Consider the following 245325-nt stretch of genomic DNA (forward strand, 5'->3'; position numbering starts at 1 on the left):
TTTTGTTTTTTTTTCACACCCATTACAGTGAAATTTTCACTTTTCTCTTTCTACGACTCTGCAGAAATGCACTGCCGTGGCATTCTCAGAAATTCATACCCCGTATATGTTATTTTGTGCTATTTTGTGAATTTACAGCATCATCATTAAAAAAGTGTCACTCCTAAGAGAGGTGTTATTCAAATTATCCCTTTTCTTTTTTTACAGCAGCCACCCAAGCGGCCTACTTCTCCCAGCAGCCCCAAGACCAGGTGGTTGTATCCGGTCAGTCGGTGACTCTGCCTTGTGTCATTGTGGGTTACCGAGGAATGGTACAGTGGACCAAAGACGGCTTGGCACTCGGAGGCGAGAGAGACCTACCAGGTACTACCTCTGACCCCCCCCCTTCCTGTTTTTTCCCCCCCACTGCTCTCTCTGTGTTTATTGCTCTCTCTGTCTCTGTCTGTCTTGCTGCGATCAATGCCAGGTCTCATTAGAAATCAAGTCTCTCTCTGTCAACCGTTGGGGTTTTACACAAATGAATGGTGAGCGAACAATGTACTTCAGACAGGTCGGCTACTGCTGCACACAACAAACTTTAATTTGTTGTTTAGCATTTTAAGAGTCTTGTAGGAAGGTGGATAATCAATTGGCTTTTGTCACGCACTGGCATTTAAATGTGTGGCAGACTAGAGAGAAGGTGGAGAGGCTTCCTCTTGGCCTTAGCCACCCCATCTTTATTGTGTCTGTGTTTAAAGGACAGTCTCCTCACGCAGCAGCCTCCTCCTCATGTGTTGCATTTCTAGCCTCACGCTGCTCTACTAACACAATGCCTCCGTGTCTGGCCCTGTAAGGTGCTGCTAGCTTTCATTTGTTTCTTAAAGAGCCTCGCCATGTTTCTTTTGCCTTTGTTCCGGGCACAAGCCTGTTCATTTTATAGTCCTTTCATTATGTATTTGTTTTTTGTTGGTTTTGTTTCTCTCTCACTGTATTCTCTGTGCTGGCTTCATGCAGGCTGGACGCGCTATTCCTTAATGGGCAACCCGCTATCAGGCGAGCACAGCTTGCTGATCGATTCAGCAGAGTTGGCGGATGACGCGGTGTATGAGTGTCAGGCTACACAGGCGGGACTGCGCTCCCACCGTGCCAAGCTCACTGTACTAGGTAAGAGGCACAGCTCACGCATCATCCTCACAGCTAGCCCCGGTGCCAAGGGCTGCAGGCTTGCAGGGCTTGGGAAAAAAAAATATTCATCACTAAAAACAAAAGCACGCAGACAAACAACACATGTAAAGCAAGCAAAAATGTTCACATGGAAAACAAAAAATACATTAAAACACTCCCATGATTTGCAATTCATAGAATAATTTCTTATCGCTGCTCAACGATGACATTGTTGTAAATCTAGTTTCTTGGTGAAAAACATGACTTGAAAGCGAAATTCTAACCAAGCACGACTCAGCCGTGATATCCATCGAGAAAAAAAAAAAAAAAAAAGTAAACGCCTGTTACCCTCAGTAGCGATAATCAAGACTGTGGACGTCTAGGATAATGTGATTGCTGCAGTCACAAATGACTTGCGTAGTCACTTGAAGTCAAGGTTTGCACAGTTAGCACATTTTACAGTGAGCCACAACATTTGTCAACCGCAAGGCGTTTTTTACATTAACATGATGTGAGTGATCTACTTCTCCACGCAGACGTTCATAGGTTGGGGGTGGGTGGGTGGGTGGGGGGGTTGGTAGGGAGGAGGATGCAGAGGTCTTGTGGGAATTGGAATTGACAAGGCACTGCTGGCATCTGGTGGCTTGCACAGGAATATCACTCCATTAATTAGCCCTGTCACTTGTCCATAAATTGCCCTTCAGACAAATATTATTGAGAAAGAGGAGAAAACCCAGATGGAACAATTACACAGACCTGTAGCTGCAGCTTATACTTCGACATACTGCAAACCTTTCGCCACAGAGCCTGTCCTTGAGTCTCTCTGTTGCCTTTAAGGTGCGTATTCTGAGTTCAGCGAGGCAGAGTGACGAGTGGTACGGATATGGTTGCCATGGGAAGGCAAACGGATTGAGATCACAAACGCCACGTAGGAACATTTCAACTAAATGAATAGACTCAGAGAGCTCACCAGTGTTTATCTACCAACCTTTCCGTGTCTAGTGTCACTGTCGGATCTGCCCGGAGCAGCACGTAGCAGTGCGGCCACTGCATGCCCACGCAGAGCCATGAAAATGCATGCGGCGGGGGCAGACATGAAAGTTCCCAAAACTGCCACTTCGGCATTAAATGCACTCTGAAAGACCAAGGCTGGTGGTCCATGAACGATATGTGCATGTCATAAACATTTAAATGAAATCAGTTGCTTTGCTCAGGAGTCCGCAGTTGATGTTTTTGTGTGGACATGAGGAGGTGGTAAAGGGGGAGCGGAGTGGGGGGTTCCGTACACGTGTGTGTGTGTGCGTGCACGTGCCCGCCTGCATGCGTGCGTGTGTGTGTAAATCAATGTGGCCAGATGAGACCAAAGCAATCCTGCACAGTCAAAGGAGTCAACGGTGGGAGTGCAGTCAGGGGAATCGGCATGGAAATTAAAATCACCTAGCACTCGGATTCCATTAGTGTCCGTGCGGCGGCAGCGGAAGGACCTCTGACAATTCAGATACACAGAGTGAAATTGGTTCGGTGGAGGGTGCGAGAAAGGCCAGCACAAACCCCATGTTTACTCCTTCTCTTATTGGATGGGGAGATAGACGCCTTCATCAGGGTTGGCACGCTTGGCTTGCCAGTGGTGCGTGCGAAACCATGCAAATAAATGAACAAATAAGCAATTCAGTTGAAACATCGCTCTGCAACAGTAAGAGCAAATAGAGCAATAATGCCGGTCCCAAGAAAGAAAATAAATAAGGTTGAGTGTGTTTTCTTTTCCAAATGACGACTGTTCTTGGTATTTTCTCCTGTCTGAAACTACATCTTGTTAAACAGACACTCGGCAATAAGATATTGTTATGTACCGTATTGATGCTGAGCTAAGAGCAAGAGCAAGCTCAATATCAGTATTATTTCTTCGTGACTCTGGGCTCGCCTGGAGCTGTAATGAGTCTTCTTGTTTTGAGTGGTATTGTTTGTTCTGCTTTACAGTTCCTCCTTCTGACCCCGTGGTGGAAGGCGGCCCCGTTGTGCGTCTCAAGGCCCACACACCGCACAACCTAACCTGCAGAGCCTCGGGAGCCAAACCTGCTGCTGAGATCACCTGGTACAGAGACGGGGAGGTCATGGAGACTGCAATCTATTCCAAGGTACGGTGAAAAGTGATCTATGCCCGGCATTATCTTTCAATCACCGACACCCACATGATATTACAGAATGTGACAGCGGGCAGAAATGAATGCAGAGGTATTCAAAACAGAAATATTTTCTCTTAGGATATAACACTCCATCTCTTTTTCTGCCGTGTCTCTTTTTATTTTCCTCCTTTTTTCTCCGCGTTATCTCAGGTTGTTTTTTTTTTCTCTATTGCCGTCCTTCTCTTGTGAGATTTGTTCGCTCACACACTGCAGTCCCCCTCCCATTTCTTATCATGCCTGACCCCCCCACTCCCACCACCCCACCTTCCCCTCCCCTGCACCCCCCTCACTCTCTAGCCCCCCCCCTTCGCTCACTAATGCAGCGACACTACAGCATAACTGGAGCATGCCAAAGCTCAGACAGGCATGAGTGTTTCATACAGTAGAGTTTCTGCAGAGAAGAAATCACCCACAACAATGTAGAAACACAATGGGGATGCGCCGGAGCGTAAGCCAGCCGCGGCTGGGAAAGTGTCACATTTTTCATGCTCCCTGACCACGCTAAACGACGCTAAACGCCACATTTAAGGAGGCGAGAGCCTGCAGTGAGCGCGGAGGGAGTGGTGTCGGTGGGGAGAGGGAGGAGAGCATCTGAGATGTGGGGATTGTGGAGGGAAGGAGGAACGGAGGGGAGGGGGAATTATCATAGAGTTAACTGGGGAGATGGCTTTGTGAAAGACCCGGAGAATTTTCAGCATCAAGAACTGAGTCTGGGGGTAGACAATGCTCTGTCCGAGTGAGGGGCGGTGACAGGGAGTGATGTGATTTGATCTAGCATAAAAATGCTTCTTGTGTGTCTGGCTGAGGAAGTGAAAGACCTGCTCCATTGATTTGGCTGTCCGGGGAAAAAGCTTCTGGTCGCCCCTTGCTCTTTTCCAAAGATGTGTGACACTTCTTCCTCCTCCTCCTCCTCACTGTCACCCACCCAAAACACACACACACCTTAGCTATCACAATTTTATTTATTTTTTTCGTGGATGAGGAAGAGAGGGAGAAAGTGAGAGCGCAGTGAGCCATATCCTCGGAATCTACACCTTTCCTCACTTAGGCGTATTGATTTCTGTGAGCAGTAAATAGATTTAAAAGATGATGACAAACAAGGAGCGCTGACGGGGAACACTCTCAGAAGTGTGGGAACAGCACAATATCCCCCGCCGCATCGTAAAATATATGATTTAGCTGCCATGCCAAGGAGCGGGATGGCAATTTTAATGCTTCACGCGTGAAATAAATGAAACCTGCAGTGTCACAGAGACGTACCTAAGCGGCGTGATCGCAAATGGACGGACACTTGTTTTCTGTGACACTGAGCTGAATTTCAGTCCTGCGCTATTCTCCATCTCCGTAGACGCCAATGGAGGATGGGAAGAGGGAGACGGCTGTTAGTATGCTTCCCATCACCCCGGAGGACAGTGACTCTGGACGCACCTACACCTGCAGGGTTCTTAACCAAGCTGCCCCTGCTGGGCGACAGACATCCATCACTATCAACGTCCAGCGTGAGTCCAGCATCAATGTGCCTATAAAGACCATTAAAATATCACATTGTAGCAGAGTGCATGAACTGTCTTTTAAATTGCATAATCAATGCTGTTGCACCGTTAATGCCAGATGTCGTCATATAAATATTCATGAACCTCTTTGCTTCTCGCAGACCCTCCTTCAGTGACGCTGTCGGTCCAACCTCAGACTGTGACGGAGGGAGCCAAGGTTCTGTTCATCTGCTCTGCTTCGGCCAATCCCGAAATCACTGGATACAGGTATGCATCCTTTGGTTCAGTCTCACTGTTTAACTCGTATCCTCTGCCCTGAACACAGACAATGACATCCCCAGTATTGTCAGATAAGATAGATAAGATATGAAGCCCTGAAAAACATGGCAGGGTGGAGAAGAAATCAAGGATGCCAACCGTTCAGCAGATCCTTCGGGTTAAACGAGCTGCTTGATTGGCAGCACTTGATTGGCACAAGCCACAAATCAGCTAACAGCCACTTTGATACGCAAGGCTAAGTGCCTTCCCTGAACTAATGCGGATGTATAATGTGATTATTCATCTATCACAGGTGGTCTAAGGGAGGAGTGCCCATATCTGAAGCGAATGGGGATAGCCTTGAGGTGACAGTGGACTACTCGTACTTCACAGACCCCGTCTCCTGTGAGGTGTCCAACTCCGTGGGCAGCACCAATGTCAGCACTCTGGTCGATGTCCAATGTGAGTTTAACTGAAGGCAAACGCTGTCGGCGGCGCGGATGGTCATTCGAGATTTTTGAGGCTGCTTTAAAAGTCGGGCTCTTATTGATTCCGGTTGGTTGTTGTTTCACCCTAGTTGGCCCCAGACTGCTGTCAGAGCCGAAGCCGATGACAGTGGATATCGGGATGGATGCAGCCTTTACTTGTGCATGGACTGGAAACCCTCCTCTGACCCTGGCCTGGACCAAGCAAGGCTCCAGCGTGGTAAGGCAACAAACACTAGTCGCCACTTTATCTTGACGGTAAAGCTCCAGCACCACCTCTCAACACTCCCCCTCCAGAGAGAAACATTCACACATGGCCTTGAGGCATGAATCCCTCGCACTTTTTTTTCTCCACACATTCTTTTTCTGTCTGAATCTTCAACACCTCCTCTCACCATGCTCCCTGAGGGCTAAAGCCTCTGGCAGAAAGCTGTCTGTCCACTGACAGATTCATACAACACCATCAGGACACATGACATGCTGTCATAACTCCAACTCAATCAATCGGCCAATCAATCAGTCAGTCAACAAGTGATCCGAGCGAACAGAATTACAACATGTACTGAAACTTTTAGAGTCGGCGTCACAGACATTATAAAGGCCCCGGCTGCACTAGAGAATCCATCTCCTCAAAGTCAATTTCGTAGGTGGAACAAATGGGACATTTCCACCTTCAATTTACATCATCCTGGTAAAAGTCTTTCAGCGCTCACACCATTAGTGAGGGCATCCCACAGGAGCTTCTCTCCTGGCAACTAATATAATTTCTGAAGCTATGCTGGAGAAAGCATCCCCAGTCAAGAATGCTGCGGGATGGCATAAGCAATACTCTCATCTCTAAGAGAGAACGCTTTCAGCCACTCTGAGGGAAATGCGCAGGCATTTTTCTAATCCACCCACTGCCACTGTCCCTCACACAGCCACGAGTAATGGATTAATTGGGTTACTCCATAAGTGTGTAGAAATGAAAAAAAAAAATAAAAAAAATGTGGAGAGGGGAAGGTGAAGATGGAGGGAGGGAGGAGGACGGAGTAGGGGTAAATGGATTAATCACAGCTTGATGGAATGACAGGATCAATGAGCTAAGGAGTGAGTGAGTGAAGCAGCTCGAAAGGCTAGCGCCCACTCACACATAGTGTGCTCCATTCTGTCCCCACTGTTTAATTACAACAATCTCCCCAGCAGCACGGTCACTCAGCGGTGGCTGGAGTGCTTAATGCTGTGATTAAAGCTCTTCACAATGAAATTAAACTCAAACCACCAGCATTTGTTACAATGGTCAGCCCACCTCTGTGCTGCCTCCACAACGAGTGGGCCACTGATAAAGGTCCCAGTTTCATTTGTCTGCCTCTTCCCTCCACACTGCCTTCTTCTTTCTCGCCCTTTCTCTTTCTAACACACTTCTCACTTGTCTCTCTGGATCTTTCGCTAGGTGCTCAGTAATGGTAACACCTTGCAGCTGAAGGCTGTTACCCAGGAGGATGCTGGAACATACACCTGCAAGGCCATTGTACCCCGGATTGGAGTTGCAGAAAGAGATGTCACTCTAACTGTAAATGGTGCGTGACTTCCTCAGTGGTGGAAAGTAATAAAGTACAGCCAGGATCCATTTTCATATGTTTGTCTTCACCATCGATGAAAATTTGCCATTTAAATTATTAAACATCCCGCACAAAAAAAGACTTGAGAAAGGTCAAAATAAACCCACATTTATTTAATGAAACTATTATTTATTCTTTGCATCACCACTTATCATTTTACTGTAGAATCTGTACCTGTACCTTTGATACTTTAGATACAATTTTAGGTTCAGATAGAGTATTTCTACAGGCTTGTGCTTGTATTTTATTAAAGTGTTGTTTGAACTGCTCTGCTAAATAAGTCACAGAGAATTGATAGCGAACACATTTGTAATCGTAAACTTTTCAAAAGATCTCACTTTTCGTTATCTCAATTTTCTTCCCAACGCTGCCCCTCTTTCTTCTGCGCACCAGGTCCACCTATCATCACAGCAGAAGCCACGCAGCATGCCGTCAAGCACGCCAAAGGAAAGCTGGAGTGCCGAGTGGGAAGCAGCCCCCCGCCTGATAAGATTGTAAGTGAGCCTCTTATTTGTGCTGTGGGTCAGGGTTCATTTATGTTTGGGAGCTTACGCGGGCCTTCCTCCTGGCGACACCTACGCGGGGGCGAGCACTCGGAGGACTTTTACCTCTGACCTCACCTGTGTGTTAGCACATCTCTGCCTCACTTCGAAAAATACATCCGCGCACATTTATTCGCAACTGTAATTGCACGGACATTGACTGGAACAAGTGTAGAGTTAGGGGAGCTGTGGAAGACTGGCTTCCTGCAGAGACGTCTGGCTTCAGCCAAATCACATTCAATTAGCGGCCCAAGAGGCATCACTCGGATGACCCTGTTGAACTGCTGAACGTACGCTGGGCTGAGAGAGGATAATTAGGGTGTGAGGAGGAGTGAGAGACAGGTGCCCTGCTGGCCCTGTGCTACCAACAGCAGAGAGGAGCCTTATTTCATAGTGCAGCTACCTAACCCTCCTTAGGCCTCACCTGCGAGGCAGACGTGGGAGGCAGCTTAAACATGAGCCTATGAGCTGTGTCAGCCTCAGAGCACCTTAGAGGTCGGTAGAGAGACAGCAGAACAGAGAGAGAAACTGGTGTTCAGTCAGCGGCCGGCAAGGATCTAAGGATAAATAGCCAGGAAGGCCTCAGCTTTGCTCGCTCGTGAGGAATTCTTCATAGAACAATGACTTACTCCCTGCTGTCTATTCACTTGCTCCTCTCCGCAGGTGTGGACCTTTGGGGACATGACTCTGTCCTCCGGTACCTCTGGTCGTTACTCGGTGCAGACTGTAACCGGCGAACACGAAGTCCTATCGTCTCTGGTGCTGTCTGAGACTCTGGCTCAGGATTTCCAGCTGCGCTACAACTGCACCGCTTGGAACCGCTTCGGCACCGGCACCGCCCTGGTCACCCTGAAGGAACAAGGTACACACCGACAGGAGCAGATATACCCCAACAGAGCCCTATGCAGAAGTTAAAGCGATACACTCAATACTTGCTGTGAAGCAGGCTAGATTAGGTAAAAGCAGTGCCCCTGTCTTGTGCTTATCTTAATTATGCACTTCTAATCGATATGATTTAATCAGCAGATGGCTTCTTTAATGAATATGTTTGCCCCATAATATAGATATTGATTGGGGACAAAAGTCAATTAGAGGAATCCACATGTGTTTGCAGTTGGGATCATATTCTCTATCACTGCCTCCGAGCCAAGCTCAGCGTCTCAGGCTGCTTCCCCCTTAAGTGGTCTTAAAAAATCAGACAGTAGTACTAGTAGTACTACCGCACTGATGCTAGTGGAGACCTTGGTTGCAACAGACACCAAAAGTAAGGTCCTCGCCTGTAATTTACATCAACGTAGCAGAGCGGGGTCTCCAGAGGAATGGGCAGCGGTATCTCCTGGAATCTCTAATTAGATTACTGTCTATTGCTTCATTGCATGTCAGGCCTTGTTACCCTTCTTTCAGAGAGATTAGAGACAATAGCCGGGCTGTGAGATGCCGATTGCCCACATGAGCATATGCTACAGTAGCTGCGTGAAGAGTGGAGCTTACTGCAGATGAATTCATATTCGCTGGCGTGTTTCTGGGATTAGTGAGACAAATGAATGGATTTATTTCTTTTCTTACGTTTGCTCTGATCTGCACTGTCTCGACACTGACACTTACGCTCCGCTATCTCCCCATTTCATCCCTTTCCTTCTCATAACAACCGTCTCCCCCTCCTCCCGCCCTCTTCGCCTGGCTTTACTCTCGACAGAAGCCCTGCCTATGTTGATAATTGTTGGCGGAGCGGTAGGTGGAGGCTGTGTCCTGCTCATCTGTGTCATCACGCTGGTCTCCCTCTGCTGCAGGCACACAGGCAAAGGTGAGCTCAACGGTTAGTATGGGCAAGAGGGTCAACAGCCACTTCTTTAAATCAAACATCAACAGTATTTGTGAGCTGAAACTGAACAGCTTATGTTCAGTTTTGTTTTCTTGCATGTAAATCATTTTTGATGGAAAATTGGATGCACTAATCTGCCTGGTAATCAAGTTCTGTCAAATCCCCACAGGTAAACGGTGCACTCGTCTTTCCAAGAGTGACATCCGAGTTCAGATTGTTCACAGCGATCACAATGCCACACGCGGCAATGACGATGAGGAGGACGTGAAAGAACCTATGGTAGGTTTTATTTATGGGTGGAAATCGCGTTAACACTGAAGCATAATGTTCTGTATTTCTTTTGAACTTGTACAAGCAAGGTCTTGTTCATCCTAGTAACTCTTCAGAAACGCTTGGTCCTCCCTCAGGCTCCGAACAGCAGTGAGTCTCCCGGGACATCTCGCACAGAACACAGCGACCTCCTGGAAGAGGAGGAGGACGAAAGATCGGACATCAAGGTAAAACCGAAAACACTTACTGGAAGAAACACTCTCAAAATAGAAAGGATGTGTTTTTAACCCTTTTGCACAGAATACTGAACTGCTGTTAAGCTGATGATTTATTTTTCTCGGTTTCTCACGTAGGATCCTACCAATGGATACTACAATGTTCGCGGCCATGACGACCGCCATATCCGCAGCAGTGGTTTCTCTGAATATGTGCCCAACACTCGGCCAGTCTACACTCCATCGCAGCTGCCCTCTCCCAGCCCCGTATACGGTCAGCATGGCACCCAGCCTCGTGTCTATGACTTCTCCCACCGATACGCCACCACCACAGCGGGCAGAACCTCATACGAACAGCAGCAAGCTGCCCAGCAGCAACCTGGCCAGCCAGCCAGCATTTACCCCACTGATCCCCTCTACAGTGGCTCTGCTTACCTACCTGCTACCTATGGCCGTGCCTTCACCAGCTACGTTAAGCCCGCTTCCTATGAGAAGGTGGATGCGTATGACCAATCAGATCAGGCCAGCAAGGTGTCCAGCTCGTCTCGCTTTTCTTATGCCTCCTCACAAGTGTCCTCCCAGCAGTCTGACTACGGCCGGCCCTCACAACGTATGCAGACTCATGTCTGAACGGACAGAAAATTGGATAAAAAGGAGAGTACAGGAGCAGTGAGTAGACAACCATTGTCACGTCCACATAAACGTGTGACTGGACTAACGAACAGAGACTTTCTTTACAAAGACGATCCTTCAAGGATTTGTCTGGACAGTGTTTGGAGGGAATCGTGATTAAGGTTATGGGAAAAACCAGCCTGTGATGTATGGATCTACAATAATGCGAACTGTAAACCTCCTGAGTTGGAAAATTCAGAGGATTGTGATGTTCAAGTCAAACATATGATGGACATAACAGTGTAATACCTCGCTAGGTTATCTCTACATGATGACCACCCAAACCCTGTGGAGATGTTCTGTGAGCGCGAGGGCCGACTAGAATATAAATCAAATGCATCTCCTGAATTTGGGTGGCCAAAACCGACTGGGGTAGTTGTTTACCTGCATTCCAGAGTTTACTTTCTGTCAACGCTAAATGTCAAACCTGACCTCTAAAATACCTGGAAAGAAGATATTACAAACATCTAATAAGACATATTTGCTGAAAAAAAAAACCCTGATATGAACAACCTTTTGTTGTCTGTCATTTGATGTTTTGTTGGCATGCGAAAGGAATCCTAAGCACATTTGTGTCTCTATCATCAACAAAAAGACTGAGCTATCCACAGAGACAGACATAAAGTTCTCTGCACAACAGGCTTGCTGTACTGACCAACAAGTGCTACAGGCACTGTACTGTATGAAGTCTATAATCAAAAGGTGGAGTACCTCTGTCCTGAGCTGTATTCCAGGAGCTTCTTCTGATAATAACTGTAACATGTTGGACATGGTAAGGCCGTGAAAACCCAAAGATGGTAACTATTGTATAGGTTGAAAATGGAGGCTGAAACTGCTGTCCTATCCTGGTGTTGTTTTCTGCTGTGCTGTCCGATTGTAAAATGAAGAGTAGGATATTACTAGAACAATCAAAAGTGGTGGTTTTGGGAAAAAAAATGGTGGCAATCTTGAACTTAACTTGAACGCAGCGTCAACTTCAGCAGGCTCAGATGGGGTAAGACGTGTAAGGCGGTCCTAATGTGGACCACACACTCCGAAGTTTTACAACTCAATCAAATTGTCTCAATATGTTTACAAGAAACAGTACTACCCTGAAACACTAAGTATCTGTACAAATGGCTGAGCCCATACTTTCTCTCTGTTGCATGCAAATGATGTGTCTAGTGAAAATCTTCAGCGTTTATATTCATGTCCATTTCATGTTTGAGGCTTTGGTTTCTGCACCTGACCCAGTTGCATTCCACTTCCTGGATGTTTCAGTATGGACGCCTGTACTGCCATTTGTCTACGAAGCTGTTGCCAGGCAGCCTAATGAGAGAACAAATGTCACTTAAAGTGAGGAGGCAAACATCATCGCTTGTCTTTATTTTTATATTTTATATAAGCCTTAAAGTACAGCGTGTAAGCTGCTCTAATGTAAAGTATCTTTATATACATATGTATCTATCTCGGTTTATTTGGATCCACAGATTTTCTTGTCTAAGTTGTTCATCAATCATTGAATGCAGTTACTATGCTTTTTTTTTTTTTTTGAACACAACTAATTGCCATTTGTTTGTTCATTCTTTTAATAATGTATTAAGAATTTTATTTGCTAAAAAATGAGCTATTGTTGCTTGTACCTTTGTACACATATTTATATTTAAATAAAACCATTTCCAATAAAGAAGCGGCTCGCGTGAATCTAATCCGTCCGTGGAGTAGCTTCATTGGGCGTGGAGAACGGTGACAAACAAAGGTTCCCGTGTAGCAAACGTGATGAATACATAAATTAGCAGCACTGTCTGTGTTGATTTTCCTATTCCCCCAGTGGTGTGCCGGTTTTAATGAAGACAGATGAGATAGTGGAACCCCCACTGTATGTGTATCCACCACCACCCGACGCCGACGTGCCCATCTCGTCGGGAAACAGGATAGAGATGTGACAAAGCCGGCGTATGATTTGACAATAGGAGTATGTCTCGTCACCTCTGTTCCCCAGGTAGGCACGCTGCTCGCGACGGGGAGGAGAACTACACGTTCATTACAATTCTGCTGTGAGAAGGCACAAGGTCTCCCAAGACATAAATTTATTATGCACAACATAATACAAACCAAGTTCCTGTCAAAGACAAATGATACAGGTAATGCAATTAGGTACTGTGGAATCAGATAAAAGATGTTTATTATCAGGACTCTCATATAAAAACACACACACAAACAAGGACAAGGCATAAAGTAATCCAAATCAGTATACAAAGAGGTGGCATCACCCCATTTTCTGGAGAAAAAAAATGCATTTACATACTTTAAAAGTCTCTGTAGAAGCGAGCTGAGTGATATTTTCAATTATAATTTCTCCTCTTTAATAAATAATACTTATGCAAATCTTTGGTGTGCTTCTCCTCGATTCCACTATGAGTCAGACGAAAGGGAATAAAATAAACCAGTAAAATATGTTGTTTAAGCTGCAGCTGATTAAGCTGGTAATGACCGAAAAGAGATGAGACTCTTAACAGGGACAAGAATGCATCGCGCTGGTCTGGCAACTAGTGAAAACCTCGCCGATTTATTTTTGAGTCTCAGGGGGGCGTGTGACTGAAGACACCAATCATCCTGAGCTTAACTAGAGACCTGTGCAAAGCCAGCTGGGTCTAATCCTCATCCTCCACCATCCCTTTTCAGTGTAAGACTGTGGCAAGGCCACGAGGCATCTGTGAATATAAAACAGAAATACTGATCTAGCATGCCTGCTCAGATCAACAACAACTTAGGAATCACTCCAGCCTCAGTCTTCAAGGACCATGTTGGTGGTGTTGCCGGTTTTAGCGCATCGACTACAGATCTGGTATACGTCACTGCTGGCCGTTTTCCAAAGCAAATCATGGGCTTTTACACTGATTAATGCATTTTCTACCTTCCAGGCCACGTCAGGTTTCCATTCATTTTAGTATAATATTAAAATGCCCCCACATAGATTTTATTTGTGTTAGTTTTTTCAGTTTTTTGTTTTTTTTTCCAATTCACATTTGTCAAACCTGTTATGATATAAAACCCCAAACTTATACCCATTTACCGCATGAGCCCACTGGCAATGTGCAACATTCACTGCAGCAAGAAGGAGAAGACATCTCACCCGTTTAGAAATATATAATACTTAGGCTTAAAAATATAAATTCTTTTTTAAGGGAATGATACTGTACACAGAACCACACTTTAAAAGATGCGTAAAAATGGCCATATTCTGAATCCTTAGTAAGAAGCTACACGGGACAATTTGTGGGAAAATAATTCCCAAACTATACACACTTAATCATTTGCACCTTAGTCACCAGTGAAACATGTCATGATGTGAGTAAAAGGCACTGTTAATGAAGGCCTTTAGAAGCTATACAAAATGTGAGTCAGTGTTTGTTTCTGTGCGTAAGTGTGAATGGGAGGAGCTCATCTGGGAGTTAGCAACCAAATAAAGTGCTTTAAGTCATTCATGTGAGCGACTGGGGTCCATGCAACAGGATCCCCAGCCTGCAGCTAAATGAATAAATCTCAGAGAGGCTCGTCCCGAATCAGACTAAAGTGTTCCGTCTCCATTATTTTTTTTTTTTTAAGCACTACGATGTTCCTCGCTCTGCATCCCTCCCTCTTCCTCACGTCATCATCAAATATTTGTCTTCTGCTTGATCCAGTCTCTCAGCTTGGTGACGCGCGAGTAGACGCCGGGCTTGTTCCGACGAGCGCAGCCCTCGCCCCAGCTCACGATGCCGGCCTGGAACCACTTCCCACTCTCCTCGAAACACGCCAGGGGGCCGCCGGAGTCTCCCTGGTGAGCGGGGTTGGGGGAGGATGGTTATTAGATTGGTATTGGACGTGAGAGCACGATAATTATATTGGTGTGAAAACCTATCTATATCAGCCCGTTGTCCTTTTGTTCTCTGCTGGAGAAAATGTTGCACAATCTCACCTGGCATGCGTCAACTCCTCCAGCCAAGAATCCACTGCAGAGCATCCTGGAGGTGACTTGGCCTTCTGTGACCGTGTTACACACTGTATCATTGATGATTTTCACCGAAGCCTTCTGCAGCACCTGCGCCTTTTGACCTGGCATAGCGGGACAAAGGGGTCAGCGCTCTGCCACCTGACCTGTGTGTTCGTCACTAACATCAAGGGCGTTAATGTGCTGGATTAGTGTTAGCTAATGAAGGCGTAAGAGGCTTCCCAGGAGATCTGACGTCTGTGTTGATATATGGATATGGAAGGAAGCTTAATTGAATAGAACAGATTAGAAAAAGATGAGAGAAAAAGGTAAGCAGGATGAAGCGGAAGAGAAGTATGTCATGATGGAATAGATAAAAAAAATGGGAGGGACATTAAAGGAAAGGAAGAAGATGAAATGAGGAAGAGATAAAGGAAAAAAAGAAGGACGGAGATGAATAGGAGAAAGGGGGAGGAGCAGGACGTCTTAATTTGGATGTGAGCTGGATATGCTAATAGAAAAAACACAACGGAAGAGTGGGTCACGTATAATTGGAGAACAACAGTATAAATACTAAAAGTAGTAATAAAAATGATTACTTACAGTAAAAAACAAAAAAAACAAAAAAAAACTACAGTCTACAGTTCTACACAGAATTCATGCATTATACCTCCTTCTCGGAGCGCGCCCCAGCCTGTGACCCAGCAGGACAAGCCTGCAGGGAAGACGTGGGAGGCAGTGGGTAGGCAGATGGGCTGGATGGTGTTGGTGAACTCCAGTGGCTCATCAAGCTCCAGCAGTGCAATGTCATAGTCAAAGGTCATCATGTTGTAATCGTCGTGGGTGACGATCGTCTTCACTCTGCGAAGCTGTACGCCCTCCTGCTTGTATTGGTCCTGCATACCGCTGTAGGTGTACCAGTTGGATGCAACATGGTTCCTGTGGTAGAACAGTAGCATGGCAGGGTGAAGTTTTTTTTGTTTTTTTTTTAAAAACATGCAAACTGAGCACAAAAGCCATATGTCATGTACTTCATTTAAGAATAAACTCACAGGTTACTTATGCCATGTGATATATATTAGCTAAAAAAAAAATAAAATAACAGTTTGTACAGGGAATGTCAACACCAGCTGTGAATCTGTGAGAATGAATGCATTCTGATCGATTATAACAGATTCAGTTTGAAGAGCATGGTTAGAGCACCACCTACAGGGCACTCTGAGGACTACAGCTTGCTGCCGTGCTGTGGATGAATCACACATTAACCCCCACCTCCAGCACACTTCTTTTCCCCTAATTGTATCATCAAGAGCAATTTTTCAGACAGAGTATATACTAATGATACATCTGTTAAATAGAATATCCATTCAGTCCTGATCTGTACATGTGTGCAAGTACTTTCTATTTGGGACTCACGCTGGGTCGTGGGTGCGAAAGCAGTGGGAAGCTGAAAGGAGCCACCGGTCGGAGATGATCGAAGCCCCACAAGTATGGCCGTAGGTCGAGAAGTGAAGGCTGACCTGCCAGGGCCACTCCCCTATCTCAGCGTTCTGCCCTCCAACAATGCGGTTCAGCTTGTAAGGCCTGGTCCCACAATCTGTAATTCAGCAGGATTAAAAGAAAAAAGAAAAGAAAAGGGTGTTGGAGTAGAAAACACTAGGCGAGACTGGTGTGAATGATCAGAGGGGAAAATCAGATCATTTGACCAAGCTCACTTGAAGACATCCTAACGTCGGCCTACTAAGACTATTTGGAATCCTAACAAGGCACAGCGGGATATTAGCTGATGAAAGAAGAAGAAGAAAGAAGGAGCAGAAGAAGAAGAAGCAGTGGCAGCAGAAGAAGAAGCAGCAGCAGAAGAAGAAGAAGGAGAAGAAGAAGAAACAGGAAAAGAAGAAGAAACAGAAGTAGAAGGAGAAGAAGGAGAAGAAGAAGGAGAAGAAGGAGAAGAAGGAGAAGAAGAAGGAGAAGGAGAAGGAGAAGAAGAAGAAAGACACACCCTGAGGAAAAGGAGGAAAAACAAAAACTACAGCAATGACAAGAGCTGCTTTCAAAGAAGAATGAAATAAAGAAAGCAGTCAAGGCCTGGGGCGCTTTTCTAACAGACATCCCAACGCATGGCTCTATAATCTTGTTTGAATGATACTGAAGAGATTAGGCCCACTTTCAACAATTTCTAAAAAAGGGGCGAAGGAAACAAACATTTCTTACCACAGCTGGCCTCATCGGACTTGTCAGAGCAGTCGTCGACGCGGTCACACTCGGCGTTCACCTTGTTGACACATTCTTCGTTCTTGCACTTGAAGCTTAAGTCAGTGCAGACACCAGGAGCTGCAGTGGGATGGAGACAGGTCCCAGAATGAAAACACATTTTTAACCAGTCAAATACTATGCAATCAGTGAGGCTTCAAAGTAGGGCTTGAATGCACAATGCAGAGTGATTGAGGAGCAGATTGCATTGATTGGGCGTATTGATTGGGGTTGAGGTCTAATATCCCTCTTTATTCAGAGAAGTGAAAATCAAAAGGGAATGCAAGAGAGCCCTATGTGTGTGTCTGTGAGTGAGTGAGTGAGTGAGTGAAAAGGAAACTGATAAAAGAGTGAAGCAGAGAGTAGGAGGAAATGAAACAAAGAGCAACATTAGAATGAAAAATACTTTATGAATGACGTCTTCAGTGTGGCATCTTTGTTAAACCTACTACTATGCTGAGCTAAGGATGAAGGGTAATTATTTAATGGTGTGTGTAACATGCTTAAAAATCACTCTGGAGAAGATTTTCAAGTGCACAACAGGCTGGGAAGAGAATGAGAGCTGCCACTTACAGGTTTCACAAGAGGCCTCATCGCTTCCATCTTCACAGTCCTGCTTATTGTCGCAAACAACATCCCGGGGCAGACAAACCCCATTCCCACAGCGCCATTCAGTAGCCTCGCAACCTGGAGACAATGAAATATGAAGAACTTATAGAAAACAAAAAAAAGCTTCGATAAGATAAACTAATAATCTTCAGAAAGGGCGTTCGTGGCACGTTACACATTTACGCCTATCTCCATTCTTCTTACATGTATTACATATGATTAAGCTACCGGCTGGACGCTGAGCAAATTGGGCAAGGCTTCAAATAAACTCCATTACCGATAAAATAATGACTGTACACAGCCGGGGAGTCAGTGACCACACCATTAGCAGCGATGTGCCTATAATGTTAGCACGATTAACATTGCATTAAACAGGGTTTGCATCCCCTAAAGAGCGATTTAAGAGATGGGAATACTTACTGCATTGCTTCTCGTCGCTCCCGTCTCCGCAGTCGTTGACGCGATCGCACACCCAGAGTTTCGGCTTGCACAAGCCATTTGCACAAGCAAACTGGTCCTTTTCACACCCTGAAGCAACAGAAATCCAATTAAACAAGCCAAATGGTGAGGATGTACGTACACACGATTTGAAAATCAATGGAAATAATGCAAAGTCTCTGACGGTGCAGTAATTAGACTAATAAATATTCTTATCCACTTCCTATCAGGGTATAGCTTCAAGGGTAAAGCTCACTATACATCTAGTTTACTTAATGTGTTGTAACTACAAGTTGTGACTAGTTGTCACACTACTTCATGGCTGTTACCACAGAGTGATTTGCTGGACCTATGCAAGCTCCCAGTGAAGAGCAGATATAGTCATACCCATAACCCATAGCTTGTCATTTTTACTCTGCAGAATTTGTTGTCTCTCTAGATGCAGGCTCAGTGTGTCATTTTGCTAAGATATCAGAAGATATGATAATGTATCATCTTCCCATCCAACTCTGGATAAAAAATGTTTCCCATAATGTCAGCCTATTCCTTTAAAGAGATGAGAGGGAAAAGAAGATGTGACGAGAGGGTCAAGGGGGAACTTACGGCACTGGATCTCATCGCTCATATCTCCGCAGTCGTTCCAGCCATCACACTTCAATTCATTCGAGATGCACAGGCCGGACTTGCATGCAAACTCTTTGGGGCAAGCTGCTCACATTACACAGAAGAGGGAGGGATCAGAGAAAAAAAAAAAAAAAAAAATGACAGAAAGACGGCGATGACAAATTGGGCAAGAGGGAGTGACAGTATGTCCACATCATCCGTCATGTCGCCAATGCTTCTCCCCGTTGATCAGAGCAATTATAAATCCATTTTGGTCAAACTGGGAGACGACATAAAGAGCAGAGCGTATTGAAAGTGGCACGCTCCTGACTGACAGCGGCACATAAAATGGACCCAATAAACAAGCTCTCCAGCGATTAGTCTAGCTCTTGAGTTTCACTGCTGCAGTTTCTAAGCTTCTATCACCAAACTGCTCTATTTGACTGTCAGTCAGCTCCCGTCTTAGTCTTTCAGACTACACAGTTACTCCCCCTGTCTCGCTCTATAATGGCAGCCTGCGTGTCAGTGTCACACAGCAACATTTCACATCGTGCCAAGTGTCGTGTAAATTTGTTTGAGAGACAATATTAAACTCACGGTTTGCGGGATCATAGGCGCTGTACTGTGCGCTGAAGCCTTTGTCGGTGTAGGACTCATCGGAGTGGAACTTCACTTCTAGGACATTGGTGGTACTGGTGAGGACCAAAGAGGACAATTCTCCGCAGTACCTGGGACACAAGACCTGTAGTTATAGTGTCTTTGCTGACAACATAATTGCTGACATCAGGGAACAGACAGCATCACAAACAGGTCCAATGGGGCAGGAAACGTGAGCAAGCAGACGAGCTTTAAACACACAACAACAGTTTAGATCCTCGGAGGTGGTTTATTCAGAGGTAAAGGTGAAAGAGGGAGCACCGTAAATGTCATTAATCGAATGGGAGGCGGAACCAACAACTTGGTGTGTAAACTGTGATGGATACGGTCAGCAGACGGTCCAGGGAATCATTTTACCAATACAATTTGTTACCTATCGCTGTTAAGTTTGGTCAAGGTGAAGGTTTCTTCAAAGTCAGACTTCTCCACTAAAATAAGGTTTTGGATTTTTAACTTGATGGCAATGTTTTTATTGACTAACAGTAGAAACAATGCTGTAACCAAATATACATGAAGCATGAATATTCCCTTAATAAATACAATCACGAGATATGTCATTTGAATGGGCCTTACTTGTTTTCCATAATTTCCACATAGTCTTTGTGACACACGCGGATGTCCACCCCAGGCTCTTTCATGCGGAACATGGTGAACTTCACCCGCACCTTGTTCCCAGCAGGGACCTGCAGTACAGCACAGAAGAATATGCGATTGCTTTTTAACAACCTTATTTACAATGCACGTCACACCCCGACCTGCTACCACAAGCACACGTGTCTGTCCCATGTTAATGCCTGCACACAGGCTGCAACACGCCAAAACAGGCGACGGGCTCGCATGTACGCACGTGCACGCGTGCTACATGCACACCAGCAAACAAACCCACACACCAAACACTGCAGCTCAGCTAGAGCTGCAGCAGCAACGGCGGCCCTGACAGATGAAGATAGAAGAGGTACTGAACAGCTTGGCTTCTGTAGTGCTGCCTCAGCACTCCTCTTATGGCAGGCTAAGGATGGTGGTGGAGGTGGAGGAGGAGGAGGAGGAGGAGGAGGAGGAGGAGGAGGAGGAGGAGGTGACGGGGTGGAGGGTTTTAGGCAGAGGAGGGAACCAGTGCTGAAAGTGAAGTGGTGATGCAAACCTTGATAGTCCACTTGCAGTCCACGGCAGGAGGATAGAAGATGGGATGAAGTGGGGAGGTGAAGACTCCTTTCGCTCCAGAGAGGTCACCACCACATTTTTTGACTGAAATGAACATGGAGGGATTGAAATGGATTTAAGAATAAACCAGAGTGAGGAAACCAAATGAACTTTAGTTAGAGGACAGGATGCAGCTGGTATGATGGCAACTACTGTGAATGTTTACCCTCAGTCAAAGGGATGGCTTTATACTGGGCCTCAAATCCAGGCCTCTGGACTTCACTGTCAGTAATGAAGTTAAGCAGCATGATGTTGCCGGATGACACCACCATCAGAGGGTTGGAGGGAGGCCTCTGACCACACTTCCTGTGAAAGAAGAATGAGCAGTGGTTAACAAATGAGGTTTAAAATGATGGAATCAGAAAGAAGACGTTAGTAATTGTAGGAAGCACAACTGTGAATTTTTTGCTGAATGTCTGCTGCATTCACTTGAATTTAGTGAGTTTAATTTTCGTCAGCATGCGTAGCGCTTAGAGAACTCAGCCACAGCTGCAACCATATTTATAAGGAAATAAGAAAACACAAGAAATTAATAGGAAAGAAGAGGGAAGTTGAGAAAGAGATAAATAAGGACAGATGTGCCAACACTAGATAGAAATTGCTTAGGTGGAGTTTCAAAGTCAAACATAAGGTACATTAGCAGAAAAGTTTCAGCCCTGCTGGCGGCAGAGCCATGGAGGTGTGAATGACGCTGCAAGAGCAGCAATACATCTACCTCCAGTAGAATAATGTCATTACAGAGTATTATATTATGGCTCTCATAAACTCCATGTCACCTTGGATAAAGCAGATCGCTCAATAGCATTATAAAAATTTTGCGCATCGCTTGGTAACACATATTTGTTTGCCAATGGCTTCTGAGGTTCAAATTGCCTGCAGCTACAACTGATGTTGCATTCGGGAGCCCGTAGTTTCAGAATCGGACCCATCCCCCATAGACAAAGTGCAATTACACACAGTGGTGTAGCAGGATTCAGGGTGGCACCTTTCACAGATTTGAAAGGAAAGGTCTTTTTGAGCCAACTCAATCTCGCAGAGGTCTCAAAAGTTGACAATAAACGGGGCGCATAGCACTAAAGGCTTCAGAGGGAAAAAAAAAAGTTCTAAACACAAATCTAAAGAAAGGAATGAAGTGGAACATGTTCCACCCACATCAAAACAGCTTTTCTTCCCAGAGCCCGCTGCTACATTGCAGTCAAATACAAAGTGATTCCTAGTGGTTGTCTTCTGGGAATCATGTAGAACTGTATCTCATCCCTCTCTGATCTTCAAGGCTAAATAAATGAGACAAATGGTGGTTGAGGCCGATCAAACAAACCCTGCTACTGAGGTTTAAGGCAAATTGAGAATGTGATATGTGTCACAATTTGATGTAATAAAATGAGTCAGTTTACTAGTTCTCTTAAATGAAATTCCTCTTGAATGCATTAGAGCAGTGGATCCTGCAGCTAGTAAATAATGGAATATGATCCATCAATCTGATCCATCCATTGAAGATTTAACTTCGACAGAGCATCTTCATTATTATTATTAGTTATGCTATAACAAATAAGTTTCCCAAACCACTTGGAGCATTACAGCCCAACTTACTTTGTGATGGCCTGAGAGTCGTCAGGACTCAAAGAGTCAAAGATTGAAACAAAATCATCCGAGCAGTCATCCTCGATGTGGAAAAAAGTGAAACTGAGAGATACAGCGTTATCCTCCGAGGCTCGGATTTGCCACTGACACCGGGACTTGGCAGGGTAGCCATCGGGGTATCCTGGAGATCTGAGCGTGCGCAGGTTTCCGTCGGCTTCCAGCTTGTAGAAACACTCATCTGAGAATAAGAGCAATGGTTATATCATGCACTGAAATCTGATAAACATTTGGCTCTGTGCTGCCTTCATCAAATTCTAAATGTTTCATTTTTAGTTACCCTGATTAGGCATAACATTATGACTACATTCCTAATATTGTGTAGGTCTCCCTTGTCCCTCCAAAACAGTTGTGACTCATCAGAGAATGAACATGGGCCTATTGAGGGTGTCCTGTGGTGTCTTTGGATCCCATGGGTTGAGGGGAGGGGCCTCTGTAGATCAGGCTTGTTGCAGCGCGTCCTACAGATACTTGACCAGTTTGAGATCTAAGGAATTTGGAGGCCAGGTCAACACCTTGTGCTGTTCTTCATGTTTTTTGAGTTGTTCCTAAACTATTTTTGTGTGTGTGTCTGTGTCAGGCTGCATCCTGCTGGGGGTGGCTGCTGCCATCAAGGAGTGTCATTGCTATGGGGTGGGGGTGACTGGTCTGGTCTAGGTGGGTGGTACATGTATAAGTAACATCCACATGAATGCCTGGTCCAAAAGTTTCCCAGGAGAACATTGAATTGTCACAAGATGGTCAACGTTATTCATTTCTTCTGTCAGTGGTCATAATGTTATGCCTGATCGGTGTATGCTTTACACATAATGAATATAACACTGTGTAATCAGGAATTCTTCCATTTTTTATGATATTAATGTGTGTAAATACACATTCATGTCAAGATAGCACAGATATTATGACAACAAAATATAATATAGTCCAGCCATGACAGGGTTATCAATCACCAGACAGTGTGTCAAAGAAAAGTGTTGGTCATCGTGACACAATCGCCCTGGCCTGATACCAGGTTCTCAATCTCTGACTGGAGCAGCGCATGTACAGTAGAGTACAGGCCAGTCCAGGCCATTCGTTACAGACTGGCAGGAGGGCGAGCATCTAGCCAGCTGGAAAATTACAACTGCAAGTGATTGAAATGGGACATGCTGTACTCACTGGCTGTGGGGTTCCTGGCCATGCGAGCATCCGTGACTGGAGACAAAGAGAAGGAGGGTGGGGTGACAGGGAAACAGGAGGAAAGGTAAGAATTGGTCACTAAAGTTGGGAGGCTGATAGAATTTGATGCATGAGCCTAAAATATTTGGGTTGCACATTTTCTGTTCCATTTCCCCGCGGTTAAGGGAACGGGAGATGGTGTGTAGCCGTTTCTGCTCCATCTCACCTTGCCCTACAGCGGCAACCCATACATCTCTGTCTAACTATCTGGGACAGCAACATCAAATCATACCCAGAGAAATCATTTTAAAGAGGCCTAAAACCACTGAGTCACAGGGCCAGCGCTTGGCTGGTGGCCAGGACGCGGACGAATGCAATGTGAATGCTGAGAAGACAGAAGGAAGAAAAATGGCTGTCTCAAGTCAGGGCAGGGCCCAGCTAATATCATTAGAGGACCCAAACAGCATAAAATGTGCAATCTCAGATGCAGCACAAGCTTATCTGGCTTATCTGTTATCATCTCATCAGCACAACTCAAGAGTGAGCCCCTGTAATACAAACAGAAAGCAGACAGAGTGCAAGTGCTGATAGAAGATGACAATAACCCTATACGGATACGTTTTCAATCTTTGCTGACCATTTTCAGGAAACCTTCACCTGTGCCTTTCTTTTGCACTTTACCGCGACCACATCCACCCGGCCCCGGCGGTACCTACGTGAGGCAGTGACTTCGCTGATCTGGACATCGCTGCGGCCCATCGTCCTGCGCTTTTCCCTAATGCCATTCTCCAGCGCATCCAACACCCGCTCCTCTGAGAACTCTGGCACGATTTCCAGGTCGCTGACTGGAATATCAAACTGGGACCAGTAATATGCTATCACGCCCTCACTGGTGCGAGAAGAAATGAGAAACGGATGAAGATTAGGTAGGAAATGCACTGAGAGACAATTCACTAACAAGATTTAGCATTTAAGGGAGCAGGGGTTAGTGGAACATGAGTGATCTGGATTATTCTAAATCACAAAGGCCATTTCACTATATCATAATGCTACCCACATAGTAGGATAAGGTCACAAGTCAGTGATAATGGCTTTTATGCAGTGCTAGGAAAGGCAACCGTCTTGAAACGTTCATTCCTTAAATGTCAATGCAACAAAGATTTGAAGCATAAAACATAAATAAATAAATAAAACGGTATAAAAATTACAGGAGCTCAAGATCTGTGCGGTACCTGAATGCAGTGATGACGGATGTAGTGTAGTACTGTTCGAGCAGTGGATCAGTTTTGTAGTACTCCCCCAGCTGTGTAGACAAAATGCATTTTAACCAAAACAGAGCATGTACACGGTTTCTTCTTCTTGTGTGCCTACAGCCCAACGTATAAATTAGCATGTTAACACAAAAACTGCCTTCCATGAAAGCACACAATGCACTTCCCAATTAACCATCTTGCCTTGAGCTGCAGTGAGCTGCAAAAAAAATCTGCTATCATTAAGCCGGTCTTAAAAGTGAGTCCCATTATATATTAAACTGGTACAGCGCAAGCAAAACTGTATGGGAGGGACTGGTGAGAGATAGTCAAGAGTCTTGATTGGGTCTCCCTCAGAGCAGAGAAGGAGAAAGTTTCATTTTGTTTCTGTAGCTGAAAGTGATATTAAAAGTGAGGAAAGTTAAAACTCAGAACTCAGTATAAAACACAGTAAAAGTCTCGACAGGCAGGTGGTGCCACAATGTTAAGTTGTGGAACAACTGGTGAAACAGTCTCGTCTCCCATTTCCACAAATTGTCTAGTCATCTAATATTCCCGTCCACTACTTCCCCTTTACTTCCTCACTTGTTGTAGCTTTTCACTGAGGAAGGGTTTGTTTGATAGGTCGAAGCGAGGGCTTTTCTTTTTTTTATTATCAACATGCTCCTAAGTGGTGCTACAAACATCTCCGCTGTCTGCAATAATAAGCGATGCTGGTGAGGGAATCACTGAGGGAATGCACGGCGTTTTTATACCACCCACACAAATGTGCCTTCAGCTGTTCCTTTGCACCGGGAGGGACATACTAAAAAAGCATTTCTACAACATTTAGAGCCAACCTTTAATGAAAAAAATAAAAAAAAGAGGACAGATGAAAATAGTTAACAAGAACAAAGCATACGGTAGAAAGAGAATAAAAATAAGAAAACCACTCCTTCTGACTCACAGTTGCCTCCAGATTTTGTCCCAAAGTCTTGAATTCTTGGCTGTCGGTGTCCTCCAGCTTTTGGTCGTAAGGCACATTAACCAGCTTCATATGTCCGCTAAAGACTTGTACTGATGGGCTGCGCTGCTTAACTAACGTGGCTTCGTCTTCGTCATCGTCTCCTATATCATCAGTTTTAACTTTGAGGAGAGAGGAAGAGGAAAGGGAAATATTTGATCATCAAAAAGCTATGGGTATGTAAAAATTTGAAGAGCTACCTTAGGTTGCACAGTGAAATTTAGTATTGTGAAGACAGATTGGTTTTTAAATAAATTAACAGCCAGTCGAATGTAGATGTTGTTTATATAGACTTCAGAGGCCTCTTTTATTCAAGCTCTAAATGCGTGAATGACAGGAAAGTTATGCCACAGATTCCATGACATTCCTCTCCTTTGAATTATTAAAAGAAGAACGTCAGAGTTGTCAAATAGGCTAACACTAATGGGAAATTACAAACGCTAAACAAGCTGCTCTTACATTCTTATATCAAAGAGCTGTGCTGTGCTTCACAGCAAGCATAAATGATGCACTTAAGAGTTTAGGCCACCCTTGGCAGTAAGTGACGTTGGAAATGAAAATATCTGAATTTCTCATTTCATTTTTCAAGAATCACTTAGATCTATGCAGAGAAACATTCACAAGTCCAGCCTATGGTAACCCTCTTCATGCTTAACCCAGCTAAAAGCATAAAAGCATAGCACTGTACCTACAAATACCTGTCCGCCATAGTAAACGAGCAGAAAGCTTTCATACTCACAGACAAAAAGCCAAATGAGGAACGCTGCTACAGCTGCAACGAGGAGGAATGCCACAAGAGCACCAATCAGGATGGCAGTCTTCCTCTTTGATGATGCCTTATCTTTGTTCGTTACGATGTCGATGTGCTCACGGCTGTTATTGTAGCCCTGACGCAGAAAAAGAGAAATACAGAGTAGGTAAACATACAGCTAGTACACCAAAGGAACTGTCTCGTTTTTTTAAATGGTCTGGACTCTGTGGTGGCCAATCCATGTGTGAAAATGATGTCTCATGCTCCCTGAACCACTCTTTCACAATTTGAGCCCCATGAATCCTGGCATTGTCATCTTGGAATATGCCCGTGCCATCAGGGAAGAAAAAAATCCATTGATGGAATAACCTGGTCATTCAGTATATTCAGGTAGTCAGCTGACCTCATTCTTTGGTCACATAATGTTGCTGAACCCAGACCTGAGCAACTGCAGCAACCCCAGATCATAGCACTGCCCCCACAGGCTTGTACAGTAGACACTAGGCATGATGGGTGCATCACTTCATCTGCCTCTCTTCTTACCCTGATGCCCCCATCACTCTGGAACAGGGTAAATCTGGACTCATCAGACCACATGACCTTCTTCCACTGCTCCAGAGTCCAATCTTTATGCTCCCTAGCAAACTGAAGTCTTTTTTTCCAGTTAGCCTCACTGATTAGTGGTTTTCTTAAGGCTACACAGCTGTTCAGTCCCAATCCCTTGAGTTCCCTTCACATTGTACGTGTGGAAATGCTCTTACTTTCACTATTAAACATAGCCCTGAGTTCTACTGTTGTTTTTCTTTGATTTAATTTCACCAAACGTTTATGTGATCACCGATCACAATCAATCAGGATTTTTTTCCTACCACATTTCTTCCTGGAAGACGATGGTTCCCCACTATCCTTCCAGTTTTTAATAATGCGTTGGACAGTTCTTAATCCAGTTTTAACAGTTTCTTCAATCTCCTTAGATGTTTTCTCTGCTTGATGCATGCCAATGATTTGACCCTTCTCAAACAGACTAACATCTTTCCCACAACCACAGGATGTATCTTTAGACATGGTTGTTTAAGAATCTACTCATTACATCAGTTGGGGTTAAATAACTTGTTGTCAGCTGAAAGATAATCACCAATACAGTAATTATCCAACAGGAGGCTCATACCTCTTTGGTTAGTTAAATCCAGGTGGCAACTTTTTTTTTGGCCAGGCAGTGTATATGGTTTGCTTTGAATGGTTTCGGCCACTAGACAAGTCATTGTCTTCGGGGCTCAGTTTGATATTGGTGGGAGCTGTGGAGAAGTGGTTAGAGGTGCAGCTCAGGACTGAAGGGTTCCAGGTTCTGTGGCTGTGGTGCCTTGAGCAAGCATCTAACCCCCAAACTGCTCCCCGGGCGCAGTCTGCTTAGAGGCTGCAGCCCACTGCTCCAACTGTACACACTACTGTGTGAACAAATGGATGGGTCAAACAGCAGGAACATAATTTCCCTTCGGGGATCAATACAGTATAAATTATTATTATTATTATTATTATTATTATAAGCAGCTGATATCCTAATTACATATATTATATTAATATGGATGCAGCCACTGGGTCTAAAAAGCAAAGCCAATGTGGAAGTGAATTAAAGTGCAACACCACAAATGGTTGCCAAGAGGCAGCTACAAAAAAAAACAACTTTCGATCCAATACACTCACATTCAAAACTCATCAGCTCCTCTCAGGAAAGTTGGTTTCCATGCTATTGTGACGTTAGACAAATTCAGATCTTCTGATTGGTATTCCTTTTGAGAATAATTCTAGAGTTGTGTAGATATTAGGCCTTAAAGACAATGACTGTATATAAAAAATAAACTTCCGTGACGTCACCGATAGGATTTCTCAAGAGCGACTAGTTCTGGCAGCTGTCATCTTGGCTACGCCTGACTCCATCTAACTCCCATTTGATTCGAAAGTGGGCAAAGAGGTGAGGAGTGAGCTGGGGTGTCAGGTGACACTGAGGCATAACGGTTGAGTTACATAAAAATTCAGCCAGCATATAGTTGTCACAAATGGGTAAATTATCCAAAATAGTTTCTTGCACCACGCTGTAAGCACAGTTCTGCTGTCAGGTTGGTCATTTTAACATGTAGGCCTAAGGGGATTGGCTCCCTTTTGTAGTCAGCCTCAACTGGTCATTTGAGAAACCGCTGTTTTTGGCGCTTCAGCGTTGGCTTCATTTTTCAGTCGCTAACACAAGGAGAAGTATGTTTGGCGGTGTATCTAGCTTGATTGACAGGTTAGGTCAGCCACCCCTTACTCCTCCCCAGCTCCTCCCTCTCCTCCAAACGTGGTTACTTCTGGCGCAAGATGGTTCCAAACTCAAGGCTGCTCTGGCTTTATCCATCTTTTAAATTCCGTCTGTAGTCCTAAATGTGCAGTTAAATGGAAATTTAAAATGGGGATCAAAATAATTTTCTACAAGCGACTTTATATAGAGAAGTGATGATTGTGTCACTGCCGCACAACAAAGACTTTAGTCATTGTCTGAGCTCGTAGGACAACATCCCTCTTGTTCCCATGAAGACTCTAGCAAAGACAGCGTAATCCTGGAAAACAGAACAGGTCTGTGGCAATAACACAAACCTGCTGCCCTATGACAACGTGATGTGACACAACTCCTTCCACTGCTTTCTAAGAGTGACAAGTTCAAACAGGCAGCTCCGATGAGCGCACAAAACTGGCAAAACCTGTTTGAGCAATTGTGACAGCTGTGCAAGCGTCAAGCCTCCTTGTACACGAGCCGTACATGAAGAAATTGCACAATAACTCAAGACTTCACAGAGGATGTGGCCACGGCGATAGAGGCCGCGCGTCTGCCAGTACTGCATGCATCTGTTGTTGAGCCTGCTCAAGTGGCTGGACGGAGGAAAGGGTTTCAGACCGATTAGCAATCAACATACAATGAATTCAGTGCCTGCAGCCAATGAGTGAAGAAGCCCGAGTGCCATTAGGGATGGCGAATCACTTTGGTATTAAATCAATTTGTCAGATGTGCTGCCCCTTAAGATGGGGGCTCAATTACATGAGTCCAGATGATAACTCATGGCAATTAAGGCCTATTCTTGCCCAGCTCGGGCTTCCACACATGCTTTCTAATTGGAATCTGTAACAGCAATCATGGGCCAGAATGAGGGGAATCATTAGATAGGGGGTCAGCAAGTGCTCCAGGGTATCTCTCTATCAATCACCGGGATCACAGCCTAATAAAACCATTACATACTCTTCATCAGATTCCATTCTTCAGTACTTGAAAGAAATACCATCCCATTTTTAAACAGTGCAGCGTATTTTAACATAGCAGCTCCGTGACATGAAACGGGTAGTGTGCCGCCTGTGAGTCACGGCCGACTTATTAAAGGGAAAACCACAATTTGCTGACACAAAATGACTGAAACTGTGGATGTCTGACAATAAATAAACATTCTGGGCCGCAACAATTTAAAAGGTGGGGGATATTTCTGAAGTCGCTGAGTATTTCTAGGTTGCCTGACCAGTCTGCCAAGTAGGCCGTTGGGTGTGAGGTGTGGTATGAAAAAAAAAAAAAAAAAAAGCAGCTCACACAATCTGTTCCTGTGTCTGCGCAAGTAAACAAGGTAATTAAGAACTGTTCGCGGTACCGTAGTTTAGGTTGTTAAGCTGTTTCAATGGACTGCATGCATCCTGGTGAGTTGCATAATTAGATTTATCTGATTTATACCGGTCCACACACGACGAGATACAAACAATGCAGGAGAGGAGTAGTCACAGTTTAACGTCACCTTTAAAACATTTGGAAACCACACTCAGTCACAGTTGCTCAAGATACATAACGCGGATAAGCGGAAAAATCCCACACACGGTGTACGTTTCTGTCACCGCAGTTGCAAAACTGTACGGGAGTTCTGCACGCACCTCAACTTTAAACCTGTCTTTCCTTCTCTGTCCCAATATATCTCAAACTGTCTCCGCCTTAGATGGTGCCGGAGGAATACAGACTCCCAAGTAACTCCTACGACAGAGAAAGACGTGTTGTTGTTTTTATCTTACTAGCCCACTGCTAATTCCAACTTTTCTCTTTTCCAGTATCTTTGAAGGCGATGCCCCCATACACTCACTTGCCATTTCACCGGGCAAACTAGAGAGGACAAATGCATTCTTCTAATGTAACAGTCCTGCACTAAATCATAGCTTCATGAAGGTTGTGGTACCCTGTGATTTGTAGCACCACTGAACTGTATTATTTTGATAAGCCCCTTTTAGTCAAAACCATGACCTACTTGAAGCCCAGATTTAGTGCAGAGCTCATACATTAAATTTCACCAGTGTACCTGATTAAACTGAAAGTGAGAGTACTTCATTACTCTAATGTGTAAAGTGAAGTGGTAATTTTCCGCGCATGTGGTAACTGCGTTTACAATCATCAAGACGGACTACTCTAATAGACTTTCGTTTCACAGTAGACATGTTTTGACATGTCACGGTGGAAGCACAGGTGCAAATAGCACAATTCATGTTTCAGGGTCTTGGTGTTGTGCCTGCTGACTCACCGCCACAACTTACCGAGACACTTCAATGAGTCATCACTAGTGCAATTGGTAACACCAATGCTACTTCCACCATGACAAATAGGATTTGACGCACGTTTTATCGTATCTCAGTCAAGCTCACACTCTTAGATCTTATTTAGGTGTAAACTGTTTTGTTTTTTTTCGCACAGGTGCAGTCAGATATTCTCTGCGCTACACCTGTTTTGTGTCAAATGTTCGTCACTGACGTCTCTCGAGGCTGCAGAATCAAACAACTCTCCCAAAGAGAGCAATTTCTGTTGCATGTCGTTTACCTAGTTCCAACACAAATGTGCTCAAGCAGTTTGTCGACATATTTCAAACTTTTCTGGGGGCTAAGGAGTATCCACACAATGCAGTTTCACAGTGACACACAGCGCAACACCAGATGCCAAGCAGTTCAGCTCCATTCAGCATTGCATTGTTACATTCACAATAGTTCAGGAAAACATAAAAATTGATGCAGAAAACGGAGAAACAGAGAAGAAATTTCGTTTCTTTGAGCCTTTTCCTTCCAACCCATGGAGCTACACTGACCACAGTGCGGATTCATAGTGTGTTGACAGCTAACATAGCCCTGAGCAGAGATGAGGACAGGCTGGTCACTTTTTTGGTTTTTTTTTTGTTAACTCTCTGCTAGGGCTGAACGATTAATTGCATTTGCGATAATATCGTGATATGATAAAACGCGATTTTCTAACCGCAACTTGCGCGATTACAAGGTGGTCACGTGACACGAGCAACGCGGATGATAGGCTTCTGACCTGGACGATGTCTCTGAGCGACACGCGCACCTGCGACGGTCGGCTTGTTTACCTGTAATTTGCTACTGCTAGTTTTTTGCAACATGGCTGAATATTTGTCCTACTCTGAGGTTGTAGACGAACCATAGAGGTAGCAAATTACTGGTAAACAAGCAGACCGTAGAGGGTGCGCGCGCCGCTCAGAGGTCAGAAGACATCATCCGGGGTCTGTAGATCAATCTACAGACCCCGGATGATGTTAACAGTAACTCCGGACTCAATGGGGAATAGCACTAGCGTATCATAACAAAGTATTGGCGGAATGAACGAGTTTCGCTGCAGATAATGCGTTATTTAGAGGCTGCGTTTCGATGGCCTGACCACTCCCGCTATATGGAAATGATCTAATTATCTGATCTAATTATCTCCTGAATAAGTGCAAATGAAACAAAAGTGATATTGGTGAGTAAACGATGATATTTTATGCTAGAAATAAGGTCCAGGTTGTAAAAAAAAAACAGTAGTTTCCCTTTAAATGCACAGTGGCAAAGCCACAGATGTTTCTGTAATGAGCAGTTAAATAAAAATGTCATTTATTTCAAGTCATACATCTTTTAATTTAATTCTAACAAATAGGCCCAGCCTATGGGAAAGAACATTTAACACTAAATGTATCTAATATTGTGTTGTTCATATTTAAATCATTCATTATGTTTTGTTGGGAAAAAAAAGAGGATAAAAAAAATAAATAAATAAAAAATCGCATATTAAATCGCAATCGCAATATTGGGGAAAAAATCGCAATTAGATTATTTTCCCAAATCGTTCAGCCCTACTCTCTGCTGATGCTGCCTTGAGAGACAGCATCAACTTTTTGAACAGATGCTGTAGTACTTTGTAGGACATTGAGGGATAACGTTGTTGATTGGTGGCATTGCCCTTTATATAGATCTCATGTGCAATGGAACTGCAACCAGCCAGATAACAGCTATTTAGAGCAAATCAGGGTTCATCTCTACCATATTAACATTAAATTAAGTCATACACTCAACTCTTACTGGACAGTAGCCCTGAGCAGACATGTATGCAGCAGTTACAGCTAGGCAGCCTTGTATGAGAAAGAGTGGTGCTACAGCCATGTGGAAACACTCCAATAAAGTGTTCTTTACTGCATCTTCCTCACTACACAGCTGAGGAAGACTGAAGGAACATGTTGTGCACACTATTCTGGATCCAAATATGCAGACAGAGGCTAAAGCTAAACAGGCCTCATAAAGATTGTTGAACATCCCCAGTTTTGTTAAAATGTTAATTAAGCAGCGTCAATAATAAGAGATGAGATTTTAGAACCTTATGCACTTTCGTAACTCAGTTTCAACACGGCCGCTTTTGAAATGTGAGCTGAAACACAAAGCATGAGCGTCAAGGCCTTGCCTTAAGAATTATTTACCAACGACTCTGCTGAGTCACCGCATAAACCGAGAACTGGCTGACTACATTAATCTCAGTCTTCCCATTTGATCCAGCATCAGATACCGACCTCGACGTCAGTGACTGATCAAATATTTACAAAGAAAAGAAATACTCTTTTACCAGTTTCTCTCAAGCCATTTATGCAATCTAAAACAAGTGTCTCAGCTTTAGGATGAAATAGGTCGAGGTGTGGTATGACAACTTTGATTTGTTAAGTTCAGGAAATAAACTTGAAGGTATGTTGCGACTCTCTGTAGTTCCTGCACAGACAGATCTTAAATTGATACCATCATTTCTTGATGTATTTTATAGATAAAGCGCCCCCATCCACATTTGTATTTATTTTGTTTTGTTATACTGGTTGAAACGCATTCCATTATGAAATCCAAATGGTGTGTTGCCCAATTCTTATCCTGGTCCTGGTACCTCATTGTAGCCAGGACGTATAACATTATGACCACCTTCCTAATATTGGTTAGGTCTCCCTTATGCCTCCAAAACAGTTGTGACTCATCAGAGAATAGACATGGGTCCAAAATGCATCCCGAGGGATCCAATCACAAGTATTTAGCTTTAGATACACAAGTTCAGACCTGTCACTAAAATGTATTTCCACATACGTCCTGAGCCAGCACTCGAGAACTCATGACCGTTTCTTTCACAATCTCCAAGCAGATCTAATGGATGCTTGTGTGCTTCGCAACATGGGAACATGATAAAAATTTGGGAACATAATAAAGTCTCTCTCACTCACTGAAAGTACACAAGTTGTAATTTATCTATGTACCTCCACCCTGACTTTAGTTATCTTAGGAACCCGCGCAAAGCTCAGATTATAACTCCACATTCTGATGCGTTTGTTTTGTGAGGGAATTACACATCCAACTCAGATTCAAAACTTTCATTTGTTAGCTTATTCTTATTTGGATTTATTTATTAAGTTAAAAGCTACAAGGACAAAAAATATCAAATGGCTCTTCCTACTAATGAACACTTATGGGGCTTTTTCCTTTTCTAGTGCTCATTCAAAATAGCAGTTGTGTATTGCTTTTTTTTTTTTTTTTTTTTTTTTTTCCCGGATGAGTAAGACAAAACTTCTTTTATTCAAGAGAGGATGTCTGCTGAGTGGGTGGTACGTGTACATGGCCAACACAAATTTGTGTTCACAACTAAAGGAATATGGTTTAAAGAGGACCATAATCGGCCTCTTTAAATGCAGGCATATGTCACGCTTAACATTATGACCACCTTCCTAATATTGTGTAGGTCTCCCTTGTGCCTCCACAACAGTTGTGACTCATTAGAGAATGGACACGGCCCATCTGAGGGTGTCCTGTGTTGTCTGGCAACAGAATGTTGTTAGTGGGTCCTGTGGGTTGAGGGGAGGGGCCTCTGTGGATCATCCCACAGATACTAGATCAGTTTGGGATCTAGTGAATTTGGAGGCCAGGTCAACACCTTGTGCAGTTTTTTTTCATGGTTTTTGAGTTGTTCCTAAACTGTTTTTGAGTGTGAGCCTGTGTCAGGCTGCATCCTGCTGGGGATGGCTGCTGCCATCAAGGAGTGTCATTGCTATGGGGTGGGGGTGCCTGGTTTGGTCTAGGTGGGTGGTACATGTCTAAGTAACATCCACATGAATGCCAGGTCCAGAAATTTCCCAGCAGAACATTGAATTGTCACAAGACGGTCAGTGATGTTCACTTCTCCTGTCAGTGATTTAATTGTTGTGGCTGATCGTGTATATACGCATATTGGCCAATACATTGATATAAGAAATGTTTTACTCCCCAAAAATTCTATATCAGTTGGGGTATGATTGTAACCATCACACCGTTAGGGTAATACTGAATGTATCGCCGTGGATGCACGCGGGCGTAAGTTTGATCTTGACTTGTGCAGATCAACATTTTCTTTTGAAATCTCACATAACCTAAATTAAAAAGAGAGAAAAAAAAAGCACTTCTTCAGTTTCCAGTTTCTTTTGCCATCTTTACAGAACTACAGAGACAGTAAGAACACAATTATCTCACCTTCCATTGTAAGCATTTTTGAGCTAGCAGATAAAAGTTAGGTTATTTTGACAATGTACTATGGGTTATAAGTTGTTGTTAATGTAATTCCACTGAATACTAAGAAAGAAAAGCCGTTTCTTTTCCCTGAATCTTGATTCTGTTTACTCACATTCTTAGGTTTCTACTACACAATGTTGTGTATTTCCCCAGGAGCCAACACTGTTTTTTATGAAGCTGTCAAATAAAGGTTGTTGTTGTAGGGCTTCTGAATCTGAGCAGAACAGACCGTAGCCTTGTAACCATTAATGAATCCCTTTGCAAAGAGAAGTTCACCTTTGGCTGTCCGTCACTTTTTCTTCCACCCACATCCTCTGCTCGCGTTCCAGAGAGTCTCAAACAAGACCGAGTTACAGTATGAAATAACAAGAGCTGGGCGGACATTTACATAATATATGTATGTTCCAGGAGAAATTGACCTATAGGTTAGGCAAAATACGCTTCTGGCGGTTTTCATTTCCCATTATCACTTAACATACACGCCTGCTTAAATATTATACCAGAAAAATCCTTTATTGCCTAAAACAATGGAATGCCTTCATCCTCACACTCAGTGTCACTACTTGCCAGGAGCTGGGCATCCGAGGCCACACCACACCTCTGTGCGGGGTACAATGGAAATGAGACACTGAAGATTTTCAACAGGAACCAAACAAACAGTTTCCTAGAAACACAAGAGCTTCCAAGAAAAGGTGCTGTGTGAATGTGGCTCTGCCAACTCAGCCTACACAGGTCCTAAATTTGAGAAACTTTAAATGTAACCACATTCAACTAAATGTTTATGAAAACAGATGCCTTTCAAACAAACAAGTGAGAATGTATAATTTAGTAACCGACATTTACAGCATTTCATTTACAGATTTCTATTCAAACTATTCTAATATTTAAATAATAATTTATTTTCTATAGGCAACATAGACACATTCAGCCATTGATTATAACGATGTTGGTCAGTTCCTTGTCTGAAGAAAAATCTAATCCAACGCTTTCCAGGCTCTGGCCAATGTTTAACTCTCAAGAGGTGCTGGTTTAATCATTCATCCAAAGGATGAAACTCCACGCTGTTGATTTGATGAGTAAGACTCACGAGACGTCCAGAAACATAATGGTGATCGCGTACAAAAACACGGAGAAACAGCAGAGAAACGTCTGAACTTTACTGGACATAACCCCTTCACAACAACAGACAGACAGTCAGCTGACCTATTCCCAGTGCAAACTTGTGTAGGACCAACACTGAAGATCCGTGTAGAGCAAACTATGCTCCGTCTCTGAAACCAGCGACAACGTTAAAAAATAAAATAAAATAAATTAAAACAAATAAGCTGAACTGAACAAAACTTACGTGGTAATCATATCTGGCTGAGGAATACATATTTAAGAAAGGGATCCACCCGGAATCCCTCAAGATCCAAGACCAGTCTTGACTTGTCGTTTGTTGCTTCGTTCCTCTTCACAAAAATAAAATGCAGCGAAGTGAAGAAACACTAAGTTGAATGGTTAAAAAATAATTACAATAAATAAAAATAAAAAACAAATGTATATATGCTGTGGTTTAAAGTTAAATCAGTGGAGTCTTCCTGTGCCGTCGCGGAGAATTAAACGCTGCTTCACCTGAAACCGACCTTCCCCTCACACACCTATGACTGAGGCCACGCCCCAAATACCTGCAGCACCTGCCGTCACCGGCAGCGGACATGCTCCATGTCACCTTATCAGACTCTCCTTCAATGTACTTCACCGAACTGTAAGGCAAACGATACTATTAAATGCTAATGTTTCTTGATGAAGAATCAGTGGAAGTATCTTTTTCTTCCTACCAGCAGATATCAGTTTGGGGACTTCCTGCAAGAGGAATGTTTGCCTTTCATTTCCATTACATGTGTTCCCCCTGCTGATCACTTGAGGATGTTGCTGCCAAGTACTCTGTTTGGCTTCCACACCCCTTTCTCACACAAAATCAGTTTGAAAAGAAATAAAAAAAAAATAAAAAATAATGAAATCTTCTCTATTGCTTCAATATTTACTGTGATATTTTACAGCATTTTATATATTTGAAATTTTATCAACTGATTTGTGTCTGTTAACCGCTGGCCCAGCAGTGGCCATAATAATAGTAATCATTTCAATGATTTATAAGCATCTTAGATCTGCTAATACAACATTTCAGCCACTTAACAAATAGAAAAAAACCTGACATGCAATTCTACATAACATCAGAAACACAGCATCAAAAATTAAAGGTACAGCAAGATGTCTATCAGTCCTATTTGAAAGACCATTTTGTGACCTGTGACCCTTAAAAACAAGTTGCATCTATTCCTAATTACAGGTTTTGGCCCTAACGTGGACATGCGCTGTTCTTTTGTTCATTAAATGATTATCTAATATCATCCTGGTATGTGGTATGAGCACACATTGTTTTGCATTTATTTTGAATTGAATAAAATAAAAAAAAAAAATCAGAAATAAATAATCATACTATCATTTTGAGTTTTGGTTAAATTTTTTGTTTATATTCAATGGCAAAATCCAACAAAACTGAGAGTTGTGTTCAAGGCTCACCATCTAATGCACTACAATCCTTCTCCACAAAGATGCAAATCAGACGGTGTGTGCATGTCATGGCCCAGTCACAGAGCAGCAAAACACTCCCACTCTTGAAAATTCCCACCACCGTGTTTCACTGTGTGTAATGCGCCCTCTCATTTTTCGCGGTTTCGTTCTGTTACTGCAGCAAATCCCAAACTTGGATTTATCAGTGAACATGATTTTTTCCAGCCATGCATAGTGAAATGCCACTACTTCCATCTCCGAGTATTAGGCTTTATTTCCCCTCCTGAGAAGAGACTTACTACACAGCCTGAGAGGACTTTCACTGACTGGAGTTCCTTCTTTAAGTTTTTTTTTTTTTTTTTTTTTTTTTTTAAATCTGTGATGAAAGTGCATTCCTACAGCATCATATTAATGAACAAAGTCTGATGTATTGATTTTCTGATGATCTGGTCACTTTCTCCATCCGTCTCATCGTGCTTCAGGTACAACTGATCCAATTTTCACAAAGGATTTCTTGACCTCCATGCACTGCCACCTCAGATATATTATATATATATATATATATATATGTACAGTCAGGTCCATAAATATTGGGACATTGACACAATTCTAATCTTTTTGGGTCTATGCACCACCACAATGGATTTGAAATGAAACAAACAAGATGTGCTTTAACTGCAGACTTTCAGCTTTAATTTGAGGGTATTTACATCCAAATCAGGTGAAAGGTGTAGGAATTACAACAGTTTGTATATGTGCTTCACACTTTTTAAGGGACAAATTAACAATCATAAATCAAACTTACACTTTTTAATACTTGGTTATAAATCCTTTGCAGTCAATTACAGCCAGAAGTCTGAAACGCATAGACATCACCAGACGCTGGGTTTCATCCCTGGTGATGCTCTGCCAGTCCTCTACTGCAACTGTCTTCAGTTCCTGCTTGTTCTTGGGGCATTTTCCCTTCAGTTTTGTCTTCAGCAAGTGAAATGCATGCTCAGTTGGATTCAGGTCAGGTGATTGACTTGGCCATTGTATAACATTCCACTTCTTTGCCTTAAAAAACTCTTTGGTTGCTTTCGCAGTATGCTTCGGGTCATTGTCCATCTGCACTGTGAAGTGCCGTCCAATGAGTTCTGAAGCATTTGGCTGAATATGAGCAGATAATATTGCCCGAAACACTTCAGAATTCATCCTGCTGCTTTTGTCAGCAGTCACATCATCAATAAATACAAGGGAACCAGTTCCATTGGCAGCCATACATGCCCACGCCATGACACTACCGCCACCATGCTTCACTGATGAGGTGGTATGCTTTGGATCATGAGCAGTTCCTTTCCTTCCCCATACTCTTCTCTTCCCATCACTCTGGTACAAGTTGATCTTTGTCTCATCTGTCCATAGGATGTTGTTCCAGAACTGTGAAGGCTTTTTTAGATGTTGTTTGGCAAACTCTAATCTGGCCTTCCTATTTTTGAGGCTCACCAATGGTTTACATCTTGTGGTGAACCCTCTGTATTCACTCTGGTGAATCTTTCGCTTGATTGTTGACTTTGACACACATACACCTACCTCCTGGAGAGTGTTCTTGATCTGGCCAACTGTTGTGAAGGGTGTTTTCTTCACCAGGGAAAGAATTCTTCGGTCATCCACCACAGTTGTTTTCCGTGGTCTTCCGGGTCTTTTGGTGTTGCTGAGCTCACCGGTGCATTCTTTCTTTTTAAGAATGTTCCAAACAGTTGATTTGGCCACACCTAATGTTTTTGCCATCTCTGTGATGGGTTTGCTTTGATTTTTCAGCCTAATGACGGCTTGCTTCTCTGATAGTGACAGCTCTTTGGATCTCATATTGAGAGTTGACAGCAACAGATTCCAAATGCAAATAGCACACTTGAAATGGACTCTAGACTCTTTATCTGCTCCTTGTAAATGGGATAATGAGGGAATAACACACACCTGGCCATGGAACAGCTGAGCAGCCAATTGTCCCATTACTTTTTGTCCCTTAAAAAGTGGGAGGCACATATACAAACTGTTGTAATTCCTACACCGTTCACCTGATTTGGATGTAAATACCCTCAAATTAAAGCTGAAAGTCTGCAGTTAAAGCACATCTTGTTCGTTTCATTTCAAATCCATTGTGGTGGTGTATAGAGCCAAAAAGATTAGAATTGTGTCGATGTCCCAATATTTATGGACCTGACTGTATTGGAATCTTGCAGCGCAGCCACATTTAGAACAGATGAGAGGAGGCCGCAGGTTGGCTGCTGCCATCACCCCCAACCCATCACTGTCGTTACTATGGGTTGGGGGTGCCTGGTCTGTTCTAGGTGGTACAACATCCACATGAATGTGGTTTTGACAGTGGTTTTAATGTTGTGGCTGATTGGTGTGTTTGACTGCAGCAGTCAACATATATTTGTAGGCTAAGGTTTTGAAAGTATGAGGGTGCATGCAACCTAAATCCTTTCAGATGTGTCCAAATGTAATCTGCATGAAATTTTCAAGGGTTGTGATCGGAAATCCCTTAAGTTTTATGTACTGGAGCTGCACCACGAGTTTTCACCAGCTGGCTGACTGACTAACACATAAACACGCAGTGTGGATCATTCATTCTGCTGTCTTCTTAATCTGGCACAGAAACGCACTTTCAGCCTACGACCACCAGATGTCTCTCGTGACTAAGCCACGGCGTGGATTGCGCGAGTGAAACCTGTGATAAATACCCGCAGAAACAGGGCTTGGTTCTGCCAGGCTCCATCCACATAAAAGCAGGCTGCCATTGGAGAGCCCGTTGGCTGGAGCGAGCAGGAGGAAGACGCAGGAGGAGATATCGCAGGAAGAACGCAGCGTCCATCACTTCAAACTGATGTAACCAGACAGCGCACGTCGGAGCCAGTTATTCGTTCATTAGCAGCATTTTTTTTTAAAAAAAAAAAAGAGACGAAAGAAGGAGAGAAAATGGGACATACCGCAATACCTATATTGATGGCTGTATTGTCCTACTGCGTGTGGGAAAACGCCGAGGTAAGTGCGAGGCAGTCTGAATCATTTGTGACGGCGCATTGCAGTTCTGCTGTTTGTCTTGCTGAATGTTTAGTTTTTGATGAAATCTCGTGTTTTATATTCATGCCGATATTAATCACGACGCGCAAACACAGCTGCTCCTATCTCCATATTGCTCACCCTTATCCGGGGCAGGTTTAATTTGCAAATGCACTCTGGAGCACCGACTGTGTCAACAAGAGTAATGACACACAGCGTCAACAGAAAACGGATAAATAAAAGATAAAATGCAGCTATAGTGAAATGGCTGCAGATGCAATAACTGTTATGTGATGCGAATGAGAGGTCTCGCTCGGGAGAGGCTTCATAAAGACGTGGTTTGGAGTGCATTTGGCTCTCTGCGTCAAGCCCGGGCCTGCATGTGACATGATGGATGTTACAGGCCTTTTGCTCTGTGGATGGATGGGGATCAAATCCCATCTCATCCCATCTGGCCTTGTCAGAGGAGGAAATCAGCTTGCATCCGTCCTTTTAGAGAGGAGTGGTGCACCGCTCTTGAGCAGGACGGAGTCATGCATATTCAGTTGCTGTTCTGTTTAACTGTGTGGCCTTTATGAGAAGACACAGAAGAAATTCTGAGCTCCCATACGAATCTTGGAGTGAGAATTGGGAACCGGAGACGGCTGACGTTTGAACTGGTTCTGTTCACAAAGCTCTATTTCAGAAGCCTTGCAAATACATGTGAAAAACAAGAGGGGATTCCTTTTGGTACATTAGTGGACACGCTGACTGTAATACGGGGTCATCCTATCGGCATCTGTCTTCATCAATAGGTAGAAGGGAAACGGCAAAAGTCTCTTGTTCAGAGCGGCAGATCGATGGGCCGCCAGCTGCTCCCACCTCCCTCCCGTCTCATCACGACTTATAGCAGACCCAGGGCTTAATGGACTTGACCTTTATTTCTCAATAACTCTTCAGCCACCTATCATCTCCCCTTGTGATGGAACTGAGGCGTGGATGCAGGTTGGAGGACTCGTGTGTGTGTGTTTGTGTAGGAGCAGGGCGGTGTTGGAGGTGTGTGTGAGTGAAGAAGGGAGATGAGGGTGGGGGGGGGGGAGGATGAGTCATGATGTCCCAGCTGGAGCTGCGGTTCAGGTCAAACGCGCTATTCCACCTGGAAAGAGCGGATACACCTGCTTCTGACATCCTGATCTGGAATATGGAGCGTCTCGATCAGTGTCTTCCTGGAGTCCTTAAGACGCGCTGTGAGACGTTTATTTATTAGCCATCTTCCACAGTGTGGCAGTCGTAAAGCCTCCCCTTTCATTCTGAAATAATTTCACTTCTCTAAGAGCCTTAGTGGGATTACTGCTATGTTGAGGAACAGGCTTTGGCTTCATACAAGAAGACCTGCCCATGAAGGTTTACGCTAAAGATTACACTGTGAGAGGGTTGACTGGTTGGATTACACTGTGGTATTAGCCCTAATAAAAGTGTCAGCTTCATTTAATTTACTCAACACTAATTCAGTTAAAATATGAATTGTGCAGTTTGTTCGGATCTTTCTATTATTATCCGACATTCAAATGCGAATCGGGGTGACATTTAATTCGCGCATAATCACACTTTGAAATTGAATTTTCGCATCAGTGAAAGCCTCGTGGTGCTTCTTTTTGAAATTCTTCTCAACTTCATCTTTGGCATCATCCCGTCCTGTTATTGCGACTGCGCAGACGCCGCTGATGCCCAGCTGTCACATTTGTCATGTGTCCCAGTAACGGCTTCCCGGCCATCTCACCTTTAATAGCGCTTACCTGTCGCAGCACTCGGACCATTAACTAATTGACACACGGAGCAGCTCTAATCCCGACACGAAAGGTCAAGAGAAGAGACCACCTCCACGGCAGCATGTGAACATGTATGGGAAGTAAAACCAGCTTTATTTGTTAGTCCCCTTGAGTCCGGTCATTGATTAGACGGGGGAATATGGATTCGTAGTTTATACCGTGATAGCCGTCTTTTGACATCTTTAGCTATTGTGGGTTATTGCAGGTATCGCCTTAATGGCTTTGAAATGATTTGCATACGAATGTAAAGTGCTTCCATGCTTTGTAGAAGGTATTTCAATTTCCAGATGAGCCAAAAAAAGACACCACTCATTTCATCAGTTGTTGTTTTCCAGGTATTGTATTAGATATAAGAGCTAACAGAAAGTATACATTTTTGATCAGGCGTCAAGATGTCAAAACACAGTGCAATTTCCTTTTTTTAACAAACCTTCAGACGTTTATATTTACCATAATGGTGAACATTACCAGACAAATTTTGCATTTGAGAAGTCGGACCCACGATGTGATAAATTAAATAACACTGACAACATATTTTTCCATTGACTGAATAAACATTAAGCCCGTGCGAGCTGATTTTTCCCTTGCCGTCGTCACTTTAGTGGTTGCTCTGGGGGTTTCAGGCTGTGGGCGCTGGATAAATAAAACTTAATAATGAGTCACCTCATCATGAGAGTTTATTTTCTGGAAAATCGGCGAAGAAACTGTTAATGGGTAAAATTACTAGCAATGACTACTCTTGACTACCCAGCAATACTAAATAATCTAATACATATTAAATAAAAATAATCTAATGTTGTCAGTGGTTTCTGATTTGCAGGATAGTCTGTCTGTCATTTGAGGAAGTTAGATAAAATAACGGAACAGCAACTGCTGTTGATGTGGTTTGGTTAAATCTGTGACGCCTGACAATTCGGATGAACTTGCACTGATCAGCCACAACATTAAAACCACTGACAGGATAATTAAATAACATTGATCATCTTGTGACAATACAGTGTTCTGCTGGGAAACTTATGGACCTGGCATTCATGTGGATGTTACTTAGACATGTACCACCCACCTAGACCAGACCAGGCACCCCCACCCCATAGCAATGACACTCCCCAGCAGGATGCAGCCTGAGCCACAGACACACAAACACAAATTGTTAAGGAACAACTAAAAAACAAAGAAACATGAAGAACAGCACCTGGCCTCCAAATTCACTAGATCCCAAACTGAGCAAGTATCTGTGAAATGCACTGGAACAAGCCTGATTCCCCTCCCCTCAACCCATAGGACCCAAAGGCCCCCACTAACAACATTCTGTTGCCAGACACCACAGGACACCCTCAGAAGGCCCATGTCCATTCTCTGATGAGCAACAACTGTTTTGGAGGCACAAGGGAGACCTACACAATATTTGGAAGGTGGTCATAATGTTATGTCTGTGTGTACAAACTCAGACCTAGTCACAATGATATTGTGAATACTCACTTATCAACAAAACACAAATCCTGACTGGAGCTAGTGAGCTTTGCTGCAATAAAATCCCACTACAGGAAATGTAAATTTAAAGAAAGTAATCATACCGTGATTGATTTACGGGGGAGCTGGGGAGTGCAGGTACGCTCAGGTTTGGTTCTGAATTAATCAAGATTAATAGCTTGCAGTGTAAACCTGAGCTGAGTGTTCCAGGCTGCGGAAAAACAATAGTGGCAGAAACGGAAAAAAACTGAGCATGCTACAGGTTTCAGGAAACGCAGAGCGCTGAGCATAAAGGGAGGAAAGAAGGGCAGAGAAGGGGCTTTATGTGGAGAGAGGAAATGTAGAAAGGCAGGAAGCACATTTAAGTGAGGCTGGAGATTAAATAAAAATAGGCACAAAGTCGCTGTGTAACCCGCCTCACCCCACCACAACACAACCGGCAGCAATTTTGGGCCGGGTGCTGGAACACAGCCACGCAGATTCATGCACCTCCCATCCCCATCTGCCTTTCAGTGCAGTAACACAAGAGGATTTGTTTTAAAAGAAGAAGAAGAAAAAAAGGTCTCTTACTCTCTCTCCCTCTCTCTCACACACACACACACACACACATACACACTCTGCCCTACGCTCACTTAATTAATTTTAGAGCCAAGAGATAATCGGGTTCCACTAATGGATTCCCGTGTGCTTGCTATTCTCCTCTACAGCCTTGTGCCAGTGGGCATAAAACGTAGTATTTTATTGTATCACATGTTTCCCCCCCCCCCCCCCCAGTTCTCTGTATCTAGCTTCCTTTCCAAGTTTTTGAAGTGTAGTGTGCACACACACACACACACACACACACAGGACCTGGATTAGATCTTGCAGAGTCATTGTGAAATAAGAACTCAACTGTACCGCAGGAAAGGAGTGCCGCAAACGTGCCATAGCAATTGAGTTGTTACCAGAGGTGACAAACTAATGAATGGCACTAATGCAGCCTTTGAACTGTTGTCGCAGTCGACAACATGGTAACGGGGGCCCTGCGTTGCGCGGTTCGGAGCGCCGTTTTGAGAGTTTCATTTTTATTCTCGCTGCCAGTTGTTTGGAGAGCCCGGAGAGGAAATTAAGAAAGTGTACATTTGGGTTCGTGTCCTCAGGCGTAGAGTTCATCCAGCTTTTCGGCACTAAAATAAAATTGACATTAATTGCGCATTGGCTCAGAAAGCCTCCCCATAGATTCAGGGAGCTTCTGCCAAATCTCTGTTAAGAGGATTCATTTTTGTCTTCTGGCCCTTCTGCAACACTTCAAATTATGAGTCTCAAGTCGAAAAGGGAGCAATTCCCAATTTAGGATTCAATAATATTTGCTCAAGAGACTCGTCACTTTATGTCATTTCAATAGACTGTCATGCGTAAACTCATCCACTCCATTTGACGTGTCAATTTTTTTGGTTTTCCAGACTTCCTGGCTCTTTCTAGGTTACACGTAATCAATGGACAACATTTAGAAAGGATTTGAAGTGGAGCCGCTTCCAGTTTTTCCAAAGATTACTTTACCTTTCATCATCCACTCACTGCATGTTAGATAAAACATATATTTCAAGCTCGGGGCGCTTCACTTTTGATTGCTTGCACCTGTGTCTGTAACCGCCGAATCCCAGATGGGACCGTGCGTTTTGGACGTGCGCGTCGGAAAAGCTGTGTGTTTGCACATCGGGAGCTTGTCCAATGTCACCTAGGTGGATTGACAGGCCCGATGACATCCGGCTCTGGCTCCTCTCTGGAGTCTTGCAGGGCAGGAGATATCGCCGCAGCCCAAGGTCTTCACACCCGGAATAACCGCCTCGGTAAGCCTAATGGGTTGTATTTCTGCGCAAAAGTTTAATTCCAGGACGGCGCGAGCTGTTTAGTCCTGCCGCAGCCAGTGGGAGGTTTCATCTGAGCCCCCCTCAAAAACATCTGCAGTGTGGTGATAACACTTGTCCTCCATGTTCAGGAGGAAAAATGAGAGCGCAGTGAAAGAGATTGAGGGCTGGTAGAGAGAGGGAGGGATAGAGAGCGAGAGAGTGGAGGGATTGCCCTGGCACAGCTGACGATATGAGAAACAGAGAGGGAGAGAGAGTGCAAGTGATGTAGAGCATGCAGAATGTTATGTGGGTTGGAGGGTGGAGTGCAAGCTTGTGGAGAGATCCAGCTGTATTCCTTCTTATTGGCAAGAACAAAAACAACCCTTTGGCCGGTATACATAAGATGTATGAAAGCAGAACTGCAAAATCTAATTTCCTAACGGCCCTGGCTGCTGGGTTTAAGTGTGTGTGTGTGTGCATGGAGTGGGGGGGTTGTTTGGTCCACTGAGATTGACCAGGCCAGTTTTAATATTCCACAGAAGAACATTGGAAGCTGCTATTGGAGGAAAACCGATGCTCTTTTTGGCAAGTCATTCCGGCCCTGCCGCACAGCTCCATCAGAGGGACAAAAAGCTCATTTCTAGCACATTCAATGCGACGGAGATGGGTAGGAATCGCTCACACGCAATTAGGTTACGCTGACAGTGGCAGCAGCAGCAACAGACATATCCACCGCGCACTTGCCGCTTTATAAAGATGGCACGCTGCAGAAGACGCATCAATTATTGAAGGCCATGGAAAGGTCTGGGCTCTCGCTTGTCGACAGAGCTTTGGCACTTGTCACGCGGCTTCTCAGCGCTCAGAGGCCAGTCGTGTCTCTTCGCGCTACCACCCCCCACCCCACCCTTCTCAGCCAGCCAGAACCACTCTCCACCCCCTCACACTACATAACACAAAAGAAAAGCCCCACGCCCGTCTCCTCCTTTGCCCGACCCCCCTCATCCATCCTTCCCGTCTCTGTCCCAGCCTCCTCTGTTCTCTGCCGCTACATCCCAAAGGCACTCCTCGCCCCACCCCTACTCGCACACTGCTTCTCCATCTGCCTCAGCAGCCCTCAGTGGATAGTGACATCTTTTCACTTTCCTTGTTTATACTTTGATTGTTCTTGAATAATTCATGCTCCAACCCTTGTTTTATTATATATTTCTGCCCTAGCCACAGTTGCCTTTTTTCTTTATTTTGACTTTCTGTCCTTATCTTGTTCTCATTTCTCTATACAGTGTAATACAATCAGTGGCCAAAGATGTTCAACTTAAGGCAAAACATGATTCAAAATTGCTTTATTTTTTAAAACTATATTGCACATGTACTTTTCATTCTTAACAAATGACAAGAACAATAACAGAATGGCAGCACTTACAAGCATGTCAGTGTGCATTACAAGGATGTCAGTGCATTATTTGTTTTAAAATAGAAAAACAAAGACCCATCATAGGCATGGAAAACCATTATTTTTCCCCATACGAAATGCTAGTGCTTAGCTAAATGCCTCCTCTCAGTGCCCTGTCTTGCCGTACGGAGTGAAACTAGTTTTGGAGCTCAGTTAGGAGTAGGGATGCAACAACAAACAGTCAATTAATTTAGTAGTCGATGGTTCATTAGTGACGCATTAGTGACATCTAAACAGTGTTTCACCAGAGCCACTTGAACTAACTCAGAGTGAAGACATCTCACTTTTCCCAACTCGTTGATGCACCAACAGCACATGCGCACTGGTGACTGGGAACAGCAGAAGAAGCAGGAAGCGGCTGAAGCGGCGCTAACGCAAAACAAAAGTTCCAACGTTTGGGAACATTTCAAACTCGAAACAACCAAGAAAACTGTTACGTGGAAGATTTGTAAGCTGCACCCCGTGGAGCCACCTTAGCTATGTGTGAACATTTGAAGAGGAAACACAGTTTGGAAGATTCAGACGCATCTCGGTAAAATAGTTAGCTCCCATGCTAGTAGCTTGTCAGTTACCGCGTGTGCAGAGTTATCTTGGCGTTAAGCTAAGGCAACAATCGTCTGTATTATTTGTGTGAAGGATCATGAGAGTTTAAAGAATAATGCTATTATTTTGTCTGATAATTCCTTTTGTTAAAGGAAAGAAAGTTTGTTTTATTGCTGCTGCCACTTAAATGAATATATTAAATAAGAGACATTGTTTTTTTTTGTGCAATACATAATCTGACTAGTCGTTACAGTAGTCTATAACTAGTCGGCTATCAAAATAGTCATTAGTTGCAGCCCTGGTTTGGCGCAAGCATCAGAATTTCGCATAGATGCCTATCCCACTGCACACCTGTTGTTTTGCTACCTCTAGTTTTAATATACTTTTTACTACAGTTCATCACTACATAGAACTGGCCAGTGTTTGGATGACAGCAGAGACATTTTTGTTTTTCAGGCATTTTTTTTATATCATTGAGAAACATGACCTGGAATCAATTACATTTATTGCTCAGCTGTATTACTAATCTTACATTTAATAGGGCCAAAAAAATTTCCTGGTCTGAAATCATTGTCGGGAACTGTTTGTTTATCAGTGTTGATGTTTTTTAGGACTGAATTTGTTGTTGAGGAAGATAACCTCCAACGAACTCAAACATTCCTCCCTTCCCTCGAGACAAAATGTTCCCACAGCATTTTGACTCTTGACTATTTTATGCAGTGTACACAGATGGAGTGCCAGCTTTACAGAGCTGGGCTGGTGGCGCACACTTCTACAGAAGATAAAGAGAATCAGGTGCTGCTGTTAACAATCAACAACAGGATTCAGGGGGGATGATGGTGGGGTGGGAGTAGTGTTTCCTCCTTTTCTGAGCTCAGAGGCATTTGTTCACCGTATCCAAGCCGTGCCAACAGCCAATGCTTACACAAACAAGGCTGACAGATTAGATACTTCACAGGAGTCCAACTCCGGCTCTGAAAAATAGCATAATGAATGTGCAAAGCATAAATGGATGTTCCACGCCCTGGTTTTACAGATCGTCTCAATGATTAAACCATTTTCCCTTCAGTTGGACAGTCTGTGGAGACTTTATATCCAGAGGAAATGAGATAACACTAATATTTAATCTACTGCAGACTGCACAGCCAGCACACATTATCTCACCAGAGTGGCCCCGGTCTAAAATAACACAGAGAGAGTCAAAGCAAGACAGGACATGTCAGCCTGACCTGATCACGGTTATTATTATTTTGTCAGTGGATGTACTATGATTTACAGTCCCACTGGCCGGTGTCTAGAGCTAGACAATGACTGGGTGCTATGGCAGTAGCGCCACCTCGCTATTCAGGCTTTCACCCGATAATGAGATGATTCAAATTTGCACTTGTCCTGTCTTTTGTTGTAGTATGTGTGAGCGCAGTAGATGGAGGTTTTAAGGAAACTCAGGGGGACATGTTGAGCATTGTGAAGTCATCTATTGATTCATCACATTGAGATTTGCCAAGCACGCAGCTAGCGAGCTAATCTGGGATTATTAAAAATAATATAATAGAAATCATTTTAGCAGTTCTTAATAAATGGCATTTTGATGATTCATTTCTTGACATAGTCGCACATATTCCGATGAAGGTCTGACCTATCATTTAAGTTTTTGCCCCCATCAGAAGTAATACAGTTCAGTATTGGAGAGAGATGGCGTGTAAACAACCAACGAGACAGCGGTAAGGAAAGCTAACCAAAGATTAAGCCGGAGATCAGCGACCTGCCGAGGAAAGAAACCAAACATATGCTGACGCTGTCGTGTGAGAGAGAGGTAGACCTTTAATGAGAAGGAGAGAGAGAGAAAGAGAAAGAAAGCAAGAGAGTGACATGCTTGAAATTCTGTAGGGAACCAGTTGCTACGGTAACAGGGAAGGTAGCCGGCTCCTGTGGGTGGTGTTACCAAGGCAACCACCCTCTGTGGCCAAGTGATGCTGAGAGGGAGAACATACAGACTAAAAAAAAAAAAAAAAGAAAAGAGAAAAAGCGTGTTTACGCGTTTTGATGGGAACAAGTGAGACAGACGATGAGGACGGCGAGTGAGCGGAAGATGATGTAAAACGTGGGAGAGTGACACCAGCTGTGCCCACGCGCTGTTTCGTCAAACTTTCTCTTTTTGTTTCGCCGAGCCCTTGTGCTTGTTTGTTCGCGTGAGCTGAAGCGGTGGCAAGCCGGTCCCAGCTGACGCAGCATCAGTCGTCTGCCCTGCTGTTCGCTAACAGAGCACCTCATTACCATGAGCAGTAGGGCCAAAGGCGCCGTGCGGGGCGTCGTACTCTCCGAGAGACCTAGGAAGAGGAGGTTATCCCCTCAATATGTTTCTGCGGCGCTCACACCAGCACCTCTCGCTGACCTCTCGCTGGGAGTTAAAGACCGGCTTGTTCTCACTGTGGTGATACCACATGCCTCCAAATGAAATCAACCAACAGAAAGTGGAAGAGGCTGTTCTATACATACCATTATGCCTGATGTGGTGTATAATGTATAAGGTATGGAGATGGGGTCTCCTATGGGGTCTGCGCCACTAATTAATGCATTAATTGTTGCTTTTAGCTTTCTGGGCACGCTCCCACTTAAACAAATACACATAGCATCGACGTATGCACACAATACACCACTCTGCGTCTCTTCTTGGGGCTCACACAACGTATAGTACATAACCTCAAAGCCTCATTTCCATCAGATGCATCTGCTTGATAGTCTCTCGGGGGAGCTGGCACAGTGTGATCAGAATTGTGTATGTGCATAAATAAGAGACAGAAGGAAAGAGATGTATGAATGTTTTAACCTCTATTCCCTCTCTACCCCCACCCCGCGTCTTGCTCCTGCTTTTCTGTCGCCACCTCCCTCCCCTGTGCAGGATATTACTACCTCTTCTGATGAAAGCCTCTGCTGGTTTTATTGCTTTGCCGCTACATATGAACATTCAGCTCGGCACAGCTTTATTTATTGGGCGTGCTTCGATTTATCACTTCCTGACGAGGATTAGGACCTGATGAATAATTTAAAAAAATTTACTTAGAGATTTAACTTCCAAAACAATTTCATTCGCCCAATTAAAGAAGCTGCTTTTTAGCGTCCGGATCGTCAGAAGCGTCAGAATACTTTGCTTGTTCTACATACCAACTGCACAACAGTGCTTGAGGTGACAGGAAAAGTAGAACGAGAGAAGAGAGATGATATGAGGATCCAAGGGAGAATACCCAAGAAGAAAGACTCCAGATCTGCTGCAAAGGCAAACGTAGTCAAAGAAAGAGTCAAGGGGCCTGGGAGACAGAAAAGGCGAGTACGAGATGAGAAGAAAGGCAAGAAGAGGAAGCATCAGATCCTATTGTTGCCGGCTGCTTGCCGTTTGTCGGTTAACAGCACGACGACAGACTGTCTTTAAGTGGATCAATTATTACAGTCTTTTAACCTAAACATGCCCTCACTGAGGATTTGAGATTGCTTTAATCTAGTTAAAATGTGCTCTAGGGCACGATGCTGCTTTAAGACCACCTGCTGTAAAATAAAGTTATCATCTGAAAGTTGAAATTGAAAATCATGCTAAATTCATGATTTGGTTCGAGGTTGGATGATCGGCTTCAGAGGTCCAGTTGAAAGTGACGCATAAAACTCATTTACAACATTTCCCATGAGGATTTTAAATGCGGCTCTTATCATTATGTGGTCCCAGCACGATGTGAATTAAATTAAAATATGTTGTTTTACTCATCAGGGAAGTTTTAAATTGTGTGGGAGGAAGAAGCAACAATAGCCTGCAGCCTGTGGAAAATGAATGCCTCAGTGACTTCAGTGTGTAATACCGCTCTGACAATAAACAACAGAAAACACATAAAACGCTAACAGAAAGATGAACTATTGAGTCTCAGATATGGCTCAGGCCTTTTGAATGTATTTACAGCACAAATACTGATTTGGAGAGCTTGTTTGCTTTGTGTCAGTCTCAATCTGCCTACAGAAAATCCACAATTCAGTGTCAATTGTGTTGACATTAGGACGATTCAGATAGACCTGCAGTGCTCAAATCTCCTCTAAGCCGTTGATTCCTTCAATCCCCTGAGGTAGCTCTTCAGCTTGAAATTGCATCTGCAGGCTCACAGTGTTTGGCATTAACATGCTGGCATTCCCATGTTGTGTTGCTTAACAGTGAGGGAGCTTCAGTGGTGTTACATAACACCAGAAATTCATCAACAATGCTAACAGAAGATGAAATAATTTCAGCTGGGCTGGGCTGTGCTGGCGAAACCGAATGTTGCAGGCACTTAATGTTTCCGGACTCCCTGCCTTTCTGGCCAGATTTATGAAACATTATTACGCAGTTGTCTCCCACATATCTGAAGGAGGTGGTTACGCAAAAAAGAAATGACCAGCTATTTTTTTTTTTTGTCTTGTTCTGGAGCGAAAACATGGCTCAGTGTGGCGTCATTATGGTGTGTGACTCAGAAGAAGCATTTGTTAAAATGTGGGTGGAACTGAGAGGCAGACATGTACAGCTACTAGTCACAAGTATCACAATCACTCTTCTCATTCTGAATATTGCTCAATAGCTGCTGTTCCAGAGAACTGGGAACACGCGTAGTGTTCCCAGTTCTCTGGAACAATAAACTGATCAACAAGCTGGGAACGCCACGCGAGTTCCCACTTCTCCGAAACAGCAGCTATTGAGCAATATTATCTGTGGTGGGAGTTTACTTTTTTGTTCCACTTATTGTAATGGACGTTTTTGACAAGTTTTACGGAAGCTGATGAAAGGCAGGATGTGAAAAAAAAAGAAAAAAAAAAAAGCTCACAGGAAACATAGCCCTAACAATACTGCCTGCACGCTGAAAACCAAATTCAGGTGCATGCATTTTGAAGCAGGATATGTGTGCACATGCTTGTCATGAGTAATGTGACTCCCAGCCGGGAAAGGTGAAGTCTCTGTTCCTGTGGGTGTGGCGCTTCGGCAGAGTCCCATGGTGCTGTTGTACACGTGGGAAGTCTGTATCCGACTGAGGTCGTGTGATTCCGGGAGGAGACACCGACCTTTACAGAAGAGAGGAATCACTTTCCTTCTCACAGCCGAGCTGCAGCAGCCTGTAATTAGGACGATATAGGCTAAAATCTTGAGGAAGAATTTGCCACTCGGGTGTGAACAGACCCCACTGGGCACAACCGTACTCCTAAATAACCCCAGTGTTAGAACAGTTTGCACTGCCGACCTCCAGGCCCACGGAGGCTCTTGGTGAAGCCATCTGACATGTCCTGTATTTTAAGCTATGCTTGAAATTAAATCAAATATTTGGAGCTGCTTTTGGCTGCTGTTCCAGACCTAGATGAACCCTAGTGATTATGGGGCCATCTGCTCCCAGTGTGCCCAGCTGGAGGCTGGACCGCTGTAATCTGAACTGATGAAGCCCGACTTAGCCGGTTATGTTTGCACATCCCTGCGACCAAAAGCCTCTGTCATAATGGTTGGCTATGAAGCAGTGAAATGAGGCATTCAGTTTAGCATTCAATTTGGCTGTGTGTGGTTTGCAGGCGGAAGCTCCAGAAAAAATACATAAAACACAATGCGATATTTTCCACTCTGCCCATCAGTCTCTTCTGAATAGAAAATTAATGGCTTCAATTAGCCATTAGACAGATGTATAGTAATGAGTCAGTGTGCAGCGCTAACCTGCTTTATCCTCCATTGTCCCTTCTCCACCAGGAGAGTCTGGCAGACTAATGCTGCTTCTCTCTAATAACTACATGCCGCACCAAGAAGGGGCCTGATGGAGCCCATGAATAATTAAGCAACATGATTACAATGATGAATGCTCCTAAATCTATCTGACCATTTAGCACTAGCCTAGGGAGGTAGGCCAAACAGCAGAGTGTCACGCATTGTGTGAAAGCTGTTAGGGAGGGAGAAGGAGACGAGAGGGGCATCGGGGGTAGAGTGGACAGGGTGGATCGAGCTCGGGCCGAGGGAGAGGAGAAGAGGGGGAGAGCGGAGGGAGAGCAAAGGAGGGGCTCAGGAGCAGGAAGACACCCACTATCCAGCCATCTGCGCCGCAGAGAAGCACAAAGACGTGCCAAGGAAGGCCTGCGTGTGTTTCATAAATGTTACAGTTATGAATCTGCGAGGCCTGCTTGTGGGTGGGTGTGTTCTCCACACGAGTGATGGCAACGGGCCGGTCTGCAGGGTTGTACTAATCTTGAGCAATCTTTGCTCGTAACACCAGAAATGACGAAGTTGGTATAGAGTTTACTGGACAGATAGACTTTTGTTTTGAATCGGGTGCGTGCCCTAGTGTCCTATATATGTAAATAATGTCTATTGCAGTTTCAGTGACCTTAAGTTGTATTGAGAGCACGTTTTGGTGTACGAGTGCCTGGAGCTTTGAAACTGCACCACATTGTGTACTAGTATCTCTGCCGTAATTTCGTAACTCTTAGTAGTTACGGCTTTTTCTATGACACACTGTATCTTTAGGGGGGGTTTTATGATATCAAACCACTTAAGAAACGGACATAATTAATAAAATAAAATGCTTTCCCTTTTTGATGTTTAATTATATTACAACCACAGGGTGTATTTTGGTTAAATTGGATATCTCAGATTCCTGTAGAACAGGAGAAAGTTGAGATGACCTCCTCAGGGGTCTGATGTCTCAACTTAATCATTAGGTGTCAAGTACGGTCTCTGCAATATATCTGTAACCTGAAAGTTTCTATATATGAAGCAGCTTATCAAGTTCATTTATATACACACACATTTCAAAACTTATTTTAACTAACTTATTTTCACTCAGGTCAAGTGTAGATCAGTGTTACACATGCACCTTAGATTAACACAAGTGAACCCGCAACATGTGTTTCATAAAACTGCGCACGTAAGCTAACAAAGGAACAAACGATATTTCAGACATGCTAAACTCACAGACACGACAGCGCAATCAAAAGCAGAATCAATCGTAATCATATGCAAGGGAACACAAAATGCTTCGTGATGTCAGAGGCCCTGTGTTCCTGTGGCTGTTTGCAGAACGTGACACATTGCTCCCAGCAGATCAGCGTTAAAGGACCCTCTACTGGTGCATACGTCTATTTGCTGTGGCGCTTCGTTGTACAGTCGGGCAGCAGCTTGTAAAGGGTGACAAATGATGGGTGGGCTTCTCCCCTCCGCCTCTGAAGCTCCGGCTTGCCTGCCAGGGCCGAGAGATTGCATCATTACAGAGGATGAAGTCATCCTGCAACATAAGGGTGGAACAGGTGCTGAAAATTTAATTAGAACAGGATGGAAGATGCTGGTGGAACATGTGAATGTACTGCCTTGGCCGAAACTCAGCTCTGACTGGCAGGAGTGTCTGTGCTCAGCTTATAACAGATCATTTCTGTTATTTTGTGTGATCCACACTGCAGCATAATTTCCTCCGCACAAGGGATATCTGTGAAAATGTAATTATCCGTCTGAACCAGCTGTTCCTCGATGCCCGCGCCAGTGCAGCGTGTTCTAGTCTCTGTGGGAGCATTTAGTTTCCTCGTGATGCTGTTTTGCTATGGAGACTGTGGAGGTACACACCTGATTTGCAGCATTAAGCAAGCACAGTCAGAATACAATGGATATGGCGAAGCAGAGCAGGGAAATAATAGATTGTCAAGGGAGCTAACGCAGGCAAAGAATCTGGTGAGAAGGAAGAAAGACAATCAATGTCTTTGGCTTTATATCACCAGGTTGTTATTAATGCAGCTTTCACTGCAGTGGGGAGCTGTCAGGCTTCTGGGCTGTCTGCCTGCTCAGCCTCATCAGCACTAGGGCTTGATATGTGGGGCTCGGGGTGGGTGAACAGCACTGCCTTACCAGCTTCTGAACCTAATGCCCCCTCCATGATTGCAGACTGTACTGTGCAGAGATGCCTCAGTACACTACAGCATTTTCTTGCTGAGACAGGCATAGCAGCTCTGCAGCCTGTCTTTTACAGGGGAGCCATCACTGTTGACATATTGTGAAGCCAACTGGATCAGTGTGTTCAGAGTTTTGTGAGAGACTTACACCGCCATGCACACACCACAACAGTCTCAGCGCTCCAGTCTCTAAAGTCTAATTGGATTCTAAATGGAAATTTCCAACCACTAAAACACTGAAAACCTTGTACTCTGCGTTTGCCAGGGGCTTACAGCTGTAATTTGTAAGTATAAAATGTGGACAAAAATGCACAAGACACAAGAATATGACTGTTCATTGACTGTAGAAAAAAACTATTTTTAGCTGTGCATGAAAGGCTAATCATCTATAATTGGGGTTTATTTTCTGTCCTCCCCAAAGCAGTCAGACATAAGCACTTTCTACAATTAGATTTTTTGTAAAACAGGACTTACTTGGCTACATTAAGAACAACTTGAATCTGATGAAAATGATTTTAGGTTTTTGGCATAGTTGTTCATAAACTAAATTACTGAATAACTTTTTTAATTTCGACCTGATGTAGCCACACGACTGGGGATTTCATTGTAGGGTGTGTTTCCAACCGATACAGGCAAAAAAAAATACCTCCACACGCAATCAGACAGTCCTACAAGAAATCAGAGACAGATCTTTGCTGGAGCATAATCAGTTCCCAACAGAGCGACTCCAGACCAACTGTGAACGGGGCAAGTCAAGCTGGCTTCCAGGCCAGGTGGTATACATCGCATTATACGTCTTGAATTTGTAAGCAATACCCCTTATCCTGCTGTTTTCCTTAAAAATAGACTTTGTTCCCCTATTGACCATCTCTGTCAGATAGATTTTACACCTGGTTAACCCACCCATCTGCCACATTAGCGACTTGGCAGATCCTTTCCTCTGTTTTGTTGCAGGCAACAGCACTCTGGCACACGTATATTTGTGCAGTTCCATCCTGCATTCAAGTACGTTCAAGAATGTATTCATTTCATTGCGAAAGCTGCATAGTAGTTGAATACAGTCATTAAGGTTAAGAGTGACTAAACAAGGTCAATTAAATTCAGTTAATGAAAACAGGTTATTTTATAGTCAATGATAACAGCGTTCGTAGGAATGTATTATTGCAAATACACAAATACAACGAAATAAATGTATTTAACTAATGCTTCTGGCGGCACTGATGCCTCACAGCAAGAAGGTTCTGGGTTTGTATCCATCGACCGACTAGGCCTTTCTGTGTCGATTTTGCGTGTTCTTCCTCCCACCGTCCAAAGACATGCTGGTTAGGATAAATGGTGATTCTAAATTGACCATAGGTGTGCATGTTAGTGTGAATGGTTGTCTGTCTTTTTGTGTTAGCCCTGTGATAGCCTCTCGCCCGAGGACGGCTGGGACAGGCTCCAGCCTCCCCGCGACCCTTCACAGGACAAGCGGTTACAGAATGAATGAATGAACTAATGCTTCCTTAAAGCGTGAGCCCCAATTTAATAAGAATAAAGAGAAGTTGGAGATGGTTTCTCTTATTGCTGGTTGAATATAATGACACAGAGACCTACGAAGACACAGTGTGTGGTATTTACACAGCAGATCAAAGTTGGCCTGGTGGCTTTGTGTGACCTTAACCCCCGAGTGTTGTTTATGTGATGTGTTGTCATCTGAGTATGTGACCAACACGTGCAGAAGGAGCGCTTACACTCCAAGCTGGGTCCAAATCAACTAGGATTTCTTTGTGCAGTAACAGGCCAACAAAAGTGTTTGTACATCTTTAAACAATATTTGTTTTTAGTGGTCATCATCAGGGGTAGATCTAATCTGGGTCCAGATCTGGCTGGAGATTGGGAGTGCAGGCTTGCCAGGCTGGAGGTCAGGGCCTCAGGCTCCTGATGGACTGCTATTGATTGGGGGGAACGTGGCGATACAGTTGCAGTCGCTCAGCATTGATTTTCTGCAAGTGCAGTAGTGGAGAGCAGGCAGAATGAGAGAGCCGGACCAGGGGGAGCTGCCAGGTTATCTTCTCAAATATCCGGAAGTTTTTTTTGTTTTTTTTCCCTCTTCTTCGTGGCGCTGACCTTCCCTGGCTCAAAGAGATATATCTATTTAGACATTAGCTCAGCAGCCACTCTAGACAGACTGTTTCAGCAGCTTCAGCAGTGTTTTCTCGTGCTTATCTTACAATACACTTAACCAATTAAAAGATCTTATTCAGCTCCGTCAATAACAACCTCAGCCAGTCAGCTTTCTAGGAGGATACAATGGATTCATGTTTTGAAATTAGGATTAAAAGAGTTTTAAGTTAACCATGTGGTGTCTGGGAATGTAATACTAATCACGAATCTTGCATGTACTTGAAACAGGCTTGTCTGCTTTGAAGCATTTAAAAGCTAGCTGTGTTAAAAGCAGTGCTTTTGAATCTTCACTATGTGACTCTGAACTACAAGTACAGCTTAATGATAACTTAAAGAATGTTTACAACCTTTGACCTTAAAAGTTTTAGGGTAATAAAAGAGGAATTATATTCGTTGTTATGGCTTTCCTGTCCGCGGCAACATCACAAGCATCATATAATTGATATTCAAACTGAATATCAATGAGAAGCAGTTTCCAATGAGGTCCCGTAAGCTTTGGGAAGTGGTCAGCAGTAATGAAAAGTAGATTCGTAATTTGTAAGAAATCTGCAAAGACACGCAGAAACACAAACTCCTCTTAGCATAATTATAATGCACAGACTGCTCAGGGCCTATTATATTTATTGTACGTCGACTCAGAGGCTTTTATATATTTATTTTATTCGGTATGAATTTTAATTAAGACTTCAAACACTTGAGCTCCGTTCGGCCAAAGCAGGGCTTCCCTTTGATCAGGCGTCACTCTCCCCGGATTTTTTTTCTGGTCTGTTTCTCCCCTTCGGGCAACTTCCTTCTAATTGGCGCAGCGTCGCTCGTCTCGTACGTCGTCAGAAGGTCTATCTCTCTGTCTGTCAGCGCGGATGAAAGGATATGAGCTGTGCACGGGCTCCGGGGTGCGGCATGCCTTTTTGTGAAGTTTCAGGGTTAGCCAGTAAACATAACTGTATGTGTGTTCCATGGATGTGACTGTCGGATGTACAGAGAAATCTGTAGTACTAGAGAAGACACCCGGTGGAACATAAAACACCTTTTTCACAATTGTTGAGGGTTCAATGCTTGGAAAAAAAGAAAAATGTTGCGATAGAAGAAGTCCTTGTTTGTGCTGTTTATGGAGCCTCTTCCTCCCTTCCTCCCCCTCCCTTCCTTTATTCCTCCCTCGGCTCTCTCTGTCTCTCTGCCCTGTGTGTTAATGTAGTGAAGTGGCCCATCGGTCAATGAGCTTGTATTAACACCTGACTCCCAGCCGTAGCTGCTGTTTGTTCCTCTATGTGGTGTCCCCTGGGCCCTCCCCCGAGCAGAGGCAACATATCCCACGATCAATAACAGCATCCTAGAAGGCCGGTGGAGGAGAGGGAAGGGGGTGGGGGGTGGGGGGTGGGGAGGAGTAGTCTTTTACATGCTCTTGAATATTATTTGCTATGCACCATCCCCTTCATCCTTGTTTTCTCAGATGTCAGTGCTGTCAGCAAACGGAGCGCAGGCCACTAGTCGATGGGTCTGGCTCTTTCTCGGCCCCTCTTTGTCATTCGCTTTGGGATGTGTCAACAGAGAATCTAGCGTGGATATTTTCTGAATTTTTAGTTTTGCCGTCGTCCTCTTAAGGCTAACAGTGTGCGCTGCAGTCGATTCTCCGGTGCATTAGCCTCCCCTTCCCTCCTCTACAATCTCGCTCCTCTGTTTCGATCTTTCACTCACTCTCAATCTTGCACTCAGACTTACACTCTTGGTCTAATGTTGGATAGTGCTAGAGTGCATTTAGGAATTATCTGCGGTCTGATCTGCCCTGGATCGGCCTCAGACGCAGTGTACTCGGACACTGTTTGTATTGACTCCCCCTCCTCTCCCTCCCCCTCTCCTCTCTCTTTACCCTCTAGGCTATGGCCATGGCCGAGGTAAACGGGCCAGGCCCCCAGGTGGCGGAGCCGCAGATTGCCATGTTCTGCGGCCTTCAGCTCCTGCACATGAACGTACAGACTGGCCAGTGGGAGCCGGATCCTCAGGGCCGCCAGGGCTGCTTCAAGGAGCCCAGTGAAATCCTGTCCTACTGTCAGGAGGTATGAATCTTGAGTTTTGCAGGGGAATGGTCGGTTTGGATCAATACCACTAACAGGACCCTTATTAAAATTAGAAATGAAGAAAAAAATGTAGGAAATCGAGCAAAATGTAATATTCTTGTCTTCTAATTTGACTTGTCTAACACCTGTCCTATCAAATCTATATATTTAACTATATATAGTGGATTGATGGTGGTCTGTTGGAATATTACAATATTTCATTTGAGCCACCATCTACCTGTTTTCCTCTTGTTACCTCTTAGTACTGTATGTGTACTCTTTAACGTCTGCTGTGAAGCTGTCAGTGGTACACATACCCTCCACACACTACCCCTCCAGAAGTACATGTTTGAAGTACAACAGTACATGCAGCCAAGCGCCATCTGGAGGCCAAAGTAGCCCTAGCCCGCTACAGAAAACAGCAGCCATGAGCCTCGATGGCCTTAATGCGATCAGCTTATACATTATGCATCTGTGATGGCTTTTACGCAAAGCCCTTTTTTTTTTTTTTCCTTGATATTTGTGATGAAAGCATTTTAGCGTCTATCTGGACTGTGCGTGCATTTCCATCACTATTAAATCTCATTATGAGTTTGCGAATCAAATCTTTCAATGGATGTAGACGCGCAATTAGAAATAAGAAAAGACAAGCGTGCTCACTGAGATGTTGTCAGACAACTGCTTTACTCAGCTTCAAGTGGTTAGAAAATTATGCTGCATGACTGTTTCCCTTGTTAGCCCTCTCCCTGCTGATTGTGCCCTTTCTCCTCTTCTTCCCTCCTCCTGCTGCCCCTTCAAACCAAACCGATCCGACCATTATTTCCATTATTTTCCCCTCGTCTCCGATCCCTCTGTTCTGCCCACCCACCTATCTGTTTCTCTGTGTCTCTGTCATCTCTGCATGTTCCTGTACGTCCAGATGTACCCAGCGCTTCCAATCTCCCACATAGAGGAGTCAAAAAGTCCTGTCACCATCCCTTCCTGGTGTAAGAAAGGTTGGGGCCACTGCCAGACACACTCCTTCATAGTCCTGCCCTACCGCTGCCTGGGTAAGAACAACACTGACAAGAATGCGGTGATTTAGATGTCCACGCTGTCCTTTGTATTTCATGTCTCATATTATTTTTGCACTATGAATCTTTGCTTCAGGTTGGTATGGAAAAGTTTTTTATGTTGAGTGGTGTGTGTCAAAATAGAAATGTTCATATATGTGTTGATGGATTTGCAGCTAATACATAAGCTAACAAGATGAGCCTGGTCTTAATTTTATATACTTTTACTTAAGATCCAGTGTTTATGATTTAGAGGGACCAGTTAGCAGAAATAGAATATAATTTTGGAATATAATAATTCACAATTACATTTTCAGTAGTGTATAATCACCTGTACAACTCAGTGGATCCCTGTTGTTCCTGACGGTTACCACCACACCAATGTAAAATCTCAAAAGGCCTTTAGAGCCTGGTTTGTCCATTCTGGGCTACCGTAGAAACATGGTGGCACAACAGGAGGACCAACAGTAAAGTAGCCGAGCAGGTCTATCCATATCTGTACTTAGTCAAAAGCTGACCGTCAAATAAAATAAGGATCCAGTGTTTATACAGTATATTTCAACACTCATTAATTTCTTACATTAAAATCTAGAGATATAATCAGTAATAACTGATAAACTATAAGTGCTTCCAACTTGAAAGGATACCGATTTTGAAAAATGTGCGTCTAAAAAGACAAGCCTGTAATATTATTCCCTTAGAACTAACGAAGCTACTTGGATCAGTGGCGAAACGTCAATAACAAACTCCACAAGTCCAGTTGCATTCCTTTCAAGTTTTTGATTATTTAATTATAGAAAAAGAAAATAAATGTCCGACTTCTGTTTCTCCCGTTTCACCTTTTTTGTTGACTCCGATTCAGGTTCTTAACCGTCTCAAATAACTTCACGATAAACAATGTCAACACGTGTCAGCAACTAAATAACTAAACACCTCCCTCTCTATTTTTTTCCCTCTGACGTCGCGCTGCCCCATTTTTCGCGCTCAGTGAGAGAAGCGAGCTTTGGCGTTTGCCTTTCTGTGTCTCGCCCGCTTATTTGCCCGCGGATGTAACTGGCTGTGCAGCATTACGTGAAATCAATCCTGACTGGCTAAAGTGAAGTAAAAGCTGGAAAAACTGTGTGGTTAAAATAGAAACGCTCCATCAAACTGTAGTAATTCTCAACCCTTTATGGCTCGTAGCTCTGGATAGAACAGTGAACTAAAGGCCTCTAAATCCTACACACTGGTGCTTTAAGTTCATTTACTACCACATGTGAGATTTCATTGATTTCCCTTTTGCCATTTGTCTATCAAAGATCCATCTCTCAGTACTTTTCAAATGAGTTATTATTAGAAATGTACATAGGAAGAGACTTAAAAAACGAGAAGAAAAGGATGTGCAGTTCAATCCACAGAATGCACTATGTACAGATCAGAATTGTAGATCAGTATTGTGGAGAAGCCATGCCTAATAAAAGCCACTAGGGGGGCAGATAGGTTAACAATGGATGAGTGAATGAATGAATGAGTAATGAACGGTGAGTCACACTTGCGCACAGCACTGTTTGACTTGGACCGCTGTGCCACTTGTACGGGTGAGCACTTTCCGTTATGCACGAGCCTTAAACATCAGCATGTAATATTAGTCATGTATGAAGAAGATCCATTTCAAAGTAGGCTTCTGGCGTATGTAATGAATATTTTACACTTTAAGTGAAGTCATTCTTTTTCTTTATGTCCTTGACTTTGTATTATGGCTGCAATTTAGAGCATTCAAAGTATTGCACATTACACATTTATGCTCTCTGTCAGCTCTAATTTATGCACCCTGTCCAGGTCATTATCATTATCATTCACGGATTCTAAGCCTTGCGCATTTTGTAGCTGTTCAAATGTCTTTAATTCAGTTCACTCCTTACTCGCGCCATGTTCAAATGCTTAAAGGAGGTCTAGCTAAGTTCCAAGTGTAACTCGTATAGTGCTCCTTTGGATTCTCTTACCCTGACCTTACCGTTCCTTCAATCCCGCTGCAGAAGGGGAGTATGTGAGCGAGGTCCTGCTGGTGCCCGACCGGTGCCGCTTTCTTCACCGGGAGCAGATGGATGCCTGCGAGAGCTACGTCTTCTGGCACAACATCGCTAAGGAGGTGAGAATTGGATAAATGCCCCCGTTTTTTTTTTTTTTTTTTTATTAGGCCAAGGAAAAAAAAAAAGTGAGACGGGTGATTATTTATCAAACTTTCCACTGGGGCATTTTGGTAATGTCTAAACCCCCCCGCTGTAACACCTTACAATGACAGACCAGTGTGTCATTCACATGGTTCAAGTTCTCCCACCTGAGGTGAGAGGCAAGGCAGCAACACTCCTTCAGACTCACTGCACAATGTACACTCTGTATTTTATTTTGGTGAATACACATATAGCGACACTTTATTCTCGACTTTTCCCTTTGCCCGTGTCAGGAGTGCTCTGCGGACAATCTGGAGCTCCACAGCTACGGGATGCTGCTTCCATGTGGGGACAGGTTTCGGGGCGTTGAATACGTGTGCTGCCCGGGCCGAGGGAGCTCCAGCGGTAAAGGAGAGACGGAGGAAAGAGACATCCCCGCGGGACCTCAGATACTTTCATCCCAGACGAGTGGAAAACTCAACTCTGTGTAAGATGATTCAGCTTGACCTTACAGATACGTTGTAGGAAGAATCTGTGGTTGGTGTTAACAGTCATTAGAGTAACGACCACGCACTGTTCCACAGCACCAAAGTGACAGCTCCCACTCCAAGCCCCTCTCCTGACCCAGACGTGGACGAGGCCGATATGGAAGAGGAGGATGATGAGGTGGTGGAAGAAGAGGAGGAGGAGGAAGAAGAGGAGGAAGTTGATGAGGAGGAGGCGGAAGAGGAAGAGGAAGAAGAGGCAATAGCCGTGAAAGATCCAGAGGAGTATGAGTACCCCATTGAATCAGGTCCCTACCAGACATCAGACTATCTGGACTCCTTCTACTACGACAAAAGCCATAAACCCACCACCTCGCCACCTCTGATGAAGGGAGACAGCTGTGAGTCTTCCTCACTTTTTTCTCAGACAATCTTGGCCCGTGGAAACATAACAACCCCTGTCACTCCTGTTTTCTCTGCTTGAGAATAGCTTCGTTTTTACCAACAGACATGCACCACATGGAGTATATGCACATCACAGACATGCACACAAGTGACTCTTTTCTAAATATACACGGAGGCTGTGTTTGGTTTATTTCTAGTTCGGCCTCGTATCCATCTATACTGATCACTCTGTGTGTGTCTGGTTGATCTGGTTCATAACACACTTTCGTGCATCAAGGCCTCACCGGGTCTCAAGCTGGTGTGCACAGTAAATAGAGCAGCTGACCGCTCTGCATGTGAACTCGAATAAGAACACATTCAGGAGGGTAAATCGTTATAGTACTCGGTGTCTGTAGGGGAAACCGAGAAAGCAATTATAGGAAAAGATACTTTTCAGTCAGGTGTGGTTTTGGTTCGAGCATGTGATGCTTTTGTCAGAAGTTCATTTTGTCTGAAAGCATGATTAATTCCAAATAAAAAAAAAAGACATGCAAAGGGTCTTATGCGTATACATGAAACAAACCATAAGCATTGCACCAGCTAATTGCTTTTGACTTTTAAATAAGTGAAATCGTAAAAATGAAAAATACAGTTCTGCAAACATGTACTTGGATTTACTCATCCAAACTTTCTTTTCCTCTATTAACTTTTAAAATGAACATTGTTGTGGATAGTTGGAGTTTCTCACCTAAATACTTGGTGGTGACACACACCCAGCCTGGAACTCCTGGTAGTTTTATAATTTGTGCTGTGCAGGTTTCAGAGAAAACAAATGTTACCCTCGTCTTCATTGCAGAAGTATGACAAAGTATGACAAATCAAATCATTTAGCGTTGTCTCATTCTGTCCATTTGGGGTTTATTTTCAAAACCGGCATCAAGTATTCTGCCTCCTATCTGATGGGACTGGGAATTTGACTACTTTTCAGTGACCAATATAGCAGTGTTTAATTTTGTGTGCGACATAAAATGATGAATCATTTTCAAGTTGAATTTTAATTTCATATTCAAAGTTAAATCAGATTGTGTTTATCTAATGCTGCTTGTTTAACTGTTACCACTCCTCTAAAGGTTACATAAAACTGCCATCCCCCGCTTTTAGCCGCTTCCTCGATGCAAATCTTGTAACACTTTGACCCGAACTCGCTTCCCTTTAATCACCGGGCAACTGCTCTCCGGCCCCTACAGCCAATGTGACAGTAGCAACCTGTTTCCTGTCTCACCCATTCAGTGACTCCACCTCGGCCCACAGATGGCGTCGATGTTTATTTCGAGAAGCCGGTGGATGACACTGAGCATGCCAACTTCCTGCGCGCCAAGACGGACCTGGAGGAGCGCAGGATGAAGCGCATCAATGAGGTGATTTTCACAGGGCTAGGAGCAGGCTAATAGCGTGTTAGCCGGCGGGTCACACTTTTGACGGGGGATTTAAATGAATCTGAGATGAGGTGCGGCCCGTGTGCTTCACCTGCTTTCAGAGGAAGTGATAATGAGAAAACCGCAGAAGGGTGTTTAAATTCTTCGTGGCATGGGAATCCCCTTTTAATTTCGATAGAATGCAATCAGATATTAGGATTATATCTGGTGATAAGCTAATGTTTTTCAACTGTTGGGCACATGATGCAAGACGTCGACGCATCGCTAGGGGACTTAAAATAGCTGTCAAACTGTTCAATTAATAAAAAAAAAAAAATTAATGATAAGCTGCAGTCCAACATCTGACTGTGTTTGTGCGAGTGTGGGTGTGTATCTTTGCTCGCAATCTGAAGACAGCTGCTGTACAGCTGTCTTCAGATTTCCTCTTTGATTTGAGTTTTGGTTGCGGTGTTGCGCACCAACGGATACAATGTTCGTTTGCTGTTTTATTTTGATGGCCTCCATGTCTGTACAGATGCAGAAATGTGTTTAACCTTCTACTCAGACTGGCTTTGAAATGTGAAAACAAAGAGGCAGTACACAGAGCACTTGTGTCACATGTTTTGTTGCTTAACGATGAAAAATGATGTTGCTTGCATCCGCTCTTATCCCATGTTGATAATTATACCCTTCTCTGTTTAGGGGACCAGTACAGTATTTTAGGGTCCACATAAGAAAATTGATACCACTGTGTCTTCTATGTGACTAAAAAATAACGTAGCGTGATACTAGATCAATAAACTGATTTTGTGCCTTTCCCTCGGTCAGATCATGAAGGAATGGGCAGAAGCCGACAATCAGTCAAAAAATCTTCCAAAGTCAGAGCGACAGGCCTTGAATGAGGTAAGGATCCTCATTTACTACAGTTAGTTCACTCCGTTACTAATTCATACTCATTATATTACCGTTTCTACACTACTGGAACAACATACTGTACATATAATGGTACATACACTGATCAGGCATAACATTAAGACCACTGACAGAAGAAATGAATAACATTGACCATTGTGTGACAATACAGTATTCTGCTTGGAAACTTTTGGACCTGGCATTCGCGTGGATGTTACTTAGACATGTGCCACCCACCTAGACCAGACCAAGCACCCCCACCCCATAGCATTGACACTCCCTGATGGCAGCAGCCACAGGCGCAAAAACAGTTTAGGAAAAACTCAAAAAAACATGAAAAACAGCACAAGGTGTTGACCTGGCCTCCAAATTCACTAGAAACTGATCAAGTATCTGTGGGATGAACCACGGAGGCCCCTCCCCTCAACCCCCACCTAAAGTCCCCCACTAACAACATTCTGTCGTCAGACACCACAGGACACCCTCAGAGGGCCCATGTCCATTCTCTGATGATTTACAACTGTTTGGAGCAAACAATATTAGGAAGGTGGTCATAATGTTATGCCTGATCGATGTGTGTTATCTTGTATTTTTCACTTTTCATTTGAGAAAATTGTTTAAGACAAATCAATAAGACAAATCATCTATCGATTTATCTATGTATATGAATGAAATGTTTAGGTATTAGAGATTGTATGAACTCCCTCATCTTGTCTCTTCCAGCACTTCCAGTCCGTGCTGCAGACGCTGGAGGAGCAGGTCGCTGGGGAGAGGCAGAGGCTGGTGGAGACTCATCTCGCCAGAGTTGAGGCCATACTCAACAACAACCGCCGCCTGGCCCTGGAGAACTACCTGACTGCTGTACAATCCGATCCCCCTCAGGTGAGTTTCTCTTGGAAGACGAGAATGTAACATAAAGTTAAGATTTTATGGTGGCAGGCAGTGAACGGGAGGAGCCTTTATCTCACTGTCTAGACCCTCCCCTGTCTTCCAGCCCGAACGCGTGCTGCAGGCTCTGAAGCGGTACATGTCTGCAGAGCAGAAGGACCGCAGACACACGCTGAGGCATTACCAGCACATTGTCGCCGTTGACCCCCAGAAGGCTGAGCAGATGAAATTCCAGGTGCGTCTCCCGAGAGCGTGTGAGGCATTTGCTTCAGAGGTGCTTTTTGCATCCGTGCTTTTGAGATGTTAGGCTCTTTTCTGCTGACGGTAAAACACAGGGAACATTGTGTGCTGAAGAGTTTGTACTTCCTACAGATAACTTAATAATTACTCAACTCAGTATGTGAAGCAGCTACCAGTCTTCAGTTCATTAAAATAAGATCAAAGTGAGTCATTCTTTGACTTCAAAAGCAGCTTTATACACATGACTTGATGAAAATCAATCTTAGCTTAATTTTTTCAATGTGGATTTACTTAAAGAAACAAGTGACTTTTCACAGCTAAGCTCAACACAGATTTTTTTTTTTATGTATTTTGCAGGTGTACACACATCTCCATGTGATTGAGGAGAGGATGAACCAGAGTCTTGCACTACTCTACAAGGATCCTACATTAGCCGAGGAACTACACAGCGACATTCGTAAGGACAACTATCAAAAATGTCAAACCTGGAGATTGCTCTATTTGTTCTCTGTCAGCTATCGGCATTAATGACTCATGTGTTTTTATTGTATCATTCACAGAGGAGCTGGTCAAGGAAGAACGAGGAGACATCAGCGAGCTCATGACCACCTCCTTCTCCGAGACTCGCACCACTGAGGAGCTTCTGCCAGCCGAGAGCGAGGAGGAGAAGGATGACGAAGAGGAAGAGGAGAGGGCCTTCCAGAACAGGCCTTACCCTCCACGCATTGGTACAAATCCACCTATTACGCACACGCACATCCTTGAGTCTGTCCTAACTGTGTAATGGACACGTCAAACAACGAACGACTTCTCTTGCGTCGCTCTTGTTAATGATCCATTTTTCTTTTCCTTCCTTTTCTCCGTAGAGCTGCAGTCCAATAAGAAAGGTGAGATGGAGTATGATTAAAGCACAGGGTTCCACTGTTTGCGATAACTGCAGTGTTTCATGTTCTTCACTTTCTCTCATAGCTAATGTTTGTCTCCATCCTTATGTCTGCAGAAGATGAATACGATTATACCACATCTGAGAGAGGCCCTACTTACGAATATGAGGAAAAGGTATGATGATGATGATGATATCAGTCTAATAGTGATATTTCAGATAGACTCCATCCCAGCTCAGTAATATGCTCGGTTACAGAAATATCCTCTTATCTTACACATTTCCTGCCCTCTTAGATCAACACCTCTGCAGAGCTCAAGCAGGCAGCCAAGCCCAATGAGATTGCGAGAGATGAACTGGTAAGAGCATAATTCATAAAATTATTTTTGTAGGTTTGCTTTCTCGAAGAAATACGCATAGTGTAGCATTCATTATTTTTTTTCTGTTTATCTGTCTTTCCATAGCAACCCGATGCCTTGGAGACGTTTAACCGCGGCGCCATGGTGGGGTTGCTGGTGGTAGCTGTTGCTATTGCCATGGTGATGGTAATCAGCCTGCTGCTGGTGCGCAGGAAGCCTTACGGCACCATAAGTCACGGCATCGTAGAGGTACGAACCCAGCTAGGCCGTTCATTTGAGTGCAGAGGCAAACTGTACTTTCAGTAACTCAAGCAAAGTTGGAAGCTGAGTTTAATCTCCAGCAAAGATGAGGAGACCAGTGAGCACCTTAGAGGTTCAGGCATCAGTCCATACACTTGACAGAGGTTTACTGTTGCGAAGATGTCAAATATATTAACTTTATGGCTGCTATAAACACGTTAGCAACTCACTGGTGCCTTCCTTCAGGTTCAAAGGAATGGGTTTTCTGTCTTGCAAAGAGTGAAACGAGAAGATTGATGCTGCTCTTACATCTGCACATTCAGTTACAGTTCAGCAGCTCACTGCAGCATAGTGTAAAGACAGGAAAACAGGCGGCACAGCTTTGTTTAACACCTATATACCAGCGTATACTTGAAAGCTATCGTTTAGACACTTTCACTTTAGAGCTGATTAACCGAAGGACGCAAAACATGAGGCTTTAATTTTTGACCCATGGCTGGCTCCAGCTACATATTTTTCAGATTTGAGGCTGAATCCGTCTTTTCAAGAAGTCGTTTTCAGTGCACCACCATTTCAAAGTGTTCCTTAGAGATGTAGATTGATCATGATTAGAAATTGGATCTGAAATTCTGGATCTGTACAACCCTCTTCCTGTCATATGTCTTCCTGCCATGCATGTCACCTTATTCTTATTGTTCAGGCACGTAAAACATTTGACACATTCTGAGGTGTGTCAAAGTGTTAACTCGCTTGCTGTCATATACTAGTGGACCTGTGTCCTTTGCGGTGCTCACTGCATTCTCAAAGCAGCTTCTGGGGGTCTCATTACCCCCGAAGCTGATTTCTTTGTTCGATTGTATTCTCAGTTGATGATGTAGCTCCTGCTTCGTCGTTCGTGTGTAATAATTCAAGCCCTTGTGTGTCACGCAGCAGGTCGACCCCATGCTGACGCCCGAGGAACGACAGCTGAACAAAATGCAAAACCATGGCTATGAAAACCCCACCTACAAATTCTTTGAGCAGATGAACTGAAGCACTGGGGCCTGCCAGCAAGTCATGCCTGACCACTCGTTTTCGTCCCCCTCCCCGTTTCCTCTCCCCCACTATTCCCTACAGTGATGTCCCAGCTACACCCCCCTTTGGTGGATTTATGATTTGTTGCAGATATAACTGAAAAAGTCAAGGGGAAATCCCAAACCCATTGTAAATGACCAACAACAGCCTGTCATCATTACCAGAATGTGAATAATGAGATATAATATGTCACCTATCGTAACCTAAGTTAGAGTCTGAGAATCGTCCTCTGCATTACAGCAACATTTCATGACCCTGAGATCGTTCACCTCATCCCCGTGGCATGACTTGACCTATTGCTCCTCACTAGAAACTGAATTTGAACGGTGCATAATGCTTTATAGTATTTATTTTTCAGTAGTTGTCTCTTTGTTTGAATCGTACCACAGTTAGATATAATGTATCTCTGTAGATGCGTGTGAGTGAGATAAATCAAGGCGTAATTTTAAAAGACACTTAGTGATAAAACTTAAGCTAAACTTACCTCCACGAGCTACTATTACATTGGGCGGTACCTCTAATGTAAAGATATGGACATAAAGCCAGGATGTGGACAGAGAGCGTTTTGAGATATTTAATTAAAAACACAGAAATCCCAAAAGACAACACTAATTGATTGAGAATTATGTGCTGGTGGTACAAAATGCTCCATGTTTTTGCCCTCTGATGATCTGCCCGGATTATTAGATATGATCATAAGTGATGATTTGACAAAATATACCAAATATTAAATTTAGTCAGTGATTTGGTTTGTTTTATTTGTTTTAAACTAAAGAATTGTAAGACAGACTAGTCAGGAGTCCGTTATTTTAATGAAAGCATGACAACTTGGTGTATGATGCTGCTGTATTTATTTGTGTTGTTCCCGTCATTGCTTTTGAAAAGTCGGAAATGTCACCGTTCAAAAACGACAAAAGACACTGTAAATAACGTAAGAAATACATACGACTAGATGTAGACATTTCTATGATTAATTTGCATTGATGTAACGGAATAATACGTAAAAATAGTACATTGTGCTGTTACGAGAAGGAGAAACATTTTTCCTAACATGGCTGATTGAAAACGGACTGTTGTAAAAACCAGCACAAGACAACGACACAGCAACTACTTTCTGAATGTATTTAAGGTAGGCGTTGAGATTCCATCTTCTTTTCGGTAACGCATCATTCCCCTAGTAAACCATAGTAGGAGTAGTGGAGTTAAACCCCTCCAACAGACTACATGCCTGATGCCCTTCTCATCACTTTGTGTAGCAGACTATTCAACTTCACATTTGGCGGGTGTGCGTTAAAGTGGAGGAAACTGATACTGTGCGTGGCAGCGGAGTGCAAAGAGGGCAGGGATACAGTAATGTGAAGTGCCAGAGTGTGTAGCGGCTTCTAAAGACAGACCACACCCATGGCATGACAGTAGTACTGTTTGTCTTCGGATGTGCCAGTTTGATAACCTAGAACAACACTGAACGCTAGTCCTCTTTAGATGCTACGTTTAAGTTACTCTCTTCATAAGAAGCTTTTCACTGAATGACTCATTGCAGTTTGTCATATTTATGATCAACAATGTACCCAGTATAGGTAAGCAAAAAAAAAGGGATTCCCCTTTTTTTCTGGCTGATTGTTAACAGCTTAGTGTGGCAGACTGATTTCCTTCAGCCACATTTATTCTATATCAGACCGTCTTGGTTAAGAAAGGTCACGTTGTGGGATGTTGCTTTTGGTTCGTCTGTCTTTTAACTGTTTGCTGCAGTACAGATAATCCACGGCAAAATGAGGTCATGTTTTGATTATTTATGTCTGGTGGACATTTTTTCTGTAAAGGAAAAACTGCACTTGTTCATTAGGAGGAAAAGAAAATAACTCGTGTTTTTCTTTTTTTTTCTTTTTTTCTTTTTTCAAGGTTTGCTTTGGTGTAAGCCTGAGAGCTTTTGAGTTTCTTGACAATGTGAGTTTTTATTTGGCATTAACTTTCTGTTTCTCACCTTAGGCAAGTTAATTGGAAGTTGCGGTTGCGTTATGACAGGTGAAGAGAAGTCATAGCCCTTGTATAATTTGTACAGCTACGTTAGTGAATGAAAACATTGTATGTTCACAGTTTAAGTCAGTTGATCTTGTAATGATACTACTGAAACCATAGATGAGAATAAGCTTGCCTGTGTTTCCCAAACCACTGAAGGTTTCCTACCAGCATTTAGCAGACTTAGAATGGTGTATACTGTAGTTACTAAAATCACATTTGTACTTACGTCCTCTGTCGAAATTCTAGACTTCTTTGTTGGTCTGTCCTCTTACTCCCCGATGAAATATATACAATGTTATTGAGATTTTAATTGCTGCATTATTGCCTTTTACAATGCTGTGTTTTGGATGTAATTATTCTGTATTTTTTATTTCTACGTAACAATCAGTTGGATTAAGGGTCATGCTTTTCACGTGTAATTTTAGAAGCTCGTACGAGAAAACATTGACAAGTTTATAATGTTGAGAAATGTGAATTATAGACCGATATATATATATGGCCTCTGCCTAATTGACAAGGAGTGGCACCAAGCACAAGTTGAACCAAATTCCTCCATTCGTGTACAGGTTGCTTAAACATTTACTCTGTCTGTCGGATTTCAATTACACTGCTTAATTCTAGGGACGCTGACTGGATTGTTGAGGGAGCTGTTCTTCATTTTCATTCAGACCTCTAACCAAAGACATGCTCCATGAGTGATCAGACAGATAATCTAATTTGGCAACAAAAAAATAATAATAATAATAATAACAATGATAATAATAATGTTTTCTGTGTAACTGTATTGCAAGCAGTCTGACAAATTAAAGCTGGTCAAGCTAATTAATAGTGTAATAAAAATGAATGACCCATACGACGGCGTCTGTGTTTTTTCAAGCCTCCCTGTTCACATGCAGCATTCTTTCTGTTCGCATGGGCAGCATTTTCGCATTAGAGGGAACTTCGCTCTCATCCATCTCACAGAAGCCACACACAAGAGAATACAATTTGACTGTGATGTAACTTCCTAAACCTGTGGTGTAAAAGTCACGCTCAAGAAGGGGAAACCTCTGGCTTACTCACACTGGAAAGTAACTTTTTTTTCTAGTGCATTTCCTCAGTTGAATTTCTTTGGAAAAGGAAACCTAAAATACTACTAAGTGCTACTTGACTATTTTACAGTATAACTTAGCAATGATTCTGCCAGTCATGGTGCCTGACATTCTAATCCTGGTCTTTAGGGCGTCAGACGCTGACGTAATGCGTTTGGAAGTAAAAGTTTCTATAAGATAAAAATCTTAACCAAGATAAAGATACGGTTTTCAGAATAGAGTTTCACTGACTCCTTAAGCCACAGTGTCATTTCTGTGCAGTCAGAGCTGCACTCGACTTCCTTTGAGAGGAGAGGCTAAGAGTAGTGTAATGAAATCACTTTATTCACCTCTATCAAGCTGAAGAAATATCACGTTTTAACCGAAAAACCAATTTAAATGTCCTTGTTAGGATAAAATATTTGATTTGCATTTACGAACCGAGACAGAGAAAAGCAACCAATACCAGAATACTGTACATCTAATTACAATCGCCATCTCATTATAATATTCTTAGTAGGTGACGAGTTTTTTCCTGAACTTAATGTAGTGCAATGAGTAATGTCTCACTGTAGCTGTGTACGTGAGTTTCCGTTCATATCTAAGCATTGCTACTCACAAATCATATTCCTGTCCTTGTGTGCTGTGATAAGCGTCAGTAAACATCACCGTAAAACCGACTAATAGGCAGCTGTGACACAGTTCTCAAGCACTAATTCACCTGACAGTCACTAGCGTGGGCTGGCCTCACACTTCCTTCACCCACAAATTACAAAGAAGTGTCAAGCCCCAGCCCCTAGCCCTGCACAAGTTCACTTCTTCCAAACCACAACACTGACGGGTAGTCCTGCTTACCCAGATTACTGTGAAAAGGCTCCGTGGCTGTACAGTGACAGTTTGTCATTGATGCCTCCAGAGCACGTCAGTCATCTTGGTAGTGGTTCCTCTGAAGTGAACTGCTCACATACCGCCAGTGTGGTAATGTAGAACAAGTCATATTAACCCAGACTTTAATCGCGTCGCAGTTTGAGTCGGCTTTTTGTTTAGTTCAGTAACACTTTGATTCATTCAACAAAACAACAATATGAAACCCCTTAGTTTGCAGAGATTAAAAGCCTTTGTAGGTAGATCAAAGATGCTATCACATGACATGGGTGTTTGATCAGTTGATGGATACATTTCATTATCATCATATGACATGTGGGTGATGAAGAGCACACAACGTGGAATGTGCATAGATGAGGCGTTTACCTCAAATACCCCACACAGTTAGACACCCCAGTGAGTCAGCATCGCTGCTGGGTATATGCCGGCATCTGATGGTGATTGTTTAACTGACAGTGAGGGGATAGCAGGTGCTCAGGAGTGTGGTGTGGGGGGGCTGACAGTCTTGATATTACTGGTAGGTGAAGCCCTGTGCATCAGTTCGGTCTGTCTAAGCAAGATGACATTTAAGTGTCGGTATAATGCTAATTTCTGTGAGAGGAACCGATGAGATCAGACTGTCCAGTGGTTTGAGCAGACAGCTGCGCAGACAGAGGCTTGCACAAAGGTCATCATGTGTGCTTGTACACAGGCATGCACCCACGCACTAATGCAACAACTTTTACAACTTGTGATCACCTCAGTTTTAAGGGAACTGGCTTGTGGTTAACACCAAATCTATCTTCCATTATCATGCAGCTGAGATATTTAAGTTTAAATGCTGCATACCTTGGAATTCAGCGACGTGACGGCTGCTCAGTGGAAGGAAGTGGAGAAACCCCTACACTTTTTAAGTTGTAAAACCTCTGAGAAATGTGCAGTATAATCTGATCATAAAACCAGGCTTTCTACTTTTAGGATGAATTTGACAAGTGGCCTCATCTTTAAATAACACTTGCCTTAAACCATCGGCCACAACCAAAGTATTGTGTGGATCCTTCCTGTGCTGCCAGAACAGAGTTGACCCATCAGAGCATGGACATAGGATCACAGGGGGTTGCCCGGCACGGGATGGTAGTTGATTCTTTGGGTGTTGTGGGATATAGAGTAGGGCCTTCATCGGTCTAACTTGTTCTGGCGTATCCCGCAGATGCTTGACCTTTTTATTTTATTGCTGCACAAGAAAAAGCGGACAAATTAGACTAATGGATAGGAACTTGAAAGTATTGTTGCTATCGTGTGTAATGTCTGTGCACGGTTGATGACCTCAAGCTGCGATACTGGACACTGGTGAAGGACTTCAGAAAAATAAAGGTCGGTGGAACCCATGGTGGAAAGAACCCCTCCAAATCCTCCTCACTGTCGAGTTTGCAGGTAAGGTGTTGCCACCCCCGGTAAAAGGCCAGGGTGATGAATCTGTGAAATTAGTGCCAGTGGAAATAAGATGTACATATACCTTGTTCAGTCTAGCTGCCTCCTTTCAGCAGCACAGCGGGAACATGTACAGACATTGCAGCAGCAGGGGGTTATGGATATGGTCCACAGCACCGCAAATATTCTTAAAGAGCCCTTTTCTTCCCACACGTATGAGGACATGTGCACGTCAGTGATGAATTACACATTTCTCCCAATGGTTTCTCACTCTCCCACTGATAAGCAGGTGGTGCTAACGTGCTGAGTTATGCAGCAATGCGAGAACAAAAGCCAGCAAAAAGAAGACCGCGGGGTTACAAACATGAAAGTTGGGTTTAAGATGCTTAAAATGGCTTTGCTTTAAAATATTTCACCAGTAGGGAATGTATTTAATTAAAAATGAGTGTTAGTGGCATCCAGCAATAAGACTGGAGGGCGCCAAGTAAAAATGTGAAAGGCCTGGCTCCATGAAAGAGCATACATGTGCTTTTTGGTGGGTAACACTGAATGTAACCTCCACAGGGCCCCTAGTTAGCAGAACTGACTAATTTTTGTTAAAACTATTTATGTTCAAGTCCTTTAATATTCTAAGGGATCTGTACTGATCGCTGCACACTGCAGACACCTTATCCTGTTAAAGTCATCCGTTCCACAGAACTCCCACATCATTTGCATCGCTATGCTGGCGACACTCAACTTTATGCATAATACAACTTCATACATAAGGTAAGAGCTTGATTAAGAGGCAAACGGGGGGTCTTTTCTGTTCTTGAAGAGGTTTCACCTGTCGTCCAGAAGCTTCCGTAGGTTTCACCGACTGGTGGGAAAACACATCAAGGGCCGTCTTTGAAACTCCTGAAACTGATGTGACGAAAGGCGGTTAGTCCAAATCACACCTCAGATTAGCAATCATTCCACTCAAGCATCTTGGATTACCATGACCTTTAAGACTCAGATTTGGCACAGATATGAAATTAGCGGAAATTTCATTTTTTTTTGTTCCCGGATTAATACGATAACGCTCCGTGCTAACAATGAACCGTGATTCTGTCTGTACTTAATTTTTTTTAATGTTTGCAGTTTCAGTAAGCAGTGATTCAACTCTGTATCACTTATAATATTATATTAATATATTATAAGAATTCATGCAAAAGCTGTTCGGAATTTTGATCACGACCCATAACATTTTACCATAAAACCATACTTTTACCATACCTTTATCCTGCAAATTTACATGTGCTCACACACTCTCCTTTCATAAGAAACACGCGGCCATTTGTTCTCTACTTGCAAGTTACGTGCAACCATCCCAGCAACTGACACAAAAACTGCAGAGAGCATGCTTGGCAAGCTGTGTTTGGTGTGTACTTTTTGTTTCAGTTTGTAATGAACATTGTTTTCTTTGTACACTTGCAGCAGGCTTGCTTGTGCTGGAAGCTGCTTGTCCCTCCTCTGCGTGTTTCCTTTAGTGTTTTGCATTCTCTTTGGTATGCTTCAATTTTCACAAGACTACACACTTGTCATTTTTCCATGTGGCGTCCCCATTTGGCTTCTGGTTGGAGTTGTGGTTGTGGCGACACGACGAGAGCAGGTTCAACATCTCACTACTTATTTGCTAAATGCCCCGCTATGTTCACCAACTAGTTTTTGGATTATTCAAAAATAATACCTACCAAATATGCAAGCTATATTCTGCTGCGTCACAAGATTTCCTAAAGAAGACAGTACAGCTATTTTTCTGGGCCACAGAGACAAATGTGTCCACCGGTAGACTAAACTCCCACCCTCTCAGGGTTATAGATCTTTTATCTACGGCGCCGCAGTCGACATTAGACCATGTTTGAAGGGGAAGGCCCCTGAGGAGAGTTCTTGTCCTTTCAAATGATGAAACCATGTTTCACTGGTAGAACATGTGTGTCTGCTCCAATCCGACACAGGCAACTGAGAACTAGCTTGAAGGAAATACTTCTAAAATTGACGCCACTTGATTTGCAGCAATTTAACGGCAAAATGAGGTCGTGAAGGAAAGCAACACAATATACTGAACCGTCAGGGTGTCACAAACTGACCTCACCTCTCTACAGTTGGTCTATTTTTGCAGGTTGTCATATTGACATTTGATATATCAAAAGGGCAATGCAGATATTTCTATTTCAAGCGTGCAGGTTTCAGTGAAGCCTAGCCCTACATATCAGTACCACTGGGCTTTGGTATGTATGTTTCCTGTCACAGATCAGTGTCTTTGAAGTGGTTTTTGTTTCAGCGCTGAACGGTCTATTAATGTAGTGACCAGCAAATGATGCTGGAGGGGGGGGAAATCATGTACAGGTGAACAGCATCACCCAGACACACAAATATCCATCTAACCATCTGTCCTCGTTTTTCTGCCTCTTTGTCGGTCACACTTTTTATTCTTGAGTTTTTTTAGTCTTCCGTCCGTTTGTTATATATTTTGCATGTAGCAACAATATTCTGTATGTTCAGCATAAAAAAATCTCTTCCTCAATGCTTCAAGCAAAATAAAACAAAACATAAAATATATGAGTGGTTTACTCGGGCAAAAATCTCTATCTTTTATCACAAAAAGAAAGCCATATAGCACTGTAATCAATGCACCAATGAGAGAGAGTTGACTTGAAGAGGAGGGACTGTTAAGACAAAGAGGAAACCACCGTGGCCCACAGCATAACCTGTGCCCCGACAGACATGTCACTTTACAAGTCTCTTCGCAGTCATGACGCAAGGTAGCTCATCGTTCTCCAGGGAGAATATTCACTAAATACCCGGTAAGTGTCTCATTCATGCAGCTTGCTGCTTCTTAAGCTTCCTCGACTTGAAACCACAAGCAGGTACACTCTAACTTTTCTCATCTTTGGTCTTTTTAGCTGTGTTTTCTCTGATCTGGCGTAAGCACAACCTAGCACTCTGCTAGTGATCTTCTGTAGCCCACACAGTCTTTTAAATCAAGCTTCTCTCCTGTGACTCGGGTCCTTTACATGTGAGATGTGGGGAGTATGAGTAGAAGTTCATGTCCTGTCAGAGGATGTGTAAATCTGACATATGCATGCATGGTTTTCCCCTGTGTAAGCATTGAGATTCTGCTGTGACTGAGAGGAGCTGCTAACTGTGTCACAATCTTGAAAGAGTGCAGCAGCAGGAGAGTGCAGCAGCAGGAGGAATTGATAACTGCATAAACCAGTTTATTACCAAATCAAATGTCTTTTAAAAGTATCAGTTGTTTAGGCAAGATCTGCAAGGGCCCAAAGCATAATCAAAATACAGTACAGGCCAGCAGCGTCATGACAGCATGACTGCACGCATTACTTCAAAGCAAAAATAAAAATCGGACGGCGCTGGGTGAGTTGCGTTAATTTGAACAGAAGGAAAATCTGAAAATACAGTCTAACAAATGGGTCAAACTTCAGTTCAAGAAGTGGCGCTTAGCCCGCTCTGAAGGGCAGCAACAGTTCTCAAATGTCTCTCCGAATGAAAGCAGAACATCCCAATGAGAATCAAAGCTTTGTCTATATCACATATGGCATGGCACAACTTTTAAGGCCTTAGCAAAATGTACTTTATAATTTAGGACATAAAATAAAGTAGTTAACCAAAGTAAGCTAAAAGTTATTAATCGCAAAGAAAGAGACAGCGTATGGATCCTCCCGCTTAATTACAATCCTCATAGTGTTGCTACCAAAACATTATCAATGTTGTCATCATCGCTGATTTGAATTTAAATGACTACGGGACAAAATCCCGAGAATATACACAAGTTATTGTTGAATATAAATGAATTGCTTAATAAATATTCAACACCGTTATTCGACGCTTTAAAAGCAGTTTTTAGAATACATTTTGTTCAAGCGGCGCATAGTTGACAATAGCCGTAAATGGCGGACTAACAAAGACAGGTCAGCGTACTGCTTTATATTCATATACGCAGACGATAGACCGCTCTGAACTGATGCATGCTTGATTTGCAGGATAATTTCCCTGGGCGTCTTACTTAACAATGTTCACGCTACATGACATATTTAACGGTTTTGGTAACTTTAAATTATTAAATGCACACTCAAATGAATCCATAAACCATCTGACCCCAGCATACAGTAACATCATGAGAAACATTGTACGTTTTGTCTCGGAGCTGCTTGACAGTCACTTTCGTTCCCAGTGCTATTTACTGTACCGTCTGCATTTAACAGATGAGTAAATATACCACAAGAAGTAATAGAGGTTAAGCTAAAATGTCTCCGGAAATGTTGCCGTTTTAAAATCGCAAATGCAAAAAAATAATTAAAGTAAAAAAATAAAAAATAAAAAAACGGCATTTGACTTTTTTACATTTAAAATTTATGCACATTATTATGAACGTTGCAGTAATTAGAGAACTAAACGTCATTTTGTTGCGTAGCTACTTTCCGTACGCAGCCAACCTCAGAGAACCAAGTGCAACTGTGCGAGAGAAAAAAAAAAAGACAACAAAAACCCCTCTGTAATAGCGCACAGTACTGTGACCTCCGCTTCAGAAACCGACCACACACTGTATAATCATAAAAGTTCATTATACACTGAGACTGTGTGAAGATGACAGCCTCGCAAGCATCCGGTAGTTTCAACGTACAGCCACAGCATATTCATCCGCGTATTCTCATTTTTAGATGTAAAATTCCAAATATTTCTGGAACATACTTAATTATTTACATATTCCACCCCTGCACCCTCTTGCATTTGATGTTTATAGCGCCCAAATACAGACTTATTGTTATTGACGTTCTAACTTTACTCATGTTTACTCCTGTGTACAGTCATTAGTCATGGTTTCATATACTGTTCGGGCTTTGTGGCTTTAGAGTGTGTATGTGAGCTTCGAATATCAAAGCTTTCACATAACAGAGTACATTTCCACACATCAGCGAGACTTTGAACCATGATAACAGATCCAGCTGTGATTGAGGAAAATTCTCCTGCAGATGTAAGACTCTATTATAAAGACATTTTCTGAGGCTGGAAATAGTATAAAAAGAAAGAGAAAATAAAGCAACCAGCGCTGAAAAGTAACTGAAACTCAAGTCCCCCGCTAGAGCAACTCTTCATGATATAAACAAATCATGAAATCATCTTGGGTACGTTCAGCCCCCTCGACTTTCACCAGAGATAATGGTCTATGGAAAGACTGGAAACAAAAATGCACAAACCACAGAGGAGCATACTATCTATTGATCAAAAATCAATTCTTGCTGATGATTTCCAAACTGATTTTCCTACCTTGACATTAGCATTTCTAGAAGTGTTGCATAACTAATTTTAACAGTGTGGGAATACTCTGATAGAATCTCACAGTTTGGCTTTCTCTTCACAGGCCTTTGATAAACTTACTACAAACATCAGATATGATCCGAATCATCAATACTCAATACTTCCACTTCCTGCATCAGGCAGATACCTTCCGGCGCTCAGGGTTGCTCTGTGACGCCATCATCTCAGTAAAGAATCAAACTTTCAGGGCTCATCGACTTGTATTAGCATGTGCTAGCAGAATTTTAGCACAGCAGCTAGCCCAGGGAGACATGGACAGTCCAGTCCACTGCACCCTGGAGTATTTTTCACCGCACACGTTCCAGCAAGTTCTGGACTTCACCTACACTCAAGCTCTTGAGGTGTCTGCCGATGATCTGCACCTGCTGCTGAGGGCTGCTCAGATGCTAGAGATGCGGCCACTGGAGGACCAGTGCCGGAAGCAGCTGGACACTCTCGTCTGCAGAGACAAAGAGGAGGACCAAAGTGAAGAGACATTAGACATCAAAGCAGAAAAGGAATGCACGGAGGAGAAAGATCAGAAGCAAAAAAGAAGATCGGTGCATGATGAAAAACTCCAAAAGACAGCTTCCCCGGTGGAAAAAGGAAGAGTTAGCGTTGTCTCTGAAATCCTTTCACCCTCTGATCCACCTAAGAACCACAACAGTCCACCATCCCCAAAAAGGAAGCCCAGATTGTCCCCTATGGCAGCAACTTTCTGCAACCGAGATAGCGTCATTACCAAGCCTAGCACCAGCAATTCCTCTTTTTCTTCTCCTTGGACTTTCCCTACAAACATGTGGGACTCTGTGAGCACCCTTAGGCGGATAGCAGAAAACTATTCAAATTTAATTGCGGCTCACCCCCTTCAGTCCCCAAACCAGTCTTCTGTAGCATACCCATTCTCCCTCTCCACTCCCCACATGATACCCATACTGGGTCCCCATTTTCAAACTCCAGTTCAAAACTCTGTAGTCGGCTACTCGGGCTTTCAACCCCGTTACACACAGAACATCTACAGTGGAAGTACACGGATGGGCAGCATAATTAAGCAAGGTCTGTTAAAAAGAAAGAAACCCAGCCAGAGAGCATTCACCGGGACTGTTCAAGCTGGTGAAACAAGGTATGTCAGAACTCTACATTTTGGAAACTTGTGTTTTATATTTTCAGTCATTGTCTCCATGTTTTTCTTCTCACAGTCATTTAGAATCTGCTAATGTGCTCAATTGTTCCTTTGCGACAGCTACAGTACCTGACTCACTGCTGCTTGGGTAGATGTGTGTGATCAAACCTCCTGCACTTTCCAGCTAGATGAGTTTCACCTGTTAACCCTTCCCTGCCAGTCAAAAGCCTGTCTGACTCTTTTTAAAATGCTAAAAAATCCTGTTTTTTACAGAAAAACAGAGCAGACATTTTCCTATAAATCTGGCATTATTTTAGTTTTAAAAAAAAAATATATTTAATGAAATCAGATTTTGGTTTTACTGTGAGCAAAATTACCACAGTGCTTGTTGGTACTAAATAGTGTGAAAACCTGCTTTATTTACGTGACCTGCCTACATTTTTCAATTCTCCGTACATTTCACAAAGTTCCACCGAGTAACCCAGCAGCACGTAAGTATAGGGGAGCCCCCTAAATTTCTCCCCTCCTTAGCAGAATTCAAGATTTTCCACCCACTGAAACGCGCTTTCGGTGATTAGACGGGTTTTGTCTGTACCACAAGAAAATGTTCAAAACAGTTGTGTGTTTGTGGAAAAAAATAATAGATTTTCTTCGGTATCCTGTTCCCTCTACTGTAACATATTATGAAAGTCACCCCGCGCAAGCATTATATATATCTTGCGGCTGGGATTGGACGGGAACGAAAGTGTGTTTATGGGTGAAATATACAATAACAGACAAAGTATAAAAAAGTCTAAATAAAAAAATGTGAAATATATATGCCAACGCACGTATAAAAATGTGCTTTAGAAGAAGTTTTGCTTTCTTTATATTTCTGCAGTGATTAAGCCTTTGGCACATAAATAAGACTTTTCTTTCTCATTAAAGGTACAGTTAAGGCATATTATTGCAACCGTTGCATCACAAAATATCCTTTTTTCGCAGTTACCCTGAAGTTCCCAAAGCCAGCACAATGAGAGCAAAAGACTGCCAGCACTGCAGCGCAAGTCTCCTTGATGGTCCGGTGCTGCGGGAGTCAGCCTCCACACAAATAGGTAACAGTATGAGACAGACAAAGCATGCCTTTTTTTTTTTTTTAAATAATCGAACACACTGAACATATTACTATTGCTCTACAGTGCGATGGATGTTGTAGAAGTGGATATCCTGTGTAGAAGTGATCCATTTAACAAGATAGTGCAGTTCTTGTCATGACCCCTAACCTCGACAGACTCCAGCTACGAAGCTACGCAATGGAAAGTGATAAAGAGAGTTGTGGTTTTGAAAGCATGGTGCAGCAGGAGCAGTAGTGTGGTTACTAGATACAGCTACGTTCAAGCGGTACAGTATGTGCTGCATCGCAACGGCGGTTTGTCCTGTGCCAACAAAGTAAAACCTAATGATTTAGTACAATAACTTGTCGTAGCATGGACGAAAGCCTTGCATATAAATAAGCTGGAGCAACCGTTTGCATGTGTGCATGTGCGTGTATACAAGTGGGTGCAATCAAGCTGATAAACATCTGATGATGAATATCTCTGCTTATTGGAACGTTATGTTCATACTTAAGTTGATTAGGTAAAACTATGCTTTACAGTGCAGTGACTGACACAGGAAAACTCTTCAACTACTTTTGAAAAGTAATTCCTTAACTAATGCAATTTGTTTCCTTACTTTAATGCGTTTTCTGCACTATATACACATATAGTTGAGGGGCGTTTTGGTGTAGCAGTGAATCTGATTTTCAGCTAGTTCATATTATTTATTATAAAGAAAATAACCTCCTACCAAAGATTTGTTATCTTCTGTCGGATTCACACGTACAGGCATTGTATTGTCAGGTGCAGAGCTGAAGTTATATATTGGACAGGAAACACGCTAATGACAACGGGTCTCACTAGGTTGCGTTTAGAGTGGTAAGTCTTCAATTGTTGTGGTTTATTCTCTCTATTTCCCCTACTACAGTACACCCTCCTCTTATTTCAGCATCCTGTCTATACTATGAGGCCCATATTTTCACTTGAGAGACCCTGAAAAAAAAATATAAGGCTCAAGAGCCACAGAGAGCAACAGAGTTGCTACCTTAACCTCAGAATCGCACCTTTGTAATTTTTAGAGGAGACATGCGTGTAGCGTGACAGGAAAGAAAGCTTAGCCGAATTTTTTGACTTGCAACAGGATGCTGACCAGAAATACACTTCTGATATGCATTTAAAATACTATATATCTTTTTAAAGTCTTTGCAGGTTGACTCTTATAGTGGGACTGCTACCATGAACAGGACTGTAGCGTCAGCACTGGTATCACTTAATCTGTCAAATAATATGTGTTAAATATAATGTCGTGTGAAAATTTTCAATTTCACAGAGCCTACGGAGAGGGCATCAGACGCTCAATTTACGACTGAAATGATTAATCATGAAATCATTTTCGATCGATTTCATACATTAATTCATAGATTAGTCAACGAATAATTGCAGCTCTACAATGGATTCAGTTATCTTGTTATCTTGTGCAATAAGCTGGTGGTCTGTAGATCTCCATCCTCCTTTGATGTGAATGTAGGACAGCAGCGATGGCAAATAAGTCACACCTACAACAACCGTTAGCCGTAGGACTGAACCGCAGTCATTTTAAATTGTACTACGTTTTTTTTTTGTTTTTTTGTTTTTTTTTTGTGAACATCCATGCAACTTTGACCACCGCAAAATTCGCACCTTTGCTTGTTTTGCTGTTTTCGCAGGCAAAACCTGTGCAGGGTGTCGGTTCTGTGGAAGAGGAGATGAGGTGCAGCATGAAACTGACATGCGAGGAGACCACAGAGGAGAAAAACCCTATCAGTGCCAACATTGTCCCAAGAAGTTTAGTCTGAAACATCAGTTGGACACACACCACAGAGTTCACACCGGTAAACCCGCAGTTTGATGTGCAACACGAAACAATAGCACATTCACTCAGATGATCCGCAGTTTGTGTCACCTGTAAGCAGAAATACCCATATAGTATTTTCTCTGAGAAGAAATAAAAACTTTTACTAATAAATAAAATAAAGCTAAAAATATAAGACATTTTTTAAAAGCCAGGGCTGAAGCACGACTTAAGGCTGTTTCAATCAGCAAACAAACGGATCGTAGATACATTTTTAGCACGGCATGGAAAGTTACAGGTGAAAGCGGATTTATTGTTTGTTAATCAGAGTGTTTTTGTGGGGGGTTTTTTGCATTACTTTTTTGAAGTACTACCAGTATTTTCCAGGGCAGATTTTTTTACCACCTTCCAAGCATCTGACAGTTTTTCCACTCATTTTAAAACCACGAAGTTTGCATTTCAGAAACTTGCAGACTTAAAACTCAGAAATCAATCGATCAAAAGCGAACCGCGCGCTGTTTTAATGGCTATCAGAGTGACTTTATTTTTATCGCAGCATTGCAGTTTAAACTAGTTTTTCTTTACAACCTTTTTGTCGTGCAATTACTTGCCTATAGGGATGTGTTCCTAGTGTCATTCCTTATCTCTGCATATTCAGAGCTTGAGTGTAAGTAGTTGAAACCAGTCGCCGTAGCACTGCTGTGTGGGTTTGGAAATTAACAATTTGCAACAATGAGAACAACACCAGACACTTTTTTTAAGAACTAGTTGAAGCATGCTAAACCACGGAAATGGTGTGAAACATGCCTCTTCAAAACAGGTCACAGAAGATCGATTCTTACCACAAAAGAAATTTTAGCTAGGATGTTTTCTGTATCTAAGACTTGAATATGAATCCGTCCCAAAATGGCAAGATGCATAGAGTGGCTCTGTATAACATATATTTCCCCGCACACAATTCGTGGCAAGCACACTTTATTAATATGTACTGTGAATGCAAATTTTTGTTCATAATGGTGACCTACGTCAGTAAAGATGAACAGCGTAACAGGCAGTAGATGTTGAAGTTGTGCAGATCTGGATGATTTGAATATATGTGCCCCAGTTTATGTGATTTCACTCACTTTACGATTCATCTGTGAATAGGGAAACAAAATGACAGGACAAACTGCAATCAAGTCGTATAGAGTTAATAAGTTAGATTTGGATTTTCCAGTTTGAGATACATGTCCATACATTATTAATATTAATTCTAAATGTATAATAACGAAATGATCGTACACTGCTATGCTTTGAATGCCTAAAGGTATGAGACCACCTCTCAAGTGATAAAACACCTCTTCCTTCCTGTGCCCCCCCCCAATTCTCTCTACTCTCTGCTTTAAGGAGAGAAGCCCTTTGAGTGTCGTCTGTGCGGCCAGCGCTCGCGGGACTACTCTGCCATGATCAAGCACCTGCGGACTCACGGCGGGGCTTCGCCTTACCAGTGTACCGTGTGCCTAGAGTTCTGCAGCAGCCTGGTGGCCATGCAGAGGCACATCAAGACCCACGCAGTGCAGGACTTCCCCCCTGACTGGAGCATCAGCAGCACCTACTTGTACATCTCCCATATTTGAGAACGGATGCGTCAAAGGCCTCTCAAGGCCCAGGTGCCTACCATGCAAAGTTCTCCTGTTTAGTTTCTTTTTCTCATGTATTATTATCATACACAGAGCTAGCCATCTGTTTTGTTCTAATCCCTGACGATAACAACACTCACCGCTGTTTGAAGTACTAATAATACATGAGCACAAACTGGGCCTTTTGTGGGGGTAGCAATAACGTCTTACTGAAACTGTTCCACATTCACAACAAAAGAGGAGAAAAAAGCATCACTAATTCGCGATGGCATGTCAGTAAAGGTACCGAAAGTGTTTACCGTGCATTAAAACCACATCTCACATTCATGAATGACGCAGGCATCTTCCCTCTGACTTTCACAATTATTGGACTGGTTGCGTAAGACTCGCAAGTTTGACCCAGGATTATAGCACCCTCAGGAGGGCAAACACTGTAACTCTCTCTCTTTCTCTCTCTCGCGCCATCAGTGCTCAAATATGCATTACTCTGCCTAAATAGGACCAGAGGCTTAGATATTACATTTGCAGACAGACTAAAGGAAGGTTTTTATTAAGTGCTGAAACATTTAAACAGTTCACATTCACTGATCCAGATTTGTGTTCGAAAAAAATTGTTCATATAGCCATCTTTGTTATGATGTGTTATTTAATGTGATGATGTGTTTTTAATAAAGTTGTATTGTATTATTTTGTCAATTCAAATAGTGGCTTTTCATCAGGTCCTGTTATTTTCCTTTAAGCAGAAGTATTTCAGCCAAAGCTCATGAGTGGTAAAATAAAGATGGTTAAAGGGAACTCAAAAGTACTAAAGATGTCACTTGACATCTCATTAATGTGCTTCAATTAAACTGATGAATTGTGCTGAGATAACAGAGTTTTTGCAGCCATGTCTTGCTTGTAATCGCCCAGTGCTTTTTTCCATTTTTTTTTTTAAATTTTTTAATTTTTTTTTAACATTTTCATTAGTAAATTGTCTGTATTGTCAGTCAGATGCCACACGGTCTAAAAAGCCACAAACATATTAAAATGTGTCTTAAAAGTATTTCTTATTAAAGCTGATATACTTCTGTAAAATACAACATGTATGTTTGCAGAAATGCAAGTTGCTTCCTAGAGGGAGCTTTAAGGCCTGTTTCCACTGAAAGGAATGTGTTGATTTATACAGCATCATCTTCATGTGAATCAGGTAGTAATAAATAAATCAATGTTTGACTCATCTTTCTTTTACATGTTTTAATTGATCAATATTCCATGTCAGTGACTACTAAAGTATCACATAAACAATATTGCAAATCTGTCCTATTGTACTGGTCATAAAATATATGTTGATTATAAATGTTGAAACAGTGGAGGAAGAGGACGTATTTTATTATCAAGTCTTACAAAAGCAGTTTACTGGGCAGTCTGACGTATCCAAGACTATTTAAAAATACTGCAACTGCTACTCTTATATGCTGTCCAATATTCCTATCTCTAAAAACTATACCAATATTTAATATTTAATCATACTTTTAAAACAGCCAAATAAGTCAAAGATTTCATAACATTCATTGGGACAGTGTGGACAAACAAAACCGCTGATGTGTTTTGTGTTAGGGGGCTACAAGCTCATTTATCATAACTTTCTTTCTTAGTTTAAGGCCAACAGGCATCCGTCAAAAGATGTTTCCTATTCAATGGCCGAGCAGCAAATGCAATGCTGTGATAAGCACTTGTATTGGTCATGTTACGGAGAAAAATACGTTTTTCAAAACCACCCTCTGGGCAAAATGCAAATTCCCTTAATGTGAATTATTACATTTTGAGAAATCACTGATTCACTCTCTGCTTTTGTGTATTTGCACTACATGACATCTCGCAATAACTGAAAACTTTGACAAGTGATGCAGCACCATACAGCAGACACGTTGACATGCCAAGGGAAAGCATAAATGTCATTAATATCGTTAACAGTGGCTATGACAGGATCCTGAAACTGAAGCCGCCAAAATTACCACTAGCTAAATATTTCAGTTTTCCAACTGAAGCCTAGCACCCATAAAGACAGGCCTGTCAATCAGTGGTAGTACAAAATGAGTGTTTAAATGTTTAAAGACATTTAAGGGGCACATCTTTAACGAACTACATTAGTTTGTCAGGTTACGTTAATGAATAAATCATATTTGCCAAACACGTGTTGTTTTCCAGTCACATTAAAATTGAAAGCGTTATGTAGGCCAAGCAGACATGCAAGGTTTTTAATATAAGAAGTAACTGTCTCTAGACTCATAGAATACAAAAATTACACCGTTTGTTTATTTAGCTACATGTCTTTTGCATTTAATATCAGGTATCAAGTAATGAAAGTCCCTTTACAGAACTCTCATAGTAAATAAGTTAGCTAGAAACATTTCATCAACCAGCATTTTCAACCAGCTCATAGATAGCCTACAGGGGAAACAAGCCCTTCAGACGGCAGTTATGTATCTTAAATAGAAACAAACAAACAAACAAAAAAAACCTGTTTTGGTCTCTGGACCTAATCACTGTGTGGGGGTACATTTTTTATATAATTCACTTGTTTAAATTACGGTTTTAAGTTGTGTAGATTCTTTGTGGCAAGTTGGTACCCTCAGAGGTTACTTATTCCACCTTTTTGCCCGTTTTTTTTTTTTTTTTTAATTTACAGTAGGGATGGGGGCGTTAACAAGATGGCGACATGCTGAGCCACCACACAGGGCTTCAAACCCGCTCCTTTGGAAACCTAAAGGTGTCCCGAGATGAGTGGTACTTTTGCGGCCTTCTAAAACGAAAATTGTGAGCTCCTGGTTACGACACGTGTTGATTAGCATTCAAGTGGTGACATCAGCCGTAAGTCAGGAGAACACCGCGACAAGGTGAGTGCTGGCGTCTAGAAGCTACCAAGGCTAACAATTTAGCAACTGTGTAATTTAATGCAAGTTGCCTAGCTGTTGTTAGCCTGTTGTTAGCCACCCGGTTTGGACATAGAGTATACAAACGCTTTTCTATAGTCTATCTATGGGTTAGGACGTGTGTTTTTTCTTGCTTGTGAAATGTAGCCTTGTAGTGTAACACGAACGAAGACACCGAACTGTCGGCATGTATTTAATTTTTTTTTTTTTATTATTTATTTTTTTTAATTCACCATTTATATACTGTGAATAAGTAACGGCTGCTATCATGGTAGCACAATGGGTAGCACAACTGGTTTCCTGACGGCACAGCTATGATAGGTAGCCTACTGACTTCAGGGTATTTTGTTACTGTAATTAGCTTTTAATAGTCTTAAACTAACAGGTGGTGTTAAACTCCAGAGGTAGCGTCCCGTTTCTGCCAGGAGGTGGCAGTATAGTCTATTGATCCTGCTATCAACCAGAGTTGACTTTGTTTTCTCACAGTGAATAGTGAATTACCAACTAATCTCACCAATGGCAAGTTGTTAAACTAGGTGAATTGCTTGTAAATTTCTTTTGCTATTTTATTATTATTATTATTATTATTATTTTTTTTTTACGTTTTCTCCTTATACGATTGTATGCAAACTGACTATGTCATATTGTCAATATGCCCAGCACAGACTCTATGCGATAATACATCACAATTTACTTTATTTACTCGTCACTATGATCACAACTCGTTATCTTGGACCTCTGGACTGGAAAATTCCCAATTATGAGGATATGAATACCACAACAGGGCGGGGGGGGGGGGGCGTTCATCTTGAATCTTGTCTACCATGACGTTGCAGGGTGTTAGTTAACTTTCTCTCTTGTTAAGTTTTGTATTTTGGATTATGTGAAGTAGTTTCCAGTAATGTTACAAACAGAGTACCAAAACAGTAAAATAAAAATATCTTAAAGACTGAAAAGGTGACAGATATTGGCTATTATCTGATGACCTAAACTCTGGGGGTCAAAGGACAGTGATCTGGGGATTCAGTTCAGTGCACTGGTTGTTTTAATAGCAAAAAGACAAAATGCTGTTCTTATTTTAGGCTCTTGAAGTGGAAAACACCTCAGTATTACTGGATGCAGATGTGCCTCTCATCTATTTTGATTTACACCTGTGCCTCTCTGTGATATGTCAGTGTCAGTCTCCCCACCAGTACAAATTGTTAACTATAAATATTAAACAATTGTGTATCAGCTGCTGTCATGGCATGTTTATTTCTGTACTCGCTTCACTTTCATTCCCTTCAGACATCCTCTCCTCCTGGATATTATCAATAGTAAATTCTCCATAGGCCGGTTGCTTCTCCTTGTCCTCTTCAGCCATTCCCTCTGTCCAGTTTTCCCAGTCTTGGCTAGCTTTACTGTGGCTTTGGAGTTTACCGTCTGCAAGAGTCATTAACTGGTGTGCCTGGCTGGCACTGCAGTCAGGCAGAGGTACCTTGTAGGTGGTGTGGAACCTACGCAGGTCCACTCTGAATGAGCCCTTCTCCAGCGTCATGCATGGTTCAAAACGAGCGCCCCACTCAATCTCTGTTTCAATATAAGATGTTTTGGCTTGGCACATCATCCCTGTGTTGAAATAATGAGATGGAAGCAGTGGTTAGTGGTTCTGTGAAGAATAATGAACATATTTTAAAATTGTACACACCCTTTGCCGCAAAATGTCACAATATCTCCACACTTAGTTGCAACTTAATTACATAAGAAATGTAAGAGCATGCACAATACAGGACAATGACACTGAATTGGCTAAATGGAATCTGGATACCGTACACCACTGTATTTTCGAGATATTCTTAATGACATATCATGCAAGAGAAGAGTTGTTAACACATGAAAAATGCTGGGGTTGTAATGAATGTTTTCTCCTTGAAAATGCGCAGCTTCGTTATCTGTTTGCAACAACACATACAGTGCCTCTTTAACGTTTTTGAACCCTTCACAATGTCCTACACAACTGACAGAGCAATATTGTATTCATGTATTTGGTTATTTGGGAAAATGAGCCAATAGTACATATCTGTGAGGTGCAAAATGAAGTGCACCTCTACAATTACAAGTTAATTTCAAGTTCATACGTGATTTCAATCAATGTAATTGAACTCGAGTGTCGTTCAAGGCCCAGATTTGTTTAAAAAAAGGAATTTGTCACAGTCAGAGCTTCACAACACATGGAAAAGGTTGAAACGGAACAAAACCATCTCTAAAGACATGAGGAGATTTGAGACGACTGTTACCCTGCACAGTCGGTCACCCAACAAAGATCACTCCAAAAGCATGATGGATAATAGTCCTAGAGGTCACAAAGGAAACCAGGGTAACTACTATGAAACTAAAGGCCTCTCTCATGTTAATTAATCCACCATCATGTTGACAAGCTAGAAGACTACTGGGAAAAGGTTTTGTGGTTTTGTGGACGGATCAGTCTAGTCCAGTGTTTTTGTTTTGGAGACAAAACTGCACTGCATTCCAGTCGTGTCGTCCCGTCGAGGGAGTGATTATGTCCTTGTATGACCCTGATTTGCTGGTTCTTGCAGCAACTCCAAGCACACAGTTTGTTTTACAAAATAATGGTTAAAGACGAACAAAAGGAATGTTTTGGAAAGTACTGACCATGATCTAATGAAAATTGTTCTGGTAACCCACCAACTAATCAGAAATGAAGTGGTTCTGTACCGAGGAACGGTCTGAAATTCCTCCCAGCTGCTCTGATAAGCGGTTAAATGTTTAGTTGCTGTTATTGCAACACAAAGCTGTGCCACCAGATACTGAAAACAAAGTTTGCTGGGTTTTGCAACTCACAGATATGTACAAACAACAACTTTTTTTGAAATAAACAAATACAAAAGCATAAGTGCTTTTACAATAATACCCAGTGTGTATTTACTGTGTATCTTTTTAGCTCCAAATCTAGTGCCAGATGAACTTGCAGTGGGTCCAGACTCTCAGAACCATGTGAGTATTGTGGTCCATACCACAGTAAAGAGGGGTTGTCACGCAACAAATACTGGGTTTGCCCCAAGGATGGTCTTAACACTGGGCTGTTGCACATCTGGCAAGCATTTGAACTAGCTCTACTACTTTGTTGCCTCCCTGTCCCGAGCACAGTGAGAGGACATAGAATGGGATATTAAGGAGTTTGTAATCATTTAGTTCCAAACGTTTATCGCCATTTTTCTGTCCTTGCAATATTTTAAGGATAAACTGTGGATAGAAGCAGCGTTTGAAATAATTTGATCGAATTTTTCAGTACTGCAAGTAGACATGACACCATTTCCAACAGCAGAGTGCGTTGTCTGCCTCATAGATTGTTGAGTGTTTAATCATGTCTGCACTCTGGGAAGGTGTTATTTCATTTGGCATGTGGTGAACGGCAAACCTCCGGATTAAGATCTCAGTCATTTAAGGGAAATTAAGGGGACTTCACTAAGGTTTTTCATCAGTAAAACGTAGTCATCTCACATCATGAAACTTTTCTGTATAATGATGTGGTTGACAAAACCCTCCACTCACTATTTGTACAGCTTTGAGCTGTAATCGTGAGAATACCACGATACATTCTTTGGAATGGTACGAAAAGATATTATGCTTCTCTCTTCCTTCCTTCCTTCCTTTGTCCCTGAGCCTCCCTGTTCTAGAGGATATGCTGAACAGTAAATGCACTGATATGTGTGTGTGTGTGTGTCTGTGTGTATACACATATGCGTGTATTTATATCATATTTTAGACATGCAAAGCAAACATGTTGGATCTTTTTTCACAATGACCTAAAATGTGTTTAGAAGGAAAAGGGAAAAGCATTTGATGAAAAAAAAACAAAAACATGTGTCATGGCTGTGGTAAAATACAGAGCAAGATTCTGTTGCAAGCAGCTTGGAAAACACATTCACACATACTTTTTTCAGGACTGTACTGAAGGTCTGCAATATTCTGAATACAAATATCATGCAATAAAAAGAAACTTTTTACAGCAGGACAATAATCCAGATAAATTCACCATGGAGGAGCTGGAACATTGAAAATGTCTGGAGTAAGATCCTTTGCGTCACACAAGGTTAGTTGCAGTGTACATTTGCTATTTGAGGAGTGAGTCTTGAAAAGGCGGTCACAGTGTTTTCATCTAATTCTCAGCAAGAGGAATATTTGTCAGTTGAGTGAGTAACGGCTATCGTGTTTATCTTTATCCGAAGCTTTGAAACAAAATGTAATCAGCACTTTCTTCGTTCAGTACATATAAATAGAGTATACAATACAAAGATGCATGTGTTCATTCTTGTGTCTTTATATTTACTCTTGAAATGCAGCTTTGCCGAAGACACCGTCCAGAAAAAAACAGTGAGGTAAGTCTGGATGTTTTGTAATGCGGTTCTCATACCGATGAAAGTTATACTGGGCTTGTCTCTAGCAAGCATTTCCATGAAAGAGATTTATTCGCAGCCTTGTGAGATTTCATAGCTAGAGCCAATTTAAAGCCATTTTCTTTAGCAACGCAAAAAGAAAATAAACAAAACACAGTAGGATTAAGTAGAAACTTCACAGTCTGCTTCCCTTTTTGTGATATCTACTTCTGTTTCACCTTCTGTTGTTGATTACTCACCTGTGGCCTCAACAATGCCTTCCAAGATTACAATGATCTCGAACTGTTGCCGTCTAAGCTGCTCTGGGCCCAGATCCCACAGCGGACTGTTGGAGTCAATATTGTGTTGAATAACTTGAGGCTCCACAAGGAAAAGTCGGTCTGATCCAGTTTCATAACCAAGGTCTATCTCGGTCTGCTCAAGTGGCAAAAACTCGCCCTCTGCTGTTTGTCGGGACTTGATTAATTTTGCACGGACCTTTGCGTCCACCATGTGGCTTTCTCTCAGGTCTCCTAGACGGAACATCAAACACAGCTGGTCGTCCCGGTTCGAAATGACACAAGTGCGACTGAAAAGAAGTGTCTCTGCCCTCTTCTTAGGACGGGATATTTTAACAAACATGCAGCCCACCATGAGGGCATCTATCATGGACCCAACGATACACTGCATCATGACCAACAACACACCCTCGTGGCATGTGGGAGACACTGTACGAGACCCGTAACCAATTGTGCGCTGTGTCTCCACCGAGAAGAGCAGAGCTGAAATGAAGTCGTCTATGCCCAAATAGCAGGGGCTATGGTCGAGAGGTCGCTCTTGTCCTAGGTCGCCTCGGACGGAAGCACTAAAAAAGTAGAGCCCAGCAAACAAGAACCATGTGGTGATATAGCACATCATAAAAACAAATAGGAACCAGCGGTACTGGAGATCCACAAAAGAGGTAAAGATATCAGACAGGAAACGCCCCCTCTCAGAAATGTGACACAGGTTGACGCGGCATTTTCCATCTTTGGCGACATAGCGGAGTTGTTGTCTAGTTTCTGGTGGAAGCGTGGGTGTTTGGTTACTTTCACTCTCCAGGAGTTTACTGCGAGCCTTTGCAAGCCTCTCCATCTCTCTAGCAGGGCTGGATATACTGCTTCGCGCCGGTGAGAGTGGGATGTTGTGGAGAGGACTGCTGTTAATGACACAAAGCGGACTGGCGCTCCCCATGTTGGGCACACTGAGAGCGTGGCGAGGGCAGCGCGACACATTGTTGGTGTCCCTCAATGAGCATCGACGCAAGTAGGCCTGTTCTGCATCTGTTAGACCCAGGCTGGTAGGGTGGAGTAAGCCCCGAAAAGGAATGTCTGTTGTACTTCTGTGGCGGCGCTTGGCGGTTGCAAGGTCAGGAAAAGTTCCTGGCATGATGTCTGGTATTTTGTCGATTTCTGTCTGAGAAAAGGAAAACACATGAATCTTGCTATTTCATTCTCTCCTCCTACAAAAGCTTTTTCTAAAGGTTATCTGTGTACATCAGACTTGCTCAGTTTTTATTTTGCATCATCTTTTTCCATTATGGCACATTCCAGACTTACACGTACAACTTCTGCACAGTATTTATTAATGTGAAAGAGACATTTAGAACAACTGCAATTATTTTTTTTCAATCCAGAACACACACACATTCAAACTATAGCAAACTCACTATCTGGACTCACTATCCTTTGTTTAAAGTAGGCAAAAGATCACAGCTCAGTGACTTACATTTATTGTAAAGCTCTCACACTGAATTTTCTCTCCTGAAGGTGTGGAATGGACAACCATGATAGATTTTGGTTGACAGGGCATAGACGTTCGTCGTCCTCTTGTCTCGTCCTGGGTGGACCCGGGAGGCCCCATGTTCCGAGTAAATCCAGAGCACCTTGTGGTCTCAGAATTATAGTCTCTTGTACCCAGATACATTACAGAAATGCAAAGGCAGTAAACACTAGAGGCTGAGCATGGTTATGGCTTTGGGTCGAGGTTATTCCAGTTCATCCAGATGATCTGAGGACATGAGAGAAGATTGTAAGACAGGATGTTTGTCTTGGAACTGTCATGTTATTACATTCCAGGTTTTAGGTCATTGAGAAATGGTGAGTGTTTTGCTTCGCTTTTGCTGGAAATTCCACTCCCTCGCTGAGTTCCATTTTGATGTTTTTTTTTTGCGTAAATCCCTTTGAAATGACCTTGTTGCTGAAAGGTTCAATCACTGCAAAAAAAAAGCCAACTTGTATTTTTTTTGGCCTAAAACAGTAATTTAAGTTTGTAAAACTTGGGAAAGCCAACTTTCTGAGTTGGCACTTTTCACTTGAAGTCTCATTGTGGCTGTGCTGCCTCGAGCTGGAGCCACACAGATACGTTTTAACCAACCTTTAATTAAATTAAGTTAAAATGATGCAGGAATTTTATTCTGAGCGGTGTTGTGCAGTATGTTGTAGATTAATGGAGAAGGCAACCTACACATCTTCAACATTTAAACACAGACAGCTTTTCAGTCATTAGCGAAAGCTAGCTGTTAGCTTGGCTGGTGCCCTCTAGCGGCATCGTAATAAGCAGGCTAAAAGCTGTTTTAATTCCCGCTCTATAGCTGTTAATACGTCACTTTATTAAGTTTTAATATTTTTTCATGCTAGAAAGTAACGATGTAGATCCCCAATATGTGATCAGTTTATCCAAATAACGCCTGGTTGGAAGTTTGCTCCGATGTTCTCGGAGAAGTGAAGCGCCACCTGTGGAACCGGGGGCGGCGAGTCATCTCAGAAACGAACGGCCGGCCTCCTGAGCGGATCGGCCGGTCAACCTCCTTCGTCATCCCGGGGTAGAAAACGAGCCGATTAGTGTAAAAATACTACCCACATCCTCAAAGTGAATGCTGGTAATGCCATATTACTCAATGCATTCGTTAAACCTGGTCCACACGTGCATTTTGAACTGTATTATTAAAAGAATCTTATGAGGTCGGGAGAAAGCCGTGGATTGGCTGCGTTCGGTTTCTGCCGCTCAACCAAGCTACAGCAAAGCTTCATAATATTTTCAAATAAACGACTCAAATGCAGTGTTGTGTGTCATTTCTTAACTTAAAGCAACTATAATCACTGCCGTTACAAGTTCGGCTGTAGTAAATATTTCATGTGTTCAGCAGATAAACCAATCCAAACCCTGCCTACTGACGCGGGAGAACCAAACTGCAATGCTGTTTGGCATAAATCTATATTGCGCGGTTCTAAACACATCCTAAATAAACTCTCTTTACTTTTTCTTTACATATATCGACTTAAAGCAATGTCATCGCTAGTTCGGCAATACTAGATATTCGATGTAATCAGTATATATATCTTTTTACAACCCTATTTTAACATATATGTTTGAAATCAAAAAACTACAAATATCACGTGACTTGGTATCAAGCTATATGTCGCAGCTCACGGGATTTGTAGTTTCTACCACGATTAGTGATTTCCTTGAATAGGAGGTTATAAATAATAAAATGAATACATAGCCAGGGTTTTAAGGTTGTGGGAAACACATTTCTTACCAGAATTTAAGCATATAATTGTCAAGTGGGTGAAAAGATACCATTTTGGACAGCGCTCCCACTTTCTGTCTATATCCACTAGGTATAGTCACACAGGCACAAAAGGCAGAGTTCATAAGCTTTCTACAGCACTTTGTCCCATGTCTATAGCCCCTTTTGATGCAGAATTACAAGCCTTCAAAAATTCTCAGAAGTCAGGGTTCAAAGGTCAATAGTTCAAAGAAGGAGTCAGTTACAACCCCTAAACTAACATATGTTATTCCCCACGTTGAGACCTTTCCAACAATATCTTTATTATAGTCCTACAACAAAGTATGGATTTTCACATTTCATGAACACAGCTGTGCACAGGCTTAGATTCAGAGAGCCTTTTGAGGGCTCAGTCCATGATATTTTTTTTTAACAATGAGAAAAAATCATGTAAGGTAATCATATCTGACAGATTTACAACTGAATTAGTAATTTATATTGTATCTGCTCATTTGTTTTTGCCAATTAATTCCACCAGACATTTTGAACCTGTGTGTAAACTAACATCACAACAGCTATTTGTCAAGGGACTTTGAGTAAATCAGTTACACATACCGTTGTTATGATGTCCAATAGGTCATTTCTGACATCTGTGTGTTTCAATGAAAAAACAGCATCTCAACAAAACACTAATGAGGATATGCGACACGGGGCATTCCTTGACTTCAGAATATTGTAACTTCTATCCTCACCTATAGTGTAACTACTGGTTCACAGCTTATGCCTTTAACAATAAATGTTAATCAAAACTAAATCAATTCTGAGTAATTAACAAGCAATATAAGCACAAAAATTCAGCTGATGGGTAAGAATGTACTTCTTGATGACATGGGCTTGTCTTTTATGCTGGCTAAGCTACTGTAATGGGTGTGATTGGATGAAGTTGTCTGTTAACCCCTCACCCTTTTTAGTGAAAACAAACCTATTCAGGCTGCTAATTTATAAACTGTAAACAATCATGAAACTGAATTGAATGGAAATGAACACAGACAGAGACAGGTGGCAGGTATTTTATTTTAAAACATTACCAGACATTAACATTTATCATTCATGTAGCCAGGGTGGTTAGCACTGATGCCTCACAGCGAGAAGGTCACAGGTTCGAATCCATGGGCCGACTGGTTCCTTTCTGTGTGGAGTTTGCATGTTCTCCCTGTGTCTGCGTGGGTTCTCTCCGGGTACTCCCGCTTCTTCCCATCGTCCAGAGACATGCTGGTTAGGTTCATTGGTGATTCTAATTGGTCATAGGTGTGCACGTGAGTGTGAATGGTTGTCTGTCTCTCTATGTTAGCCCTGCGATAGACTGGCGACCTGTCCAGGGTGTACCCCGCCTCTTGCCCGATGACAGCTGGGATAGGCTCCAGCAGACCCTGCGACCCTTAACAGGAATAAGCGGGTATAGAAGATGAATTAATTAATTAAGTCATGTAGCCTGTCTCCTCAAAGATCAAGCAAAACAGATCATAAAGCAAATATATCAAAGAATACATAATAACTCAGTCTCCATAACTGGCATACAACACAGCAACAATAACAAAATCACTATGACACAGTAACAGTGTCAAACTATTTATTGGCTATTTCAGGATGTTACCTTTGAATGTTGTCTTTTGGCTCCCAGGAGTTTTTCCACTTTGTCCCACTGCAAGACAGACAGATAGACAGCATTAAGTATTACTGTTAAATTGCTTTAAGATTATTGGAAAATGTACAACGACACATTCCTCAGGTATGCAGATATTTTGTAATCATAATACCTGGCTATGTATGCAACAGCCTATATCTGAAGATGTCGCGATAAGTTAGTGTAGCCAAGATAAAAAGGTGCATTATGTAACACAGTACATGTAGTACACAATCTAGTATGTACATCGTGTACTACTTCACACTTTAAATGATCCAATGATCACTCTGACCTGTCAGAGGGCCTCAGGTTCTCAGGGACCATGCCTGATTTCAGACATAGGGCAGTTATATATTAATACATTACTTAACTACTTCAACAAACGCTTTCTCTTCAGAACAATATATACTGTGATTGGTAAACTAAGTATGTAAAGTATGATAATAACATTTGAAAATCGGCTTACAGACACCAATGGACACCTGTCTTATCTGTCTGTCCTTTTCCATTCCAGGTTTTCACTTTTTAAACAACTTTATTTAGCTTTAGCAACATGGTTACAAACATGATATTCACCTGTGCATGTCCTGACGTCTTCTAAAAGTCATATTTACGTAACTGTTATCATGCTAGATAGCTCGCTAGCTACCTTTAAAAAAAATAACTTTTGGCTACTTGTTTTAATTTAACGTTAGCTCTTATAACGTTAATTATCCCCCGTAGTAATTCTAGATAGTATACTAGAAGGCGAATCAACATTAAAACGAGCTGACAACATGTTATATTGTTCTCAAATGTTAATTAAACACATTTGCTGTACTTACCTTAATTCGTCCAACTATGACATACCGATGTAGTGGATTAATCCCCGCAATCCGCAATACTCTCCTGTTACCGGAAGGAGCGCTAGTGCAAGAAAGGAAAACGACCCACTGGGTCGTTTTCCAGTGCATGTACAAACGACCACTGAGGTCGTATAAGTTGGAGGACTTGTTGCATCTTTCAGAAGCATTGGCAGTGTTACAGTGGTAATAACACTCATGCTACGAGCGATCAACAGGAATTTTTCTGGATATGGAAGAGGATAGCTGCCTGCATGTTTACTCTACTTCTTATATGTCAATTACATCTTGTAATGTTTCATGCAACTCTTTGTTTCAGACATCTGACACCACTGCACATCGACAAACTGCAGCATTAAAGGGCCTTCCCTTGTATCTCCATGACAACCAGGAGAAGCTCTTCAGGACCTGTCTTGTGAGTGGTTATAAATAGAAATTGTAAATATGTTATTATACTGTATTTGTAGTGCTGTATTCAACCGTTACCTCTCTGTCCTCCTTGTTCCCTTCATCATTCCCAATGCCCCGGAGTGTCTTCAGAAGTTGTACTGTCCTGGCTATGACTTGATGTAGCCTAATTGATGTCAGTATGAATCCAGTAATTTTGAATTAATTTAGAGTAATAACCTATTCTGATTTAAAGTATTTTAATGACTAATGTCTTGCAATTAATGTGTTGGTCTTTTCCTGTCTGAGCCAAGGACACTGAGCCAAAGGGGAGCAGGCAAAGTATGTGAGTATACTCACTGTCTTGGGAGGATGATAACAGTGCAGCTCCTCAAAGTGTTGTGAGTGTTGCTGTTGTAGTGGAAGAAGAGATTGTCCTTCAAGATCTCCCTGACCTGCCAGGTTCTTTTGCTTACCTCTTTGGATCAATCTATACTTTAAACCTTTACTACCCAAAAGATCTCTGGTACACATTTGAAACTGTTCAGAAGATTTTCATGGAACTTGGCACAGACCTCTCTGAAAGGGAGTTACTCACTCTTGCACTCTTATGTACCTCGATCTCCCACTCTCTTACGTTTATTTTGCACTTCATTGGGTTTTTCCTAGATTGGGTGTTTATAAATTGAGGCTGGATGTTATGGCACTCACTAATTCTGCTTGGTCTTGTATACATGACTCATGTTTGATCTTTCATTTAGTCTCAGAGTATAAAAGTACACAATGTAGCACAATTGGGTATCATTAGTTTGCATTTACTTGGCCCTGTTGGAAGGGATTTGAGGCTGGTACAGTTTAAATAAAACAAATGTTTTGAATGAATATGTTGCACCTGTAATTATTTATACATTTGATTAGAAGTTATTGGTTGTAAATTGTAGAGTTACTTTATAAACTATAGCAGTGTGCAATTTTAAATTCCTCTTAAATTATTCTGCTATACTAACTTATACTAACTTAACCAAATTAAAATGGATTCTGTGTAAGTATTCAGTTTTTACAATGTAAAAGTTGTTCACCCAACTTTTCTTTTTTTGCAGTGTTACAGACTTGCCTTACTTACATTTTCAGTAGATTCCAGTCTAGAGAAAATATCTGAGATCAACTGACCTGTAAGTGGTACGGTCAGCCAGACTGCCAGCCAGGCAGAACTCTGTGGGTACTTCCTTATAAGGAGATGTTGCAGTTTGACTGCAGTTGCCCTGAGAGACAAATACTAATGAAAAAGATTTAGATGGATATCCTCTCCAGCTGGAGATAAGCTCTAATGCTGTCTCAGCTGTCCTTCCAATGCGTCCGGAGACTAAGGGTTGACAATGCGTCAAGTTATCTAAACCTATTAACTTGTACACAGAGGAATTAATACCCTTGTCACAACCCTGTAGATATACTGTGACTATATGGGAGTATATTTATTAGAAAGCACCAGTGAAAGAAATAAGTTTGGTCAGACCTTGTGCTCCACTGATTGTATTAACATCTATTCACGCATTCATTCAAAACACTCGATGGAAGTGGTACAAAAGCTACAAATGACCTCAGGGTGGTCTTGAGTATAAGAAAGTCCGCGGTACAAACAGTAGTATGAGTTCAAACTGATTACAAACGAAGTGTGCAGTTATTCTCTCAGGCACGGGTTAAATAAAAGACCTTGCTGTGTTGCATTGTGGGAAATGTAGGAGCCACTGTTATTTGGAACCCAATGAAGGTTCAGGAAACTCAGTTGTTTGTCAGAAAATACAGGTGTGCGTTATATTATTATTATTATTATTATTATTATTATTCTCTATACACTTCCATTTCGTTTCTATGCAGGACTTCGTAATTGCTGAGTGGATCACCAACACAGTACATCCTCATTACATCCTGATTTTTGCTGATCATCGCTGCAGTGGTCGGCTTTTTTTTTTTTACCCTGAGCTGTCTGAAATTGCTCCGGTAGACGTGATTCATCAAATTTTCTTTGACCTCAGTGATGTAGATTTTTTTTTTTTCTTCTTTCTTTTTGCTTGCATCATCCTCTCGCTGGGGTTTGTGCAATTTTGTGAACTCCAGCGACGTGTATGCTGTAGAAGCAAAAAAAATAATAATAAAAGATTAACGAAAAAGAAGAACATTTAGACCGATTTCTTTGTCAAGACCCTTTGTTGCCTTACGCACCTCAGTGGTTGACTTGTAGCTATTTTATTTGCGCATATTTTTCAATTCAACAACCGCAACCTCTTTAACATTACGGACATTACTGTACTCCTGCTTATCTTATGTGGTTCCTTTTAATTATGTTTTTATGACTAATGGTCCAATGTGTTTTTCTGTATTATTTGTTTTAATCCTTGTTATCCCCTGTACAGCACTTTGGTCAGTCTATGCTGTGTTTAAATGTGCTTTATAAATAAAATTTACTTACTTACTTACTTTAAATTCCGCGACGTGCGCAATAATTTTCGCATCCATGAGATGTTGGAGTCACAGTGATGAGCAAGAAATTTAGGCAAGATCCGGCAAAAAAAAAAATGCTGTCTCAAAGTCGACAGTGATGTGTGTCAGACTGCGCGTAGCCTGCATGTAAAGGGGGTGGCGCAACCAGGGTTTAGGTAGCGGATTTCAACATTATTAGCGCAGTTTTGGGAGGATGGGCCACTCTGACAGATGCCCTGATCCAGTAACATACTGGGCTTGGAAAGAATGTGTTTTATGTCCATTAAAGCCGGGTAGGTCAACTATTATATTCTATTTTATTGTATTTTATTATATTTTATTATATTATATTGTTGTAACCATACAGGGCATTATGTTACGACTAACTGTGGGCGTGATGACGATGGAGGGCACCACGAGTCTCCTTTCAAAAGATGCCAGGAGGGCACTTTCAACGATGGCAGCAGCCCGCGCTGTCACCCCTGCTCGTCCTGTCCTCCTGGGCTTGTTATTGTCAAAGAATGCACCACAACCACTGACACAATTTGCAAAGAGTCGAGGTAAGAAAGCTCCATCCTTATCACGGAAAAGTAAATAGCTACTGCACAGCGAAGTTCAGGTTTTCTTTTGACAGACCAGACACCGCCGGGACCGATGAGGCATATAGCTTTTGTATTGCAAATTTGCATTTGCCAAGAAATCGCTTTAAAAATGGCAGGCGTGCTTTTAAATTTCTACAGCACTTTATTATTATTATTATTATTATTATTATTATTATTATTTTAAAGTAAGACCCTGATGTGGTTTTTTTTGTTTGTTTTTTTCTCCCTTCCGACGTTTCCATAGAAACGAGCCTACCACTGTTCCCGTGTCGGTGAGTAGGCGAGTTGGTTGATGCACTGACTGCATGACTGTATATAGGCAGGGTGTCGTCCGAAGGCGTTGATGATTTTATCTCTTCTGGCGCAGGAACCGGCGACTTCTCCGAAAGCGTCACCCTTTTTTAGCAGCGTCTCAACGGTAGTAATCTTTAAAAAACAGCCGTCATTATGTGACCCGGCCTGGTGTGACGAGCAGCTCTGAACGGTTTTGTCTCCCCCTTCCTTCCTCGCAGGAAACAACGACCTCGACCAAAGGCTCACCTGCTCTCAGCAGCGTATCGCCGGTAATCCGCAGCAGACTTTATTGTGATCTGGTTTGTGTGGGAAGGAGTTCTGAACAATTTTGTTCTCTCCTTCTTCGCAGGAAACAACCACCTCAAGCAGAGGCTCGCCTGTTTCCAGCGGCGTATCGCCGGTAATCTACAGCTGTCTGGGTTGTTTGGTGGTGAAAGGAACTGACTGATCTAATTTTAGAAAATAGAACGAAACCCACTTGAAGCCCCCTCAGTGCATACCTGTCAAGTATCCCGTTTTGGCCGGGAAAGTCCCGTATTTTACCCTTCTTTCCCGCCGTCCTCCCGTATTAGTATTTTCCCGTAAATCTCCCGTATTTTAACATGCGTTATTAAAAAATAATAATACCCCGGGCCCGGGCGGAGTAAAAAAAATAAAATAAAAATATTCCCAATCTGAGCTCTGTCACTAGCCTCGCGATAACTGCCACCTGCAGTAGCATACTACAGGTACTGTAGATCGCGATGGTAGTGCGGGTAGATCGCGTGCCATTGAATTATTATTATTATTATTATTTTTTTTGATGTTAGTCTAAAACATGCATCCATTGCAACTCCAAAACAAACAGCAAGACAAAGCTTCATCTTTATTTTTACTTTATAGTTGCAACATGCCCTCAGTTCAGAGGCACACATCCACAGCCACGCAACAACTCCAGACTACCGTCTTTCTTAAAGAGACAGCGCTATTTTTGTAAAGGTGCAGTGCACCAATTTTTCTTGATAAAAATAAAAACAAAGATGGATAGAGCTTTTAACACTGTAACAACTATTAATATGACAATTAAAAAAAAATGTGTATATGTATATATATATATATATACGGGTAGATCACTTTGACTTGGTCATTGTAAAAGTAGCTCGCAAGCCAGAAAAATGTGGGCACCCCTGATATAAGGGATACTGGAGCTTGGTTGGGGTGGTGGGACTGCTTGCGGCGGGCGCCGGAAAATTTCCCTTATTTTTAAATCCAAAACTTGACAGGTATGCCTCAGTGTCAGGGTTTGAGTCAGGGAATAAATGGCATCGGATTATCAGACAGAGCGCAGATGATCGTTTTGGACACTTTCCAAACTGTTTTAATTCATCACTAATGTAGGTCAGTCTAAACCTCATTATCACAGTCTGTGAAAACAGAAGAAGAGTCCTGTCTCCCTTGTTAAACTGAATTAGAATATGATTTCACTTTTAGGTTTTGGCAATGGTTGGATGGATTTAGTTTTTACAGAACTGACGGATTAAGAAAATGAGCTCATCCAGTTTTTCATTTCAGGCCCTGACGTCCACAGCATCATCACGACTCCCTGCAGTTCCAGAGGCATCATCACGACTCCCTGCAGTTTCAGAGGCACCCAGTGTAGCCCTATGTGAGTCAAACACGCACGTGATCACGCAACGTCAATTGCACATTTCTTCTTGACTATAATTGGGCTTTTTTTTTTTTTTTTTTTGTATCTCCACAGGGGCGGTACCCTTAGGCATCGCGCTTTGCTTCTTGCTCGTCAGCTTTCTTGCCTACATAGTTAAACGGAAAAGAGGCACGTGAACACAAGGGAATGCACAGTGCACGAGCGCACGTGAATTCCTCCCTGTCTGCCTTGGGTGCAGACGCTCTGTAATTCTTTGGAGGGGAAACGCATAATTATTCTGCTTAGATTATTCTGGTTTAGAAAAATACCACGCCAAGTGTAAACATGTGTGTCTGCCTTTAACACAGGCCAATACAACTCGGCTTATGCCAATCCAAGCTTCTCTTCCCTCTCCGCTTCATCTGGTAACAGTGATCTGGAGGACGTTGTTGGTGAGTGACTGTTTTTTTAAATGGGTGGAATCAGTTGTAGACTGGCGACCTGTCCAGGGTGCACCCCCGCCTCTCGCCCCATGACAGCTGGGATAGGCTCCAGCAGGACCCCGTGACCCTTAACAGGAATAAGCGGGTACAGAAGATGAACGAATCAGTTGTCTGCTCTTTTTCTCATCTCTGTTTTGTTTTCTTCTTGTTTTTTTTCCCACGTAGGCGCTAACGTCCTACGGGCGCCTTTGCACACTGTGCTGGACAATCTGGATGTTTTGGAAGAGCTCGTGATTTTGTTGGATCCGGACAGCATTGGAACGAAGAACACCAAACACCTGGCTTCACGCTGCTCCTTCCCCTCCAGCTGGATCACTTACACCTACTCCATGAAGGAGAGTAAGAGTCCCCTGAAAGCCGTGCTGGAGGGGGTCACCAGCAGGCACCCTGACTGGACCGTGGGGCACCTGGCAAAGCACCTGCAGCAGATAGAGCGCAATGACGCCGTTGCTGTTCTTGCAAAACTCCACCCGAATGTGATGGATGTGTAGTTTTTTTTATACTTTTGCACTGCTGATTTATGAGTCCCTAAGTATATTTTTCTGAACATGCACAGTATTCAATCACGTGTGAGGATTCTCAGTGATAAACGTGTTATGTCCCAAGAAACAAAGCAACTGAACCGTGTCTCACCTCTCACCCCAGTGGCATTTTCAGTGCTAAACTCGACCACACACGCAGTTGTTCCGAGTAAGACCACAGCTTCCCACCAGTCATTTAGGCCTGAGACCTTCGTTTCACCTTTGTTTGTTTTTTTTTTTCGGATATATATTGAGAACGTTCACACATCAGTGCTGTGCATGTCTCTGTGCTTCAACTGCTTATAAACTTCCCTTTTTAATGAACCGACTGAATGGCTTCCAGGTTTCCTCGTGTTCTGCCAGTTTTTTTTTATTCTCTCCGTACATCATTGATCTCTTTCCAGTAAAGACCAATTCTTGTCTCCATATCTGTTCCGAATATATCAAGAATGGAAATATAACTTTTTTATGCTGCTAAACAATTCCAATAAAGATTTTTTACACAAGGTTGTTTCATGTTTCATTTCCATTTCCTGAATTTCCTGAAGAAGCATGAAGCGATTTTTGTTTTGGAATACATGCATAATGTATTTTTTTCTATCACACCTATAGCTAAGGACATCCATATTTCTATGGATCTGTATACTGAGATCTTTTTGATTTCCTAACTGGTTGATGCTAAACCGATCAGCCACAACATTATCACCACCTGTGTTATATCGTGTAGGTCCCCCTGATTCACCGAGGTGTGGACTCCACTGGACCTCTGAAGGTGTGCTGTGGTATCTGGCACCAAGGCGTCAGCAGCAGATCCTTCAAGTTGTGAAGCGGGGGGGGGCGTCCGTGGACCTGGCTTGTTTGTGCAGCACATCCTGCAGATGCTCGATTTCGATGTGGGGGATTTGGAGGCCCGAGCTTTCAACTTTTGCCAGGTACCCCCCACTGTAGACCACACGCACGTCACAAGAGCTGCAGTTTTGGCTGAGGTGATTTGATACAGTCATTTCACCACCACAGTCTGGGCACTGTGAAAGTCAATTCCTTCCATTTTTCCTGCTTCGAACATAAATTTGAGGTGGTGACTAATATACTCCACCCGTAAGGTCAGATGAGAACAGTTTAGTTCTTGTCTTCTATTCTCAGTTGCCAACGTTGGTGATGAAGTGTTTATTTTATAGCCGCACCCACTAAATCTAACAGCGCTGGTATGAAACTGTGTCATTGTTTTAAGAATAAAATTAGACCAGCAAACAAAGCTTTTCTGGTATATGTTGGCTGTCTGTCACTGTCTCGGTTGCACCCGACACCTCCCTACCCCGTTAATTTAAAAATAGGAAAAGAGTTGAAGTGTTACATGGGTGACACCAAGGCAGACAATCCGTGACAACCAGTGATCTGTGACGGGTTACGCCTACAGTAGCCAGGCCCTTCAGCCTTGATTAAATTTAAACCCAAGAGAGTTTTATATAAAACGTTCCGCCCTGTGTATTTGTCATGAATGAGGTAATGGGCAACAGAGACAAGACAAATGTTGGCTTCAGCGGTGAAGTTTTAGACACAGAGGTCACTGGCTCTCTCTGGAGCCTCAAGTGGTCAACGGAGGAACTGCAACTTTCAGCTCTTCGCATCAGCTTCATTTTCAGCCTCGGACATTTCTGCTTTGTCCTCTTCCACATTGACCCGCAGCGCTTCTACAGTAGGCCAGAAAGGACATGTCAGATGTCTGCAACCTCATGCCACTATATCCTAAGTACTGGTCCTCAGCATAGTGATCATCACAGTGACATAAATGTGAGTCAGTTATTCAAACTTGGCTCCTGTGTCATTCCAGTTGACACTTATTCGTCGCCATAACCTTCGACACTCATTTATTACAATAAAATAAATGAAGTTTGTTCAAACATCTTAACATCTTTATTAAGCAAATAACATTATAAATAAAAAAAGTGCATAGAAAAATTAACAGGTTTAGAAATATGTATACAAATATTTACAAACTTAGGGTTTATTTGTACATGGTAACAAAGACGTAAATTTAAACACATAAATTTTCATTTTTATGTCTTTTACACTTTAAAATAACCCTATATATATTTATATATATATATGTGTGTATATATAACATACAGCTTTCTTAACAGATTCTGGGAGAGATGGTCACGATAACTTCAGGTTTCGACTAGTGCTTTGCATCCTTCATTACACGCGCGCGCACACACACACACACAATGACAAACACGCTCACATACAGTACACACACACACACACACACGTACTCACACACCAGGATATTAAAACCAAGCTATTCTTAAATCATCATCCTCTCTTTTTGCATCAGTATTCCCAAACATCTGTCTAAACAGCTGAGGTAGAATCCTTGCAAGGAGTTGGGAGTGACTCTGCTCTTGTTGTCAGCTAGGTGATTGACACAAGCTAATCTGGGCTCCATCCCAGTGATTGGACATGCATGGGGGGGGGGGGGGGGAGAAAAAAAAAAACGGGATTAAGATAACGACAAAATACGATGTAAATATGCTCTACTAAGCTTAAAAGGAAAACGGGCGAAAGGAAAGATGATCACGGGCTTGAGTAGACGAACAGTGCTCACTTTACTCCTGTGGCCGATTCTAGGAAATCTACCGTAACGAAAAGCTAAATAAAAACGTCTCTTTAAAAATACCTGCTTTAGAACTATTTCTGTCACGAAAGGCTTAAATGCAAGACACAACCGCCTCAAACGAAAAAGAATTCAAGTAAATTAGTGAAACAAAAGGACATGATTTGTAAACAAAATAAAATTAAGAAAAAAAAAATAATAATTACAAACGGGGGGGGAAAAAAATCTCCTCATACACTAGACCGCCACCAATTATACACAGCACAACCTTTTTACTATTAAAAATAGAAATCAAAACATGAATAAATATAACTACCGATTGGAACAGTGTGTGGATTCAGTTAGCTTCATCAATGACGGCACTGAACATCAACTTACAACAACATTAAACATTATTTTAAAGGTGCTGAATGCTTTCCGTCAGCTCCACGTCCGGACAACCTTTTTTTTTTTTTTCTTGTCTCTCCGCGACACCCAGAAAGTCCGTGCACCGTGTCCTCCACAGGCCTGGCGCAGCCCGGAGCTGAATGTACACACTCAGTAGCAATGCTTTTATACCAGTGCTCTCCCTGATTACGAGAAACTGTAGCAGGTTTCACAAAGATAATTTGTATGTTTTTGTTTTTTGTTTTTTTTTTATGGTTATTTATGTGCAACTGTAGGGCAGCGAAGTCTTATTGCAATAGGTAATGAAAATCTGCCATGAGAGTAATAAAATATACATTTTAAAAAACTGATATTCACCACAAATCTTCACTTTTGGCTTGGGTAGTGTTTGCTACATACACTATACATCAAGAACAAGAACATGCCTCCAAGACACGTTTCAATCTTTACAACTATGACACTATGTGACTGACTGAAACCATCGATCTATTTTAAACCCGACAGGAAGAGAGTAGGTGATCCACAGCAGACCTGTGAAGTTAAGTATGAAACATAGAAGCCACTTAATGTTCCAATGTTGTCGAGAGAACCGCTTTTGAGTGCATAAATTTAAGGTACATGATCTCAGCAGGGTGAATAAACAGCTAAACAATTCCTGATTCGCAAAAGACATTTTAGTCCAAACAAAGCTTTCAAAGCTTAGCACCATGGCTGTTCTGTTATCCACAACAAGGAAGTCCAAAAAAAAAAAGAAAAAAAAAAGAGTTGAACGCAAGATAAAACACACAAATAAATGTTAAGGGGTGAATGTATGGCTCAAGGACTGACTTCACCACGGCACAGATGGGGTTACAATGTTCCCGTCACTAGAGGATGGAGCGATCATGATTACGAGTGTACTACAGACAGACATACCCCCCCGCCCCCCCCCCCAGAAACGAATGATAAAACATATAAGGAATCTCTCAAAGCTTAGCTATAGGTTTTCAGCAATGACTCAAACAGATAAGGCTTGGTGTGTGTGTGTTTCAGAAATTCCGTTCATCCAAACAGATCCAGGAACTCCCCTCATTTTAAACATTCGCTATAAATGTCCGGTTCTTGTGAGCATCATAACCACTTCCTCTACGACAATAACCGCTGTGATGACACTGCTGTGCCTTGCATACTTCTGAACTCTTCTATGAAAGCAGAAGTAAATGGAGGGCATATGTGAGGCGAGGAACTTTTCAATGATTTTTCTGTGCTGGTTCTCCTCCATGCCCAAATATCACTTCCTCCAGTCACTCATTCGTGGCCAGTCTCATAGTGGCTAATTCCCCTGCAGACTCCCCAAGCCCAATCCAGTGCCACCTTACGTTAAGGCTTACTAGTAAACACGATCCTCCGCTTATCATACGTGGGATCTCTCAGTTGAGGAAACGACGGCATCGCCGGGCCCCACAGTTACAGTTGAGTTTGTTGCTGGCGTCTTCAATAGGAAACTTGTAGTCATACGTCAGTTCCTCCCCCCTATAGATCTTTCTGAGGGCAAAGATGACGATGTGCTTCCGACCTTCCACGTTGATCACCCGGGAGTAGCAGTTGGGTTCACAGGAGTGGTTGATGAACCTCGCCGCGTTGCCGTGCATAGTTGCATCCACCACGTCAAAGTCATCGATTCGGAACATGTAGCAGCCAATACCCTGGGAAGCCAAAAACAAAATCTGTTTGTACGTTCTATTCTATAACCTTTCACTTAAACTTTAACTGGGTATCGTTTGAAAGGTCAACAAACCTTGCCGTCGTAGTACTTCTCCCTTTTGTCAGTGAGCACTGAGCGAATGACGATGCCTGCGTATTCGATAACCATCTCCCCCGCTTCGATGTTCCTCTTGCAGAAAAGTCCACGCCCGTGGATTGCAGACCTACAACACACATACACATGTGTACTGGTGAACCCACAACTACCTAGAAACCAAAATACTGATGAAAAACAACTGCTGTGGCGACTAGATTGGTGTGTGTGACCTTTGGATGTTGACGCATGTTCTTCTTAAAAACAAACCACTTGTATGTACGTTGTTTCAATTTCGTAGGGAACAAAACATCATGTGAAAAAAACATTTATTGGTTTTATCTTCAAAAATGTGAATTTTGCCTCTTATTTGTTTTAATAATGTTAAAGTTTGCACTTCTGATTGGACAACACGCATTGTGAAGGTGTCCCTCTGGGTGATTATGGTGGCATCTCTGGATATTTTCCAATTTTTTTTTTTTTTTACAAACCAAAGAATCAAACGGTTAAATAATCAGCAGATTAAGACACGCTTAAAACATTCTTAGTTGCAGGAAGTATTTCAAAATGGGCACCAGTTTCAACCAACCAGGGGTGAGTATCGCTGCTGGTATCCTGAATCGATTCAGTTCCGATTCACAGGGTCCTGATTTGGTCTGATATCAATTCTCTTACGCGATTTCCTTTTCAAAATTATTTTACTTAAAGCTAAAATGTACGTTGTTTCAGTCGTTTCAGTGACTTGTGGCATTTTACCTCTACTTTTACATCTTGCCTATGGCTCTGATTTTTGTGCAGCTCTTCTTTGTCGTCATATTTTCTTCAGTCAACCTTCAACCTGACGGTGCTGTCGAGCGCTACAAACCTGACAGCACAATCATACTTTGGATCTCCCTCGCACGTGGATTAATCTTGTTGTGCGCTCTTGCAATATCTTTGAGAAAAAAAAAAAAAAAAAGTCTTGCAAGACTTTCTCAACACCCATAGCCCAACTGTATGAGGTCCTCTACCTCCCCTTTAACCCATTGAGACCGGATCACGCATCTGTGCGTGTTTACCTTTAAGACCGGATCACGCATCTATGCGTAGTTACCACTAAGGCCGGCAAACGCGTCTGTGTCATTTTGAGCGTTGTCGTCTTTTTCGAGGCACATGGCCAATTATATGCACTGTGATTGGCTGAAATATTCTTGGGGTGAGTGACAGAGATGCTTAGGGATTTTTTTTAAACTCATGTGACTAATAAAACGCTTTGTGATTGGTCGAAATAAGCCTACACGTGGAGTATGTTTTGGTCGAAAATTTTAAACACCGTGCTAGCGATCCGTCATGGCTGACTCAAGTGAAGGAAGTGATATTGACGAAGTAATTGGAAAAATAGATCTTTACTGATTTTCAAAATTTTAAAAATGTTTGGTGTTTATTGATTTTTTTTAAAAATGCATTTGAAGATTTTGCCCTAGCAAGTCAGTCAAGTTGAAAGCCAAAGAAGTAAGCTCTCAAATGCTTTTTATCTCATGTTTTTATCTGCTACAGAGCCTGAGAAACTAAGGTTTTAGTAAGCGTTGACATATTTTGAAAAACCTCAGGTTTTGAGAGGGGGTTTACAGAAGAGTATTTAGGCCTAAATGGGTTAAGGGCTGTGGCTTTGTGGGTTATGTGTGTATTTGAACTACTTTGGTCAGCAATAGTGTGGATAGATACACTACCCGTCACTTTAATTTTTTATAATGATAATAAAGACATATTCAATAGCATTTCATTTTCATCAACTTTAAGTACTTTTTTCAGAACAGTATTTACTTTAAATGGTAACAAAAAAATAAATAAAAGTTTCGGCTGCCGACATGTCTTGTCCATACAGGACTGCTAGTGTAGATGGCCTTCAGATTTTTCTGTCATATTTAAAAAAAAATAATAAATTGGTCAATGACGGAAAATATTCGGTTAACGCAACCCCTGGTGTACTCTATCTGCTTTCGCAACAGATATAAAAAAAATCCTTTTCATGCAACCTTTCTCCTTCCTCCTCCTTTCTTCACAGCTGATTGCATAAATTGTATATTCCCATGAGTACCGTAATTTCCGGACTATAAGCCGCTACTTTTGTCCCTGCGGCTTATACAACGAATTATGGATTCTTACAGCTAACGGTCACCAGGGGCGCACTACCATGTCATAGACGATGACACGAGGATTAAGAACTGACTTTTCTGGTATAGTAGGCTGGTTATTTTGATACAGTAAACGGCCGTGTTACTGCACCTTTACTGCTGTGTTGGCTGTTTTCGAAAAAGATGCTGGTTATTTTGTTGAGCAGCCGGGTTACTGCACTTTTGCTGCCGTGTTACAGGCAAGCACTTTTAAAAACGAATTAAATTTAGCCATTTAACGTTATTGCCTCGTCAAGCGTTGTAAGCTTTGTTTTTTGTTATACGGCACTACTACGGTACTATGACTGCAGGAAGTGCGCTAGGAGCGCACCGTTGTATTATTTGTGCACTGCACGAATGCTGTTTAATGTCAAAGATGTGGAAGTTTGATCGTTTGTTTGATTGATTGATTGAAAGATTTATTGTGTTTCTCAAATGTAAATAAATGGGACGCTTTGCGTTTCCAAACAGTCATTTCTGTCCCGACAATCCCCTCCGTGGTAGAAGAAACCCTTACGGTAGGCTAATTAAACATTACAACACCAGCGGCTTATAGAGTCGGGTGCGGCTTATATATGGAACAATCTGTAGTTTCCCCAAAATTTAGCTGGTGCGGCTTATAGTCCGGAAAATACGGTAATTATCACACTGAGATGTCACACATGACCAAAGGAAAAGATTTGGGTTTTTTTCAGGTCAGGATGCAGTTTGCAAACAATTCTTATTCTTTAAGGTATCAAAAAATATAGAAAAAAGTTAGACTCTCTAAGATCAAAGCTGACATACGCCCCACTTGTGTTCGATGTGGATGGGATAAAGCCACTCTCTTACACATGTTCTGGGCATGTCTGAAGCTTTGCACTTTCTGGCGGTCCATCGTCGAGACCTTTTTCGGGATTTTCGGGAAACGGTTTGCGCCATCTCCTTTCATTTCGCTTTTTGATGTAGCCCAGATGGGCTCCCATCTTGAGATGTGGGAAAGAACTGTGTTGGCTTTCTGCTCCCTGGCTCGGAGGCTGATATTATCGAAATGGAAAGACCCAACACCTGGAGATGATCAGATGCGCAATCCGGGTCTAGACTAGAAAATGTTTGGCAGCATTTCTTAATGTTTGTTGAAGATATGGAGGCGGATAATATAGTACTGTACATACACAAAATGACAAGTTTGAAACTTGGCAAAAAGTGTATACACTACTTTAGTCAATGACTCAATACATGCAAAGATAATGACACACCCATTACCCAGAGCTGCAATTTGTGTTGAGTCAGTAAATGTTGGCATGCTACGACTCCAGTCCACGAAATCCATGATGAAAACAGTCCAATGACAAATATCGGTATTTTAAAAAATGACTAAGAACAGCCACACACACGGCTGCTAGCATGAATTATTTCGACTGCTAGGTCTGGAAAAAACGTCTCAACGTGTTAGCTTTGCAGCAGCAAATCAGGCGAGACTCCCGTACCGAAACATCAACACTCCTGCACTAAATCCCCCACCATGACTTTAATAATGTTCAGTTTCAAAGGTGATAATTCAACTGTGTGATCATTCTGGAGGACGTAGTTTGCAATGCTGTTAAACTGGCCCTCTGACTAAAATGTCCAAGTAACATGACAAACATCCATCAGCACCAGTTAAGAGATGAATAAAGATCAAGCCCTTGAGCATTTCACTTGAACAAATGCACCTTTAGATGTTTTGATTCGTTACAGGCAACAGGAAGTTAAATGTCATGTTTCCATTAAACATGACTTTAGGTGATTTTTGCCACTGTACCCTGATGAAGGTCACAAGCCGAAACGCGCCAGTTGAATAAAGTTGTTCCATAATACTACAACTGCTGCTGCCCTCGTAACTTACCATAAATGCTAGCACTGAATGGAAAAAAAATCTTATTTACTTGCCTATCACACCTCAGTTCTTTAAACTGTGACGTGCAAAACGTCTGATGGGGCAACTGACGATTCTGTATACACAACTTCTAACATGTTCAACCTTGTGTAGAATTCTGATTATTTTACAAACTGACCTGTACACTCCTACAGCCTCCTTGGATGTCCTTTCCAGATGTCTGAAGCGCATGGCCATGGGCAGTTCCAAACTAGTAGCCCGCCTAAGGCAAAGAAGAGAAATGAAATCCTTGAAACGCCCACAGCGGTGTGTTGCTTTGTAGTAAAAACAAATGGCGTAAACAACGGAGGGGGTTATTGATGACAGTAGGCTGACCTTGTGGACTTCAAAAGAACCTCATCTTCCTCATCGTCATACAGCCCAATGTCAGGAAGCTGTCTGTGCTGAGAGGCCAGGAAGTTGAAGATGTCAAATGTAGACTTCCTGTTAGAACAGAGAGAATGATATCAAGTCTAGATGAGTATTGTCTTCTTCTAAATCACAATTGCCAGTAACAGTGGCTAGTAAACATCCTGTACCTAATGTAGAGCTCAGAGCGGGCACAGCCACTCGGATTGACGGGCAGATCGTCCTCCTGGCTGAACTGCTTGAAGAAACGGAAAGTGTGCCGTTGGCAGCGGTGAGCTCCTTGAAGCTGCTCCAGCAAGAACGCCACTGAGTCATGGACCAAACCCACCATACGGGCGCCAGTGACTCTCTGAAACGTCAGCGGCCTCAACCTCGCAATTGCTCTTGCTTCTTGCACCCCGTCTATGACTGCTTTCCAAGCCACTGAAGAGAGAAGTGGGAAGTCCGTGTCATTTGGACGATTATCATACGAAGAAACTTGTTGTTTTTTTTTAATATGGTTTCAGGCCTCTGAAGGAAGAATCTGGAAAGGTCACGGTGCATCTAAAACGTTAAAGAAAGGCAACTGGACTCGTAGAAAAAGTTTTACTAATTAAATATTATCCTTACCCTCAATGCTGTCTGCTTCTACACTGAAACCATCATCGCTGGTTATCTCAAATTTCAAGTGTGGCTGGTCTCTGTTAGAAGGACATCCCTCGTCTTCATCGGGTGTTGTTGGTTCATCATCTGAGGTAGAAGCAGCACCTAACAAAACATACGACCCATCTTTCACAGTGTTCCTAAAAAGTTATGGCTGTATTTATGGCAAACTCAAACAGCGCCGAAGCACAGACCCATTGATTAGGTAACGTCATATCATAAAGGCAGACATTGTCGTACTCAAATCATTTCAATTAACAGAAGTGATTAAAACAATGCTGTTTTAATTTACCAGAGTATTTCTTCCAGTCGGTCAAGGTGTTGTGTCCCACTGGTTCCCAATGCTGTTTGCCTTGTTCACCCTGAGACATTAAATTCCAAAGCTCCGATCTGGAAAAATGAAGAGTGCAATAGCTTTTTAAAAACATATTTTTGACATGAACTCATTTATTTCACATGTGGGAATGTCTGTTTCTCAACATCTGATTATTCCATATATGACATTAGATGTAAAACAGACACTGTCTGTGTCTACAACTCTGCAGAACCCACATCTGGTGAGCTGATGTTAACAGTGTAATAAATTCAAAAAGCATGCAACTCATTTGACAGTGAGGTTACTGTTGAAGTTTAACAGTAATTACTGCGAAAATGATGCAATTTGCCAATGGTATGAAAAAATAAGACTGCAAATCTTGGTGACAGATTTGCAGTTATTTGGAATATTGGTTATCGTTTCTCAAGCATAACAACATCACTACAAACAATAGGAGAAGGATTGTCTATAGGGTTTTTACATTTGCTCTGCAGAAGAAGCAATTTAAAGATGCCACTCAGGGAACAAGCAGTTGTCTCAGTTGGACATTTGATTTCTACAATAATCAGCAAGATAATAACAGTGTGTCTTTTTGTAATATCTGTAAGAACTCACCCTGAGCTATCAGAATCACTTAGGTGTTCCTCCTTTAACTCGTCCAGATTCAATACTCCTTTCACTGTCGGGGTCTTGATGCGGACTCCTGAGGCCCTGCTGGAGATGCTTGGAAAGGCTGGTTTGCGACACTCCTCCTTCTCACTGATGGGCTCTGGCTGCAGGAAGTCAACTTTGGACTTCTTTGTGACAATTCGGTCTGACAGGGAAGACACTCTTTTCATGCGGACGTGGGTGCGAGGGCGGGGCGCTGGAGCTGGCGTCAATGCTGGTGACGGAGAGGGAGGCGACACCGGAGCCTCCGGTTCGATTAAAAGGCCAGGTGGCAAAACTAGCGAGGAAGGGCTCAGTGTCCGAAGTCCACCCCACTTGGGAGTGTAGTTGCTTGCCATTGCCTGATTGATAATTGCTTGGGCACTTTCAGCAGGAGTCATGGGATGTTTCTCAGTTGACGGGGCAGGCTGACCCGAGGACTTGGATGTTTTGGATTTTTTGGATCCACCGGACTCTTTCTTCTTCTTTGGTTTCCTCATCTCTGGGGCGGCTTCCTCTTTTGACGCTTTCGTGTTCTTCCTCGATTTTTTTACATTAACCGATGCCACTGCACCGTTGCTATTGTGAGTGAGCAGCTGTGTAACTGTGGTTGCATTCTGAACTGCAGGAGTGACTGACGGAGGAACAGCTGCCGCAATGGTGCCCCCGGGTGGCGGAGCTGTCATATTACCAGCAGCTGCCAGTGTGGCCGAGAGCGCGTTGCTCTGCAAAAGGCTGGCAATCTGAGTGACACAGTTATAGGAAGGGGAGTTGGGAGTGGGAAGCTGGAAAGTGTTGCTTTCTGGGTTTTTTACAAAGATCTGTCCTAGGCGGTTCACCAGCAGGACGTGTGGTGTGGGATCTACGTTTGGACCTCCGACCTCTTTAACAGTAAGAATGGCGTGACCAGGTAACGCCTGGGGCAAAACTGGCTGAGGTTCTATAGCTGGTCTGGGTGTGGTGAAGTTGATGGAGATTGTGTGACCAGATGTCGCTTCCTTCTGCACAGATGAAGAGCTGAAACCATTTAAGATGACAGGGGCCGAGGTGGTTTGTACTGGAGCTGAAACAGCCGAACAGTGCGTTGATAGTCCGGTGAGACACGATATTGAAGCTGAAGAAGAAACAATGGTGACGGCCGTGGAACCCAATGGCTGTGTTTGTGTGGAGTACAAAGGTACAGAAACAGTACCACAAGTTGCTACCGTGCCTAACGTACCTGATAGCACAGGATCATTTTGAGGGGTTACATTGAGCAGTGGTTGCGGTAGATCTCCAACAGGACTTAGAGTTGTTAGTTTAGTGGACGAAGGCTCCACGGAGGGGAAGGCTGTTGACTCTTGTGTGGCTGTCACTGGCTGAAGTGTGATACTTGTTAGAGGAGGCTGACTGAAACCTGGTAAACAGGAATACATCTGGAGGGAGTCCAGGCCTTGAGAGGGGATTTGCACATCTGTAGACGTTAAAGGGGAGGGCTGCAGCAGACCCAGCAACGGGCCCTGACCGTTATCGGCACAATCTGCTAGTGAGGGCTGCACCGAGTTAGGTGTTACGTGGTTCATCGTCACATTAGAGGCCTCAGTTGATGATTTAACGCAGCTGCTGCCTGGCTCTGAGGTTGAGGCTCTACCGGTTTCCGGGTGCTGGGTATTAGGTGGTGCGTCTTGTAGCAGAGGAAGCAAAGGGCTTGTGTCACTTCCCTCAAGAGCAAGAGGCGTTTCAGGGGTCAGCCCTAAACTGGAACCCACCGATAACCCCTCTGAACAGGGCGTCTCAGGTACCTTTGTGAGCAAGTTAGGCAGAGTGCCGTCAACTGGAGTAGAAAGCGCCGTCTCCTGATCCACTGAAGGAGTGTCGGAACCTTTTCTGGCATCTGATATAGAGTTTGTTTGCTTATCATTGGTTGATGGTTTGGGGGCCTGTGCGGCGACTGTGGTTTCGGGGTCAGGGGCATTTTTATTATTTAGGTTTTTGGCTTGTATCCGAGTTTGATCCGTTTTCTGAGCATCATCATTGGTTGCTATACTTGCATCACTCTCTGTGCCATCATCAACTCCATCCAGCTGAGCCATAGGTCGGGAGGAAGGGGAGGAGGGAGACTTGGAATGATCTTTAGCTCCAGGGCAGCTGACTATTGTCCTTGAAAAGTCAAAATAGTGCTCCATATCATCATCAGAGGACGTGCTTCCCAAGTCATCCCTGGCTGAGGCTGCAGGCCGCGGCAGATTGGCAACAAGGGTCTTCCTCTTGTGTACCTCTTGGGCTCTTCCCCAAAATTCCTCCTGATCATCGCCCTCCACCACTATCTGACCCCCACAGTTCATTTCCTCCCCTTCATTCAGGAGAGTTTCTTCAATCTCAAGTTCTGTCCGCATTTCTTGCCCTAGACTTATGCTGGCATCCTTGTGGAAGGAATTGTAGGGAAACTCTTCTTCATCCTTCTGCTGGTCTAAATCCTCCTGGGGTGAAGTACCATTTGCTGGAGAGACATCTTCAGGCTCCGGCGAAGCTAGGAAGTTGTGCGGCACCTCGACTGAGTCTGGCTGGCTCAGGTCAAATGACAAACGAGTTCTGGGTAAATTTTGTATGGATGAAGAGAATGGCAGATTTACAGCATTATCTTGCCAGGGAGACTGAGGGAAGAACGATGAGGCACAGTGGGTTCCTGTATTCCCAGGGCATCGGACTGAGGAAGCACTTCTACCTCCAACTGGGCGGGGTGATGGAGAATTTATCAGGTCTGTTGCACCAAGTGGAAACAGCGGGGAGGTAGGAAGGGGAGATTTTCCAGCACGGAGGGTAATTGGTCCGGGCAGAGGTGCCAGCGGAGGGGGGGACATGTGACTGCGTAGTCCCGTTGTCTGCGAGTGAGGGCTGTGGCGGCGAACTCTACGAGTCTCTTCCAGATCACTTACGGTCAGTATGTGGTGAGGTTTCACCTGGATTACGCCTGAGACGAAAATATTAATCAGCAACTTGAGACTTGTGCTTTTGAATGGATTTGCATTTAGTTTGTTAGTGAAGTGAAATAATCATTTACAAAAAAATGTTACGGTTTATTTTACCTGGAGATGGCAGAGGGCGGGACATCCCTCCAGCGGGTCTTCTGGGTTGGGGATAGGGGGGAATCTTTGGCCTTGTGCTGTGATCTGACTTCGGGGGAGGAGCTGGAACGAAGGGTTCTTCAGCTGGGGGTTGGGCTTCTGGCATGTCAGCCTCCGGGGCTTCAGTTTCTGAAGATTCAACCAAATGTTTTATGAAAATATAATATCTTTATCAGTTAATGTAGAGTAAATAACATTCTGAAGTAGTTTCGTTTTCCTGTGAGTAAAAAACGCACCAGGTAACGGACAGGGGCTGTGAGCAATGGTATGGTTGTCCCCTTGGTCAGGCATCTCCTCAACAGGCTTCTCTGGGACAATGGGCCGGACCTCCCGGATTGTACATGTGTATTTGCACCGCCGCAATGGGTTAACCGTGCTCCAGTACCAGCGAGAACACCTTTCGGAAAGAAAAGCAAATTTTGTTCCCAGTGCTTTTCCATGTTGCAAATGCGACTTACCCATTCAAGAATAATAAAATGTTATTACTTACTGAAAACCCACAGGAAACAGCTTTCCTTTGCCAGCTGAAAGTTCTGTTAACACGCCCAGCTTGTCGATCTGTAAGGAACCTGTGTAGTGACGAAGTGGACACCAATTAGTTTCACATGTCAGTAAGGAGAGAAACAAGCGACCAAAAAAAGAAAAACTTATAAAACGGACGTACCAATCATCACGTTGATCAGTTCTGGTTCCAGCCCAGTCAAGAACTTTCTGCGGAGGCTGATGCCCTCAAAATCCACATATACCCTACGGTTTACTTCAAATTCTTGACCAGTTATCATCTGTTCAAAAAAAGGAGATAAAGAAGCAGTTTTGCTTAGATTTTGTTTAGTTCTAAACTTATTAACCGTTACAGCTTTCGGTACGAGACAAGTTGGAAGAGCAGAATTTACCCTGCCACTGATGAGGTGTTGGTGTTTGTAGCAATAGACTTTTTTATCGTCCTGGAACACACACTGGCGCGATCGAGCACACATGAAGTGGTAGTTGCTTTGACAAGATGTCAGGCAGCAGCCCACTGTGGCACCCGTCTGGTTGCAGCGTTCACATCGCTAATGAGAATGGGAAGAGTAAAATGTGAAGTTTGAGTTAAACATAATGAAAAGGAAATTATAAGAGTGTGTATAGTGTAAAGAAAAGAGTCAGACTGACCTATTGTTATCTGAACACTCAAATGTCAATATCAGTATTGGTTGGGACATAACGGACATATAACGATATAACGGACATAGCTAAAATTTCTACCTAAACAACATTTCATCAGGATGATTAGCAACTGACCATCAAACGCCCTCTAGTGACAGCACTGTGCACATGTAGCAAAGAGCCATTGTCCTCTTCAAACACCTCTGCAGACCACAGACAGCAGTTGACGTGTGCCCATTCATTCTGACCCAAGTACAGTAACCTGCCTGCTTCCTGTGAAACAACATACACACACACAAAACAATTGTAATATAAGCTGTATGTGCAGTATTTACAAGCAGTGAACTGAGTTTTCAAAATCTGAAGAATAATTTTTCTTTTTCATGTTTAATGGTTTACTTACGTTCGGTTTGAGGTCTCCATATTTTTGGCACAAAGAGCACTGTCTCTCGTCATCTTTAGACCATCCAGTGTCTAGATCAGCTTTTGAAAGCCGGCCCCTTTTCCCTATGTAAATTTAGAAAAGTGAACACTTGCAATCCCAAACACGACACACAATAAAAAAAAAAAAATACATTACGAATAACCTTCTAAACAGCATTACCTTTGAATCTGACAGCCCTGCTAGTTTTGAAGTGGTTCCGGCTTATTGGCTCCCCGGACATCGGAGAAACTGCCTCCTCCTCCTTTATATCCAGGCTCTGTCCATTCTCCTCCTGCAGGAGTCTCAGCGGAGCCCTGGAGGAGAGCTCCTCCCTCTCCTGCCACTGAGCGTAAACATGCTCTATTGTAGGAGGATGAACAGCATTGGACAGCATCCCCCTGAAGAAAGAATGACAGCGTTCAACAGCTGATTAATTACGATGCTATAGAAAAACAGGACAGTGTACATACGATGGAATATTTCATTACTCACGGAGGCAAGTCTTTGGTACACGGGTTCCACACCTTTGGATCTTGGCTGTTGAACCAATTAAATACCTCCTCAAGGAGCTAAACAGAAAAGGTATTCAGTCAATCATAAATGCAAACCAAACAAAAATGTTCAGAGACAATTCAGAGTAACCCCTTTGGTCATACTGCACCTTTAGGTAGTAGGAGCGGGCCAGGGCCGTGGGTCTCCGCTCCTCTGGAAGATCTTCCTCTTGCTCGAGCCTCTTTCGCACCACCTGAACCACATCCTCATGGAACATTTTCTGAAAAACAATAGTTTTCTACGTATGAGTTTGAGCTTGTGGTTTTCACGGGTTGCTGTACAGGCTTGATGCATTCCTAACATACACCATAAGACCACCATACTGCAATACTATATGTTAAAGTGGAAGCAGGAGCAAGAGCCTTATTGTAAAAACTAAAATGACAATAAATAAGTCAGAAGTAACATTTCTGTTATTTTATTTTGAAAGTCAGTGACAGTAGGAGTTTTAGTAAGTGAGTAGATGTGTGCAGGAATCTCTAGTTTTGTCAGTCTGTGTTTCTCAATGTGTCACACAGGACTTTGTGCAACTCCTCTTTTTATCAAATCTGGGCTTTGTTTGTCGAGGAACAGATTTATTACAGAAATCTCACTATGAATATCCTTTATCTGCATTTTCTGTTGTCCTGTCTTTAAAGTATGTCAAATTTAGAATGTAATATCCAACTGTTGGCTTTAAATGAGAGGCCATGCACTCACCAATGTAGTATAAAGGCCTTTGTCAAACTTCTTCCCCACAGCTCGGAGGTCACAGGCCGGTCGTCCTTCGACTCCGCTGTCCGAGTCCACAGACTTTTCACACTGCAACAAAAACCAACACATACATATCATGCTTCGTTTAATAGATTTCATTAATTACAAATTCCAGTAAACAGCTCCAGTCACATTTAATTATGTTTAAATTTTACAAGCGCTCTAACACTAACTCAACATCTTTCAGGGCACAGCAATCTGCAGTACGGAGAAAAGTATAAAGCTGCAGTTCATTCTTTTATTTGCCACATTTACATTTCATTCTCTTACCTGTGAGCAAGTAACAAGGTGCTGGGTGAGGGTGGAGGAAAGCAAGCAAGCCAGCACCTTCTCAACCCCGGCCCTGAGCTCTATGTAGAGCAGCTCTCTCCAGGCACTGGGCTGGGTCACACTGCAGGGTCGACACGAATACACTACGCTCTCTGGCAAGCTGGACAGGATCTCGTACAGCTCGTCTGGAATCATTTTAAAAGGAAAAAAGATGTAGTGTGTGAAGCAGGGCTTTATATGCATACTAACTTCTACTACTACTACTACTAATACTACTATACTACTACTACTACTGGCTTTCATTCTCAACACCAAAGACCAACAATCACCTGTTAGATCCTCACACTTGGCATGTACCCAGTGGTTACAGGTGCCACACTGCATCATCTGACTATCATAGTCATTGTCCTCATAGCACTTGAAGCAGATTGGACAGTAGTTACCTAAAAGAAAGACGTATTCAGAAAAGTTCAGCCTCAACATCAGTAATTTTGGAAGTTTACGGAGCTGACAGGTCGTCAAGTGTTTCCTCACCCTGTTCATAGAGTTTTGAACAATCTGGACAGAGTCCTTTATCATGGTTCCACTCAGTGTCCCAACTCTTCCCTGGTGTAACACCGCAACTTTTACACCTGATGCATGTCATACAAACCTGCACAAAAGATGTGACATTAGTACGAGAAATCAGATGTCTGTATCATACTGTTATTCTGTCAGTTTACGTTTTCCAACAAACCTACCCAGGCTTTCTTCTTCTTGTTTTGTTTTGGATAGTTGGATCCCAAACAGGAAGCATGATAACAGTTCTGGCACCTTTCACACTCCAGTAAAGGCTGAGGGAGACAGGAAAGATGTGATGCCTAAAGACTAAACTACGTTACGGACGAGAAAATGCGCTCAAAGTAGCTCCATGTACCTTTGACAGTTTGTTTTTCCTGCCACACACGTGGCAAAACTTGCAGCGTCGACAGCACCAGTTCTCTTTATTCTCCTCTGTCGGGCGCTCCGCTGGTTCAAGGCAAAACTGGTGGAAGGGTTCACAGCATACTTGGCAATAGAGCATCTGTCAAAAGAAATTCACAAAGACTTCTCATTATCTGTTTGGTACAGTTTTACATGTTTAAGTATTAAAGGGCTTAAAGGTGGTAACAGGGCAAAGCAACAGTTCAAATCTTTCAATGAACAAAACAAGAGATTATTGAACACTGACCTCGTGTTGCCCTTTACTGGCACAAAGGAAGCAGACATAGGGTGGCATCAGCGGTGCAGAGGTCAAGATACTTAAGCCACCCATATTCCAGACGTTCTCCAAAGTACAGTCCTCCTGAAAGATGAGACACAATAAACAGATAAGAAAAGACCGCTCACAGCAGTTACCATGATTATCCTGTGTCTGTTAAGCAACAGCCAAACAAAGAAATTTGTGACTGGTGGGGGTTTAACGATGCCTTGGCTGCAGTTTTATCTGCAGGCACATCAGATTCTCTGGTCAAGTGGCTGAGATGTCACCTAGTGATCGGGCTATTGTGGAAATACCTGTCGCCATTTCCCTTTGCTTTAAATGTTTATTTATTTAAACTCAGCCTCCTACTTTATAGTAGTGTTACCATATTAATGAGACAAATTGGTTTGGATGGGCAGTGGGTCAATGATTAATGAACTGTGCAAAAATACGTATGTAAAAGGGTGAGTTGCATTATCACATATAGTATGCATTACTACATGTTACTACATCTTCTGTGTTTTATAGCCGTCACATAGCTGTATTTGTACCTATTGTACCTCTCGAACGTACACAGAAATATAAAAAGTGTGCTTGTGTCACAATAAATGTCATAACCTGTATTAAAAAAAACGAAAAGACCAACCTTGAAGTCAACCCTGATTTTATGAGTAGGTTTAGAAGACTCAACATCTCGCTGCTCAAATCCATGAGCCAGGGCGGCCAGGACACTGGGAGGAGTTTGCTCCAAAGAACCCTGAGACGGGAGAACCTAGGAGATAACCGTAGTTTAGATGTGGGCAGTAAGGGACACACTTAAATGACAGACATGGTTGTTTTTAACTTGTTTCCATGGATTTCTCACAGGATTTGCATGAGGACATAACACAAATCAGTGCAATCGAGACCATAAAGGACGACTTTATCATGACTTGAGGCAACATCAGCAGCTGACTTTTGCAGAAGTTTCCGCTCCTCCTCAGATGCTGTCATGCTCAGTGACGCATGGTGCGCCCGCAGCGTGCCAAAACTGGACAGCAGAAATTCTGCTCATTGTCGTTTGCCAGCCGTCGACAGACTAACGGGTCTGACAGCGTAAATCAAACACAAGCAGCGTGGTCTGGATCAGCATCAGGTCTGAACTGTATTACCCACCTTCTCAGGTTTCCGTCGGACCGATGGTACGCGATGTGAACTGGACTTCCGATGCCTGACTTCATCGTCTGAAATGTCTCCAAGGAATCCATCCAGAGACACAAAGTCTTTGGAGGACAGAGGGAAAAAAAAAATATAAGAGCCATATCACAAGTAAACTTACAAGCATTTAAGTTTAAAGTGTAAATTCTTCAGCCAAGCGGAGGGGACTGAACTGGAGGATGTGGAGCCAGTGAAAGAGAAGAGGATGTAATGTAAGTTAAAAGTCACCACAGAAACACACTTCCACTACGCTGGGCTATCAGGTGGTTCTGCTGCCCGTCACTACCGGATCAATAAAGGCACGTCTTATTTCAGATACTTATTATCTATAAAACGTGATCTCTGAGCATTTATGTACCTTGACTGAAGCGACTTCCCGCTCCCCTTCTCCTCGCTGGAGAGGCGGAGCTTGAGAGAGCTTTATCATCGAGATCTGAGTCATAGTCCACCAGGTCAAAATAGACACGGGGTTTCACGACGCGCTTCGGCTGCTTCCTGACAGACGGACTGTGGTCGTCACCCGGGAGACCGGATGGCGAGTCCCCGGCACCCTCGTTCCCTTCATCGTTACTTGAATGACCCCCGCTGAGAGAAGATCGCCGTCGCTTAGAGGAACCTTGGAGGGAAAAACAACAGCGGTGATTCTAAGACTTGTGTAATATCACGGCACCGAGACGGGAGTGCATGCTGGAATGAGAATTCACCTTTGGGTGCCGTTCTTCCACTCAGCCTGCGTGCTTTCCTCTCCTCAATCTGATCGCATCTCTTGTACCTTTTGGCAAAAAGAAAACAGAATGATTACTTGTGAACAACGCTCTGTGCTTTATTGCTACAACCAATGATTAAGTAAACTTACACGCAGCACTGCCGCTTGGTGTTTGGACCACCGAACTTGGGCTTGTCGAGGCAGTTCATGCACTTGCCGCAGTCTTCCTCGTGGTTGCAGCCTTTGCACACTCCGCATCTACGCGAGCGGTATCCAAACGGCCCGAGTCCCTTCCGTTTCACAAAGTTTGGCGGCTTCTTGACCTTTGCGACCTTTAGGTCGGACAGCCCGGGACTGTCTGATTCTGACGGAGATCCAACATCTGCGACAACCAAGATAGATCAGGGACTCGATTTACATCTCGCAAGAGTTACGCTTATTTAAGCACCACGTCCAAATGCATTCGCAGACACATCAAAATAGCAGTAGACTTGATACAAATAGTAGTGACATAGTTAATAATCAATTACTGATTGATCTTCTACAATAAACATGAAACACTTTCAATCACAACAATCAAGCTGCTTCACAAACTACTCCATCCCCTGCCTGGACTGATAAGCTCAAACCATCACCGTCACCAACACCTAATTCTGCCACCAGGATTTTACGAGAGCACACTTCAAGAGAGCCAACGGAGATAGGTTTGTCAATCACGTCACATCTACCTTTAGTGACAGCCGTCGGGGAAATGCCAGATCGTTCGTGAAGCGGCAAGGCGCTAAGTCTGGGGATGTCATCTGGCACCACAGCTCGAGGCTGCCCGAGCACCACAGACGCAGCACGGCACACGTGCTTGATGCGAGGACCTCCCGCTCTGCGAAACTCCTGGCACAGTGGGGAGATGAGCTGCGGCTGAGGACAAATAATCTATGTTACGTGGCTGGAATTAGCAGGCGGCTCTTTTTTTTTTTAAATCACCCTCAATTTAAAATCACCAGTTTCAAATGTTCTCCTTTTGACAAGATTTAAAACCTGAGACGGAATCAAGATTATTACTGGGATTGATGTTACCCCCCCTGGAGCCTATTGATTTTGGACACTTACTTGTCCTTGAGGCGTCTCTGTCTTGACTGGAACATCAGAATCCCGCTGCACCCTCTGCTTCCTCCTTTGTCTTTTAGAGGTCACATCTTGAGACCTGGCTCCAGCTAACAGCTACAGAGTGAACCGGCAAAAACAAGGCATCAGTATGAACCGAGAATTAGTTTTTTTTTTCTTTTATAACACATTCAATTTAAGTTGACAGTTTACAAAAAAGATTCCTGCGATCGTGTCCTTACCCCCGATGACTTCAGCTGTTTCTGCTGGTCGATTTTAATAAGCTGGACCTTGGCTTTCCTGAGGAGATTGAACATTCTTTTATTTGCACCAGTGAGGCGCGCTCTTTGCGACGCTCCCTTTCCCATGGACCCAAGACAGTCGCCTTCACCTGGGACCGAGTTCTGCTCTGCTCCTGTGGATGTTAAGGAATATAAGCCAAACTCTGGTCATTGTCTTTTTTTCACAGCATTATAAAAAAAAAAAAAGAATGATGGTTTAGTGTTTTTAATCTTTTTCTTACCGGACTTGAGCAGGATAGTGTCTTTTCTGGCTGAATCCTCGCCTCGCTGAAATGCAAGGGACTTGGAGTTCATAGTCCTCACACACACGGACACTTTCCTCACCACTCCAGGAGAGTCGAGGTCCTCTATCTTGAGCTTGGACTTGTCCTTCTCTGTGCTTGTGCTCCGTTGCCTGAGGCTGATGCTCATGGCCTCATCGTCGAGTCCTTCAGCCAAATCAACAGGAGGCTGAAGAGCTTTACTCACGCTATCCATCTCCGCTGGAGCTTTGCTTTTGGCAAGTCCCATGTGAGGCTTCTTTAACTTTTGAAAAATCTTGAGGTGAGCCGCTTGCTTACTGAACTTCGGACAGCTTTTCTTTTTCTGGACATCCAGGAGGTCAGCAGATAATTCTGGGGGCTTGTCAACTGGCATGGATAAAAACAGATCATCACATTTGTCCTCTGGAGTGTCGTCCAGTGCATACGCGTCCTCGCTGGACTCTTCTGGCATGTGCCACTTGAAGCTAGTGTTCTTTAGAAGGGACCTCCTCTTTTCATTTTTCCCACTTTTCCTCTCAGAGAACAGGCTGTCAGCTATGTCAAGGCTGTCGTCTAGGTCCTGAGCTGAAAACAGATCGACATCCAGCTGAGCTTCACTCAGTATGTCCTCCTCATCAATCGGCAGGATGGGGGATATTGCTCTGTCTGCCCCTTCGTCTCGCCTCTTTACCGGACGTATTTGCAAGCCCAGCTGTAAGCCCTTCTTCGGGGAGTTTCTTCGAGGCAACACAGACATCCCAGCGTCATCCATGAACCTCTGCGGGGTCTTGATCACTCGTGAGGACCTGGCACTGACAACGGGCATAATGAAGTGCTTGATGTTTTTTACAAATTTGGACTTACCGGGCTGAGGGTCCACAACATCCGCCTGCCCCCCATCAACTGACGTGTCAGTTTCTTCCTGCTTCAAACTGTCTTTGTCAAGTCCCAATTCTATCAGCGTAGAAATTATTTTAGCTTGTGGTTTTGGCCCTTTGGATCCAATAAACTGAAGACCCGACTGACTCTTTTTGTACTTTTTATGTATTCCGATAAGTTTGGGGCTTAGGGTCGGTGTGGCATCTGCGAGCGGGGTGGAAATGTCACCATCTCCGTCAACTATTTCCTCACTTTCAGAAAACTTTAGGGGCGCAAACTTCCCATCTCTGCTCCTGTGCCTGTGTTTCTGACGCTGCCCAATTAAATTTTTACGTTTCTTCTTTAGCTTTTTGAGCGATTTCTTTGAACGTTTCGGATTGCTTGGTTGGCTTTCCGACACCGAGCTTTGTTGACTTTCTGACACCAAACTCTGTTGACTTTCTGACACCAAACTTTGTTGACTCTCTGGCACCAAACTCTGTTGACTATCAATTAACTGAATGTCCGTTTCTTCTTTTACTGGCGGCAGTATCTGCTCTTCTTCCACTGACACAGTGTCCTGTTTGGTCTCCGGTTGAGTGCAATCTTTTGTGTCTGGCAGGCTCACCTCTAACGCCAAAGGTTGAGTATTTTCCTTTAGAACAGACTCTGTGTTGGGAGGATCGTCTGTAAGTAGCTCTGTGCTGACAACAGCTTCGGGAGGAACAACAGGAGAAACAACGGGAGAAGCAATTGGAAAATCAAAAAGAGAAACACCAGCCTTCTTCCGTTGCGCAGACTTCTTTTTCCCTAGTTTGTTATTCCTACATCTTCTAGGTTTGGAAGGCACAGGCGATGGTTTGGCCTCTTCAGTGTGTGGTTCTACCTCATTCTCCATCTTCTGTGGAGAAGCTTCGACTGGCACCTGGGAGGGGACGTCCGCAGTCTTTGAGGTATCCTTGTCAAGAACTTCAGAGGAGTTTACATTGGTGACCTCCAACGGCTCCTCAGCTGTAACTTGACAAACGATTTCGGGAAGAACTTGTGAACTGGAATCTTCAGTTGAAACCTGAGAAGAATCTTCAACGTGCACCAGCGGTGTGGCCCCATCCTGTGGACTTGTTCTAACCCTCCGTTTCTGAGGGGTCACTGGCTTCTGGCTGACAGACTTTGCTTGCGGCGACTCAATGCTGGATGTCCTCCTCCTTAGCCTCCTGGCTGGTGTGACTTCAGTGTCCACACATAATGAGTTTTCCTCATTATTAACTTCGCTTGGTTCTTTCAAGACATCCTCTTTCTTTTCAGAACCGGGGCTCACCTGCTGGATTGAAAAGGACGGCTTAGAGCCTCTATGTTTACCAGGAGAAGAAACTTTTTTAATCTGAAGAGGGGGGACAACTTTCTCGCACTCTGTTTTTGCGATTTCTGGTGGAGACGTTTCAGTTACGTGCTCAACATCAGCTTCCACCTGCGGAGCGGACTCTTCTTCCAGCAGCACGTCCGCCTGGTTTTGGGTATCCTTCTCATTACTGTCTGTGCTTTCACTCTCTTGTGGGGCCGTGTTATGCAGTTTCTCTGTTATACTTTCGTTCACACCTGTGTCACAAACAGCGGGCGGATCCACCTCACTCTCCGCGTCTGCTGTTACTTTGACAGTCGTTTCAGTGCCTGCTGTCTGACTCGCTCCCTTCACCAATGTTAATGTCCAGATAAATTTTCTCCGTTTTTTCTTTCGAGATGAATTCTTTCCACTGGCCTTTGCCTCATATTTGGGGTTTTTGATTTTTATTAACTTTAAGCTCGGGACCCTCATTTCCTCGTTTTTCAAAGGCAAACTGTCACTGGGTTGTATGTCTGCATCAGCTCCGGTGGATGACAGACCTCGGTCTTCTGGCACTTTAACATCTTTATTTAGCCGCCTGCTTTGCCTTCTTTTGTTATTTCCCGCCAACGGTTTTCCTTCGGCTGCTTGTGAAACTTCTATCTTGGACTCTGCCAAAACAGTATCGCTTTTACTCAGACTTTCTGCTTCAGTAGCACTGTCCAAGACGGTTTTTGAAGGGGGGATGGTGACTCTATTGCTCCTACGAGTCACTAGTTTATTAACTGCAGAACCCTGACTTGCAACAGTTTCCTTATGCTTTAATTTCTTTGCATTCACTTTCGGCTCCACAGTCCTGCCCCTCTTTACAGTGTCAAGCCCATCGGCTGATTCTTTTTCTTTTGATATGTGGTCATCGACCACAACTTTGCCGCTGGTTTCACATACAGACTCTGCCGTCTTTAAAGCAGACCTCCCACGTCTTCTCGCAGGTGCAGTCCCCCCTCCTCTATCGTCTGTGCCATGTTTATCCACATGCGGCTCCGTTTTTAATTTGACGTGCGCACTTAAAATCTGGTCACCCTGAATGTCCTCAGCTTTCGGCTGATCCTCGATTTCTTTTATCTTCAGCTTCTTGGCAGATTTTTTCTGAGGCTCCTTTACGGTTTTTATTTTCTTTTTGGCCACCAACTTTATAGTAATCCTTGGTGCTGCGGATGAAGATTTGCTTTTGGTGGACTGTCGATCCATTGTGTTCTTCCCTTTCGAACCTTTCCTGCAATCCTTCGCAGGCTTTGCTTCAAGAGATATGTCGTGCATTTCGTCCGACGATTTTTCATCTTTAACAGGATCGGAAAGGATAGCTGCCTCCGCCGCTGGCGCTTTAAGCGGTACCTTCTCGCTTTTTCGTTTAGATTTTGTATTGACAGCATCACCTATAAAAACAAAGCAAATCTTCAATACTACAAAATCCACTGCTGCAAATGTTAACCAGTGCAACGTTCGTAATGACACCAAATATGTCACGTGATGCAGTAATGCTTTCTTTACCTTTGGAAGAATTGTGCTGAGACAACACGGGTCCTTTAGAGCCTTTTCTCTCAGCTTCAAATCCTCTGAAGTCATCACCCTTGAATAGTCAAACCCAGTGATTAATACTCTACGACACTTAACATTACTCTGTTTATGGTTAAGCGGTTTTAAGCAAAAAAGTAAAACTAAAATGTCTGGTCATTAGCATTAATTGCCCTGCACAGACCAAATAACAGATAGATAGAGGCACACTCTTAATTATTTTATTTTGATTACATATGATTTTATTTTGATTTCATATGTTCATAATAAAGACTGAATCAATGTCCAGTATAATGTTGATTTTAACAACGCACCTAAAAAAAAAAAAAAAAAAAACAGCGTATGTGTATCTTAGCATATTCAGGGGAAAGCCATGTCTAAAAATAATAACAAAACTGTGGGGGGAAAAATAAATTACATGATTAACATTTATGACTGTTTCCATCTTTCCACATTCACACCAACTATTTCCATCCATTGCCTTTGTGTTGTCATAAATAAGACATTAACATGTTATGCATTAGTAACAACCAATAACTAACGTGCATCTAGTTCAAAAACTCATTCATTATGGCGTTATATGTGATCTGAATTATTTGCCTCCGCATGCAAGATGAGAACTAGACAAGAAGCACATGAATGAGTTAGCATGAACACCTACACTAACGTTATAGAAAACTGCAGGTCAATGTGGGTCTGTAGTTACGAGTCCCTTCAAGTACTGCATATATCCCTCATACTCGCAATAGAAATCCGAAAGCCTACAAACAGGTCGACCAGAACGAATTACTGCCTGGCCACAGACAACTTTCAGTTTTAACAAGAGTGCAATTAGCTTTGGCACACTTGGCCACCACCATTTAAACCTGTCGTGTTAGTAGCATTAGCTTGCGGCTAGCTACCCCGTTCTCCAGAACACACTCAAACTCACTTCTAACTGCAGAAAAGCTAATTAGCTGAAATTAAACCTAAGCAACGTGAGAGTTTGCACCGCGGCGATCTCGCCTGGGCGCGTACAACCCAGTGCGACGTGTAATTGTGTCTTTCTGAACTAACGTTAGCTAAGCATATCTGCCCAGCGTATGAAAACAGAAGTGTTAGCAGTTAGCCGCTGTGCAGGGCACGGAGCCGCTAGCCCTCCCGTTCTTTGTGTTCGCACTCAGCTAGCTAACTGCTACTCTGGCCCGATAACGAGCGGCCCATAGATGATATAATAACCATCCCCGTTTACAAATTGGCACTATCAGTCACTGGCTTTTAAACATATCACCTAAGGTTACTCGTGCTGTAATCTTCCAATATTTTAACCTACACGAAGAAAACTAATGGAACAGTGCTAAAGTAACTTGCACAGCTTTGCCACTTGTTCAAGTGGTGTATTTTGTGTTAGGACTGTTTAGTAAATGTAATGGAAAGCTGCACTGTGCTAGCGTTAGTTAGCATGTAATATTAGCTTGAAGCTAAAGTTAACGTTAGCCTAGCAAAGGGATGTTGACATTTTCTCCATGGCACTAACCAGTCACACTGCCGAGGACAGCACTCATTCGCACACATTAACAATCACGCAAAATGTGCGAAAATGAAATAAAGATACTAACTCCTGAGTCGGTTTGGGACCTCACCTCTTCACTCCCACTAGAGCTGTATCCAGCCTGACCAAGGCTCTTGTGGCTTGCCTCTATTCCAAGTAAGCGTATGTGAGACTGGTCTTCGTTTAACGATAGAACCAGGTTTGCGGGCCTTGGCCCTCCGTTAGTCACATCATCAGCTTCTAAGCCTGATCGCCCGAGTTGCCATCGCTTCTCAGAGCGCAAACGACTGCGTGATGACCAAGGCCGACCGGGGAAACGACCTCTGGCCGTAGCGGTTCCACCTTGGCCTCCTACGGCAGCCGCGGTTGCTGATCCGCATCCCGCTGCCGCCATCATTGCTTCAACAACAACACACACCGACGGCTAGCAGTTCGAGGAGAGACAAGAGGGAAGGCGCGAGATGGGAGGGGGGGGGGGGAGCCGCAATGGTGCAAGGGAAAGGGAGTTTTTCGGTGAGGCTCGTGGTGGTTGTACGCGTCAAATCTTCATTCACAAATTTAAACACTTTACGTTTCTATTCCAATTAAATATTAGTCAGAATTGACTAATAAAATGCATTTATTTTGATACCACTTTTAAAACAAAACGTCCTTCACTAATAATTTTAATTATGTTTACATCTGTCTTACAAATTGCATTTCCAAGGCTATCCAGAAACATAATATATAAATATATCATCTTTTATCTTGCAAGATATTTTATTATAAGGCATAGTATATAATAAATTGTCAATTTGTTCAGCAATCAGATGTCATCATTGGGGCGTTTCAGTAGTCTGGTGTATAGTAGTAGTCTAAATACGGGATTAATCTTTACCATCACACGCATGGCTATCATCTGCCAGAAGGACCTGGATCATGGATGCAGAGGAAAATAAAGGAGTGGTACAGCATTTACAGTGAGTGTATTGATTATTCAATGCTCATCCACGATTTAATACCACACTTTGCAATACAGTAGATGGCGACACATCGTTATTGCTACCTGAACAATTTAGTGACTGAGAAGCAGAACTCTTCAGCAACTCAACAGCAAATATATTAACTGTATGTCGTACTGCACTGTGTGTAGAGTTAAAAGAAAGAAAAAAATATATATATATATATATTTATAATGTGTTTTTAACAGCTCTCAGAAGAATAATGTGAAACTTTTTTTGTGCACTCCGTTACGGTAGGTGGCGGTAAGTAGCGCACGTTCGCTTGTGATTCCAATTGAAACAACATAGATTATAAAGACGAAGAAGAAAAAGAAGAAGAAGAAAAAGGAGGAAGTGTTTTGTGATTGTTTCTGTTCAGCTGATTGGCGACGTTTGTCTGACTTTTGGTGATTAAAAAAAAATAGAAGGTAAATTATTTTTACATTTATGTACGGTATTACAGTTTCTTGGAAACGTTATAAGCCCACATTACCTTCTATAGAAACCGGAAGTTACTGATACGGCTGTTTTTAGCGCTCGGGACAGCCCTGTGCTACATTGTTAAGCTAACGAAATGCTATTGTTCGCCTGGGGTGAATTTCGAGTCATCTGACAAACTGAGTCATGGTGCATAAAATCGCTGCTTTATTGTTTGAAATGAGTTTTTACAAGATTACACTGGTTAGGTCATGTCCAAGCCATTAAACCCAGTCGCAACTTTTCAGTGGTAAACAAGATGGTTTCATATCGGTTTGTTGTTAGCTAAAGCTGGTTCAACGCTGTAAACTTTGTTTTTCTTTCTGTAGCAGGCTCCACATTAATTCACGATGAACCTTGAACGACTGCCCAATGAGGAGAAACTCGGCCTATGCAGAAAATATTACTTAGGTGAGTGTATTCTACTCAGTCTCGCTAAGTAGTAGTTTATTACTACAAATTCTGTGTAGACGAAAGAAGTGGTAACAGGAGTAGTCACCATAAGCTACATCCTCAGATCCTATTGAGGGGAGAGGGAGCAATGGGTAACCAGTATAGTTACAATGGCTGGTAGTCTTCTTTAAAATACAGCATGATAAATCTATTATTTAATTTTCTCTGTCATTGTTTCTCCCATTTTTTAATTTATTTATTGTTTTACAGGTGGTTTTGCATTTCTCCCATTTCTGTGGCTCGTCAACGTGGTGTGGTTCTTTCGGGAGGCATTCGTAAAGCCAACCTACACTGAACAGCTCCAGATAAAAGCCTGTGAGTGTCAAAAATGCAGAAAACAAACGCACAGTCAAAAACATATTAAGAAACAGAACATGAAATTGTATGTTTTGGAGTTTCACACAATAGTCCATCAGTGGATTTTACACTTGTAGCTCATTTTGTCTCAGTATAGCTGAGAAAAATTGTCAGTTACTCACATATTACTATGTATGTGGGTTTTTTTTGGTATAATTTCTAACAAACAATTTATCAGAACCTTTTATATTTTCATAAAACCTGGAGGAGATAGAATAGCTTTTTATTTTGATAAGGAAAGCTTTTTAAGTAATTTCTAAGTAGAATGGGGTGAAGGTTTCAATTTGATTTGTTTTTCACATGTTTATCTATATATTTATTTTGATAACTATAAGAACCTGATTTAGGAATGCACTAAAGCTCATTTGACTCAGAAGGATGAATAAGATAGTGGTGTTGAATACTATAGTTGACATGTTGATTATGAATGCTGAGAAGACAATCGCGCTATTAATGTGGTTCATATTGCCCCTCCATATTCCTAAGCTTGTATAAAATTTGAATAATTTATTGCTTGTTGACATTAAAATACATTTATTCAAAAGTTTTGTAAAAAAAAAAATATATATATATATGTAAATATTATTGTTTAAGGTAGTTTTCAGGTGAGCCACCATTGACACTTGGTTTAGAACACACACATTGTGCTTTGTGATTTGTTAGGATGTATTCTTTTTTTTTTTAACATATTAGAGGATAATATAACACTCTTTTGTCTTTTTCTTCTAGATGTGAAGCGGTCAGCGCTGGGGTTGCTGCTATGGGTGGCGGTACTCACAACTTGGATTACTATTTACCAGCATTTCAGAGCAGAGTGGGGGGAGGTTGGGGATTACTTGTCCTTTACAATTCCACTGGGCACTCCTTGAGGCATTCTTCAATGGCAGGTCTTTTGAAAATAATTAACGATCCACTTTAATGGACCAAAGAATGTTCTTTCTCCAACCACAGTGAAACATTTGGATGGTTTGTCTAATCCTATTAAATTGGTGGCTAATAACTTGTTAAAAGAGTGATCTGTCATATCTTCAAAAATAGCTGCCATCGGACCCAGAAATTCCTGTTGCTTGTGTTTGCCAAGGCATTTGAGAAAGTTTTTTTGGTTTTTGATAGAATAACTAATCTTGTGTACTCGACCGAGTCAAATGCCATGAATAGATGAAGCTGGATTTTTATTGTGATTATGAACCCAAAAACATTTCTACTTGTATGAGTGACGAATAAACTGTACCCACAATGTCTCTGTGATACAGTGTCTTTAATAAACATCTGTAGCTTTTATATCATTATCTCTCAAGGATCAGTGGACGTGTGAGGGATGATTGTTTTGGTGACTGATCAATGAGCTATTCTTTCCATATATATACACACACACACACACATATCCCTCATTGTTATATATGTCTCCTAAAGTCCAGACGACCACTGGCGCCTGTTGTGGAACCCAATAACTTAATCCCTCCAAATGTCCCCACTTTCCTATCATCCTGTGTGAGTCATAACATAATCAGTGCCAATTTTAGTCGCGGTCAAAGCTTAAGTGACAGGTTCTGTGTCGCTAACAGGGGAGAACATGTCCCTGCCATGCATAACTGCTGACTTCACTGGAGTGTGCCAAGAACAAGGAGTATCGGCTCATACTCTTCATGGTACAGGAGGTAACCTAAAACCTGAAAGTTCAGGACTGTGAGTCCATAAATCCTCTAATGGACACTGTGTACTCCTTGCTATTAGAATGAAGTGATATTGACTCCAGTCTCTCATTTGTGCTCATTTAAGGTCATTTATAAAGCATTCATAAAATTGATTTTACTTTACAGCAAGCTGGTGATTACTTTGATAGTATAAAGTATTTTATTTGTAATGGGATGTTTTTGCATCGATATATAGCGACTTAAACGCAGAATATTTTCTCGGCGCTGATTGGTGGCGCACGCGTCGAAGCACGTGTCTGGGACGTTCCCGTCACCCCGCTGTCACTGTCCGTCTGGCATCCGCTCACGGGGGTCAGCAACGTCTTCTTTTGAACTTATTTTTGGACAGACCTTCCCTGACAACAGATCTAAAGCGCACGGATCCGATAATTACGCACGGGTGGTTTGCTTCGGTGCCATCGGCCCGATAATAAAAAAGGCTGCGGCACCGTTAATGGCTGATAAACACGTTAATTGACGCTGAGCCCTCGGCAGCTGCTGCGTCTTTCCCCAAAAACAACAGGACTGCACTGTCATCCGTGCGGCCGTTGCCTGAACCACCCAAGGGTACGCAGTCCGACCGGATCATAACAGAAGCAAGGTGCCCCGGCGTGAATTCCCCAAACTCATTATGCAACTGCAGTAGCTATAAAACGCGCACCATAACAAGTCAGTCACGCCCAGCACCCACGGGGAGAGGATACACGGAGTCAGACAGACGGGCGCGCCAGATCATCATCATCATTCAGAACAAGCGGGTAAAACAGGGGCTGTCCTTTCCCTTCTGCGCACTAGTTTGGTCAGAGAATATAAGGAGAGACGCGCTGAGCAGCACTGTCTTTCAGCTTCGCCACCTCTACCGATTCAGTCTGCTCTTCTTTCTTTTGCCCCAAAACAAGCTTTCTACTTATCAGAAATGGACTTCCTCCTGACACCCACTTTGCCAGCTGGTGATATCCCATGGGAGAAGGTTTTACCACCTCTTATTCCTCGGCTGAACGGGACTTATGGACAACACAACTGGTCCCCTACGTTATTAGTTCCAGAGACTGATAATGGCAGTTCTGCAGAGGTAGGTTATTTTAATGTTTTTAATATTTAAAAAAAAGAAACATCTGATTGCTGTGTGGCTCAGGACGTAACTGTTGAGTAAAATATCCTATTTATCTTTGTCTCAATCTAACTCGGCCCCTTAGATTTTCAAATGCATCCAGTCTTCTTCAGCAACTCTGAGATTCAACCGAATGTCTCCCAACAGCTTACTTTTTCACGCTAAAACACTGTTAAAGACATCTATCATTTAGATTAGAATTTCGCAGTCCTACCTGTTTTATTTCTACATAAATCATGTGTTATTTTTTAGCAGGTGAACTGTGATGACAGCAGATTTACAGTTCAAGTTGATGTGAAGCATTTCAACCCAGAGGACCTGATGGTCAAAGTGATAGGAGACTTTGTGGAAGTGCAAGGAAAGCACGAAGAAAAAAAGGTCGGTATGCCGTGAGAAACACTGGCGCACTTCAGTTACGACTGTACTTCGTGTGATCCTCTAATCTTACCCCTGCTCTTGTGTCACTCCCCGTCAGCTTGATGGCCCTGGCTTCACGACGCGGCAGTTCAGCCGCCGCTACCGAATCCCAAAAGGAGTGGACACCCTGGCTTTGGAGTCAGCCGTCTCTCCAGACGGCATCCTTATTATATCTGCACCTATGCTGCAAGTTGAGGACAGATCCCTCACTTAAATGCACTAACATTAAAAAAAAAAAAAATCTCCTCACATCTTCACTGTATTAAAAAAATAAAATGATCTGAATCTTTTATGAACACACGAGCAAAACAAAGAGCAATAACTCCCAGGTCCTCCACTCGCAGCGGCACTCAACGGCTGCCAAAACACCCATTTCTCCCGTTCCTGGCACTCATCTAATATTCCCTGAGATTTGTATATACTGCTCTGCTATTACTCACCATCTTACATAATGTTTCAAGGAACCACTCTCTGTAAATATTTTGTGTTCACCATTTGAGCTGCTGCCTGTTTTTTGTGAAACTTTTGTAAATGCAATGCATTGTGATTTTGATTAACAACACAATCGGACATAAATTTTCCCTGAGTAATGTGGAAATATTTCTTGGAAAAAAGTGCAAATGAACTTTATTTCTTTATAAAATGATAATAAAAAAAAAAGAAAAGAAACTACAATAAGGGATTGTTGTCAGTGCGTTACTCTTCTTCTGGAAATTCATTCAACACGGAGTCTACTTCACTGAGGAGAAAAACAGAGAAGCATTAATTATTTTTCTGGAAAATGGACTATGAGACCAACATTTCATGAGATTTTAAAATTATTATCAATCTGGATATATATCTTTACACAAACTGTGTACTGGTAATGCATAGCAACTTGTTCTGATGGGAATTTTATTTAAGTTTACCTGATCTGCTCCTTAACCCATTTTCTTTGTTTGCGAAGGACTTGTAACAAAGGGTCATCTTCAAATTCTCTTTCATCAGAATCTGAAACAAAAAGCAACATAGCGTTGGAGGAAATGAGCAGATATCGGGCAACCTTGAGTAAATAGTTAATGGAGAGCAGAGACAACATGTTTATAGTGGTGAAAATGCAACATTGCTACAGGCATAGTACTTTGCATACAAGCAGCCACGGAGAAAGTTCTCGGGGTTTTGACCTCAACGGGTTTAAGAATGCGAAGCCAGGCATCTATTCATAGATCAGAATATATTCTCCACAATTATCTCCGGGGCAGAGGTTGGTGCCCTTCGCTGCCATACGCTCACCTTCAGCTTCTTGCAGCAGCTGTGAAATGACCTCCACGGAGTTCTGCGCGTTGCACGGGGGAGCTGGGGATTGCGGAGGTGCAGAGGCGGCGTGAGGAGGTGAAACACGTGGAGCAGGGATCCTCTGTGCGGGAGATGGGTCCGCCGTAGGGAACAACACCTCTGAAACTACCTGTAAATGCCCAGTGAGAACACATTCCACCGGTTAATACACATTGTAATTATCATGATGACACAGCACTTTGCCATTAGAATACAGCGTCTGACCTCTAAACAGGTACTGACGGCTATGCTGCATCTGTGGTTAAACTACTAAACTGATTTCAGTGTGCAATCTTTTGCACTCTGTCCATCTCCTGGAGACCACTTCTTTATTTTTTGGTTCTGATACTCGCCTCAGCAAAACAAGCATTAACGTAAAGACTCAAAAACCCTCATGAGGTGCTGTATTTTTATAAACAACACACCACACACACATATCTTTGAGTTCATCTGGCAGGTTACCATATTCTGAGAGCAGGGAAAACTTTAAGACCAAATAAGCACATAGAGTCTTTCTGGCTACAAAGAGTGCCTGCATGACGTTGAACTACAAAGAGAGCATAAAACAAAAAGGACTTAGTGCCAGCAACAAAAACAAAGTGCAGCTTTCCCCACTTACAGACCTGTCCTAAAGCACTGTGGATTGGAGAGGGTGGTGGTGGTTCCCGATCACCACTGCAGCGTTCACTAGCCGCCTCCTGGTTTCCCTCCTGGCGAAGCTGCTCCCTCCACGGAGTGACCTTTTTGGGAAGCCTTTGATGTGAAGAAGTCCTGTTTGTACAGCAATACCCCACATGGTGGTCACAGATAATGAGCAAAACATATATTTAAACATTCAGACTTGAATTTGTACAGTGTCCAAAGTTTTAAATACCTCACCTTGTGGATTTCTTTTGCTGTCTGACTGCCGTCTTCTTCTCATTCTTGTCCGACTCTTTTGTGTCCGCTTTCCTTGTCTTGTTCCTCTCTGGTATTGTTTGGCGACTAGGCCACTCTTGCCCTAAAGCTCCAGACAGAGCGGGTGGTGGGGACGGCGCATCGGTGAAGGGGTCCGCTGAGCTTGCAGGGGGGACCTGGGGCTTTTCGTGCACAACTTTGGTCTGAGACTCATTTAACCCTTGAGAAATGCTTTGTTGCGCTCCAGCCCGGGATGACTGGATGGGACAGGGCAAGACATCACAGAGTAAATGCATATGGGCAGGAACATGGGCCATAGCCTGGGGGTGAGAGACTGAGGGGCCAGAGAACACGTAGGCAGGAGAGGGAGCAGGATCTGGAACTGGCGGACATAGTCTGTGGGTCTCTTGTGGGGGAGCAGTGATGTGTGGATGCGTAACGCTTTGTGAGGAGGAAGGTTGCATTCTCTGCTGTTGCTATAGATAATGGAAGGGAAAGAGACTCAGAACCATGCTATGATTATGCAATACACAGTAAAAAATATATCCCAACCTTATGAGCTTGTCCACCAGATGATGGATGGCTTAAAATGGGGGGCTGCCAGCTAAATGTGGAACCGTGAAGACTGGAGGGCTGCAGGGTCCGAGGCCACTCCCTGGCTTGCTCCATCTTTCTCCTTAAACGCCACTGGAACAAGATATCTTCCTCAGGACGTGTGGGGGGCACCGTGACAGCACGGACTGGGTCTGAACTGACCTTCCCTGGATTTGTTAAGAAACGCATTGCACAAGACGACACAACAGCAATCAACACAGCATTAAGAAGAGTCCACAGCAAGTTAAAATCCAATGTCAACATACAGGGTTCTGTTTCACACTCTTACCAGTCGTACCAAGTGAAGGTTTTAATAAACTTGTAACGACAGGTCGTCGCGCCGGCTCATCTGCAGTGACCGGAGAGGAGAAATCTGAGCCTCCCAGGCCCTCGGAGCTGACAGGGATAGATCCATCACTCAGAGTGTATTCGCTGTCAGGAAGACAATAAGTTAATCGCAACCTAAGGGATGAATTCTTTCATCATTACTATAACTTGCTGGTCTTTCTACCCTCTCAGCAAAAGTCTGTTGGCTCTTTCTTGAAGATGTAATGTCTCTGTGTCATCGAATTCAGCCTGGGAAGCGTCAGACAAAATCTGAGAACAAAGACAAAACAAGCAGAACACAATAAGCATAATAAGTTTCCTCAAGATTTGACTTTGGATAGGATTCACAATATTGTGTAAGTGAATAAAACTAGAGCGGCACAGTGGAGAGGTGGTTAGCACTGATGCCTCACAGCGAGAAGGTCACCGATTCGAATCCATGGGCCGGCTGGCCTTTCTGTGTGGAGTTTGCATGTTCTCCCTGTGTCTGCGTGGGTTCTCTCCGGGTACTCCAGCTTCCTCCCACCATCCAAAGACATGCTCATTAGGTTAATTGGTGATTCTAAATTGGCCGTAGGTGTGAGTGTGAGTGTGAATGGTTGTCTGTCTCTGTGTTAGCCCTGCGATGGACTGGCGACCTGTCCAGGGTGTACCCCTGCCTCTCGCCCGATGTCTGCTGGGATAGGCTCCAGCAGACCCCCGCGGCCCTTAACAGGAATAACCGTGTATAGAAAAATGAATGAATGAATGAATAAAACTAGAAAAGTACATCTTCTGTTCTCATAATACTGACATAATATTTTTAGGGTGATACAGGCTAGGCTGGCGTAGCCAAGTAACACACCATCAGAATTTCATCATGGAGCACGCTTCTGATTGTCCTGGCATCTTCCCCGGGGCATAATGACTTCCAAACCAAACAACTCCACCCCGAAATTCCCTCACTAAAGTTTGGAGTTGGGGGTGGCGAACTTCGGGCTGGCTTTCAGGCGAATGTTTGGCATCAGCAGGCTGCCCAACGTGTCATATGCAGCTGTACAAATGTTGGTGCCCCAGGCATTTAATAAACACAGAGGTTTCCAAAAGGGCTGATGTGGTGTCGATATGCAAATATTTATATGCACGCCAAGTCGGAATAAAGTGATTCTCCGGCGTACAAGCTGGCTCTCGGGCATTCAGACAAACCTGGCACAAAACTGGGCACATTGTATTATAATCACGAAATACACGAAAATAAACCCTTTAACCTTTCAGTATATAAACTTGAAAACAAAGCACCTGTTGTTTCTGTTCAGTTGGAAAAGACTATACGTATATATATATATATATATAGATAGACTGTATATATTGTGACTCAATTCGAGTAAACTCACAAGTACACTCACACTGAGGGATCCTCTGCATGGGGAAAGGGATCTGTCACGTTGATGTCGTCGGGCTGGACTGTAAATAGCTGGATCGTGGTCATCTTTCAGAGTTAGGATGAGGGGGTTCAGAGATAGGGGTTGCACAGAATGATTTTCAGTGAATTCAGGAGCTGGTTACAGTCAAACGTCTAGACATTAAAACACAGCAATAAGTGAAAATAGACCTTTGTCTGTTGTTTTAGTTGGTGTCGAACTGGCGGGTAAAGATGAGTCCGACACCCACCAAAAAGGCTCCTGCCCCTCCTCTCCAATAGCAGAAGACATCTGCTGCCGCTCTTCTCGACTCTGCGGCCGACCGTGGCGAAAGCGTTCTATATATCTGGAAAGAGGCATTCAAACGGTTAGCATGCAGCCTTTCCTCTTTGGAAAAACAAAGTTGGAGGTTTTTTTAAATAGAGCATATGGCGTACTTCGCCAGCACCGAATCCTGCTGAACTCCCGGTGCCGAGGTAGCTGTCCCGGGCCGTTTGGGCGCCTCCATGCCAGATGAGGCCGGATTGCTGTCAGTGGAGGGCCAGGACTCGTCATAAACAGGTTGTCCATCAGTGGCGGGAAAATGGCGGTCACGTTCCTTGTCCAGCCGAGTGTGTGAATGTGGACTGGGTCGCTGCTTTGAACGTACAGGACTCAGAGTCTGCAGAAACAACAAAAGATATTTTTTGACTTAGGGAATGAAAATGAACTGTGTCTTGAAGTATATGCAACGCTGACTTAAACACATACTGTTTTTTTCTCTTTCTTTGTGATGGCCTGGTTGCGAGATGGGTGGTAGTGTGCTCTCCTCCCTGTTGATGCAGGTGGGAAGGGATTCTGCCTTGTGAATACAGGTCCACTAAGAAGAACAACACACATGACTTACTGTAAATATTGTTTAGGCTACTGTAGCATGTGTCCATTAAATCTTACCTGGACTTCATGGCTGCTTTAGAATCACACGTGATTCATCAATGAACACAGAAAGGGACGTTTCACTGTAGCCTGACCTTAACTGACGTATTTTTTTTTATTATTATTATCATAAATTACAACTGGACGGCCGTGTTCGTTTGACTACATTACCTATGTAATGTAACGACCACTTCCGAGTTTCCTTGTCCACAAAACAAAGTTACAATGGATGCAAACGACAGCACGGCGCAAACAGTCTTCGAGGTAGTTGAATTAAGCTGCTACAGCAGGTACTTTGAAGATCAATTCGTTCTACGGTGCAAGATTTTGACTAAAATCTATATAATAATAAAACATAATCACATAGCTTATTTATTTTCCAAAACTACCTCACAATGTCGATGTTACCAGAAGTGAGGGTCACCATGCCGATCGTTAGTTACTTCGCGACGTACAGCCAATAGGCATCGAGTTAAAGATGATGGACGTACCGTTTTACCCAATCACACGGAGGTCCCTGTTTGCACAAGCGCCAATCAGCTAATAGGAAACGGGCAGCGCGCGGAAGAGGAAAGTCTGTCCGTTTGTCAAAAACAAGCTAACTTAGCAACGGTAGCCTGGCTGTTAGGTACGGTATAATAACACGAACACTTTTAAGTGTATTTTACGTAAATACACACAAAACGCCAGGGTTAACTGCTATTAAGCAACGTGCTATAACAGGTGAACGCGAACCAGTTATAATTAATGTTAGCGGCTAATGCAGGAGGTGGCTAACTGTTTGTAATCGGCTAGCTAGCTACCGTTGTCGTAAGCAAACAATCGACCGGCAGCCGTTATCAATCCAAAGACCGTATTTGGGTTACCCTCGGTGACCGTGTTTTCTTCATTTCTAAGTACCGCAAAGGATTGACAGAAAGGCGGAGATAATGCACCACGTCAAGATCAAGACTGAAAGGCCAGGTATGTGATTTTTCAAAAATGCCAGGAAAACGCAAACATGTTGATCAAAGTTCATGTAACTCAAAGGTCCTGTAAAACATTTGCCAGTATAGTCACATACAGTAGCAAATAATATATCCAAAACTAAATAATACAGGATGCTAATGTCTCTCACATTCACATAAATTGTAGTTGTAGTAGTCTGCAAGTTATTTATTTATTTATTTTATCCATGCAAACACTGCAGATGTCGACGGGACGGGCGCTCGCAGCAGATTGGACGCGGTGTTGAAGGGGCTGGTGGAGAAAAGTGAAAATGAGAGGTTGGTAAACTCACTGGTGTATGTGTATGTTTAATAATTGTCGCCACTCTGTGTGATGTTTAAACTAATATTGTACTTTAAACAGGGAGCAAAATGAGAGTGATTCTGGAAAAATGACGACAGACTCTTTAAACAAGTATGGACTAGTAATTTGATTTTTAAATGTTTATTATTATTATTTTATAGAGTGAATGGTGTACTACAGTGGTGACTGTTACTATCTGTTATATTATTTGAACACAAATCAAAGTATGGAGAGCGTTTCTCACGAGACTTCGTTTCCTACTCTCTTTCTAGGGATTTGTCTCCATCGTCTGCTGGGAAAAGGCAAGTGTCTTGATTTCTCAACCTCAGCTGGCTGTTACATAAATAGATAAAGACTTTAGCGTGTTTTATGTTTGTGGCTCAAACTGTGATCTAGTCCTTTCCGTGTTTTTCAAAGTTAGTTGTGCACAATAATAGGCAATAATATGTTAATTATAATTCTGGAAATGTCCTCAACCGGTTAGCGCTGATGCCTCACAGCGAGAAGGTCACCGGTTCGAATCCATGGGCCGGCTGGCCTTTCTGTGTGGAGTTTGCGTGTTCTCCCTGTGTCTGCGTGGGTTCCTCTCCAGGTTCTCCGGCTTCCTCCCACCGTCCAAAGACATGCTCATTAGGTTAATTGGTGATTCTAAATTGGCCGTAGGTGTGAGTGTGAATGGTTGTCTGTCTCTGTCTGTGGCCCTGCGATGGACTGGCGACCTGTCCAGGGTGTACCCCCGCCTCTCGCCCGATGACAGCTGGGATAGGCTCCAGCAGACCCCCGTGACCCTTAACAGGACTAAACGGGTATAGAAGATGAATGAATGAATGAATGAATGAAATGTCCTCAACCTTGTTTGAATTTTTTTGCAGACCCTCAGCTCGGTTTCCACAGCACCGGAGAAAGAAGCGGAAAGAAATGGACGAGGGAATTCCAGAGAGCAATCAGCATAAACAAAGTAAATCTAGTGAAAAATGCTGAGAAGTAATAACAATAAGAAGAAGAATTTGTCCTTGTTGCACTGCATTGACTGTTACCACTGGACCTTCTGCTTCATTGTATAACGTCTAACCTTTAATTTATCTTTCTTTGCCCTGCCTATCTCCCTTTACCAGATGCATACATCATTAAGTTGTTTGATCGCAGTGTGGATCTGGCTCAGTTCAACACCAACACCCCGCTGTATCCCATATGCCGTGCTTGGATGCGAAACAATCCCTCTGTTCGAGAGCCAGCTGCCTCCCCAAGTTCCCCACACAGCATGATGGAAGAAGAGGTAAGGCCATAAATGTTTGTGTTGGACTAGTTGCACTGCATTTTGAATATGCAAATTATAGAAATAGAGCAAAATAATAAATAAAAGTTTTAAATTATACCTCACCATTATGAAAGAGGATGATGAGCGTAATGATAAATGAGCAAGGGAAACTAAATTGAGCAGACAAAATAGTCTGTAATCAAAAAGTTTTAAGTTTAAAGATAATCCAAGTGACAAGTTAATTTCCCATACGTGGGATCAATAAACATGTCTTATCTTGTCTTAATCCAATAATAAGGTAAGGTGTTTTTCTTCACCTTTTCCTAATAAAGGTTTTTCTTATTCTTAAATACACAAAATGCCCCAAACACCCGCCCTCTGAGAATAGTATGAAAAATAGCTGACACCCATTTTTTTTTTTTTAAATGAAAAGTTTAAGAAAATGAAACGGCCTCCTTCCTGAGTGATTCTCGTTCTTAGTGTCACTGTTTGGTTTGAGGTTTGTTTCAGTTCAGTACAAAGATTGTGGCTCTTACTACAGTTGTGTAGTAAGAGCCACAATATTGTGTTCTTAACCCCAGATTCGTGTCCTGCAGATGAAACGAAAACAGACAGTTCAGCTAGATTCTGTTTATGTGCATAACTAAACCCCCAAGAGGGAAATCCGTTTTGAGTTTTGATTTTGTAATTTGCTCTAAGTAAGATTTTCTTGGAGGCAGTGCAGTGAACATAAAAGGAAGTATTCACATGAGTACGTGCTACAGGCCCCGTTTACACGAAGGGAAGACGCAGCTATTCCCCTGCGGTTTGGCCTCTCATTTACACGAAAACCCCGTTTTTATCACAGAAAACGATTATTTCTAAAAACTCCGGCCAAAGTGGAGATTTCTAATAACGCTCGGTTATGTGTTGCCGTGTCAACTGGGAGAAACGGGGTTCGGAGAAAACGATGATGTCATCGCCACACCCCTCGAGCCTTCCACCACTTATATCCCGCGAGACGTCTCATAACAACATCAACAACAATGGTGGACTACATGCTCGTGTTCCTGCTGGAGAAGATATTGAGCCTATTATGGTTACTAGGGCAAAATATCATTTCTCCTTGAGTTTGGTTTCTTCTAAAGCCGATTTGTAAACAGCGCTCAAGCTTTATGCGCATGCTCCGCCTCTTCCTCTCCGTTTTTGGTGAATTTCTGAAACCGAAACAGTGCCACCTATAGGCCTGGAATATGAAGTAGCGTTTTCAGTCGTGGTGAAACGGACCTGTGTGGACGCAGATATTTCTTGAAACGATGCCAGGGAAAACGGAGAGGGAAAAGATCATTTTCGTACGTGTAAACGTGGCCACAGTCTCTGTGCAACGTAACACAAGGAATAATTTAGCATAAGTAACTACTCAGCTGTGTTGAGTGTTTTTGATTCGTTCTTTTTTCCCAGGTTACAGACATGATCAACGGTAAAGTTCAAAATGTGTTCCGACTTCCTCCTCCGACCTCGTGCCCAGTTACCTCCACAGGTGAACCCGTCAACCTCAGGATCCCACAGACAGAAAAAACCACTGATACCAAGGTTCAATATGTGATACTTGCATTGTGATATCCAGTACATCAAGTTAATCAATTCATAAGCAAATTGCTTGTATATTGTACATTAGTTTGCTATTGACCATGTAGCTGCTGCTGCTTTGTATTGGAAACGTACTTATATATATCCAGTTTTATATACGCCTACACTGTTCTTTATCTTGTGATCTCATGCAGCTGATATTGGAGTCACTAAAAATGTTTTTTGTGGTATACCTACAATGACTCATATCTTAATGAGGTGTAACTGTATTTTTACAGGTGGCAGATGTTGCTCCGTCAGGTTCTCTCCTGTGTGACCACATGGAACGGTGGAAAAAGATCAGGCATAAGTATGTTCTTTGTGAACATTTTTCAGATGCACCGTAATTTGCTCTTTAATTGAACATAATCATTCACAGCGCATTGAACATAACCCACATTGGTGAAGTCATCACCTCTGGTAATAATATAATCTTTATTTAGACGTTTATTCTATTTATTCTCTTGACTTGACTGATGAATCTTAACTTCCTTGTGCACAGTTAACTGTTAAATCACATTAGAGGTACAAGTTGGCCCGTGTGGAAAATAATAATAATAATAATAATGAATATTAACAGTAATTTTAATTGTATTAATTCTTCAGAGCCTTCATACAGTCCACTGCTTGTTTACCTTGTTCACAGGTTCAGTAACTGAAATTACGGCTGAAAAAGAGAGACTAAAAATCAAAATAGCTGACCTTCTATGTTTGTGTTGCACCCTTGTTTCATTCCGAAACAGGCTTATTTCCCAAGTATTTTTACATATTGACTCGACAATTTGTATACTAGAAGAAGCGTGGGTTGAGTGCGTGCACTTTAAAGGATATAAAGGCAGTATGAGTCATTGGTAAACTGGAAATTACACAGCAACCAGCCTGTCTCTGTTAAACCAAGGTCATTTCCAGGAAAATAGTTTTGAACATGAGTATTTAGAAAGTTCGGTTATGATGTGTAGTTGACATTAGTGTGTTTGTGAGCTTCATTTTTGAACAATCGCTCGTAAGTTTGAAATGAGTTGCGCTTACCCATACTGATCTGTTTATTTAGTTTTGGTTTTTTTTGTTTGTTTTCTAGATGGAAGGAGTGCTCCAACAAGAACCAGTTAAGATACAGCGAGAGTATCAAGATCCTTAAAGAAATGAAAGAGCTCTATGATCGCTAACTGGCTGCCAGAATAGACTTCATGACCGTACACAGTCTATGTTTGAATACACCTGCCTTCTACACGATCAGACTCACAGGAGAGCATTAACAGAACCTTGAGCCTTAAAATACTTCTCATCCTCTGCATTGCAGCAAATGTTACAGTTCCTTGTGTGTGTGTGTGAGTGTCTTCTAGGGTCGCGTGGGATGTTTAATTCATGAAAACTCAGTGTTGATGTGTGAATAAGTTAAATGACTAGTTATTAATATTTTCTAGACACTCTTGTGACTTGTGCATCCTCAACAACAACTATTAAAGTCTTTTGTGATTTCTTCTACCTCAAGGTTTACTTCTTTAATGACGCTATTCTAAAGGAACACAACAGCTGGTAATATACTAGTATAGCTAGTATAAACCAAGAGGATCGCTTAGAGGATTTAAGTCTTCCATAAGAGTAGCCTACAGATAAAATAATCCTCGCTCGTTCATTAGGTTACACTTGTGGCTTGTTGGTTCTTTATTAGTCAGAGGTGAAATCCCCAAAACTGTGAACATGTCTCAGATTACATTTCTTACTTGAATGTGAATGTGATTTAATAAATCTCCGTTGTAATACTTAATGGAGGTTACAGCAATTTGCATTTCTTTTGTTTTTTCCCAAGTTTGTTTATTAATTTCAAGACAATACAAAAGCAGTTAAAAAAATATATCTGTGCAAAAACAAGTTACCTTTTTTGCTTACATACACAAAATAAAATAAACAACAATAAATCAAATCAGACCAAAACACAACAACCCCCCACAGTCAGTAATGAGGATTAAATACAAAAACACAGACACATATACAATATCCAAATTCAGCAAAACCTTACAATAGGTAGCCACCCCAACAGAGCATAACATATGACATATTGCTAGGTTAAGGCCAGTCTAGTCCTAGTCAGGAATATGTGAGAAACTAGTACTCTCAAAATAAAGAAAAAGTGGGCCCCATACCTTCCAAAATTTTTGAGAAGAACTCCTTGTAGAACGTCTGATTTTTTCCAATTGAAGGAAATAAAGAACATCCGCCAACCAGCGTGCATGACAAGGGGGGGGTTCTTAACTTCCATTTAGTTAAAATTAGTCTTCTTGCTAATAAGGTGACAAAGGCAATAACATCTCTATTAGATTGTGATAGGGAAGGTACAAAGGAGGAGACACCGAACAATGCAGTGAGAGCATTCGGCTCAATCCTCTCTTCAACTATGTCTGAAATAGTTTTAAAAATGTCCGTCCAGTAGTTACACAGAGATGGGCAGAGCCAAAACATATGAATTAAATTGGTTGGGGTTTGCTTGCATCTATCGCATTCTGGAGATATATCTTTGTAGATCTTAGCCAGCCTCTCTTTAGTGTAATACGTACGGTGCAGAATTTTGCACTGAATAAGGCCATGGCGCGCACATATTGAAGATTTATGCACACGACTAAGAATTTCGTCCCACAAAACCTCAGATAACTCCTCCCCCAAATCCTCTTGCCACAAGGCCCTTATGTTATCCAGTGGATCTGGACGAAGAGACAGAATTTGATTATAAATATCTGAATTTCAATGAGTAACTAGATTTGAAAAACCTATCAAGAGGTGACTCGTTGGGCAAATTGGGGAAATTTGGGAAGGCTGTGCGAGCAAAACTACGAACTTGTAGGTATCTAAAAAAGTGATGTTTAGGGAGTGAGAACTGCTCAGAGAGCTGTTGGAAGGACGCAAAGGTGTTGTTAATGTATAAATCCTGAAATGATACTATGCCTTGATTGGACCAAATTAAAAAAGCATTGTCTACAAGTGATGGAGGGAAAGCATGATTATTGGCTATTGGAGCTTGGATGGAGAAAGATTGTAAACCAAAACAGCGTTTGAATTGAGCCCAAATTCTAAGAGAAATTCTCACAAGCACATTCTTACTGTACGGAGAAGTGGAGGATAAAGTAGAAGAATGCACCAAAGCCTTCAATGAAACTGGTTTAGTAGAAAATGCCTCCATGGTTACCCAAGTGGGCGCGTGATCTAAAGTTTCATATTGGAGCCAAAACTTTAAAATTCTAATATTAGCAGCCCAGTAATAGAATGTCATATTTGGAAGAGCCAACCCCCCAAGTGGTTTGGGTCTCTGTACATGTTGTTTATGCAACCAAGGGACCTTTTTATTCCAAATGAATTCTAAAATTAGACTGTCCAATTTATGGAAAAAAAGAGGGAGGAAAATGGGGACAGATTGAAACATAAGAAAAACATGGGAGAGTAGTCATCTTCACAGAATTGACACGACCGGCCAAAGACAAACTGAGAAGAGACCAACGTTCAAAGTCCTCTTGAGTTTTAGATAGCAAGGGAGCAAAATTTGCCTTGAAAAGGTCTTTAAATTTGTGAGTGACATGAATTCCAAGATATTTAAAGCTATGATGGGCTACTTTGAAAGGCAGGTTGTGTAAAGGGAATGTCTGAGCAGCTGTATTAACAGGGAATATCTCGCTCTTAGTAAGATTTAATTTATAGCCAGATATTTGACTAAAGGACTCAAGACAGACCAGGGCGGCAGGTATAGAAACAGAGAGGTTGGAAAGAAAGAGGAGTAAATCATCAGCATACAGAGAAACTTTCAATTCAATACCGTCTCTGTGTATACCAGAGATATCAGGGTCACAACGAAGTGCCACAGCAAGGGGTTCAATGGCAATTGCGAAAAGAAGAGGACTTAGAGGACAACCTTGTCTCGTAGAGCGATGGAGATGAACGTACCCAGATTGAATGTTATTGGTTCTAACTGAGGCTTGTGGGGAGGAGTAAAGCAATTTAATCCAGGATACATATTTCTCCCCAAACCCAAATTTTCCAAGAGTGTAAAACAGATAGTTCCACTCCACGCTATCAAAAGCTTTCTCAGCATCCATGGAGCTTCTTCCGTGTGAGAGATGGAGGGATTGTAAATGGTATTGAATACCTGTCTAAGGTTGGAGAAAGAGTGTCTATTGCATATAAACCCTGTTTGGTCTGGTGAGATGATAGTTGGGAGAATAGAGTCTAGACAAAGGGCCAGAAGCTTAGACAGTATTTTAAAATCAACATTTAGTAAACTTATAGGGCGAAAAGAGGCACAGGCTAAGGGGTCCTTGTCTTTTTTTAGAATGAGAGAAATAGATGCCTGATTGAGAGAGCAATTTGCATTTCAGACAAGAATCGAAACAATAATATTCATCCCCTGTACTACAACATTTTCAGTTTGAAATGAGCAAGTAAATGAAAAGTGCTGAATGTAGTTTTGTTAGAAAGACATGTACATAAGACAAACCACTAATGTAATCCACAGAACTGAATATTTTTTGAAATGCACTACAGCATGACCTCTATTAAGAATGAAGCCACTGTAATAGACAAGTTGTTGTATTAGCAGAGTGCAACAGTACGGCTGCAAAGACTAAGTCACTTCTACTACTTTTTGATTTGTCTTGTCTTTGTGTAGTATACGGAGACTGAGGAGAGCTGATGCTGTTGTGCCAAAAGAGCTACCAAAAGATTCAAACAGTTTATTGTCATGTGCACAGTATGGAGACATATTTCCAATTAAATTCTTCTTTTGACACCCCCTCCCCCACAAAACGTCATTTACCGCACCTTAAGTGTCTGTGGTAGATGGGTTGCTTATATACAATGAGTAAATGCATTAAAATAATCTCAATTACCTACGGCTGAAATAATTCTTCATTTTCAGATTTTTAACAGATTTTTAATGTGTTTTTGAATGTGTGGAAGTATGTGAAGGAAATGTGATTAGCAGGATATGTCAAGTTTTGCAAATGAACAAACAGCTTGTGCACTGGGCTGTCCTGTGACTTCCTTCCTCTATGCTGTGGTATGCAGTGTGAACTCATGTTTGTCATGCAGATAGACCAAAACATTTGTTCTAATCGTCAAAAATACATTTTTATTGACTGTTCATAAATGTACAAAGTCCAAATGAATTTCCTGTTACAGTATCATTAATGTCACCATAGATCATCACATGAAAAACATGCAAAAAAAAAACTTCATAGACTGCTCTCGAGTGCATTTAAAGCGATTCCGTGTCTGATATCTTGAAAGCTACAACTTGCAGGTGCAAAACATTTATCTTTACATGTCGTCATCAAATGACAAGTATACAAATTGAAGCTGTTTCCACATACTTGTGCAAGCAGGAAAGTGGGAAGTTTTATCAGTCATAAATGAAAATGCCTGAAAACACATGTGAAGGTGCATCAGTATAAAAACATGTTAACACAACAACAATAAAAATAAGTCATTTAATCTATCATCTCTATCTAGAGATGAAGAATAATATGGTTGAAGAAGTGACGTTAAACTGCTTGAACAAGCAAGAAAGTTGTAAAATCCACAACAACTTCCTACTTTCTTGCTTGTACAAGCAAGAAAGTAGGAAGTTGTTGTGGATTTTATCTGTCACCTGTTATAAGTCATAAATGAAAACACCTGCAAACACACGTGAAGGTTCATCAGTATAAAAACATGTTAACAACAAAAAACAAAAAAATGAGTCATTTATTTTCTCAGATGAATCACTTTAAAGATACAGGTCATTTTCAACTAATCTGTTTGTCTGTTGTTACAAATTTTGTGTCCAAAAAACACTTTCGACGTGCATCGGTTGTCGAATGTGGAGATCTTATTCACTGCTTCCTGTCTCATCAGTGAAGACCGCTTTGCATTCTGTGAAGATCAAGGCATTGGCTGTGTCTTTCTTCTCCGTGGGTGAAGCTGAGTCCGACTTTCTAGACATTCGTGAAAAGTGTGACGACAGGCTGCGGGGGGATATCAGCGACAGGTGGTCCTCCACCAGGGCACTCTCTAGCACAAAACATATGGATGTCTTGAGCTTCTTCTGGAATTCATCGCACATGAAAACGTAGAGGATGGGATTCAGGCAGCTGTTCATAAAAGCCAGACTCGCAGCCAAAGAACCTACGACTTGAACAATGCCTTGGTAAGCGGGGTTACCATGAGATTCTATAAAGTAAATGACATGCAGAGGCAACCAGCAGATGAAGAATGCAAAAATGACGGAGAAAATGATTCGCCGAGATCTCTGCTTCCTTGTCTTCTGCAGGTTCCTTGCACGGATGGCTATGGCAACATAAGAGACAAGTATTACCAGGAATGGAATGAGAAAACCGACAACAAAGCGAAAAATGGGGAGGGTCTTGATTTGTTCAGGGGTTGCATTAAAATAACCACACCACCATGCCTCGTTATGCTCAACAGTACTGCGAAAACTGGCATAAGGCGTGCTGCAGAACCCAGCAGCCACCCAGATAGCAGCACTTATTAGCTGAGCTTTGCGGACGGTGCGCTTGTTTTGTGCCCACACCACCATCCAAATGGAGAAGCAACGGTCAAGACTTATGGCCGCCAGAAGAAAGACACTGGCAAACATGTTGACTACAGTCACAAAGGTGTTGAGCTTGCACATGAAATTTCCAAAAGGCCAGCGGCCCTCCTGCCGGAGGGAAATGATTGAGAAAATCAAGAAGCCTGTAAAGAGGAAGTCAGCCAGGGCCAAGTTGAGAAACCAGACTGAGTTGACCGTCCTCTTCATCCGGAAGCCCGTCACGTAGATAACTAGACCATTACCAATAGTCCCAACTATAAAAGCCACGCAGTACATGACAAGAGAGACTGTGCGTGTGTGTTTGGTAATGTCATCCAGTCCAGAGGATGCATCCGTAGTGGAAGTGTTGGCATCTAAACAAACAGGAAAGTATTTCAGTGCCAACATCCGTAATTTCATCACAATCTGCATGCCCTGTCCTACTGCTCCCACTAGAATGGACGAAGCAGTTGTGGAATGATTTGTAATAAACTGCATTTCACATAGCTTCTGTTGTGATAAAAGCACTGTGACAGAAATGATTATCTATTTAAAAACATTCTAGAGAAGTTCAGCAAGAAACATTTGACATATCAGCTCTCTGCTGAAGCAAATCAAAAGCAATGCTGTTTAATTTTTGAAGTGTCTTACCAGTCCCCATCTTTCTGGTCGCAGTGACAGTCTGTCTTTATTCTAGGCTGATCACTATCTGATGCCGTCTTCACTTGTTCTCTCTCTCTCTCTCTGTCTATTTACTCCTCCTTCTTTGTGCATGCAGCTGCCAATGAGACAGTACAGCCATGCACAGGGAGTGGAAAAACACGAACGTAGGCCGTTTTTAATATCATGCAAAGTGCATGAAAATTCCTGAAGCTGGATGAACGTTGAACACCGTTCTGATGAGGTGTTATCAAGAGCTAGGACAGGCTTCTCGTGGGTTGTGTGTGTTGCTGTGCTCTCGTGTTGCACGTGACATTGCACTGAAAAGTGTTTGTTTGTGACTACCTAGATGTGTCATGCCACTCCTAAATGGATGCATGCGTCATACCCTTCATCCATCACCACATTCACACAAACAGACATTGGTCGTTTTGAGGGTTTAATGCTTGTTTAATGTTCAGTGTCCAGTTGATTTTCATGCTGTGTGGTATCTGTTATCTACGGTGCGGTGAGTAACCTGTAAACATGTGGGCGGTGAAGATTTTATGTGTGTTTGCTCATCAGTTGGAAGCAACGGTCTGGTCGATCCAGCGGCGCAGATAGGACACACGGGCATACACGGCAGGGGTGCGCACGTTGCAGTTAGAGGTTCCCCAGGACACAATGCCCACAAGGGACCACACGCTACCGTTCTGACAGACCAGAGGGCCGCCGGAGTCACCCTGAAATAAAATAAACATTTTTTTTTAGTTGACCTAGATAACAGGATGTCATTTTCATCCGTCACCTGTTTGATATGTTTTTCAAAAAACAGATAGCCTATGCTGAACTGATAAAGTGATCTTAGTAACCTTGTTTTATTTCCAAGAAATTATAACTTGCATTACTTGCAGTTTGTGAACAAATTCTATGAACGGCCCTTTCTGTGTGCACAGAAATTGCACAATTGTAACACGTGTTACGCAATCCCCGACCTATTCATGACCATGTAAATGTTCTGAGTATGTAATTCAATTATCTGTCAATATGTGCTTCCTGTTTATTAATCAACTAGTGACTTTAAGTTTGTATGTTTCTGACTTTAAAGACCCATTTGCGAAGATCTCTGTTTCGTTCTCTTTGGCGCCACCATTGACCATGAGTGGTAACTGCAGCTGCCTTTTTAAACCTCACTTTCCAGAGATCCGTCAGTTTCACCTGAGTTTGCCCCAGTGTTGTGCAAGGTCACACTAAACAAGAACTAGTTCAAAGTACAATTCGCACAGATAAAATTGAAGTAGTTCAAGTTCATAGATCACATTTTAATTCTAATTTTAATTTTGAACTCCATCCATCCCCAACCCTTCATATTTCATATTTCTTATTACTTCTTCTTTTTTTCACTAACCACTGATGCCATATACTAGGAAATGACTCAACTGTTGGTGTGGATCAGCTGCTGCTGAGGTACGGGAGGCAGCTTCTCTGCACCAGCCATGCTGTATGCTGTAAATCTCACGTCGACTGACAGCTGTCATGAAACTTTTTTTCTTTTTTATTTCCTGAACGGGATGTGTTATTTCCCCCCAAACTGAGCAAAACTCAGTCTGCGCTCACAGGTGGGAAAATGGTGCGTTCAGTTCACAGTTCATTCACGCACAGCACTGGTGATACCTTATGGCCATTGTTTTTTTGTTTTGTTTTTTTGCCTGTAGTAATGTTCACTTGCCACTCTAGCATTAGAGAAACTGGGGGTAAAAAGGTAATTGCTGGCTGATGAAGTACATAGTACTAACTGTGCCAGACTTGTGATAATGTGCAGAAATGTCACCACAGACATCCAGTTTATGACATACATAAATGCAAGGACATTCGTCAGTGAGTCCTACTCTCAATCAGTGTGGTAGCTTCATGAAAATCTTTGGGACTGGCTGCCTACTTTTATTATAAAATGTGTATTTCAGGTTTTGAAGTGGTGGTTACCTGACAGGAGGACACACCAGAAGCACCAGCACAGATCATGGCATCAGTGATTCTGTTGTAGCCCCAGTACTGCTTGCACTGGTCAGGGCTAAGCAGAGGCAGGGCAGTCTGCTGAAGGTAGCGAGGGCTCGCTGGGAACGCAGCAAAAATGGAGGTTAGACTATCTGCCCAAATACGTCTCCCTTTCCAGAACATAAACTAAGTAGTTTATGTCGGTAACGTTAAGCTCTCTGTAAAAAGATGTGAGATATCTCATTGCTTTCTCACAGGTTTGCCCAGTCCTGCCCCACCCAGTGGTGACGCATTTGGTTCCAGAGGGAATGCTTGTGCTGGAGGAAGCCAGGCACACAGGGGACACACGGGATGTCATCTGTACAGGGGAGGACAGCCTCAGAAGGGTGATGTCATTGTTAAAGTTCTGGGTGTTGTAGTAGGGGTGAGTGATGGCCTGGATGGAGAGGTGAGGAGGTCAAATGAATATAAAGTCAGACAAGGAGTTATATTTCACAAAGAAACCTGTGGTGCGTTATGTCGTTTCTTACCCTGGCAATGGTCTTGACTTGGATTTGCTCGCTGTTGTACTGACGATCATGCTCTCCCAGAATAACACGGTGGTTTCTGGGGCTGGAGAAAATGCAAAATAGAAGAGTAATCAGAAAGGGCTGGATTTATTGTGTTGGAACATATCAAGTTACTTACGAGACACGGCAATGAGCAGCAGTGACAACCCAGTACTGGTTGATCAGAGATCCTCCACAGAAGTGGAATCCAGAACCATCCTAGAATTTAGAAAGTTCACATTCGCAACGGTTTTACTTAGTCCGAATTAATCGGGTGCTGTAGCCTGTATTGTACTTAATCCGAATGAGGAGAATGAATTTACTTAGACTACCTGAAGTGAAACCTGCCAGGGCCAGGACCCAGACACTGCAGTCTCCCCGTTTACAATCTTGTTGTATCCACTCACTTGGGGCTTGATAGCGGGCACTCCACACCCTGAGGCCCAGTGACACAAAACAAAATGATGATTTGCTTGTCCCAAAATATGGCACACGGTATTGAGTGTTAAAACGTGTGTTTGCACTTTGAATCTTGACAGTCGCTTCGAAGACAAACCAAAAGAATGTAACCTACAGATTTCCCCGCAGATAATTTTGCTTGTATGTTAGTAAATCAATTGTCATGACAACTCACCCAGTGAAGAGGCAACAAGAGCAAAACAACTAATGAGCAAGAACATGGCTGCGTCTCGGATGAGATTCACGTCCCTGAGTCTCAGCTCTGTGGAACTCTGGCTTTTTATATGTGCTTTACCATGAGTTCCATGTATGTCCCTCCATGTAGCCCCACCTGCTTCTGTCTGAGAAGAGGCCATCTGGTGATAAGCACCACAGATGCTTACCAAAATGTTTTTTAGAAAGACAAACTGCTGCATTGTAATTCAGTTAGAGCGAAGAAACATCACGGTATTGCCACGTATGCAGCATAAACGATCTGTTTCCACCAAATTTGGTATGTTGAACTTTATGCAGCCTCACTTGCACCTTCAGACCTCACGTATGGCCACAAACAACAAGCAGAGAACACAGATAAATACCTGACCTGATTTTTTTATCACCACACCATCTAATTTTGAACACAATCTTGAAGTGGCAATGTTCTCTGTGAGAAGGACTAGTTAATACACAGGAAAGAAAAGATTGTTATCAAAACTTTTGTGTGCTGTTAACAGGAACCAATTTTATCTGCAAGTTTCATCATCTGCACGTCAACTCTCTCTGTGCATACCTTTTTGTGCATTAATGTTTGTGTTGTGTCAGAGTTTAGAAAAATGTGATGGTTTAAACAAATACAGATAAATAGAAACACACAGATTTTGGGGATCTTTATTGATTTTGACAGATTTGACTTTTTTGGAAGGTGATATGCAAATCATACCTGTAAGTGGGGAGAGGGAGAAATATGTGACTGGATATTGGAAGTGCTGTGTGTAAGTGTTAGATTTAACTTAGAATTACTAACTATTTGGGAGGAATTTAAATAGAGATAAACCTGTGATGTAGTATTTCTTGGGCGTGTATTAGGTATTGATCAGTAAATGTTGATTTATGAGATTAAAGCACTGTCCACTGAACGCTCAGTCGACCTCCTCGATAGTTGGGCCAGAAGAAGAGCCACCTCCAGCTCCACCAGGGAAGCCACCGGGCATTCCTCCTGGCATACCACCAGGCATTCCTCCTGGCGTACCCCCTTGGTACAGCTTGGAGATGATGGGGTTGCACACCTTCTCCAGTTCCTTCTGCTGGTGGTCGTACTCATCCTTTTCCGCCGTCTGAGTGACAAAGGGAACAAATCAGTTCAGTGTGACAGAAGACTTCACGGATCGGAAGTCTATCTGCTCAGCAGACAATGTATAGAATGTGAGTGCTGCTGAAGTGGGAAATTGCTTCACGCTGTTTATCACAGTATGACTCACTGCGCTTTCACAACCTCACCCAAAGAGGAACCTCTGGCATGGCTGTGATAAAGACTCACGTCAGCGTATGTTTACCTGGTTCCTGTCAAGCCAGGCAATGACTTCGTTGCACTTGTCCACAATTGTCTTTTTGTCCTCAGGGCTGATCTTGTCTTGGAGCTTCTCATCCTCTACTGTGCTCTTCATATTGAAGGCCAGAGATTCGAGGGAGTTCTTGGCTGTGACCTTTTCTCTCTGGACCTCATCCTCGGCCCTGAACTGCTCTGCCTCTTGCACCATGCGCTCAATATCCTCCTTGCTCAATCGCCCTGTTGAAAGATGAAACACAAAGCCAAATATGTTTCCTATGTTCATGTACCACATTCTTTCAGTATAAGTATGTAAAGCATGATTATACCTTTGTCATTAGTGATGGTGATCTTGTTCTCCTTGCCGGTGCTTTTGTCCACTGCGGACACATTGAGAATGCCGTTGGCATCAATGTCAAAGGTCACCTCAATCTGAGGGACTCCTCTGGGAGCAGGTGGAATACCAGTCAGTTCAAACTTCCCCAGGATATTATTGTCCTTGGTCATGGCTCGCTCACCTTCATAAACCTGAAAGCAATTATTCATATCACATTCTGATGTGTCATGGAACACTGTCATGCATTAAACTGGTTAAACTTAAACTTTAAGGTTGCTCTACCTGAATGAGCACACCAGGTTGGTTGTCTGAATAGGTGGTGAAGGTCTGGGTTTGCTTGGTGGGGATGGTAGTGTTCCTTTTGATAAGGACAGTCATTACCCCTCCAGCTGTCTCAATTCCCAGGGACAGGGGCGTGACATCCAGCAGGAGCAGGTCCTGTACATTCTCAGACTTATCGCCAGCCAAGATGGCTGCCTGCACAGCTGTGAAGAGTTTCCAGATGGTGAGACTAAGGCCACTAGCATTAACTACTTCATCATATTTGGACAACAGCTCGCATATAAAAATGGCAATGTGTAATGTGACCAGAAAACAAGTTTAGGCTTAATGTAAAGACCGACCTGCACCATAGGCCACAGCCTCATCAGGGTTGATGCTCTTATTGAGGTCCCGACCATTGAAGAAGTCCTGCAGTAGCTTTTGAATCTTGGGGATACGTGTGGAGCCACCCACCAGGACAATGTCATGGATCTGGGCCTTGTCCATCTTGGCATCTCTAAGGGCCTTCTCCACAGGCTCGAGGGTTCCACGGAACAGGTCTGCATTGAGCTCCTCAAAGCGGGCTCGAGTGATGGAGGTGTAGAAATCTGTACCTTCGTAAAGTGAATCGATCTCAATGCTAGCCTGGGTGCTGCTGGAGAGGGTGCGCTTGGCACGCTCGCAGGCTGTACGCAGGCGACGCACAGCACGCTTGTTGTTGGTGATTTCCTTTTTGAACTTGCGCTTGAACTCAGCGATGAAGTGGTTCACCATGCGGTTGTCAAAGTCCTCACCACCCAAGTGTGTGTCACCGGCTGTGGATTTGACCTCAAAGATACCATCTTCAATAGTCAGGACTGACACATCAAAAGTTCCGCCTCCGAGGTCAAAGATAAGGACATTACGCTCACCACCAACCTAAGGAAATTGTAAGAATTACTAAGGGTGCCATAAAAAGTGCTGTTTAAGTAGTTAAAGGTAGTTAGTTATACCTTTTTGTCCAGGCCATAGGCAATGGCTGCAGCAGTAGGCTCATTGATAATGCGCAGCACATTAAGCCCAGAGATGGTTCCGGCATCTTTGGTGGCTTGTCGCTGGGAGTCATTAAAGTATGCAGGAACTGTGATAACTGCATTGTTCACAGCCTGTGAATAGGAGCAACACCATGTGGTATGTGGCATTTGTGTGTTCAAACCACTCTAAGCTATCAATGCTGTGAACGCTGAGAAACGTTTTGATGCATTTTTTCGGCGGTTACAATATGTCACTGACCCTCTTGTATTGGGATAAAACCAACACTTCAATGTAATTTCAAGCATTCTGCATTGATCTACCTTGCCAAGATAAGCTTCAGAGATCTCCTTCATTTTGGTTAGGACCATCGAGGAAATCTCCTCAGGGAAGAAGGTCTTGATCTCACCCTTATATTCGACCTCCATCTTGGGCTTGGACGAGTCATTTATCACCTTGAACGGCCAGTGTTTCATGTCGGATTGCACCACAGGATCGTCAAACTTGCGACCAATCAGACGTTTAGCATCTTAAGTAGATTTAAGAGGGGAAAAAAAAAAAAGGACGCTGTGTTAAGTTGACAGTGCATACACAGTTAGATGGCGTCAAGTATTCTTAGTGTATTGCCTTGTGACTGTTTCAGTTTTTACCAAATACAGTGTTGGATGGATTCATGGCCACCTGGTTCTTGGCAGCATCTCCAATAAGCCTCTCTGTGTCTGTGAAGGCCACATAGCTGGGCGTGGTCCTGTTTCCCTGGTCATTGGCAATGATCTCAACTTTACCATGCTGGAAGATGCCCACGCAGGAGTATGTGGTACCCAGATCAATACCTACTGCTGGTCCTTTAGACATCTTGGAGGAACAGAAGAAACAAGTACTTGTAATCCTTTTAACATAGAGTGTAACCCCAGTTTAGTGCACATATTCATCTTCACTTATGATATTATTGTAATTTTTGTACTTGAAATGTGTTTTCTTGTAGTGTTATTTATGATCCGGATGCACCTGCATGCTATGTGCAATTTATAGCCATTGTAGGTCAAACTCAGATGCATGGATACGTGAGAATCATGAGGCCCAGCTTGTGGGTGGTAGAGGGCTGTTCGTGGCATAGCAGCTTTAAGCATTTCCTCACACTCGATGCCACAGATGTCTGTCTACGTCACACTGCCCTTTAATTTCCCATCCATGCTGCTTTTCTCCTCCCTCTGCAACATAACACTTGAGTGTCTCTGTCAGGCTTTTTTAAATGCGATGCACTCATCCTGCAGTAGTGATTAACGTGTCTATTTTCCACCAGCTGGCTCCAAATAACTTACGGTTACTATATAAAGTATCAGCATAGATACTTCAGGGATCATTTATCGGTGACTTGCGAGCAAAATTTCCTGGTCCTTTGTACAACTGAACGGCTTAAAGACCAAAAATACCCGCAGAAATCTCCAGCTTTGAGGTTAAGCAGCAAACATATTTGATTAGCGACAAGTTCAACAAAGGCCTCTTTTTTCCCGTAGCTTGGGACCGTGTTCTGACAAAACCACAAGACTGACGGTGAAATAACCCCAAGAGTTTAAATTACTCCACATATCTACACCTAGGATTTTTCCAGCTGGATTCAAGTTTTCTTACATGTACTTTTTTTATTCTGTATGTCTGTTGTGCGTGACTGTGTCCCTGTAATATTCCACAACTGCTGCAGCCAGGACATGTTATTTAATTATCACTTGTTATCCAGTTGTGTAACACAGAGAACATGCTGACAGCAATTCTTTTTCTGACCTACAACCACATTTGAATGAGGCAGTTTTTACATGGAAATGAATCATACAAGTAGGCGGTTTGTTGGCAGGGACAGCTGATAGACTTTCTGGTTTCTTGTTGGAAGTCTGCTTCATGCAGAAACCATGCAAGCCACGCTTCTTCGGAATTCAGTCACAACTTTGTGGCTTTCAAAGCATTAAGCAAGACAGACTATAAAAGCCAGGCCAGAGTGCCATGCTTCTTATTCACAAGGTTACCTTTCGCAGTTAGATGTTCGCGACTTGAGAGTTTACTGAATTAAGGGAATGCTTTGCTTTTGCCCAGCTCTCAACACCGTCGTTTGATCTCCTCTCCAGCGCTCCCGTTCCCTTCTCAGACAGGCGGACTAAGAGGGCGAGCGTGTGTTCTCCCCAGTGTATATAGAGGGACAGCTCAACAGCGAGTCAGGTGACTCCACCAAAGAAAGTTCCAGGCCCACGATTCTGCCCACTCGCTGGATTTCCTTGAAAGAGAGTTTGCTATTCTTATCTCTGCACCACTGTGCCACTAGTGTAACCGAGCGAAGCTAGGCAAAAAAAAGTCAGCTGCAATACGTCAAATCACAGGCCAAACCACATTAGGCGTCAACCTAGAACTGTTTTATTTTGCAGAGAGCATTGCTTTGTAATGTAAATATAGTTTCTGAACATAGACAACGTTGTTCACATGCTCCATTGCCTACTGAGTGTTACTCAGTGTTACCATTTTTTATTTTTAATCATTACGAAAATATTTTTTGCGGTTCAGTTAGTTAATTCAGTTAAAAGCAAAAAGAGATTCAGGCTGGTAGCACTGAACTTCCCTATTTTGCATTCCTTTCACTTTTTACTCGGTTCTGCTTATTTTCTGTAGGCAGTGGTTTGTAAAACTAGGGGGCTTTCCTTCAAATCATGAGCAAAACTTAACAAAACAATATCCAGTAGTTTTATTGAGGTACAATATTTAATTTTATTTAAGACATTTGTGCACTAGGGTTTTCTTCCTCATTACTGCACGGGTTCCTCTGCCAGAGCCCATCTGTTCTTGTTACATAGGCCTCTCTGGCACATGTCCCATCAGGCATTACATACGACTGCTGTTTGGTACGTGCCGCACCTGTTGTGACACACCACATCCTTGTATTTACACACTGCTAGCAGCTGAATATTGCATAACCAGGAAGGAAGAACATTAAAGCTCTTAGTCTGAGGTAACATACGATTAAACTTTTACCCTAATTTGGTAAGTTTGGTAGAGCAAACAAAACAACTCACAGTTGGTGCTGGTCAGCTCTCATACAATAAATACTCTACATTCATAATTAACACAAGTAACGATCAGATTTAAGATAAGCAGCCATCAGTGTGGATTTCCCTCAAGAAATAAAGAGTAAGAATATGTGCTGTCAAAATTACAAGCAAGGATTCGATGTCCCTTGAGTCCGTGATATTAGGTTTTTAAGTAACTGCTATCACTTTAAAACAAATAAACTACGCAGCTGATAAAAAAAGTCTTCCTCTTTGCTCCTCTGTTCTCTGCAGCGTCCGTTCAAATAATCCCAAGCGCAGCGCTTGCAGTAGTTGTAGAAATGTTGCTCTGCTTTCTTCAGCGTGCTGTTCAGGTCCAGTGTTCTCTGAAGGCTGCACGAAAGGTAAAAGTTTTACTAGCACATTCAGACGAACAAATATCTAATTTTGTGCGACGGCAGATTTGTTTTTTTAGAATACAGGCAAACCTGCTAGTGAACTGGATGAGCTGCACGTCATCTCGGCACTGCAGCAGGGACTCCCTGTTCTCTAACAGGATAGCTGCACAAATGAAGAGCTCGAAGGTGAAGTCAGTGTTGATGGCCTGCAGCTCTGACTCCGAGTGGTCTTCTGGAAACATCAGCAACAACAGGCGCAACACCGTAAGACATTTAACGGGCATGTTTTTTTTAACTTTGCTTTACTTTCCTTGTGAGTTTCACCTGTGCTGTATTTCCGTGACAGCCGTTCCTGATAACGGGCTCGGTCGACTTGTTGGGAGATGAGCTCCAGATGGTCACAGCTCAGGATTTCAAACAAACGCAGCGCATCGCTGTGTTCAAACTCCCTTTGGAAACCCAGCAGTAGCCACCTTGAAGGGAGGACAACGCATGCACAGACATAAACAAAGCATGCATGTAAGAAAAAATAAATCTGAGGACAGCATGGGGTTCCTAGGATCTATGCAGGCATACCTGTGGCAGAATGTCAAGCTCTCCATGCTGTCTCTGACCAAATGGGCATAAAGCAAAGGATCCAGTTCCTTCAGCAGGGCTGCCTCCAATTCTACAAAACATTAAACCGACATTCTCATATACTCAATTATAGACACAATTAGTGTTCTGGATAGAGTAACTTTCATTTTTAATGCATTCATCACCTATTTATCTGGCTTTGGACCAATATGTATTAATTTTTTTTTTTTTAATGTTTGTGTCTAAGTGCTTGACCCACTGTGCTATAAAACATGTCCTGTTCTTGGAAGAAGCTTTCAGTGTTTTAGTTTTACCACTAGAGGTCGCAACTCTTGTGACATCTGCTGCATTAGTTTGTCAACAGGAAATCTTCATTTATTTTACACCTTGAAAAGTTATTTTTGAAAATATCTGTGTACTCTTGAAGAAGATAACACAGTAAGAATCAACTTTCTGGGATTTTTAGACATAAATCCCAGTGCATGACTAAACAATTATAACAAAGAGGAACAACATTGTATGTTGGTTAAATTGTAACTTTGTAATGGGGATGTAAAGTTTCATCTAAGACACACCAGGGATGTCTCATATGGGTTAAACGATGAGGCCATTTATACTGTGCAGAACAATATAAGAACTAGGGCAGCCCACAGAAAAACACCAGCAGGTGCTCTGGAGCCATTCAAGTCGATTAAAAGCTGGAATATTTGAGTCTAACAGAAGGCAGTTTGTGTGCCAAATGGCAGGGCTTTGTTTCAAATATGACCTTCGACAGGAAACAGTGAAGCGCTCACATTTAGTTTTGGTACTCACCTATTTTTCTGTGCAGACCGTCGGCCCTGAAGTCCTTGGAGAATTTCTCCATGTAGCAAGAAAAACTCCAGAAAGTGTCCACCTCCGAGTCAAGAACTTCCAGGAACCGACTGCACAGGTCATTCATTCCCTGGGCGTAGGTGACCTCTGGATCAACGAAACAAGTGGACAAACAGGTGACGTCTTTGACGGGACGTTTGAATAGCGTCAATAACCCTCAAAATTGCTTCTAGATGCTTAGCAGAACCCTGATCCCGAAAGCCCCAGAGCAAGCAGCATAGGCAAGCGGATGAATTCACGCAACTGCTAAATCTGTCTGATCGAGTCAGACACAATAAAAATGAAATAGGCCAATTCTGGCTTTTTACCTGGATGAAAAGCAGCATATGTGATGAGGATGTCTCTCAACACCAGCAGATTACCTAAACCTTCATCCCTGCAGATACACACAAGTTATTAGTATAGATTATGACAGCAAAATTATTTAAACACCTCTGCAGAAACGTATTCCATGTGCAATATATGCTTAATCGTATGGTCATGCAAAACTCTTAGGATATGATATTTTGTTACTCCATCCCATGTTAAAAGGGATTTCCATTGAACTAAATGGAAATTATTTAAACACCCAATTAGTTTAAATCAATTTACTAGAGTTGATTTTATTTTTAAATACTACTACAGGAGCTTCTGTGGTATTTTTTATATATCATTTCTTCAAGATGCTTACATTTAGAAGAAGCAGGTAAAATATTCAGTATACTGCTGAAATCAAGTTTGTGTGAACCAAAATACAGACAAAATTATTTTTCTAACCAACTCTCATCTAACCTTCTACTGAAAGGCTGAAAGTCTTTTTGTGAACTTTGTCAATTGGTTGTAAACCACGTACAAAAGTACAGAATTGACCCTAAACTGAAGGTTTGCATAATTTCAGCTTTAAAGCATGACTGTTCTATTCCCTGTTATCGAAACAAATGAACATGGCCGAAGATTAAAATAACAGTTATTTGTTCCCCTTCACAGCAGGAAGTACATTTAAAAAAAAAAAAATTATTTTAATTTCTTTAGTTTTTCTTGACATGACTGCGCAAACAACAGTGAACAGGCAGTACTTTTTTCAGGTGATTTTTATCTGCTTAAAACTAAAAGAGCTGCATGTTTAAACCCATGAACTTCAAGTCAAGGAATTAAATTCCATGCACCGTTTGTTAATGTGCACTCACTTGCCAAAACGTTAGGTACACTAGTGAAAATTAATGCTTTGTTATATTGTTCAGTTTATGTTCAAACAGTATAAGAAATGTGGTAGTTCATCTCCATGATCATTTTGGAGGATGAAGTCTGTGGTGTGGTACGAGCATGTCAAAATAATAGAAACACGTGTCTGTACAACACAGTGCAATCGAATAGTAATATAAACCACAGCCTCCAAAATGAGAACACAATTCAATGGTTCTCTTTTTTGTGTTTTTTTTAAACTGAATACCATAACCTTCATGAAATTAAGAATTAGTGCAGGACTGTTGTATTAGAATGCATTAGTTTCCTCAAGAGTACTTTAATAAACTGGCAAGTGAGTGTTTATAAAGAACAAAAACCAATACTGGCTGACAGTACTCACTGGTAATAGCTCAGGTCTCTGTTGGTTCGGGGTGCATCCTTGTCAATGATCCGTATGGCTTCCTGCAGCTCTTCACGGTCAAATGTGACCCGCTCAAATAATATCTGTTAACAAGAAGGGTATGGAGAGACATGTATTGTATATTACGCTACTATTGAAAGCGTTCTCATCACCTTTTTCCGTCAGCTTTTACAGAGTTCATAATTTTGAGTATTTGTCACTTCATTTAATTGTAATGTGCCCTTGCTTTACAAATTACACAGATATATCTCCCCTTAAAGGGGAAGAACCGTTTTTTATAACCTGGACCTTATTTCTGGCATAAAATACGATTGTTTACTCACCCATATAACTTTGGTGTCATTTGGAGTCATTCAGATGATATTTAGATCAGCGTATATCCATATAGTGGGAGTGACTGGGGCACCCAAACGCAGCCTCTAAATAACACATTATCTGCCGCAAAACTCTTTAATTTCACCAATATTTTGTTATCGTACGCTAGTGCTATTCCCCGTTGAGTCCAGAGTTACCTGTTATCATCATCCGGGGTCTGTAGATTGACCTACTAACCTCTGACCTGGATGATGTCATCTCTGAGCGCCGCGCGCACCCCGCGTGGCTTGTTTACCTGTAATTTGCAACTGCTAGTTTTTTGCAACATGGCTGAATATTTTAAGGTTGTGGGTGACAACTTTGTTTATAATGGACGTCCTTACCGTTTTGAGCCAGAGTACATGGATGAGGAGGTTGTTGAAAGGAGGATGCGGAGGCAGAGAGAGGAACAGCTGGCCAAAGAACAACAAACCGCTGCACGTCCGCAAATAGACAACAGGTAACTCTGGACTCAACGGGTAATAGCACTAGCATATCATAACAAAATATTGGTGAAATGAACGAGTTTCGCGGCAGATAATGCGTTATTTAGAGGCTGTGTTTCGGTGCCCCAGTCACTCCCACTATATGGATATACACGGATCTAAATGTTGTCTGAACGGCTCCAAATGACACTAAAGTTATACGGGTGAGTAAACGATCACGTTATAATTCCCTTTTAAGTGGCTCAATGCTTCAGTTAGTACAAAGAGGTCAAACGATGCCAGAGTAAATAAATGACAAATGGTTTGTATAACTAAATTAGATCCTGTTGTGTCATTTCCCTAAGCATACATCCTTCACTCCTCCCAACTTAAACAACTGATCTTTTCCAGGCCAAGGATAATATTTTGAACACGGCCTGAGAAATCTAAATAACAGAAGCAGCATATAAAATACAACTGATACCATTTGATACATAGATTAGAAACATGCATTCGATGGGTCTAACCTGGGCCTGAAGCTCCAAGAAAGCCTGCCTGTCCCTGACCTCGTCAGACTGATCTTGGGTCTGCTGCTGGGCCTCTGCCTCCCTCCGGTCAAAGTACCTGACAGCTGCCACCAACTCCGCTGGATCACATGACAATAGACAGGACAGGAAAGAGGAAGATCGAAGACTGACACTTGAGATCCATAAATAAGTTCCTTCACTGTGATGTACAGATTTCGCTCGTGGTTAGGCCTTTACCATCAGTGCCGTTCAGGTGCATCTGCACAGTGGAAGGAAGGAACTGCTGCCACTTCCTCTTCATGACCCGGTAACGTATGACCAACTGCTCATGCAGTAGAGAGCGCTCTAAAGCTGTTGAGGTGCACGGGTACATCCCGAACAGGAAACGCCACACCAGGCCACGCTCAGACGGAGACACACCTCCTGGACAGGGAATGAAGACCTTTTGATCAATTAAAGCGCTCAGCCGAACTGACTCTGCAGTCTTTTCAAGCTGTTATCATTCAGTGAAACCAATCACAGCCAGATTGAATGAAAGAAAACTCTGAATAGATCACAAGCAGGAACAAGACCTGAGCAAATAGAAGGCCTTTGCCAAAATACTAATGCTTATTTTGATGAACTTTACTCTGCTTTCACCGGAACCAGAGATGAGGATTTAACACATCTTATGTAATGTTTCACTCTCCTGGTTCTTTAATCTTTAGTTTCCATGTTTGAAGGCTTGGAATGTGCATAAAGGTCAGAGGGCCACAGAAAAGGAGGGTGAGTTTCCACATTCCTGCTCACATCACACCGAGAGATTCATTGTGATGTTTCACCAGAGGCAGAACTTCTTTGCGTAGATGATAATTGTCCTGTGCATGTGTGCCACCTGGACAGGATAGCCAGTCAGTACAACTCACTGACTGAGACAGAGTCTAATTCTTATATCCTTATGCTGGAGCCCCTGCTGAAACACTATTCCAGTATAATCTTAGCTCCTACCCCAAACTGAATATATATATTTTTTTGTCTATTAAATCTCATGTGATTTCCTTTTTCTTCTTAGAAATCTTAGAAACTCTGTAAATGGTGTCTGTTGTTTTATCACAGTAGTCACGCTGGTGTTCTGTTGGCTCCAGGGGGTCAGATGTGCAATGAAATGTTAGATTAAGAGAATAGTTCGATTGTGACCCAAGAATCGCCCTGAGGCCCAGCATCACTTGACTTCCTCTGTAGGAACAACCAATTCACTGATGCATCTCAATGCAACTAGTCCAAAAAGCATATTTGCTGAATAATAATAAGGGGAAAAAAATGTCATATTTCCCTCCAACCTAAAGCCACTTATTTATTGTGAACCTTTTGTGAAAAGTCTGACCATCTTTATATTATATATATCTTCAACACATATTCTAAAGGGCAGGAATAAAGAGATGTTCAGCCTTTAATATTTGGATCAGAATAATAAATAAGTAAATAAAAAGTCATCAAGACTATGAGAAATGAAGGTTGTGAATTCAGCTGCAGCGCGTAGGCTGTGCATGCCAAGTACTTTCCATTTTAATTTTTTATGGTTGAAATAATGCATAATTAGATGAATGAAGTGCAAACACGTGCAAAACAGCATCGCAATGCATGTGATTCGGCATGTTCCCTTTCAGACAGATAGATATATAGATAGATGTACCGTTTTTGAAGATATGCGTCCTCAGTCTTGACTCGTCGACCCTCCCCTCTGCGTCCATGACCCCATGTAAGGAGAGCCGTGCGCCGGACGCAGCCGGACAGCTGACCGCTGCTACTCTCCTCTGAGAGCGGACATGCGGTCGCTGGCTGCTGGAGCTCATCCCTTGTGACGCTGTCGCTCGAGGATTTCTGTCATTTAGATTTTCCATCACGCCGCACACAGCTGGAGAAAAGTTTGCCAGTCGCGCCGCATCCACAGAATCGTACCAGACAACCCGCTGCCTAAACAACACGCCTCTCCCGAAAGCCCATCTCCTCCTGTGCGCTCAAGAGCCGCACTCGAGCCAGGACTGATTTCTTTAACTTTTTTTCTTTTCTCCCAGCAGGATCGAATCGTCCGAGATCACAAAAGCTTGAAAAAGTGTTTCAGGAGACTCATTCCTCAGCTCTGTTGACTCTCATTCTGCCATCTGGGAGTCATATGACTGCACCTTTGAGCTCCGTGTTTGTTTGGCTCACATTCCAGGTGGAGTCGGTCCAGACTCAAGTGTCAAAGTTCACGCTGGATTTGAGAGCGTGTCTCCATCTAGTGGTTCCGTAATGTAATAACGTCAAGTTCAATGGGACGTGTATCTTGAGCTGGAACAGAGGTTAGGTTAAAATGCAATAAACATTTATTGTGCAATTATAATTTTTTAAAAATAAGTTTCATTAGACAAATGTCACTATTGTCCTAATTGTGTACATACACGATTGAATACGGGTTGTATTTTACCTGGAGTTAAAGACAACAAAGACAGAGACAACATCCTGTTTGGTGGACTGGTGGGCGTGTGATGCTAGCTTGAAGCTTTGGCCAAATAGACAAAAGCATCTAAAAGTACAGCAACACTAAAAGCTTATTTGGTGCTAAAAAGACACAATGTCGATTCGTCCCACCTACACAGCCATTAACCTATGGAAGCCCATTTCCACTCGAAAAAGAAATTGAGTCGCATGGTATGTCATAATAATGAGATTATTATACGATTTAAATGATAAAATTTAGATCATAACTATGAGAAAAAAAAATCATAATTATGAGATTACGAACCATAATTTGGAGATAGTACGTCATAATTTGGAGATTACAAGCCATAATTTGGAGATAGTACGTCATAATTTGGAGATTACAAGCCATAATTTGGAGATAGTACGTCATAATTATGAGATTAAATGTCATAATTATAAGATTTAAAGTCATAATTATGAGATTAAAACTCATGTGAAATTACAAGACATCATTTGTAGATGGTACATCATGATTATGAGGTTAAAAGTCATAACTATGAGAAGCTTTCTTTTAAGATCATGACATATCATGCGAAACAACAATTTTGAATATTTGATCAATTACTGCAACCAAACTCGCCATCAGCTTTTAAAAATCTGAACCCGTCCTTCAGTGTAGACAAACAATCGACTAACACGTTGCTCATGAATGGAATTATTGAAACTAGTTCATGGAGTGAAGATGCCTTTAATGTTGGCTAAGATCTTCTTTTGAATACTCATGTTACAACACCCTTATCCTGGATGATGCAAAGTTTGTCACTTCCTCCTCCACACAAGCAGCAGATTCACTTGATAGCACTTACTGATATGTTCAAACAACACACAGAAGTGTCTCCACAAATAGTCTGTTCACTACATAAGCACAATTCAAACCCACAGAATCACAGAATAATGTAAAAAGTTGCCGCAGAGACGCCTTGAAGTGATAAGACAGAGCCAGACCATGAAGAGAAAGAACGGCGTTTGCTCCTGTGATCCAAGTGAACACTGTAAATATATATAAGCTTTGCCTTCAAACTCTGAGATGGTTAGACTGTGGTCAGTGTTCACTTTTCTGTTCCAACTTCCCTTTTTTTCTCAACTCAGCACCAACATGCAACAGGAAACACACCCAAGAAATTTCACATCACAGTTAAGATCTTAGACATATTAGCAAAGCACAACAAACTGCTCTAACCTCCTCTGGGCCATTCACACAGTGAGTATTTGCTCTATGGGAGAATACGACGGCTTTGACTATGTAGGCTGTTTGTGATTGATACTATTGGACACCTGAACCACCTTTAAGATTTCAGGATTATGTTTGTTAACCTAAGAATGTCTCACTTGGATCAGATGCCGCTGCCAGGCCTGATTGGCACTAGTCTCATACTGATCCTGGCTTCTGAGTTAGTGAATTCAAAAGGTGAGTGATATATTGAGCTGATGTGTTTGTTTTGAATTTAGCTCTTGAGGTATGAACTTTAATTAATGCAGTGTCTGATGTGGTTTCGTTTTAAACACAGGCCAGGACTGGACTATAAATGTCACAAGAAGTATTACAGTTCGACCGGGCTCAGATGTAACCATACCGTGCACGTTTACGTATCCAAAAAATCACCACACAGACAATGTCACATTGTTCTGGAAAGCGGCAAATGAAAAAACCACATGCAGTCAGAGTGACAATGACAGAAAAGCATTCATTTATCACTCAAATAAGACATGTGTGCTTGAGAAGTACAGAGGAAAGACCAAGCTCCTCGGAGATAAGGACAAAGGCAACTGCTCCCTCCGGATCCTGAACGCCACGGAGGATGGACAAATTCTGCGAAACATCTACGTGCGAATTCAAGTGAAGAATCAAAACTACAGCTACGTTAAAGACTATGTCTCTATTTCCTTCCATGGTTAGATTTTCACAAAAAATATTCATTGATTTAAACTAAATGTTTGAGTACAGGAAAATAAAATGAATCCTTTGCATGTTTCTCCCACAGGTGGAAATTTTACATCATCCAACAATTCAATAATCCAAGGTATAAGCTCATTTGCCAGCCTTTAAAGCACACTGCTTGTTTCTTGGAACAGATCCAGACTAATATCCAGTTTGTCAAATCTGTGATTGCCTTTTTAGTCACAGCGACCCCCGAACCAGAAACCAGTACTTCAAAAACCATCTATTTCATCATCTTTCCATTAATTGGTGCACTTCTGATCATTCTTGCTGGAATTGGAATTTTCTTTTTCGTAAGACACAAAAGGTAAACCCATTTTTAGATTATTGGCAAGCTGAGTGTGGAGCATGCAAATAGAAAAAGTATATTTATTTTATGGTGTATTCTGCTGTTACCCTTATCTGAAGTCTGTTTAAATCCTCCTTCTTGTCAAAAATCTGTTTATCTTCCTTCATGTGAAATAGCTTCAGCTTCCAGAATGATATATGTGATATACAGTATGTGAAGTGTTTCACACTTAGAGAGCGGTTGTGTGATTATGGAAAAGAATGACAAAAATGCAAGTAAAGCATTGTTGAGGCCGAATAGCAAATATAAAAATATGTTGTTGTTTTATTTTTTTTACTCACTACTGTTAAGCATTGTCAGATAAGATGGCAGCAATGTGAGTTGTTTTTTGTTCCCAGGTCACAGGCTTTCACCAGAGAGGAATCTGGCTACTATGCAAATTTTAGCAGAACATCATCCGACCAAGCCAAAAGGTTTGTTTTTACGATTTAGAGGCTAAATCCCAGACCACTGCCGCGACAATGTGGTGCAATTTCTGATCACCTAGAATCCAAAGGGGGTCTCTTTTCTGTTTGCAGTGAAGAATCTAACAAAAAAAAGGACAAGGAACTTCCTGAGGTGAAAGCCACTGAGGAGCCCATCTACGTCAACGTTAAGGTACGTGCTTTAATAGCCATAGAAGATAATAGCTAAGACAAAAAGTGTTTTAACAGCCAGCTAAAGCAAACCTTAATGTGTGTCTTTGCAGGCCCCGACAGTTCAAATGGACCAAAGTGTGGATCAGGCAGACAGTATATATGTAAACGTGGATTATTCAAAATAGCAGAATATCAAAAATAGCTGCATCTCAAACTTGTTCTTGTCTAAAGTTGTCTTAAAAGCCATTCCTGTATTCGACCTTGTTTTGCGCACGTTTGTGTTTGTGTGTGAACAAGTGTCTTAGTGTGTAGGACACATGTCATACAACATGATCCTCTGAGTGATCAAAACTAAGCACAACTGCGTAGAACAAATAACTGTGGAGTCAAAGTTATTCATCATTTTGTGGTTCCTGAAATGTAGATAAGCCAGCCAGGAATGGTTTACTCTCCGTGCTTAGTTCTGTACAGATCATTTTAGTACAGATAGCTTTCTTCTGCTGAGTATTGAAACTTTGGAATATTTAAACCAATAGGGGATCTTTCAAAGTTATCGGTACAAAAAAAAAATCCTCTTCAGCTAATACCATCTATACCAAGTGTACTGTCATTTATTACAGTTATACTTTCATTTATTAGAGGGGTACAGACAAAAGGTATGAGTTGTGAAGTCCACATAAGCACTGCTGCACATTTGTGACGTATTTTTTGCGATTGTGGATTTTGACCTCCATTTCTACTGTGAATTTGTTCTTGAAAGAAAGTGATCTCCAGAGACAGGAAAAATGTTTACAGCTTGATTAATGTCACTGTCAGTTAGATTTTTGTCATAGTAGCCGGTCTGCTCCGCATCCCTGGAAACTCCCAACTGGACTATTCCACGCCTCACGATTTAAGCCCGACCGCACACAGTTCAGTGGAACTGACAGTGGAGGAAGGGGAAGTAGACCTAATGTAGACGTGACCTTTATTTTAGATACACTTTAGAGTGCACTTAATGTGAAATGTAAATGAGACAAAAATCACAGGGTCACCATGACGTGGTGGCCCTGTGGCAGATAAGGTTATCAACGGCAGCTTGGTGGCGATTAGGCTTGAACCCTGACCGTCTGTAAAGGAGACCAGGGGAGTTGGCATGTAGCATTTCTCAACTTTATCTAGATATTTGTGTCCTCTCACAGACACATAACTGATGTCTTTTAATTAATGGTAACTAGGATATTTCCCTAACCTTAGCCACTCTAAGCAGACCTTAGTTTATTTAGCATGACTTTCCCAAAGCTTTACTGTGTTTGTCAGATATTGTAAAACGCAAGAAAATATAACATTGAACATTAAGGCATTATTTTCGAAAGACCACATTGTTTAAGGCATCAATACAGTCTTAGCAAATGTAGAGATGCCAAAATACAACCCAATCTATTTTAAAGATGAATGAAGTGTAATAATCTTTATTGTAAATATGTGTAAATAAAAACTGAATTAACCGGTTAACCTGCCAGTGTTAGTGCTATGTTGCAATGCTAAGAGTGACAGGAAATGATCTCAAGCTTTCAGCCTCGAAGTTCTGTTTTCTGTGGAATAATCTGAAAACTAAACAAAAGGCGGCGTGGGGGGGAGTGGTGTTAGATTGATTAGATGATAATACATCTGTGTCTTAGTCACTTTATTTGTCAACCCACCGCTCGTGTCGTAGCGCTCCAGCTTTAACTTTCCAGTCAGTTTGCTGTTAAATTATTGTTTGCCATGTCATGTTTAAGGACTGTGAAGAAAATAAAAAGTTTTGTCGCTGCAGCTGCCGTGAGGTGTTGACACTGTGCTTTTTGTGTGACAGTATGTGTGAAAAAAGAAAAAAAAAAAGCGTGAACTGAACTAAAAGCTAAAATGACAAGTTTACTTCAAAAAAGAGTGCACTGGTAACAAGGAACATTCAAAAGGATTAGTAAAACATTAAGCCTTTATAGGGCACTCAGTGACACACTTGGAAATTCAAAATGTCAGCTTTGGAGTGTTATTGTAGGGCATATGGAGACTATTTTACTTTTGTGAAATTTTTCACAAATATTTGTTTAAAGTCAAAATTAATGAATTTACCGTATATGGTTCCTTGCCCTTAAGTGGTAGACAAATGTAAATGTATTTAAACCATTAGAACCTAAGCGTTGCCAGGCACTTGTCAACCTACGCATTATCACATTAGGCAACGTCAGGCCACTTCTTCGTGGTGACAGCATGTGTGGAAAAAGAAGAAAAAAAAGAAGCGAGAACTGAACTTATAAACTAAAGTGACATTGACTCTGAAACAAATCTTGTCACAAGAGAAAACACTAGCACTGATAAACAGCACCAACAAAGGAGACTGAGGAATAAGACTCTCTCGACCTCAGTTGTATGGAGTTTGTTTCACATTCACTTATTTACCGTCAATCCTCTTGCACAACGGAACACACATGTTACACTGACTCTAAAAGCTGTACAAATGTTCCACTCCAACTAGAATATGACAATACACAGTACGCTAACAGCAAAGCATTGCAATTTAGGAGTGGAAATTTCACCAGTGTTGATTTCCTCAAAGGGTAATGTGGTTAACTGGTATTCCCCTCAAAGAAAAAAACAAGCTTAAAATAACTGATACAAAGACACATGTGTTAACCCTTGTTGGTTGACCATGTGCTTTCGGTCTGAGAGTTAAAAATGGCGGCCGTGCTGGTGTCCTGTGGTATATCGCTTCGTTAACCTTCTCATGAATCATCTGTTTCCCTCATCTGCAGTGAGGCAAACTGCTGGAACCGAGTTCTTGGATAATTAGGTTGCAATTAGAGTTACCAAAAAGTAACATGTTGAATGCTGGAGAAATGAGACGGTGACATTTGACTGCGACAGCGTGACAGCTCCAAGGCCTCTGCTGAAGGTGTGCGAACGCCGAACGCTCACACTAAGAACGCAACAAACATTTGGGGACATTTATCATTTTAGAAGGTGAAACCGGGCCAGAATCTTACAAGCACTCCAAGTGAAAGAGTAAAGCCATTAAGAGAATCCAGAGGTGAGTAGATTATTGGTATCAGCAACAGAAATACACTTTGACAAGTTTTTTATTGTCTTAATGCTTTTTTTTTGTTTTGTTTACAGCTTAGATTTAATTTCCTCATCAGAGATGGAGCTGAAGCTGTGACGCCTTTTACCCCAGACCCTCCACAAACTTACTGATCAACAGAACAGGAAGACAGGATTATGGAAGAAAGGGAAGAAGTTAGCCTCATCCAGTTTGAAACTGAAGGGGAATGCGGAGTACAATAAACAAACCCAGTTTCTGGGCAATCTGCAGGACCTCACTGCACCATGCTGCTGGGTAGAGTCAGGAGCACTGACACCGGTCCGTTTTACTTCAGCATTAAAATTTCTTGATACAGAAGCATCTCCTAAACAAAAGACGTAGTGACCATCAATGTTACACGTGAGTATTTTATGGATTATTTTAAGGCTTCACTTTAAAAAAAAAAAAAAAGCATTTCTTTGTATAATGGGTAATGTTGTGTAACATACCAACTCTGCAGGTATTCCAAAGCTACCTCCATCTCTGTCTGTGAAGGTGACTGATAAGGTGTACGCCACTTGCTCAGTTTCCCACTCCTGCCCGTACATAGCCCCCGAATTCTCTGGAGTCGCATCGGAACCACCAGACGTCGGTCAAAGAAGCTGGAGAGCTGGAAGTGGGAAACAGTGTCGACCCTGATCTTTCACACTGGGCCCGCTGACTTCAAGAAGCCTTTAAGTTGCACAGTGCGTTACAGCAGAAGGAAGCAGTCAACGACCTCTACCATGCTCCAAAAAGAACCCAAGCCCGGGGTATGAACTCAACTCAACTCAGCTCAACTTTATTTATAGAGCACTTTAAAAACAACCACAGCCGAAACAAAGTGCTGAACATGGGTAAGAATAAGAACACAAGACATAAGAAGAACAATTAAAAACAATAAAAGAAATAAAAAGAATAAAACAATAAAAAAAAACACTAAAAGCACTAAACAATGGTGGGTTGAAAGCCATGGAATAAAAGTGGGTTTTAAGACAAGTTTTAAGAATGGACAGTGAGAGGGCTTGTCTGATGTGCAGTGGTAGATCGTTCCATAATTTGGGGGCAGCAACAGAAAAAGCACTTTCCCATCTGAGCTTCCGCTTAGAACTCAGTGCCTCCAGGAGCAGCTGATCAGCTGACCCGAGACGCAGAGCAGAAGTGTAAATATGGAGAAGCTCAGAGAGGTAAGGAGGGGCGAGACCATTTAAAGATTTAAAGGCAAATAAAAGAATCTTAAAATGGACTCTAAAATGCACAGGCAGCCAGTAGAGGGAGGCCAGAATGGGAGTTATGTGCTCCAGTTAAGAGACGAGCAGCGACCTGTGTAACGCCTCTCACTCTGTGTGGCGAATGAATTCATGTCATGTTACAGTTGTACTGTACACACAAGTGTCGACGGTTGAAATATAAATGCTGCCTCGCTGTGTTGTTTAAGAAACGTAGAGCATTTCAGTGCATGTTATGTAAAAGGCTAGAAATGTCTGCCTTTACTGAATATGATCAGTTATCCATCACTTTTCTGCTGTTTTATTGGTCACTGATAATTTTGGCGTTTGAATATTTGCTGCTTCTGTTTTGTATGTCAGTTTGCTAATCAGCTTGATTCACATTTAATGCTACATAAACGTATTCACTGCATGTTCACCGTATTTGAATGTGTGAAATCATGAAGCAATCTATCTGTCAGTCCCTCAATAAATCGAGTCATTCAGGCTGTGGTTTGTTTTCACTGGGGGCATCTGCTATTTAGCTTGTTCTCATTTGCGTACAGTAAATGTTCCTTTATGCTTCTGCTTCTTTGTTTCGTGGTGAACCTCAAGAGCTTTGCATGTAGCCACATGTATCCTTTGAGGTTTGAGGTTTGCACCGAATTTAAAATGATCGCACTTTTTAAAAAACGAACACTCCTTGTAGAGTTTTTTTGTCTCACCCGTCCTGCTTCCCCTTTGCCTTCCTGTCGATTTACCATAAACTCACTTTGACATTATGCGTGGGTTTTTCCCACTTTGACCTGAGCACGTGTAAAATTTTGTCTCTGATCAGTGACTGAGTACCTGATTAATAAGGTCGATGAGGGTGCTTACTTCAAATATTCATGAATGCAGATACAGTGAACTCATAAGACCTTTAATATGACATTAATGTTCTCTCATACATTTATATGTTTGAACTATTTACTATCATCTTTCACAGCTGTGCTATTATCTGCCATTCTGATGAAACAATCTTAAAGAGGAAAGAGGAAATTCAAAAGGCACACTTCAATATAACTTGTGCAGTAGCTTTGTGTCGTTAAAGTACAAACTGCGTAAAATTTAACTAAAGAATCATCATTTGCAAAGAAACTGCACCAAGAGCTTCATCCTGTTTAGTTGGAACACATTATTTGATCAGATGCACAATGCACAACAATGAACAACTGCAAGCCCAAGCGCATTGATGGGCATGAAAAACTTTGTCAACAATGTAAGTTTCAGGAGGAGAGAAAAAGGAATGTTTGTGATGTATACAGAAATATTTTACAACTTCCTTGATTCTCACTTCAACAGCACGGACATGGACAGCTCCTCTATGAGTTACGTGTTGGCGTAGATTGCGTCATCTTCATCATCCTGCACAGGAAACAACATTAACTCACTCTCTCTTCTCTTGCATGCACGTGTGTCATGAACAAATGAGAAAAGTTTACATACCTCCATGTTGCCATAAATATGATCATTGGAATAAATGCCTTGGCATCCCACGTCATCATAGGTCTCTTTACTCTTTTCCTGACTGGTGCAGAAAGCAAACGTGTAGCGTTATTAAATGTACATATAAAGACACTGTGAGGTTTGTATTTGATGTGAATTAACATTAAACCTTTGTGTCGTGGCATACTGAGACGCTGAGAGCTCCACCTCTTTGTCTGCCTTTGTGGTGCTCATGTCAGGCTCTGGTGTGTCTCCAGATCTCCTCCTACTGGCAGAATATTGGTTTTTAATTTAAACACACATTATACAAACACTGAATTCTTGTAATGCAAACTATAAGACTGAACTGATTCTAATGACGTAGAATCATTTTTAAGCGGACCTTCTGCCTCTGCCTGGTTTGACTATTATAAGCCATATTGTTGCATCGCATTAACAAATGCCTGATTTAAAAGTATATATTTATTGATGGTCTTTTGTTTAGTGTTGTGCTTTTATATTAAACAAACTGATTTGGTTGACTTACATTTGAACAAAATTCTAAATGAATCAATTTTTCTATAGCAACTTACCATTTTTTAACAACTATCACTGCTGCTACAAGGATCACCAAACATCCAGCTGCTCCAGCAGCAATGTAAATATACAGCATGTTACCTGTCCGAACAGAAATCATAGAGTGTGTCCAAACACAGTGGTGACAATCTACAAATGCTGCATTCAAAGTATTTCTTACTTTTAACAGGCAGGGAGAGCGTGACGTTGGCACTGCCCTGCGTGTTGTTTGCCAGACAGTGCACATACATGGAGGACCCGATGTTGACTTGTAGAGTCCCGATAGTAAGAGAGCCATGCTGCTCTACTTTGGTTTTCAGGTGAACTTTGTTGGGAAGTTCAAAATGGATCATACTGGGAGGATTGGACTCAGCCATGCACACACACTTTACCATGTCCCCCTCTGAGGAGCACGATGAAGCATTCTTAATCTCAGGGGGATCTGCAGGAGCAAGAAATGTACATTTATTATATGTATTTAAATAAAAAAGTCTTCTTCATCACCACGGTTCTGTAGTTGTTTACTTACATAGCACATTGAGCTGCACAGAGCTTGAATTGACTCGTCCTAGTTCATTAACTGCAGTGCAGTACAGCGACCCTTTTCTGTGTTTTCACTTGTCTTTGATGTTATTTATATTTCTTCGTATGCTTTTTATTATCTTTTTGAAACCATGAAGGTCACAGTGTCAGGAGCATCTGTTTTCATCATCACTACTTACACTTTACTTGAAGGACCTTGGATTGTGTCTGCAGCGGCTTTCCATTGTGCATTTGAACGCTGCATCGTAAATACTTGTTGTGGTCAGCACGGGTCGGGCGAAATGTCAGAGTAGATGTCGCTTTCCACTGGCCATCACTGAGCTCTTGTGAGTGAAAACGCTGCTCTCCAGAGTGACTCCAGTTGAAAACAGGAGGAGAGGTTGGGCAGGAGTAAAACACAGAGCAGGATGGAGACACACTCTGACCCTCACTTATCTCCTCATCCATAGACAAGGTGATGGGTTGTGATTCATCTGTGTTAACAAGAAAGATCACAATAGGTGTTTCAGATCTGAAGTTGTATTGTAACTAATAGAGAACACTTGTCTACTGGAATGTTTTTTTATGAAACTTTGAATTCTGGCATCGCTTGTTTTGATATTAAACAGCTTTAGTCCACACATATGGACTACAAAAGATATTTCCTATATTATTTCCCTCAAAATAAAGATTCAGTTAAAATATAAGACTGTTAGAACAGGAATTTGACCTTAAAACAACACTGTAACTTGCTATATGTTTCTACAAAGAGAATTTCCCCTCCATATTCTCACCCTATGCACATTAATTCAAAGATTTTCATGCCTGCTTTCAAGCACTAGGACAAATAGGAACCCTTATTTTTCAGTATTGAACATCTGTGTAAGGGGAAAAAACTCTTTTGCGATCAGTTATTTAAAGAAAGAGGATATAAATGTATTATAATAGCACGTATGAGGAACTAGGTAATAGATTGTCATGAGAAAAAATGAAACTAAATAACAATTGTTACCAGGACAGTTTGAAAACTTGTTGTTTTTGTTTTTTAGGTTGTGCTGTTACAAATTAAATTTGCCAAACAATGACATCTGAAATAATCCAGAGAATCAAACACTGTAGGATACCGATACCATGGATGAAAAGATGTGTTACTAGTGCCCATTAGTTCCTTTTTCTGAAGTAATAAAATAAGAAACGTAACTAGTGAGAGGAGTTCAGACTGATCAATTACAATTAAACAAATAAATGTCATGATAACAATACTGGAATTCAAGCCAGAAATATAGGAATTACTGTCACTATATAGTTTTACTGGAGGCTGTTCATTTCACTTACCAATTATTGAGATGGAAACTTTGCTTTCTCGGTAGGAAAAATTGTCGTAGTTTTTCATTTCAATTCTGAAATAAAAAGGCCCTTGGTCACTGGACCGAATGTCATCAATCTTCAGAGAACAGTTCTTGTGTCTGACATCTCCCAGCAGCGTTGTCCGATCCCGATAATTCTCCAAGATATTTTTCTTGACTGGGTGATAGATAGAGCGATGTGCATCGTCGTTCCAAATCCCAGTGTAACCAGTGACTTGTTTATTTGTTGGCTGTGGGTAATCAAATGAGCAGGGGATGATCACACATGACCCAAGGAGACCTTTAACTGAGGACGGCACCTTAGCTGTCCAAGATGAGCCATCGGTTTGAGTAACTGTAACACATTGAACAGTGAATTAGAATAAGCATGGAGTCAATGAATGAATGTAGTAAAGTACAAATTCACCTGAATATTAAATTATTTTGCAAACAAAAGAGACGCATGAAAAAGACAAAAAACTGTTTAATTCTACTGTTCGTTTGATTACAGCTGAATATTCATCATACAGGAGGTACCATACCTTGAATGCAAAGGCACACAGAAAACAGAGCCCGTGTTAGAGCTTCCATCTCCACTGTCTTGTGTCAGGGTCAGACCTGAAAATAAAATGACAAATAGGCATATGCTGCTGTCATTTCCCTGTGGTGAGAGATGACTTGTCGAGTTTCCATTCCACTTTTAATCTAACCAGCGACCACTGTGATCACAGAAAACGAAACTTTTGCCTCTTCAACCCTAAATTGGGGGAAGTGTATCCTATTAATAATCATATCCAAAAAAACAAAAAAGTTCAAAAAAGGCAACTGAACTTGAAAAAAAAAAGTTTTTTGGAGAAGATGTTTCACAATTCAGTTCTAGGGAACTGGTGGGAAGTTTGAGGTTTAAGTAGGAACTCTTACTGGAATTTGGTTTTGTTAACAACCAGAAACCGGTGCAGCTAATTTTCATTAACGGTTGGGTACTTACCTGTCGTTGAGGGGGGACTGTTTTTGTCCCTGTCCTCTTCCCTATGAATGGTGCCCTTTGCCCAACTGTTTGGTTTCTGATTTGAGAGCGCCGATGGTGAAGTGAACTTGCCTCACTCTCTCATTGAGCGTGTATTTATGGACTACCAAAAGTACACAAGGAAGGAGCCCCTCTCAGACCCATCGTCAGCAGTATAAACTCGGTCACATACAGCATCGCTAAACACCTGGCAACCATCCTGTCTCCGTTGGTGGGCAACACTTCTCACCACGTTGAAAACTCCTGGGATTTCGTCCACAAAGTTGGTAACATCACACTGGGTCCAGAGGAAACCATCGTATCCTATGATGTAACCTCCCTCTTCATGTGTATCCCCACCAGAGAAGCCACAAGAGTAGTAAGGGAAAGACTACAAAAGGATGACGCCTTGTCTGGTAGGACCACCCTAACCCCAGACCAACTCTGCGTGTTGCTCGACCCATGCCTGAGAACCACCTATTTCCAATTTAATGGAGGATTCTACAGACAACAACACGGCTCTGCGATGGGGTCACCAGTGTCATCTATTGTGGCCAATCTCTACATGGAGGAGGTCGAGACCAGAGCTCTGAACTCCTTCACAGGAAACACCCCCACCCACTGGTTCAGGTACGTGGACAACACCTGGGTTAAAATCAAGACGCAGGAAGTGGAATCTTTCACACAGCACATCAAAGCAGTGGACAGCAACATCAAGTTCACTTGGGAGGACATCAGCAGGGGTAGTTTGGCTTTCCTGGACTGTCTGGTTCATGTGGAAGAAGACTGAAGCCTCAACATTGAAGTGTATAGAAAACCCACCCACACTGATCAGCACTTATTATTTGATTCCCTCCACCCCCTGAAACACAAACTAGGGGTCATCAGAACTCTTCAGCACCGAGCACAGACTGTACCCACAAGACTGGATGGCAAGGAGAAGGAGCAGAAACACATCAAATGGGCACTCAAGACATCTGGATATCCCAACTGAGCCTTTGTCAAAGGCTCAAAAAGATATCCCAAAAAGGACAGAGAGGAGGAGAGCAACAAAAGGAAAAACATCGTCGTCACCTACGTGGCTGGAGTATCCGAAAAACTCAGGAGAATTTTCAAAAATCGCCACATTCCAGTTTATTTCAAACCAGGGAATACACTTAGGCATAGACTGGTCCACCCTAAAGACAAAACACCCAGGCAGAAACAGAGTAATGTGGTGTACGTTGTTCAGTGCATTGAGGAGTGTACAGACTTATACATTGGGGAAACCAAACAACCCATCCATAAACACATGTACCAACACAGGAGAGCCAGCTCATCAGGAAATGATTCAGCGGTCCACCTACACCTGAAGGACAAAGGGCACTCCTCTGAAGACAACAATGTCCAAATCTTAGCCAGAGAAGACCGATGGTTTGAAAGAGGAGTAAAGGAAGCCATCTATGTCAGACTGGAAAAACCTTCACTAAACAGAGGAGGTGGACTGAGATTTAATCTGCCATCTATTTACAATACAGTTTTAACTTCTGTCCCCAAAAAGTTTGCACCTCATTCACAACTTGACACTGGAGCCTCTGACGGACAAGGGTCGTTAGAGCGCCATTCATAGGGAAGAGGACGGGGACAAAAACAGTCCCCCCTCAACGACAGGTAAACACCCAACCGTTAATGGAAATTAGCTGCACCGGTTTCTGGTTGTTAACATAACAAGCAAGTTTAATTGTAGTTTATCAGTCCTAACTCCTCTCACTAGTATGGATATACCATGACCTGGATGACTGAGAACCTTCACAGACATATTCATAATCATTTATCAGAATGTATTTTGTTATTCTTTACCATGTCCAAAAGTTTTTTATTCACAATGTGTGCTATACTCACTCTCCATTCTTTAGAAACACATGCAGAAACTTAATTTTTTCCAGTAATTGTGACTTCTCCAATTTTATTTTTGCATGTTAACCACATAATAAACTCAAGGGTCACTGAGTATAGCTTCACCATCCCAGCAAATCTGATTATCCGGGTTTGACTTAAGTGTTTCATCAGTGTCTTTACAATCAGCAACAAAATTAAATTTATATACTAGTTTACATATGAGTGAAGCAATTATCACTTTTAAAATATGTTGTTGTCATTTGTTGACTCCTTATCAGATGCACTTGTGACAATGTCAACTAACTGAAGAGAGATAGAAAAACTGAAACAGTAACACGTCTTTGATTTATCTGTCCAACAAGGTTGACAACAATATGCTAAGATACAACACAGTGACCATATATGGATGGAATATTTTTTTAACAGCGAGAGCTCAATGACAGCAGTAACATATCTGTGAAAGGTCACGCCTATATTACACTCTCGCAAAGTTTTGTCAAAACAAACACAGAGAATACCAGTTAACAAGGAGCTAATACACTTTTTCGACGGAAAATAATATGTGCACTGTACCTTGCATTTCATGTAGCACAGATGCAGTGCATTCAAGACAGGATTTCCTTTGCTCAGTTTAAAAGTCACATGGTCAGGGTTCTTGTATGGAGTCTGCTCATGCTCTTGATTTCTGAGCATCTACATATCGTAACATCAAACTGAAATCTAACATATTGATTTCTGTTTAGGATCATACCCTGCGCAACAAAAGAAACATTCCTAGTTTTGAATGCATTTCGCATAAAAGGGACCTGACATGTCTTTCATTTACAATGTGGTCTCATATCCTGCTCACAGTTTCACACACAGTGTAATGGTGAACGAGGAAGCTGTCTCAGCGGTTGCATTGCAGTTGCCCCTGCAGACATCGCAACTGAGGATGCTGACATGTTGTGTAGATTCATTTGTCCGTGTGAAATCAGTAAAAAGGCACTGGTTTGTCTGCTGAAGTCCCAGAGTTGAATGAGAGGTGATCAAGCCCCCTGGATTTTAAAGAGAGTCCTGGACGGCACAGAGAAGTCCTGACCGTGTCTGTCATCAAAGGAATGATTAATCAGAGATCTCTGAGATCAGAGTCTGTTGTTTCTCTGGTATTTGGAACGTTGATGAAAGTTACCAGGTTTACATCTCACAAGCTTTCAGTTAATGTGGTACTACGTTCATCTAGATATGACTGATTAGCCTGTAGAGGTTATTAAGTTCCAAAAATGATTCATAAATGCATATTCATTGATTTCCTAATGTTTTTCATACATTATATACTACAATTAGGGGCTGTACCAGCTAGTCGACTTTACTGCTGTACCATGTCGCTTTAAGCAGGAAGTCGACTAGTCATCGATCTTCACTTAAGATGAAGCCCATTCTACCGTTACATGCAGAATATGTAAGTCAGTCCTGAAATACAACAAATGTCATCTGCTAACGCTAGCAGAGGAACGGTCCAAATCCTCTCAACAGTGGTCAGTTAACAACTTCATCTGTTGTAACAAAGAGAAGGAGGCTGCAAATCAACAATTTGATGGTGAATTTCATTGTCTAAAGTTATCAGACCTTTAGAAGCTACACATGGAAAATGATTCCCGAGATATCCCGCTTTTTAAAAAAAATTTTTTTAAATCAGAATCAGCTTTAATGGCAAAGTACGTGCACATACAGGGAATTTGACTCCGGTAGCCAATTAACTACTCCAGTTAACTCAAATGTTGTCTGTTAACCTATCAGAAGCTTCCAAAGCCATGACATCATCATCAGGGCTTTCCTTCATTGTTTAAAGACATAGTAATCTTTATGTATGTAAACTTCTGACTTTGAAGTTTATTTTGTCAGGTCTGTTTGTTGAGTTTGTTGCAGTCTGTTGTTTTATTTATTTTTTCTCAGTTACACACTGAGTTCTATTAGTTTGACCTCTTTTACGGGCCCAAGAGTTTAAATAATTTCTTGTAAATTACTTTTTTGGATTTTTGTTAAATAAAACCTTCTTTTTCCTTAAACCACCTGAGTATTCTCCTGCTTGGTCTCTCACAGTTCCTGATTTGGCTTCGCCTAGAAGTACTCTGATTAAACTGTATGGGTCTTTGATGAAGTTACAGCCTCCCTCTTTTTACGCCTTCACTTTAATCTCTCAGCCTGATTCAAAGGCTGGTGGTCAGTTGTTTTATCCCTTCCTTTAGACCCAGATTCTGACCTTTTTAAATTGTTTATGCTGGGTATTCGGCATTGATCTCTTCCCCCAATTGTTTACTCTTTCTTTCCCTTCTGCTAGGCTGTTTTTCTGGCCCAACTTTACTTTCTTTCCCCCGAAACTGCTCCAAAAAGCTTTCTTGTGCAAAGTTGTAGGTGATGGTCTTCAGAGATTCAATCTTTCTGTCTGCTGTTACAGCTTGTGCTGCTTCCAGCACGTTGTCCAGATCCTTATCAAGGGCATCCCATTCCTTGGTGTTGCACATCTTGGGCCAGTTGATTCGTCCTTTAATTGGTTGGGGGAGGCTTTCCGGGGGAGCACTACAAGTGTCCTGGGTGTGCTCCTGGGTAGGTACTGGCACAGAAAGAACAGTAACGCTGTGGCAAACGCTGTGGTAACGCTGTGGCAAACCAACAGTAACGCTGTGGCAAACCAATTGGTTAGAGTTCTCCTGCCTCTCACTAGACTGTAAGTCTGTGTGGCATGTGAGCACCTTGCCTGCACACTCGGACCCGCTCTGATGTATCTTGAGTCCTTTTCCATTTTTGCAGAAATTTCCCACAACGAATAAATGTTATTGAAAAATTAAAAAACACCAAACCCTAATTTTGTTTCTTGGTCTTCTATCTGCTTTAGACATAATGTCACGTTGTACTTGAAATGAAGATACATCATGGAACCGATACTACTCCCTATTCATTGTTGAAATTTGCTTCATTATCACCAAGCTGCTGTTTCAGCTCACTATAATTCTTGATTTTTTCTCTAAATGTATTTAGTAAATGTACAACACACAGACAAACAAAAGTCACTTCTTTTGTGCGTTTCAGTTTGAACGGTTGCCACTGATCTGTTGAGAAGTATCACAGAATGCATCTCCAACTTGGCCACTGGAAACAAGTTAGTTTCCAGTCACTGCTTCAGCCTTCAGTGACTTCATCAGCTGTTGATCAGTCTTAAAGGTCCACCATCTGGCCAACATAAATGTGTTGAAAGCAATGAAGAAGAAATCACCACAGTCTGAGCACAAGTCAAAATGTAATGTACGAAGAGAAGAACTCACATTACTATATCAGTTCAGGCAACAGCTTCTTTTATAGTATAGGCATTAACACAGAAACATTGTGGGCCAAGTTCACACATTCACACAAGACAGCTCACGCTGCCATCACTGTCTATAATTATCAACAAAGAAAACAAAGCATGAAGATTTTTTGTGATAGCTACATGCTTATTAACTAAAATGCATTTTACCTGTGTATTGAAACTTATTTTTAAGGATTTTATCTTTTTTTTTTTTCTTGCTGAAGCTGATAAGTGAATGTAAGCAAACTGATTTAAAAAGCAAGCTTGTCTCGGTTAAAAGAATCCACCATCCTCCTAAATGTGGCTCTTTACGTCCTTTAATTTGATTTCTACTTTAAAACACAGGATTCAGACATTTGTGACTTGGTGCTCCTTCTTCTTGGCCATTTTAGTTCAGGGGCCACATTCAGCTCAATGTGATCTAAAGTGGGCCGGACCAGTAATATAATAGTACAATAGCCTATAAATAATGACAACTCCAAATGTTTCTCTTTGTTTTAGTGCAAAGACGTTCAAGTACATCATGAAAACCACGATGGTCCCATAGTTTCCTACTCGTTAAAAGGAAATACATTACGAACATACTTCGACCTATAACATTTATTTTTGACCAAATAGTACCCACTTTTGAATATAATATCAATCAAGTCCATCCACGAAGTAAATTAGTCTATGGTACCAAACCGTTGGGGCGCATGTTGGACTCCATTTGAATGCAGTTCACAGTGTCTAAACAGCACTCACAGTTCCTGGGATGCAGAGTGCCGTTAGACATCATTTGGCAAAACCCTCCTTCAGCAGTGTCCCGTCACTGTGGTGAACAAACACGTCCTCAGGCTCCGACCACGTTACCAGTAGGTTCAGAGCCGCTTGGTGCCAACAGTGTTTTGCAAACGCAAGTCTCTCATACTTCTAGTACGAGGAGCTAGCAACAGTCCGCAGTGCGTTCACGGTTTAGCGCCAGTTACGTAGTATCCCCAACGGAGAAATGCAGGAAGGCACGTAAGTAGATCACACTAACTTAAATAATAATAATAATAATAATAATAAATACTGAACTAAGTTTTTGCATGACTTTCTTTCTCGTTCCGTTTTTATCCACTCGGTCTCACCCGCCTGGTAACCTGGTAGGTTAACTTGAACCTCACTAATTGGCTAATCAAACACCTGTCCATACAATTTACAACACAAGACTATGGTGCGTTCAGGGACCATGTTGAACATAGGACATTCCATATACTTAATGAACCTTCCCAAATACCAGTAGTCTTCTATGTAATTTCTGCAATTCATGCCGGGGGCCAGATTAGATCCTCTGGCAGGCCAGTTGGACTGCCTGAAAAAAAACACAGATAAAACATTTTAATTTGCACCTCTATATGATTTTATTAACATGCTGTGGAAATGACAATTCACAAAAATATTGTTTCTGATCAGTGACTGAGTACCTGATTAATATGGTCGATGATATTCAAATATTCAAATATTCATAAATGCAGATAAGACCCTTAATATGACATTAATGTTCCCTCATGTGTCCTTTATGTTTGAGCTATTTACTGTAATCTTTGTGCTCTTATCTGCCATTCTGATGAAACAATCTAGAAGAGGAAAGAGAAAATTCAAAAGGCACACTTCAGTATAAATATATGTGCAGTAGCTTTGTGTCGTTAAAGCGAAAACTGCGTAAAATTTAAATAAAGAATCATCATTTGCAAAAAACTGCTGCAAGAGCTTAATGCTGTTCAGTTGGAACACATTATTTGATCAGATATACAATGCACAACAATGAACAATTGCAAGCACAAGCGCATTGATGGGCATGAAAAACGCATGAAATGTAAGTTTCAGGAGGAGAGAAAAACAAATGTTTTGTGATGTATACAGAAATATTTTACAACTTCCTTGATTCTCACTTCAACAGCACGGACATGGACAACTCCTCTATGAGTTACATGTTGGCGTAGATTGCGTCATCTTCATCATCCTGCATAGGAAACAACATTAACTCTCTCTCCTCTTGCATGCAGGTGTGTCATGAACAAATGAAGAAAAGTTTACATACCTCCATGTTGCCATAAATATGATCATTGGAATAAATGCCTTGGCATCCCACGTCATCATAGGTCTCTTTCCTGATTGATGGGTGCAGAAAGCATATGTGTACAGTTATTAAATGTACATATAAAGACACTGTGAGGTTTGTATTTGAAGTGAATTAACATTAAACCTTTGTGCTGTGGCATACTGAGACGCTGAGAGCTCCACCTCTTTGTCCACCTTTGTGGTGCTCATGTCAGGCTCTGGTGTGTCTCTAGATCTCCTCCTACTAGCAGAATATTGGTTTTTAATTTAAGCACACTTTATACAAACACTGAATCCTTGTAATGCAAACTACAAGACTGAACTGATTCTAATGACGTAGAATCATTTTCAAGCTGACCTTCTGCCTCTGGCTGGTTTGACTATTATAAGCCATATTATCGCATTGTATTAAGAAATGCCTGATTAAAAAGTATATATTTATTGCTGGCCTTTTCTTTAGTGTTGTGCTTTTATATTAAACAAACTTACATTTAATCAAATGAATCCATATTTCTATAGCAACTTACCATTTTTTAACAACTATCACTGCTGCTACAAGGATCACCAAACCTCCGGCTGCTCCAGCAGCAATGTAAATATACAGCATGTTACCTGTCCAAACAGAGATCATAGAGTGTGTCCAAACACAGTGGTGACAATCTACATATGCTGCATTCAAAGTATTTCTTACTTTTAACAGGCAGGGAGAGCGTGACGTTGGCACTGCCCTGCGTGTTGTTTGCCAGACAGTGCACATACATGGAGGACCCGATGTTGACTTGTAGAGTCCCGATAGTAGTAGTTCTGTAGTTGTTTACTTACATAGCACATTGAGCTGCACAGAGCTTGAATTGACTCGTCCTACTTCATTAACTGCAGTGCAGTACAACAGCCCTTTTCTGTGTCTAGAGACATTTGGAAGGATGTAGAGCGATCCCTTGTGCACTTGAGCACCAGTTTCATTGTGCCACTCGTAGCTTCTGACAGGAGGGTTAGCATCACTGGAGCATTTCAGGTGGACAGTTTGTCCCTCCTTCACATCTGATTTGTACTCAACCTTCACATTCGCTGGGGCATCTCCATAGAAACATATAGATTTATATACTAGTCGATAATGGAGGATTAATGAAGGCTATTAGCTGCAAGTCACCTTATTTCTTTATTTGTTATAACTGAAAAACTCTTTTGATTAAATACACTGCAGATCTAAGAAGCATCACATCCATGTCTGATTTAAAAGAAACTGCATTAGCTGTCTGCAGTTTATATTAAAGCCTGTATAGTGGAGTCTGTGCTGGGGGTTGTACCGACTAGTCGACTTTACCGATGTGCCATGATGCTTAAGCAGGAAGTCACGTGACAATAACAACAGTCAGTTAGTCAAATAACAACTTCACTAAACATCCTGCAGTAACAGAGAGGAGGAGGCTGCACATCAACAATTAGCTGGTGACTGTCTTTGTCTAAAGTTATTAGACCTATTAGACCATCCTGCGAGACACACACCAATCAGACATAACATTATGACCGCCTGCTTAATATTGTGTAGGTCATAATGTTGTGGCTCATCGATGTATGACTACCATGCTTAAAGATAAAATTTCTATCGCCATTAAGAAGATTTTTAGGTATACACAGGAGATAAACACTTTTTACAAGCAATGGAGTTTTTTCCAGTGTAGATGTACACGTGATGACTGTCAGTCTTGTGACAGTGACAGAACCTACACTCAAGAGATGTTGCTTTTATATATAGGTTTGTGTATTCAGTTAGTGGAACAGCTTCCACACTGGGGAAAACTAAATCATAACTATAAAGTGTTACCTCTCTTTGGTCTCAAAAATGCAATCTGCATTCGTTTTGTTTGCTCGTCTTTGCTCTGATTTGTTCTAATTACTTTCAGAATATTTGACAGTTTTCACTTGTCTTTTATTTTATTTATATTTCTTCATATACATTTTATTGTCTGTTTGAAACCATGAAGTTCACAGTGTCAGAAGCATTTGTTTCATCATCACTACTTACATTTTACTTGAAGGACCTTGGATTGTGTCTGCAGCGGCGTTCCATTGTGCATTTGAACGCTGCATTGTAAATACTTGTTGTGGTCAGCACGGGTCAGGCGAAATGTCAGAGTAGACGTTGCTTTCCGCTGTCCATCACCGAGCACTTGTGAGTGAAAACGCTGCTCTCCAGAGTGACTCCAGTTGAAAGCAGGAGGAGAGGTTGGGCAGGAGTAAAACACAGAGCAGGATGGAGACACACTCTGACCCTCACTTATCTCCTCAACCATAGACAAGGTGATGGGTTGTGATTCATCTGTTAACAAGAAAGATCACAATAGCCGTTGGCAAAGATATGATGTTGTATTGGAACTAATAGAGAACACTTGTCCACTGGATTGAATTTATGAAACTTTAAATTCTGGCACAGCTTTAGTCCACACATATGGACTACAAAAGATATTTCCTATATTATTTCTCTCAAAATAAAGATTCAGTTAAAATGAAAGACTGTTAGAACAGGAACTTGACCTTAAAACAACACTGTAACTTGCTATATGTTTCTACAAAGAGAATTTCCACTCCATATTCTCCCCCCATGTATATTAATTCAAAAATTTTCATGCCTGCTTTCAAGTACTAGGACAAATAGGAACCCTTACTTTTTCAGTATTGAACATCTGTGTAAGGGGAAAAATACCCTTTTGCAATCAGTTATTTAAAGAAAAAGGATTTCAATGCATTATAACAGCACAAATGAGGAACTAAGTAATAGATTGAAATGAAAAGAAACGAAAACTAAATAACGATTGTTACCAGCATAGTTTGAAAACTAGTTTTTGTCTTTTAGGTCGTGCTGTTACAAATTGAATTTGCCAAACAATGACATCTGAAATAATCCAGAGAATCAAACACTGTAGGATACCATGGATGAAAAGATGTGTTACGAGTGCCCATTAGTTCCTTTTTCTTAAGTAAGAAAGTCAGAAACGTAACTAGTGAGAGGAGTTAGGACTGATAAACTACAATTAAACAAATAAATGTCATGATAACAATACTGGAATTCAAGACAGAAATATAGGAATTACTGTCACTATATAGTTTTACTGGAGGCTGTTCATTTCACTTACCAATTATTGAGATGGAAACTTTGTTTTGTAGGTAGGAAAAATTGCTGTAGTCTTTCAATTCAATTCTGAAATGAAAAGGCCCTTGGTCACTGGACCGAATGTCATCAATCTTCAGAGAACAGTTCTTGTGTCTGACATCTCCCAGCAGCGTTGTCCGATCCCAATAATTCTCCAAGATATTTTTCTTGACTGGGTGATAGATAGAGCGATGTGCATCGTCGTTCCAAATCCCAGTGTAACCAGTGACTTGTTTATTTTCTGGCTGTGGGTAATCAAATGAGCAGGGGATGATCACACATGACCCAAGGAGACCTTTAACTGAGGACGGCACCTTAGCTGTCCAAGATGAGCCATCGGTTTGAATAACTGTAACACATTGAACAGTGAATTAGAATAAGCATGGAGTCAATGAATGAATGTAGTAAAGTACAAATTCACCTGAATATTAAATTATTTTGCAAACAAAAGAGACGCATGAAAAAGACAAATAACTGACTGTTTAATTCTACTGTTCGTTTGATTACAGCTGAATATTCACCATACAGGAGGTACCATACCTTGAATGCAAAGGCACACAGAAAACAGAGACCATGTTAGAGCTTCCATCTCCACTGTCTTGTGTCAGGGTCAGAACTGAAAATAAAATGACAAATAGGCGTATGCTGTCATTTCCCTGTGGTTACAGAAGACTTGTCAAGTTTCCATTCCACTTTTAATCTAACCAGCGGCCACTGTGATCACAGAAAACGAAACTTTTATCTCTTCAACCCTGTAGTGGGGGAGGTGTATCCTATTACAGTTTTTTCTGAATGCTTAAGCGCTAATCGTGATTCTTGTAGCACAATTTCTAAAACTATTAATACGTATAGCAAAACCACTCACTGAGTTTGCAAAACTAAAAGCACAAACACTGCTTTACACTCAGTTTGCAATTTTGTAACACACACTTTGCAAAACTGTAGGCACAATTCACTGCACAACACTCTTTTTGCGGAACTTTAAACACAACTCACTGCTTACACTCAATTACCAAATTTCCAACACACTCCTAGCAAAATTATACACATGTATGGCTATCATTAACACTATTTTGCCAACTGTCTGGCACACTTTCACATGTGAAAACTGTTTTAGACAATTAGTTCACTTTGCAATCAGCCTAAGCACTATAAATAAGCCACAGGTAAGCTGTCTGTGTGGAGTACAATGGAAGGAGCAGGAAGAGTGAGAAGAGTGAGAATCAGAGGAGGCCGAGGAGGCCGAGGGAGAGGACATGGAGGTGAAGAAGCGAGAGGGTTAGAGGAAGTTAGAGGAAGAGGACAAGGAGGAGCAAGAAGAGGACGAGGAGGGGAAAGAGGAAGGGTAAGAAGAGTAAGAAATTGAATAACTGATGACATCAGAGCTACAATAGTGGACCATGTCATCAACCATGGGATGACCCTGAGGGAAGCCGGCCAACGGGTTCAGCCTAATTTGAGCCGCTACACTGTGGCAAGCATCATTAGGACATTTCGAAATGAGAATCGGTAAGTACTTTGTAGCACTGCCATATTCTAATGAGAAACACAACAGTACCATACATGCAGAAATACTGAAATTGTTACTTTACAGAATTGCTAGACGTCCAGATGTTGGGGGCAGAGGAAGAATGTTCACTCCAGAGCAAGAGACCCATATAGTGAACATGGTGATTGCCAATAATGCAATAAAACTGCGCGAAATACAGCAGCGCATAACTGATAATGAAAACATCTTCCAAAATATACACAGTGTAAGCATTTCTGCACTAAGTCGTGTACTTGCGCGCCACAGAATAAGAATGAAGCAAATTTACAGAGTTCCTTTCGAGAGAAACACAGAACGTGCAAAGCAACTGCGATATGACTATGTGCAGGTAAGCTATAGTGTCATTGGTTCTGAATTTGGAAGTGCATACTGTAGTGCTGTGCATGGGCCTGATGTGTTGCATTTGTTTTGTCTTGTCCAGAGAGTGATGGAACTAGAAGCAGATGCTATTGGACATGAGCTACTTTTTGTAGACGAGGCCGGTTTTAACCTCAGTAAAACCAGGAGACGTGGCAGGAACATTATTGGACACCGTGCCATCATCAATGTCCCAGGACAACGTGGTGATAACATAACCATGTGTGCAGCTATAAGCCAAAAATGGTGTTGTTCACCATCATGCAACCATAGGCCCATACAACACTGCACACATTATTGCATTCCTGGACACCTTACATGACATGCTCACTGTTCAGAGACCAGAGCATACCCGATATGTCATCATATGGGACAATGTTAGTTTCCATAGGGCTGCTTTGGTCCGCAACTGGTTTACAGACCACCCATCCTTCATGGCACTCAACCTCCCTCCATACTCTCCATTCTTAAATCCCATCGAAGAGTTCTTCTCTGCCTGGCGCTGGAAAGTGTACGACCGTCATCCTCATCAACATGTAGCCCTTTTACAGGCAATGGAGGAGGCATGTGGAGATATTGACCAGGCATCATGTCAGGCCTGGATACGGCATTCAAGGAGATATTTTCCCCGGTGCCTTGGACTGGAGGATATCGCATGCGATGTGGACGAAATTTTGTGGCCGGACCCAGAAAGACGACATGATGTAGGCTGATTGTCTTTTTTTTCTTTTTTTTTTTTGAAATCACTATTTTGTGTTTTGACTTTGTCTTGGTTTTGATGAGTGTGAATAAACACCAATACTTGAAGTTTGGATCCTTGTATGTTTACATGACACTATGACAAAAGTATGACCTCAAATTGACATCTATACACAGAGAAAGCAAAAGCCAGATGTGTTTTGTATTCATACCATCAGTGTGTAGTTGGCACATTGTGTGCTTAGTATATGATGGCTTGTGTTTACTGTTTGACACGAAAACACCATTTTTACGAAGGTGTGAAGAGTTAATCTAGCTGTGTTCGCTTTTGCAAGAGAACTACAATGTTGTGATAATTTGGTGAAAGGTTTTCTTATTTGTGTGTAGAGTTTTGCAAAAATAGCCAATAGTTACAAAAAATGTGCTTAAGCAATCAGAAAAAACTGTAATAATCATCATTTATCAGAATGTATTTTGTTATTCTTTTCCATGTCCAAAAGTTTTTTATTCACAATGTGTGCTTTACTCACTCTCCATTCTTTAGAAACACATGCAGGAACTTAATTTTTTCCAGTAACTGTGACTTCTCCAATTTTATTTTTGCATGTTAACCACACGATAAACTCAAGGGTCATTGAGTATATCATCACCATCCCAGCAAATCTGATTATCCGGGTTTGACTTAAGTGTTTCATCAGTGTCTTTACAATCAGCAACAAAATTAAATTTATGTACTAGTTTACATATGTGTGAGGCAATTATCACTTTTTAAAGCTGTTGTTGTCATTTGTTAACTCCTTATCAGATGCACTTGTGACAATGTCAACTAACTGAAGAGAGAGAGAAAAACTGAAACAGTAACACAAAGTAGCACTGCAATCCATCTATTTGTCCAACAAGGTTGATTACACATTCGTAAAATGTATTTACATCTCAATGGGGTTTAACACACCTTGACAACAATATGCTAAGATACAACACAGTGACCATATATGAATGGAATATTTTTTTAACAGCGAGAGCTCAATGAAAGCAGTCACATATCTGTGAAAGGTCACGCCTACATTACTCGCTTTTTTTGTCAAAACAAACACAGAGAATACCAGTTAACAAGGAGCTAATACACATTTTCAATGGAAAATAATATGTTCACTGTACCTTGCATTTCATGTATCACAGATGCAGTGCATTCAAGACAGGATTTCCTTTGCTCAGTTTAAAAGTCACATGGTCAGGGGTCTTGTATGGAGTCTGCTCATGCTCTTGATTTCTAAGCGTCTACATATCGTAACATCAAACTGAAATCTAACATCTTGATTTCTGTTTAGCAGGATCATACCCAGCGCAACAAAAGAAACATTCTTTGTTTTGAATGCATTTCGCATAAAAGGGACCTGACATGTCTTTCATTTACACTGTGGTCTCATATCCTGCTCACAGTTTCACACACAGTCTAATGGTGAACGAGGAAGCTGTCTCAGCGGTTGCATTGCAGTTGCCCCTGCAGACATCGCAACTGAGGATGCTGACATGTTGTGCAGATTCAATTGTCCATGTGAAATCAATAAAAAGGCACTGGTTTGTCTTCTGAAGTTCCAGAGTTGAATGAGAGGTGATCAAGCCCCCTGGATTTTAAAGAGAGTCCTGGACAGCACAGAGAAGTCCTGACCGTGTCTGTCATCAAAGGAACGATTAATCAAAGATCTCTGAGATCAGAGTCTGTTGTTTCTCTGGTATTTGGAACATTGATGAAAGTTACCAGGTTTACATCTCACAAGCTTTCAGTTAATGTGGTATTACGTTCATCTAGATATGACTGATTAGGCTGTAGAGGTTATTAAGTTCCAAAAATGATTCATAAATGCATATTCATTGATTACTTAATGTTTTTCATACATTATTTATTACAGTTAGGGGCTGTACCAGCTAGTCGACTAGTCGACTTTACTGCTGTACCATGTCGCTTTAAGCAGGAAGTCAACTAATCACCGATCTTCACTTAAAATGAAGCCCATTCTACCGTGACATGCAGAATATGTAAGTCAGTCCTGAAATACAACAAATGTACTACTGCAATTCACACTTATCTGAAAAGTCATCTGCTAACGCTAGCAGAGGAACGGTCCAAATCCTCTCAACAGTGGTGAGTTAACAACTTCATCTGAGGGAACAAAGAGAAAGAGGCTGCAAATGATGATGAATTTCATTGTCTAAAGTTATCAGACCTTTCGCTGATACATACGGAAAAGGATTCAGAGATGTCCCGCTTTTTTTTTTTTATTCCCAGCTACATTATCCTCTCTTACAGCATGCTGTGAGTTATTATTAAATGCTATTGACAGTGTCAATTTATATAGGCTAAATTTATCTGCATCGCACATTATTGATAAGCTTATTTGTTGTGTTGCTGTGATTGTAGAGCATGTTATCAGTGATTTCCTTGATCTTGAGGGAGCTCTTAGCTTGGTCAGCTGCATTCCTGTCAGCCCACTTCCTCCCTGAGCTTGTTCTCCAGACTCTCGGATCACCTGATCTTGGGAGTCACAATATGTTAGAGTGAGTCTGCACTTGGTGACTTCAAACTCTTCCTTTTTGTATACCTTTTAGGGTATAGCACTCCGGCCTGGTACAGAAGATGATGTGGAGTGCTTTATGACGTCCTGGACCTCTCTAGATGATGAAGGCTCTGTGCTTAGAGGTGTTGCTGTTGGGTTGCCATTTCCAAGGTTGTGGTTTTCTGCTAGGGCCTCATTTCTTGATGGATCCCTTCAGGTTTGCTTTACAAACGACTCTACCTCCTCTTTAGAGCTTGTTAGGGTTCCTGATCTGGCTTCTCCTTGAAGTACTCTGGTTAAACTGTATGGGTCTTTGATGAAGTTCGTTCTTAGAGTCTCCCTCTTTTTACACCTTCAGTTTAATCCCTCAGCTCTTCTTATCTTGATTCAAAGGCTGGTGGTCAGTTGTTTTATCCCTTCCTTTAGACCCAGATTCTGACCTTTTTAAATTGTTTATTCTGGGTATTCGGCACTGATCTCTTCCCCCAGTTGTTTAATCTTCCTTCTCCTTCTGCTAGGCTGTTTTTCTGGCCCAACTTTACTTTCCTTCCCCCGATGTTGCTCCAAAGCGTTCTTGTGCAAAGTTGTATGCGATAGTCGTCAGAGATTCAATCTTTCTGTCTGCTGTTCCGGCTTGTGCTGCTTCCAGCACATTGTCCAGATCCTTATCAAGGGCATCCCATTCCTTGGTTGGGGTAGGCTTTCTGGGTGTGCTCTTGGGTAGGTACAGGCACAGAGAAAACTGTGCACTGTGGTAAGATTCCTGGTTAGAGTTCTCCTGCCTTTCACCAGACTGTAAGTCTGTGTGGTGTGTCAGCACCTTGTCATGTCCACACTTGGACCTGCTCTGATGGATCTTGAGTCATTTTCCCACAATGAATAAATGTTATGGAAAAATTAACATAAAACCCAACCCTGATTTTGTTTCTTGGTCTTCTATCTACTTTAGACATAATGTCACGTTGTACTTGAAAAGAAGATACATCATGGAACCGATACTACTCCCTATTCATTGTTGAAATTTGCTTCATTATCACCAAGCTGCTGTTTCAGCTCACTATAACTTCTGTTGAGAAGTACCACAAAATGTATCTCCAACTTGGCCACTGGAAACAAGTTGGTTTCCAGTCACTGCTTCAGCCTTCAGTGACTTCATCAGTTGTTGGTCAGTGTTAAAGCTCCACCATCTGGCCAACATAAATGTGCTGACTAAGTATTGAAGAAGGTCAGAGAGCAGTCATTGAGTGAGGGGGGTTTGTAGAGATTCCTCCCTGTGGAGAATGCAAGCATTACCAATAAAGCAATGAAGAAGAAATCTCCACAGTCTGAGCACAGGTCAAAATGTAATGTACAAAGAGAAGGACTCACATTACTTATATATCAGTTCAGTTTCTTTTGTAGAACAGGTGTATTAACACAGAAACATTGTGGGCTGAGTTCACACATTCATCACTGTCTATTATTATCAACAAAGAAAACAAAGCATGAAGAGTTTCCAGTAGCTACATGCTTATTAACTAAAATGCATTTTACTTGTGTATTGAAACATATTTTTAAGGATTTTATCTTTTTTTGTGAATGTAAGCAAACTGTTTTAAAAAGCAAGCTTGTGTTGGTTAAAAGAATCCACCATCCTCCACCATGTGGCTTTTAACGTCCATGAATTTTGATTTCCATCCATGAAGTAAATTAGTCTACGGTACCAAACCGTTGGGGCGCATGTTGAACCCCAGTTCACAGTGTCTAAACAGCACTCACAGTTCCTGGGATGCAGAGTGCCGTTGGACATAATTTGGCAAAACCCTCCTTCAGCAGTGTCCCGTCGCTGTGGTGAACAAACACATCCTCAGGCTCCGTCCACGTTCATAAGCATCCGGTAGGTTTTGAGCCGCTTGGCAACAAGTGTTTCATACTGCTAGCACGAAGAGCTAGCTAGCAACATTCTGCAGTGCGGTCACGGTTTAGCATCAGTTAAGTAGAATTACAGACGGAGAAATGCAGGAAGGCACGTAAGTAAATCACAAAAAAAATAATAATAATTATATATACTTCATATATAGATTACTGAAGTTTTTGCTTGACTTACTTTCTCGTTCCGTTTTTCTCCAGTCGGTCCTACCCGCCTGGTAACCTGGTAGGTTAACTTGAACCTCACTAATTGGCTAATCAAACACCTGTCCATACAATTTACAATACAAGATTATGGTGCGTTCAGGGACCATGTTGAACATAGGACATTCCATATATGAACCTTCCCAAATACTAGTAGTCTTCTATGTAATTTCTGCAATTCATGCCGGGGGCCGGATTAGATCCTCTGGCGGGCCAGTTGGACTGCCTGAAAAAAAAACACAGATAAAACATTTTAATTTGCACCTCTATATGCTTTTATTAACATGTTGTGGAAATGACTATTCACAAAAATATTGTTTCTGATCAGTGACTGAGTACCTGATTAATACGGTCGATGAGGGTGCTTCCTTCAAATATTCATAAATGCAGATACAGTGGACTCACAAGACCCTTAATATGGCATTAATGTTCTCTCATACATTTATATGTTTGAACTATTTATTGTAATCTTTCACAGCTGTGCTACTATCTGCCATTCTGATGAAACAATCTTGAAGAGGAAAGAGGATATTCAAAAGGCACACTTCAATATAAATATATGTGCAGTAGCTTTGTGTCATTAAAGTGAAAACTGCGTAAAATTTAACTAAAGAATCATCATTTGCAAAGAAACTGCTACAAGAGCTTAATGCTGTTTAGTTGGAACACATTATTTGATCAGATATACAATGCACAACAATGAACAACTGCAAGCCCAAGCGCATTGATGGGCATGAAAAACTTTGTCAACAATGTAAGTTTCAGGAGGAGAGAAAAAGGAATGTTTTGAGATGTATACAGAAATATTTTACAACTTCCTTGATTCTCACTTCAACAGCACGGACATGGACTGCTCCTCTATGCGTTACATGTTGGCGTAGATTACGTCATCTTCATCATCCTGCACAGGAAACAACATTAACTCACTCTCTCTCCTCTTGCATGCACGTGTGTCATGAACGAATGAAGAAAAGTTTACATACCTCCATGTTGCCATAAATATGATCATTGGAATAAATGCCTTGGCATCCCACGTCATCATAGGTCTCTTTCCTGATTGATGGGTGCAGAAAGCAAATGTGTACAGTTATATAAATGTACATATAAAGACACTGTGAGGTTTGTATTTGAAGTGAATTAACGTAAAACCTTTGTGCTGTGGCATACTGAGACGCTGAGAGCGCTGAGAGCTCCACCTCTTTGTCAGTCTTTGTGGTGCTCATGTCAGGCTCTGGTGTGTCTCCAGATCTCCTCCTACTGGGAGATTATTGGTTTTTAATTTAAACACACTTTATACAAACACTGAATCCTTGTAATGCAAACTACAAGACTGAACTGATTGTAATGACGTAGAATCATTTTCAAGATGACCTTCTGCCTCTGCCTGGTTTGACTATTATAAGCCATATTGTTGCATCGTATTAACAAATGCCTGATTTAAAAGTATATATTTATTGCTGGCCTTTTGTTTAGTGTTGTGCTTTTATATTAAACAAACTGGTTTGGTCGACTTACATTGGATCAAAATTCTTAATAAATCCATGTTTCTATAGCAACTTACCATTTTTTAACAACTATCACTGCTGCTACAAGGATCACCAAACCTCCAGCTGCTCCAGCAGCAATGTAAATATACAGCATGTTACCTGTCCAAACAGAAATCATAGAGTGTGTCCAAACACAGTGGTGACAATCTACATATGCTGCATTCAAAGTGTTTCTTACTTTTAACAGGCAGGGAGAGCGTGACGTTGGCACTGCCCTGCGTGTTGTTTGCCAGACAGTGCACATACATGGAGGACCCGATGTTGACTTGTAGAGTCCCGATAGTAAGAGAGCCATGCTGCTCTACTTTGGTGCTCAGGTTAACTTTGTTGGGAAGCACAAAATGGATCATACTGGGAGGATTGGACTCAGCCATGCACACACACTTTACCATGTCCCCCTCTGAGGAGCACGATGAAGCATTCTTAATCTCAGGGGCATCTGCAGGAGCAAGAAATGTACATTTATTATATGTGTTTAAATAAAAAAGTCTTCTTCATCACCACGGTTCTGTAGTTGTTTACTTACATAGCACATTGAGCTGCACAGAGCTTGAATTGACTCGTCCTACTTCATTAACTGCAGTGCAGTACAGCGGCCCTTTTCTGTGTCTAGAGACATTTAGAAGGATGTAGATCGATCCCTTGTGCACTTGAGCACCAGATTCATTGTGCCACTCGTAGCTTCTGACAGGAGGGTTAGCATCACTGGAACATTTCAGGTGGACAGTTTGTCCCTCCTTCACATCTGATTTGTACTCAACCTTCACATTCGCTGGGGCATCTGCATAGAAACATATAGATGTATATACTAGTCGATAATGGAGGATAAATGAAGTCACCTTATTTCTTTATTTATTATAACTGAAATACTCTTTTGGTTAAATACACACTGCAGATCTAAGAAGCGTCACATCCATGTCTAATTTACGGTATGAAAAAAACTGCATTAGTTGTCTGCAGTTTGTGTGGGGTCATTATTGTAGCAAAAGGATTTGCAAATGTGTAAAAAAAATCTGTGTGTGTGTAACCAGATTTGCAAATGTGTAAAAAAAATCTGTGTGTGTAACTAGATTTGCAAATGTGTAAAAAAAATCTATGTGTGTGTAACCAGATTTGCAAATGTATATAAAAAATCCGCAAATGCGTACATTGATATGTATGCGTAGACATATCTGTAAATATGTGATCTGGCCTCTCCATTGGATGTGTTCTTACACGTGACTTTTGCTACACTTCTGCCTGCGGCAGATCTGCAAATGCTGTGGTGATTTGTCTGTGTGCCGCCGTAGCTATACGGCTACATACCACCAGTGGGCGCTAGGCTAGCACCCAATGATATTAGCTAGCGGCCACCTGGGCTGGCTGGTACCACACTGTATGGCTGGGACGAACAGTGGTCCCGATCCCGATGCAATGGAGGCTGCATGTCGTGCTGTAACTACATGGCTCTCGAATGAGACACACACATTTCAATAAGTTCACACGCTCACACGCCACGCTGAGAAGTGATAAAATTCGCCGCACATTATTAACATAGACTGTTTAAAATGAGTAATCTACGAATGGATGAGGCGAAAGCAGACTCCTCTGCTTGAATCAGCGACCTATCAGCAAATCGACAGGACAAAATAGTATTTCTAGTCACCAGGTGAAATAGTAGCGCCGTAAATGCGTGCACACGTCAAAGAAGAGCTGGAAGTGGAAGCCCGGGAGGATGAACTTATTTTAATGCGACAGAGCCCTGTTATGTAGTTACAGCACGACATCCAGCCTCCATTGCATCGGGATCGGGACCACTGTTCGTCCCAGCCATATAGTCTGTGGTACCAGCCAGCCCAGGTAGCCGGTAGCTAATATAAATAAAATAAATAAGTCTTCTTCATCACCACGGTTCTGTAGTTGTTTACTTACATAGCACATTGAGCTGCACAGAGCTTGAATTGACTCGTCCTACTTCATTAACTGCAGTGCAGTACAGCGGCCCTTTTCTGTGTCTAGAGACATTTGGAAGGATGTAGATCGATCCCTTGTGCACTTGAGCACCAGTTTCATTGTGCCACTCGTAGCTTCTGACAGGAGGGTTAGCATCACTGGAGCATTTCAGGTGGACAGTTTGTCCCTCCTTCACATCTGATTTGTACTCAACCTTCACATTCACTGGGGCATCTGCATAGAAACATATAGATGTATATACTAGTTGATAATGGAGGATTAATGAAGGCCAATAGCTGCAAGTCACCTTATTTCTTTATTTATAATAACTGAAATACTCTTTTGGTTAAATACACACTGCAGATCTAAGAAGCATCACATCCATGTCTGATTTACGGTATGAAAAAAACTGCATTAGCTGTCTGCAGTTTGTATTAAAGCTTGTATAGTCGAGTCTGTGCTGGGGGTTGTACCGACTAGTCGACTTTATTGATGTGCCATGACGCTTTAAGCAGGAAGTCACGTGACAATAACAACTTCACCTAACATCCTGCAGTAACAGAGAGGAGGCTGCACATCAACATTTAACTGGTGACTTTCTTTGTCTAAAGTTATTAGACCTATTAGACCATCCCTTGAGACACACACCAATCAGACATTAAATTACGACCGCCTGCTTAATTTTGTGTAGGTCATAATGTTGTGGCTGATCGATGTATGACTGGCATGCTTAAAGATAAAATTTCCATAGCCATTAAGAAGATTTTTAGGTATACACAGGAGATAAACACTTTGGACAGTGCAATTTTGTTTTTGCCAGTGTAGATGTAAACGTGATGACTGTCAGTCTTGTGACAGTGACAGAACCTACACTCAAGAGATGTTGCTTTTATATATAGGTTTGTGTGTTCAGTTAGTGGAACAGCTTCCACACTGGGGAAAACTAAGTCATAACTATAAAGTGTTACCTCTTTTTGGTCTGATTTGTTCTATACTTTCAGAATATTTGACAATTTTCACTTGTCTTTGATTGTATTTATATTTCTTCATATACATTTAATTGTCTGTTTGAAACCATGAAGGTCACGGTGTAAGAAGCATTTGTTTCATCATCACTACTTACATTTTACTTGAAGGACCTTGGATTGTGTCTTCAGCGGCGTTCCATTGTGCATTTGAACGCTGCATCGTAAAGACTTGCTGTGGTCGGCACGGGTCGGGCGAAATGTCAGAGTAGACGTTGCTTTCCACTGGCCGTCACTGAACACTTGTGAGTGAAAACGCTGCTCTCCAGAGTGACTCCAGTTGAAAACAGGAGGAGAGGTTGGGCAGGAGTAAAACACAGAGCAGGATGGAGACACACTCTGACCCTCACTTATCTCCTCAACCATAGACAAGGTGATGGGTTGTGATTCATCTGTTAACAAGAAAGATCACAATAGCTGTTGGCAAAGATCTGATGTTGTATTGGAACTAATAGAGAACACTTGTCTACTGGATTGAATTTATGAAACTTTGAATTCTGGCACAGCTTTAGTCCACACATATGGACTACAAAAGATATTTTCTATATTATTTCTCTCAAAATAAAGATTCAGTTAAAATATAAGACTGTTGGAACAGGAACTTGACCTTAAAACAACACTGTAACTTGCTATAGGTTTCTACAAAGAGAATTTCCCCTCCATATTCTCCCCCATGCACATTAATTCAAAGATTTTCATGCCTGCTTTCAAGCACTAGAACAAATAGGAACAATTACTTTTTTCAGTATTGAACCTCTGTGTAAGGGGAAAAAAAAAAACTCTTTTGCAATCAGTTATTTAAAGAAAGAGGATATTGATGCATTTAGAGATGCACCGATTTATCGGCTGGTGACCGGAATCGGACGATTTTCACGTGATCGGCCATGACCGGAGACCGGCCGGTCAGTCTGACATATGCCGATTTTCTGCCGGTCAAATGCACTCGGGCGCCGCATGATTTACATCGCGCAACATCAGCATCACACGCAGGCCAGCTGACAGTCTTGCCTGGGCCCGGGACGAGATAATCTTAGATTTATATAGTTCTATTTTTATAGTGATAGCGATTATCTGTTCAAACAATGTTCTATTAAAGAAAAGATAATATTAATATTCTATTAAAGAAGAGAAAATAAATCTTTGTGTGTGTTGTAAAGTGGTTAGTAAAAATGAAATCGGAATCGGCTAAAATCGGTATCGGCAGGTCAAACTCAATGAAAAATCGGAAATCGGAATTGGCCGGGAAAATTGTAATCGGTGCATCTCTAGATGCATTATAATAGCACAAATGAGAAACTAGGTAATAGATTGAACTGAGAACAAACAAAACCTAAATAACAATTGTTACCAGGACAGTTTGAAAACTTGTTGTTTTTGTTTTTTAGGTTGTGCTGTTACAAACTGAATTTGCCAAACTATGACATCTGAAATAATCCAGAGAATCAAACACTGTAGGATACCGATACCATGGATGAAAAGATGTGTTACTAGTGCCATTAGTTCCTTTTTCTAAGAAACTCAAAAACGTAACTAGTTAGAGGAGTTCAGACTGATCAATTACAATTAAACAAATAAATGTCATGATAACAATACTGGAATTCAAGACAGAAATATAGGAATTACTGTCACTATATAGTTTTTACTGGAGGCTGTTCATTTCACTTACCAATTATTGAGATGGAAACTTTGTTTTCTGTGTAGGAAAATTTGTTGTAGTCTTTCAATTCAATTCTGAAATGAAAAGGCCCTTGGTCACTGGACCGAATGTCATCAATCTTCAGAGAACAGTTCTCGTGACTGACATCTCCCAGTAGCGTTGTCCGATCCCGATAATTCTCCAAGATATTTTTCTTGACTGGGTGATAGATAGAGCGATGTGCATCGTCGTTCCAAATCCCAGTGTAACCAGTGACTTGTTTATTTTCTGGCTGTGGGTAATCAAATGAGCAGGGGATGATCACACATGACCCAAGGAGACCTTTAACTGAGGACGGCACCTTAGCTGTCCAAGATGAGCCATCGGTTTGAGTAACTGTAACACATTGAACAGTGAAATAGAATAAGCATGGAGTCAATGAATGAATGTAGTAAAGTACAAATTCACCAGAATATTAAATTATTTTGCAAACAAAAGAGATGCATGAAAAAGACAAAAAAATGACTGTTTAATTCTACTGTTCGTTTGATTACAGCTGAATATTCACTATACAGGAGGTACCATACCTTGAATGCAAAGGCACACAGAAAACAGAGACCGTGTTAGAGCTTCCATCTCCACTCTCTTGTGTCAGGGTCAGACCTGAAAATAAAATGACAAAGAGGCGCCTGCTGTCATTTCCCTGTGGTTACAGAAGACTTGTCAAGTTTCCATTCCACTTTTAATCTAACCAGCGGCCACTGTGATCACAGAAAACGAAACTTTTATCTCATCAACCCTGTAGTGGGGGAGGTGTATCCTATTAATAATCATCATTTATCAGAATGTATTTTGTTATTCTTTTCCATGTCCAAAAGTTTTTTATTCACAATGTGTGCTATACTCACTCTCCATTCTTTAGAAACACATGCAGGAACTTAATTTTTTCAGTAATTGTGACTTCTCCAATTTTATTTTTGCATGTTAACCACACGATAAACTCAAGGGTCATTGAGTATATCATCACCATCCCAGCAAATCTGATTATCCGGGTTTGACTTAAGTGTTTCATCAGTGTCTTTACAATCAGCAACAAAATTAAATTTATGTACTAGTTTACATATGAGTGAGGCAATTATCACTTTTTAAAGCTGTTGTTGTCATTTGTTGACTCCTTATCAGATGCACTTGTGACAATGTCAACTAACTGAAGAGAGAGAGAAAAACTGAAACAGTAACACAAAGTAGCACTGCAATCCATCTATTTGTCCAACAAGGTTGATTACACATTCGTAAAATGTATTTACATCTCAATGGGGTTTAACACACCTTGACAACAATATGCTAAGATACAACACAGTGACCATATATGAATGGAATATTTTTTTAAGAGCGAGAGCTCAATGAAAGCAGTCACATATCTGTGAAAGGTCACGCCTACATTACTCGCTTTTTTTGTCAAAACAAACACAGAGAATACCAGTTAACAAGGAGCTAATACACATTTTCAATGGAAAATAATATGTTCACTGTACCTTGCATTTCATGTATCACAGATGCAGTGCATTCAAGACAGGATTTCCTTTGCTCAGTTTAAAAGTCACATGGTCAGGGGTCTTGTATGGAGTCTGCTCATGCTCTTGATTTCTAAGCGTCTACATATCGTAACATCAAACTGAAATCTAACATCTTGATTTCTGTTTAGCAGGATCATACCCAGCGCAACAAAAGAAACATTCTTTGTTTTGAATGCATTTCGCATAAAAGGGACCTGACATGTCTTTCATTTACACTGTGGTCTCATATCCTGCTCACAGTTTCACACACAGTCTAATGGTGAACGAGGAAGCTGTCTCAGCGGTTGCATTGCAGTTGCCCCTGCAGACATCGCAACTGAGGATGCTGACATGTTGTGCAGATTCAATTGTCCATGTGAAATCAATAAAAAGGCACTGGTTTGTCTTCTGAAGTTCCAGAGTTGAATGAGAGGTGATCAAGCCCCCTGGATTTTAAAGAGAGTCCTGGACAGCACAGAGAAGTCCTGACCGTGTCTGTCATCAAAGGAACGATTAATCAAAGATCTCTGAGATCAGAGTCTGTTGTTTCTCTGGTATTTGGAACATTGATGAAAGTTACCAGGTTTACATCTCACAAGCTTTCAGTTAATGTGGTATTACGTTCATCTAGATATGACTGATTAGGCTGTAGAGGTTATTAAGTTCCAAAAATGATTCATAAATGCATATTCATTGATTACTTAATGTTTTTCATACATTATTTATTACAGTTAGGGGCTGTACCAGCTAGTCGACTAGTCGACTTTACTGCTGTACCATGTCGCTTTAAGCAGGAAGTCAACTAATCACCGATCTTCACTTAAAATGAAGCCCATTCTACCGTGACATGCAGAATATGTAAGTCAGTCCTGAAATACAACAAATGTACTACTGCAATTCACACTTATCTGAAAAGTCATCTGCTAACGCTAGCAGAGGAACGGTCCAAATCCTCTCAACAGTGGTGAGTTAACAACTTCATCTGAGGGAACAAAGAGAAAGAGGCTGCAAATGATGGTGAATTTCATTGTCTAAAGTTATCAGACCTTTCGCTGATACATACGGAAAAGGATTCAGAGATGTCCTGCTTTTTTTTTTTTATTCCCAGCTACATTATCCTCTCTTACAGCATGCTGTGAGTTATTATTAAATGCTATTGACAGTGTCAATTTATATAGGCTAAATTTATCTGCATCGCACATTATTGATAAGCTTATGTGTTGTGTTGCTGTGATTGTAGAGCATGTTATCAGTGATTTCCTTGATCTTGAGGGATCTCTTAGCTTGGTCAGCTGCATTCCTGTCAGCCCACTTCCTCCCTGAGCTTGTTCTCCAGACTCTCGTATCACCTGATCTTGGGAGTCACAATATGTTAGAGTGAGTCTGCACTCTGTGACTTTAAACTCGTCCTTTTTGTATACCTTTTAGGGTATAGCACTCCGGCCTGGTACAGAAGATGATCTGGAGTGCTTTATGACGTCCTGGACCTCTCTAGATGATGAAGGCTCTGTGCTTAGAGGTGTTGCTGGTGGGTTGTCGTTTCCAAGGTTGTGGTTTTCTGCTGGGGCCTCATTTCTTGATGGATCCCTTCAGGTGTGCTTTACAAACGACTCTACCTCCTCTTTAGAGCTTGTTAGGGTTCCTGTTCTGGCTTCTCCTTGAAGTACTCTGGTTAAACTGTATGGGTGTTTGATGAAGTTCGTTCTTAGAGCCTCCCTCGTTTTACGCCTTCAATTTAATCCCTCAGCTCTTCTTATGTTGTTTCAAAGGCTGATGGTCAGTTGTTTTATCCCTTCCTTTAGACCCAGATTCTGACCTTTTTAAATAGTTTATTCTGGGTATTCGGCATTGATCTCTTCCCCCAGTTGTTTAATCTTCTTTTCCCTTCTGCTCGGCTGTTTTTCTGGCCCAACTTTCCTTCCCCTGATGTTGCTCCAAAGTATTCTTTTGCAAAGTTGTATGCGATAGTTGTCAGAGATTCAATCTTTCTGTCTGCTGTTACAGCTTGTGCTGCTTCCAGCACATTGTGCAGATCCTTATCAAGGGCATCCCATTCCTTGGTGTTGCACATCTTGGGCAGGTTGATTCTTCCTTTAATTGGTTGGGGTAGGCTTTCCGGGTGTGCTCTTGGGTAGTTACAGGCACAGAGAAAAAACTGTGCACTGTGGTAAGATTCCTGGTTGGAGTTCTCCTGCCTTTCACCAGACTGTAAGTCTGTGTGGTGTGTCGGCACCTTGCCTTGTCCACACTTGGACCTGCTCTGATGTATCTTGAGTCCTTTTCCCACAATGAATAAATGTTATGGAAAAATTAACATAAAACCCAACCCTAATTTTGTTTCTTGGTCTTCTATCTGCTTTAGACATAATGTCACGTTGTACTTGAAATGAAGATACATCATGGAACCGATATTACTCCCTATTCATTGTTGAAATTTGCTTCATTATCACCAAGCTGCTGTTTCAGCTCACTATAACTTCTGTTGAGAAGTACCACAAAATGTATCACCAACTTGGCCACTGGAAACAAGTTGGTTTCCAGTCACTGCTTCAGCCTTCAGTGACTTCATCAGCTGTTGGTCAGTGTTAAAGCTCCACCATCTGGCCAACATAAATGTGTTGAATAAGTATTGAAGAAGGTCAGAGAGCAGTCATTGAGTGAGGGGGGTTTGTAGAGATTCCTCCCTGTGGAGAATGCAAGCATTACCAATAAAGCAATGACGAAGAAATCACCACAGTCTGAGCACAAGTCAAAATGTAACGTACAAAGAGAAGAACTCACATTACTTATATATCAGTTTAGGCAAGTTTCTTTTGTAGAACAGGCGTATTAACACAGAAACAATGTGGGCCGAGTTCACACATTCACGCAAGACAGCTCACGCTGCCATCACTATCTATAATTATCAACAAGGAATGAAGAGCTTCCAGTAGCTACATGCTTATTAACTAAAATGCATTTTACTTGTGTATTGAAACTTATTTTAAAGGATTTTATCTTGTTTTTTTTTTCTTGCTGAAGTTGGTAAGTGAATGTAAGCAAACTGATTTAAAAAGCAAGCTTGTCTTGGTTAAAAGAATCCACCATCCTCCACTATGTGGCTTTTAACGTCCTTTAATTTGATTTCTACTTTAAAGCACACATATAGGATTCAGACATTTGTGACTTGGTGCTCCTTCTTCTTGGTCAGGGGTGTCAAACTCATTTTAGTTCAGGGGCCACATTCAGCTCAATGTGATCTACAGTGGGCCGGACCACAAAATATAATAGCCTATAAATAACGTACCCCTGCCTCTCGCCCGATGACAGCTGGGATAGGCTCCAGCAGACCCCCGTGACCCTTAACAGGACTAAACGGGTATAGAAAATGAATGAATGAATGAATAACGACAACTCCAAATGTTTCTCTTTTAGTGCAAAGAAGTTTAAGTACATCATGAAAACCATATGGTCCCATAGTTCCCTACTCGTTAAAAGGAAATACATTACGAATATACTTCGAGAAGCACCTATAACATTGTGTTTCGCAAACGCAAGTCTCTCATACTGCCAGCACGAGGAGCTAGCTAGCAACAGTCCGCAGTGCAGTCACGGTTTAGCATCAATTAAGTACTATTCCCGATGGAGAAATGCAAGAAGGCACATAAGTAAATCCCACTAACTTAAAAAATAATAATAATAAAAAAATATATATATATATATACTTACTGAACTAAGTTTTTGCGTGACTTTATTTCTCGTTCAGTTTTCTCGGTCCTACCCGCCTGGTAACCTGGTAGGTTAACTTGAACCTCACTAATTGGCTAATCAAACACCTGTCCATACAATTTACAACACAAGACTATGGTGCGTTCAGGAACCATGTTGAACATTGGACATTCCATATACTTAATGAACCTTCCCAAATACGAGTAGTCTTCTATGTAATTTCTGCAATTCATGCCGGGGGCCAGATTAGATCCTCTGGCGGGCCAGTTGGACTGCCTGAAAAAATGAGAAAACACAGATAAAACATTTTAATTCACACCTCTGTATGATTTTATTAACATGTTGTGGAACTGACAGTTCACAAAAATATTGTTTCTGATCAGTGACTGAGTACCTGATTAATACGGTCGATGAGGGTGCTTCCTTCAAATATTCATAAATGCAGATATAGTGAACTCATAAGACACTTAATATGACATTAATGTTCTCTCATACATTTATATGTTTAAACTATTTACTGTAATCTTTAACAGCTGTGCTATTATCTGCCATTCTGATGAAACAATCTTTAAGAGGAAAGAGGAAATTCAAAAGGCTTTGTGTCGTTAAAGCGAAAACTGCGTAAAATTTAACTAAAGAATCATCATTTCCAAAGAAACTGCTGCAAGAGCTTCATGCTGTTTAGTTGGAACACATTATTTGATCAGATATACAATGCACAACAATGAACAACTGCAAGCACATGCACATTGATGGGCATGAAAAACTTTGTCAACAATGTAAGTTTCAGGAGGAGAGAAAAAGGAATGTTTTGTGATGTATACAGAAATATTTTACAACTTTCTTGATTCTCACTTCAACAGCACGGACATGGACAGCTCCTCTATGCGTTACATGTTGGCGTAGATTGCGTCATCTCCATCATCCTGCACAGGAAACAACATTAACTCACTCTCTCTCCTCTTGCATGCACGTGTGTCATGAACAAATGAAGAAAAGTTTATATACCTCCATGTTGCCATAAATATGATCATTGGAATAAATGCCTTGGCATCCCACGTCATCATAGGTCTCTTTCCTGATTGATGGGTGCAGAAAGCAAACATGTACAGTTATTAAATGTACATATAAAGACACTGTGAGGTTTGTATTTGATGTGAATTAACGTAAAACCTTTGTGTCGTGGCATACTGAGACGCTGAGAGCTCCAACTCTTTGTCTGCCTTTGTGATGCTCATGTCAGGCTCTGGTGTGTCTCCAGATCTCCTCCTACTGGCAGAATATTGTTTTTTAATTTGACCACACTTTATACAAACACTGAAGCCTGGTTTGACTATTATAAGCCATATTGTTGCATTGTATTAACAAATGCCTGATTTAAAAGTATATATTTATTGCTGGTCTTTTGTTTAGTGTTGTGCTTTTATATTAAACAAACTGGTGTGGTCGACTTACATTTGAACACAATTCTAAATGAATCCATTTTTCTATAGCAACTTACCATTTCTTAACAACTATCACTGCTGCTACAAGGATCACCAAACCTCCAGCTGCTCCAGCAGCAATGTAAATATACAGCATGTAACCTGTCCAAACAGAGATCATAGAGTGTGTCCAAACACAGTGGTGACAATCTACATATGCTGCATTCAAAGTATTTCTTACTTTTAACAGGCAGGGAGAGCATGACGTTGGCACTGCCCTGCGTGTTGTTTGCCAGACAGTGCACATACATGGAGGACCCGATGTTGACTTGTAGAGTCCCGATAGTAAGAGAGCCATGCTGCTCTACTTTGGTGCTCAGGTGAACTTTGTTGGGAAGCACAAAATGGATCATACTGGGAGGATTGGACTCAGCCATGCACACACACTTTACCATGTCCCCCTCTGAGGAGCATGACGAAGCATTCTTAATCTCAGGGGCATCTGCAGGAGCAAGAAATGTACATTTATTATATGTGTTTAAATAAAAAAGTCTTCTTCATCACCACGGTTCTGTAGTTTTTTACTTACATAGCACATTGAAATGCACAGAGCTTGAATTGACTCGTCCTAGTTCATTAACTGCAGTGCAGTACAGCGGCCCTTTTCTGTGTCTAGAGACACTTGGAAGGATGTAGATCGATCCCTTGTGCACTTGAGCACCGGTTTCATTGTGCCACTCGTAGCTTCTGACAGGAGGGTTAGCATCACTGGAGCATTTCAGGTGGACAGTTTGTCCCTCCTCCACATCTGATTTGTACTCAACCTTCACATTCGCTGGGGCATCTGCATAGAAACATATAGATGTATATACTAGTCGATAATGGAGGATCAATGAAGGCTATTAGCTGCAAGTCACCTTATTTCTTTATTTGTTATAACTGAAATACTCTTTTGGTTAAATACACTGCAGATCTAAGAAGCATCACATCCATGTCTGATTTATGAAAGAAACTGCATTAGCTGTCTGCAGTTTGTATTAAAGCCTGTATAGTGGAGTCTGTGCTGGGGGTTGTACCGACTAGTCGACTTTACTGGGCGGCTGTGGCTCAGTAGGTAGAGCGGGTTGTCCACGAACCACAGGGTTAGCGGTTCTATCCCCGGAATGTGCCACATGCCGAAGTGTCCTTGAGCAAGACACTGAACCCCCAGTTGCTCCCAGTGCGTGGCACTGGTGTGTGAATGTGTGTGTACTTGTGTGAGCGAATGTGTAGTTCACACACCAGTGCGTGGCACTGGTGTGTGAATGTGTGTGTACTTGTGTGAGCGAATGTGTAGTGACTGTGACTGTAAAGCTGGACCAGCTGTAAAGCGCTATATAAAAGCAAGGCCATTGACCATTTACTGTTGTGCCATGAAGTCAACATGAACTAGTTGCCGATCATGTGACAGTAATAACAGGGACGCCCTGTCACTTAGTCAATTAACAACTTCACTAAACATCCTGCAGAGAGGAGGAGGCTGCGCATCAACAAGCTGGTGACTTTCTTTGTCTAAAGTTATTAGACCTATTAGACCATCCCTCGAGACACACACCAATCAGACATAACATTATGACCGCCTGCTTAATATTGTGTAGGTCATAATGTTGTGGTTGATCAATGTATGACTAACATGCTTAAAGAAGATTTTAGGGCAAGATGACGTCACGTGACTGAGAGGATGGCGTGCTGAGCGCTCCTACACACCGCTCTCCTCAAAATGTTTGATTTCGCAGTTTAAAGGTCATTTAACTAACAAAAGTTCGAGATTCGTGATGATAAAGCATAATCACAAGATTTGGCTGTATGTCTAAAGCTGGGCCTTCCCGTGAAACAAGATCTATAGTGAAAACTAATCAGCGGCGTGCTGCAATCAACCAAATCATGGACAAAGAAGAGACACCTGCATGGGCGCAGCACCTTCTGACTGAGTTTACAAACCTCAGATCTTTGTTTGATACTAAAATGACTGAAGTAACCAACTCAATTAAAGATCTGAAGAAGGACACACGCGCCATGAACAATAGAATCTCGAACGTGGAAACTAGGATCGGAACTCTTGAGTCTGATATCAATTCCGACAGCGAAAAGGTGAAAGCCCTGACCAAGAATATGGGCGCTCTACAAACAAAAATGGATAATATGGAAGCTGAATTTCGGAAGAGAAATCTGATGTTCATGGGTCTACCCGAAGGTCTAGAATCAACTCCTGGTGTGCTGGATGATATTTTGAGATACATTCTGGACCTCAGTGGCGAGGAACCGGCACCTGAGGTGGAGAGCCAGCGGCGTGCCCGGCGACCACTGCCGGGCTCCGATGAACCTCCCCGTCCTTATATCGTGCGCATTCTGAGATGGAACGACAGACAGAGGATTCTACAATCAGCGGCAAATAAAAAGAAACTTGCCTGGGAAGAGAAAGCATTCTGGATACAACAAGACTTACCGATGGAGCTCAGGAAAAAACGAGCGGAATATGACAACATCAAAAAGACGCTACAAAAGGATAAGTCTGTGCGTTACGGCATCCTGCATCCTGCGCGCTTCATTGTCACTATCGAGGGTGTGACGAGTATATACAAGAACGCAGTGGAGGCTGCTGAAGACTTGAAAATGAAACTTCCTGAAACCTTCAAGGACTGGCCCTAAGCCTACCACGAAATGACCGACGAGGCCTTTTCAACTGCACCAGCGCTAGTAAGCCCGCCTCTCTTTATTGTAGCCTTATCTGTCCTAAACTCCCTATTTAAAAAGGGATGGGAATATGTGAGGGGTTGAGTGCATTGATAACGTTGAACTGGGTGACTTTTTGTAGGCTTGCCTACTCATTTAAACCTTACATTGAACACAGAACTTCATTAACGCTGGTGCTCAAGCGGATTCTCCGCAGGTCAATAATTTGAGGATTGAGCGGAGTGGGTTGGAACAGCTATGCCCTCTTGTTATGCTCACGGTCTGGTGATGGACTCTGTATCCATTGCCTTTTTTCTTTTTTGTTTTTTGTTTTATGGCATCGGTGATGTTTGTACGTATTTTGTATTCTTTGTGTTTATGTTTTCTCCCCTTACCCCTATATTTAGCTGCAGGGACGATTTAGATGAGTTGCACATGTACAATGGGTTCTAATGGTGTCCAACTGATTAGCTGGAACGTAAATGGCATTTCCAATAAAACAAAAAGATTTGGAATCCTGTCCCATTTGAAATCCTTGTCATGTGACTTGGCGATGATACAAGAGACTCACACGAATGCATTAGAATCAACCAAGTTGAGACAAGGATGGGTGGGCCAGGTTTATTCGGCACCAGGCAATGGCGCCTCCAGAGGAGTATCGACTTTAATCTCTAAAAGAATTTCATTTCAATTAATAAAGCAAATATCTGATAAGGAAGGTAGATACTTAATTCTATTCTGTCTGTTGCAAAACGAAAAATGTGTTTTGGTAAACATCTATGCCCCGAACACGGGACAAAATACATTCTTGTCTAAAATGAATATTTTGCTGGCTGAATTTGCAGACTATCCCATCCTTATGGCTGGTGACTTCAATTTAGTTAGTAATGCTGCTGTGGATAGGTCTGGACGCCCCCTCCCTGTAGACGGAACCTTGTCTGGTGCACTGAAAGAACTGCAAGAATCATTTGCATTAATTGATGTATGGCGCACAGTTAACCCTGATAATCGTGAATACTCCTTTTACTCATCGGCACATCTCTCTTACTCAAGGATTGATTATATTTTATTTTCACAACGTTTGGTTTGCAATGTCATTGATTGTAAGATCCATCCCATTATTTTATCTGATCATGCTCCCCTGTCTGCTCTTTTTGTTCCAAATGTAACTAATAGTAAAACCAAACAATGGAGATTTAACAACTTGCTACTAAGGGAACAAGACTTTGTATCTATGATTGAGGAAAGAACGCAAGAGTTTTTCAGCATTAACCTTACATCAGTTGTTTCTATTCAGACTGTTTGGGAGGCCTATAAGGCTACGTGTAGGGGCTGGATCATAAGCTATGCTTCGGCTAAGAAAAAGGAGAAAATGGCAAAGAAACAATGTCTAACTAACAAACTCAAAGAACTGGAATCTAAACACATGATGGACTCCACTAACACCCAGTTAAAAATAGCTGTTGATGATGCTAAAACAGAACTTAAAGCTATTTTACATGAAGAAAACGCATTTGCATTATTCCAGCTGCGTTGTAAAAATTATGAATCTGGTGATAAGGCAGGTAAAATGCTTGCACTTAGATTAAAACAACAAGAAAACCGCCAAGCAATTTCAAGTATTTACAATAGTAATGGAGCTTTAGTTACTGATCAGCTTAACATTAATGCAGCTTTCACTGACTTTTATAGTACATTATATCAAACAGAATGTTGTGGGAGTGAAGAGGAAATGGAACGCTTTTTCAAAGATATTAAACTTCCAACTATCTCTGTGCACGAAAGAGATTCACTTGATACTCCAACTTCGGAAAACGAAATCCAACTAGCTATTAAATCATTGTCTACTGGAAAGTGTTGTGGAGATGATGGTTATAGTAGCGAATTCTTTAAGTGTTTCCATGGCGCTCTAACACCCATCATGAAAATGTTATTTAATGACATTGTTTCAAATCAATCCATGCCATTGACCATGCGGCAGGCATCGATATCCCTGATACCAAAGCCAGGCAAAGACCATCTCCAAATGGGTAATTATAGACCATTGAGCATCCTAAACACGGATTACAAAATATTCGCCAAGGTTCTCGCTATGAGAATTGAAAAGGTAATTCCTTCTCTGATCCACGTTGACCAAACTGGGTTTATAAAAGGCCGCTACGCGTCCAACAATATGAGAAGGCTGCTTCAGATCATGTACTCGGCGGAGACCTCTCGGCACCCAGCGATAGCAGTGTCGCTGGATGCCGAAAAGGCCTTCGACCGAGTAGAATGGAAATACCTGTTTTACGCTCTACCGAAGTATGGCTTTGGCCCCTTCATCATGAATTGGATCAAGGCACTATACTTTAAGCCAACTGCCACTGTCAAAACGAATGGCATCAAGTCCAACCCTTTTGAACTTCATTGCTCTACTCGCCAAGGCTGTACTGTGAGCCCTCTAATTTTCATTCTAGCACTTGAACCTCTGGCGTGCGCAATGCGAGCACAAAAGGAAATAAATGGTATTAGAGTCGGTGATTATGAATACAAAGCCAATCTTTTTGCGGATGATATTTTATTGACATTATCAAAACCATGCCAATCAATTCCACAGGTGTTAAAGATCATTGACTATTTTGGTAAATTTTCTGGTTATAGAGTGAATTATAATAAAAGTGAAGCCATCCCCCTTAACAACTCAACTTTTCAATCTCATCTAGGTACCGCCCCCTTTAGCTGGAAATTAAAAGGAATGAAATATCTGGGAATCAAGATCCAGGCCCCTATCGATAAAATGGTTGAGTTAAATGCTGCAGATTTATTAAAGACTATGAGGGAGGACACTAAGAGATGGACCGTGCTGCCTTTATCCCTCTGGGGCAGATCGGAAATAATCAAGATGAACCTTTTACCTAGGTTGACTTTTCTAATGTCTTCTATCCCACTAAAGTTCCCCTCTAGCTGGTTTAAGGAAGTTAACAAAATACTTTTTGGATTCCTTTGGAATTATAAAAAACCTAGGATTAGTCAGAAAAAACTAACCAAACCACGGTCTAGCGGTGGAATGGGGCTACCAGACATCTACCAGTACTATATTGCATTTAAATCACGATATCCTTTACAGTGGGCATATAATACAGAGAGACAGATGGGAAGCTGGGACTGGCTGGAGGAACAGTTAATATCAAAATATAACAATGAATTGACAGCAACAAGTCTATGGTACAACCCCTCTAAAATTAGAATGAAGAACCCAGTGTTGAAGTTTTCATGTGAAATAGTGACCATTCTACAAAAGCGCCTGTCCTTTAATGGATACTCACTACCTTCATGTCCACTGTGGCATAACCCCTTGTTTGTAGCTGGTGGTGAAATTCTTAGAGACAGATTGTGGCAGCAAAAAAACTTAAGTCACGTGGGACAAATTGTAGACAATGGGAAAATGATAACCTTTAATCACTTAAAAACACAGTTTGGTTTGACCGATTTAAATTTTTTAACATACAATCGAATCTACTCTATTATGAAATCATTGTTGTCCAAGGGTATACAGCTGGGGACGAGTAGAGACTTGGAGAACAAACTAATAGCAGCCATAAAAAGAAAAGGCACTGTGTCTACCATGTATAAATTACTGTCTGCAATGAACCCATGTACAAACTTACAAACTAAATGTCAATGGGTACGTGGCATGGGTTTGCCTATCTCCGAATCACAATGGAATGCAGCACTTAGAAATAGTACAACCATTTCAAAATGTGTCAGATATAAGATGATCCAGTTTAAAATAATTCATAGGGCTTACATGACCCCTGAAACAATGAGTAAAATTGATCCCTTGGTGTCAAATATGTGCTGGCATGGTTGTGGTTCGGTGGGAACACTAATGCATATGCTATGGAATTGTCCTGCTGTTAAACAATTCTGGCAAGATATTGTCAATGATATAACATCCGTACTCAATACTGAGATTACACTCTGTCCAATTGTGTGTCTTCTTGGAGTCGATATTGACGGTATACAGTCCAGAAATATACAAAATATTTTTGCACTTGCTTTCTTGGTGGCAAAAAGGACTATCCTTCTTAATTGGAAGGAACGCAAAAACAACTGCTTCAGTATAGATCTCTGGCGAAATGACTTTATGGACATCCTTGCTATGGAACAGGCTGCCTTGACTCTCAACCCACTAGAGAGGCCTAGTGCTCTGCAAGGCCCCTTGGACTATATGAGAACCTTAATGTATACTTAATGTGTATTTAACTGCAGCTAACCTTCCCTCCCCTTGTCTTTGTTTTGTAATTTGTCTTTGCCATTGTCTTGTATTGTCATTGTGTGGAAAAGCAATAAAATTTAAATATAAAAAAAAAAAAAAAAGAAGATTTTAGGTATACACAGGAGATAAACACTTTTTACAAGCAGACAGTGCAACTGAGTTTTTTCCAGTGTAGATGTACACGTGATGACTGTCAGTCTTGTGACAGTGACAGAACCTACACTCAAGAGATGTTGCTTTTATATATAGGTTTGTGTGTTCAGTTAGTGGAACAGCTTCCACCCTGGGGAAAACTAAGTCATAACTATAAAGTGTTACCTCTCTTTGGTCTCATTTTAATCTCTGTTCTCTTTGTTTGCTCGTCTTTGCTCTGATTTGATCTAATTACTTTCAGAATATTTGACAATTTTCACTTGTCTTTGATTGTATTTATATTTCTTCATATACATTTTATTGTCTGTTTGAAACCATGTAGGTCTCAGTGTCAGAAGCATTTGTTTCATCATTACTACTTACATTTTACTTGAAGGACCTTGGATTGCGTCTTCAGCGGCTTTCCATTGTGCATTTGAACGCTGCATCGTAAAGACTTGTTGTGGTCAGCACGGTTTGGGCGAAATGTCAGAGTAGATGTTGCTTTCCACTGGCCGTCACTGAACACTTGTGAGTGAAAACGCTGCTCTCCAGAGTGACTCCAGTTGAAAGCAGGAGGAGAGGTTGGGCAGGAATAAAACACAGAGCAGGATGGAGACACACTCTGACCCTCACTTATCTCCTCAACCATAGACAAGGTGATGGGTTGTGATTCATCTGTGTTAAGAAAGATCACAATAGGTGTTGGCAAAGATCTGATGTTGTATTGTAACTAACAGAGAACACTTGTCTACTGGATTGTTTTTTTATGAAACTTTGAATTCTGGCATTGCTTGTTTTGATATTAAACAGCTTTAGTCCACACATATGGACTACAAAAGATATTTCCTATATTATTTCCCTCACAATAAAGATTCAGTTAAAATATAAGACTGTTAGAACAGGAACTTGACCTTAAAACAACACTTTAACTTGCCATCTGTTTCTACAAAGAGAATTTCCACTCCATATTCTCCCCCCATGTACATTAATTCAGAGATTTTCATGCCTGCTTTCAAGCACTGGGACAAATAGGAACCTTTATTTTTTCAGTATTGAACATCTGTGTAAGAGAAAAAAACTCTTTTGCAATCAGTTATTTAAAGAAAGAGGATATCAGTGCATTATAATAGCACAAATGAGGAACTAGGTAATAGATTCAAATGAAAACAAACGAAAACTAAACAACAATTGTTACCCTCACAGTTTGAAAACTAGGTTTTATTTTTTAGGTTGTGCGGTTACAAATTGAATTTGCCAAATAATGACATCTGAAATAATCCAGAGAATCAAACACTGTAGGATACCGCGGATGAAAAGATGTATTAGTAGTGCCCATTAGTTCCTTTTACTTAAGTAAGAAAGTCAGAAACGTAACTAGTTATAGGAGTTAAGACTGATAAACTACAATTAAAAAAATAAATGTCATGATAACAATACTGGAATTCAAGCCAGAAATATAGGAATTACTGTCACTATATAGTTTTTACTGGAGGCTGTTCATTTCACTTACCAATTATTGAGATGGAAACTTTGTTTTGTCGGTAGGAAAATTTGTCGTAGTCTTTCAATTCAATTCTGAAATGAAAAGGCCCTTGGTCACTGGACCGAATGTCAGCAATCTTCAGAGAACAGTTCTTGTGACTGACATCTCCCAGCAGCGTTGTCCGATCCCGATAATTCTCCAAGATATTTTCCTTGACTGGGTGATAGATAGAGCGATGTGCATCGTCGTTCCAAATCCCAGTGTAACCAGAGATTTGTTTATTTTCTGGCTGTGGGTAATCAAATGAGCAGGGGATGATCACACATGACCCAAGGAGACCTTTAACTGAGGACGGCACCTTAGCTGTCCAAGATGAGCCATCGGTTTGAGTAACTGTAACACATTGAACAGTGAAATAGAATAAGCATGGAGTCAATGAATGAATGTAGTAAAGTACAAATTCACCTGAATATTAAATTGTTTTGCAAAAAAAGGAGACGCATAAAAAAGACAAAAAAATGACTTTTTAATTCTACTGTTAGTTTGATTACAGCTGAATATTCACCATACAGGAGGTACCATACCTTGAATGCAAAGGCACACAGAAAACAGAGACCGTGTTAGAGCTTCCATCTCCACTCTCTTGTGTCAGGGTCAGACCTGAAAATAAAATGACAAATAGGCGTATGCTGCTGTCATTTCCCTGTGGTGAGAGATGACTTATCGAGTTTCCATTCCACTTTTAACTAACCAGCAACCACTGTGATCACACAAAACGAAACCTTTGCCTCTTTAACCCTGAATTGAGGGAGGTGTATCCTATTAATAATCATTTATCAGAATGTATTTTGTTATTCTTTACCATGTCCAAAAGTTTTTTATTCACAGTGTGTGCTATACTCACTATCCATTCCTTAGAAACACATACAGGAATTAAATTTTTTCCAGTAATTGTGACTTCTCCAATTTTATTTTTGCATATTAACCACACGATACACACAAGGGTCAGCAAATCTGATTATCAGGGTTTGACTTAAGTGTTTCATCAGTGTCTTTACAATCAGCAACAAAATTAAATTTATGTACTAGTTTACATATGCGTGAGGCAATTATCACTGTTTAAAGTTGTTGTTGTCATTTGCTGACTCCTTATCAGATGCAGCTGTGACAATGTCAGCTTAGAGAGATGGAAAAACTTAAACAGTAGCACATAGTAGCGCTGCAATCCATCTACAGTTGAAACCAGATGTTTACATACACTGTGTTAAAAGACACATGAACATTTCTTCCTCACTGTCTGAAGTTAAATTAGACTAAAACTTTAGGTCAGTTAGGATTACTAAAATGATTTCTATTTGCTAAATGCCACAATAATGAGAGAGAGAATTTCTTAGAGAATTTTTTATTACTTCCTTCAAAGTCAGAAGTTTACATACACAAAGATTACTATGTCTTTAAACAATGAAGGAAAGCCCTGATGTTGATGTCATGGCTTTGGAAGCTTCTGATAGGTTAACAGACAACATCTGAGTTAACTGGAGGCACACCTGTGGATGTATTTTAAGGCTACACCTCAAACACACTGCTTCCTTGTTTGACATCATGGGAAAATCAAAAGAAATCAGGCAAGATATCAGGAAGAGAATTGTGGTGCTCCACAAGACTGGTTCATCCTTGGGTACAATTTCCAGATGCTTGAAGGTGCCACGTTCATCTGTTCAAACAATTATATGCAAGTATAGACACCATGGGAATGTCCAGCCTTCATACCGCTCAGGAAGGAGACGCGTTCTATGTCCCAGAGATGAACGTGTTTTGGTCCGCAATGTGCGAATCAACCCCCAAACAAAAGCTAAAGACCTTGTCAAGATGATGGCTGAAGCTGGTAAGAGAGTGTCATTCTCCACAGTGAAATGAGTCCTGTACCGACATGGACTGAAAGGCCACTCAGCGAGGAAGAGGCCATTACTCCAAAAGCAACATATAAAAGCCAGATTACAGTTTGCAAATGCACACAGGGACAAAGACCTTAATTTCTGGAGACATGTCCTGTGATCTGATTAAACTAAAGTGGATCTGTTTGGCCATAATGACGTTACATTTGAAGGAAAAAGGGGGAAGCTTGTAAGCCTGAGAACACCATCACAACTGTGAAGTATGGGGGTGGTAGCATCATGTTGTGGGGCTGTTTTGCCGCAGGAGGAACTGGTGCACTTCATAAAATAGACGGCATCATGAGGAAAGAACATTATGTGGAAATATTGAAGCAACATCTCAAGACATCAGTCAGGAAGTTAAAGCTTGGACGCAAATGGGTCTTCCAAATGGACAATGACCCTAAGCATACTGCCAAAGTAGTTACAAAGTGGCTTGAGGACAACAAAATCAATGTTTTGGAGTGGCCATCACAAAGCCCCGTTCTCAATCCCATAGAAAATTTGTGGGCAGATCTGAAAAGGCGTGTGTGAGCGAGGTAGCCTACAACCCCGACTCAGTTACACAAGTTCTGTCAGGAGGATTAGACCAGAATTCCAGCAGACTATTGAGAGAAGCTTGTGGAAGGCCAAAACATTTGACCCAAGTCATACAGTTTAAAGGCAATGCTACCAAATACTAAGGAAATGTATGTAAACTTCTGACTTTGAAGAAAGTAATAAAAATTGTCTAACAAATTCTCTCTCTCATTATTGTGGCATTTAGCGAATAGAAATAATTTTGGTAATCCTAACTGACCTAGAACAGGAGAGGTTTAGTCTGATTTAACTTCAGACAGTAAGGAAAAAAAGGTTTATGTGTCTTTTAACACAATGTATGTATACATCTGGTTTCAACTGTATTTGTCCAACAAGGATGATTACACATTCGTAAAATGTATTTACATCTCAATGGGGTTTAAAACACCTTGACAACAATGTGCTAAGACACAATACAGTGACCACATATGAATGGATTTTTTTTTTCTTAACAGCCAGAGCTCAATGAAAGCAGTACAGAACGCCTACAGTACACGCTTACAAAGTCTTTGCCAAAACAAACACTGAGAACACCAGTTAACAAGAAGCAAATACACTTTTTCAAAGGAAAATAATATGTTCACTGTACCTTGCATTTCATGTATCACGGATGCAGTGCATTCAAGACAGGATTTCCTTTGCTCAGTTTAAAAGTCACATGGTCAGGGGTTTTGTATGGTGTTTGCTCATGCTCTTGATTTCTGAGTGTTTACATATCGTAACGTCAAACTGAAATCTAATGTCTTGATTTCTGTTTGGCAGGATCATACCCAGCGCAACAAAAGAAACAGTCTTCGTTTTGCATGCATTTTGCATGAAAGGGACCTGACGCGTTTTTCATTTACACTGTGGTCTCATATCCTCCTCACAGTTTCACACACGCAGTCTAATGGTGAACAAGGAAGTTGACTCAGCGGTGGCACTGCAGTTGCCCCTGCAGACATCGCAACTGAGGATGCTGACATGTTGTGTAGATTCAAGTGTCCATGTGAAATCAATAAACAGGCACTGGTTTATCTGTTGAAGTCCCAGAGTTGAATGAGAGGAGATCAGGCCCCCTGGATTTTAAGGAGAGTCCTGGACAGCACAGAGAAATCCCGACCGTGTTTGTCATCAAAAGAAAGGTTAATCAGAAATCTCTGAGATCAGAGTCTGTTGTTGCTCTGAAGGTATTTGGAACATTGATGAAAGTTACCAGGTTTACATCTCACAAGCTTTCAGTTAATGTGGTATTACGTTCATCTAGATATGACTGATTAGCCTGTAGAGGTTATTAAATTCCTAAAATTATTCATAAATGCATATTCATTGATTACTTAATGTTTTTCATACGTTATAGCAGGGATGGGCAACTGGCGGCCCGCGGGCTGTGTGACCTCACTCGAAGTGGCCCTTGGATTAATTTTTGATAATTATTAAAATGTGTCCTCTGTGACAGAGAGAGGGAGAGAGAGAAAACGGTACACATACAGTATACTGTACACAGGAGATAGGGAGAAAGAAAGAGAGGGAGGAGGAACAAGAAATAAATAACTTACCTGCAAGGTTCAAGTAGTTCCTCCAGCCTTTTGCAGTTTGGCAAGCTCCTGGTCAGTCAACATGGCAACCTTGCTCTTTTGCTGCCCCAAGTTAGTGGTCAGTGGAGATTTGTTTCTCTGGATCCTCTTTACCACCTCCAGCATAGAATTCCATCTTGTTGCAACGTCCTGAGCAAGTGATTCTTGCTTAAGTCCGTGTGCAACTTGCTGTTCATTTAATTCCTGAGCGTTAGATGGACTATGCTTAAAGTGCCCGACAATCTTGCGACATTTGGCCAGAACACTTACAAATCCACTGTCTTTAAGTGAGACTGTGACCGTTCTTTGCAGACAGTGGGCCATGCAAGGCAGGTGTTCAAATGGAAGTAGCCTCGCGGCAGCAACCATGTTACGAGCGCTGTCAGTGCCGAGTGTGGTCAACTTTTCCTTGATTTCCCATTCCTTTGCAACATCCAGAAGATGGTTAGCACATGCCTCGGCATAATGTCGCTCCTCGGTTGTACTCACAGTAAGTGCAAACGACTGCAGAGTCCAGTCTTGATCAATGAAATGCACTGTGACGCCCAAATAATTATCGTTATTGGCAGACGTCCAGTGGTCACCTGTGAGAGCGATGTGCTTTGCTTGCTCAAGCATGTTCGTCCGCTGTGCCCTCTCATCCTCACACAATTTGTGTATTCTTGACACGATGGTTCTTCTCGAGGGTAAATTATAAAAGGTATCTCCCGATGCAACACGAATTACTTCTCTCAGTCCATCATCCCCTACTGTGCTAACTGGGCGGCAGTTTTTAACTATCCAAGTAACCAAGGAATTGGTTAACTTTTCACTTATAGGTTTCGTTATTCGCCCACGAGTGCCACACTCCTGTAGTGTAGACTGGTGAGGTCCCGTGGAGGTAATTTCAGCAAGGTGTTTTGCTTTGAGGTGATACGTTAAAGACATGTTACTTCTGTGGTAATTAAATTCGGCTTTGCAAACTGTGCAAATTCCCTTTGTTTTGTCCGACGAGCCGTCTTTTTAAAACAAAACTTTCCCCCTAAAAGTCCGTCCTTGTCCATCTTTCCGCCATAGACTCTCCTTTTGTTAGGATGGATGTTTGCCCGGTGTGCTCGCGCACGTGACCAAAGGTTATGGGTCAGCCGCCACCGGAAGTAAACAAAACTATGTTAATTGAGTAAATTTTTTTTAATGCATTAAATGTTTAAAATTATTCGCCAAAATTAACGCATTAACTTTGACAGCACTAACTCTGATGTCCTTTTTATGTAAAGTGTCTTTGAGTATCTTGAAAAGCGCTTTTAAATAAAATGTATTATTATTATTATTATTATTATTAATATATATATACATATATATATTTATTGCATTTTTGCGTGACTTACTTTCTCGTTCTGTTTTTCTCCAGTCGGTCCTACCCGCCTGGTAACCTGGTAGGTTAACTTGAACCTCACTCACTGGCTAATCAAACACCTGTCCATACAATTTACAACACAAGACTATGGTGCGTTCAGGAACCATGTTGAACATAGAACATTCCACATACTTAATGAACCTTCCCAAATACCAGTAGTCTTCTATGTAATTTCTGCAATTCATGCCGGGGGCCAGATTAGATCCTCTGGCAGGCCGGTTGGACTGCCTGAAAAAATGAGAAAACACAGATAAAACATTTTTATTTGCACCTCTGTATGATTTTATTAAGATGCTGTGGAACTGACAATTCACAAAAATATTGTTTCTCATCAGTGACTGAGTACCTACTATTCATAAATGCAGATACAGTGAACTCATAAGACCCTTAATATGACATTAATGTTTTCTGATACATTTTTATGTTTAAACTATTTACTGTAATCTTTAACAGCTGTGCTCTTATCTGCCATTCTGATGAAACAATCTTGAAGAGGAAAGCACACTTAGATATAACTTGTGCAGTAGCTTTGTGTCATTAAAGCAAAAACTGTGTAAAATTGAACTAAAGAATCATCATGCAAGAGCTTAATGCTGTTTTAGTTGTAACACTTTATTTGATCAGATATACAATGCACAGTGTATCACAACAATGAACAGCTGCAAGCACAAGCGCATTGATGGGCATGAAAGACTTTGTCAACAATGTAAGTTTCAGGAGGAGAGAAAAATAAATGTTTGTGATGTATACAGAAATATTTTACAACTTCCTTGATTCTCACTTCAACAGCACGGACATGGACAGCTCCTCTATGCGTTACATGTTGCCGTAGAGTGCATCATCTCCATCATTCTGCATAGGAAACAACATTAACTCAACGTAGCTCAACTTTATTCATAGAGCACTTTAAAAACATCCACAGACGAAACAAAGTGCTGTACATAGGTAAGAATAAGCACATAAGACAAAAAACAATAAAAGCAATTAAAACAATAAAATAAAATAAAATAAAACGCTAAAAGCACTAAACAAGAGCAGGGTCTCATGCTGGGTTGAAAGCCAAGGAATAAATATGGGTTTTAAGACAAGTTTTAAAAATGGACAGTGAGAGGGCTTGTCTGATGTGCAGTGGTAGATCGTTCCATAATTTGGGAGCAGCAACAGAAAAAGCACTTTCCCCTCTGAGCTTCCGCTTAGACCTCGGTACCTCCAGGAGCAGCTGATCAGCTGACCTGAGACACCGAGCAGAAATGTAAGGATGGAGAAGCTCAGAGAAGTGAGGTGGGGCGAGACCATTTTAAGGATTTAAAGGCAAATAAAAGAATCTTAAAATAGACTCTAAAATGCACAGGCAGCCAGTAGAGGGAGGTCTCAAAGTGCTGATGTGTAAGAAAGGGTTTAACCTTTGCCAGCCGCCTAAGGTGAAAAAAGCTGGACTTAGCCACTACACCAATTAGCAGATCCAATTTAAAATCACTGTCCATCTTTAAACCCAAGTTTGGACTGCTGGCCAAGGGGCCCACTCTCGCTCCTCTTGCATGCACGTATGTCATAAATGAATGAAGAAAAGTTTACATACCTCCATGTTGCCATAAATATGATCACTGGAATGAATGCCGTGGGGTCCCACAACATCATACGTCTCTTTCCTCTTTTCCTGACTGGTGCAGAAAGCAAACGTTTACCGTTATTAAATATACATATAAAGACACTGTGAGGTTTGTATTTGATGTGAATTAACATGAAACCTTTGGGTCGTGGCATACTGAGACGGTGAGAGCACCACCTCCTTGTCCACCTTTGTGGTGCTCATGTCAGGCTCTGGTGTGTCTCCAGATCTCCTCCTACTGGCAGAATATTGGTTGTTAATTTGAGCACACTTTATGCAAACACTGAATCCTTGTAATGCAAACTACAAGACTGAACTGATTCTAATGACGTAGAATCATTTTCAAGCTGACCTTCTGCCTCTGCCTGGTTTGACTATTATAAGCCATATTGTTGCATCGTATTAACAAATGCCTGATTTAAAAGTATATATTTATTGTTGGCCTTTTATTTAGTGTTGTGCTTTTATATTAAACAAACTGGCTTGGTCGACTTACATTTGATCAAAATTCTTAATAAATTCATGTTTCCATAGCAACTTACCATTTTTTAACAACTATCACTGCTGCTACAAGGATCACCAAACCTCCAGCTGCTCCAGCAGCAATGTAAATATACAGCATGTTACCTGTCCAAACAGAAATCATAGAGTGTGTCCAAACACAGTGGTGACAATCTACATATGCTGCATTCAAAGTATTTCTTACTTTTAACAGGCAGGGAGAGCATGACGTTGGCACTGCCCTGCGTGTTGTTTGCCAGACAGTGCACATACATGGAGGACCCGATGTTGACTTGTAGAGTCCCGATAGTAAGAGAGCCATGCTGCTCTACTTTGGTGCTCAGGTGAACTTTGTTGGGAAGCACAAAATAGATCATACTGGGAGGATTGGACTCAGCCATGCACACACACTTTACCATGTCCCCCTCTGAGGAGCACAACGAGGCATTCTTAATCTCAGGGGCATCTGCAGGAGCAAGAAATGTACATTTATTATATGTGTTTAAATAAAAAAGTCTTCTTCATCACCACGGTTCTGCAAACTAGCAGCTGTTCATCAAGTGTGTGGAAACACTTCACTAAAGATGAAACCCATTCTACCGTGACGTGCAGAATATGTACGTCAGTCCTGAAATACAACAAAAGTACAACTGCTATGCACACTCATCTCAAAAGGCATCCGCTAACAGACAAACCGTCCAAATCCTCTCAACAGTAGTCAATTAACAACTTCACTAAACATCCTGCAGTAACACAGAGGAGGAGGCTGCACATCAACAATTAGCTGGTGACTTTCATTGTCTAAAGTTATTAGACCTATTAGACCATCCCACGAGACACACACCAATCAGACATAACATTATGGCTGCCTGCTTAATATTGTGTAGGTCATATTGTTGTGGCTGATCGATGTATGACTAGCATGCTTAAAGATAAAAGTTCTATAGCCATTAAGAAGATTTTAGGTATACACAGGAGATAAACACTTTTTACAAGCATACAGCGCAACTGAGTTTTTTCCAGTGTAGATGTACACATGATGACTGTCAGTCTTGTGACAGTGACAGAACCTACACTCAAGAGATGTTGCTTTTATATATAGGTTTGTGTGTTCAGTTAGTGGAACAGCTTCCACACTGGGGAAAACTAAGTCATAACTATAAAGTGTTACCTCTCTTTGGCCTCATTTTAATCTACATTCTCTTTGTTTGTGCATCTTTGCTCTGATTTGTTCCAATTACTTTCAGAATATTTGACAATTTTCACTTGTCTTTGATTGTATTTATATTTCTTCATATGCTTTTTACCGTCTTTTTGAAACCATGAAGGTCACAGTGTCTGAAGCATCTGTTTTCATCATCACTACTTACATTTTACTTGAAGAACCTTGGATTGTGTCTGCAGCAGCTTTCCATTGTGCATTTGAACGCTGCATCGTAAAAACTTGTTGTGGTCAGCACGGGTCGGGCGAAATGTCAGAGTAGACGTTGCTTCCCCCTGGCCGTCATTGAGCTCTTGTGAGTGAAAACGCTGCTCTCCAGAGTGACTCCAGTTGAAAACAGGATAAGAGGTTGGGCAGGAGTAAAACACAGAGCAGGATGGAGACACACTCTGACCCTCCGTCATCTCCTCAACCATAGACAAGTTGATGAATTGCGATTTATCTGTGTCAACAAGAAAGATCACAATAGCTGTTGGCAAAGATATGATGTTGTATTGTAACTAATAGAGAATACTTGTCTACTGGAATGTTTTTTTTTTTATGAAACTTTGAATTCTGGCATAAATTAAACCAAGCAGATGTAGGGAAACACTTATCTGTCACCAGAATATTGTCATCACTATCGGTTTTAATAGAATTACTGTAGCCATATTACCTAATGATACAAAAATGTTAATTTCCAATCATTTGTGCTTTGTGTGTATGTTTCAGCTGCTGTTGCCGTAACTGACTAACATCTGGGGCCACAGACCAGGAAATAAATTGGACCATCAAAATATGGTTACATGTCTCTCCAGGTAGAGATGGTGGCAGACTGAAGAGGATGAAGAGAAAGCAAGAAATGGACAGCACCATATCTTAAACTCATGCTGAGAGTGGGGAGAATCCAGTTTTCTCCCTACTGCCATCAGGTCGGTGTTTCCAATGCCTGAGGACAAAGACTGAAAGGCTAAAGAACAGTTTGTATCCACATGCCATCCGCCTGCTCAGCTCTGAACCTTAACCAGACCTATACCACTGCACTTTACTCACATAGCTGCTCAATACCGTAAATGTGTGTATATATGCAAACTACCCCCCCTCGAGGTTTACACTTCAGTTTTACCATCTATATTTTATTCTATATTACAGTCTATATTTTATTCCATTTTTATCGGTGTACATTTACACTTGTATTGTTTACCTTGTGTGTTAAGGAATTTGCAATTACTACTGTTTTACTGTAGTACTAATTTTTTTTTTTACTACTGGCTGCAGGTACAAGAATACATTTCACATAAGACCGGGATTCTTTCCGGCATGTGGGCCGAGTGCAAGTGGTAGGTGTGGCCCACACCAGTTTTGCTATGTGGGTAGGATACCATGGATGAAAAGATGTATTAGTAGTGCCCATTAGTTCCTTTTTCTTAAGTAAGAAAGTCATAACTAGTTAGAGGAGTGAAGACTGATAAACTACAATTAAACAAATAAATGTCATGATAACAATACTGGAATTCAAAACATAAATATAGGAATTACTGTCACTATATAGTTTTTACTGGAGGCTGTTCATTTCACTTACCAATTATTGAGATGGAAACTTTGTTTTGTGCGTAGGAAAATTTGTTGTAGTCTTTCAGTTCAATTCTGAAATAAAAAGGCCCTTGGTCATTGGACCGAATGTCATCAATCTTCAGAGAACAGTTCTTGTGTCTGACGTCTCCCAGCAGCGTTGTCCGATCCCGATAATTCTCCAAGATATCTTTCTTGACTGGGTGATAGATAGAGCGATGCGCATAGTTTTTCCAAATCCCAGTGTAATTAGAGATTTGTTGATTTTCTGGCTGTGGGTAATCAAATGAGCAGGGGATGATCACACATGACCCAAGGAGACCTTTAACTGAGGACGGCACCTTAGCTGTCCAAGATGAGCCATCGGTTTGAATAACTGTAACACATTGAACAGTGAAATAGAATAAGCATGGAGTCAATGAAAGAATGTAGTAAAGTACAAATTCACCTGAATATTAAATTATTTTGCAAACAAAAGAGACGCATGAAAAAGAGAAATAACTGACTGTTTAATTCTACTGTTTGTTTGATAACAGCTGAATATTCACCATACAGGAGGTACCATACCTTGAATGCAAAGGCACACAGAAAACAGAGACCGTGTTAGAGCTTCCATCTCCACTGTCTTGTGTCAGGGTCAGACCTGAAAATAAAATGACAAATAGGCGTATGCTGCTGTCATTTCCCTGTGGTGAGAGAAGACTTGTCAAGTTTCCATTCCACTTTTAATCTAACCAGCGACCACTGTGACCACACAACATTAAACTTTTGACTCTTCAACCCTGTAGTGGGGGAGGTGTATCCTATTAATAATAATTTATCAGAATGTATTGTGTTATTCTTTACCATGTCCAAAAGCTTTTAATTCACAGTGTGTGCTATACTCACTCTCCATTCTTTAGATACACATGCAGGAATTTCATTCTTTTTCAGTAATTGTGACTTCTCCAATTTTATTTTTGCATAGTAACCACACGATAAACACAAGGGTCATTGAATATATCATCACCATCCCAGCAAACCTGATTATCCAGGTTTGACTTAAGTTTCATCAGTGTCTTTACAATCAGCAACAACATTTCCGTGAAATGCCATGATTATGTACTAGTTTACATATGTGTGAGGCAATTATCACTTTTTAAAGCTGTTGTTGTCATTTGTTGACTCCTTATCAGATGCACTTGTGACAATGTCAGCTCATTGAGACAGAAAAACTGAAACAGTAACACACAGTAGCACTGCAATCCATCTTTTTGTCCAACAAGGTTGATTACACATTCATAAAACGTATCTACATCTCAATGGGGTTTAAAACACCTTGACCACAATATGCTAAGATACAATACAGTGGAATATTTTTTTTTTAACAGCTAGAGCTCAATGAAAGCAGTAACATATCTGTGAAAGGTCACGCCTACAGTACATGTTTGCAAAGTCTTTGTCAAAACGAACACTGAGAATACCAGTTAACAAGGAGCAAATACACTTTTTCGACAGAAAATAATATGTTCACTGTACCTTGCATTTCATGTATCACAGATGCAGTGCATTCAAGACAGGATTTCCTTTGCTCAGTTTAAAAGTCACATGGTCAGGGTTCTTGTATGGAGTCTGCTCATGCTCTTGATTTCTGAGCGTCTACATATCGTAACATCAAACTGAAATCTGTCTTGATTTCTGTTTAGCGGGATCATACCCAGCGCAACAAAGAAACATTCTTTATTTTGCATGCATTTCGCATAAAAGGGACCTGACATGTTTTTCATTTACACTGTGGTCTCATATCCTGCTCACAGTTTCACACACAGTGTAATGGTGAACGAGGAAGCGGTCTCAGAGGTTGCAATGCAGTTGCCCCTGCAGACATCGCAACTGAGGATGCTGACATGTTGTGTAGATTCAATTGTCCGTGTGAAATCAGTAAACAGGCACTGGTTTGTCTGCTGAAGTCCCAGAGTTGAATGAGAGGTGATCAGGCCCCCTGGATTTTAAAGAGAGTCCTGGACGGCACAGAAAAGTCCTGACCTTGTCTGTCATCAAAGGAACGATTAATCAAAGATCTCTGAGATCAGAGTCTGTTGTTGCTCTGAAGGTATTTGGAACATTGATGAAAGTTACCAGGTTTACATCTCACAAGCTTTCAGTTAATGTGGTATTAGGTTCATCTAGATATGACTGATTAGCCTGTAGAGGTTATTAAATTCCAAAAATGATTCATAAATGCATATTCATTGATAACTTAATGTTTTTCATACATTATATACTACAATTAGGGGCTGTACCACCTCGTCGACTCGTCGACTTTACTGCTGTACCATGTCGCTTTATGCAGGAAGTCAACTAATCACCTGTCTTCACTTAAGATGAAGCCCATTCTACTGTGACATGCAGAATATATACATCAGTCCGGAAATACAACAAATGTACTACTGCAATTCACACTTATCTGAAAAGTCATCTGCTAACGCTAGCAGAGGAACGGTCCAAATCCTCTCAACAGTGGTGAGTTAACAACTTCATCTGCGGGAACAAAGAGAACGAGGCTGCAAATCAACAAAAGCTGATGGTGAATTTCATTGTCTAAAGTTATCAGACCTTTCGATGATACACACAGAAAAGGATTCAGAGATGTCCTGCTTTTTTTTTAAATCCCTGTCAATAGCATTTAATAGTAAATCACAGCATGCTGCAAGAGAGTATAATGTAGCTATGTCGATTTATATAGGCTAAATTTATCTGCATCGCACATTATTGATAAGCTCATGTGTTGTGTTGCTGTGATTGTAGAGCATGTTATCAGTGATTTCCTTGATCTTGAGGGAGCTCTTAGCTTGGTCAGCTGCATTCCTGTCAGCCCACTTCCTCCCTGAGCTTGTTCTCCAGAGTCTCGGATCACCTGATCTTGGGAGTCACAATATGTTAGAGTGAGTCTGCACTTGGTGACTTTAAACTCTTCCTTTTTGTATAACTTTTAGGGTATAGCACTCCGGCCTGGTACAGAAGATGATCTAGAGGTCCTTATGGCGTCCTGGACCTCTCTAGATGATGGAGGCTCTGTGCTTAGAGGTGTTGTTGGTGGGTTGCTGTTTCCAAGGTTGTGGTTTTCTGCTCGGGGCTCATTTCTTGATGGATCCCTTCAGGTTTGCTTTACAAACTACTTTACCTCCTCTTTAGAGCTTGTTAGGGTTCCTGATCTGGCTTCTCCTAGAAGTACTCTGGTTAAACTGTATGGGTCTTTGATGAAGTTTGTTCTTAGAGCCTCCCTCTTTTTACGCCTTCAATTTAATCCCTCAGCTCTTCTTATCTTGATTCAAAGGCTGGTGGTCAGTTGTTTTATCCCTTCCTTTAGACCCAGATTCTGACCTTTTTAAATTGTTTATTCTGGGTATTCGGCATTGATCTCTTCCCCCAATTGTTTAATCTTCTTTTCCCTTCTGCTAGGCTGTTTTTCTGGCCCAACTTTCCTTCCCCCGACATTGCTCCAAAGTATTCTTGTGCAAAGTTGTATGCGATAGTTGTCAAAGATTCAATCTTTCTGTCTGCTGTTCCAGCTTGTGCTGCATCCAGCACATTGTCCAGATCCTTATCAAGGGCATCCCATTCCCTGGTGTTGCACATCTTTGGCCAGTTGATTCTTCCTTTAACCCTTATATTGTGTTAGAAAGCTGCCCACGTCTTTTGTGTTAGCAGGTCAAAATTGACCTGTGGCTTAATCCAGCCCAAAATCATCAAAGAACACTGTCTGTCAACCAGTTTTGTTTTTCACCTCATATCTAACTTGTTTTGCATTCATATCCATGTAAGCATTGTATTAAATGTTATTTTTGGGCCAAATAGACCTTTTATCTTAGAACACACCACTCATTTTCATTTGAAAAATATTTAAATTCACTTTTTATCTTTGTTATAGTGAAGACAATGGACAATTATTCCATCCGACTATCATAGATTAATATTAGAACATACCACCAAAAATAAATTACCCCCAGTTTCTTTACTTAACCCTTGTGTACCCTTGGGGATGAAAACAGCTACTTGGAGTAATTTTTGCTCTTAATTTGACCATAACTTTCGCTCTGTTGCAGCAAATGCACTGATTTTTGCTGAGGAACCTTAATTTTACATCAATTTTGAAAATATGATCCCAAAATTTTCAATAGGTCAACAATACACTGTGGGCAAATTTACTACCCTTTCATAGCGTTGGTGGCTGATAACAGCCACTAACTTTGACTGCTGTAAAAATATATCAGATAAATATTTTTTAAAACTTTTTTTTGCATAAATCTGTTAATCAACTTCAGTCCTGATCAAAACTACTAAATATTTAAAAAAAAAAAAAAAAATCTAAATTTTAACCCTTTAAATGCCAATTATTATTTTTTTTAAAAAAAGTCACTGATATGGGAAAAATACACACATAATGACCTATATCCAATATAAAAAATGATCGGAGACAGGAAATTTTTTACCTGTTATTGCAGTCTTGGATATGTCAAAGATCAGTAACATCGTTGATGTTTATGCATATTTAGTTTTTGTGCAGCATCAGCTTTTCAATAAAACTTCCTTTCATAGCGTTAGTGGCTGTTTTTGCCCCATTGACTTCCAATCAAATAACCACATTATTTGAATGCACAGACATAACACTATATAACAATGCATTTTACAATCCTGGTGATTCCCCCAGTTCAGAAGGACTCAAATTTGGCAGTTTTACTGTTGACCACCAAATCGCACCATTTACTCATTACATAGGCATGCTGTATAAAAAGCTTAGTTTCTGTATTAGATATATGGAGTTTACGAGAATATTAGTGTGTGTGTGGGTGCGTGTGTGTGCGTGTGTGTGTGTGGGGTTGTGTGTGTTCAGTCTTTAAAGCAAGACTTGCAGCATGTCACCTGGTGCAGTTTGCATGTGTGTTCTCCAAAACGGATGCAAGTGGCGACCGTTCTCCTTTTCAGTCATTTGCACAACGTGCAGGTTCCCCTCTTCCCTCCTGTGTGCGTGGGTGGGTGTGTGTGTGTGTGGGTGTGTGTGTGTGTGTGTGTGTGTGTGGTGGTGGTGGTGGTGGTGGGGGGGGCAAGTTTTTTTCAGGAGGAGTTCCTATTTAAACCTCAGACTTTCCACCAGTCCCCCAGAACTGAAGAAGCTACTCGGATGATTGGTGAAACGTCTTCTGAAAAAAACTCTACAAGTCCAGTTGCCTTTTTTTTTTAACCTTTTTTGGATAATCTTTTTATACCAAAGGCCTATGTAATAATGTAACTACTTTAACCCTGTCCTCTCCACACACACACACCCACGCACACCCACACACACTAATATTCTCGTAAACTCCATATATCTAATACAGAAACTAAGCTTTTTATACAGCATGCCTATGTAATGAGTAAATGGTGCGATTTGGTGGTCAACAGTAAAATTGCCAAATTTGAGTCCTTCTGAACTGGGGGAATCACCAGGATTGTAAAATGCATTGTTATATAGTGTTATGTCGGTGCATTCAAATAATGTGGTTATAATGGGAGTCAATGGGGCAAAAACAGCCACTAACGCTATGAAAGGAAGTTTTATTGAAAATCAGATGCTGCACAAAAACTAAATATGCATAAACATCAGTGATGTTACCAATCTTTGACATATCCAAGCCTGCAATAACAGGTAAAAAATTTCCTGTCTCTGATCATTTTTTATATTGAACATAGGTCATTATGTATGTATTTTTCCCCATATCAGTGACTTTAAAAAAAAAAAAAAAAAAAGGCATTTAAAGGGTTAAAATTTTGATTTATCTTTTTTAAATATTTAGTAGTTTTGATCAGGACTGAAGTTGATTAACAGATTTATGCAAAAAAAGTTTAAAAAAATATTTATGTGATATATTTTTACAGCAGTCAAAGTTAGTGGCTGTTATCCGCCACCAATGCTATGAAAGGAAGTTTTATTGAAAATCTGATGCTGCACAAAAACTAAATATGCTTCAAAGTAAATGATGTTACTAACCTTTGACATATCCAAGACTGTCATAACAGGTAAAAAATCTCCCATCTCCGATCATTTTTTAAATTGGAAATATGTAATTTTGTGTTTTTCCCCACCCAAAATCGGTGACTTTTTTTTTTAAAACTGGCACTTAAAGGGTTAAAATCCTGATGATTTTTTTAAGATTTTGCTGTTTTGATGAGGACTGAGGTTGATTAACAGATTTATGCAAAAAAAGTTGAAAAAAATATTTATCTGATATATTTTTACAGCAGTTAAAAGTTAGTGGCTGTTTTCAGCCACCAACGCTACGAAAGGGTAGTGTTTTCTAAGGGTACACAAGGGTTAATATTATTAACCATAGTGACATCTGTTGTGTTACGGGTCAAAACTGACCCGTAAAATATTTATGTTAGGATAGAGGTAAAAAAAAAAAGTCTGTTTTACAAAACCAAACTTTATTTTGCTCAAAATAGCAAATGCAAATATAGACCCTGGTTTGTACATGTATGGCAAGTTTGTCATTTACACTGGGACCAGCTTTGTCGTTTCCAGCCCAGCTGTTGCACAACACCCTTCTACCTTCAATGTTTGTCATCTCAAGAAAGATGTTCTCAACATATGGTGGTATAAACAGCTCAAATGTTGTCTTGTTGTCTTGAACATGTGACACAGCATATCTGGTAGGCCCTTCTTCATGATCATACTCAACGTGATCCTCATTCTCAGACACATCTTCCTCAATGTCACTTTGGTTTCTGTCTTCATCAGTTTGTGGAGTGGGGGATGAAACGTCATCATTTTTGTATTTGAAGACCTCTCTTTGAGCATCTTTGTCCCCAAAGATGCTCAAATCACATGTGAGAAAAGTGTTGCCATGGGATGAGGTGCCCCAAGGGGAGACAGGTATAGTGGAATTGGGAAGAGGATGGGATGAGATGGGGGGATATGGTGGGGGGTGTAAAAGGGTGGTGGGGGGTCTGGTAGGGTGGTGTGTGGTGGGGAGAGTGTAAATTGAGCCAAATGTGATCCACACAGCAACCCAAAACTTTTTAAATGCAACTACCAATATTCTTGGCGGGTCATTTTTGACCCGTAACACCACAGATGTCACTCTTTTTTTAGAGGCTTTTAGAATTTACTAAAATGGTGAAAAACTGTGTTAAGATAGATGTTCCTGAGGATCATGAAGTCTTGTTCCAATAAAAACAAGGAAACTGTACTTGGTACACGGAAAACGGATCAAATTTGACCCTAACACAATATAAGGGTTAATTGGTTGGGATAAGCTTTCCGGGTGTGCTCTTGGATAGGTACAGGCACAGAGAAAACTGTGCACTGTGGTGAGCTTCCTGGTTAGAGTTCTCCTGCCTTTCACCAGACTGTAAGTCTGTGTGGTGTGTCGGCACCTTGCCTTGTCCACACTTGGACCTGCTCTCATGTATCTTGAGTCCTTTTCCCACAATGAATAAATGTTATGGAAAAATTAACATAAAACCCAACCCTAATTTTGTTTCTTGGTCTTCTATCTACTTTAGACATAATGTCACGTTGTACCTGAAATGAAGATACGTCATGGAATCGATACTACTCCCTATTCATTGTTGAAATTTGCTTCATTATCACCAAGCTGCTGTTTCAGCTCACTATAACTTCTGTTGAGAAGTACCACAAAATGTATCTCCAAGTTGGCCACTGGAAACAAGTTGGTTTCCAGTCACTGCTTCAGCCTTCAGTGACTTCATCAGCTGCTGGTCAGTGTTAAAGCTCCACCATCTGGCCAACATCAATGTGTTGACTAAGTACTGAAGAAGGTCAGAGAACAGTCATTGAGCGAGGGGAGTTTGTAGAGATTCCTCTCAGTGGAGAATGCAAGCATTACCAATAAAGCTATGAAGAAGAAATCACCACAGTCTGAGCACAAGTCAAAATGTAATGTACGAAGAGAAGAACCCACATATCAGTTCAGGCAAGTTTCTTTTGTAGAATAGGTGTATTAACACTGAAACATTGTGGGCCGAGTTCACACATTCACGCAAGACAGCTCACGCTGCCATCACTGTCTATAATTATCAACAAAGAAAACAAAGCATGAAGAGTTTCCAGTAGCTACATGCTTATTAACTAAAATGCAGTTTACTTGTGTATTGAAACTTATTTTTAAGGATTTTATCTTGTTTGTTTTCCTGCTGAAGCAGATAAGTGAAGCAAACTGATGTAAAAAGCAAGCTTGTCTTGGTTAAAAGAATCCACCATCCTCCACTATGTGGCTTTTAACATCCTTTAATTTGATTTCTACTTTAAAACACACATATAGGATTCAGACATTTGTGACTTGGTACTCCTTCTTCTTGGTCAGGGGTGTCAAACTCATTTTAGTTCAGGGGCCACATTCAGCTCAATGTGATCTAAAGTGGGCCGGACCAGAAATATTATAGTACAATAGCCTATAAATAATGACAACTCCAAATGTTTCTCTTTTAGTGCAAAGAAGTTCAAGCGCATCATGAAAACCACCATGGTCCCATAGTTCCCTACTTGTTAAAAGGAAATACATTACGAATATACTTCGAGAAGCACCTATAACATTTTTTTTTTTGACTAAGTGGTCCGCACTTTTGAATATAATATCAATCAAGTCCATCCATGAAGTAAATTAGGCTATGGTACCAATCCGTTGGGGCGCATGTTGGACTCCATTTTAATCCAGTTCACAGTGTCTAAGCAGTACTCACAGTTCCTGGGATGCAGAGTGCCGTTAGACATAATTTGGCAAAACCCTCCTGCAGCAGTGTCCCGTCAATGTGGTGAATAAACACGTCCTCAGGCTCCGTCCACGTTCATAAGCATCCAGTAGGTTCAGAGCCGCTTGGTAACAAGTGTTTCGCAAACGGAAGTCTCTCATAATGCTAGCACAAGGAGCTAGCTAGCAACAGTCCGCAGTGCGGTCACGGTTTAGCATCAATTAAATAGAATTCCCGATGGAGAAATGCAAGAAGGCACATAAGTAAATCACACTAGTAAATCACTGTGATGCCCCTGTGGGCATGTGTGGGTGTGGTTTCATTCTCTGAGGCTGATTGCAATAACTCGAGGCACCCGTTCCCAGTGCCCAGTAGTCTTTGGCTGCCACCACTCCTCAGTTTAAAAGAGAGGCTGTGTGAGGGATTACATCCCTCCAGACTGACTTACTAACTCCTCTCTGTTTCCCTCCCGCAGGTGCCTTCAGTGTGGTTCCCAAGCGGACCTTTGTTAATTGTTTAAATAAATAAATATTGTTTCTTTTTTCGGCAACTGACGTGGTGTGTCTCCTTTTTGTTGTGACCACTTGAGCCAGGTCATAACAAATGGGGGCTTGTCTAAACTAGTGAAAGTTTTTTGGGAACATCAGGGCGCAGGGGGCCGCTGATTAGCTGATTCGGTCCAGCTGGGTGCTGGTTTTGGGTCCTTTGTCTTGGGAGATGCATCACGTGTATTGGTTTCCAGGAAGCCGTATAGTGCCGGACGGTTATTGAGTTTTTGGGTGTGTCAATCAGAAGGTAAGTGCTACTGTTTTTGATACGCTTTGTGCAGGAATTTCCCCGTTAGGCCGTAGTGGCGTTTACCCCTTTGGGTTACGTCAGGTTTGTTGTTTTCATAGTGTTGTGGCAACGTGGCTTGTGTCAGCTGTTTTTGGACATCCTGTTTCGGGGGTACATCCGTGTGATGTTGTGGGATTGCCTGCATGCAGGTTGTTTCACATATCTGCTGGTTTCTCGTGCGTAAATACCCGCCACCAGCTACATGAAGACTAGGGGTGAGTATTGGTTAGATTTGGCTAGGCAGTTAGGGGGAAGTGGTCCTGTTGGGTGGATGGTTTGCCCATGCGTGTCGGCAGTTAACACTCTACTGTCTGACTGAGTTAAAGTTATTATCATGGCTTCGATGGTTGCGTTTTTTGAGACACCTTCAGAGACATTCATTGATGGTTGTAAGAAGGAGCAGTTAGTCAAAATAGCGCAGCATTATGGCATTGAGGTGTCAGCGAGCAAACGTAAGGATGACTTAAAGAATGTAATCCTCTTGGCTTTGGTTGAGCAGGGGATCTTGCAGAAAAGGGAGCTTGGTGCTGCAGAATCAGAGTCTATGCCGGTGTCTGCGCCAGCGATGGCTCAGATGCCAGGTTTGTCGTTTGAGCAGCAAAAAGAGATGTTGGTCATGCAACTTGAATTATAAAAACTTCGGCAGCAGGATAGGGAGAAGGATAGGCAGCTTGAGATTGAGAAGTTACTTGAATTGTAAAAAAATCGCCATAGCATAGAGAGGATGAAAATGGAGCTAGAACAGCTAATTAGGGAGGGCAAGCTTGCCTCTCACGGGTCTGGTCCTGGGGGTTCTGCATCAGGTGGTGTCGATATTGTTTCGGACTTGCGTCAAGTGCCAAAATTTAATGAGCATGACCCTGATATATTTTTCATTCTGTTTGAGCGCGTCACAGAGGCGAGGTGCTGTAGCGAAGCTAATTTGGGTTATGACATGGTAAAATCGGCCGTATTAAAATCATACGATTTGGTTCCCGAAGCTTATCGTCAAAGGTTCCGAAATTGGGTTAAGGGTGACAAACAGTCCAACATGGAGTTTGTCTGCAATTTAGCCTCCCATTTTAAGCGGTGGTGCGCAGCGGCACAGGTGAGCAATTTTGACGACCTTGCAGCACTGATCATGCGAGAGCAATTTAAAAAACACTTCCACAGCGCATTGCCACGTATGTGAGTGAGCAGAAGCCCCCCACAGCATTTAAGGCAGCCGAGTTGGCTGATGAATTTGTGCTGACGCATAAGACAAGTTTTTTGGATGCGCGTTCTGGAGTGGGGTGGAAAGGTTCTCATGGTGGTGCAGAGTTGGTTAGTTCTGGTCCCTCTAGTAAGCCGGCAGGGCAAGCTGGGGGCACCATGGTGTGTAATTACTGCCGTGGGGAAGGTCATTGGAAGTATAAGTGTCTGTTGTTAAAATCAAGTGACAAACAGCATTTTTCATCTCATGCTCCAGTTATGTGTTGTTCTGCTGTGTTAGAGGTGCAGGTTGGAGTATAGGTACAGGTGTCGTACCTGGCAAAGTGGCTTGTGCCGACCTGAGTGCTGAGTCTGGCTTTGAGGCATTTATCACGGATGCTACAGTGTCGCTAGTTGGCAGTGATAAGCATGTTCCAATTAAGGTGTTGCGTGACACAGCTGCTAAGCACTCATTTATTGTTGAGTCAGTGTTGCCATTTTCACCAGAGATGACAGCAGGGGACTTTGTCCTGATGAGAGGGATGGAGATGGGTTTGGTACCTGTGCTGCGCCATACAATAGTGTTGGATTGTGATCTGGTGCAGGGGGTTGTTTCTGTTGGGGTACGTTCGGCCTTGCCACTTGATGAGGTAGATATGATTTTGGGCAACGACCTAGCTGGCAGTGCTGTGTGGGCAGGTGTGCCACCACCTGTGGTTGTTTCCAGACCGTTGGCCTCTGGCGATCTAAGTGAAAAGGATTTGTTTCCAGATATTTTTCCAGTTTGTGCTGTCACACGTGCACAGAACCGTAAAATGTCTGTCCCTGATCTGCCTGTTTCAGAGTCTGAAGTTGTTGGGGAGTATTTGATCTCACTGCCGGATCTTCCTCCATCTGTGCTGAGGGAGGACTGGGTGGAAAACCAGAGGGGGGATCCTTCTCTCTCTGCACTGTGGGATAAGGTGTTGTCAGTTGAGGAAACCAGAGAGGTAGCCCGGGGTTATTTTGTTCAAGGGGAATTGCTGGTGCGTAAGAGGGTGCCCTGTGTTGGTCATAACAATATATAGCTTACTGAAGTTTTTGCGTGATTTTCTTTCTCGTTCCGTTTTTC

General features: G+C 41.9%; 18 protein-coding genes and 2 pseudogenes across 31 annotated transcripts; 8 read left to right on the plus strand and 12 right to left on the minus strand.

The window, feature by feature from the left end:
* The first annotated feature begins 273 nt into the window (after positions 1-273).
* kirrel3l (kirre like nephrin family adhesion molecule 3, like) lies at positions 274-12320 on the plus strand. Its single transcript, XM_084557964.1, has 14 exons — positions 274-363; positions 994-1143; positions 3121-3278; positions 4675-4825; positions 4981-5086; positions 5391-5539; positions 5655-5782; positions 6995-7121; positions 7557-7657; positions 8369-8567; positions 9402-9509; positions 9697-9806; positions 9935-10024; positions 10151-12320. Exons 1-14 carry the CDS (start codon positions 309-311, stop codon positions 10640-10642), a joined length of 2124 nt encoding a protein of 707 aa, XP_084414090.1. The 5' UTR covers positions 274-308; the 3' UTR covers positions 10643-12320.
* A 501-nt stretch (positions 12321-12821) lies between these two features.
* Positions 12822-36960, minus strand: st14 (ST14 transmembrane serine protease matriptase). Its single transcript, XM_084557733.1, has 19 exons — positions 36413-36960; positions 26182-26329; positions 25386-25564; positions 24422-24492; positions 23906-24078; positions 23190-23225; positions 21984-22212; positions 20560-20699; positions 20335-20438; positions 19767-19876; positions 19134-19264; positions 18537-18641; positions 17916-18023; positions 17460-17573; positions 16848-16967; positions 16053-16233; positions 15307-15575; positions 14625-14761; positions 12822-14483 (listed from the first exon to the last, which is right to left on the minus strand). The coding sequence occupies exons 1-19, from the start codon at positions 36440-36442 to the stop codon at positions 14322-14324; spliced, it is 2547 nt and encodes an 848-aa protein (XP_084413859.1). The 5' UTR covers positions 36443-36960; the 3' UTR covers positions 12822-14321.
* A 3256-nt stretch (positions 36961-40216) lies between these two features.
* Positions 40217-73237, plus strand: aplp1 (amyloid beta (A4) precursor-like protein 1). 3 transcript variants are annotated; one of them, XM_084556192.1, is made up of 17 exons: positions 40217-40650; positions 59723-59902; positions 60822-60951; positions 62970-63082; positions 63398-63591; positions 63689-63990; positions 65264-65391; positions 66217-66291; positions 67024-67182; positions 67295-67423; positions 67786-67885; positions 67989-68156; positions 68295-68315; positions 68429-68487; positions 68608-68670; positions 68776-68919; positions 69841-73237. In XM_084556192.1, the coding sequence occupies exons 1-17, from the start codon at positions 40585-40587 to the stop codon at positions 69940-69942; spliced, it is 2133 nt and encodes a 710-aa protein (XP_084412318.1). In that variant the 5' UTR covers positions 40217-40584; the 3' UTR covers positions 69943-73237. The 3 variants fall into 3 exon arrangements, with proteins under 3 accessions (XP_084412318.1, XP_084412319.1, XP_084412320.1); XM_084556193.1 differs by having other exon boundaries at positions 69844-73237; XM_084556194.1 differs by having other exon boundaries at positions 65285-65391.
* Positions 73238-80630: 7393 nt separating this feature from the next.
* zbtb32 (zinc finger and BTB domain containing 32) lies at positions 80631-86369 on the plus strand. The gene is made up of 4 exons (XM_084557373.1): positions 80631-81831; positions 82816-82925; positions 84614-84778; positions 86125-86369. Exons 1-4 carry the CDS (start codon positions 80804-80806, stop codon positions 86352-86354), a joined length of 1533 nt encoding a protein of 510 aa, XP_084413499.1. The 5' UTR covers positions 80631-80803; the 3' UTR covers positions 86355-86369.
* Positions 86370-86377: 8 nt separating this feature from the next.
* Positions 86378-102723, minus strand: kcnj20 (potassium inwardly rectifying channel subfamily J member 20). 4 transcript variants are annotated; one of them, XM_084557368.1, is made up of 5 exons: positions 102584-102723; positions 102083-102234; positions 95413-95694; positions 93906-95100; positions 86378-90877 (listed from the first exon to the last, which is right to left on the minus strand). In XM_084557368.1, the coding sequence occupies exons 3-5, from the start codon at positions 95608-95610 to the stop codon at positions 90510-90512; spliced, it is 1761 nt and encodes a 586-aa protein (XP_084413494.1). In that variant the 5' UTR covers positions 95611-95694; positions 102083-102234; positions 102584-102723; the 3' UTR covers positions 86378-90509. The 4 variants fall into 4 exon arrangements, 3 of the variants coding, with proteins under 3 accessions (XP_084413494.1, XP_084413496.1, XP_084413495.1); XM_084557370.1 differs by having other exon boundaries at positions 102580-102721; XM_084557369.1 differs by having other exon boundaries at positions 102576-102713.
* Positions 102687-106639, plus strand: igflr1 (IGF-like family receptor 1). Its single transcript, XM_084557372.1, has 10 exons — positions 102687-102879; positions 102954-103146; positions 103433-103460; positions 103556-103606; positions 103701-103751; positions 103832-103882; positions 105034-105127; positions 105224-105298; positions 105478-105561; positions 105778-106639. Exons 1-10 carry the CDS (start codon positions 102801-102803, stop codon positions 106101-106103), a joined length of 1032 nt encoding a protein of 343 aa, XP_084413498.1. The 5' UTR covers positions 102687-102800; the 3' UTR covers positions 106104-106639.
* Positions 106640-109357: 2718 nt separating this feature from the next.
* kmt2bb (lysine (K)-specific methyltransferase 2Bb) lies at positions 109358-133643 on the minus strand. Of its 2 annotated transcripts, none has more exons than XM_084556196.1 (36): positions 133335-133643; positions 131689-131767; positions 127938-131573; positions 127657-127829; positions 127421-127531; positions 127042-127228; positions 126464-126695; positions 126312-126379; positions 125966-126223; positions 125566-125672; positions 125057-125182; positions 124399-124512; positions 124105-124251; positions 123929-124021; positions 123723-123840; positions 123518-123631; positions 123189-123373; positions 122865-122966; positions 122275-122385; positions 122106-122182; positions 121794-122011; positions 121593-121696; positions 121325-121462; positions 120937-121095; positions 120708-120825; positions 120534-120612; positions 120280-120440; positions 120005-120172; positions 116907-119889; positions 116268-116365; positions 115943-116080; positions 115504-115756; positions 115301-115408; positions 115104-115187; positions 110915-111044; positions 109358-110822 (listed from the first exon to the last, which is right to left on the minus strand). In XM_084556196.1, the coding sequence occupies exons 1-36, from the start codon at positions 133638-133640 to the stop codon at positions 110547-110549; spliced, it is 11559 nt and encodes a 3852-aa protein (XP_084412322.1). In that variant the 5' UTR covers positions 133641-133643; the 3' UTR covers positions 109358-110546. The 2 variants fall into 2 exon arrangements, with proteins under 2 accessions (XP_084412322.1, XP_084412321.1); XM_084556195.1 differs by having other exon boundaries at positions 133311-133643.
* An 833-nt stretch (positions 133644-134476) lies between these two features.
* On the plus strand, positions 134477-136749 carry psenen (presenilin enhancer, gamma-secretase subunit). Of its 2 annotated transcripts, none has more exons than XM_084556628.1 (4): positions 134477-134651; positions 135033-135111; positions 135364-135468; positions 136240-136749. In XM_084556628.1, exons 2-4 carry the CDS (start codon positions 135051-135053, stop codon positions 136377-136379), a joined length of 306 nt encoding a protein of 101 aa, XP_084412754.1. In that variant the 5' UTR covers positions 134477-134651; positions 135033-135050; the 3' UTR covers positions 136380-136749. The 2 variants fall into 2 exon arrangements, with proteins under 2 accessions (XP_084412754.1, XP_084412753.1); XM_084556627.1 differs by having other exon boundaries at positions 134481-134651; positions 135030-135111.
* Positions 136750-137885: 1136 nt separating this feature from the next.
* Positions 137886-138956, plus strand: hspb6 (heat shock protein, alpha-crystallin-related, b6). Of its 2 annotated transcripts, none has more exons than XM_084556625.1 (3): positions 137886-138276; positions 138568-138693; positions 138791-138956. In XM_084556625.1, exons 1-3 carry the CDS (start codon positions 138121-138123, stop codon positions 138944-138946), a joined length of 438 nt encoding a protein of 145 aa, XP_084412751.1. In that variant the 5' UTR covers positions 137886-138120; the 3' UTR covers positions 138947-138956. The 2 variants fall into 2 exon arrangements, with proteins under 2 accessions (XP_084412751.1, XP_084412750.1); XM_084556624.1 differs by having other exon boundaries at positions 138027-138276; positions 138571-138693.
* Positions 138957-139342: 386 nt separating this feature from the next.
* Positions 139343-144677, minus strand: proser3 (proline and serine rich 3). 2 transcript variants are annotated; one of them, XM_084556622.1, is made up of 13 exons: positions 144198-144677; positions 144015-144123; positions 143702-143925; positions 143456-143610; positions 143250-143332; positions 142049-142134; positions 141836-141969; positions 141496-141704; positions 140926-141419; positions 140670-140817; positions 140005-140176; positions 139641-139722; positions 139343-139471 (listed from the first exon to the last, which is right to left on the minus strand). In XM_084556622.1, exons 1-13 carry the CDS (start codon positions 144206-144208, stop codon positions 139429-139431), a joined length of 1950 nt encoding a protein of 649 aa, XP_084412748.1. In that variant the 5' UTR covers positions 144209-144677; the 3' UTR covers positions 139343-139428. The 2 variants fall into 2 exon arrangements, with proteins under 2 accessions (XP_084412748.1, XP_084412747.1); XM_084556621.1 differs by having other exon boundaries at positions 141827-141969.
* Positions 144678-144809: 132 nt separating this feature from the next.
* Positions 144810-150526, plus strand: lin37 (lin-37 DREAM MuvB core complex component). Its single transcript, XM_084556623.1, has 9 exons — positions 144810-145142; positions 145369-145444; positions 145530-145580; positions 145742-145771; positions 146342-146427; positions 146585-146745; positions 148168-148299; positions 148575-148645; positions 149414-150526. Exons 1-9 carry the CDS (start codon positions 145109-145111, stop codon positions 149499-149501), a joined length of 729 nt encoding a protein of 242 aa, XP_084412749.1. The 5' UTR covers positions 144810-145108; the 3' UTR covers positions 149502-150526.
* Positions 150527-153823: 3297 nt separating this feature from the next.
* Positions 153824-155567, minus strand: LOC311496859 (C3a anaphylatoxin chemotactic receptor-like). The gene is made up of 2 exons (XM_084556871.1): positions 155540-155567; positions 153824-155262 (listed from the first exon to the last, which is right to left on the minus strand). The coding sequence occupies exons 1-2, from the start codon at positions 155547-155549 to the stop codon at positions 154187-154189; spliced, it is 1086 nt and encodes a 361-aa protein (XP_084412997.1). The 5' UTR covers positions 155550-155567; the 3' UTR covers positions 153824-154186.
* A 435-nt stretch (positions 155568-156002) lies between these two features.
* On the minus strand, positions 156003-159334 carry LOC311496860 (chymotrypsin-like protease CTRL-1). The gene is made up of 7 exons (XM_084556872.1): positions 158705-159334; positions 158403-158506; positions 158210-158289; positions 158053-158134; positions 157778-157958; positions 157511-157641; positions 156003-156270 (listed from the first exon to the last, which is right to left on the minus strand). Exons 1-7 carry the CDS (start codon positions 158943-158945, stop codon positions 156109-156111), a joined length of 981 nt encoding a protein of 326 aa, XP_084412998.1. The 5' UTR covers positions 158946-159334; the 3' UTR covers positions 156003-156108.
* Positions 159335-159337: 3 nt separating this feature from the next.
* hsc70 (heat shock cognate 70) lies at positions 159338-163205 on the minus strand. Of its 2 annotated transcripts, XM_084556869.1 has the most exons (8): positions 162314-163205; positions 161987-162192; positions 161645-161797; positions 161015-161570; positions 160674-160876; positions 160384-160582; positions 160062-160294; positions 159338-159842 (listed from the first exon to the last, which is right to left on the minus strand). In XM_084556869.1, exons 1-8 carry the CDS (start codon positions 162516-162518, stop codon positions 159648-159650), a joined length of 1950 nt encoding a protein of 649 aa, XP_084412995.1. In that variant the 5' UTR covers positions 162519-163205; the 3' UTR covers positions 159338-159647. The 2 variants fall into 2 exon arrangements, with proteins under 2 accessions (XP_084412995.1, XP_084412996.1); XM_084556870.1 differs by lacking the exon at positions 160062-160294 and having other exon boundaries at positions 159338-159748; positions 160519-160582.
* Positions 163206-164394: 1189 nt separating this feature from the next.
* Positions 164395-171474, minus strand: LOC311496621 (TBC1 domain family member 15). 2 transcript variants are annotated; one of them, XM_084556518.1, is made up of 10 exons: positions 171103-171474; positions 169668-169853; positions 169431-169549; positions 168104-168207; positions 166848-166915; positions 166480-166626; positions 165667-165757; positions 165415-165563; positions 165181-165319; positions 164395-165085 (listed from the first exon to the last, which is right to left on the minus strand). In XM_084556518.1, exons 1-10 carry the CDS (start codon positions 171308-171310, stop codon positions 164917-164919), a joined length of 1380 nt encoding a protein of 459 aa, XP_084412644.1. In that variant the 5' UTR covers positions 171311-171474; the 3' UTR covers positions 164395-164916. The 2 variants fall into 2 exon arrangements, with proteins under 2 accessions (XP_084412644.1, XP_084412643.1); XM_084556517.1 differs by having other exon boundaries at positions 165181-165322.
* Positions 171475-172216: 742 nt separating this feature from the next.
* On the plus strand, positions 172217-176810 carry LOC311497220 (uncharacterized protein). The gene is made up of 7 exons (XM_084557417.1): positions 172217-173340; positions 173441-173824; positions 173915-173953; positions 174052-174178; positions 174559-174633; positions 174739-174817; positions 174909-176810. The coding sequence occupies exons 1-7, from the start codon at positions 173235-173237 to the stop codon at positions 174981-174983; spliced, it is 885 nt and encodes a 294-aa protein (XP_084413543.1). The 5' UTR covers positions 172217-173234; the 3' UTR covers positions 174984-176810.
* A 2840-nt stretch (positions 176811-179650) lies between these two features.
* On the minus strand, positions 179651-183753 carry LOC311497462 (sialic acid-binding Ig-like lectin 13; annotated as a pseudogene). Its single transcript has 7 exons — positions 183539-183753; positions 182986-183351; positions 181658-182144; positions 181310-181570; positions 181146-181230; positions 180736-180841; positions 179651-180645 (listed from the first exon to the last, which is right to left on the minus strand). The product of its transcript is annotated as a sialic acid-binding Ig-like lectin 13 (transcript).
* A 4382-nt stretch (positions 183754-188135) lies between these two features.
* LOC311497569 (sialic acid-binding Ig-like lectin 14) lies at positions 188136-195030 on the minus strand (annotated as a pseudogene). Its single transcript has 7 exons — positions 194982-195030; positions 194425-194790; positions 193317-193610; positions 191982-192367; positions 191818-191902; positions 189890-189954; positions 188136-188473 (listed from the first exon to the last, which is right to left on the minus strand). The product of its transcript is annotated as a sialic acid-binding Ig-like lectin 14 (transcript).
* A 6879-nt stretch (positions 195031-201909) lies between these two features.
* On the minus strand, positions 201910-208489 carry LOC311497570 (sialic acid-binding Ig-like lectin 14; the record flags this gene model as incomplete). Its single annotated transcript, XM_084557882.1, has 8 exons — positions 201910-201939; positions 202697-202970; positions 203275-203359; positions 203439-203699; positions 205172-205426; positions 206316-206609; positions 207884-208249; positions 208441-208489. 8 exons carry the CDS (start codon positions 208487-208489, stop codon positions 201910-201912), a joined length of 1614 nt encoding a protein of 537 aa, XP_084414008.1.
* A 4874-nt stretch (positions 208490-213363) lies between these two features.
* LOC311497571 (sialic acid-binding Ig-like lectin 14) lies at positions 213364-223762 on the minus strand (the record flags this gene model as incomplete). Its single annotated transcript, XM_084557883.1, has 9 exons — positions 213364-213393; positions 214126-214195; positions 214255-214389; positions 214619-214703; positions 214783-215043; positions 215131-215385; positions 222028-222321; positions 223157-223522; positions 223714-223762. The coding sequence occupies 9 exons, from the start codon at positions 223760-223762 to the stop codon at positions 213364-213366; spliced, it is 1545 nt and encodes a 514-aa protein (XP_084414009.1).
* Positions 223763-245325: the final 21563 nt, after the last annotated feature.

Source organism: Chelon labrosus (genome assembly GCF_963514085.1).
Source record: "Chelon labrosus genome assembly, chromosome: 12".
NCBI classification, from domain to species: Eukaryota; Metazoa; Chordata; class Actinopteri; order Mugiliformes; family Mugilidae; genus Chelon; species Chelon labrosus.

Bases quoted from the DNA above. Each gene is read 5' to 3' on its own strand.
- kcnj20 (XM_084557368.1), bottom strand. From the start codon at position 95,610: ATGTATCTGGGTACAAGAGACTATAATTCTGAGACCACAAGGTGCTCT. The intron at 95,101-95,412 runs GTAAGTCACTGA...TCCTTTTCTCAG, and splicing joins GTGAGAGCTTTACAATAAAT to ACAGAAATCGACAAAATACC. The intron at 90,878-93,905 runs GTGAGTAATCAA...ATTTCAACACAG, and splicing joins AGGCATTGTTGAGGCCACAG to GGATGATGTGCCAAGCCAAA.
- kirrel3l (XM_084557964.1), top strand. From the start codon at position 309: ATGGTACAGTGGACCAAAGACGGCTTGGCACTCGGAGGCGAGAGAGAC. The intron at 8,568-9,401 runs GTACACACCGAC...TACTCTCGACAG, and splicing joins GGTCACCCTGAAGGAACAAG to AAGCCCTGCCTATGTTGATA. The intron at 9,807-9,934 runs GTAGGTTTTATT...GTCCTCCCTCAG, and splicing joins AGGACGTGAAAGAACCTATG to GCTCCGAACAGCAGTGAGTC.
- LOC311497220 (XM_084557417.1), top strand. From the start codon at position 173,235: ATGTTTGTTAACCTAAGAATGTCTCACTTGGATCAGATGCCGCTGCCA. The intron at 173,954-174,051 runs GTATAAGCTCAT...TTGCCTTTTTAG, and splicing joins CAACAATTCAATAATCCAAG to TCACAGCGACCCCCGAACCA. The intron at 174,818-174,908 runs GTACGTGCTTTA...GTGTCTTTGCAG, and splicing joins CCATCTACGTCAACGTTAAG to GCCCCGACAGTTCAAATGGA.
- LOC311496860 (XM_084556872.1), bottom strand. From the start codon at position 158,945: ATGCAGCAGTTTGTCTTTCTAAAAAACATTTTGGTAAGCATCTGTGGT. The intron at 158,507-158,704 runs GTGAGTTGTCAT...ACTGGGCCTCAG, and splicing joins TCTTGTTGCCTCTTCACTGG to GGTGTGGAGTGCCCGCTATC. The intron at 158,290-158,402 runs GTAGTCTAAGTA...TCTAAATTCTAG, and splicing joins CCTGGCAGGTTTCACTTCAG to GATGGTTCTGGATTCCACTT.
- st14 (XM_084557733.1), bottom strand. From the start codon at position 36,442: ATGTATTCCTCAGCCAGATATGATTACCAC. The intron at 19,265-19,766 runs GTAAGGCCCATT...CTTGTGTCCCAG, and splicing joins GTGGAAATTATGGAAAACAA to GTACTGCGGAGAATTGTCCT. The intron at 18,024-18,536 runs GTAAGTTCCCCC...CTGTTGCTTCAG, and splicing joins GAGCGATGAGATCCAGTGCC to GGTGTGAAAAGGACCAGTTT.
- igflr1 (XM_084557372.1), top strand. From the start codon at position 102,801: ATGGGCCACTCTGACAGATGCCCTGATCCAGTAACATACTGGGCTTGG. The intron at 102,880-102,953 runs GTAGGTCAACTA...GTAACCATACAG, and splicing joins TTTATGTCCATTAAAGCCGG to GGCATTATGTTACGACTAAC. The intron at 105,562-105,777 runs GTGAGTGACTGT...TTTCCCACGTAG, and splicing joins TGATCTGGAGGACGTTGTTG to GCGCTAACGTCCTACGGGCG.
- kmt2bb (XM_084556195.1), bottom strand. From the start codon at position 133,640: ATGATGGCGGCAGCGGGATGCGGATCAGCAACCGCGGCTGCCGTAGGA. The intron at 126,696-127,041 runs GTAGATGTGACG...TGGTTGTCGCAG, and splicing joins CCCGACGGCTGTCACTAAAG to ATGTTGGATCTCCGTCAGAA. The intron at 126,380-126,463 runs GTAAGTTTACTT...TTTTGCCAAAAG, and splicing joins ACCAAGCGGCAGTGCTGCGT to GTACAAGAGATGCGATCAGA.
- psenen (XM_084556628.1), top strand. From the start codon at position 135,051: ATGAACCTTGAACGACTGCCCAATGAGGAGAAACTCGGCCTATGCAGA. The intron at 135,112-135,363 runs GTGAGTGTATTC...ATTGTTTTACAG, and splicing joins ATGCAGAAAATATTACTTAG to GTGGTTTTGCATTTCTCCCA. The intron at 135,469-136,239 runs GTGAGTGTCAAA...TTTTTCTTCTAG, and splicing joins ACAGCTCCAGATAAAAGCCT to ATGTGAAGCGGTCAGCGCTG.
- hsc70 (XM_084556869.1), bottom strand. From the start codon at position 162,518: ATGTCTAAAGGACCAGCAGTAGGTATTGATCTGGGTACCACATACTCC. The intron at 162,193-162,313 runs GTAAAAACTGAA...AATCTACTTAAG, and splicing joins TCCATCCAACACTGTATTTG to ATGCTAAACGTCTGATTGGT. The intron at 161,571-161,644 runs GTATAACTAACT...CAATTTCCTTAG, and splicing joins CCTATGGCCTGGACAAAAAG to GTTGGTGGTGAGCGTAATGT.
- lin37 (XM_084556623.1), top strand. From the start codon at position 145,109: ATGCACCACGTCAAGATCAAGACTGAAAGGCCAG. The intron at 145,772-146,341 runs GCAAGTGTCTTG...ATTTTTTTGCAG, and splicing joins CCATCGTCTGCTGGGAAAAG to ACCCTCAGCTCGGTTTCCAC. The intron at 146,746-148,167 runs GTAAGGCCATAA...CTTTTTTCCCAG, and splicing joins ACAGCATGATGGAAGAAGAG to GTTACAGACATGATCAACGG.
- proser3 (XM_084556621.1), bottom strand. The intron at 140,818-140,925 runs GTGAGGTATTTA...CTGTACAAACAG, and splicing joins CAGCAAAAGAAATCCACAAG to GACTTCTTCACATCAAAGGC. The intron at 140,177-140,669 runs GTCTGTAAGTGG...GGGCATTTACAG, and splicing joins TCCACAGTGCTTTAGGACAG to GTAGTTTCAGAGGTGTTGTT.
- LOC311496621 (XM_084556517.1), bottom strand. From the start codon at position 171,310: ATGGAAAATCTAAATGACAGAAATCCTCGAGCGACAGCGTCACAAGGG. The intron at 169,550-169,667 runs GTAAAGGCCTAA...CATGTGATCCAG, and splicing joins GCACCTGAACGGCACTGATG to CGGAGTTGGTGGCAGCTGTC. The intron at 165,758-166,479 runs GTGAGTACCAAA...AATGTTTTGTAG, and splicing joins CGGTCTGCACAGAAAAATAG to AATTGGAGGCAGCCCTGCTG.
- zbtb32 (XM_084557373.1), top strand. From the start codon at position 80,804: ATGATCCGAATCATCAATACTCAATACTTCCACTTCCTGCATCAGGCA. The intron at 81,832-82,815 runs GTATGTCAGAAC...CTTTTTTCGCAG, and splicing joins GTTCAAGCTGGTGAAACAAG to TTACCCTGAAGTTCCCAAAG. The intron at 84,779-86,124 runs GTAAACCCGCAG...CTCTGCTTTAAG, and splicing joins ACACCACAGAGTTCACACCG to GAGAGAAGCCCTTTGAGTGT.
- hspb6 (XM_084556625.1), top strand. From the start codon at position 138,121: ATGGACTTCCTCCTGACACCCACTTTGCCAGCTGGTGATATCCCATGG. The intron at 138,277-138,567 runs GTAGGTTATTTT...GTTATTTTTTAG, and splicing joins ATAATGGCAGTTCTGCAGAG to CAGGTGAACTGTGATGACAG. The intron at 138,694-138,790 runs GTCGGTATGCCG...ACTCCCCGTCAG, and splicing joins GAAAGCACGAAGAAAAAAAG to CTTGATGGCCCTGGCTTCAC.
- aplp1 (XM_084556192.1), top strand. From the start codon at position 40,585: ATGGGACATACCGCAATACCTATATTGATGGCTGTATTGTCCTACTGC. The intron at 68,316-68,428 runs GTGAGATGGAGT...TTATGTCTGCAG, and splicing joins GCTGCAGTCCAATAAGAAAG to AAGATGAATACGATTATACC. The intron at 68,488-68,607 runs GTATGATGATGA...CTGCCCTCTTAG, and splicing joins CTTACGAATATGAGGAAAAG to ATCAACACCTCTGCAGAGCT.